A 253,177-nucleotide genomic window follows, 5' to 3' on the forward strand; every position below is an offset into this window, starting at 1 on the left:
ACACAGGAGAAGTGACCATATGCTTCTCCACCCCTTCCCCTTCTCTCTCTCTCTCTCTCTCTCTCTCTCTCTCTCTCTCCTCCCACAACCATGGCTGGAATGGGTCGAGCCAGTTCGCCCTGGGCACTGAGGATGGCTCCATGGCCTGGCCTCAGGCGCTGAAATAGCTGGATTGCTGAGCAATGGAGCAGTGTCTCCAGATGGATGCGGGAGTCTGTCTCTTGGCCTCCCTGCCTCTCCTTTAATAAAAATAAATAAATAAAAAGTTGACACAGAACCTGAAGCCCATAGAGGTCCAAGGATACACAGCTAGTGAGTGGCAGGCCCCTGACTTGAGTTAAAGTCTTCAAATTATGGCGTGTGGGCCAAATCCAGCCTCATCCTATTCTGTATGACTTGTGAGCAAGTTTTATATTTTTAAATGATTGGGGGGAAAAATCGAAAGAAGAATGCTATTTCATGACAGGTGAAAATTACAGGAAATTAAAATGTCAGTATCCAGAAATAGATTTACTGTAACATAACTGTGGTCACATATTGTCTGGCTGCTTTTGCTCTCTATTGGCAGAATCAAGCAGTTGCAATAGAGGCATTATGGCTTTCAAAGTCTAAAATGTTATCTGGCCCTTTACAGAAAATATTTTCAATGCCTTGCTCTGCTCCACTGCAAAAGTCAGAAGGAGCACACTTGCGTGCATTCCCTACTAACAAATCGCTGGTCCTGTTTTACAAAGCTCTAGTATCCTGGCCTCTGTCAGCTTCAAATACTAAGAAAAGAAATTCCCCCAATATCCATCTAGGCTTCCTCTGGTAACATTTAACTTATTGGTTGGATCAAAAATTACAAAACTTGCCTGACCAGGCGGTGGCACAGTGGATAGAGAGTCGGACTGGGATGTAGAAAGACCCAGGTTCGAGACCCTGAGGTCGCCAGTTTGAGCGTGGGCTCATCTGGTTCGAGCAAAAGCTCACCAGCGTGGACCCAAGGTCACTGGCTCAAGCAAGGGGTCACTCAGTCTGCTGAAGGCCCACATTCAAGGCACATATGAGAAAGCAATCAATGAACAACTAAGGTGTTGCAACGAAAAACTGATGATTGATGCTTCTCATCTCTCTTTGTTCCTGTCTGTCTGTCCCTATCTATCCCTCTCTCTGTCTCTGTGAAAAAAAAAATTACAAAATTTGCTACTAGAAAGTTTAAAGGGTTAGTTTCTTTTTTTTCTTTTTTTTTTATTCAGTTTGAGAGAGAGAGAGAGAGAGAGAGAGAAGGGGGGAGGAGCAGGAAGCATCAATTTCCATATGTGTCTTGACCTGGCAAGCCCAGGGTTTTGAACCAGCAACCTCAGCATTCCAAGTCAACACTTTATCCACTGTGCCACCACAGGTCAGGTGAAGTAGTTTCTGTAAACACATGCCTTTACAAGTTTCACTAGAAACCAACTAATTGTATTATTCCAGGTTTTGTTTTACAAAGTGTTTTCTTGATAGTATTGCCTACATTGGTCTTCTGGACTCTAATAAACTCACCTCACCTTCCCAGTCCACCCTTCGCACTGCGCCAGAATAGCTTTCCTTTGTCACTGATCTGCTTGAAATCTTCTGACAGCTCCCTATGGCTGTCCTCCCAGAAGTCACACTTCTCTTTTTGCAGGTAAGACCCCATCATGATCTGGCTGAGCTGCTGAACCTTCATCCTGGCACTGGCCAGCATAGTGGAGTCTGTGCAAGGGCCACAGGGCCAGTGTGCACCTAACACCAGCTCAGTGCTGCCCCAGTCACACCCTCTTTGCTGTTCCTTGGTTCAGCAGCATCAGCCCCATCTCTGATGAGGTCATCCATTCACAGACAAGCCTGGTCCCTGCCTGGCACAGAAGTCCAGTGTCTTCTAGGGGCAGATAGTGTATCTTTGCCTGGCTGTTTCAACAGCCTTAAGAAATTATACCCTTATGATGCAGACTTCCTCTCACCTTTAATAAGTTCTTCAACTATGTTTCTTTCACCCTAGCTACAGTTCAACTAAAAACACAGAAGATAAATAAATACACAGAAGACATCTGGTACATAATTCAATAAACATGTTTTTAGATTGTTTCATTTTCTTTATTGATTTTACAGAGAGGAGGGAGGGAGCAAGAAGTATCAACTCATAGTTTTCTTCAGTTTAGTTGTTCATTGTTTTTCTTGTTGTATGAGCCTTGCCTGGGCAAGCTCAGGGTTTCAAACCAGCGATCACAGCATTCCAGGTCGATGCTGTATCCACTGTACCACCACAGGTCAGGCCAATAAACATTTTTATGGCATCTGTGGTAGGCCCCAGAAAAATAAAAATGAATGAAACCCAGGCCTTGCCCTAAAGAGTGAACAGATTTGGCTGGGGAGCAAAGGGCTGAACTAAGTAGTACTAAATGGAGGGCTACTTGCTAGAACAGAAAGATGAAGAAGTACACTTTTCTCTGGGCAGGATTACAAACAAAGCAAAATCTTCTTCATTTCAGGATGTTATTTAAAAAGGCATATAAAAAGTAAAGAAGAAGGCCCTGGCTGGTTGGCTCAGTGGTAGAGCATCGGCCTGGCGTGCAGGAGTCCCGGGTTCGATTCCCGGCCAGGGCACACAGGAGAAGCGCCCATCTGCTTCTCCACCCCTCCCCCTCTCCTTCCTCTCTGTCTCTCTCTTCCCCTCCTGCAGCCAAGGCCCCATTGGAGCAAAGTTGACCCGGGCGCTGAGGATGGCTCTGTGGCCTTTGCCTCAGGCGCTAGAATGGCTCTGGTTGCAACGGAGCAACGCCCCAGATGGGCAGAGAGCATCGCCCCTGGTGGGCATGCCGGGTGGATCCTGGTCGGGCGCATGTGGGAGTCTGTCTAACTGCCTCCCCATTTCCAACTTCAGAAAAATACCAAAAAAAAAAAAAAAAAAAAGTAAAGAAACATTTTCTCCTTAACAAAATGTTTATTTAACACTGTCCTGATAAACAGATTAGCATCAGCCTCTCTGACCAAAACACAATTGGAAGCCATGCCTAGAACCAAATGTAGATTTTGTTTGGGGAGAAAAAAACCAAGGTGAAAGTCCATTCTGAGTATGCAATGCCCCTGGGATGTAGATAGAAGAAAGAGGACTAGGTGCCCTCTGGGATCTCACAGAGGGCAGCCAACAGCCATGTGTGGAGGGCTGTGGGGCCCATGGAAGAATGAATGTAGAACTCCCTCTCTTCTCTTCCGCTCCCTATTGACTCTCCAAGGCCCTCCTCCCTCCCCTCATAGCCCTCACCATTCACAGTAATCTGAACTGTGAAGAGAGAAGGTAAGTGAGCCGTTCTAGCTCATCCCTAGATTCAGGGACATTGAACCCCTCACCTGGTGGGACTGGAGAAGGAGCTGTCAGCTTTACTCCCAGAATTCTGTTTCTGACCTTGTGCACTTTGAGATCTATGAGTGTCAGCAGCCAACTGCGGGAAGATTCACCCTAAATGTGCAAAATCTGAAGGAGAGAATAATTGGCTCTAGCTGAGGCAGAGGTTGGAGACTTGCCTTTTTAAAATACATGGAGGAGAGCCCTGGCCGGTTGGCTCAGCGGTAGAGCGTCGGCCTAGCGTGCGGAGGACCCGGGTTCGATTCCCAGCCAGGGCACACAGGAGAAGCGCCCATCTGCTTCTCCACCCCTCCCCCTCTCCTTCCTCTCTGTCTCTCTCTTCCCCTCCCGCAGCCAGGGCTCCATTGGAGCAAAGATGGCCCGGGCGCTGGGGATGGCTCTGTGGCCTCTGCCTCAGGCGCTAGAGTGGCTCTGGTCACAACATGGCGACGCCCAGGATGGGCAGAGCATCGCCCCCTGGTGGGCGTGCCGGGTGGATCCTGGTCAGGCGCATGCGGGAGTCTGACTGTCTCTCCCTGTTTCCAGCTTCAGAAAAATGCAAAAAAATAAAATAAAATAAAATAAAATAAAATAAAATAAAATAAAATACATGGAGGAGGCTCAGGCAAGACAGCTCTTCACTGTGAATTATCTTGATGCCAAAGACTGACCTTTCTCACCTCAGTGTCCTGCTGAGCCATCAAAGTGAAACTGAGCCAGGATGGGGATTGTGAACCTGGCATGTGTGTGAGTATACATGTATATGTGTATGTCTGCCTAACATGTCCAAAATGAGACATAAATTACCTTTTTTAAAAATTGTCATATATTGATTTTAGAGAGAAAGGAAGGAAGAGAGAGAGACAGAAACATTAATCTGTACCTATATGTGCCCTGACCAGGGATTGAACCAGCAACCTCTGTGCTTCAGGACAATGCTCTAACCAACCTAGCTATCTGACCAGAGCTGACATAAATTACCTTTTAATTCTCCATTAATTATATAGAGGACTCAATACTTTTTACCTGAAGGAAAAGCTCCTATGAATCAGGCACTTCCTAGCCATGACCTTGAAACTAAATCAACCAACAGGGAAATGTGAGACAGACACAGGGTTAGACACTATATATGGATATATGATACGGTGTCTGGACCTCAGAACACCCTGCCTACTCAAGAGGTTGTGCCTCTTTCTGCTCCTGATAGTGCTGTCTGCCTTCCCCGCTCTGGGCAGGTCTGTTGAGCCAGCAGTTTCGGAGCGGAGAGGGAGAAAAGTGTTTGGAGTGACCTGTCTTCTACAAGCTCTGCTAGTTTGGCTGTCAGAAGACAGAACCATGCTCTTCAGTCCTACCGAGAAGCCCTGAGAACAGGGGAATCACTATTCTGGAAGCCTCTGGTGCATCAGCAGGTCCTCCCTGACCTGGGATAGTGACGGGATGGAGCTGGGGTCCAAGGGGCTGTGGAGGAATACAGCAGAACCTGGGCCTCCACATTCCCTTCTGCTTCGCCCACTTTGTGGCCCCAGAGCCTGGGTTCTCTCTCATTTCTTGGACCTGCCCGCTACCTCTCCTCCTGATAGTACCTGTCTTCCTAGTTCTTCCCTGCTTCTGCCGGCTTTTCTCTCTTCCCTGCCCATCAAACTTCCCACCAGGACTGCCTTCATCCCACTCCTGATTCTACTCACCATCCAGCACCACCCCGACCAAAGGTCCTAAAATGGGAGAAATAGAGGTCCTTGCTTTCCACATTCCACATTAGAAGCAGCTGTAGCATCCCAGTTCTCCACACACTCCAGCCCGTGTCTCCCCTCCATGCTTCTGAGTGTGCTGTTTCCTGTGCTGGGAAAGTCACCCCTCTTTCCTGGGCTATTTCAAGAATCGGCTCAGACACAACTGAGGCCTTCCTCAATCTCTCACAGATCCTCTCCTGGGAGGTTCACTGTTCCTCTGAGCTCTCATTGCACCCTGTGTTGAGCTCTCACATGGCCCTTACTGTTAGATTCAGGGAGTACTGACATGCTGGGGCTGCCAAGAGTGTACAAGGTCCCTGTGACACTGAGAACAAAGAGTTCAGCAACATCCTGCATTGAGTCAGAGACCCTTATCAGAAGTTTATGTTTGAAATTCTCCACTGAGCAATACCCCCCGCCCGTAACTGCGCACGACCTCCCTAGCCAATGACTAACAGCCACATCAGCTTCTGTATGATGCTTGCTCATCCTAGATAGCCACCCTATAAAAAGGAGCCATTTTAGAAGCTCGGAGCTGCAGTCCCTGTGCAGGTTTGGGGGGCTGCAGTCCCTGCGCAGTTTGTTGGCTGCGCAGGTTTGGGGGGCTGCAGTGCCCCAGTCTCTTCGGAGGCGTGGGTTGCCTGCAGTCCCTGTGCAGGTTTGGGGGGCTGCAGTCCCTGTGCAGGTTTGGGGGGCTGCAGTCCCTGTGCAGGTTTGGGGGGGCTGCAGTGCTCCCTTGCATGGGTTGCCTGCAGTCCCTGTGCAGGTCTGCAATAAAACGTATAAAATTTACTTTGTGTCTGCTGCGGCCTATCTCGCTGGTATGTAACACTTACCATGTAACATTTAAATGATTACCGCAGGTGTTTGTTTCCCTGGCCTGACCATGAACTCTTCAAGGACAGGAAAGAATCCAAGATCAAGGACCATGTCTCAGCCATCTTTGGATCCGCAGCATGAACAGCAGTCTTTACCACTTATTACACTGCACTGAACACTAATGAAAACAACACTGGTGGGCTAATCAGCTCATAGTGCTGTAACAAAATACCAGACTGGGCGGCTTAAACAACAGAAATTTATTTTCTGGAGGCTGCGAATGCAAGATCACAGTGCCAACAAGGCTGGTGTCTATAGAGTCCTTTCTCCTTGGCTTGCAGATGGCAGATGTTTGGCTATGTCCTCACATGTCCTTTTCCTCTGTGCTTGTGTTGAGAGAGATCTGTATCTCACCCTCTTCTTATAAGGATGTCGGTCCTACTGGATTGGGATCCTTCCCTTATGACTTTGTTTAAGCTTAATTAGCTCCTTAAAGGAGTTTAACTAAAGGTCCTATCTCTAAATAAAGTCATATTAGTGGACAGGGCTTCAACCTGTGAATTTGGGGGGCACAAAGTTTAGTCCATAACAACTGATGAGTTTGAATTTAGAAGATAGGAGCTCAGGTACCGACTTTACCTGAACCTAGTTGAGTGCTTTTGGGTAGAAAGTCCATTATCTTCTAGGAGCCTTCACTTCTTTGTCTGTTATATGTGGAAATTTCATGGGGTTGTTGAGAGGCTGAAATGAGATCATGGCTGGAGGACATGTTATGGACTGTAAATTTCTACACAATAATAATGACAATTTTACCTTCTACTAATAATACGTCACCTTGCAGTTTACAATGTGATTTAATATGCATTATATCATTCAACACACATGCAAGGAATTATTATTATTATTATTACAGAAATACCTGAAAGGGAAGTTTGTTTATGACTCAAACCCGTAAATCCTAGTTGCAGAAAGGATTCAAGGTAGCTTCTGATGAAAACCCCATTCGTGAAAGGGCATCTCCTACGACTTCTCACAGAGGCTGCAGAAAAGGCCCAGGAAGGTGTTGAAGAAATGAATGACCACCAGGAGAATTTGGAGGAGGCTGATGCACAAAAGGGTGGAGAAGAAGGACACGTGCCAGATGACAGCTTTGAAAGGCTCCAGGCAGACAGAGTTCCAGAGTGAATGGTCATATAAATAATTCCTGTCCCCAAAAATAAAGATACCAGGGGGTGAGGAATAAGCTAAAAAAGGCAAATATGCAACCTCAATAGACAGCTGCCCAGGTCAGGTCACAGGCCTAGACTCTTGAGGGTGACTATTGTTGCTGCATTTGCAATTTTTTGTGTCAGAGGAGTGAGATGCTAGAATGAGTCACTAAAAGGCTGCAAATCCATGCAAGTCTCCACCCATTTACCTGTTATGTAGGTCTTTGAATGGGTAACCATATTTCCAAGCTTGCGTCTGGTTGAAGGATGAGACATCAAACATGCAAAAAGGACCATCTTTCAGGGCTACTCCAGAAGTGATAAAGCAAATCAAGGCTCCAAGCAAAGCCAGGCCACTTGACAACAGGGCAGTGAGCATCTGCAGAAGGAAAGAAGAAACAGTGAGACTGAGATGGGGTCATGATTAGGTGACATGTGGGGCCACCTGGACACTTCTCTGGTGCTCCAGGATTCCCCCTATAATATCACATGGGGTTAATCCTACCTATGGCATCTCCTTTAAAGCTTGACCAAGATGGGGTGGCTGATGAGGGGTCACTGGGTAGAGCTAGGAGGGGTGAGAGAAAGAACTGACGGGGAACACTGGCCCTTGAACCTGCATTTCTCTGGCTCAGCAAGCTCTTCAGAGCTTCTCAAAGGCTTGGCTTCAAAAACTTTTAAGTTCAGACTACAGTCATTCAGCCTCTAAATTAAAGGGTCAGATTATCACATGCCTACTTCTGACTCTCTTAAAGAAAAGTTGTATTTTCAAAAGTGCCAAGCTCCTATTCCCGATTCCTGTCTTTTTCAAATCAAGCATGAAGGGAAGGAAGGGAGAAAGGAGGGAGGGAGGATTCGAAAGAAAGGAAGGAGGGAGACAGAGACAGAGAAGTGTCGCAGAGACAATGTCTACCGCGAGACCACAGGGAGTGCACGGAGGGGTCTGGGGAGACTGCCTCGCAACCCCCTATACGGGTTTCATGAGAACAGCCCCAACCCCCAGTCCAGTCCCTACGGGTATTTATTGATACACACAAATGGAAGCAGGGACTGGAATGAGGAAGTCAGGCAGAGGAACTTCTTAGAGCAGACAAAAGGGCAAGGGAAGTGCTCAAATATCCCCCCCTATTGATTAATCAGAATTGCCAAATCTATCCCTACTGTGCTGCATTCAGTGTTTTCTGTCAGTGATGCCACTGTGCCTTTTTCCTCGGGGCATTGAACTCTGTCCCTGTTCTATGTTCCTATTCAGGGCCTCTACAAAGAAGAATAAAAACAAAGACACAAGTTACAGTCAACCCTGAAACGACACCAGCCGGGCCGCTGTACTTTCCTAGTCTGTGCACCGCTCTTCTCTCCCAAACGGTATGGATGACTTTATTTCCTTGGAAGGATCCTAGCTTGCTTCCAAATTGGCTTCTTCCCCAGAATACTAGATTGTCCTTCTCTCTTCCAGAGAATATACATTTAAAAATTTTCAATAAAATATATAACTAGTTTTTATACAGAGTCATTTCCCCACTGGTGTCAACCTGATTTGCAGCCTGGGAGGGCACAGAGAAAGGCGCGGTAAGATTTTACTCTAAGTTAAAAGATTCAAGGTGAATTAGTCTGACATAAGCATAGAACAGTGATTCTCAAAATGTGCTCCCTGTACAGCAACATCACAATCACCTGGAACCCTGGTAGCAGTGCAGAATTTCCCACTCCACCCCAGACCTACTGAATCAGAAACTCTGGGGGTGGGGCCCAGCAGTCTGTGCTTGAACATACCCCGCAGGGATTCTGATGCACTCTCAAGTCTGGGAACCCTCTCTTAGGGGAACTCAAGATGTGACCAAGAACAGAGTGAATGACATGTGTGGGTGTTTATGTTTAATTCTTTAACATATAATTCTTTTTTTTTTTTCTGAAGCTGGAAACGGGGAGAGACAGACAGACTCCCGCATGCGCCCGACCGGGATCGACACGGCATGCCCACCAGGGGACGACGCTCTGCCCACCAGGGGGCTATGCTCTGCCCCTCCGGGGCGTCGCTCTGCCGCGACCAGAGCCACTCTAGCGCCTGGGGCAGAGGCCAAGGAGCCATCCCCAGCGCCCGGGCCATCTTTGCTCCAATGGAGCCTTGGCTGCGGGAGGGGAAGAGAGAGACAGAGAGGAAGGAGGGAGGGGGGTGGAGAAGCAAATGGGCGCTTCTCCTATGTGCCCTGGCCGGGAATCGAATCCAGGTCCCCCGCACGCCAGGCCGACGCTCTACCGCTGAGCCAACCGGCCAGGGCCAACATATAATTCTGAATCAGTGGGGTTCCCACTATATGCGCTGCACCTATCCAAGCAGGCTGTGGAGTTACTGTGAGGAGGCCACAAATTCATGGAGCTGAGACTGAATAAGCAATTTAGCGGGCAATAAAACAGTTTTCAAATAAATATAGATGCTGCTATAATTAATAAAGTACAAATTTATTCTGGGCCTCAGTTTCATTATCTGTAAAATGAAGAGTCTAGACTAGAATCTAGTCATTTGATGATCTCTGGAGAGTCTTGCAGCTCTCAGAAAAATTAAGTAAAATAGCTAGGAAATTTTCTATCAAAAATACATGATTACAAGGTACATAACTCAAGTCCATATTGTTTAGTAGGCTAAAAAATAATAACAACGCTCACATTTGTATAGACATTTATGGTTCATTCTGACATGTATGGTTCATTAAATAACAGGGTTGTTGACTTAATCCTGTTAACTCCCCCCTTTTTTTTGTATTTTTCTGAAGCTGGAAACGGGAAGGCAGTCAGACAGACTCCTGCATGCGCCCGACCGGGATCCACCCGGCACGCCCACCAGGGGACGATGCTCTGCCCATCCGGGACATCGTTCTGTTGCAACCAGAGCCACTCTAGCGCCTGAGGCAGAGGCCACGGAGCCATCCTCAGTGCCCGGGCCAACTTTGCTCCAATGGAGCCTTGGCTGCGGAAGGGGAAGAGAGAGACAGAGAGGAAGGAGAGGGGGAGGGAGTGGAGAAGCAGATGAGCGCTTCTCCTGTGTGACCTGGCTGGGAATGGAACCCGGGACTCCTGCACGCCAGGCCAACGCTCTACCACTGAGCCAACCGGCCAGGGTCTTTTTTTTTTTTTTAAGATTTTATTTATTCATTATAGAGAGGGAAGAGAAAGAGAGAGAGAGAAAGAGAGAAGGGGGGAGGAGCAGGAAGTATCAACTCTCATATGTGCCTTGACCAGGCAAGCCCAGGGTTTTGAACCGACAACCTCAGCGTTTCCAGGTTGACGCTTTATCCACTGTGCCACCACAGGTCAGGTTTAACTCCCATTTTTCATGCAAGGACCTAAGACTCAGAAAAGTTAAACAACTTGCCCAAGAGCTTTGTGATGGAGTTGCAGGTGGGGACCATGGACAAACTAGATGTTCCAGATCACCTTCCCCCAGGCATCCGGGTGACTAACCCAGGTATGGAAGGTCCCCTAGCTTCTTTATGGTTAATCTTACATAAATTGCTGAAAGAGACATTTTTCCTTAATGACTACCAGCCCCCACCCTCAAGTCCCCTATTTAACCCTACCTGTTAGAGAACCAGGGGCTGCTCTCCCTTACGAGACAGCCCGGCAGGTTTCCTTTCATTAAAGCCTGTTCCACTGGGCTTTCAGACTCCGATTGATTCTATCACTTAGGGTGATTAAGGGGCATGATCAGGACCTGACTTCAAACCTCAAGACCAAAGTTGTCCTTGTACCACTCCACCTCTGAAGAACAGAATGTGGGAACATTGTAGGTATTGGAGTGGAATCTGGTGCTTACCGTTCTGCAGGGCCCGCTCTTACTGAAGCAACCATACCTCCAGCCCATCAAGGAGATGAGTGTAGCTGCAATGAGTACCTGGGAGAGGAGAGAAGGGTGTTAAGAAGAGACTGGGTAAGTTACATTTCTAGCTGTCACCTGTGGCTTGGGCCTGACCAGGCGGTGGTGCAGTGGATAGAGTGTCGGACTGGGATGTGGAGGACCCAGGTTCAACACCCCGAGGTGAACCCGCTTGAGCGCGGGTTCATCTGGTTTGAGCAAGGCTCACCAGCTTGAACACAAAGTCGCTGGCTTGAGCAGGGGGTCACTCACTCTGCTGTAGTGCCACCCCCCCCCATCAAGGCACATAGGAGAAAGTAATCAATGAACAACTAAGGAGCCGCAATGAAGAATTGATGCTTCTCATCTCTCTCTCTCCCTTCCTGTCTGTCTGTCTCTCTCTCTGACTCTCTCTGTCTCTGTCACAGAAAAAAAAAAAAAAGAAAAATAAATACAGTGGCTTGATACCTCACAGGGACTTGATAATCCTGTCTTTCCCTGAGGGCTTGGCTTTGACTGTCAGGATCCAGTTTGAGATGACTAGCCCCATCTGACACTGTTGATGGCAATGTTCACACCCAGTATGCCTAGTCCAAAATTCAGCAACCCTTGACACGTCTTCCTACAGCCTTCTCTATCCCTTGGAGTTGCTGAAGACTCAAGACCAGCTTGTTAGATCAAACTTTTTTGGAAGGAATCAAAACACTACCCCCCCATCACCTCCCGGCTCCACCCCTAAGGGGCACTTTGAGAGTTCACACCAAAGGAACCTAGGACACTTACCATGAGGCCTCCTCCCCAAAGCCCAGAGCCCAGCATGGCATGCTTGCCAATGAGGCCCCTCGACAGGTAGGTCACATCCCAGTTAGGAAAGAGGAGTGCCATGTTGGCCCCAGCAGCAAACAGGGCTGTAGTCCCAAGGCTCAGCCCCAGGATGCGGGAGCAGGTCCTTGGGCAAGCCATCATACAGGGAGAGGACAGTGTCCTGAAACAATGGAAGAAGAGTCATGGGAGCACGGGGTGGGGGAAACAGACTACAGATACTGCCACCTCCCAGGATCCGATCAAAAAGAGCCAAGGGCCTGACCAGGCGGTGGCGCAGTGGATAGAGCGTCGGACTGGGATGCAGAGGATCCAGGTTTGAGACCCCGAGGTCACCAGCTTGAGCACAGGCTCATCTGGTTTGAGCAAAAGCTCACCAGCTTGGACTCAAGGTCTCTGGCTCGAGCAAGGAGTTACTTAGTCTCCTGAAGGCCCACGGTCAAGGCACATATGAGAAAGCAATCAGTGAACAACTAAGGTGTCGCAACGCGCAACAAAAAACTGATGATTGATGCTTCTCATCTCTCTCCGTTCCTGTCTGTCTGTCCCTGTCTATCCCTCTCTCTGACTCATATTTTGTTTGTACCCCTATTATAGCCAGTGATCACTTCTATTTGGTACAAAGAAACAAAAATTTAAAGGTACCGTCCTCTCTGCCTGGCCTGTAGTGGCACAGTGGATAACGTGATGACCTAGAATGCTGAGGTTGCAGTTTGAAACCATGGGCTTACCTAGTCAAAGCACATACAAGAAGCAATCAATGAACAACTAAAGTGAAGCAACTGTGATCTTGCTCTCTCTTTCTCTCCCTCCCTCTCTCTCTAAAATCAATAAATAAAATCTTTAAAAAAGAAAAAAAAAAGGTACCATCCTCTCTTTAAAAGATGTCATTTTAAAGATGTTTACTGTCTCCACTTTAATTCAACATTGTACCGGAGGTCCTTTTCATTACAATAAGAAAATGAGCCTGGCCTGTGGTGGTACAGTGGATAAAATGCTGACCTGGAATGCTGAGGCTGCTGGTTCGAAAACCTGGGCTTGCCCAGTCAAAGCACATACGACAAGCGATCAATGAACAACTGAAGTGAAGCAACTATGAGTTGATACTTCTTGAACTCCCTAGTCTCTCTTCTTTCTGTAAAATCAAGAAATAAAATGTTTTTCAAAAAATTAAAATGAAAAGCAGCAGAGTCATACAGATAAGAAAGGAAGCTGGGTAGCACAGCTGGTTAGAGCATGGTCCCAAAATGTGGGTTCAGACCTCCATCAGGGCACATGCAAAATCAACTAATGAATGCATAAACAAGTGGAACAACAAATTTGTGTTTCTTTCTCTCTCTCTCAAGTCAATCAATCAATATTTTTTTTTATTTTTTTATTTATTTATTCATTTTTAGAGAAGACAGAGAGAGGAAGAGAGAGAGACAGAGAGAGAGAGAAGGGGGGAGGAGCTGGAAGCATCAACTCCCATATGTGCCTTGACCAGGCAAGCCCAGGGTTTCGAACCGGCGACCTCAGCATTTCCAGGTCGACGTTTTATCCACTGCGCCACCACAGGTCAGGCCAATCAATAATTTTTTGAAAGGAAGAAGAATTGTTATTATTCACAGGTAACATGATTATCTATAGAAAATTCTAAGGGATCTACCAAAAAGTTACTGATGGGTGAGTTTATCAAGGTCACAGAATAAAACATTAATATGCAAAAATCTATGGTATTTCTATATACAAGCAATGGTATATTGTGAAAAATTTTAAAATACCATTTACAATAGCATAAAATTAGAAAATACTTATGGATAAATTTAGCAAAATACATGCAAAACCTATACACTAAAAATTATAAGACACTGCTTAGAAAAAGTAAAGAAGACCTAAATAAATGGAGAGACATACCATATTCATGGGTCAAAAGACTAAATATCATTAACATGTCAATTCTCTCTAAATTGATGCATATGAGTGTAATCTCAGTCAAAATCCTAGCAGGATTCTTTTTAGTAGAAATTGACAAGCTGGGTCTAAATTTATATGTAAATACAAAGACCTAGATTAGCCAAAACTATTTCATAAAAGGAAAACAGAGTTGGAGGGCTTACACTATGTAATTTCAAGACATTATAAAGCTATGGTAATCAAGATGGTGAAGTAATGCATATAAAGATATGCAGACCACTGGAACAGACTGGAGAGTTCAGAATATATCTACATACATATGATCAAATTTTTTTAAAGATGGTATTTCAGTGGGAAAAGGATAGTCTCTTTAACAAATGGTACTGAAACAATCCATATGCAAAACAAAGATATATACATTGACTATTACTGCCATATTCAATAATTAACTTGAAATAAACCGTAGATCTAAACTTAATAAAATGTTGAGAAGAAAACAGAAGAGAAAATCATTGGGATTTTGAGTTCACGATTTATTAGATAAAACACAAAAAGTACAACCTATAAAAGATGACAAATTAAACTCTTCAAAAGACACTCTTAAGGAAATGAAGAAGCAAACTACAGGCTGGGAGAAAATACAATATATGTATATATTTTGTGGATATGCATGTGAATGTGAATACATATACATCTGACAAAGGACATGTATCTAGAATATGTAACAAACTCTTAAAATCCTATAATAATATAAACAACAATTTAAAAGTGAAGAAAAGGCCCTGGCCAGTTGGCTCAATGGTAGAGCATTGGCCTGGTGTGTGGATGTCCCAGCTTTGATTCCCATTCAGGGCATACAGAGGAAGCGACCATCCACTTCTCCACCCCTCCTGCTCCTCCTTCTCTCTCTTCTCCTCCCGCAGCCATGGCTCCATTGGTTTGAGAACATCGGCCTGGGTGTTGAGAGTGGCTTTGTGGAGCCTCTGCCTTGTGTGCTAAAAATAGCTCCGTTGCGAGCATGACCCTAGATGGGCAGAGCATCAGCCCCAGACGTGGGGTTGCCGGGTGGATCCTGTTCAAGACACATGCAGGGGTCTATTTCCCCTCCTCTCACTTGGATAAAGAAGGAAAAAGAAAAGTGGGGAAAAAAATTTGAACAGATACTTCAGCTTACACAAAAATATATGTGAATGAAAACTAAGAACATAGAAAGACACCCAACATCATTAACAAAGGGAAATGAAATTAAAACCAAAATAAGATCCTACTATACACCCACTGGAATTGTTCTAGTTAAAAAGTTGAACTATACTAAATGTTGGTGAGGGTGTGGAGCGACTGGAACTCTCAGAAAGAGCTGTGGAAACTGCAGATGGTATAATGACTTGGGAAATAAACTTGACAGTTTCTTATAAAGTTAAACATTCACTTACCAGATGATCAAGTAAGTCCACTTCTACATATTTATCCAAGAGAAATTAAAACACCTGTCCACACAGAGACTAGTACTTGAATGTCCATAGCAGCTTTATTCATAATAACTGAAAATTAGAAATATGAAAATATCCTAAGTGCCCACCAACAGACAAATGAATAAGCAAAATGTGTGTCTATATCTACATATATCTATATATATATTTAAAATTAAAATATTATTGAGCCATAAAAGAGAATGAAGTTCTGTTACATGCTACAACATAGATAAAATTTTAAAAAATATGCTAAATGAAATAAATCAGATACTAAAGGACAAATATAACCTGACCTGTGGTGGTGCAGTGGATAAAGCGTCGACCTGGAACGCTGAGGTCGCCGGTTCAAAACCCTGGGCTTGCCTGGTCAAGGCACATATGGGAGTTGATGCTTCCTGCTCCTCCCTCTCCCTTCTCTTTCTCTCTCTCTCTCTCTCTCTCCTTTCTAAAAATTAATAAAAAAAAGAAAAATGAAAAAAAAGGACAAATATATAGGATTCCACATATGTATAAATATATGAAATTTCCAGAATAGGCAAACTCATAGAAATGCAGAGATTAGAGATTACCAGGTAATGTGGGTAGTTTGCAATAGGGCGTTATTCTTTAAAGGTTACTGAGTTTCTGTTTAGGGTAACAAAAAAGTTTCAGAAATAGATAGTAGTGATAGTTACATAGCATTGTAAATGTAATTAATGCCACTAAATTATTAATGCCACCAAACTGTAATGCTTTAAAATGGTTAAAATAACAAAATTTAGTTTATATATATTTTATTATTAAAAAAATCAATTAAAAATGAGAAATACCAGAGAGAGAGAGAGAAATAACTAAAATGTTCATCAGTGTGAATAGATAAATTGTGATATATCTATATAATTGATTTCAACTACTGGGCAATAAAAACAGACAACTACTGCCTGGCCTGTGGTGGCGCAGTGGATAAAGCGTCGACCTAGAAATGCTGAGGTCACCGGTTCAAAACCCTGGGCTTGCCTGGTCAGGGCACATATGGGAGTTGATGCTTCCAGCTCCTCCTCCCTGTCTCTCTCTCTCTCCTCTCTCTCTCTCTCCTCTCTAAAATGAATAAATAAAATAAAAATTAAAAATTAAAAAAAAAAACAGACAACTACTGCCCTGGCTGAAGAGCTCAGTTGGTTAGAGTGTAGTCCTCATACGCCAAAGTTATGGGTTTGATTCCCCATCAGGGCACATACAAGAAGCAACCAATGAAAGCACAACTAAGTAGAACAACAGATTGATCTATCAAATCAATCAATCAATCAAATAAAATTTAAAAACTACTGACATATGCAATAACATGAATAAATTTCAAAAGTATTATGCTATGTGAAATAAGCCAGAAACAAAGACTATGCACTGTATGATTCTGTTTCTATGAAATTCTAGAAAAAGTTAAACTAGTAACAAAAGCATCAGGGGCTGAAAACGGAAGAGAGGATTAATATAACGGACATAAGTAAACTTTCTGAGGTGATTGAAATATTCTAAATCTAGATTGTTGTGGTAAATACACAGCTACATATATTGACAAAATTAATCAAACTACTCTGAAAAATTTTATAATATATATATATATTTTGTATTTTTTCTGAAGTTGGAAACGAGGAGGCAGACAGACTCCCGCATGCGCCCGACCAGAATCCACCCGGCATGCCCACCAGGGGGCGATGCTCTGCCCCTCTGGGGCGTAGCTCTGTTGCAACCAGGGCCATTCTAGTGCCTGAGGCAGAGGCCATAGAGCCATCCTCAGCGCCTGGGCAAACTTTGTTCCAATGGAACCTTGGCTGCGGGAGGGGAAGAGAGAGACAGAGAGGAAGGAGAGGGGGAGGGGTGGAGAAGCAGATGGGTGCTTCTCCTGTGTGCCCTGGCCAGGAATCGAACCCGGGACCCCCGCACACCAGGCCAATGCTCTACCATTGAGCCAACCGGCCAGGGCTAAATTTTATAATATTTTAATTATATATCAATAAAATTGATTAAAAATTAAAACGTCATGTCTACATAGGTTGTAAAATATCTTCCCCACATTTTTACTTGTAGTCTTTATAATCTTTTATATTTTCATTGATATGTGAACTTTTAAAAAAATATAAAATAGCATAGGACTGGTAATACTAGGGTAAATGCACACTAGTACAATAATATTAGAGTAAATGCACATCAGTACAGACCTGAAGTCAATACCATGATATCCTCAAGAAGTAGCCTGTTGACACTTTGCAATTCAATTACATGTCTATCCACCTTAAAGCTCTCGACACTCCTTTCTTACAGATTGCTTTGCACATAATTTTAAATAAATGTATGAATCAGTCTCTCTCTCTCTTACACATATACCTACGCATACATATATAATGAAATATCTCAGTGTTTAAAGAAGTAAACATAATGTCCATAATATATTTGTACTTATAAGTTGTGTGGGATAAAGAGCACCCATGTGAATACAACCAGTTTACAGACAGGTCATTACCACTAGTACTATGAAGCCCCAAGTGTTCCCTCTCTAATCCTTCCTGGATTCCTTTCTAGGAATGACTATCTTAAATTTTTCTTTTATCAGATCTTTTCTTTTTTAAAAAGATTTATTGATTTTACTGGGGTGGGGATGACAAGTAGTTGCTTCACTCTAGCTGTTCATTGGTTGCTTGTTGTATGTGCCCTGACAGGGCAAGCCCAGGGTTTTGAACCAGCAACCTCAGTGTTCCAGGTTGGGACTCTATCCACTGTGCCACCACAGGCCAGTCTTTATCAGACCTTTTGAAAACAGTTTTATAACTTATGAACTCATTTAAAAAAACGATTAGCCCAGCATTTTCTATTTGTCCAGGTTGACATTTGTGGTGGGGAGACTGGTGCCAGACCCAGCACTGAGTAGGGCATTTGGTTGGGGGACGCCCCCACACTTCTCCCTCATTCCGCAGCCCCCACAGCCCTTGGTAACTTTGGTAACTTTTACTTCCCTTCATCTCTGTGCTCAACTCCTGCACTCCCCCTAGCAGGGAACTTCCTGCCTCAGTGGCATTTGAATTTTAGTGTGATGAGTTGCCTTTACCATGTGCCCTCTCCACAGTATTGACTCTCTATGTCTTGTTTCTCACAGTGAATTAAATACTTGTCCCTGATGAAAGAAAGTTCAGATCTCAGTGGAGAGGGGTACATACATGCTGGGAGAGCTCTGGGTGGGATATGAAGTGACACTGGCCCTTACCCCAGGGACACAAGGGTCTGAAGGAAAGGGTGCGGATCAGGAATCAGGAGGGACAGTGTGTCCTGTCTCCTGCCCTCTCCCCAAACTGGCCCAGCACAGGAGGCCTCTTTCCCTGACTTTGGCCCCCCAGTACCACTGCTTCCCCCCCCAGGGCCTCCGGGTGAGGAGCCTGCCTGCTGTCAGGAGGCGGGGCACCCATCCATAACAGTCCTCCCCACAGATAGTTTGGGACTCCAGTGTGTGTCTGGACTGCCTCCCTCTCCAGACTGTGCTGTCACTGAGTACAGGACTCCCGTTGTGTGTATCTCTCTCTCTCTATGTTGGAGTGAGTTAACCAATTGGGAGTGTTAGCAAATAACAACTTTAACCCACTCCCCACCCAGATGACTGACGTTTCATCAGGGGCTCAAGTGAGGACTGGTGTGCAGCTGGACTTTCAAGCATACTCTCTGGACCACATGCATGCACAAGCTTTTGCTCAGGAATGCCTTCGACCACCTTCAAATCATTCCGCCCATGAGAAAGGCCCATCTAGACACAGAACACCAAAATACCGCCTCCTGACAACCTCTTCTATGGAAAATCTTCCTATCAGGAAAGTTTTAGAAGGAAAACGAGCAAACATGGTTAAATGGAGAAGTTAAAGCTGGCCTTTGGGTGAATGGAATGCAAAGGAGCCCGGCTGACCTTACACCAAAGGCGCTTGCAGTGCTGCTCCTCCGGGAGGCTGGGGCTTAGTTTGAATTTTACTTCCTCTTTCTGATTTTATTTCCCAGGAATCACAACATTTTGAGAAATGCTTCCCAAAAAGTGAACCAGGACATTAGCAAAGAGTTTGGCTAATTTAGTATGTACAAAGACAAGCAGGACCATAAGGCAAAAGTTCAAAATCAGGCTTTAGGGAAGGCCGTGTTCCGACCTGAGATCCTGGCTGGGTGAAGAAATCATGGGCTAGATGTCTGGGCAGCAGGATAAGTGATCCGCTAAGTCATATACAGAGGAGGGGACTGCAAATTCTCTCCATGTCTATTGATTTCATTCATCATCTAGCCACGCTTTTCTTTCATTCCTTCATGAACAGTCTTTTTTTTTTTTTTTTTTAGATTTTATTTATTGATTTTTAGAGAGAGGCAGGGGGCGGGGGAAGAGAAGTGGGAAGAATCAACACGCAGTAGTTGCTTCCCGTATGTGCCTTGACCAGGCAAGGCCAGGGTTTCGAACCGGCGACCTTAGTGTTCCAGGTCCACACTTTATCCACTGCGCCGCCACAGGTCAGGCCAACCGTCAAATATTTAAGTGACCACTTTCTGCCAGGCACTATGCCAGGGGTTAGGGGTACAGTGGTGAATCAGATACAGTCTCTTCTCTTGAGGAACTTAAAGCCTAGTGGGGTCACCGACAAGGGCCGAGCAGAGGTGTCCCACTTACAGTGTGATGGAGGCACGTGGAGGAACAGCTAATTCTGTCCTGCAGACATGAAGTCAAACCTCCCGGAGAAGTGCTGTCCAAGCTGTAACTCAGCTGACAACAAGGCAAAGACTGGCAAAGCTGGGAAGGGGAAAGTAAGGGAAGCACAAGTAAAGGCCTGCGGTAGACAGACTGAGGCAAAGAGAAGTTAAATGAATTGCCTAAGTCACCCAACTGCACGGTGGTAGAGCCAGGGCTCATCTTAGTGGGAGTTTGTGCTCTGAAGAGCTCAGCCATACTGTTTCCGGGCCATTTCCGCACTGTGCCCTTTCATCTGCTTACCTGCCTCTGATGACAAGAATCAGGATGGGAGAGAAAGAAGCTGGAGAAGGGCTCCGTCTTCACAGAGGGCCTGCAGCTCCTGCAAGCTCCAGCTGGAACTCCTGCAAGGCTCAATCCAGAGGATCCTCTGTCAGGACCCTTGAAGACGGGCAGGGAGGCTCTATATATATGCAGTGGTCACCCAGCTGAGTGAGTGTGTGTGTCCGCGCCCCCACGCTACCACCCACAGGCTTCCATTGAAGGAGCTTGCCTTTGCCTGGAGAGCCCTCTCTTGATGACCCACACTCTGCTCATTTTCATGTGACCCTAAGGAAGGAACCAGGAGGCATGGCCTCGTGAGCTAAAATGTCTGAATGAGTCAGAGGATGCACCCTGAGAAAAATCTTATCTTTCCTTCTTTCCCAAGCAGCACCACCGTTTCACACACCAGCTGCCAGAATTTGTCTCACTCGTTGCAGAATTTGGGTTCTTTGGAAGAACAGCCCGAGCAGAAGGACCACCATTTCTTTTTCTTTATCATCCATCCTCTTTGCTTTAACTCACTATATGTCTTGCACGGTCCCTTTACTTTACATGGTGCCTTCGAACATTTTTAGGTTCAAGCCCCAGGCCACCATCATTTTGTAGTTCAGTCTTACCAGACTGCTGAACATTTTGTGGTGGTCTCTGCATGGGAGATCTGTGACCTCCCTTTTTTTAGAGTTTAAAAAGTAACTTAAAAATGAACAAAAAAAAAAAACCCTTTTTTTAACAAGAGAGACAGAGAGAGGGACAGACAGAAAGGGAGAGAGATAAGAAGCATCAATTCTTTGTTGGGACATCTTGGTTGTTCATTGATTGCTTTCTCCTATATGCCTTGACTGGGGGAGCCCCAGCTGAGCCAGTGACTCCTTGCTCGAGCCAGCGACCTTGGGTTTCAAGCCAGTGACCTTTTGGCTCAAGCCAGAGACCATAGGGTCATGTCTATGATTCCACACTCAAGCCTATGGCCTTGGGGTTTCGAACCTTGGTCCTCTGAGTCCCAGGCCAACTCTCTGTCCATTGTGCCTCTATCTGGTCAGGCTTAATTATAAAACTTGATATTTTTTTATGTGCACCCGGAACAACTACCATACAGATTAAGATATAGGACATCTCGAAATTCCCAACAGGTTCTATTGTGTTCCCTCCCATCATTCTCCATTCCCAGTGTTGATTCCATTTTGGCTTTTATCATCAATTAACATTTTGGCTGTTCTTGAATTTCATATAAATGGAATCATATACAGGGGGGGGTCCTTGGGTTACAACAGTCTTGACATATGACGTTCTGAGGTTACGATGCTCACTCTCATAAAAACTTTAAAAAATTGAGACTTGAGACATGTTTTGGGTTACTCCGTTAGTGTCATACTTTTTTTTTTTTTTTTTTTTTACAGAGACAGAGAGAGAGTCAGAGAGAGGGATAGATATAGACAGACAGACAGGAATGGAGAGAGATGAGAAGCATCAATCATCAGTTTTTTGTTGTGACACCTTAGTTGTTCATCAATTGCTTTCTCATATGTGCCTTGACCGTAGGGCTTCAGCAGACCGAGTAATCCCTTGCTCGAGCCAGAGACCTTGGGTCCAAGCTGGTGAGCTTTTTTTTATCTTTCTTTTTTTGCTCAAGTCAGATGAGCCCGTGCTCAAGCTGGTGACCTCGGGGTCTCGAACTGGGGTCCTTTCGCATCCCAGTCCGACGCTTTATCCACTGCGCCACCACCTGCTCAGGTGTCATACTTTTTTTACAGATTTTTTTGTCATTCTTTCCGTTACTACAGTACAGTGTCCAGTACAGTATATTTATGTCCTTTTCCTTTTTCTAGGGCTTGTGTTTTTATGTTCTAGATTATGATTTTACAACTGTGCTAGGATAGGTAATTAACTTAGACGGGGTGTGTTTCAACGTACAACAAAATTCAGGTTACTTTATTGTCGTAGGATTGGAACTGTGTCATAACCCAAGAACCCCCTGTAGTGTGTTTTGTTTTGTTTTTGTTTTTTTGTATTTTTCTGAAGTTGGAAACGGGGAGGCAGTCAGACAGACTCCTGCATGCGCCCGACCAGGATCCACCCGGCATGCCCACCAGGGGGCGATGCTCTGCCCATTTGGGGCGTCTCTCTGTTGGAACCAGAGCCACTCTAGCGCCTGAGGCAGAGGCCACAGAGCCATCCTCAGCGCCCGGGCCATCTTTGCTCCAATGGAGCCTTGGCTGCGGGAGAGGAAGAGAGAGACAGAGAGGAAGGCGCGGCGGAGGGGTGGAGAAGCAAATGGGCACTTCTCCTGTGTGCCCTGGCCGGGAATCGAACCTGGGTCCTCCGCACGCTAGGCCGACGCTCTACCGCTGAGCCAACCGGCCAGGGCTCTTATAATGTCTTTTGGAGGACCTACGTATGCACTAATTTTTCCAGGAACTATATCTAGGGAGTGGAATTGTTGAGTCATAGGGTAAGTGAATATGAATATTTAACTTTGGCAAATGATATTGCCAGTTGCCCAAAGCTGTCCTAGCCATTACACTCCCATGAGTAGTGTATGATAGTTCCAGTTGCTTTATATTCTCACCAACATATTTTTTTTACAAGGACAGAGTCAGAGAGAGTGATAGATATGGACAGACAGAAATGGAGAGAGATGAGAAGCATCAATCATCAGTTTTTCTTTGCGACACCTTAGTTGTTCATTGATTGCTTTCTCATATGTGCCTTGACCGCGGGCCTTCAGCAGACCAAGTAACCCCTTGCTCAAGCCAGCGATCTTGGATCCAAACTGGTGAGCTTTTTGCTCAAGCCAGATGAGCCTGTGCTCAAGCTGGCGACTTTGGGGTCTCGAACCTGGGTCCTCGGCATCCCAGTCCGATGCTCTATCCACTGCGCCACTGCCTGGTCAGACTCTCAACAACTTTTTTTTTTTTTTTTTTTTTTTTCTGAAGTTGTAAACAGGGAGGCAGTCAGACAGACTCTCGCATGTGCCCAACCAGAATCCACCCGGCATGCCCACCAGGGGGTGATACTCTGCCCATCTGGGGCATTGCTCTGTGCAACCAGAGCCATTCTAGCAGAGGCCATAAAGCCACCCCCAACACCCGGGCCAACTTTGCTCCAATGGAGCCCTGGCTGCGGGAGGGGTAGAGAGAGACAGAGAGGAAGGAGAGGGGGAGGGGTGGAGAAGCAGATGGGCGCTTCTCCTGTGTGCCCTGGCTGGGAATCGAACCCGGGACTCCTGCACGCCAGGCCGACGCTCTACCACTGAGCCAACTGGCCAGGGCTCTCACCAACTTTTAAATTATAGGCATTCTGTATGGATGTTTAGTAGTATTTCATTGTGATTTTAATTTGCATTTTCAAGGTGAGTAAGCGTCTCTTCCTATACTTATTGGCCATTTGTAGATTCTTTTTTGAAAACTGCCTACTCAAGTCATTTGCCCAGTTTTTATTGGTTGTCTTTTTCTGCCTGGTTTAATGAATTAATTCATGCACTGCATTAAGTAACACACAAGGTCTCTGTGCACAGAGATTTTACTTCTAATTATGAAAAAAAATACTGAGAAAAACCTTGATGCATATATGAGAGATAGAATAATTATAATTGGCCATTACATTCTTTAAAACTGCATATGGACCTGTAGTGGCACAGTGGATAAAGCGTCGACCTGGAAATGCTGAGGTCGCCGATTCGAAACCCTGGGCATGCCTGGTCAAGGCACATATGGGAGTTGATGCTTCCAGCTCCTCCCCCCTGTCTCTCTCTCCTCTCTGTCTCTCTCTGTCCTCTCTAAAATGAATAAATAAAAGTAAAAAAAATAATAATAAAAAATAGAAATAAAAATTAAAAAACAAAAACAAAAAAAACCTGCATATGAGCTCCCTGGATGGTTGGCTCAGTGGTAGAGCATCAGCCTGGCGTGTAGGAGTCTCAGGTTCGATTCCCGGCCAGGGCACACAGGAGAAGCACCCAATTGCTTCTCCACTCCTCCCCCTCTCCTTCCTCTCTGTCTCTCTCTTCCCCTCCCGCAGCCAAGGCTCCACTGGAGCAAAGTTGGCCCAGGTGCTGAGGATGACTCTGTGGCCTCTGCCTCAGGCGCTAGAATGGCTCTGGTTGCAACAGAGCAATGCCCCAAATAGAGCATCGCCCCCTTGTGGGCATGCCGGGTGGATCCCGGTCGGACGCATGTGGGAGTCTGTCTGACTGCCTCCCCGTTTCCAACTTCAGAAAAATACAAAAAAAACTGCATATGAGCTGCTTTCTATGTGAAATTCTATGTATGTATGCCTTAAGCAAAAGCTGGTAAACGATTGAAAAGTTCATTAAATAGTATCCAGTTTTCATTTTCATTGTAAAAGGGAACCATTTAGAGTTTAAATGAATTCTTATTTCTTCCCAGAGAATTTTATTTAGAAAGAAGATAATAGGCTGAGTACTCACAAAGCTTTATAATACAAAGAAACATTTATTCACCATATAGAACACATTTACAACCTATCTCATTAGATCCTTCCAACAAACCTAAAGCAAACAAAATAAATGTTAGGTCAGCTTCATTATGCAAAGATTATAGCCCAGAGGAATCTGACTTGCTCAGTATAGGGTTGGAGTGATGATCCTATAACATCTGACTCCATGCAGTCCTGCACATTGATGGTTGAGATATTTTTTTCTCCAACCCTGGTTTCAGGTACCTTAAGGTATTTCTTCTGGAAGGTAGTTACTATGGTGCTTTGGCACCTGAGAGACAGGGGTATCAATTCCTGCTACAAATACCTATTAGCTATGTGAACTTGGGTAGTTACACTGGGCCTCAGTAACAATCTGAGCCTTAGTTCCTCCTTTATATAATAAAATGGTGCCCACCTCACAAATTTGAGAGTTAAGTCAGATGGAAATTGCCTAGAGTGGGTTAGTCCATGCCTTCTGTTCTTGAATCTCAGCTTGGCAAAAAGGATTTTTCAGTCACGTCTGTAGTTGGGTAATTAGAATGATCTGATGGCTAACTGCCAGATAGCACCCAAATTTTTAGAAAGTGTCTCTGTTCAGAACCCAATGGCTTACCTAACAGCAGATACTCTCGAATGGATATTAAAATGGTGCTTGTGGAGCAAAAGAAAGTGTGTCAGAATTTGGCTTTACCCCTTTAAAGTGCCAAACTTATTTGGGGCTAGCGATGACAGCTTTAGGTCTTTGTTCCTTAGGTTAAATTTGTGACAATTAAATGATTCATTTGATGAACAAGACATTTCTTTTAGAAACTATATACCGTATTTCCCCATGTGTAAGACGATCCCATGTATAAGATGCATCTTAATTTTGGGATCCAAAGTTTGAAAAGAAATGTATTATATAGTTATTTTGTGTGTGTGTGTGTGTGTGTGTGTGTGTGTGTGTGTGTGTGTGTGTGTGTGACAGAGACAGAGACAGAGAGAGAGGGACAGATAGGCAGGAAGGGAGACAAGAAGCATCAATTCTTCATTATGGCTCCTTTAGTCTCCTTAGTTGTTCACTGACTACTTTCTCATACGTGCTTTGACTGGAGGGCTACAGCAGAGCGAGTGACCCCTTGCTCAAGCCAGTGACCTTGGGCTCAAGCCAGCAAGCATGGGGTCATGTATGATCCCATGCTCAAGCCAGCAACTTTGCGCTCAAGCTGGTGAGCCCCCACTCAAACCGCATGAGCCCGCGCTCAAGCCAGCGACCTTGGGGTTTGAACCTGGGTCCTCTGCATCCCAGTCTGATGTTCTGTCCACCGCGCCACCGCCTGGTTAGGCACATAAAGTTATTAAACTCAAATCTAATTCATCATAAAATTCATAGAACTCCTTGTTACTGTCAAAACTCCCATCCATTAGCTTGTCATCTGTCTGATGATGAATCAGTCTTCAACAAAGAGCGCAAAAACAAGCTCAAAAAAGCAGGAAATGCAAGTGAAAAACCCTACAACCACTGTATAAGACGCACCCAGTTTTTAGACCTCAAAGTCTATGAAAAACTTTGCGTCTTATACATGGGGAAATACTGTACTTGCAATGAGTAGTTTTACTAAGGAAGGCCAGCTTTAGGTTATGTTCTTTACTTCCCTGTAGCAGGCCCTCTAATGGTAACAGAGGCCTGGTCTCTGCCATGAAGGAATTAAAAGCATAACCTTAACCTTACACTTTGGCTTTACTGGAGACACAGCTACCAGTTATCACTTTGTTGGTAATATTTCTAATGAGAAGCAAATGGGAGTGTGAGGGCACAAATAAAGAATGGGGCCTGGGACGGAAAATAATTTGCCTAATGCCATAAAAGCCTTCCCAAAGCTGAAAGGCTTGGGAGAATAGGAAAGACATGTTCCATTCTGGGGGACACTGTGTGGTCTGGAGGTGGGATTTGAAGAAGGAATAAAGGATGTTGTGAAATTGGAATTCTCTGGCAGAAAGAAAAAGGAAAAGATGATGACAATCCAGCCACTCTTCCCCAAATAAGAGTGACAGACTAATCAGCTTCCTTGTGGGTGGGATCCAACCTCAACTGACAGCTGACTAAACAAGAGAGCACATTCCCTTAACTGGAGGGAGAAAAAAAAGGAAGATAGAAAGATGTTGAAAGAGCTGCCATTTATATCGGTCCCCTAAAGAGGAAGTTTTTTACTTCAACCCACTCAAACTAGGCTTCTGTCTCCAAAATACTACAAACGTCAACCCACACAAATTAGGCTTGTCTCCCACATTACACTGAAAATGTTCTCGGTCTCCGATGACTTCTTGTAGCTAATGAAAACTTTACTGTCCTTTTCACTTGACTCCGAGGCAGCATAAGACATGGTTGGCTCCTAGATCCTTCTTAAACATTATCACTCAGCTTTCTCGACACCCACTCCCCTTACTGGTTGCACCTCCCTGACTGGGCCTCTTTATGTTGGTGATCTCCAGGCCTAGGTTCTGGGCCCGCTTTAATTTTCTCCCTCGGTGACCTTATTCTTTCTCATGGTACTAAACTCCATCTATAACGCTGACGATTTCTCAAATCCCTGACTCCACTCCACCTTTCCTTCAAGCCTTAGACTCATATGCAACTCCTTATACTACACTTGAACCGAAATTATCACAACAGAGCCAAAATGCTGTCTCCCCCACCACACCTGCTTGATACACCAGTTTTCCTGGCTCAGTAACAACACCACCACCTACCCACGTGCTAGAAAACTTGGCAGTCTTGGTTTTCCTTTCTTCCTTCTTTACCTCACATCTAATCCAACAGTCTTTTTAATTCTATCTTTACGAGGCATCTCTAATTTAGACACTACTTCCCAGTTCCACTGCCACTATTCTGGTCCAGGTAACCTCCATGTTGTACCTTGATCATTGCAAGTCTCTTATCTTGCTCTCTTCCAATCACACTCCATATAATAAATGGCTTCTCATTATACTTGGGACAACTAGCTGAGCCCTTTTATCATGTCCTAAAGTGGCCTTATATACTGCTCACAAAAATTAGGGGATATTTCACCAGTTCATACCATTTTGAAATATTCCCTAATTTTTGTGAGTAGTGTATGATCTGGCTTTTACACATTATATGCCATTCCCTTTGCTCACTACGCATGCGGACACCATCAGCCTTCCCTAAATACCTCAAAACCTTTCCTGCTCCTTGGGCTTTGCATTTGTAGTTCCATTTGGAAGTTTTCTTCTTACTTTCACCATGGCCCTCTTCATCCTTCAGGTCTCAACCTAAATATTATTCCCCAATATTTTATTCTCTACAGGCTCCTTTTCTAGTTTTTTTTTCTTCATAGTATTTGAATCAAAGCTGTATTTTTTTCATTTGCTTATCATCTACATTCCTAACTAAAAAGAAAGTTCTCAGGGTAGGGGCTGTGTCTGTTTTGCTTACCACATGCCTATCATTTGGCACAGGTGAGGCTAGTTAAGACTACGGATAGGTAGTCTGTCACTGAAGGAATGGAAAAAGTGCCCTATCGGCCCAATTTGGGTAGGATGCCCACCCCTTGACCAGTCCATGTGGCCAGGAAAAGGTCTTGAAAGAAGTTGGCAAGTCCCGTGAGGGTATGTTGCTGAAGCATGGGGATGAGGAATAGTTCCACTAGAGCAGCGGTTCTCAACCTGCGGGTCGCGACCCTGGGGGGGTCGAATGACCAAAACACAGGGTCGCCTAAAGCCATCGGAAAATACATATTTATTATACAATACAATTTTAAATAAAATATGTATTTTCCGATGGCTTTAGGCGACCCTGTGTTTTAGTGGTTCGACCCCCGCCAGGGTCACGACCCACAGGTTGAGAACCTCTGCACTAGAGGAAGAGTAGTATCACAAACTGGCCCTGGGGTTACTGTGAGCTAGGCATCAATCCCAATTTCTACTACACATAACCATATCTTTTGGCTTTTCTCCCATTAATATAGTAATTACTTTACTTTTTTCCTTCACTTGTTTAAACTGAGTTCTTAATTAGTTATATTGCTGGTATGAAAAATTAAGACACTTGAATTACCAGAATACATCAAATATAGAATATTACTTTCATAACAAGGCTAGCAAACTCAGTGCTTTCATGACAATTCAACCAACATTTATAGAGCAGTTACCATAAGAACAGAAAGGAAGCTAGCAAGCATTACCCTTGACAATGGGACTATGAACTAACTTTTGCTAACAAATGCTACTATCCTAAACAAGAGAGTGTGAGGGCAAGATTTTGAAACCTGAATTGTATTAATAAAATATCCACAGTCTTACCTCACAACACAATAATACAAAAAACTAATACTGAAAAGTTTTTATTTCCAAGATCAAATATTACAACAGGACATTTACATGTATTTATAAAAAAATGCAGCAGTTGAATTTATAGATCAGAGGTTTCCTTGAGTTTGGTCCCTCTCTCAGCACAGTGAGCTGATGTCTTCAAAAGACTTATCGTCCCACTCCCCTCCCTCCCCCACCCTAATTGTTCCCCCCACCCCAGTTCAAGTTGCAGTATCAATATAAAGCAACCGGGTACAACACAGCAAGAATATTCACAATTTGGTACAGCCAAAACCAGAGGATCACCAACTGAGAGACAGATCCTCATTTTAGAAATTATTTACCTATAGACTATGTGTATCTATAGATATATCACACCAGTTATCTAAGATTTCCCTGGTTTTAGAGCAAGTGGAAGTTCCATTGAGTCTTAGTTACAGCTCTGCTTTATCTAATGGCATGTTTTTCTCCTCCTACAAATTTAGATTTTTCTATGGCCTCTGTGCATCTTCAAATTTAAGGCTTTCCCTAGCACCTTTATTATCACTTACTAGAAATACAGGAGGGTCTCTAGTGTGTCTTGAACAAGGAAATTTAGTGAATGAGCCAGCTGCCCCTTACTCACTGGTCCCAAAGCCTTCTCATTTTTGAAGAAGAGCTGCAGAAACAAATGGTGTCTCCTAGCACCATGGGATTAAAAGCCCAGAAAACTGAGACCTATATGTGCATTTTAGAAAGCACTTGCCAGAAACAATACAATAGGAGCACTGTCATTGTCCATTATCATCTTGGATTCAATAACAAAGTTACACTACAGATGAAATTTAGAGCCATCCTGCATTAAGAATGCAAATCTCACTAAGACCACCACTTTGTCCAGAATAAGTTGAGTACACAAATATCCCAGGGAATCTCTAAATACTGTTAGGAACTGCTTGAGAAACACTTTAAAGCAAATACCCCAAGTTGACTTCACTCAAGTCCCCAACCCACCCCCATCCCTATCCCCAAATAAATTTCATTCCTTGATTAACCTCTCTGAGTAAGATGGGAAGTGAAGTTTGAAAAATGACATGAAAAATGTTTAAAAAACACAATTAGTGAAGACATGCCAGAATTGGACATCCCAGATGATTTAAAACACACTGTTCAAACTGAACTTGTACAAAGCATGCACAGAGCCTACAAACACTTCCAAGTTTCCATGGAACAACCAATACCTACTTGAAAACAGACTTTTGTTTCTTAAAGGGCTAAAAATAAAAAGATACCAGATGCTTGGAAATTGTTAATCAAAAGGAAAGCTGTCCTAAGGAAAAGATTCTTTAAGGAGTGAATAAAATTTTGTCTAACAGATTCCTGCCAAAGCTTGAATGAAAGTCACTCAAATTCTAAGTATCATGTTAGCATAAACTGGTACTCATCTCTCTAAATCTAAAACTAGGGGCTTATCTCATAGTTTTACTGCTTCCCAGCAGGTATTTTAAATTGCCTTTCCAAACAAAAGAGACAAAGTCAGGAAAGTAACAAGGCCCAAGTCCCAAAATGCCTACGATAAATGGCTCCTACTATAAACTTACTACTCATGAACTAATAAGTGGAAAGCACACACTACTTTCATTCTCAGGTAAAATGAGATTTTTCTGGTGGCAATGGTCACTCCATGTGAGGTTTAACTTACAGGGCAATAAATTATCAAAGTTATTAAGAGCATATGATTAGTGTCCAAAACCTATTTAATTTTGAATCACGCCATTTAATTTATTGATATTTTTCATTAATAACACAGAAGCTTTGAGAAAGCACACTATAAAAACCATTTTGTTGAAAACCGTAACATATCCAACTGAGCATCAACATTTCAATGTCATTAACTTGAAACAGATCCTAGTAATATGTACTCTGAAGCCAGCAGCTTTGACAGGAAGGAAAAGCAGAATGGCAGGGAATGGTTCCAGATCAAGAATCTCTCCCTTATCAGTTAAGAAGCCCGTACTGAATCTATGAAAAAGCAAATAAAAAAGATTTAAAGGAAGGGAAATTTCAATTGCAGGTCAGGATTTATCTAAGATTTGAAATGTTTCTCATTTTATTTACCATGTCTAATAAATGAATGATTCATGGTAGCTCAGTTAAGTTAGTAACTTCTTTTAATGGAGATAAAATTTTTATGTTCAGTTCAGTTTAACTTGACTATTCTTATTTGAAAACCCAAGTGACCTTATAAGAGATATAAAATCTTAGGGCATTTTGATCTCTGTAGAGGAAATACCATTAAGCAAACAACAAAAACTTGCTATTCACTGCAAAAGAATTAAGTACAACAAGCCAACTTCCCATATTAATAGACTAATGTGACTATTCTTAGGCAAAAAACTAGCATTAGTATTTGTATCTCCAATTCTATAAGTAAATGTAGTTATCTTTTGAAAATATTTTACAGAAATGTTAAATTGGTTTATTAATGTAGTTCATATTGGATTACCCAACTCTACTTTCAGATCTATGGCAAAGAAAGGCATGTACCAAAAGTCATTGTTTATGAGAAGGACTGACATCCTAAGCAACACAAAGAACATTCGGTAGGCCAAAATAAGGGTGGTGGGGTGTCATGGCGCTAGCCATTCTATATTTGGAATAAGAGAATTCTTAAGTAGAGAGAAAATGAGTTATAAAGATGATGCTTGCCTCAAATTCTTCATTTGCATATTAATTTATAAAATTTTAAAATGTTACATATTAAAACTTAGTAATGAATTTCTTAAACATAGCCAGTTTCATTAAAGATCATGACTAATTTTCAGAGAAAGGATGTCAAAAATCAGGAACAGAAAAGTGAAAGAAAAAGGATTAAAAGATTTTCTAATTAGGGTTTCATATCATTACATCCAGTAACTTTAACCACAAGTTCACTTTGATGGGAAAACTACCAAGGTCATCATAATCTCTATGGAAAATACTCTTGATTCTAAGATGCCTCTCTAGCAAGACTGACACACAGGTGAGTCAAAGGTCAAAACAACCATTATCAAAATACCAAATTTCTCCTAAGAGGAGAAATCAACATATTGGCATGGTATTCTCTGTTGGTTATTTTCAGTACTAAAGAATATTCTTGCCACTATTCTAAAATGTGCACAGTGCAATTAAGTTTCATGGCAAGACAATAGCTGAAGTGCTAAGCAAGGCAAATCAATAAAGTTGAATATTCATAGCGCACAGCTGTCTTTAAGTAGCCTTTCATCAAGGCTTCTATTTTTGGGAAATTGCCATGTTAATCAGAGGGCTGATTCTTTCCACTCTAATTTACTTTTACACATTACTTATTCACCAACCTGCATCCTATGATTTACTCTTAAGTAGTTAAATGAAAGAGGGTGAGAAAGAGAATGACACAATGGAGATACACTATGGCAGGGGTCTCAAACTTGTGGCCCGCCGAACAATTTTGTACTGATTTTTTTTTTGTTTTCAACTGCAGTGATAAAAGTGTTGCGTAACAGTTGCCTTTTGTAGACCTAGTGCGGCCCGCCGAAAAGGCTATGATCTTGCTTTGCGGCCCACATGCTGAGTTGAGTTTGAGACCCCTGCACTATGGGATAAAAAATATTTTTAAAAGTCTAACCAGATTTGAAAAAGTTGTTTCTGTCAAAAGTAAGTAAACTTAAAAAAAAAAAAAGTAAGTAAACTTCACAACTGACACAAATCTATTTCCTAACAATTGCTCAGTGAGAAAAGTTTTGTCTAAGCACACAGGTAAAATTAAATTTAACTTGGGTGTCAGTGAAATATTTGGTTCTCATTAATTATATTTTAGTTATACTCAACAACAATTAGGAATACTGCATTAATCTTTTTAAACTAATGAATTGCATTTAAAAGATTACTAGATCAGTAGCTACAATATTATACTCTCCTTTTTGGAGATTTCACTCAAGCAAGGTTAGTTATTGGGCAAAAGAAACCTGAACACAGTAAAAAAAGCAAAGGAACTGATTAATAAATATAATTTTATAATTAGCCTAGAGATAATATATAATGAACAGGAGAGACTAGAAGCACAAAATTATGGAGTGAAAAGGACTTCAAAAATAATCTAATTCAGGTCGATTAGATTCCGTGGGCTCCTATAGTTTCTGCAAGGGGTCTACAATTTCATATGCACATTTACATTTTCTCCATCTATGAAATTAATAATGTCAATACTTAACTCCACAGTTCTCCAGCCCTGCCAAATTTTAAAATCACAAGCCCGTTTACTTGAAGAGACTGAGAACTCGATCTAGTCCAAGTCACTGTTAACTAGTAGCAGAGCTGTTACCTAAGTGCACTTCTGCATATCATACATAATATATGTTTAATTTGTACTTGGGTAGAGAAGTTAAATCTTTCATTTTCAGTTGCTAGTGGCTCCCTCTAGTATTTTCCTGTGTCCAAGTGAGATCCCTGCTAGCTAAAATCTTTAGTCCTGGGATCATTAATTCTTTCTTACTTGGGTATTGGGTATGCCTTACTAATAAAATTCATGCCCTAAGCAGTTACAAAAGTTGGAAAGAAAGAATACAGGTGAGTCAAAAAAAATTTGAGCTACAGTATTTGCCACTTTTCAGTTTTATATTTTTGTGAAGACTGCCTAACTAAAACATACTACTCTTTCCCCTTCCTAAATATCTACTGCAATTATAGTTCAGCTCCAGAAAGATAAGCATTTACATGTCTGCCAATTATCTCATGTGTAGTGTCTCTCCAAATGGATAACAGGCAGGAATTAGATCTTAGATTTCAAGATATTTTCAATTTTGATTAAGGACTCAATAAATAACTGACTTACACAGTCAAGGAAAAAGAATTTTATACAATACTTAAAAACATATACATAAGAGGATTCAATAATCTGGTATGGGTGGGATATAGAAAAGATAATTGTATCTTTTCTGAAAAGTGGTTTAAAAAAGATAAAAATCCCTTTTTATCCCTTCTGTTTATTCTTGGCAAATAATGCCACAGAGTTCTTTTCCTTTCACATTTTTATCAGTCCATCATTTCAAGAAAACAGTAATCAGCTCCTCAAAATAATGGTGTAAATAAGAATTTATAGGCACAAATCCCACAAGCTTACAGGAAACATAACCAGATGATAATTTACAGAATCAAACAAGAAGATAACCTTTTGGGCCAATTCTCGGCACAGGAAACAACAACAGCATGGGAGTGAAAAAGAGCATGGACTCCGAATGCCAATTCTGACGTTTTCTCTTACAGGCTGTAGCATCCTGAACAAGTTCTCTGAACTTTAATTTTCTTTCTTATCTATAAAATGGGGGAAATATTCATTTTGTTGAGTTCTTAGAAAGATTTAAAGGAGAAAATGCATATAAGGTACCTAAGCCCATGTTAGTTACTCAAAATTAGTTCTCTGTTCTTCCCTCATTTGGCTGTTCTTTCTCTCCTCTGGTTCATTCCTAAATCAATTTCAAAAGAAGTTTGCTGTCACCATTTTTCCCACTGGTTTTCATTTTATCTCCTTGTATTTGTTTCCTCACTTATTCTCAAAGTCTACCTTTTCTCTTCCTCCCTACCTCTGATAATCTCTTTCAAGCTGTTCTCAATCCTACGAGGAATGACTATTTTAAACTATTTTTTAAGTTATTTTACTAATCTCATTTAATCTATTCAATAAAACCTCTCCTCCAGAAAGCAAAGGAGTCTGCAGAGGAAATAAGACAACCTAGGGGAAGTATACTCCCTAAATGGATTAAGTTCTTGAATAAAGCAATATTCCTTATTCACTCCTCCCATATCCAATCCATAGTTCCTCCTTCCCATGGGCCTATATGTCAAGCCCAGATTACAATCCTGCCTCAAAATAATATAAAATCTTCTACATCTTGTAACACTCCAGCTTATCTAAGAAGGGTCAATACCTCATGCCCCACCTCTTTAACATGTTTACTTAAATCACTTCATATATAGACTTGGTCATCTCACAGTTGAAAAAGTCACTTTGGTTTCTCATGAATAGATATGCCAGGGCTGGGTTTATCAAAAAGAACGACATCCTATCATTGATGAACATGTTGTGTCAGGTCCTCTCGACATGTTTTATATATAAAGAGAAGCTAAAAGGTGAAAGTATAAAACAGAGTCCTATAGGGAAAGTTCTTGACTTCACATTTTTGACAGATTTGGGCTTTAGCTGTGACTTGACTTTGCTGAGTGGATATGGTGCCACCAGAGCACCAACACTGGGCATGCCCTCACTTCCTACCCTGTACCTCCCTGAATTTTTAGATTCTGACCTTGTCTACTATCAACAATTTTTTTACCCTCGAATGCATCTTTGATAGTAAGTCTATAATCCAAGATCAGAGATACAATTGAGGAACTAACACAAAAACCATATTTCCTCAATAATTCAGAAGCTGTTAGCCTCAAGAGCATATGAAAAAACACCAAAATGGTATTACTCAATCACCAATCTAAAGAGAGAACTTTGACTCAAGGTATAAATGAAATTGTAATTATATAAATATATTTATAAATATTTATACAATTATATACTTATACATAAGCACTTACACAGACTTAGAAAAAAATGTAAGAACATTAATCCAAAAGGACTCACTGAAGAATAAACAGAATTTTCCATGATTTCCTTGAGGAGAAACATTACTTGTTCTTTAGGGAGGGTCCCTCAAAATTCAACCATTAGAAACCACATTCTCTAAATTGAGTACTAGCAACAAACACATAAGCATCTTTTTTTTTTTAATCCCCTAGTTACCAAGAAAGTGATCTTAAAACAGACTGAAACCTAAAGGTCTCTTACCAATAGCAATTTATGTCCCTCAAGTAGAATAATCAATCAATCTAAACCCCCAATAAATGAAATAGCTCCATTTTATATTATGGTTTTACAGCAAGTTCAAGTTTTGATTTTGCCACCAGAATCACTACTACCTCTTCAGAGGACTCTGAAGCTCAAAATAAAAACTGAGCATGTAGTGAAGCTGATAAGTCGAATAGTGTTATGTAGATTCAAGATGGCATTTTCTAAACAATACTGAAAAAAGCTTTCACCAACTACAATTTGAACGTGGCTTTTGTTGACAGAAAACAACCCACAACATCTGAAGACAATTGGCAATCTTCCTCACCTCCCTTACTAAATGTTGTCTTTTGAACTGAATTTAAAGGTCTTCCCCTTAGAGAGGCTTTCAGTGTTGATACCTCTTGCAAGAAAAAGCATGAGGAATTAAGCTCATTTAATTCATCAGAGCCTTTTAGAGACTGTTCCAACCAAAGGGTAGAAGAACAAATCATTATTTCTAACCAAAGGAACATGGTTAGCTACTCTCAGCTGCATCTTTCTTTTTCCCTCAGGACATACCTAAGTATGCCTTAAAGCACACAGGACATCAATAACCATAGTGGTTACAACTGTAAGCCATTGTATTGCATGATTATTAAATAGCTGCCTTCCTACAGATCACTTATGGACCCAAACAGTGGAAGGGCCAACAGAACTAATACGCTGTACTGGCAAAAACAGTAAGCACCTTCCTATCCTGGTCACCACAATGTGTTCACTAAAAGTCCATTCCGGGACTAGCAGGATCAATATAGTTCACAGAGTAATAACGAAGAAAGCTGTCTCAGGCTAGGATACTGAAAGCCACCCCACTCTATTCACCAACATTTAACACTCATTCTGCCAATAACACATCTCATGGAAATAATTCTAGCTGATAGGATGGGAATCCTTAAAAATTAAAAAATAAAATTAAAAAATGATGACTTATAAGGGATGCTTTTTCCATGTAAACAAAAGCCTGGATATTCTGTTATGTGATATTTTCTACATGAACAATAAAACAAAACAAAATGTGTTAGAGAATTTCTTCTTCCTACTAAAAAGGGGGCTTACAAAAAAGGGACGTTGTTCTTATTCTGAATCTAGCCATTCTTTTACCAAAGACATCTGAGGAGTAACATTATCATTTGATCCCGAAAAAGTGCCATGCAAGAGACCACTTATTGGAACACACATTTCCTGCTGCCAGTACTGGGAGGTCTTATCCTCACACTTCCATTTGGTCACCTGATTAGGTAAGAAAGAAAAAAAAAGTAGGAAAGACGAAAATAGGAGAGGAGAGGGTAGAAAGGGGGTAGGGAGTGAAAGAGACTGATTATAAGAGAGAGCAAGGATACAAAAGAAGGCAGGTGACGTGCTTGCCCAACTTTGGCTCTATGGTCCTATGAGCCAAAATTCATACTCAGTGACATGGTATCTCACAGGAAAAGGGAGAAAAGGGGTAAGCTGAGAGAGGTCAGGCCATGATGTTAATTTCTTTCCTGTACAAAGACAGTCTCTTGAGGACAAAGGCCTGCCTCTTGTAATGTAATGTCATAGTCCAGATGAGAGAGTTTCCTTCGAGGGAAGTTGGTGAGAAGTTCAAAACGTTCATTTGGATATCCTTTAGACTGGACATGCTTCACCAAAGCCTAAAAAAACAAAAGAAAGCCAAGGCTGTTAGATAGAAATAAAGAAAGCACATTAAAGAATTACATAAAGATTTCATTTTTATCATATCAGATTAAATATGAAACTTAAGTTATTCTTTCAGATAACCAAACCTTACCCTTGTGGAAGGGCCAATATAACAGGCCCTTCCTATTATACTGGGGAATTTAATAAATTCATATCCAATTTAGGGCCATTAAGAAATACTGAAATATATAGATTATTGTTTCCCCAAAAAACAAATCTATCATCTATGTATAAAATTATTGTCCTCGGTTGGAAATATGTGATCGGTTTTCTTTTCCTTCTTTTTATCAGGGAAGATACATCCTTCATTCTACCAATAGCCAATCTTATTACCTGTACATTAAATCCTCTCTTGCCTTCTCAGAACCATGACACTACAGAACATTCCCACTTCTGTAGGTTATCTTCAACACCTCCCTCGCTACAGATGCTTCCCATCAGACTTAAACATGCTCACAGTCTCTCTCTTTTTTATTTTTATTTTTTGTGACAGAGACAGAGAGAGGGACAGATAAGGACAGACAGGAAGGGAGACAGAGATGAGAAGCATCAGTTCTTCGTTGAGGCACCTTAGTTGTTTTTTTTATTTTTCAGAAGTGAGAAGCAGGCAGAGAGACAGACTCCCGCATGCACCCAACCAGAATCCACCTAGCATGTCCATCTGGGGTGTTGCTCCATTGCAACAGGAGCCATTCTAGCACCTGAGGTGGAGGCCATGGAGCCATCCTCAGCGCCTGGGTCAAGGAGAGGGGGAAGGGTGGAGAAGCAGATGGGTGCTTCTCCACTGTGCCCTGGATGGGAATCGAACCCAGGACTTCCACATACCAGGCTGATGCTCTACCATTGAGCAAACCATCCAGGACCGAGGCACCTTAGTTGTTCTTTGATTGCTTTCTCATATGTGCCTTGACCTGGGGGGGGGGGGGTACAGCAGAGCAAGTGACCCCTTGCTCAAGCCAGTGACCATATGGTCATATCTATGATCCCACGCTCAAACCAGCGACCTCACACTCAAGCTGGTGAGCCTGGCACTCAAGCTGGCTGAGCCCACGCTCAAGCCGGCGACCTTGGTGTTTTGAACCTGGGTCCTCCGCATCCCAGTCCGATGCTCTATCCACCGCGTCACCGCCTGGTCAGACTCGGTCTCTTTCAATCATTTTCCCCTCTAACTTTACAACCAAACTTCTCATAAAAGTGGGCTACACTTGCTCCATCCATTGTTTCATCTTACATTCCTTTCCAGTTACTAGAGCTGGGAGACAATCTGGGTATCAGCACCAGCTGTCAGATCCAACTTGCATTCCAGTCACACAGTCTTCTAGAATCAGATTATCTCTAGCCACAGAAATGGCGAGATATAAACAAACATATGACCCAAGGGGAATTCATTCATAGGCTAAACTAAGCTAGACAGACTCATTCTCTTTACCAGGAGTTGAAAAAGACAAAGGAAAGGTCCATCAGTTGTGGACTTTAGAAGAAAAGGCCCTCAGCACCACTATGATGGACCATGTACATGCTAAAAGGTAAACAAAAGCCACTAGTATATAAAGAATGGTGTGAAGCAGAGAGTAACAAGGGGGAAACAGGCCCCATGACAGAAACACAGAAAAATGACCTTGTTTCTTAACCATTTTGCAGTTCCAGCCACTAGGAAAGCCAGAAGCCCACCAGTGCCATGACTTCCCTTTTCCAGGTAGTAATTTCAGTTGGAAAATAATATGCAGCCATGAAACAGAAAAGTCTTGACTGGCATAGACACTATGTGACTTGTCAAAAATAGGTCAGAAAGAAAATACACTAATAAGAATTACGATTAACCTCAGTCAAGTTTCCAGTCAGAAGTCATACTGAATCCCTAACACTTATTTCAAAGAATCATCAAGTCAATTATACCAATTAATTACTTTCTCTTCCTACAAGCAAGTGCTTCCGATTAGATATACTTACTAGCAATTTAGCTTGCTCTGGAAGAGTGATCTGTTCTCTTTTCCCATCTGGATACCGCAACATCAGCTGTGCTTTTGGTCCTTGGGTTAAAAAAAAAAAAGGATACAAGAGCTTAGGATGGAAGACTAATTTAAGCCAACAAATACATCCCCTTCAGTAATATTCAAGTTTCAAGTAAAGGTAGGACTAGAACAGGGGTCGGGAACCTATGGCTCGCGAGCCAGATGTGGCTCTTTTGATGGCTGCATCTGGCTTGCAGACAAATCTTTAATAAAAAAAATAATAATGTTAAAAATATAAAACATTCTCATGTATTACAATCCATTCATTTCCTACCGCTCATGTTCATGGTTGCGGGTGGCTGGAGCCAATCACAGCTGTCCTCCGGGACAACACCTAATTTTTATTGGATAATGTGTAAGGTATACAGATCGTTGTATGGCTCTCATGGAATTACATTTTAAAATATGTGGTGTTCATGGCTCTCTCAGCCAAAAAGGTTCCCGACCCCTGAACTAGAACATAACTCACCATTTACATCTATGCCTTCTACTATTCCATCTGATTTTTCAGGTGACATCTCCAGTATTTCTGAATCCATGGCTGGCAATCCTTGGTGGTTTGTGGTTGTTGCAGGCTCAGTCCTGGCTGGGGGCTCAGTCAGCAGCCTTCTGTTCTCCTCCTTTCTATGCCCCAAATCTTTGTGGGGTGACTTTCTGGACTTGGCAAGATTCTCTATCTCCTCTTCTTCATCAGAGCCACAGACGGATATGAACTCCTCACTGCCAGAAAAAAGTTCAGATTCAGATTCTTCATCTGAGCGGCTATCCTGTTTTGTCTGTGATGAATCAAAATGTGTCTCTTGCAAGGAGGCTCTGATGGCAGCTTCTAGCTGGCTGTCTTCACTTGCATCTATAAGGCTCTCCTGCAAGATCAGTCATAAAACATGGGTGAAAAGAGAAAGAAAACAGTTAAGCCAAAAAATAGATAGTCAAGGCAACACGACACAAGAAATATGATAGTCAGCTTGTCATTATTATTTTGTACCAAATGTATCTCTTTTTAATTTTCAGTTATTTGAGGGTAATGACTCTGTCTTATACAGACAAGTTGGAATGAATATTAAAAACAAAAATAAAAACTGTCATTCCACTTGGCATGATAAGGTGAGCATAGGAGAGATTTTTTTGCATGAAAATGAGTAAAATTAAGAAAAGTTTATTGCCTGTCCAGAAAAAGAATTAAGGTTTTAAATATAAAGCCAAAATAAGTCTTTAAAATAACTATACAAAGAGGTATGTCTACCTTGCTTATCATTATACTACTCTTCAGTTAGCATTGTTTTGCCACATAGAAGAATATCAATAAATAACTCAGCAATTATCATTTTCCAAAAAATCTAACAAATCTCTAACATTCAAAACAAAACAAAATACCATACAGTAAAAATTTGGAAAAACAACTATATTTTCTGAAGCTTAATTAGAGTAAGATTTTCATTGTGATCATGAGAAATACAAATTTAATTGTTTTCCTTTTGATAAATGTGTTCTAATATCACAAATTTTGCCCTGGCCGGTTGGCTCAGCGGTAGAGCGTCCGCCTAGCGTGCGGAGGACCCGGGTTCGATTCCTGGCCAGGGCACACAGGAGAAGCGCCCATTTGCTTCTCCACCCCTCCGCTGCGCTTTCCTCTCTGTCTCTCTCTTCCCCTCCCGCAGCCAAGGCTCCATTGGAGCAAAGATGGCCCGGGCGCTGGGGATGGCTCCTTGGCCTCTGCCCCAGGCGCTAGAGTGGCTCTGGTCACGGCAGAGCGACGCCCCGGAGGGGCAGAGCATCACCCCCTGGTGGGCAGAGCATCGCCCCTGGTGGGCGTGCCGGGTGGATCCCGGTCGGGCGCATGCGGGAGTCTGTCTGTCTCTCCCTGTTTCCAGCTTCAGAAAAATGAAAAAAAAAAAAAAATCACAAATTTCACTAAATTTATTCAGTCACAAAATTTGAGTTGTTTACCAAAGCACTCAAGAAAAAGCAGCAAAATTGAAGGTGTCATGCTCCCTAGTTTCAGACTGTTTTACAAAGCTACAGTAATTAAACTGTATGGTACTGGCAAAAAAACAGACACACAGGACAATGAAACAAGAGAGAGCCTAGAAATAAACCCATGCTTATATGGTCAACTAATCTATAACAAAGGAGGCAAGAATATACAATGGAGAAAAGACAGTCTCTTCAATAAATGAGGTTGGGAAAACTGGATATCCACAGGCAAAAAAATAAAACTAGACCACTTTCTTACACCATATACAAGGATAAACTCAAAATGTATTAAAAACTTACATGTAAAACCTAAAACATCTGCTAAGGGATTAATACCCAAAATAAGTAAAGAATTCACACAACTCAACATCAAAAATACAAACAATCCAATTAAAAATGGGCAGACGAATGAAATAGACATCTCTTTAAAGAAGACATAGAGATGGGCAACAGACAGACACATGAAAAGATAATATCACTAATCACTAAACAAGTCAAAACCACAAAGGGCCTGACCAGGCAGTGGTGCAGTGGATAGAGTGTCGGACTGGCATGTGGAGGACCCAGGTTCAAGACCCTGAGGTCGCCAGCTTGAGCACGGGCTCATCTGATTTGAGCAAGGCTAACCAGCTTGAGCCCAAGTTTGCTGGCTCGAACAAAGGGTCACTCAGTCTGCTGTAGCTCCCCCCCCCCCCCCCCCCCCCCCCGGTCAAGACACATATGAGAAATCAATCAATGAATAACTAAGGAGCCGCAATGAAGAATTGATGTTTCTCATCTCTCTCCCTTCCTGTTTGTCTGATAGCATTATAAACTAGTGCAACTACTAAGAAAAAAGTCTGGTGATTTCTCAAAATTTTAAAAACATAACTACCACATGACCTAAAAATTCCACTTCTGGGTATTCACCCAAAGAAAATGAGAAACACCTTAATTTAAAAAGATACATGCACCCTACATTCACTGCAACATTGTTTATAATAACCAAGATATAAAAATAACCTAAATGTCCATCCATAGATGAATGGATAAAGAAAAGGTAATATATACACAATGGAATACTACTCAGCCATAAAAAAAAACAAAATCTTGCCATCTGTGACATGGATGGACCTAGAGAGTATTATACTAAGTGAAATAAGTCAGTAAAAAACAAATAGTATATGATTTCACTTATATATGGAATCTAAAAAAACAATAAGCAAATAAAACTAAGAAGAAACAAACTCATATACAGAGAACAAACTAAGGGGAATAAGGTAAGGGGATGAGCAAAAAAATAGAAAGATTAGGAAGTATAAACTTTCAGTCATAACATAAGTCACACTGGTATGTAATATGTAGCATAGGGAATATAATCAATAATACTGTAATAATTATGTATGGTATATAAATGTTGAATCAATGTTTTATACCTGAAGCTAATAATGTATATCAAACATAATTTAAAAATTAAGGTCTTGGCCAGCTGGCTCAGGGGTAGAGTGTTGGCCCAGCATGTGGATGTCCCAGGTTCAATTCCTGGTTAGGGCACGCAGGAGAAGCAACCATTTGCTTCTTCACCTCTCCCCCTTCTCTCTCTCTTCGCCTCCCGCAGCCATAACTTGATTGGTTCAAGTTCATTGGCCTCAGGTGCTGAGGATGGCACCATGGAACCTCTGTCTCAGGCACTGGAAATAGTTCCATTGGGAGCATGGCCCCAGATGGGGGTTGCAAGGTGCTCCTGGTGGGGCACATGCAGGAGTCTGTCTCTCTATCTCCCCTCCTCTCACTTAGAAAAGAAGAAAAAAAATAAAAATATTTACATTTAGGCCCTGGCCAGTTGGCTCAGTGGTAGAGTGTCAGCCAGGCATGTGGATGTCCCAGGTTTGATTCACAGTCAGAGCACACAGGAGAAGCAACCATCTGCTTCTCCACCCTTCTCCCTCCCCCATCTCTCTCTCTCTCTCTTCCTCTCCCACAGCCGTGGCTTGTTGGTTTGAGCAAGCTGGTCCCAGGTGCTAAGGATGGCTCCATGACCTCGTCTCAGATGCTAAAATAGCTTGGTTGCTGAGCAACGAAGCAACAGCCCCAGATGGGCAGAGCATTGCCTAGTAGGGTGCTTGCTGGATGGATCCGGGTTGGGGCACATGCGGGAGTCTGTCTCTCTGCCTCTCACTTAATTTAAATAAAAACAATTTAAACAATAATAAAATAAAAGCTAAATTTAAAGAAAAAAACACTGAGTGGAAATTATTTAGATTCTAACTCAAAACTACACCAAAAAATTATTTGTTAAGATAACCAAAAGTTGATCACTAGACTTATCATGATACTAAAAATTACTATTCATTTTTAAAGGGTGTGTTATGGTATTGGTAATGTTTTAAAAAGAGCCTTTGTCTACAGACAGACTGGCAGCTGCCCTGGGGCAGGGCGGGGGAGTGGGAATTGGAGGCTAGGTGAGAGGTGAAGAGATTAAGCAGAAACAACAAAAAACAAACCCATAGATAGACATAGACAACAGCATGGTGATTACAAGAGGGAAAGGCAGGTAGGGGAAGGTAGAAGAGGTTAAAGGTGGGATAAATGGTGATGGAAGGAGACTTGAATTGGGTGGTGAATACACAATACAATATTAGATGATGTATTAATAGAATAGTATACCTAAAACCTATATACTTTTATTAACCAATGTCACCCCAATAAATTCAATAAATAAATTAATAATAAACTTTTACTTGGTTTTGTTTTTGGGTTTTATTTTACTTTTACTTGGTCTTAAAAAAAAGCCTTTCTCTCTTAAAGGTACATGCCAAAGTATAAGGTCTACCGAAAGTTCTGTCTGTTTCTATCACAACAAGTTTCGACACATAAGCACATGTTTATTTGGCGCATGTGTGCCTCTCTATTTTTATCACTTAATGTATACATACTGACGTAGTAAATTAACTAAAACAAAGTTGATTCACGTTAGTCTTTTGTGTGATGTGATAGTGTGCCCATGGCTACTGATAAAGTTCATTTACGCCACTGTAATTTTTACAAATTTCAACAAGGAAGAAATGCTACAGAAGCATGTCTGTCGCATCCACCATATTCCCTGGACTTAGCACCCTCCAACTATCACTTGTTTTTGTCCTTACAAAATTTTTTGAAGGGCAAAAAATTCAAAAATGAAGAAGATATCAAACAAGCACTGGTTCAATTTTTTGCTTCAAAAGATAAAACATTTTTCAAAAATGGGATATACAAATTGTCCTCACGCTGGCAAGAAATCATTAATAATAATGGCAATTATATTATTTAATAAAATTTATTGACGGTAAGAAAACTTTGTATTTTGTTTTATTCCAAAAACAGACAGAACTTTCTGGTAGACCTTATATAATGAGTGAAACAACAAATTCTGAGATTTGCTGCAAAATAATGTGAAAAAGATAGGATATAGATAAAACAAGACTGGCCACTTGTTGATAATTATTGAAATTAGTTAATGGATACATAGAGGTTCAATAAATACTTTGTAGTTTTGAGTACCCTTAAAAATTTCCACAATAGCATGACCAGTGGTGCAGTGGATAGAGCATTGACCTGGGATGCTGAGGTCACTAGTTTAAAAATCTGAAGTCTGAGAAGAAAAGATGGCGATGGAGTAGGCGGACGTACCAACTTCCACCTCCCAGAACCAAAGTGGATTACAAACTAATTTTAAGAACCATCATCTAAAAAAATCAACTTTATTTATTTTTATTTATTTATTTATTTATTTATTTATTTATTTTTACAGAGACAGAGAGAGAATCAGAGAAAGGGATAGACAGGGGCAGACCGACAGGAACGGTGAGATGAGAAGCATCAATCATTAGTTTCTCGTTGCGTGTTGCGACACCTTAGTTGTTCATTGATTGCTTTCTCATATGTACCCTGACCATGGGCCTTCAGCAGACCAAGTAACCCCTTGCTCGAGCCAGTGACCTTGGGTCCAAGCTGGTGAGCTTTTTGCTCAAACCAGATGAGCCTGCGCTCTGGTGACCTCAGGGTCTCGAACCTGGGTCATTCCGCATCCCAGTCCGACGCTCTATCCATTGTGCCACTGCCCGGTCAGGCTTATTTTTTATTTTTTACAGAGACAGAGAGAGAGTCAGAGACAGGGATAGATGGGGACAGACAGACAGGAACGGAGAGAGATAAGAAGCATCAATCATCAGTTTTTCGTTGCGACACATTAGTTGTTCATTGATTGCTTTCTCATATGTGCCTTGACCATGGGGCTACAGCAGACCAAGTAACCCCTTGCTCAAGCCAGCAACCTTGGATCCCAGTTGGTGAGCTTTTGCTCAAACCAGATGAGCCTGTGCTCAAGCTGGTGAGCTTGGGGTCTCGAACCTGGGTCCAACACATCCCAGTCAGACGTTCTATCCACTGCACCACCGCCTGGTCAGGCTGGAAAAACCAACTTTGGACTAAACTAAGAGGACTCTTCAACCAAGGAACACTGAAGAAGGCACACTGAGACTGGTAGGAAAAGTAGAAACGCGGAGAGGGCTGCCCAGCTCCCGGGGGCAAACGGCAGCCGGGAGAGACTCACGTGGCGGGAAGTGAGTTTAGCAAAAAGGGGAGGGTCCTGAGTCCCAGGAACAAAGCCCCAGCTTGCAGCCCCAGAGCCTAGAAGAGGTGTGTGGACAGTATTTAGCTGGAAACAAGACAGGATACTGTTTGTGAGAAAGAGACTGATTTCTCAGACCCAGGAATCTTCTTAAAGGGACTGCGCAGAAAACCTCTCTCACAACCACTCACCCAGGGCTCCGGGGAACGGGGAGAGAGGAGAGGACCGGAATAGCAGGAAGAGAGTGTAATCTAGGAGGCACAGGGAGAAACATTTTGAGAGACAGCCACCCTAACCTCTGGGACATGTAACTCCCCAACTCTAAGGTGAATATTTCCCCTGGAAACAGCAATACCAGCAAAGGGAAGCAGGACACCAGCCAAACAAGCTCTCCCGTGGCAATCAGAGCAGAGTCACTTAGAAAGAGGGAGCTTTCAGGACTATAGTAGGGAGTGTTAGGGTCTGAGCTGCAGTGTCCCCACCCACACAGCTGAGGGCTTGCCCAAGGGTGGGCGGCAGCTGGATGCAGAGGTGCGGTTCTGTCGGCAAGGGCAGAAGCCAGCTGGCCACCACTGAGGCCCAGGTGTGAGCTCAGTCTTGCCCGGCTGGGGAGGAGGGGATGTGCAAAAGTGGTCAAGCCCAGCTGCGGGCCGCCTGCAATCCAGCCTGCGAGGAAGGGTGAGAGCCCCAGAAGGAGCGGAGACACGCCCTTGAGCAAGGGCGCAGGAGCACAGCCTTGCCCCGCCCGCGGAACCGAGGCTTGTGGCCTGACTTGGGAGCCAGCTCCTCCCGCAGGGGTGTAGCCAAAAGCCCAGAACAGGCGGAATCCTGCTACTGAGCGTGGGCACACAGTCACGCCTGGCCTGTGGAGCCAAGGCTTGCAGCCATCCCACAAGCAGACTCCTCCTGCAAGGGTGGGGTGAAAGCCCAGAATTAGGTGGAGACCCGCAGCTGAGCAAAGGTGCTCACCCCTGCCCTCAGGGCCAAGCATAACGCCACCCGCAGGGATGGGGTGAAGGCCAAGGCCACTGAGGCTTGTACACCCGAGCACATGATCACAGCCACTCCCGTGAAGGAGAGGCAGAAACCACAGCAACAGCCCCAGTGGGCAGGCACCGGCAACGCCCATACCCAAACGCCCTAGGTAGCAACAGCAGAGGGGGTGGTGGGCCTGCAGACAGACCACACCTAGGGAACAAAGAGGCCACACCCAGTGGATTCCAGTGGCAAAAACTTTCTTTTACACAGACAAAATGAGAAAGCAGAGAAATGAAACACAAATGAATCAAGAGAAATCCCCAGAAAAGGACCTGAATGAGTCAGATATAACTAAATTACCAGATGCAGAGTTTAAAATAACGATTGTTAGGATGCTCAAAGATATTAGAACAACAATAGATGGTCATTACGAACACCTAAATAAAGAGATAGCAAATATAAGAAAGGACATTGAAATAATTAAAAAGAATCAGTCAGAAATGACAAATACACTATCAGAAATGAAGAACACAATGGAAGGAATTAAAAGCAGAATGGATGAAGCTGAGAATTGAATCAGTGAGTTAGAGGACAAGATAAATGCACAGAAGCAGAGCAGTAAAAAGAAAAGAGACTCAAAAAGTCTGAGGAAACTCTAAGAGAGCTCTGTGACAACATGAAGAGAAATAACATCCGCATCATAGGGGTTCCTGAAGAAGAGAAAGAACAAGGGATAAAGACTTTGATCAAATATATCATAGCTAAAATCTTCCCTCAATTAAGGCAGGAAAACATCTCACAAGTTCAAGAAGCACAGAGAACTCCATTAAAGAGAAACCCAAAGAAATCTACACCAAGACACATCATAATTAAAATACCAAAGCTAAATGAGAAAGAGAAAATATGAAAAGCTGCTAGAGAAAAAAAGACTATCACCTACAAAGGAGTCCCCATCAGGATGACTTCCGACTTCTCAACAGAAACACTTGAGGCCAGAAGAGAATGGCAAGAAATATTCAAAGTAATGCAGAACAAGAGCCTACAACCAAGACTACTTTATCCAGCAAGGCTATCATTTAAAATTGAAGGAGAAATAAAAAGCTTTCCAGACAAGAAAAAACTCAAGGAATTCACTACAACCAAATCAAGGCTGCAAGAAATGCTAAAGGGCTTGTTGTAAACAGATCAAAGGAGAAAGGGAATATAAGCAAAAGAGGAATACAGTTTTAAAGAATAAAATGGCAACAAACAACTACATATCAATAATAACCTCAAATGTAAATGAATTAAATGATCCGATCAAAAGACATAGGGTAGCTGCGTGGATAAGAAAACAGGACCCTGGAGTAAAGACAGCCTCTTCAACAAATAGTGTTGGGAAAATTGGACAGCTACCTGCAAAAAAATGAAACTAGGCCACCAGCTTACACCATTCACAAAAATAAACTCAAAATGAATAAAAGACTTAACTGGAAGCCATAAAACCATAAGCATCTTAGAAGAAAACATAGGCAGCAATATAGTATAACTGCCAATTTATCTCCACAGGCAAGTGAAATAAAAGACAGGATAAACAAATGGGACTATATCAAACTAAAAAGCTTTTGCATAGCTAAAGACAATAAGAACAGAATAAAAAGACAAATTGCACAATGGGAGAACATCTTATTTGACAATACATCTGATAAGGGGTTAATAATCAAACTTTATAAAGAACTTGTAAAACTCAATACCAGGAAGACAAACAATCCAATCAAAAAATGGGCAAAAGAAATGAATAGACACTTCTCCAAAGAGGACATGCAGATGGCCAATAGGTATATGAAAAAATGCTCAACATCACTAATCACTAGAGAAATGCAAATTAAAACCACAATGAGATATCACCTCACACCAGTCAGAATGGCGCTCATCAACAAAACAACACAGAATAAGTGCTGGCGAGGATGTGGAGAAAAGGGAACCCTCCTGCAATGCTGGTGGGAATGCAGACTGGTGCAGCCACTGTGGAAAACAGTATGAAGATTCCTCAAAAAATTAAAAATCAAACTCCCTTTTGACCCAGCTCTACCACTTTTAGGAATATACCCCAAGAACACCATAGCACTGTTTGAAAAGAAGAAATGCACCCCCATGTTTGTGGCAGCATTGTTCACAATAGCGAAGATCTGGAAACAGCCCAAGTGTCCGTCAGTGGACGAGTGGATTAAAAAGCTTTGGTACAGATATACTATGGAATACTACTCAGCCATAAGAAATGATGACATCGGGTCATTTACAACAACATTGATGGACCTTGATAACATTATACTGAGCGAAATAAGTAAATCAGGAAAAACTAAGAACTATATGATTCCATACATAGGTGGGACATAAAAATGAGACTCAGAGGCATGGACAAGAGTGTGGGGGTTACGGGGTGGGAGGGAGGAGAGGGAGGGGGTTGGGGAGGGGAGGGGCACAAAGAAAACCAGTTAGAAGGTGACGGAAGACAACTGGACTTTGGGTGATGGGAATGCAGCATAATCTAATGTCAAAATAACCTAGAGATGTTTTTTCTGAACATATGTACCCTGTTTTATCAATGTCACTCCATTAAAATTAATTTTAAAAAAACAACAGAGGTCTCCAGCTTGAGTGAAGGGTTGCTGGTTTGAAGTCCAAGGTTACTGGCTCAGCTGGAGCCCCCTGATCAAAGCACATATGAGAAGCAAACAACACAGAGCTAAAGTAAAGCAACTATGAGTTTATGCTTCTCATCTTTCTCTCTCTAAAAAACATTCTACAATAAAAAGTTAAGAATGTGTGGTTGCTAACAACAAAAAAAACTAAAACAACCTCATTTTATCTATCAATAATATATCAAAAAATAAAGTTATGGCTAATTTATCACCCAAAAAAGAAAAAAGAAAAAGAAGGCCTTGGCCAGTTGGCTCAGCGGTAGAGTGTTGACCTGGTGTGTAGAAGTCCCCGGTTTGATTCCCATCCAGGGCCCATAGGAGAAGCGCCCATCTGCTTCTCCACCCCTCCCCCTCTCCTTCCTCTCTGTCTCTCTCTTCCTCTTCCGCAGCCAAAGCTCCACTAGAGCAAAGTTGGCCCGGGCACTGAGGATGGCTCCATGGCCTCTGCCTCAGGCACTAGAATCGCTCTAGTTGCAACGGAGCAATGCCCCAAATGGGCACAGCATCACCCCCTAGTAAGCATGCTGGGTGGATCTTGGTTGGGCACATGAGACAGTCTGTCTCTCTGCCTCCCTGCTTCTCACTTTGGAAAAATACGGAAGGGAGGGAGGGAGGGAGGGAGGGAGGGAGGGAGGGAGGGAGGGAGGGAAGGAGAAAGCAAGTACACATGCCCATGTGACCTGCAATGGCTTAGGTGGATTGCAGGCTTACAACAATGACATTGCATAGGATATAGCTTGATTTGATAAAGGTCATCACCATGACCAATACTGCTGGCCTCCTAGCCAATATCTCTTCTCTTGAATCCTTACTTATGGAATCCTAATAATGTCTATAAAAGAAAATATGTCAAGCTCAAAAATTCCATTTACCAGTTTCCCTCACAGCTAGAAACTACTTGAGTATGGAGCTAAAGCAATAGTTACAGAGAAAGTATAGAACTAAATACCTATATAGAAAAAAATGGTCTCAATCCCTAAATTTCTGGCCTGACCTGTGGTGGCACAGTGGATAAAGCATCGACCTGGAATTCTGAGGTCGCCGGTTCAAAACCCTGGTTTCCCTGGTCAAGGCACATATGGGAGTTGATGCTTCCTGCTCCTCCCCCCTTTCTCTCTCTCTCTCTCTCTCTCTCTCTCTCTCTCTCTCTCTCTCCTCTCTAAAATGAATAAATAAAATCTAAAAAAAACAAAACAAAAAAAACCAAAAAAAAAAACAAATTAAAAAAAAATCCCTAAATTTCCATATTCAATTTTATCTGTTTATTTCTTTGAGAGAGTAGCAAGGAGAGAGAGACAGGAACATGGAGCTGCTTCTGTATATGCCCTGACCAGGGAATCAAACCCCATAACACACTTTTAAACTACCCACAGAGAGGCCCGGACCAGTTGGCTCAGTGGCAGAGCATTGGCCCAGTGTGGGATGTCCTGGGTTCAATTCCTGGTCAGGGTACACAGGAGAAGGCCCATCTGCTGTTCCACACCACCCCCTCTTGCATCTCTCTCTCTCTCTCTTTCACTCTCTTCCCCTCCTGTAGCTACAGCTCAATTGGAGTGAGTTGGCCCCAGGTGCTGAGGACGGCACCATGGCCTCTGCCTCAGGCGCTAAGAAAAGCTCAGTTGCTGAGCAATGAAGCAATGCCCCAATGGGCAGAGCATCGCCCCCTAGTGGGCTTGCTGGGTGGATCCCAGTTGGGGCGCATGCGGGAGTTTGTCTCTCTGCATCCTCTCCTCTTACTAAATAAAAAAAAAAGTACCCAAAGAGATAAGAAAATAAAATTAAACCCACCTACACGGAAGGAAAAAGAGAAAAGACATATATCAGTCAATTACCTAGAAAACAAGAAAAATCAATGAAACTAAAAGCCTTTAAATTAATAAAACTGGTAAGCCTCTAGCCAGATTGTCAGGAAAAGAGAAGCCACACATTACTATAACAATATTAAGAGAAAGGACATCAGTACAGATGCTATAGTCACTAAAGGAATCACAAGGCAATATAATGAACAAATTTAAGTCAATACATTTGACCCCTTAGGTAAAATAGAAAAATCCTTAGAAAGACACAATCTACTAAAGCTCATTAAAAAATAAATACCTGAGTAGTCCTATATGTATTAATGAAATTGAACTTGCAATTTATAATATTCTACAAAGAAACCCAGGTAGCTTCACTGGTGAATGCTACCAAATATTATGGATGAAATATTATCAATTCTACACAAACTTTTCCAGAAAATATAACAGGAATAAACACTTCCCAATTCATTGTGAGGCCAGCATTAACTGATACCAAACCAGACAAAGATATTACAAGGAATACAAAACACACACATACACAAACTACAAACAATATTTCTCATGAATACAGACAAAAAGAAATGCCCCTGACCAGTGGCAGCACAGTGGACAGAGTGTCACCTTGGGACACTGAGGATCCAGGTTCAAACCTCAGGTCACCAGCCTAAGCGCAGGCTTACCAGCTTAAGCATGGCATCACTGACTTGACTGTGGGATCATTAAAATGATTCCAAGGTTGCTGTCTTGAGAAATGGACACTGGCTTAGCTGGAGCCCCCCAGTCAAGGCACATATGAGAAAGCAATCAATGAACAACTAAGGTGACACAACTACGAGTTGATGCTTCTCGTCTCTCCTTCTCACTAAGAAGAAAAAAAGGCTTTATAACCAAGAATAGGTTTTAGCACAGTGATGAAAGGTTGATTTAACATTAAAAAATCAACCAATGGAATTCTCTATATGATCATCTCAACAGATGTGAAAAATCATAGTACAAAATCCCCTTATTAAAAAAAATCAGCAAACTAGGAACAGAAGGAAATTTCATCAGATTTAATGGTGAAAGATAATACTTTCACCCCAATACCAGAAACAAGGATGTCTGATTTCTCATTCTGTCTATTTAACTGTGTACTGGAGGGTCTAAGAAAATTAAATAAATAAAAGGCAAGAGAGTGGAAAGAAAGACATAAAATAAGTCTATTTGCAAATAGCATGACTGTCTCTATAGAAAATTCAAAGATATCTACAAAAAAGTTACTAGAACGAATAAGTCAGTTTAGCAAGGTTGCAGGCTACAAGGTTAATAAATAGAAACTATAAAACACTGCTGAGAAAAATCCAAGGCTTAAATGAGATATACTAAATGCCATGTTCATAGATCTGCAGAATCAATACTGTTAGAATTTCAATTGTCAATTCTCTCCAAAATGATCCATAAAGTGAATCCAATTCCCATCAAAGTGCTAGTAGCTTTCTTTGTAGAAAATAACAAGTTGATTCTAAAACTTACATGCGAAAGACCTGAAAAAAACAAAATCACTACAAAGTTGGAGGACTTAACCATGAGAATTCAAGATATAAAGCTACAGTAATCACTAAGGGGGTGAAATGCTGGTGTAAAGAAAGATGCATTAATCACTGGAAAGAAGGAAAGAACAGTGCATAAACCCGCACATGTATGACCAATTTTTGATAAAGGTGCATAGGCAATTCAATGGGGAAAGGATAACCTTTCCATAAATGATGCTGAAACAAGTAGCCATACATAAACAAACAAAAAAACCCACTATACCCTACCCTATTAACATCATATACAAAAATTAATTCAAAGAGGATCACTGACTTAATAGCTAAAACTATATAAAAAATTATTAGATAAGAAAAAAAGCACAAAATATAAAAAGTGATAAATTGAATTTCATTTAAAATTTGCATTTCAAAAGGCACTATTATGAAATGAATAAGCAAGCAACAGACTAGGAGAAAATATCTATAAACTACACATCCAAGGAAGAACTTGTATTTAGAATACAAAAAGAAACTTTACAACTCAGCAAGTTATACAATCCAATAAAAAAGAGCCAGAAATCTGACTAGACACTTCACCAAAAGAGATAGCTAAAAAGTACATGAAAGGATACTCTTACAAAATTTGTCAAATTAGGCCCTGGCTGGTTGGCTCAGTGGTAGAGCATCAGCCAGGCATGTGGAAGTCCTGGGTTCAATTCCCACCAGGGCACACAGGAGAAGCGCCCATCTGCTTCTCTACCCCTCCCCCTCTCCTTCCTCTCTGTCTCTCTCTCCCCCTCCCGCAGCCAAGGCTCCACTGGAGCAAAATTGGCCTAGGTGCTGAGGATGGTTCTATGGCCTCCGCCTCAGGCACTAAAATGGCTTCAGTTGCAATAGAGCAATGCCCTGATGGGCAGAGCATTACCCTCTACTGGGCATGCCAGGTGGATCCGGGTCAGGCATATGTGGGAGTCTGGCTCTCTGCCTTCCCGTTTCTCACTTCAGAAAAATATACAAAAAATAATAAAAGTAATAATAACTGTCAAAAATTTTAATGTGTTGTTTATTGCACAGTACTTATAGCTATAAAAAATTTAAACATAATAAACTTAAGGCTAATTTATCATACACACAAAAATCAAACCCATATAACATGCAATGGCTTGGACTGACTGAAGATAATAACATATTGTACCGTGTAAGTTGATTTTAAATAATGACATTATGATGGACACTGCTAGTTTCCCATCTCTCATCCAATTTGCTTTCTTATTAACAGAACCTCAACTGCATTTGTGCAAGAAAATGTGTCCATCTAGTCTGACCTGTGGTGGTACAGTGAATAGAGTGTCAACCTGGAATACTGGTCACCATTTTAAAACCCCAGGCTTGCCCAGTCAAGGCACATACAAGGAACAACTACTATGAGTTAATACTTCCCACTCCTCCCCCTTTTCTCCTCATCTCCTCTAAAATCAAGAAATCAAATAGGTTTTCTTTCCTCCTTTTCCAGAGAGGAGAGGAAATAAGAGACAGATTCCCACATGCACTCTGCCAGAATCTACCCGGCAACCCCTGTCTGGGGACGATGTTTTGCTCGTCTGGAGCCATGCTCACAACCAAGTTATTTCTAATGCCTGAGGTGGAGGCTCCACGGAGCAATCCTCAGTGCCCAAGGTCAATGCACTTGAAGCAATGGAGCCATGGCTGCAGGAGGGGGAAGACAGAGATAAGGGGGAGGGGTGGAGAAGCTGATGTGTGCCTTGACCGGGAATCAAACCTGGGACATCCATATTCCTGGCCAACACTCTACCACTAAGCCAACCAGCCAGGGCATAAAATCTTAAAAAAAAAAAAAAAAAAAAGTGTCCATCTAAAATAGCAAAACTCTTATATATGGCTATCGTTTTACCTTTGTAATAGAGGCATTACTCCATTCCTTCTTTTCATGCTTACATATGATACCTAGGAGCATAGCATCTAACTATGACCATAAGGACAAAAACAAAAACTAAGGATGGAAGGGGGAAATAAAGAGGAGTGATCTGGTTTCTTGATGGCATACACAAAGTCAAGTCCTACACTGCTTGTTTCTGGACTTCTTGTTGAGAAAAGCAGATGTCTTCCTTGTTTGAACTATTATTTGTTAATGTTTCTTTTGTACACAGCTGATGAAAATTTGCAGTAATCAGAATTTAGCATGAGAAGTGGAGTCTGAGGTACTAGTCACCTAAATCATCCCTATGTATTTGGCCAATTTTTACAGTCTCACTCTTCCACCAAGTGTGTTAATTTTTATGACACCTGGTGAGGTTGTAAACTCAATTTACGTTGAAATTCAGTAACTCACAAACTCAGGCTCTGGTTTTTGACAATATCAGCCTTATGACTGCAAAAGATAAAAAAACTCTTAAGGCAATTATAGAAACTCTGGGTTTTTGTAATGCCCTAAAAAACAATTCTACCTAAGTAAAACTTTTCTTAGCAATGAAAAAGCAAACAAACAATAGACTGTCTACAGATAGAAGTGAAACACTGTTTTAGTTCTACACTGTTGTATCCATTCAAACAAAACTGCTCTGAGTAATGGGGGTTCCGGGACAGAAAATTCTGTACCATCCCTTGGCAAGCACCCCTAGCCTTTCCTTAGATAGGCACTTTATTTTAGGTGATTACTTCAGTATCTGTTTCATCAGTGCATAATATGGACTATTAGTCTTCTAAAACTAATTTTATCCTCATTGCCAATCAAACCCTAACAGCTCTTCCAACCAAGGTGAAATTCTGATATTTTTGTAGGTCTTTTCCTTGTAATTAATCTTGATACCAATTATCAAACAGGTATGCCAAATAATAGCGTACTATAGAAATTAATTACAGAAATAATCTCTGGGTGGGCCAGACAGCCAGGCCTTAAAGCTATATAACTAGTCATAATGACCAACTATTCCATGAGAGTTGTTCTTACAAAAATATCATTTTTACTACTGCTTATACCTGGATACCCTGGCAATGCTGCCTATGAAATAAGTGAGTCCTCCCTCTATAGGTAGGCAGACAAATCAGTTCTCTTCAATGCTACATAGTCACATTAATTCTAAACCCACGTCTTAGGTCACATGTCTATACTCTAGCTGCAAGGCAGACTGAGAATATGAATTTTATGATTTCACTAAGAAGACAGAACCTTCATGTGCTCCATTATCAAAATATAAGGACAGTCAAGATGCTGTACAGCCACAAACTATAACTGCCCAATACTTACATTATCTTTCCTATCTTAACCTCAAACATTTTACACAAGACATCTATATACAATTACACTTAATCATCCATCATCACTTCTTAGTCAAACTTACTGAACGGGCACATTTTTTGGGGGGACTGCTAGAAAGTCCATCCAGTTGCCCATGTTCACCCAGAAATCCTGTCACTTGGTCCAAGAAAGAAGATACGTCTAGTTGGTGCCATTCTACTAGCTTCTGACCTAAAAATTAAGAACCAGAATAGATAAATATAATGAAATCAACAAGCCTCTCAACATTCTCATTAAGTATTTATTTTGTCATCTGCATAATTAAAATTTTGGGAACACATATTCCCACCCCTTACCAATTTAAGTTACATAGCATTTTCATAATCTAAAGAATACATTAATTATAGCCAACCTAAGATTCCCAGCCATCAGGCAAGTTATTTATCTGTGAATATCACTTATTGGCACTTAGGAAAAAATGATTCAAATAAAGCAAAATCTTGATAAAACTCAATTCATTATTAATAAAACCAGTTCTACCCTCTGCTTCTCTGGTGGGATTACAACCAGTACCTGAACAAACTTAATATTTATTTATTTATTTATTTATTTATTTTTTGGTATTATTTATTCATTTTTTAGAGAGGAAAGAGAGAGAGTCAGAGAGAGAGAGAAGAGAGAGAGACAGGGGGGAGGAGCTGGAAGCATCAACTCCCATATGTGCCTTGACCAGGTAAGCCCAGGGTTTCGAACCGGCGACCTCAGCATTTCCAGGTCGACACTTTATCCACTGCGCCACCACAGGTCAGGCTCAAACTTAATATTTTAATAATACATAACCTAAGGGGGTCCCTAGTAATATGACAAGAAAATAGTTATTTTTTTGAAAGAACAGAACTGAACAAACAAGTATGACAAAGAATTCTGAAACTGGATCGAGTCAAATATTAAAGATCAAATATTCAAGTAACTGAAAAATAAGTATAGGTCAAATGCTGTAAGCTGATATAAATCTTACCTGTCCGTGGATCCAAGATGGAAACATAGGGGAAATCCCCTAGCTTATAAAACTGTATGTATCTCTGACCTTCCTCACTGTCATGATAAACCTGTTAAATCATCGATATATAAAAAAGTCAGCTTCTAAAAAAAGTATCCTTGTTATATACCAACAACAATTAATTCTCCAAGTATGTTAGTGATCTCATTCCTACATTTAAGAGAAAATGAAGGTTATCTGGTGTCTTGCCCTCAGTTCCTCTGGAAACTTTTATATCAATCCATTTTCCCCTCCCTTCTGGTTAAGAAGAAACATGGCTCCTTCTGATCAAGTTATTGCTTTTTTTGTTCAAGTTATCTGTCCACCTATGTAATTTCTGACTCTTAGCACATACTTCCTTTTTTTTTTTTTTTTTTTTTGAGAGACAGAGAGTCAGAGAGAAGGATAGATAGGGACAGACAAACAGGAACGGAGAGAGATGAGAAGCATCAATCATCAGTTTTTCGTTGCGATACCTCAGTTGTTCATTGATTGTTTTCTCATATGTGCCTTGACCATGGGCCTTCAGCAGACTGAGTAACCCCTTGCTCAAACCAGCGACCTTGGGTCCAAGCTGGTGAGCTTTTTTGCTCAAACCAGATGAGCCTGCACTCAAGCTGGTGACCTCAGGATCTCGAACCTGGGTCTTCCACAACTGCGCCACCACCTGGTCAGGCAGCACATACTTCTTAATAAATCACATCATATTAAGATGATAAGCTCAAGTGGCTAGCATAGTCCTGGAAAAAGAGATGCTCAGTCAATAGTTGCAGAATAAAAGGTTACCATTCTGAAAAAATAATATTAAATTTAGGGGGTCTGTAAAACATGGATTAATAAATTAATAACATTAACAGCATGCCTTATAGTGGAAAAAAAATTAAGTTCATTCAGACATCTTTATTTTCTATACTTTTTCATAAAATAAATTTGAGCAGATCATATAATCTTAGCTTGATAATTTATATAAAAAAAATAGAGCCTGACCAGGTGGTGGCTCAGTGGATAGAGCGTCGACCTGGGATGCTAAGGACCCAGGTTCAAAACCCCGAGGTCCCCAGCTTGAGCGTCGGACCATAGATAGGACCCTATGGTTGCTGGATTGAGCCCAAGGTCACTGGCTTGAGCAAGGGGATCACTGGCTTCCTGGAGTCCTCTGGTCAAAGCACATATGAGAACGCAATCAATGAATAACTATGGTGATGCTTCTAATCTGTCTGTCCCTGTCTGTCTCTCTCTCACACGCTAAAAATAAAAAAAGTATAGTTGAATACTCTATCAAGATATTTAACCTCTTCTGAGATACGAATATTATATAGTTATTTAACTCGGTTCTTTTTTTTTTCCCCCTTCCCTTGGGGGTTCTTCAATGTTGCCCTAATTTCCCTTAATATATCAACCAGCCATTATAAATGGTTTTACTTTTTCATATGTCATAATTTAACTCAGTTATTATTTTTTCCAGGTTATGAATAAATTCCTCCTTCTCAACATCCCATACTACAATAGTAAAATACCACTAAAATTTGATTAATTTTCCTCACCTGCCAGAAAATAAAATGTTCCCGGATAATATTCTTCACAGCTTCATTGCTCCACACATCACGGTTGAGGCACTGGCATGCAAAGTCTTGTACATTTTGAATGTTTATCATCAACCACTTATTCTGCATCTGGCCACACTCTTTGGCCTGGAAAAGTAAAATTACACAACACGTATTAGAAATAACTTCTACTTGGTAACTGGTAAGTTCCACAGTTCAGAAACTGTCATCTTTTCATTAAAACACAACTAAGTTTATTTCCCTCAAATGATATCTAGAGTTTCTAATATCTATACATTATTTCACTAATCTGCATAGGGATATATAATTACACTGTCCATTATCAAGCATTTTTCAAATTTAAATAAACTGTTATTGTTATAATGGCTAGGTTTTTATTGTACATTTAAACATCTGAAAAAAATTACATAAACTTAAGGTCAACAAGCCCCATAATTCTACCACATTGTCTTTTAATCCCTACTCACAAAAACACCATCTTCTTTTCAACAGATGTAACCAGTGTGTGTTTATTATTTTATGTTGGTTTATTTTCAATATTATATCTATCCACATTTCCAAATATTATATTCATCTTAATTCTTAGCCATGTGCTAATTTATAGACTCACCCTAAACATTTCTATAAAACTATAAAATCTGATGGAGGGTTTTTCTCTTAGGGTTGTTTTCCTAGGAATGGATTTAAATAATTGAGATGATAGGATCAAAGAATGTTTCAGAATGATCTTTAAAAGTCTCCTCAATTTATAGCACAAATATTAATCATGGTAGTGTAGTTAAAAAAATATTTTTTATTTGATTTGAGAGAGAGAGAAACAGAGGAGAGAGGGGGAGGGGGGGATGGAGAGAGAGGGAGGGAGAAACTGATTTGTTGTTTCACCCATCCATGCATTCACTGGTTGATTCTTGTTTGTACCCCGAATGGAGATCAAACCCATAACCTTGGCATGTCAGGACAACATCTATACTTTTTGCCTAACAGTTCCTTGTTACCATAAAAACCTAAAATGTTGCCAAATACAAAAAGATTGGCAAAAAAGCAAATGAGCAAATGCTTCCTTAAACCTCTGCACAGGAACAATTAAAAGAAATACATAGTTTGTGTAGTTTTGTCTTGGAACAATATTCTTTTTCATATCAATCTGACATTTAATAACAGTTGAAGAACATACATGAGTAAGTCTATCTTCTGCTTTAAGAAGGTTTACACAGTCTTATTTTTTGGTATGCATACCCCAGAGAAAATCGTTTTCTAATATTCTCTGTTGATTCCACAGGTGAAAACCCAAGTTCAAAAAGGAAGCATCCGCCTGACCAGGCGGTGGCGCAGTGGATAGAGTGTCGGACTGGGATGTAGACGACCCAGGTTCGAGACCCCAAGGTCGCCAGCTTGAGCGCGGGCTCTTCTGGTTTGAGCAAAAGCTCACCAACTTGAACCCAAAGTTGCTGGCTCGAGCAAGGGGTTACTCGGTCTGCTGAAGGCCCGCGGTCAAGGCACAAATGAGAAAGCAATCAATGAACAACTAAGGTGTTGCAATGCGCAATGAAAAACTAATGATTGATGCTTCTCATCTCTCTCTGTTCCTGTCTGTCTGTCCCTGTCTATCCCTCTCTCTGACTCCTCTCTGTCTCTGTAAAAAAAAAAAAAAAGGAAGCATCCCCGTATTGAGCCACAAAGCTGTATTTAACTGGTCAGAAGCTTATTATTTTTTATTTTTTAGAGAGAGAAAGAGAAAGAGAAAGAGAAAGAGAAAGAGAAAGAGAGAGGGAGAGAGATGAGAAGCATCAATTCTTTGTTGCGGTTCCTTAGTTGTCTATTGATTGCTTTCTCATATTTTGTTATTGATTTTTTTTTAATTTATTCATTTTAGAGAGGAGAGGGAGAGACAGAGAGAGAGAAGGCGGGGAGGAGCTGGAAGTATCAACTCCCATATGTGCCTTGACCAGGCAAGCCCAGGGTTTCGAACCGGCGACCTCAGCATTTCCAGGTCGACGCTTTATCCACTGCGCCACCACAGGTCAGGCTGAATTGATTTTTTTTTTCTTTTTAAGAGAGAGAGACAGGAAGGGAGAGAGGGAGGAGAGAGATGAGAAGCATCAACTCGTAGTTGCTTCACTTTATTTATTTATTTATTTTTTAAATAAATAAATTTTTATTAATTTTAATGGGGTGACATCAATAAATCAGGGTACATATATTCAAAGAAAACATGTCCAGGTTATCTTGTCATTCAATTCTGTTGCATACCCATCACCCAAAGTCAGATTGTCCTCCGTCATCTTCTATCTAGTTTTCTTTGTGCCCCTCCCCCTCCCCCTCATTCCCTTCCCCTGCCCCCCCCCCCCCCAACCACCACACTCTTGTCCATGTCTCTTAGTCTCGTTTTTTGTCCCACCAATGTATGGAATCCTGCAGTTCTTGTTTTTTTCTGATTTACTTATTTCACTCCGTATAATGTTATCAAGATCCCACCATTTTGTTGTAAGAGATCTGATGTCATCATTTCTTTTTATTTTTTGATTGTTTCTATATGTGCCTTTACCCAGGAGCTCAAGCCAGCAACTCAGATCATGTTATGATCCCCTACACAAGCCAGCAACCTCAGGGTTTCCACCTTGGAACCTCAGCATTCCAGGAAGACGATCTACCCCCTGCACCACCACCGATCAGGCAAATTCTTTCTCTGTATTTTTAGCTAAAATATTTTTACTTTTATAGCATTTATGTCAGAACTTTTGAAATTATCAAAGTATTCTTAGTAATTAGGACTAGGTGCATGTGCAATTAAATGGCAACAAATATGCATTTTTTTGACAGAGAGAGAGCGAGAGAGGGATAGATAGGGACAGACAGACAGAAAGGGAGAGAGATGAGAAGCATCAATTTGTTGCAGCTCCTTAGTTGTTCAGTGATTGCTTCTCATTTGTGCCTTGACCGGGGCAGGTGGGGGGCTCCAGCAGAGCGAGTGACCAACCCCTTGCTCAAGCCAGTGACCTTGGGCTTCAAACCAGCGACCTTTGGGCTCAAGCCAGTGACCATGGGGTCATGTCTATGATCCCATGCTCAAGCCAGTGACCCCTTGCTCAAGCTGGTGAGCCAGAGCTCAAGTCAGAGGAGTCCGTGCTCAAGCTGGTGACCTTGGGGTTTCGAACCTGGGTCCTCTGCGTCCCAGTCCAATGCTTTAACCACTGCACCACTGCCTCATCAGGCTATATATGCATTTCTTATGAAAATAAGGATTATGGAAATTTTTCTGATTCTTTCTGTACTGTAAACTCCAGACTATATCATTTAATCACTTAATAAAGATTTAACGAGGGACAATAATGTGCCAAAATGTCTTCTAGGCACTGACTACAACAAAAAATAAAACAAAGTTCCTCTGTACATGGAACTTATAGACTAAATGTTCCCCTTCCCAAGTCAGGTCATTCATCCTAAGTGACTCACTCGGCTCCAGCTGCACTGATTTCCTTGGCTGTTCCAGAAATACATCCTAGTTCCTCCCAACATCAGTACCTTACTATCTGCTCTTTCCCTGGACGTTCCTATGGTTCACATCCCTTCACTTCAGGTTTCTCCTCAAATCTCATCTTTAAGAATCTTCCCTGATCTTTGTATCTAAAATAGTCCTCTCTCTTCAAAATTGCAAACATAAGTGAAACCTATGAAATCAGCTATTCTCAGTGCCCAGAGGAGACAATCCAATCAACTGAGCCACTGGCTGCGAGGGAGAAGAAAGAGAGGAGGAAAAGAGAGAGAGGAGGGGAAGAGAGAGAGGAGGGGAAGAGAGAGAGGAGGGGAAGAGGAAGAGTAGCAGATGGTCGCTTCTCATGTCTGCCCTGACCAGAGATCAAACCTGGGGCGTCTGAATACCTGGCTGACGCTCTATCCACTGAGCAACTGGCCAGGGCCTGTTTCTCCCTCTTGATTATAAACTCTTTGATGGCAAGGACTTTGTATAATTTGTTTACCACTATCTACCTGTGGCAGAAACTGCTTATAAGAACCAAATACCCATTTTCCTCTTTTCCCTCTTAGTAACAGACCTTCCAATTTTTAGCTTAGCACTTGGATTTCTTAGTGTCCCTTGCAGCTAGGGGTAGCCATATTGCCAAATTCTGGTCAATGAGATGTGAAGAGAAGTGATGTACATAACTTCTGGGTTATGCCTTTGAAGAGAAAAGGTGTACCCCTATTAGCCCCCTCTCTCCTTCATGCTGGCTGGAAAGCAAACACGGTGGTAAGCAACCTGAATCATGTCAACAAAGGCAAGCAAGACCTAGAAAATAGAAGAAGACAAAAAAACTGCACTGCTAGTAACTTCATAGAGCAGTACCATCCTAAGATCTTGAACTTCTATCTTGTTTAAGATACTATTTGTTTTCTTCCTGGTCTCTCTCACATGTAGTAAAATCTTTATCCTAACAAATATAATCCCTGTAATTTAGAATAACGCCTTGCAAAAGGAGGCCTAGATAAATATTAAATAAACAAATAAATGAATCAGTCTCTCCAGAACCCTTGAATATAGTCTACCTCTAATTAAACTAAGAAAGTCCAGTTTTTGCCTGACCAAGCGGTGGCGCAGTGGATAGAGCGTTGGACTGGGATGCCAAGGACCCAGGTTTGAGACCCTAAGGTTGCCAGTTTGAGCGCGGGCTCATCTGGCTTGAGCAAAAGCTCGCCAGCTTGGACCCAAGGTCGCTGGCTCGAGCAAGGGGTTACTCGGTCTGCTGAAGGCCCACGGTCAAGGCACATATGAGAAAGCAATCAATGAACAACTGAAGTGTTGCAACGTGCAATGAAAAACTAATGATTGGTTGGCCTGGCGTGCGGGGGATCCGGGTTTGATTCCCGGCCAGGGCACATAGGAGAAGCGCCCATTTGCTTCTCCACCCCCCCCTTCCTCTCTGTCTCTCTCTTCCCCTCCTGCAGCCAAGGCTCCATTGAAGCAAAGATGGCCCGGGCGCTGGGGATGGCTCCTTGGCCTCTGCCCCAGGCACTAGAGTGGCTCTGGTCAAGGCAGAGCGACGCCCCCTGGTGGGCAGAGCATCGCCCCTGGTGGGCGTGCCGAGTGGATCCCGGTCGGGCGCATGCGGGAGTCTGTCTGACTGTCTCTCCCAGTTTCCAGCTTCAGAAAAATACAAAAAAAAACACAACTAATGATGGATGCTTCTCATCTCTCCGTTCCTGTCTGTCTGTCCCTGTCTATCCCTCTCTCTGGCTCTGTTAAAAAAAAAAAAAAAAAAAAAAAAGAAAGTCCAGTTTCTAAACCTGCAACATTAAGGCTCAAATCTATATCTAATATTGTGCCCAAACCTATGGGACCTTCCTGAGCAAACAAAGAGTGTGAAGTTTTTAACATTCAATTGTCTAACCTTCAACAGCTTACTTTTGCATATTACCTTCATAATTTATATAGAATAGCTATATCATTAGTTATAATGAAATACATACTTTTTCTGGGAGTGTTAATGTCATTTAAAGACTCATAAGTGATAAAGGTTAGTTGTAGTGAAAACATGAATAGACTTGTAAACAACACAGGTCATGATATACAAAGAAAAAAAGGTGATGTATTGTAACTTTAAAAAATGAATCAAACTTCAGATGACAATATCAAAACAGATTCCTATTTTCCTGCCCTGGCCGGTTGGCTCAGTGGTAGAGCATTGGCCTGGCGTGCAGGAGTCCCAGGTTCGATTTCCGGCCAGGGCACACAGGAGAAGTGCCCATCTGCTTCTCCACCCCTCCCCCTCTCCTTCCTCTCTGTCTCTCTCTTCCCCTCCCGCAGCCAAGGCTCCATTGGAGCAAAGTTGGCCCGGACGCTGAGGACGGCTCCATGGCCTCTGCCTCAGGCCCCAGATGGGCAGAGCATCGCCCCCTGCTGGGCATGCCGGGTGGATCCCGGTTGGGCGCATGCGGGAGTCTGTCTGACTGCCTCCCCATTTCCAACTTCAGAAAAACACAAAAATACAAAAATAAAATAAAATAAAAAAGATTCCTATTTTCCTTCAATGAACAATAGCAGAGTAACTACTTTTTATGAGCCCAAAGTGACTATATTAAATCAAGTTCAGAATTATTTCATTAAGCCCTAGAGCAACTCAAAAGTTAATGAATATGGAAAAAATGTCAAAACAAACTCAGATCATTTTTTTCTTTCATATTGCTGCTCTGCTCCCTCAGTGGTTGTACTATGAGAACACTAAGGACAGCAGCTGCCACGTTAAGATCTGGAGGGAAACGGGTGCTGAGGATGGCTCTGTGGCCTCTGCCTCAGGCACTAGCATGGCTCTGGTTGCAGCTGAGCGAAGCCCCAGATGGGCAGAGCGTCGCCCCTTGGTGGGCATGCTGGGTGGATCCCAGTCGGGCACATGCGGGAGTCTGTCTGACTGCCTCCCTGTTTCCAACTTCAGAAAAGTACGAAAAAAAAAAAAAAAAAAGATCTGGAGGGAAAGATGAAGAAAACTGAGGAGACACCTAACCTGACCTGACATCTGTGAGCTGATAAACACCAAAGACTCCTTCAACTCTAGGCTTGTATACATTTCAAAAAGAAACCCTTGTTTGGTCAAATCTCCATCATTTGGACTTTCTGTTACATGTAGTCAAACACTCTCAAGTCTTATAATTCAGAAAATTAAAATTGAAGAACAAGCTTATGGTTGAATTTCTTACACTAAATACTTTACTTAGGCTAGTGTAAGAGTGCGTCAAGGGAAAAATATTTTAAAAATAATCATAATTCACTTTCAAATATGTAGCTATAGCTATTTACATAATTTTTTTAGTTATTCTTTGGCCTACTTTATTCAAACACATAAGACTTACCTGAAATTTAAGTGATTTACATCTATGGAAATGTCATTTTAATTCAAAAGAACTATTAACATACTAGTCAGTACACAGAAGCAAGCCATTGAGTATCTCCCACAGAGGAATATTTAACATTCTAACTGAACTTAATCGTTTAACAAATATTAGATCCTATTAAATGTCAGGGCCGGGTCTCAAGATTTACCAAAATAAAAAGAAGCATGTTCTCCCTGCCCTTATTAAACCTATATTATAAATAAATAAATAAATAAATAAAAATAAATAAATAAATAAATAAATAAATAAAAATAAAACTTATAATGTCTAGATAATCAAATAAACCTGCTCTGGAAGGATTTTCTTTGGCATTAGCCAAGTTATAGCCAAGAACTGAGTGAGAATGTATTTTTTTTCCTTTTCTTTTTAAATATTTTATTTATTCATTTTAGGGGGGGGAGAGAGAGAGAGAAAGAGAAAGAGAAAGAGAAAGAGAAAGAGAAAGAGAAAGAGAAAGAGAAAGAGAAAGAGAAAGAGAGAGAAGGGGTAGGAGCAGGAAGCTCCTTGTGTGCCTTGACCAGGCAAGTCCAGGGCTTCAAACCGGCGAGCTCAGCTTTCCAGGTCGATGCTTGATCCACTGTGCGACCACGGGTCAGGCTCTTTTTTTTTAAAGTGAGAGCCTGACTGGGATCCACTGGGAACCCCCGTCTAGGGCCGATGCTCAAATCAACCGAGCTATCCTCAGTGCCCAGCGTATGCTCAAACCAATCAAGCCATTGTCTGCGGGAGGGGAAAAGGGAGAAAGGGGAGAGAAGCAGATGGCTGCTTCTCTTGTGTGCCCTGACTGGGACATCCATACACAGCTGACTCTATCCACTAATATATTCTAAAACCAGAGATATTCTTTTTTTTTTTAGTGAGACAGAGACAGAGAGAGGGACAGATAGGGACAGACAGACAGGAAGGGAGAGAGATGAGAAGCATCAATACTTTGTTGTGGCACCTTAGTTGTTCATTGATTGCTTTCTCATATGTGCCTTGACCAAGGGTCTCCAGCTGAGCCAGTGACCCCTTGCTCAAGCCAGCAACACTGCTCTCAATCTGGTGAGCCTGTGCTCAAGCCAGATGAGCCTGTGCTCAAGCCGGTGACCTTGGGTCGAACCTGGGTCTCCTCTGCATCCCAGGTTGACACTCTATCCTTTGTGCCACCACCTGGTCAGGTGCAGAGATATTCTTTTAAAATACACTAGGAACACCCTAGAAATATAGGCAAAATATATCTACAAGCAAGTCACAAATAGCCAACAAACACATGCACACTATTCTCAGTACTAATCAAAGATATATAAACTTTATAAAGTAAAATAAAAAAAATTTAAAAACTATAAAATGGCATAGGTTCTAAAGTGATACCACACAGGCTAATAAAATGACTTTATCAAGCAATCTCATATACTGCTGGTAGAAATACAAATGAATGTAACCAGCCTGATCAGACAGTGGCACCGTGGATAGTGTTGGCCTGAGACACTGAAGACCCAAGTTTGAAACCCTGAGGTCACCGCCTGAGCGTGGGCTCACCAGCTTGAGAGTGGGATCATAGATATGACCCCATTGTTGCTGGCTTGAGCCCAAAGGTTGCTGGCTTGAGCAAGAGGTGGGGGGGTCACTGGCTTGGCTGGAGCCCCTAAGTCAAGGCACATATAAACAACTAAGGTGCTGCAACTATGAGTTGATGCTTCTCATCTCTCTCCCATCCTGTCTGTCTATACATGTCGCTCTCTCTCTCTCTCACTAAAAAAATAAAAAATAAATAAAAAGAAAAAAAATGTAACCTTTTAGCTATATCTCATATCATACTTATTAAGGTGCCAATTCTCTATAGAGTAGGCTGAAAACTTTTTTTGCTCTTGGGAAGAAAAAAAAATGGTATTGCAAATGCAAAAGAAGCTCTGGCCAGGTAGCTCAATTGGTTAGAGCAGGGGTCGGGAATCTTTTTTGGCTGAATATCTCCATGAACGCCACATATTTTAAAATGTAATTCTGCGAGAGTCATACAACGACCCGTGTACGTTATGCATTATCCAATAAAATTTGGTGTTGTCCAGAGGACAGCTGTGATTGGCTCCAGCCACCTGCAACCATGAACATGAGCGGTAGGAAATGAATGGATTGTAATACATAAGAATGTTTTATATTTTTAACGTTATTATTATTTTTATTAAAGATTTGTCTGTGAGCCAGATGCAGCCATCAAAAGAGCCACATCTGGCTCGTGAGCCATAGGTTCTCGACCCCTGGGTTAGAGCCTCGTCCCATTACACCAAGGTTGCAGATTTGATCTCCAGTCAGAGCACATACAAGTATCAACCAATGAATGCATAAATAAGTGGAACAACAAATCCATATGTTTCTCTCCCTCTCTCCCCCCTTCCTTTCTCACTAAAATCAATCAATAAATAAAAAATTTTTTTTTAAATGCAAAGGGATTCATAGCTAAGGGTTAGAATGTCCAACTACTTACTGTTTCAAAGCTGCCTTTATGCATCAAATCAATGGGTGGCCGGAACAGATCTGCAAGGGTCGTTAGTTTCTTATCTATGGCTCCTCCATTTCTTAATTCCTGTTCTTGCCGAACTGCATCATAGGAGGATGAGAAAGTTTCAATTAACCATATAATAAAATACAAAAATCTCACAATATAAAAAACATCTATTAATTTTAAGAATTAACGAACAATGTGCTTGACCTCAAAAGCAAATATTAAATGCTGATTCTGAAAAACTACAAAGCAAGGTAGGGAGGGAGTCTTAGAACTTGGTGGTGGCTTTCTACCCAAAGGTAAAAGCAGAAATTTATATTAGAATAACACAAAATATTTCCTTCACATATTCCAAACTAACTTTAGCACAGGGGAAAACTTTCAACTCCATTTATCTAGTTCTGAAAGTGATCCTAATTTATCTATTGAGTCTAGCTATATTCCCAGTCTTTTAAGTTTCTGGCAGTGAGAAAAAATGAACACTGCTATCACCTTCTCCAGGCAGGACACAGGATTCCCCGGATGACCTGAGTCAGTTTGGGTTCCCCCTCAACACTCTCCAAAATTATAGGACCTACCTGTGCTTCAATGAACCTCTTTTTTTTGTGACAGAGACAGATAGAAACAGACAGGAAGGGAGAGAGATGAGAAGCTGTGGCACCTTAGTTGTTGTTCATTGATTGCTTTCTCATATGTGCCTTGACCGGGGGGTTACAGCAGACCGAGTGACCCCTTGCTCAAGCCAGCGACCTTGGGTTCAAGTTGGTGAGCTTTGCTCAAACCAGATGAGCCCACGCTCAAACTGGCGACCTCGAGGTCTCGAACCTGGGTCCTCAGCATCCCAGTCTGACGCCCTATCCACTGCGACACCTCCTGGTCAGGCTCAATGAACTTACTATAAACAAACTACAAAATCAAACAAAGTCTAAGAGTTTCTCAATATTCTCTAAATGTAACTTACCTTTTCTTTAAAATTCCATTGCTACACCAGTGTAAAATCAAGATCCACATTCTAACTTATTCCATATAAGGATATAGTGTATTTCCCATGTATAAGATGCACCCTTTTTCGAAAAATTTGGGGTCTAAAAACTGGGTGCATCTTATACAGTGGTTGTAGATTATTTTACTTGACTTTCCTGTTTTTTTGTGCTTATTTTAGCGCTCATTGTTGAAGATAATGATTTGGACACAGATGAGGACAAGCTAATGGATGGGAGTTTTGACAGTGATGAGGAGTTTATGATGAATAAAACTTGAATTAAATAACTTTATGTAATACTTTTTTTTTTCATATTTCGGGCCCTAAAATTAAGGTGCATCTTATACATGGGGAAATATGGTAAACCTATTCTAAACTGTAGCCAAAATGTTAATACTGGCTACTCTGAGTGTTGTGGCTTTTTCTGCTATTTTCAATTCCCCCATAACTGTGGTCATTAGTTTAATTGATAGGTACCAGGTTATTGAGGGTAATCAGTTTTTTATTTTATTACAGCTAGTATTTAAGTGCTCATTCAAAAGCAGATTAAGTTTACAAATTACCTAATTTTTACATGATCTCCATCTCTTATTATTCTGCTACGACTAGGTTAAAATTTGGAATAATTCAGCTCTGGGGGAATTAGTAACAATCACAGACTGAATTAATAATTTTATGTGCTTTTTAAATAAGGTAATTCTTCAAAGTAAGTAGATCTCATATTAATCATTTTTTTCTTTTTAAGAAAGGTACATAAAACAAACTAAGACCTTGATCTGTAGGCAAGTTCATGAGTGCTTTTCCACCAATGGTTTTATATGTGGTAGAGAGGGAGGAAAGGAGGAGAAGACAAGGAGAGAACAGAGAGAGAGAGAGAGAGAGAAAGAAAGAGGATCAACATTCATAGATACCTACTAGTTTCAGTTTGAAAATCCCGGAAACCATCAAATATTGAACGTGCAGGCCTCCGTCTTTTAGGAGCTTTGGGGGAAGGAAAAATAGAATTGACACAAAATTTAAACATTCATTTTGAAACAATTCTAAAAACTTCCTTATCTATAAGTATTCCTTGATTTAAAACATAGATTCATAATGATGCCCTCCTTCAAAAATGAGGTGCTTTAAAACCTTCGAGTCATTCATATATAATTCAACCATCTTTAGCCCAACAATTTTGTTTTACAAATGAGAAAATAAAGGCCCAGTTAAGGAGGCTTGACCAAACCTGTGTAAAAGATAGGAAGAAATATTTTTGAGGATGATTCCCCATGGAGATGAAGCTATAAATATTGTCAATATCTAATTCAGGTTAGCCTAAGGAATCTCACGACCCTTCCATATAACACTTGAGTAACTAAGTTCTAAACCATATTTGAAAACTTCTTAGTAAACGGATATACATGTAACATTTTAATTTTGGAAGAAAAATATTTTCCATAGTTATATAACGGTTTAACAGAAAAGTGAACAGAGAACCAAGGTTTTCAGATACCACTGTACAGTGTCTATTGCCTGATTCTGAAGTATTTTACAGGTGAAGTCTAATAAGCAAAAGTCAAAAAGTTACCTTCCTATATGTTTCTGTTCTCAAACCTAAAAAAAATGTGCCAGATCATTTATATACATTACAATAAATAAGGACATTTAATGAATCACTCAATATGGTTAATAGACATTAGGCTGGCTTACTGCATTCCTGGCCAACATATAACTAGAACAATGTTCCATGTTATTAAATTAAGATTAGTAGTAAGATTAAATAGAAAATATAAAAGTCCCCCACCCCATGTCAAAGCATCTTTCCCAACAGCTTGTTTGCTATTATACAGTATAATTCTTTCTATCCAAGAACTTTTGAGTAAAAACAAACAAAAACAAAACAAAAACGCAGAACCATGTTAAAAAAAACAACAACTCAATTTTTGCCTGGCCTGTGGTGTTGCAGTGGATTGTTGACCTAAAATGCTGAGGTTGCTGGTTCGAAACCCCGGGCTTGCTGGGTCAAGGCACATATGACAAGCAAACAATGAATATCTAATGTGAAGTTACTACGAGTTGATACTTCTTGCTCCCCCATCCCTTTCTGTAAAATCAATAAATAAAATCATTAAAAAATCCTCATTTTTGTTTAAAGCATTAGCTGTGTATATCATTTATATATATAAATATATCAGTATTTATATTAAAAAATATCTCTAGCAATATCTCTACTAAAGGGATTTGGTTAAAAAAAAGAACCTTTCATACTGTAGTTGTGTATTGAATTTTTTACTTATATTGAATTATAGTTGCTACACATTAACTTAAATTGAATTTTTTAAAATTTAAAGCCCTGTCCAGTTGGCTCAGTGGTAGAACAATGGCCCAGTGTGTGGAAGTCCCATGTTCGATTCTCGGTCAGGGAACACAGAAGCGCCCATCTGCTTCTCCACCCCTCCCCCTCTGCCTTTTCTCTATCTCTTCCCCTCTTGCAGCCATGGCTTGGTTGCAGCAAGTTGGCCCAGGCACTGAAGATGGCTCCATGACCTTGCCTCAGGTGCTAAATAGCTCAGCTGCGGAGCAACTGAGCAACAGCCCCAGATGGGCAGAGCATTGCCCAGTAGGGCACTTGCCGGTCCCAGTGGGGGTGTATGCGGGAGTCTGTCACTCTGCCTCCCTGGTTCTCACTTAAGAGAAAAAAAATTTAAATACTGCATTATTTTTCCCTCCCTCACTTCCTTTACAGAGAATCAAGGAATATTATTCTTGTCAATTATGGAACTATTTTTAATCAAGAGGCCCTATTTCAAACATATATTGTAAATTTCTAGCAGAAATAATAGTCTCAAGAACGCCTTCTTAAAACTCGCTATCCAGATTTCTAAAACCATAATAATTAAGGAAGCAATAGTATCTTAGGATAAGAGAAAATATAGCTATCTAAGACAGCATGTTATTATTGGGGAGGCAATACATAAAGGTAGTTTTCTTCTACTTTTAAATTACCGAAGGTGCCAGACCAGGTGGTGGCACAGTGGATAGGATGTTGGTCAGGCATGCTGAGGACCCAGGTTCAAAGCCCCAAGATCACCGGCTTGAGCACGGGCTCACCAGCTTGAGCACAGGGTAGCAGGCTTGAGCGTGAGATCAAAGACATGACCGCATGGTCGCTGGCTTGAGCAAGTGGGGGTCACTGGCTTGGCTAGAGTCCCCCGGTCAAGGCATGTATAAACAAGCAATCAATTCAGCAACTATGAGTTGATGCTTCTCATCTCTCTCTCTTCCTGTCTCAATAGATAGATAGATAGATAGATAGATAGATAGATAGATACATACATACATACATACATACATACATACATAAATGGCCAAAGGCAGGCCAATCAATATTCTACATTCTTTCTCTCTCTCCCCTGCTCTTCCACTCTCTTTCTCCCATACTCTACCCACCCCCAATTTAGCCCTTCTCTATAAGACACTCGATCTACTTTTCACTAGGAAGGACTCTCACTAGGATTCTTATTGCTAGCCTTCTACCCAGCGCTTTTTTATTCTTGGGCTCATAACCTGCTCCCATCTGTTTCCCCTTATTTATCCTAAGTCTAACCGAAAACCTCTCCTCAGGCCACTATATTTCTAGCCCTAGAACCATTATTACTCCTGCCTGCCTCTTCAGTATGTGGTTTCCAGACTCTTCCAGATCATCTGCTATAAAGCAAACAACAGTCCTCTGTACTCTCACTGGTCACTGAGGCTAAAGAGACTACCTAAAAAGAACTAAAAGGAGCTTCATAGTTAGGAGAGTGGGACAGGTAGAAAAAAAATTTAGTGAGAAGAGTGACACTGTTTTACATTTTCACAAATCTGTTAATAACTGGCTTAATATACCTGAATTTTCATATGTGCTTCTGCTTTCTAGTCTGCAATCTGGGGCTATTCCTTTAGTTCAAGTATATGAAAAAAATTAAAATCCAACCTTGTACAGACATGTGTTATAAAAAGGAGTATTTTAATAGCATTTTAAGATAATTATGAATATTCTCCTCTGATACCATATCAAAACTCAACCAGTGGTAGTTTCTTAAAGATTAAATGTGCCCCTGGCCGGTTGGCTCAATGGTAGAGCTGCCTGGCGTGCAGGAGTCCTGGGTTCAATTCCCGGCCAGGGCACACAGGAGAAGCGCCCATCTGCTTCTCCACCTCTCCCCTTCTCCTTCCTCCCTGTCTCTCTCTTCCCCTCCTGCAGCCAAGGCTCCATTGGAGCAAAGCTGGCCCGGGTGTTGAGGATGGTTCTCTATGGCCTCTGCCTCAGGCGCTAGAATGGCTCTGGTTGCAACAGAGCAACGCCCCCAAATGGGCAGAGCATCACCCCCTGGTGGGCATGCCGGGTGGATTCCGGTCGGGCGCATGAGGGAGTCTGTCTGACTGCCTCCCCGTTTCCAACTTCAGAAAAATACAAAAAAAAAAAAAAAAAGATTAAATGCAATGTGGAATATGAAAGCTATCAATAAACTTTGCATACTCTACTCCATCAAAATCCATAGGTTAATGTGGTAGGCAGTCTCTAAGATGACCCCCAATTATCTCTATCTCTCAATATGCATAACCTGTGTGTGAATATCATGGGTATGGGCAAGACTAAATAGAATGTGGCAGAGGTGATAAGACTGAAAGACATGTCACTTCCAAGATTAGATTTAAAAAGATGGTGGCTTCCATCCTGGCAAGCTCTCTCCAGTGTTCTCATATGCTCTGCGGTAAGGACGTGATTTCTCCAAACAACCAAAAGCCATATAAGTGGGCTCAGAAAGAGAGATCCTCCTCTATTCAAGCTATGAGATGACTGTGGTCCTGGCTGACACCTTGATTATACCCTTGTGAGAGGCCCTAACTCAGTGGTGGTCAACCTGGTCCCTACCGCCCACTAGTGGGCGTTGCAGCTTTCATGGTGGGCGGTAGCGGAGCAACCAAAGTATAAATAAAAAGATAGATTTAACTATAGTAAGGTGTTTTATAAAGCTTTATTCTGCCAAACTTAGCGAAAATCCAACATAAAGTACTTGGTAAGTAATTATTATTATATGCTTTAACTTGCTGTAACTTTGCTTTATACATTTTATAAAGTAAAGTTACTTCCCTACTTTATAAATCACCATTACTGTGGAACCAGTGGGTGGTTAGAAAATTTTACTACTAACAGAGATAAAAAAGTGGGTGGTAGGTATAAAAAGGTTGACTACCCCTGCCCTAACTAAAGACACCTAAGCCACACCAGATTCCTGAACCACAGAAACTAAAAAATAAATGTTTGTTGTTTCAAAATGTTATGTTTTAGAGCAATTTATTACACAATAAATATCTAATCTCTTTACATATGCAATCTGTCTTACAATATAAATAGATATTTTACCTACGTACAATTTTATAATATCATGTATTGATCTTTTCCAAATATTTGTTCACTAAGTTATGCAAACATTCCAAATATTGATCATTTCATTATATATTTTAAAAATCACCATCTGTTAATGTCACCAACAATCTCATCTTCTTTAAGTGTGAGGCACTATCAAGCTCGCAATTGTGAATAAAAACTTCCTAAAACTTAATTTTCTTCCTAAAAGCTTTTTTAAAAAAAAATCACTGGTAACAAATAATATTAGTTGTTTGCCATGAAGCAGTAACAGGTTTTGTTCATATTTTTAAAAAATGTCTGCTGGCCCTGGCCAGTTGGCTCAGTGGTAAAGTGTTGGCCTGGTGTGTGAAGTCCCGGGTTTGATTCCCAGTCAGGGCACAAAGGAGAAGCGCCCATCTGCTTCTCCACCCTTCTCCCTCTCTTTTCTCTCTCTCTCTTCCCCTCCCACAGCCAAGGCTCCATTGGAGCAAAGGTGGCCTAGGTGTTGAGGATGACTTCATGGCCTCTGTCTCAGGCGCCAGAATGGCTCCGGTTGTAAAGGAGCATCGCCCCCTAGTGGGCATGCTGGGTTGATCCCAGTCAGGCACATGCGGCAGTCTGTCTCTCTGCCACCCCACTTCTCACACTTCAGAAAAACACAAATAAATAAATAAATAAAATAAAAATAAATAAAAATGTTTGCCAAATGCCTAAATCAAAACAACTATAACCTGTCCAAGTATAGGAGAATATCAATGATGACAAAGACCTGATGGGGGTGGGGGTGAGGGCAAGGCAGTGAACACACAATACAGTGTAGTGAGATGAGCTGTAGAACTGGGCACCTGACAATTGTTGCTATCCAGTGTCATAATTGTATTTAATAAATCCAATTTTAAAATAAAATAATAATTAACTATAGTCTCCAAAAGAAAATAAATGAGACTATATCAAACTAAAAACCATTTGCACAGCAAAGAAACCATCAAAAAAATAAAAAGACAACCTACTGATTGGGGAATATATTTGCCAATTTTATATTTGATAAAGGTTTAATATCTAAAACATATAAAGAACTCATACAACTAACACCAAAAAAATCCAAACAATCCAATTAAAAAATGGGCAGAGAATTAACTAATGAACAAAATATACTAACAAACAAAACAAAAGACTTATAGATACAAAAACAGACTGATAGCTATCAGAAGGGAAGGGTGTTGGCGGCTGGGTAAAAAATGTGGAAGGATTAAGCAAAGAAAAAACTTCATAGACAACAGTATGGTGATTACAAGAAGTAAAGAGGGGTGGGAGGAGGTTCTAGAAGAGGGTAAAGGGTGGAATAAATAATGATGGTGCCCTGGCCAGTTGACTCAGTGGTAGAGTGTCAGCTCTACGTGTGGATGTCCCAAGTTGGATTCGTGGTCAGGGCACACAGGAGAAGCAACCATCTGCTTCTCCACCTCTCCCACTCCTCCTTCTCTCTTTCTCTTTATTGTTTTTGGTGACAAAGAGAGAGAGAGACAGAGAGAGAAAACAGGGATAGACAGGAAGAGAGAAAGATGAGAAGTATCAAGTATTCGTTGTGGCACCTGAGTTATTCATTGATTGCTTTCTCATATGTGCCTTGACTGGGCGGCTACAGCAGAGTGAGTGACCCCTTGCTCAAGCCAGCAACCTTGGGCTCAAGCCAGCGACCTTTGGGCTCAAGCCAGTGACCTTTGGGCTTAAGCCAGAGACCATGGGATCATGCCTATGATCCCATACTAAAGCCAACAACTCCACGCTCAAGCCAGATGAGCCCGCACTCAAGCCACAGAACTTAGGGTTTCGAGCCTGGGTCTTCTGCAAGCCAGTCGGATGCTCTATCCACTGCGCCACCTCCCAGTCAGACTCTCTCTCTCTCTCTCTCTTTCTTGTCTTCCTGCAGCCATGGCTCAATTAGCTCGAGTGCATTGGTCCCAGGAACTGAGGATGGCTCTGTGAAGCCTCCACCTCAGGCACTAAAAAGTTAAATTGCGCATGGCCCCAGATGGACAGAGCAACGGGCCCCAGATGGATTGCTGGGTCAATCCCGGTCAGAGCACATGTGGGAGTCTATCTCCCTTCCTCTCACTTGGAAAAAAAAAAAAGAAAAAAATGATGATGGGCTTAACCAGGCAGTGGTACAGTGAAGAGTGTTAACCTGGGACACTGAGGACCCAGATTCGAAACCCCAAGGTTGCTGGCTTGAATGCGGGCTCATCTTGTTTGAGCATGGGATCACAAACATGACCCCATAGTCACTGGTTTGAGCCCAAAGGTTGCTGGCTTGAGCAAGAGGTCACTGGCTTGGCTGCAGCCCCCAGGTCAAGACACATATGAGAAAGCAATCAATGAACAACTAAAGTGCCACAGCTATAAGTTGATGTTTCTCATCTCTCTTCCTTCCTTTCTGTCTGTGTCCCTCTCTCAATCTCTCTCCTTTGCTGGTAAAAAAAAAAAAAAATGATAGAAGAGACTTGAATTGGGGTGATGCAATCAAAATACAATACAGAGAGGATATATTATAAAATTGTATACCTGAAGCCTATATAATTTTATTAACCAATGTCATCCCAATAAATTCAATTAACAAAAAAAAGGCCCTGGCCAGTTTGCTTAGTGGATAGGGAGTCATCTGTTGCCCTGAGGTCATGGGTTCATCCCCATCGGGGTATATACAAGAAGCAACCAATGAGTGCATAAATAAGAGGAACAACAAATTGATATCTCTCTCCCTTCCACTTTAAATTAATAAAAATAAAAATAAATAAATAATACAATCGTCTTATAACCCACCAATTCCACTGCTGGGTATATATCCAAAAAAATCTAAAGAACATATGTACCCTGATGTTCACTGCAGCATTATTTATAATAGCCAAGATATGGAAGTCACTCAAGTACCTATCAATAGATGAGGGTATAAAAAAAGCTAGGGCGCATGCACACGCGCGCACACACACTAGAATATTACTTGGCCTTAAAAAAGAATGAAATTTTACCATCTGAGACAGCATGGTTGGACCTAGATGATATTATGCTATGATTTTACTTACATGTGGAATCTAAAGAACAAAATAAACAAAATTGAAACAGACTCACAGACACAGAGAACAGAATGATGGCTGCCAGAGGGGAGGGTGTTTGGGGAACTAGTAAAAAAGGAAAAGGGGTTAAGAAGTACAAATTGGTCCTGGCTGGTGGTGCAGTGGATGAAGAGCTAAGAGTGCTGAGGTCACTAGTTTGATTCTGGGGATCACCAGCTCATTCCCAAGGGGGTCAGTTCAATTCTAAAGGCATCAATTCGATCCCAAGGTTGCCAGCTCAACTTGCAGGTTGCTGGTTTGAGCCCTAGTCAAGGCTTGATCGCAAGGGAGCAAGCAAGACCCAGAGGACACTGGTTCAAGCCCTGGTCAGGGAACGTATAAGAAGCAACTGATAGATGTGCAATTAAGTAGAACAACCAACTGATGCTTCTCTTTCTCAAAAAGAAAAAAAAAAAAAAAGGTACATATTGGTAGTTACAAAATAGTCACAGGGATGTAAAGTCCAGCATAGGGTATATAGTCAATAATATTGCAATAATTGTGTATGTGGTGCCAGGTGAGCACTAAAAAATCAGGGAAACACTTTGTAAAGTATATGATTACCTAACCACTATGCTATTACACCTGTAACTAATGCAAAATAATACTGAATGTAAACTGTAGTATTAAAAAATATATTTTAAGACAAGAAAATGGGCTCTGGCTGGTTGGCTAAGCGGTAGAGAGTTAGCCTGGTGTGTGCATGTCCTGGGTTTGATTCCTGGTCAGGGCACACAGGAGAAGCACCCATCTCCTTCTCCACCCCTCTTCCTTCTCCCTCTCTTTCTCTCTCTTCCCCTCCTGCAGCCATGGCTCAGTTGGAGCAAGTTGGCCCTGGCACTGAAGATGGCTCCATGGCCTTGCCTCGGGTGCTAAAATAACTCACTTGCCGAACAACAGAGCAAAAGCGCCATATGGGCAGAGCATCACCTGGTAGGGGGTTTGCCAGGTGGATCCTGGCCGTGACACAAGTGACGATCTATCTCTCTGCCGCACAACTTCTCACTTAAGAAAAATTTTTTTAAAAAAGGAATAATTAATATAAAAATAACTATAGTTTATCAGCAATCTATCGAGTTAAAACAATGTTCCATTAAAAAAAAAGCAGCTAGTTTAGCTTGCAACTCAAGTAACTGTACAAAATCTTTTCCTTAAAACCACAGTACTTCAGCCTAACCAGGTGATGGGGCAGTGGATAGAGTGTCAGACTGGTATGCAGAGGACCCAGGTTCAAAACCCCGAGGTCGCCAGCATGAGCGCAGGTTCATCTAGTTTCAGCAAAGCTCACCAATTTGGAACCAAGGTCACTGGCTTAAGCAAGGGATTACTTGGTCTGCTGTAGCCCCATCATCAAGACACATATGAGAAAGTAATCATTGAACAACTAAGGTGCCACAACGAAAAACTGATGATTCTCACCTCTCTCTATTCCTGTCTGTCTGTCCCTATCTGTCCTTCTCTCTGACTCTGTCTCTGTCAAAAAACAAAAAAGAGGAAGACAAGATGGCGATGGAGTAGGAGGACGTACCAACTTCCACCTCCCAGAACCAAAGTGGATTACAAACTAATTTTAAGAACCATTATCTGAAAAAACCAACTTTGGACTAAACTAAGAGGACTCTTCAACCAAGGAACACTGAAGAAGGCACACTGAGACTGGTAGGAAAAGCAGAAACATGGAGAGGGCTGCCCAGCTCCCCGGAGCGAACAGCAGCCGGGAGAGACTCGCGTGGCGGGAAGTGAGTTTAGCAAAAAGGGGAGGATCCTGAGTCCCAGGAACAAAGCCCCAGCTTGCAGTCCCAGAGCCTAGAAGAGGCGTATGGACAGTATTTAGCTGGAAACAAGACAGTATACTGTTTGTGAGAAAGAGACTGATTTCTCAGACCCAAGATTATTCTTAAAGGGACTGCACAGAAAACCTCTCTCACAACCACTCACTGGGGATCTGGGGGACGGGGAGAGAGGAGAGGACCAGAGTAACAGGAAGAGAGTGTAATCTAGGAGGCACAAGGAGAAACATTTTGAGAGACAGCCACCCTAACCTCTGGAGTGAGTCATTCCCCAACTCTAAAGTGAATATTTCCCCTGGCAACAGCAATACCAGCAAAGGGAAGCAGAACACCAGCCAAACAAGCTCTCCCGCGGCACTCAGAGCAGAGTCGCTTAGAAGGAGGGAGCTTTCAGGACTATAGTAGTGAGTGTTAGGGTCTGAGCTGCAGCACCCCCGCCCACACGACTGAGGGCTTGCCCGAGGGCGGGCGGCGGCTGGCCACAGAGGTGCGGTTCTGTCAGCAAGGGCGGAAGCCGGCTGGCCACCACTGAGGTCCAGGTGTGAGCTCAGTCTTGCCCCGATAGGGAGGAGGGGTCGTGCAAAAGTGGTCAAGCCCAGCTGCAGGCTGCCTACAATCCAGCCTGCGGGGGAAGAGTAGGAGCTCTGAAAGGAGCGGAGACCCGCCCTTGAGCAAGGGCGCAGGAGTACAACCTTGCCCCGCCCACGAAATCGAGGTTTGTGGCCTGACTTGGGAGCCGGCTCCTCCCACAGGGGTGTAGCCAAAAGCCCAGAACAGGCGGAGTCCTGCTACTGAGCATGGGCACGCAGTCACGCCTGGCCTGTGGAGCCAAGGTTTGCAGCCATCCTACAAGCAGACTCCTCCTGCAAGGGTGGGGTGAAAGCCCAGAATTAGGTGGAGACCCGCAGCTGAGCAAAGGTGCTCACCCCTGCCCTCAGGGCCAAGCATAACGCCACCCGCAGGGATGGGGTGAAGGCCAAGGCCACTGAGGCTTGTACACCCGAGCACATGATCACAGCCACTCCCGTGAAGGAGGCGGAAACCACAGCAACAGCCCCAGTGGGCAGGCACCGGCAACGCCCATTCCCAAACGCCCTAGGTAGCAACAGCAGAGGGGGTGGTGGGCCTGCAGACAGACCACACCTAGGGAACAAAGAGGCCACACCCAGTGGATTCCAGTGGCGAAAACCTTCTTTTACACAGACAAAATGAGAAAGCAGAGAAATGAAACACAAATGAATCAAGAGAAATCCCCAGAAAAGGACCTGAATGAGTCAGATATAACCAAATTACCAGATGCAGAGTTTAAAATAACGATTGTTAGGATGCTCAAAGATATTAGAACAACAAGAGATGGTCATTACAAACACCTAAATAAAGAGATAGCAAATATAAAAAAGGACATTGAAATAATTAAAAAGAATCAATCAGAAATGACAAATACAATATCAGAAATGAAGAACACAATGGAAGGAATTAAAAGCAGGATGGATGAAGCTGAGAATCAAATCAGCGAGTTGGAGGACAAGATAAATGCACGGAAGCAGAGCAGAAAAAAGAAAAGAGACTCAAAACGTCTGAGGAAACTCTAAGAGAGCTCTGTGACAACATGAAGAGAAATAACATCCGCATCATAGGGGTTCTTGAAGAAGAAGAGAAAGAACAAGGAATAGAGACTTTGTTCAAACATATCATAGCTGAAACCTTTGCTCAATTAAGGCACAAAAACATCTCACAAGTTCAAGAAGCATAGAGAACTCCACTAACGAGAAACCCAAAGAAATCTACACCAAGACACATCATAATTAAAATACCAAAGCTAAATGATAAAGAGAAAATATGAAAAGCTGCTAGAGAAAAAAAGACTATCACCTACAAAGGAGCCCCCATCAGGATGACTTCCGACTTCTCAACAGAAACACTTGAGACCAGAAGAGAATGGCAAGAAATATTCAAAGTAATGCAGAACAAGAGCCTACAACCAAGACTACTTTATCCAGCAAGGCTATCATTTAAAATTGAAGGAGAAATAAAAAGCTTTCCAGACAAAAAAAACTCAAGGAATTCACTACAACCAAATCAAGGCTGCAAGAAATGCTAAAGGGCTTGTTGTAAACAGATCAAAGGAGAAAAAGAATATACAAAAGAGGAATACAGTTTTAAAGAATAAAATGCAATAAACAACTACATATCAATAATAACTTTAGGCCCTGGCCGGTTGGCTCAGTGGTAGAGCGTCGGCCTGGCGTGCAGGAGTCCCGGGTTCGATTCCCGGCCAGGGCACACAGGAGAAGCGCCCATCTGCTTCTCCACCCCTCCCCTTCTCCTTCCTCTCTGTCTCTTCCCCTCCCGCAGCCGAGGCTCCATTGGAGCAGAGATGGCCCGGGCGCTGGGGATGGCTCCGTGGCCTCTGCCTCAGGCACTACAGTGGCTCTGGTCACAACAGAGCGATGCCCTGGATGGGCAGAGCATCGCCCCCCGGTGGGCGTGCCAGGTGGATCCGGTTGGGCACATACGGGAGTCTGACGGCCTCCCCGTTTCCAGCTTCAGAAAAATACAAAATACAAAAAAAAAACCCAAAAAAACACAAAACTTTAAATTAAAATGGATTAAATGATCCAATGAAAAGACATAGGGTAGCTGTGTGGATAAGAAAACAGGACCCATACATATGCTGTCTACAAGAGACACACCATAAAACAAAAGATGCACATAGACTGAGGATAAAAGGATAAAAAAAAATATTTCACGCAAATGGAAATGAAAAAAAAAAGCTGAGGTAGCAATACTTATATCAGACATAATGGACTTTAAAACAAAGGCTATAGTAAGAGATAAAGAAGGTCACTACATAATGATAAAGGGAGCAATCCAACAGGAAGATATAACCGTTATAAATATCTACGCACCTAATATTGGAGCACCTAAATATATAAAGCAGACTTTGATGGATTTAAAGAGTGAGATCAACAGCAATACTATAATAGTAGATTTTAATATCCCACTAACATCACTAGAGAGATCCTCAAGAAAGAAAATTAACAAAGAAACGGCAGACTTAAAGGACATACTAGATCAACTCGATTTAATATATATCTTCAGAATCTTTCACCCTAAACAACAGAATATACATTCTTTTCAAGTGCTCATGGTACATTCTCTAGGATAGACTACATGTTAGGGCACAAAAGCAGTCTCAACAAATTTAAAAAGACTGAAATCATATCGAGCACTGTCTCTGATCACAATGGCATGCAACTAGAAATCAACCACAAAAGCAAAACTGAAAAATACTCAAACACTTGGAAACTAAATAGTATGCTATTAAATAACGAATGGGTTAACAATGAGATCAAAGAAGAAATTAAAAAATTCCTAGAAATGAACGATAACGAGCATACATCAACTCAAAATTTATGGGAGACAGCAAAAGTAGTTCTGAGAGGGAAATTCATAGCATTACAGGCATACCTTAAAAAGCTAGAAAAAGCTCAAGTAAACAACTTGACCCTGCATCTAAAAAAACTAGAAAAAGAACAGCAAGTAAAACCCAGAGATGGTAGAAGAAAGGAAATAATAAAGATCAGAGCAGAAATAAATGACATAGAGGCTAAAGAAACAATACAGAGGATCAATGAAACCAGGAGCTGGTTCTTTGAAAATGTAAACAAGATTGATGAACCTTTAACCAGACTCACCAAGAAAAAAAGAGAGAGGACTCAAATAAAATTAGAAATGAGAGTGGAGAAATAACAACTGACACAACAGAAATATAAAATATTTTAAGAAAATACTATGAAGAACTGTACGCCAAAAAACTAAACAACCTTGATGAAATGGACAAATTCCTTGAAACTTATAATCTTCCAAAAATTAATCTGGAAGAATCAGAAAACCTAAACAGACCAATTACAACAAATGAGATTGAAATAGTTATCAAAAAACTCCCAAAAAAGAAAAGTCCTGGGCCTGATGGCTTCACAAGTGAATTCTATCAAATATTCAAAGAACTAACTCCTATCCTTCTCAAGCTATTTCAAAAAATTCAACAGGAAGGAAGACTTCCAAGCTCCTTTTATAAGGCAAGTATAATTGTGATTCCAAAACCAGGCAAAGACAACACAAAGAAAGAAAATTATAGGCCAATATCCCTGATGAATTTAGATGCTAAAATCCTCAACAAAATATTAGCAAACCGGATCCAGCAATATATGAAAAAAAGCATACACCGTGATCAAGTGGGATTTATTCTTGGGAGGCAAGGCTGGTACAATATTTGCAAATCGATCAATGTGATTCATCACATAAACAAAAGGAAGGAGAAGAACCACATGATAATTTCAATAGATGTAGAAAAAGCATTTGATAAAATCCAGCACCCATTCATGATCAAAACGCTCAGCAAAGTGGGAATACAGGGAACATACCTCAACATGATACAGGCCATCTATGACAAACCCACAGCCAACATCATACTCAATGGGCAAAAATTAAAAGCAATCTCCTTAAGATCAGGAACAAGGCAGGGGTGCCCCCTTTCACTACTCTTATTCAACACAGATCTGGAAGTCTTAGCCACAGCAATCAGACAAGAAAAAGAAATAAAAGGCATCCAAATTGGAAAAGAATAAGTAAAACTATCATTATTTGCAGATGATATGAGATTGTATATAGAAAACCCTAAAGTCTCAGTCAAAAAACTACTGGACCTGATAAATGAATTCAGCAAGGTGGCAGGATATAAAATCAATACTCAGAAATCAGAGGCATTTTTATATACTAACAATGAACTGTCAGAAAGAGAAATTAAGGAAGCAATCCCCTTCACCATTGCAACCAAAAAAATAAAGTACCTAGGAATAAATTTAACCAGGGACATTAAGGACTTGTACTCGGAAAGTTATAAAACACTGATAAAAGAAATCAGGGAAGATACAAACAAGTGGAAGCATATACGTGCTCATGGTTAGGAAGAAGAAACATCATTAAAATGTCTATATTACCCAAAGCAATTTATAAATTCAATGCAATACCGATTAAAATACCAATGACTTACTTCAAAGATATAGAACACACATTCCAAAAATTTATATGGAACCAAAAGAGAACACGAATAGCCTCAGCAATTTTTAAAAGGAAGAATAAAGTGGGAGGTATCACACTTCCGGATATCAAGTTATACTACAAGGCCATTGTACTCAAAAGAGCCTGGTACAGGCATATAGATCAATGGAACAGAACTGAGAACCCAGAAATAAACCCATATTTTTATGGACAACTGCTATTTGACAAAGGAGGTAAGACCATACAGTGAAGTAAAGATAGCCTCTTCAACAAATGGTGTTGGGAATATTGGACAGCTACCTGCAAAAGAATGAAACTAGACCACCAACTTATACCAATCACAAAAATAAACTCAAAATGGATAAAAGACTTAAATGTAAACCGTAGAACCATAAGCATCTTAGAAGAAAACATAGGCAATAAGCTCTCTGACATCTCTTGCAGCAATATAGTATAATTGCCGATTTATCTCCACGGGCAAGTGAAATAAAAGACAGGATAAACAAATGGGACTATATCAAACTAAAAAGCTTTTGCACAGCTAAAGATAATAAGAACAGAGTAAAATGACAAACTACACAATGGGAGAACATATTTGACAATATGTCTGATAAGGGGTTAATAACCAAACTTTATAAAGAACTTGTAAAACTCAATACCAGGAATCAAACAATCCAATCAAAAAATGGGCAAAAGAAACAAATAGACACTTCTCCAAAGAGAACATACAGACGGCCAACAGGCATATGAAAAAATGCTCAACATCACTAATCATTAGAGAAATGCAAATTAAAACCACAATGAGATATCATCTCACACCAGTCAGAATGGCGCTCATGAACAAACAACACCGAATAAGTGCTGGCGAGGATGTGGAGAAAAGGGGAGGTGGAAAAGCAGATGGTTGCTTTTCCTGTGTGTCCTGGCTGGGAATCAAACCTAGGACATCCACACACCAGGCTGACACTTTACCGCTGAGCCAAATGGCCAGGTCTATATTTACATTTTAAAAGAGATAGGCATAGAAAAGGGAACTCTCCTGCACTGCTGGTGGGAATGCAGACTGGTACAGCCACTGTGGAAAACAGTATGGAGATTCCTCAAAAAATTAAAAATCAAACTCCCTTTTGACCCAGCTATACCACTTTTAGAAATATATCCCAAGAACACCATAGCACTGTTTGAAAAGAAGAAATGCACCCCCATGTTTGTGGCAGCATTGTTCACAATTGCGAAGATCTGGAAACAGCCCAAGTGTCCATCAGTGGACGAGTGGATTAAAAAGCTTTGGTATATATATATATACTATGGAATACTACTCATAAGAAATGATGACATCGGGCCCTGGCCAGTTGGCTCAGCGGTAGAGCGTCGGCCTGGCATGCGGGGGACCCGGGTTCGATTCCCAGCCAGGGCACACAGGAGAAGCGCCCATCTGCTTCTCCAACCCCCCCCTCCTTCCTCTCTGTCTCTCTCTTCCCCTCCCGCAGCCAAGGCTCCATTGGAGCAAAGATGGCCCGGGCGCTGGGGATGGCTCCTTGGCCTCCGCCCCAGGCGCTAGAGTGGCTCTGGTCTCAGTAGAGGGACGCCCGTCACCCCTGGTGGGCGTGCCGGGTGGATCCCGGTCGGGCGCATGCGGGAGTCTGTCTGACTGTATTTTCCCGTTTCCAGCTTCAGAAAAATACAAAAAAAAAAGAACATAAAAAAAGAAATGATGACATGGAATCATTTACAACAACATGGATGGACCTTGATAACATTATACGGAGCGAAATAAGTAAATAAGTAAATTAGAAAAAACTAAGAACTATATGATTCCATACATAGGTGGGACATAAAAATGAGACTCAGCGACATGGACAAGAGTGTGGGGGTTACGGGGTGGGAGGGAGGAGAGAAAGGGGCACAAAGAAAACCAGTTAGAAGGTGACGGAAGACTTTGGGTGATGGGAATGCAGCATAATCAAATGTCAAAATAACCTAGAGATGTTTTCTCTGAACATATGTACCCTGATTTATCAATGTCACCCCATTAAAATTAATAAAACAAACAAAAAAAAACACAGTACTTCAGTATACAGAAGTACTGTGTATGTATCCTATTTCATCAAACAAAATAGTTTTAAAACATGTATCCAAATGTTCAGATTTAACAAAATTAATTTTTATTTCTTTGTCAAAAATATTATCAGCCTGACCAGGCGGTGGCGCAGTGGATAGAGCATCAGACTGGGATGCCGAGGACCCAGGTTCGAGACTCCGAGGTTGCCAGCTTGAACGTGGGCTCATCTGGTTTGAGCAAAAGCTCACCAACTTGGACCCAAGGTTGCTGGCTCGAGCAAGGGGTTACTCGGTCTGCTAAAGGTCCACGGTCAAGGCACATATGAGAAAGCAATCAATCAACAACTAAGGTGTCGCAATGCACAAGGAAAAACTAATGATTGATGCTTCTCATCTCTCCATTCCTGTCTGTCTGTCCCTGTCTATCCCTCTCTCTGACTCTCTCTCTGTTAAAAATAAATTAATTAATTAAAAATATATATTATCAAATAAAATTTTTATTTTTCTAATCTGTGAGTGTGTGGCAATGAAGAATTCAATGAGTAAGTAGTACAGTTTGGTGCTCCTGCCCTGATTCAATTAAGAAGCAGCAGTTTGACTTATCAGTTGGTTTTGAACCAAATATCAAAACAGTGAAAAAGGCAAATAACTTTTTAGTATTATAAAAATAGTTTTGATCTTAGAGATCCCCTAAAAAGGTATCAGAAACCCCCAATCATCCTTTAAGAATCACACTTTAGCCTGACCAGGTGGTGGCACAGTGGATAGAGCGTCGGACTGAGAAGCGGAGGACCCAGGTTCAAGACCCCAAGGTTGCCAGCTTGAGTGTGGGCTCATCTGGTTTGAGCAAAGCTCACCAGCTTGGACCCAAGGTCGCTGGCTTGAGCAAGAGATTACTCAGTCTGCTGTAGCCCCATGGTCAAGGCACATATGAGAAAGCAATCAATGAACAACTAAGATGTCACAACGAAAAACTAATGATTGATACTTCTCATCTCTCTCCGTTCCTGTCTGTCTGTCCCTATCTATCCCTCTCTCTGATTCTCTGTCTCTGGAAAAAAAAAAAAGAAATCACACTTTAGCCCTGGTCAGATAGTTCAGTTGGTTAGAGAATTGTCTTGACCCTGGACAGCTGACTTAGTGGTAGAGCACCGGCCTGGTGAATAGATGTCCTGGGTTTAATTTCTGGTCAGGGCACACAGGAAAAGCAAACATCTGCTTCTCCACCCTTCCCCCCTCTTCTCTCTTTCACTCTCTCTCTCTTCTCCCACAGCCATGGCTCGATTGGTTCGAGCAAGTTGGCCACAGGTGCAGAGCAAAGGAGCAAAGGTTCCCAGATGGGCAGAGAATTGCCCCTTAGTGGGCTTTCCAGGTGGATCCCGGTCGGGGCGCACACGGGAGTCTGTCTCTGCTTCCCCTCCTCTCACTAAAAAATGAAAAATAAAAATAAATAAATAAATAAGTAAATAAAGAGAATCGACTCAATATGCAGAGGTTGTGGGTTCGATCCTCAGTCAGGGGACATACAGGAAAGATTGATGTTTCTGCCTGTCTATCTGTCTCTTCCTCTCACTCTAAAATCAATAAATTTTTTAAAAAGAATCACACTTTAATAACTAAAAGAAAATAGTTCCTCAAAGATCTTTCTTAAGTTATAATAAGATCTAACAATGACAGGTCAGACTGACTTCTCAATTGTATAACGTCATTCTCATTCCCCTTCTAAAGTATTATCAAACCAGAGCTAAAGGGAGGAAAGTGGGATTTCAAATAACTTTTTTGCCTCTGTTCAATAGTAAAACAGCACAAAATCTATTTCCTGTAGTCTTTTCCACATAAAGATCCAGCCTTCTTCCTTGCAATATAGAAAAGATAAAGCTTACAAGGGTATTACTCCTTGGCTCTAAAACGCCTATTCATAACATTTATATTTTTTAAAAATTATTTCTAGCTTTATTAATTCTGGCATATTAACATGACTGACATAATCAATACTGAAAGCACATAATTATATACTTCAATATTCATATCATAGTTTTCTTCCTTCCATCTCTATTTCTGAATTTAAATGATATATTCTTTTATTTCTTGCTACAGTGAACTCCAAAGCTAAAGTTAAATATCAACCTTAAACTCTCAGCTAAGGTGCTTTTTCAAAGCAAAAGATATGGTTTATATAATTTTCTTCACTCCTTACAACTTATTTGTCCTCCTTTATTATTTTTTATTTTTTATTTATTTTTTTTTTACAGAGACAGAGAGAGAGTCAGAGTGAGGATAGACAGGGACAGAAAGACAGGAACGTCGAGATGAGAAGCACCAATCACTAGTTTTTCGTTGCGCATTGCGACACCTTAGTTGTTCATTGATTGCTTTCTCATACGTGTCTTGACCTGCAGGCCTTCAGCAGACCGAGTAACCCCTTGCTTGAGCCAGCGACCTTGGGTCCAAGCTGGTGAATTTTTGCTCGAACCAGATGAGCCCACGCTCAAGCTGGCGGCCTTGGGGTCTCGAACCTGGGTCTTCCGCATCCCAGACTGACGCTCTATCCACTGCGCCACCGCCTGGTCAGGCTCCTCCTTTAATCTAATGTACCTAAAAACTTCCCATAGGTGGCCCTGGCCGGTTGGCTCAGTGGTAGAGTGTCGGCCTGGCGTGCAAGAGTCCCAGGTTCGATTCCCGGCCAGGGCACACAGGAGAAGCACCCATTTGCTTCTCCACCCCACCCCTTCTCCTTCCTCTCTGTCTCTCTCTTCCCCTCCTTCAGCCAAGGCTCCATTGGAGCAAAGTTGGCCCGGGTGCTAAGGATGGCTCCATGGCCTCTGCCGCAGGCACTAGAATGGCCCTGGTTGCAACAGAGCAACACCCCAGATAGGCAGAGCATCGCCCCCTGGTGGGCATGCCGGGTCTGGGACAGGCACATGTGGGAAGTCTGTCTGACTGCCTCCCCGTTTCCAACTTCAGAAAAATACAAAAATAAATAAATAAACAAACAAACAAATAAATAAGGTAATAAAACTTGTCATAGGCCTATTCCTCTACATTACTGTTCTTAATATGACAATAGACATTTCTATGCATTTGACCTCTTAGATTACTATACCTTTTTTTTTTTCTTTCAGAGACAGAGAGAGAGATAGTGACAGACAGGAATGGAGAGAGATGATAAGCATCAATCATCAGTTTTTCATTGCGACACCTTAGTTGTTCATTGATTGCTTTCTCATATGTGCCTTGACCAGCGGGCCTTCAGTTGACCGAGTAACTCCTTGCTGGAGCCAGCGACCTTGGGTCCAAGCTGGTGAGCTTTTTGCTCAAGACAGATGAGCCCATGCTCAAGCTGGCGACCTTCGGGTCTCGAACCTGGGTCTTCCGCTTCCCAGTCTGACACTCTAACCACTGTAGCACTGCCTGCTCAGGCTACCTTTTTCTTCTTAATTCATCTGTTAATGCCTAAAACTTTTGACTCACAAAAGGTAAATACTAGGGGATCCTCGGGCTACAACATTCTCAACATATGACATTTTGAGTTTATGACACTCATTCCTACAAAAACTTTAAAAAATTGAGACGTGACTGGCTTACACTGTTAGCGTTGCACTTTTCTTTTTTACATTCATTTTTTGCCATTTTTTTCTGTTACTATGGTACAATGTACAGTACAGTATATTTATGTCCTTTTTCTTTTTCTGTGGCTTAGTTGCGTTTTTTTGTTTTGTTTTAATTATTATTGAGAGGTGGGGCAGCAGAGACAGACTCCCACATACACCCTGACTGAGATCCACCCAGCAAGCGCCCTATCAGGCAATGCTCTGCCCATCTGGGCCACTGCTTCATTGCTCAGCAACCAAGCTATTTCAGCACCTGAAGCGAGGCTATGGAGCCATCCTCAGCACCTAGGGCCAACTTGCTCGAACCATTCGAGCCATGGCTATGGGAGGAGAAGAGTGAGAGAGAGAGAGAAGGGGGAGGGGTGGAGAAGCAGAGAGTTGCTTCTCCTGTATGCCCTGACTGAGAGTCAAACCTAGGATTTCCACATACCAGGCTGACGCTCTACCACAGAGTCAACTGGCCAGGGCCTAAATTTTCTTTAAATCTGATTAAGCATCCTATTTTCTACCATCTTCTCTATGCACCTATACTGATATCACTTTTTTTTTGCATGGATTAGGCATCACTTTTCTCCTTTGTTCAAAAGAGGAATAGTATATCGAGAAATTATGAGTGAAAGTAAGGCATATAAAAATAGTAAGAATATGGCAGTCGGGTAGACTTTCATTTAATGATATGTTGATTGGTTTCCATTACAAGACAGCAGTTCTTTTTTGCTAATTTCCTCCCTTTGCCTCCTGCAACAAATATCAACTTTTTAATCTGGTTCACTCATTGCAAAGACCAATTGTGCAACTTTCCTAAGAAGAGTACATAATCACAAGATAAGAATTGACTCTATACTCGAATTAACAGTCTAAGCAAGCCTTATTTTTTGATAGCTTCATTAAAACCCTAAAGACAACAACAAAGTCAAATACAGCTAATGAAAAAAAGAAGAACTTACCCCCAAACAAAGGTTCTGGTTCTACCAGTATTTCCTGCTTTTGAGGAATTGGGGCACGAACTTCTTCTCTATTAAAAAAAAAATGGAAAAATATCAAAATGAAAACTGTTTTTGCTACCTGTTCTCTCTAGAACTGCTGTGAATGCATTCAAATCAATACATAAAATGAACACCAGACTTAGTGACTTTTAGGAACCACAGTGATATATGATTGTTAGATGGCTTCCATAGAGGTCAACTGGAATAAATACATGGCACAGATAAGCTCAAATGATTTATAAAGAGAAAAACAAAAATAAAACATATTTCTACTTTCCTCTCACATTCTCTACCCTAAATTCTTTAAAATAAATAAATAAAATAAAGATAGGGATAAAAAAAAGAAATTAGGCAAGAAATTAATTAAGTCTCACCAAGTGGTGGGGCACAGTGGACAGAACACCACCTGGGACTCTGAGGACCCAGCTCAAAACCCCAAGGTCACTCACAGGCTTGAAAATGGGCTTATCTGGCTTGAGCACAGGGTTGCCAGCTTGAGCGTTAGCTCAGAGACATGATCCCATGGTTGCTGGCATGAGCCCAATGTTGCTGGCTTGAGCAAGGGGTCAATGGGTTGGCTGGACCCTTCCAGTCAAGGCACATATGAGAAAGCAATCAATGAACAACTAAAGTGCTGCAACTATGAGCTGCTGCTTCTTATCTCTCTCTCCTTCTGTCTCTCTCTCTCTCGCTACAAAAAAATATTAACTGAAAAATACTGACTTAATAAAAGCACTATATTACTACCACATAAAATAAACTACAGATATATTAACATAAGCTTAAACAAACATGCAGTGAATTTTTTGCTAGTTATAAAGATGGTTAACATAAGTATTACTATAAATTATTTATTAAATAGACCTTACTATATTCAGAACAAAAAAATTACTCATCTTTTAAAAGCTTATAAACTCATCAAAGTTTATCTCTAGAGCAGGGGTAGTCAACCTTTTTATACCTACTGCCCACTTTTGTATCTCTGTTAGTAGTAAACTTTTCTAACTGTCCACTGGTTCCACAGTAATGGTGATTTATAAAGTAGGGAAGTTACAGCAAGTTAAAGCATATAATAATAATTACTTAAAAAATACTTTGTCAGATTTTTGCTAAGTTTGGCAGAATAAATCTTTATAAAACACTTACTATAGTTAAATCTATCTTTTTATTTATATCATACTTTAGTTGCTCTGCTACTGCCCACCATGAGAGCTGGAACGCCCACTAGTGGGCGGTAGGGACCAGGTTGACTACCACTGCTCTAGAGAGTTTACTAATTATCTGTTTAAATAAAAAAATAACCATTTAGCTATACTATAAAAATGGTGTATGTTTCTTTAAATATCAGTTTATTTTATAGTTTTTACTCAAATATTAAATTCTGCTGATTAACGTTCATAGTAAATAGTAAGTTCCAAATATATTATTTTCTTGCTTATAATAAACGTTAATTTAGGCTAGGCCTTATGTTTTTCATTAATTGTTTCTAATAGTAATAACTAAACTTAAGGCCCTGTTTTTTGATATTTTAAGAGTTGGAACTCCAAAACATACTTTATTAAAATAAAGTATGAACATTCATTTGTCAACAAGAACATCCTGTAATAAAATAACTAGACAAAGAAAATACAATAAGCCAAATGACTAAAGAATAACTCAAAATTATGCTAAATATTCTTACACACAGAAAAATCTTAAAAGAAAAAACAATGTGCTTATAAGAGAAAGTTCTATTAATCCCCCTTCATCAAATAAAAATAGGTCATTATCTTAAGAAAGCTAAGAATTTAAAAGATATCTTTTATCTAAATAAATCTTTCCATTATTGGTATACTTCACTTTTACATATATATATGTAAATATAATATATATATAATTATTTCAATCAGTAGTTATCCCTATGCAGACAGACTTGATTACTACATATATAAGAGCATCTTTCCAAGATTGTCAACTACCTAACAAGATATTAGAATGAAACAGAAAAAGGTGAACTGTAAAGAATGAAAATAATAGTTTAGGAATTAGGAGCTACTACCAAATGTTAGCCAATTAGCAATATAAATAATCTAAGTCAAATTATAATGTAATTCAGCAGAGAAAGACATTCATTTACTTTAACTACTTTTAAACACAATAAAAACATGTTTTATACAATGAGGACAGGTATATTCTCCTGAATCTGCTATAAAGACCTATTATTGAAGTTTCCATAAACTAAATCATGTTTTCATATTAATTTACACACTATGTTGAGGGAGAATAGGATTATCACATCTGAAATAAATGGCCAACATTGACAAAAAGCTTTACAAAATATTAATAATGATCTCTAAAGTTCATGCTTCATGTGGAAACAGTATTATTCTAGAATCTGGAATTTTATCAGTAAAAGAGGCAAGAATGCCCTGAATTATTTGGCCTTTTAAGTCTATGTCTAGGCCCTGGACAGCTGGCTCACTGGACAGAGCATCAGCCTGGCATATGGATATCCCAGGTTTGATTCCAGGTCAGGGCATACAGGAGAAAAGATAATCTGCTTCTCTCCCCATTCCTCTCTCCCTTCTCCTACAGCAGCCAGTGGCTCGACTGGTTTGAGCATTGGCCCCAGGTGCTAAGGATAGCTTGTTGGTTGGGCGTCATCCTCAGGTGTTAAAAATAGCTTGGCTGGTTCAAGCATCAGCCCCACATCACATTTGCCCGGTAGATTCCAGTTGGGGTGCATGTCTATCTTCCCCTCCTCTCATCTTAAAAAAACAAAAAACAAAAAACTATGTCTAATCTGTAAAAATAAAATGCGTCTTTAGCCTATCCCTATTTAAGGGGATTCTTCTACTTTGTATCTCATGTTATAAACAGAGTTATAAAAACTGTATTAAAGTCTTATTTAAGGACCTTTTTAATTTTATTTAAAAAAAAAATTTAGGCCCTGGCCAGTTGGCTCAGCAGTAGAGTGTCGGCCCAGCGTGTGGAAGTCCTGGGTTCAATTCCTGGCCAGGGCACACAGGAGAAGCACCCATCTGCTTCTCCATCCTTCCCCCTCTCCTTTCTATCTCTTTCTTCCCCTCCCATAGCCAAGGCTCCACTGGAGCAAAGTTCACCCGGGTGCTGAAATGATGGCTCCATGGCCTCCACCTCAGGCGCTAGATTGGCTCCAATTGCAGCGAAGCAATGCCCCAGAGAGGCGAAGCATCGCTCCTTGGCAGGCATGCCGGGTGGATCCCGGTCAGGCACATGTGGGAGCCTCTCTGTCTCCCCTACCCCCCACCACACTTCACACTTCAGAAATATACAAAAAAAAAAGAAAAAAATTTAATGGGTCTCTGGCCAGCTGGCTCAGTGGTAGAGCATCGGCCCAGAATGTGGATGTCCCAGGTTTGATTCCTGGTCAGGGCACACAGGAGAAGCACCCATCTGCTTCTCCAATTCTCCTCCTTTTTCTCCTCAATCTCTCTCTTCCCCTCCCACAGCCATGACTCGATTGGTCTGTGCACATGGGCTCAGGTGCTAAGGATGGCTCCATGGAGCCTCCACTTCAAGTACTAAAAATAGCTTGGTTGTGAGTATGGTCCCAGATGGGCAGAGCTTCAGCCCCAGATGGGGGCTGCCAGCTGGATCTCAGTCGGGCATATGCGGGAGTCTGTTTCTCTATCTCCTTACCTATTACTTGGACAAGAAGAAAAAAGAAATAATCAGTGGTTTTCCTTTGGGTAATGTTCATTTCTGTATTTCCCAAAGACTGTTGGAATTCTGCCCAGAAGGTATTATTTCAAACTCTCACTGGTATAAAATATAAAGGGCAAAAAAGAACAAATCTGTTTATCATTTATTATTATTCTCTATATAGTACAGTTCCACATGCTGAAGGTGCTTTTAATAATTAACTCCATGTAACTATTTAAGGTATAAAGGACTAGAATTATTTGAAAATTTTTTCATGGTAACTCAAAACTTTCCTGGGACAATGTAAAAAAATCTAGAATTGGGAAATCTGAGCTTTATTGGGCTTTACTTCCATATCTGCTACTTAACTGCTGTGTAGCTTAGGAAAATGGCTATGCCTCTGCTTCCTGTTGTAAAAAATATGAGTAATAATGCCATCCTACCGGGATCTTGTGAGGATTAAGTAATAGACATAACAGTGTTTTAGAGAATTTAAAGTATATAAGTAAAAAATTTCTATTTGACATTTTTTCAGATACTTTCAACTTAAGTTTTTTTTTCAATAACAAAGAATAAACCTGATAAAAATGCAAATAATCAATTTAGGCAGGCCATTGCTCCTAACAAGAAATAATAAATTCATACTCTGTGTGTGGTCTAACAGTGGAGACACTTGCTGAACTGGTACTGGGCTCTTCAGCAATTCCACCACCATCCAGAAACATTGTGACTGCCATCTCCAGATTATTGTTGCAGGCTTCAAGCATGTGTTTCCCTACACTTTCACTTGCGCCTGAAATAGCAAAAAGATAGGAAAGAGGTTAAAAATAGACAACTTCTTATAGTTAGTTCTTATTAGACTACAGAATTCCCAAGCAAATTAGCAATACATTTTCTCTTTAAGAATGAATGACTCAGCCTGACCAGGCTGTGGTGCAGTGGATAGAGCTCGGACTGGGATGCAGAGGACCCAGGTTTGAGAACCTGAGGTCGCCAGCTTGAGCGTGGGCTCATCTGGTTTGAGCAAGGCTCACCAGCTTGAGCCCAAGGTTGCTGGCTCGAGCAAGGGGTCACTCGGTCTACTGTAGCCCCCTGGTCAAGGCACATATGAGAAAGCAATTAATGATCAACAACTAAGGTGCCACAGCAAAGAATTGATGCTTCTCGTCTCTCTCTGTTCCTGTCTGTCTGTCCCTATCTGTCCCTTTCTCAGACTCTCTGTCTTTGTAAAGAGAAAAATTAAAAAAAAAAAAGAATGACTCAAAAAAAAAAATTAAACTTAAACACTGTACAACTTATACAATACCTAGAAAATAAAGTTGAAGCATTAAAATAGTAGTCTTCCGCCTGACTAGGCAATGGTGTAGTGGATAGAGCGTAGACCTGGGGTTCTGAGGACCCAGTTTCAAAACCCCAAAGTCTCTGTTTGAGCATAGGCTTGTTCAGTTTGAGCAAGGGGTCTCTGGCTCAGCTGAAGCCCCCTCCCCCCCAATCAAGGCACGTATGAGAAAGCAATCAATGAACAACTAAAGTGCTACAACAAACTGATGTTTCTCATTTCTCTCCCTTCTTGTCTGGCTGTACCTGCCTGTCTGGCTGTCTCTCTCTCTTAAAAAAAAAAAAAAAAAAAAAGTGCATGACCTGTGGTGGCTCAGTGGATAAAGCGTTGACCTGGAATGCTCAGGTCGCCAGTTTGAAACCCTGCACTTGTCTGGTCAAGGCACATATGGGGAGTTGCTGCTTCCTGCTCCTCCCGCTTTTTCTCTCTCTCTCTTTCTCCTCTCTCAAATGAATAAAAAATAAAATGAAATAAAAAAGTAGTCTTCCTTCAGAATAAAACAAAAACTAAATAAAACATTTATTTGACATTTCTTTAAATGGACCAACTATATATTTGTTAATAAACCACAAAACATAAAGAAAAATGAAGAACTATACTTTAGAAAGTTGGAAATTGTTAGAATTCACTTCAGTCAGCATTTCATTTCTATTAAAAAGAAAGTGTTTTTCATAACAGTAGGAGAGAAGTGAGATAGAACATTTTGGTCAAAGATAACTAAGTCAGGCCCTGGCCAGTGGCTCAGTGAATAGAGCGTTGACCCAGCATGTGAAAGTCCCAGGTTCAATTCCTGGTCACAGCACACAGGAGAGCCAACCATTGCTTCTCCCCCTCCTCTCTCTCTCTCTCTTCTCCTATAGCCATGGCACGATTGATTCGAGCACACTGGCCCTAGGTGCTGAGGATAGCTCAGTGGAGCCTGCGCCTCAGATGCTAAAAACAGTTCAGTTGCCAGCGGCCTCAGGTGGGCACAGCATCAGCCCCAGACTAGGGTTGCCGGCTGGATCTGGGTCAGGGCGCATGCACGAGTCTTTCTCTGTATCTTCCCTATTCTCACTTAAGAAAAAAAAAAAGCAAGCCTTTAATACTTTTTACTTGGATTACTATAATAGGCTCCTAACTATCATTCTATCTTCCAACTGGCTGCTGAGGTTATGTTCCAAAATACAAGTTTGATTGTATCACACCCCAGTTTAAATTCTTTAATGACTTTCTAACACCTACAAAATCCTTAAGATCTGGAAAGTCCTTTGTGATCAGGTGTCAGCTTATCTCTCTGGCTTTGCCTCTTCTTCTTCCCCATCCCACACAATTCAGCATTGTCACATTGAATTACATGCTTGGACTATCCTTATCCTCCTCATCCCTCTACTTCATCTGGTTCATGCATGCTGAAGAATCACCCTAAGTGTTACTGTGTCAATTTATGTGCTAAGCATTCTCTACACTTCCTCCTCACTCCCTCCACTATGGTACTCTCTATAATATAATATACATCGATATACAACCAAGCAGTAAATGCTGGTTTACTTTCTGGCTCCTCCAAAAGAGAAGCTCATTGGCCTGACCTGTGGTGGCGCAGTGGATAAAGCGTCAACCTGGAATGCTGAGGTCGCCGGTTTGAAACCCTGGGCTTGCCTGGTCAAGGCATATATGGGAGTTGATGCTTCCAGCTCCTCCCCACCTTCTCTCTCTGTCTCTCTCTCCTCTCTCTCTCCCTCTCTGTCTCTCTCTCTCCCTTTCTCTCTCCTCTCTAAAATGAATAAAAAAAAAAAAGAGAGAAGCTCATTGAATGCAAGGATTGGTTTTTGTCTTGGTATTCCCAACATTTGCATGTTTGCTTATATGTCATCAATATCTAATAAACTGACTTAGAGATACCTCATGTCTTATTACACCAGGGAAGATCCAGGCTTCAGCCAAAACAATTCTTTTATATCCTAAGAACTTTATATTGGGTGCCAATATTCATGTTTTAAATTTCATTTATAAAGCAAGATGGTTACACTGTGGAAAACACAAATGCCAACTGGGCACTTAGGATAAATGGATTAAGATAAAATTTCCAGTGAGACCATCACACACAAATTTTAAAAAGTGCTATATCTCAACGTCAAATGAAAATCACATACTCCAAAAGTCTGTCGGATGACAGAGTAGCTACAGCTTTGTTATATAGCTGAAAAAAACCATATAGCTATGATGCTAGTGAACAAAATTACTTCATGAAACCTAAATAGAAAACAGGATTAATATACAATATAATTTAATGTTAAAACAATAAAAAATATATTACAAAAAAAGCATCTGATAATTTCACTCAAATCTCTAGAAATTTATGTATTTGTGCTAGCCAAAAAACTTTTTTGAGGAATTGGACCAGGGGTCCCCAAACTATGGCCCGCAGGCCACATGCGGCCCCCTGAGGCCATTTATCTGGCCCCCGCCGCACTTCTGGAAGGGGCACCTCTTTCATTGGTGGTCAGTGTAGCAAAAGCCACGGGCAAATCCAAAGTGCTGCGATGCTCACATACAGTACTACTTCCAGTGACAGCGTCACGGCTCCGGAAGCACGTCATATCACTTATTACGGCTAGCAGTGACAAATATGGATCCGGACATTGACCATCTTATTAGCCAAAAGCCGGCCCATAGTTCCCATTGAAATACTGGTCAGTTTGTTGATTTAAATTTACTTGTTCTTTATTTTAAATATTGTATTTGTTCCCATTTTGTTTTTTTACTTTAAAATAAGGTATGTGCAGTGTGCATAGGGATTTTTTTTTCTTTTTCTTTTTTTCTTTTTACAGAGACACAGAGAGAGTCAGAGAGAGGGATTGATAGGGACGGACAGACAGACAGAAACGGAGAGAGATGATAAGCATCAATCATCAGTTTTTCAGTGCTATACCTTAGTTGTTCACTGATTGCTTTCTCATATGTGCCTTGACCGTGGGCCTTCAGTAGACCGAGTAACCCCTTGCTCGAGCCAGCAACCTTGGGTCCAAGCTGGTGAGCTTTGCTCAAATCAGATGAAGTCGCACTTAAGCTGGCAAGCTCAAGGTCTCGAACCTGGGTCCTCCGCGCATCCCAGTCTGATGCTCTATCCACTGCGCCACCGCTTGGTCAGGCAATGAATAGGGATTTGTTCATAGTTTTTTTATAGTCCAGCCCTCCAACGGTCTGAGGGACAGTGAACTGGCACCCTGTGTAAAAAGTTTGGGGACCCCTGGTCAAGGGTGTGGGGAAAAAGCTTAGTTTTGAAGAGATCTTAGTGTTAAAAGGGTGGGAAAGGTTTAGTCTTAAAACTAAGCCTTAGGCTATAATTATCCTGCCTGCTTACAGCCTGTCCCCCACACCCAATGGAAACTGTAAGCGAGCAAACATATACATCATATTTGCAAACTTATTTGACCCACAGACCCAACAAAAGAAACCTTCAACAAGAAAAAAAATAGATTATAGGCACCAACAGGAAAAGAGTACATTGTTATCTCCTAGACCAGGCATGGCCAACAGTTTCTGCCCAGATTAGAAAGAAAACTTTTCACGGGCTGGATGAAATATTAGAATAAAAAATGTTAAATACAAAAATGATTTAAGTAAATAAAATTTTATTATGTAATTTGTTTATGAGGAAATGTGAGTGAAAAAAATTTTAATATACAATATTATTTTAATAAAAATATTACATACTGTATAAATACCTAAACTGTATCACAATCAATCAAAAACAATATTAATTAATAGAATGAGCTTGAAGGGGTTATATCGCAAATAAAACAATTATTTCATTTTACAAAGAGCCTGGACACTTTTTCAGTTATCAACCGTAGCTACTGTCTATGCTACAATGCCACTTGATTCAGCATACTTGACCACAAAAATAACGAATTGTTTGACCTTGGGTGTGCACTGGCAAACTCTGCCTAAAAGAACATGGGTTTTACATTGCCGCTAAACATCAAACAGTTCATATCGAGTACAGATGAGTACAAAAGTTGTAAATCTTTATAATGGAATTTTCTTAAAAAATAAAGAAGTATCGCAAATCCAATCAGCCAATTGGAAGTTAACCCTAGATTAGTCACACGGAATTCTTTTCCACGTATCACTATCTTCTTAAATATCTCAATTTCCAATAATCAAAGACACTTCCGCTTCTGAGTAGCTGAGATTTTAAAGTAGCAGAGAATATTAAAAATTTAATTGCGGGCTGCATAAACTCATTACACAGGCCGGATCCAGCCGGCAGGCCCTATGATGGCCATGCCTGTCCTAGACAGTGGTCAGCAAACTCATTAGTCAACAGAGCCAAATATCAACGGTACAATGATTGAAATTTCTTTTGAGAGCCAAATTTTTTAAACTTAAACTTTATAGGTAGGTACACTGTTATTAACTTAATTAGGGTACTTCTAAGCTGGCCTTTGCTAAAAACTCAAGGCACCAAAGAGCCGCATGTGGCTCGCGAGCAGTGGTCTCCCGACTTCTAGGATCTAGAAGAAACAGACTAAAGCAGCAACTCTGTCAATGAAAAACCTTCATGTCCTTGAACTGTCATTTCCCTAATCTATTTATTGCTTTTCTCCAATGGACTTTCAAAATAACCCCTCCCGCCTGACCTGTCGTGGCGCAATGGATAAAGCGTCGACCTGGAAATGCTGAGGTCGCCGGTTCAAAACCCTGGGCTTGCCTGGTCAAGGCACATATGGGAGTTGATGCTTCCAGCTCCTCCCCTCTTCTCTCTCTCTGTCTCTCTCTCTCCCTCTCTCTCTCCTCTCTAAAAATGAATAAATAAATTTAAAAAATTAAAAAAAAAAATAACCCCTCCCAACTTTCTCTTTTATTCTCCATAAAATAACTTTCTTCTCCTTTGTTTGTTGGATTTGCCTGTGGCTTTTGCTATAATATAGCTTGCCTGTCCCAAGCTGCAATTCTTTGTTGTTCCAGAATGAGCCTATTTTTGCTAGTAAAATACCTGTTTTATTTGTAAGGTCAACAAAGGGTAGGAAAAATTCCAATAACCAACTTTATGGTAGATAATTAAACACAAACTCTTGGGGCAAAACCAGCACAAATTTGATGAACAATTTCAAGATTCATGCATTTCCATATTAGTTCTCATAAAACCTGAGGATTTCAGTGATTTCCTAATATTTTTACACCATGGTCAGTTCCATTTTACAGTATTATACTTTTTTAAAATTTTATTTTAGTGAGAGAGGAAGGGAGGGAGGGAGGGACAGTGTTAGTCAAATAAGTTTGTAAATGTGATATATATGTTTGCTTGCTTATAGTTTGCATTGGATGTGGGAGATAGGCTGTAGGTTGACAAGGTCCTTATAGCCTAAGGCTTGGTTTTAATACTAAGCCTTCCTTACTCTTTTAATACTAAGATCTTCTCAAAACTGAACTTTTCTCCACACCCTTGACTATTGCATGATGTGGGGTGGTACACTCTTATGAGCAATCCTATTTATACCTCAGATGAATGGCTTTGTATCAGAGACTTCTTTATTTGTATATTGACTTAAAAGCTATAATTTCTATACTATAAGAGATGGGGGTACGGGAGCTCTCACTGAGATCCTGCCATCAGCACTGCAGAGGAGAGGCAGCCAAGATGGCAGAGTGGTGAAGGAGAAGCCAGTTTGTGCAGAGAGAAGGAGATGGGAAACAGAAGTGAGTAAGGCTGGTGGGGCCCATGATTCTAGGAATACTTGGATGAGTCAGTGGCTTTGGGAGCCCTGAATGGAAAGGGAAGTGTTTTCCCACTGTGTGTATTTCTCGCCCGCCAGGTGCGAGCTAGAATTAAAGGTAATGGCCCCCCAGTTCTTGGCTCCATTGTTTCATTACTGTCTGTCCAAATCAAATGCGAACCTGCATGGGCCACGCGGCTGTGATATGGCCATGGCTACTAGCTTTACAGACAGGAACATCAATCTGTTCCTGTATGTGCCCTGACTGGGGATTGAACTGAGAACCTCTGCACTCTAGACAATGCTCTGACCCGGTGGTAGTCAACCTGGTCCCCACCACCCACTAGTGGGCGTTCCAGCTTTCATGGTGGGCAGTAGCAGAGCAACCAAAGTATAAATAAAAAGATAGATTTAACTATAGTAAGTTGTTTTATAAAGATTCTGCCAAACTTGCCTGACCAGGCGGTGGCGCAGTGGATAGAGCGTTGGACTGGGATGCAGAGGACCCAGGTTCAAGACCCCGAGGTCTCAAACTTGAGCGCGGGCTCATCTGGTTTGAGCAAAAGCCCACCATCTTGAACCCAAGGTCGCTGGCTCCAGCAAGGGGTTACTCGGTCTGCTGAAGGCCCACAGTCAAGGCACATATGAGAAAGCAATCAATGAACAACTAAGGTGTTGCAACACGCAATGAAAAACTAACGATTGATGCTTCTCATCTCTCTCCATCCCTGTCTATCCCTCTCTCTGACTCACTCTCTTTGTAATAAATAAATAAATAAAGAAAGAAAAAATATTAAGAAAAAGAGCCAAATTAAGAGAAGACAAAGGCCTCTGAGAACCAGTACATGACAAAAGGATGAGTTGTAATATAAAAAAAAAAAGATTCTGCTAAACTTAGCGAAAATCTGACATACAGTTCTTGGTAAGTAATTAGTATTATATGCTTTAACTTGCTGTAACTCTGCTTTATACATTTTATAAAGTAAAGTTACTTCCCTACTTTATAAATCACCATTACTGTGGAACTGGTGGGCGGTTAGAAAATTTTACTACTAACAGAGATACAAAAGTGGGCAGTAGGTATAAAAAGGTTGACTACCCCTGCTCTAACTAGCCAAGCTATCCCGAGAGGGCTACAGTATTACTACCCTTCTTAAATGCTACTCTAAAAGTTCAGTGTCTATTGTACTCCATCATTTTATTTATTTTATAATTTACTTTTTACATTGTATGAATTTTTTACAGTAAGCATACATTATATCCATAATTATAAAAAAATTTAAAAAATAAATTATTGACTTTTATCACAATTACTGACTTTGACTATTTAATCCATTTAGTTCAAATATCTTTATATATTCATTGAACAACTACTATTGATATTTTCACGATACTGAATAGAGTGGTAAACAACCCAACATGGCTCTCTTATGGACATGCATTCTGGTGCTTAAGCTTAAATTTAGATTTTTCTTTCCTTGGTCTGTAAGACGTTCAAGTATAGTCCAGGTATTTCTGCTTCCCATTATCTCATTAATTTCTAATACTATCATTAAACAGAAGAGCTTATTAAAATCATGTCTATAAAAATGTCTCCAAGTTTTCTCCAGATTTCCATAAATAAAGATTTCCTCAAAACACACCGTTGGCTCTCATCTTCTATTGTCTCTTCTTTCTCAATCACCATGATTCTAACACCACCCGGTAACTCCCGTCTGGGGTTGATGCTCAAATCAACTGAGCTATCCTCAGTGCCCAGGGCCGATGCTCAAACAATTTGAGCCACTGGCTGTGAGAGTGAAAGAGAGAAAGAAGGGGGTGGGGAGAGAAGCAGATGGTCACTTCTCATGTGTGTCCTGACCAGAGTTCAAACCCCGAACGTCTGCACGCCGACTGATACTCTATCCACTGAGCAACTGGCCAGGGCATTTCTCTTTCTTTAAAAAGGAGTAAGTTGTATACAGGGGCATTAAGTGCTTTATAGACAAGAAAAAATCTGTCAGAATTTATACATTAACATCTTCATTTCCATCTTCTTCCTCTTCCTTTTTTTTTCTTTAAGATTTTACTGATTTTACAGGGCGAGGGTAACAAGAAGTATCAAGTCATAGCTGCTTCACTTTAGTTGTTCATTGATTGTCGTATGACCAGCAAACTCAGGGTTTCGAACCGGCGACCTCAGCACTTCAGGTTGATGCTCTATCCACTGTGCAACCACAGGCCAGGCTTCTTCTTCTTTTTTCTTGCTTTTTTCAGCCTTGATGACTCCCTTTTTTGCCACATCAAGCTTCCCTTTAGCTCAGTATGCAGCAATATCCTTTCTGTATTTCTTAAGCTTGACAGCCTTCTTTCCACAAAGTTACTTGTCATCTGCAGCCGTGTTATTCCACATCTCTCCTAGCTTCTTTGCAGCATCACCGGTGGACTGGCCATGATGCTATCCTTTGATTTTTGGGTGATATTCAGAACAAAACAAGAAAAAGGCCAAAGGAGGCCTCTAGGGTGCACTGGGATCCTTGAACTTTTTTATTTTCCCTTTAGAAGGGATATAAGTTTTCATTTCTCTTTCATAACTGGCCTTACCTGCCTATGCCACGTCTTCAAATTTTCATTTCTCTTTAGTAGACACTGTCTTCCACCTCTCTGACCACTTCTTAGAAAACTCTAAGAAGCTGACTGAAGCATTTGGGTGCTTCTTCCTGTGCTCCTCCCAGCAAGTTTGCATAAAGGAAGTATATTATGACATTCTGCCTCTCAGAGCCTTAGGATTCCCTTTGCCCATGTTTAATTAATTCTCCTCTGCAAGCAGTCATCCAGTGCCCATGCAGCTCACACTTGTCCAAACTTGTCTCTATGGAAATCAACTTACTGCAATGGCTGTGAGAGTGGGAGCCAGTCACCACTCATTCTTTTAAAAAGTAGGAACAGGATGAAGCAAGTAAGAAAATACTGCCCCAGAAAAAAGTGAATGTTATGGATAAAAAATAAAATACATGAAAGGGATTGTTCCAGATTTGTGTCAACTAAACAGAATGCCAGGGTGACTAAGAAGCATCAAGAGCTGATAATAGAGGCAATAGAAAACTTAAATGTATTCCAAAATTTTCAAAGTCCATAGGCTTCTTAAACTATAGGTTAAAATAGAATTTATTAGCCCTGACCAGGTGAGGTGGACTCAGTGGATAAAGTGTCATCTTGGTGCACCAGAGGCCACAGCTTCGACCCCCAGTCAGGGCATATACAAGAAACAATCAATGAGCACACAACTAAATGGAACTACCAAGTAAAATGAGTTGATGCTTCTCTCTTTCTCTCTTCCCCTCTCTTTATCCAACCCTCACACCCAAAATCCATGGAAAATTTTTTTTTAAATAAAATAGAATTTATTAAAAGGGGTTATATGAGGAATGACCTTAAAATATAAAGCTATAATAAAAGAAATAATAACTGTGATATTTTGGGGGCAGATGAGTGTCAACACTAGAGTCCCAGAACTACCATCCTATCTATAATCCTCACTTAACCATTTCATGTTAGAATCTGAACTGTAGGCAGTGTATTTCAGAATGGCCCCATCAGGTCTCTGTTGATAATTTCACAGAATAATTTCCATCACTAGAGCTTGCAGGATAGTGACCAATAAGAGCTTTCAAATGGGTTGTGGAGGATCTACCTATAAAGATTTTTTTAAAAGAAAGGACATGCTAAATCCCAGCAAGACTAAATAAGGTAGTTTTAGTGAGGGGCCCAAGAAGCAAAAAGCAAAGTACACCAATCATTTTTTTCCCCCAAGGAGTGATTATAAATATATTTTGGAAGCTGCCTGTGCACTCAGGGTCCCCCACGCCCACCCACCACCTCCCATCTCTCTACAGACCCACCCCACTCGCTTCTGTCTTTCTAGGCTCAGCGCAAGGGTCAACAGAGTCTCCAGGGAGAGAAGGGGGAAATGTCAGAGGGCTTGGTGGCAGCATCTGGAGTGGCAGTATCACACTTGGAGCTGAGGACTGAGAGACTTATCTCCAGCCTGGCACCTCCTGGCCTTCCTCTAGGGCCATGAGAATGTGGCGTGTGGGAGGTGGGCTACAGAGGACACTGGACCAGAACCGGACATCTGGAGAGATGCAGCTAACCTACACCCCCAACTTCGCTCTTCCCTGTCCATCTCAGACCTATTTGATCAACTCCCACAGCGCCAGGTGTGAGGAGAAAACAGGACGGTGTGAGGTCCAGGAGCCAGGGGCAGGTGGGCTGGGAGGGGTGAGGATGGCAGGGGGGAGAGGTGACTGAAACACCCCACCCCGCCTACACGACAATCAGGAGGTGGGCGTGTGGAGAAGGCAGCAGGCCCACAGAAGGTTAGGAGGACCAGGGAGGGGGCAGGTGCCTCCGACCGTCCCAGTCACTTTAGCCGGGGCTGCTGCTAACAGCCCAGCAGCTCTACTCGCAGGGTGATCCTGTTGTGCCAGGCTACGGGCAGGATACACACAAAGCGAGCCACGAAGGGCGTCTCAAATATGTTCTTCTTGTGGGAATTGTTGTCCAAGCTACCTGGGAAGACCTTGCTGTCTACGGCTCCCTGCTCCCTGTACTCGGTCCAGTTCGTGCTGTCATTACTGTGAGCCACCTTGTAGGTTGCCACATACTGGATGTGGCCAAAGTCTCGGGCCCCCTGTGTGATGATGCCAGTCACTTGTTTCTGGGAGCCCAAGTCGATCTGCAGCCACTCAGAGGCGGAGTTTTCTGTAGCAGTCCAGGCATTGAACTTGCCCTGCTTGTCCAGCCATGCATAGAAGGGGTACCAGTTGAAGGAAGGCAGGTCCCAGGTCCTGTGCACGCTGGAGGCCGTGAGCTGCTTGTTGGGGATGGTGTTGTCCTTCAGGCCTAAGGGTTTGTCGCATTGGCCTTGAGGCGCCCACCTCGGCGTGGCTGGCTCTGGTCCACGGGCCCCGCGGTGGGAACTCGTCTCTCGGGACTGGGTCCACTGGCCTGGGCGTTCACGCAAGCTCGAGTGCGGGGTGCGTGGTTACGGAGCGGTGCGTGGTTACGGAGCGGCGCCCCTAGCCCCAGGAGCTGACTGCCCACCAATCATTTTTTTAAAAATATTTTAAGGTCCTGGCTGGTTGGCTCAGCAGTAGAGCATCGGCCCGGCGTGTGGAAATCCCGGGTTCAATTCCTGGTCAGGGCACACAGGAGAAGCGCCCATCTGCTTCTCCACCTTTTCCCCTTCTCCTTTTTATCTCTCTCTTCCCCTCCTGCAGCCAAGGCTCCATTGGAGCAAAGTTGGCCCGGGCGCTGAGGATGGCTCCACAGCCTCTACCTTTAATGGCTCAAATTGTAGCAGAGTGACCCCTCTGGAGTCAGAGGGGCCTAGCATTACCCCTGGTGGGCATGCCAGGTGGATCATAGTTGGGTGCATACTGGAGTCTGTCTGCCTGCCTCTTCCCACTTCTCACTTCAGAAAAATACAAAAAAAAAAAAAAATAGGAAGAATTAACAAAACAAAACAAAAATTTTTTTTTTAATTTATTGGTTTTAGAAACAGGAAAGGTAGAAAGAGGGAGAGAGAAACATCAGTTTATTGTTCCACTTATTTATGCATTCACTGGTTGATTCTTGTATGTGTCCTGACCCAGAATCGAACCCACAAACATGGTATATTGGGACAAAACTCTAACCAACTTAGCTACCCAGCCAGGGTCCATTCACTTTCTTTTCTTTCTTTCTTTTTTTTTTTTTTTGTATTGTTCTGAAGTGAGAAGCAGGGAGGCAGAGAGACAGACTCCCGCATTTGCCAGACCGGGATTCACTCAGCATGCCCACCAGGGGGCAATGCTCTGCCCATCTAGGCTGTTGCTCTGTTGCAACTGGAGTCATTCTAGCGCCTGAGGCAGAGGCCATGGAGCCATCCTCAGTGCCCGAGCCAACTTTGCTCCAATGAGTGTTAGCTGCAGGAGGGGAAGAGAGAGAGAGAAAGGAGAGAGGGGCGGGTAGAGAAGCAGATGGGCGCTTCTCCTGTGTGCCCTGGCCAAGAACCGAACCTGGGACTTCCACAGGCCGAGCCAATGCTCTACCGCTGAACCAACCAGCCAAGGCCCCATCCATTTTCTTTTTTTTTTTTTTTTTTTACAGGGACAGAGAGAGTCAGATAGGGACAGACAGACAGGAACTGAGAGAGATGAGAAGAATCAACCATCAGTTTTTGGTTGCAACACCTTAGTTGTTCATGGATTGCTTTCTCATATGTGCCTTGACTGCGGGCCTTCAGCAGACTGAGTAACCCCTCGCTTGAGCCAGCAACCGACCTTGGGTCCAAGCTAGTGAGCTTTTTGCTCAAACCAGATGAGCCCGCGTCAAGTTGGCAACCTGGGGTCTCAAACCTGGGTCCTTCCGCATTGCAGTCCAACGCTCTATTCACTGCGCCACTGCCTGGTCAGGCCCCCATCCACTTTCTTAAATAAAAGCAAGCCCTAGCTGGACAGCTTAGTTGATTAGAGCATTGTTCTGATACTCCAAGGTTGTGGGTTCAATCTGTAGCCAAGGCACATACAGGAATCAAAAACCAAATACATAATTATGTGGAAGAACAAATCAATGTCTTTCAGTCTCTCTCTCCCTCCCTTCCTCTCTAAAATAAAATAAAATAAAAATTTTTTAAAACTTTAAATTAAGGCAAATTATCTGAGCTGTTTGTACAATCATTTTAGTGTTTCATTTTATTTATTTATTTATTTATTTATTTAGTGTATCACTTTAAAAACAGAAAATAGCTGGAAGATAATTAAAGGTACCAGTGCTTCTTAAGGTTCAGAAGTAGTAGAGACATTCAGTAATGTGAAAGACCATTTTTTGGTTTTTCATGAATTGGGCTTGGGAGGCACTACGGGAATTTAATGGAGAGAAGCTAGGGATACAGTAGTAGTCTGAAAAATGCCCCCCTTTCTCCAAAGACTATGCATGCCTTCATTATAGACCTCTGGCTTCCAGAACTATGAGAAATAAACATGTGTTAAACCATGCAGTTTGTGATAATGTTACAGCAGTCACATGAAACTAACACAAGTGGTAAATCTTCTGCTATGAACAGTTCTACATAACAAAAAGGTTCCTAGTCAAAATGCCAATAACACTCCCACTGAATTATAAATAGAGGAATATGAGGAAGTGAAGGTTAACTAAAAAGACACTTCTCCCAAGAGAACATACAAATGGCCAATAGGTATATGAAAAGACGCTCATCTTCAATAGCTATTCAAGAAATGCAAATCAAAACTATAATGAAATACCACCTCACACCAGTTAGATTGGCTATTATCAACAAGACAGGTAATAGCAAGTGTAAGAGACTGTGGAACCCTCATTCACTGCTGGTGGGAATGCAAATTAGTATAATCATTATGGAAGAAAGTATGGTGGTTCCTCAAAAAATTAAGAATAGGCCCTGGCCGGTTGGCTCAGCGGTAGAGCGTCGGCCTAGCGTGCGGAGGACCCGGGTTTGATTCCCAGCCAGGGCACACAGGAGAAGCGCCCATTTGCTTCTCCACCCCTCCGCAGCACCTTCCTCTCTGTCTCTCTCTTCCCCTCCCGCAGCCAAGGCTCCATTGGAGCAAAAGATGGCCCGGGCGCTGGGGATGGCTCTGTGGCCTCTGCCTCAGGCGCTAGAGTGGCTCTGGTCACAACATGGCGACGCCCAGGATGGGCAGATCATCGCCCTCTGGTGGGCAGAGCGTCGCCCCATGGTGGGCGTGCCGGGTGGATCCCGGTTGGGCGCATGCGGGAGTCTGTCTGACTGTCTCACCCTGTTTCCAGCTTCAGAAAAAAAAAAAAAAAAAAATGGAAAAAAAAAAATTAAGAATAGAACTACCATATGACCGAGCAATCCCTCTACTGGGTATTTACCCCAAGGCCTTGAAAACATTGGTATGTAAAGACACATGCACCCCCATGTTCATCATAGCAATATTTACAGTGGCCAAGACATGTAAACAACCAAAGTGTCCCTCGACAGAGGATTGGATAAAGAAGATGTGGTACATATATACAATAGAATACTATTCTCCCATAGGAAACGATAACATAGTGACATTTACAACAACATGGATGGACCTGGAGAACATTATACTGAGTGATACAAGTAAATCAGAAAAAGCTAAGAACTGTATGATTTCACACATAGATGGGATACAAAACTGAGACTTATGGAATAGATAAAAGTGAAGTAGTTACCAGGGGGAAGGGAACGTGAGGAAGAGAGAACGGGAATTAAGTGAATGGGGGGGAGGAGGGAAAGGGAGTGGGGAAGGCTGTGAAGAGGGACAAACATAAGGTGATGAAAAATGATTTGACTTTGGCTGATGGGTATACAACATAATCAACAGTTCAAATGTTATAGAAATGTTCACCTGAAACCTATGTACTCTTTTTTTTTTTTTTTTTTTTCATTTTTCCGAAGCTGGAAACGGGGAGGCAGTCAGACTCCCGCATGCGCCCGACCGGATCCACCCGGCATGCCCACCAGGGGGCGATGTTCTGCCCCTCTGGGGCATCGCTCTGTTGCATCCAGAGCCATTCTAGCGCCTGGGGCAGAGGCCACAGAGCCATCCCCAGCGCCCAGGCCATCTTCGCTCCAAAGGAGCCTCGGCTGCGGGAGGGGAAGAGAGAGACAGAGAGGAAGGAGAGGGGGAGGGGTGGAGAAGCAGATGGGCGCTTCTCCTGTGTGCCCTGGCCGGGAATCGAACCCGGGACTCCTGCACACCAGGCCGACGCTCTACTGCTGAGCCAACCGGCCAGGGCCAAACCTATGTACTCTTATTGATCAATGTAACCCTGTTAAAGTTAATTTTCTAAATAAAATTAAAAAAAAAAAAAAAGAAGACAGAGGAAAAGTAAGGAGGGCTAAATAATATAGGGGAAAGAAACAGTGATAGTTACAAGTTTCATCTATTTCCTAAGAGGTAATAACAATTTTTGATAGGACAGCTGAAAAAATTTGTTCTTATATTCAGAATAAAGAACATATCTTTTTTAAAGGGGGCGAGCTAATAAAACAAGTTTGCAGATTTAAACTATTTGGAAACTTGCCTAAATAGGCTTATTTTGAGGTTCCGATATTGTAGGTAACAGCAGGATAGCTTAACCTAACCGAGTGTTCTTAGTTCAGAGCGTTGTAATAGAAATACCATAGGCTGGGTGGTTTAAACAACAAACATTTATTTTTCACAGTTCCAGAAGCTGGGTTGTCCAGGATAAAGTCTGCAGCAGATTTGTTGTGTGGTATAGGCTTGCTTCCTGCTTCATAGACAGCCATCCTCCCACTGTGTCCTCACATGGCAGAAGTGACAAGAAAACTCTCTGGGCTCTCTTTTTCAAGGACACTAATCCCATTCATGAGGGCTCTACCCTCATGACCTAATAACCTCCTAAAGGCCCCCATCTCCTGATACAATCACACTGGCATTAGGATTTCAACATGAATTTGAAGGGAGGAGGGGTCAACAAACATTCAATCCATAATCTATGGCAGGAATACTACTTTACTGTTTCTTAACACCTGTATCCTTCTGATTTATCTCTTATCTTTTCTCCCTTTCCTTCTAAGCTTGCTAATGGCACCAAATAGCATTATTTAACCCAGTTTGTAGCATACAATTTACCAGTGGCTACATCCTCCCTGCTGCCTCTTAGTTCACACTGTCTCCATGAATAACAATATAGGAAACAGGGCGAAACCTATAATGCAGGCCATGTCTGCACCATAGCTAGAAAGAAAAATCAAAATTTAGGTAGTCCAGCCTGATCAGGTGGTGGCACAGGGGATAGAGCATTGACCTGGAATGCTGAGGCTGCAACTGTGAAATCCCAGACTTGCCTGGTCAAGGCACATACAAGAAGCAACTACTATGAGTTGATACTTCCCATTCCTTCTCCTGCCTCCTCTTTCTAAAATCAATCGATAAAAAAATTTTTTAAAAACAACAACAACATCACAGGCCCTGGCAAGTTGGCTCAGTGGTACAGTGTTGACCCAACATATGAACATCTCAGTTTCAAGTCCTGGTCAGACACACAGGAAAAGTGACCAGCTACTTCTCCACCTCTCCCCCTCCCCCTTCTCCCTCTATCTCTTTCTTCCTCTCCTATAGCTATGGCTTGGTTGAAACAAGTTGGCCCCAGGCGCTGAGGACAGTTCCATAGCCTCCCCTCAGGTGCTAAAATAGCTCGGTTGCCAAGCAACAGAGCAATGGCCCCAGATGGGCAGATCATCACCCAGTAGGGGGCTTGCCGGGTGGATCCCGGTCGGGGCGCATGCAGGAGTCTGTCATTTTGCCTCCCCTCTTCTCACCTAAGAAAAAATAAAAATAAAAAAATAAAAAATTTTTTAAAAAGCAAAAACAAATTGGCAACTGGAACTCTTAATACATTGTGAATGGGTATGCACAATAGTAATAGTGACTTTGGGAAACTGACAGTTTCTTAAAGTTATATACCTATCATATGATCCAATAATCCCACTCCTATCTATTTATCCCAAGAGAAATAAAATTTATATTCATACACTATACACTAATGTTTTTAGCAGCTTTATTTATAATCCTCCAAACTGGAAACAACACAATTAGCTAATCATTTAATGAATGGATAAACAAACTGTAGTATAGTCATACAATGGTATACTATTCACTAATAAAAAGGAACTACTCATGGCCTGACCTGTGGCGGCGCAGTGGATTAAGCGTCGACCTGTAATGCTGAGGTCGCTGGTTCAAAACCCTAGGCTTGCCTTCTCAAGGCACATATGGGAGTTGATGCTTCCTGTTCTTCACCCCCTTCTCTCTCTCTGTCTCTCTGTCTCCTCTAAACTGAATAAATAAGTTAATTAATTAAAAAAGCAAAAAACAAAAAAAAAGGAAATACTCATACAACATAAATGAATTTCAAGCAGGGGTCTCAAACTCACAGCCGTGCGGCCCGCCCACCAATTTTGTGCGGCCCGCAGACTAATCAAACTTCGTGGATTAATCTGCGGGCCAGTCTGCGGGCTGCACAAAATTGGTGGGTGGGCCCATGCGGCCCGCGAGTTTGAGACCCCTGAAATACAGTATGCTAAGTGAAAGAAGCCAGACTCAAAAGATTAAAATAGGTGGGGGAAGAGGTTGACTACAAAGAGGCAGGAGAAATTTTTTAAGTATAAAAGAACTGTTGTGCCTGACCAGGCGGTGGCGCAGTGGATAGAGCGTCAGACTGGGATGCTGAGGACCCAGGTTCGAGACCCTGAGGTCGCCAGCTTGAACGCGGGCTCATCTGGTTTCAGCAAAAGCCCACCAGCTTGAACCCAAGGTCGCTGGCTCCAGCAAGTGGTTATTCAGTCTGCTGAAGGCCCGCGGTCAAGGCACATATGAGAAAGCAATCAATGAACAACCAAGGTGTTGCAACACGCAATGAAAAACTAATGATTGATGCTTCTCATCTCTCTCCGTTCCTGTCTGTCTGTCCCTGTCTATCCCTCTCTCTGACTCACTCTCTGTCTCTGTAAAAAATAAATAAATAAAAAGTCAGGCCCTCCAGGACCCCTTATTTTAAAAAAATAAATAAATAAATAAATAAGTAAATAAAAGAACTGTTGTACATCTTGCAGTTACATGATTGTATGTGCTTATCAAAATTCATAACTTTATACTAAAAAGCACAGAATTTATTATATACAAATTATGCCTTAATCTTTAAAGATCTGGGCTTATATTTCTATTTCATTTTTAAGCAATTAATTTTTATTGTTTTTATACAAAAATTTTGATCCATGAATATTGAAAAAAAAAATTTTTAAGAAGGTTCTTTTCTACCTCACCAGGCAGTGGCACGGTGGAGAGAGCACTGGCCTGGCATGCTGAGGACCCAGATTCAAAACTCCGATGTTGCCGGCTCAAGCGCGGGCAGCCAGCTTGAGCGTGGGATCATAAGCATGACCCCATGGCCGCTGGCTTGAGCCCAAAGGTTTCTGCCTTGAGCTCAGCTGGAGTCCCCCAGTCAAGGAATAGATGAGAAATCAATCAATGAACAACTAGTGCCACAACTATGAGTTGATGCTTCTCATCTCTCCTCCTTCCTGTCAAAAAAAAAAAAAAAAAAAAAAAAAAAAAAAGGAAGGTTCTTTCTTACAAATAAGTTCGAGAAACACTGAACTGACCTAAGTCACTTTTCTTCTCTAGGACTTGAATTTCTTATTTAATATAGTACTCAGAAACGGGTAAAGATGGTTTCTAAGATACTGTCTAGCCCTAACCAAAAAAATTAAATATTTATCTCTGGTTTCTTAAAGCGCCTACATATTCCAGGTATTTCCATACTGCTGATGTTGGAAGTACCATCTCATTCTCCTCATATTCCTCCTACAGTTTTGGTTTATTTTTGCAGTCTGTCAGATGTTAGTGTTCCTCCAGCTTTGTGTTCTGGAGCCTAATATTTTCTCACACTACACCAGTGGTTCTCAAAGTGTGCGCCCTATAATATTTCCAGGTGCGCCCTATGGTATTCCAGAGAAATATGTGCCTGTTGGGGACCAAAAAACCAACAGGGATTTTGGAGTTTAGATTTTTGGGGGACAGAAGTGTGGGGAATTGGCTGTAAGCTGACAGTCTGCCCACAACCCCCCACCTCATTTGCCTGATTAGGTTGCAAAAGGCTGTTAAACTGTGGTGCTGGATTGTTTACACTACCCCCCAGGTTCCCTAGAAAGACTGGAGGCAAGTTTCTTCTATCCTTTGTTTGGTGTTAAGTTAAGATGGTATGTACAGTGGGGGTTTTCTGCACTCAACACAATTAAGAGTAAAAAGAGAGGAATTCTTCAATGTATTGACGAGGAAATGAGAGTTTGCCTTTCAAATATATGTCCAAACATTGAAGAAATTGCTAGGACACATCAGGCTCATGTTTCTCATAAACACAAGAATGAAAAAACTCAACACATTCGTGCCGGGACCTGCCAAATTTACTAAATCTTACTAAGAATGTATCTATATATATAAAAAGATAACTTTTTATTTTTTTCTATTTTTAACCCCTTTTTTATAAATTCTAAAAAGCATAACTCAAAAAATGTAACACAAAAATGTTTTTTAATGTCAGAATAAATTTAATTTTGTCGTATTTATTTCATTTAATTACCATAAAAGCACACTTGGACTTTATTTTTTTAATATTTGACTTAATTATTATAACATATTTCTCAGAAATTTGTATATAGTGCACCTACAATTATTTGTAGGATTTTAAATGCACCTCGACTTCAAAAGTTTGAGAACCCTGGTAAGCTGCCATCCACTTTTAAAGTTTCTATTGCCATCAATATGACTGACTCCTCAGATGTCACTCCTTCCAGAAGCAAATATCCATTTGCTTATTGAACAGCTCCAATTGGAAGTCCCACAGGTAGCAACTAACCTAATAGAACTAATCATCTACACAAACTTCTAGTCCACACCTTCACAAATAGCAGCATTATGTACCTACATATTCAAAAACCGTCTCCTAAGCTTCACTCTTGACTCCTCTGATTTCTTCCCATATCTTTCAGATTCCACTTCTCTGACACTAATATATTTCAAAATATCAAGCGTTTGTCCTGGACTAACACAACAGTCTTCTAATGATCTATGCCTACCTTTTCTCCACTATGGCCAAGTAGATCTTTCTTAAAAATCCAAATTTGATTATGTCACTTCCCTAATTAAAACTTCATTGATTCCCACTACACTCAGAACAAATCCAAGATTTCTTAGCATGGGTTATAAGGCCCTTTCTAATCTGGCACCCAATTAATCTATCAGCTCCATTTATTACATCTCCCACTAGCTATGCTCTGTTCATCTGGAATTACCAATTCTTGGACCTATTGTCTCTGCTTTCTTGTCTCTATGTGTATAAGTCTGTCCCTAACTCCTCCAGGCCTTTTCACATGTCCCTCCTGCTACAAACATCTCTAGATTTTATCTAAGAAATTATTTCCGGCCTGACCTGTGGTGGCGCAGTGGATAAAGTGTCAACCTGGAACACTGAGGTCGCCGGTTTGAAACCCTGGGCTTGCCTGGTCAAGGCACATATGGGAGTTGATGCTCCTGTTCCTCACCCCTTCTCTCTTTCTCTACCTTCTCTAAATTTAATAAATAAAATCATTAAAAAAAAAAAAAGAAAAAGAAATTATTTCCTCTGCCTGCTCTCCCTCCCAGGAGTGTGCGCATGCCTTTATCTTCCCATTCTTCTTCCCCTTCAGGTGTGCATCTCCTAAGCTCTAAAGAACCCCACAACACTTGCAACCAGGGGAGCACTGGGCAGTGGCAGTTCATTCCAAGCTAACCCTCTGAACCTGTCCTGACAAGGCCCCTTTCTCCGACTTTCCAACAAGCCAAAGCAGTCCAGCCTAGGCTCATTTCTTTCCCATAACATTTCTAGAGAGCCAAAGCTGCCCAGTCTAAACTCTCTTATGTTGCTTCTTCTGTCCTAACCCCTCCTTACTGCACTGTCCCCAGCTTTAAGAACATATTCTCAAAATTTTTTAAAAAAAATTTCTAAGCGAGAATGACAGAGAGAGGGACCAATAGTGACTGACAGACAGACAGGAAAGGAGAACGGTAAACAGCATCAACTCATAGTTGTGGCACCTTAGTTGTTCATTGATTAGTTTCTCATATGTGCCTTTACTAGGGGGCTGCAGCCGAGCCAGTGACTCCTTGCTCAAGCCAGCAACCTTGTGTTTCAAGTCAGTGACCTCACGCTCAAGCCAGATGAGGCCACACAAGAGCCAGGGATCTCGGGGTTTCAAACCTGGGTCCTCTGTGTCCCAGGCTGATGCTCTATCCACTGCGCCACCGTCTGGTCAAGCAAAGAAAAAATTTTTTAATTAAATTATTTCTTCTGAGGAGCCTTTCTTGACCTCTTGCTTCTATGATCCATAATAGCTCCTGATCACTCCCCAATGTTATTACCATACTGATGTATAAGTCTGTATTCCCATTAACTTTGAAGCTTTTTGAGGCCATACACCCTGTTCTGTTCATGGCATTATCTCCTGGATCTGAACAATGCCTGGCACATAGCAGTTTATTAATAAATACTGAATTAATAAGATTCCATTCACAGCTCAAAAAAAATTATTAACTCCCTAAATTTCTGTTGAAACTTCATTATCACCTTTTGAAATAGATCTTAAAATTCTAATAGTTTTTTTACATCTAGAACACTTGCTGACAGAGAACTTAATGCATTTTAATACTAACTCAAGGGAAACGTATTGTAGAAAACACTATGAATGGAAATTGACCACAAAGCCAAATACTATACACACCAGTTTCTAACTTCTAAAACAAATATTCATTGATTCAACAAATTTAGAGAAATACTAAACTAAGGTCTTCTTTCCAACTAAGGTTCTATACTTTCATTAAGAACGTAAATGTGGCCTGACCTGTGGTGGCGCAGTGGATAAAGCATCGACCTGGAAATGCTGAGGTCGCTGGTTCGAAACCCTGGGCTTGCCAAGTCAAGGCATATATGGGAGTTGATGCTTCCAGCTCCTCCCCCCTTCTCTCTCTCTGTGTCTCTCTCTCCTCTCTCTCTGTGTCTCTCTCTCTCCTCTCTAAAAATGAATAAATAAAATAAAAATATTTAAAAAAAAAAAAAAAAAAAAAAGAACGTAAATGTGGGCCCTGGCCGGTTGGCTCAGCGGTAGAGCGTCGGCCTGGCGTGCGGGGGACCCGGGTTCGATTCCCGGCCAGGGCACATAGGAGAAGCGCCCATTTGCTTCTCCACCACCACCCCCTCCTTCCTCTCTGTCTCTCTCTTCCCCTCCCGCAGCCGAGGCTCCATTAGAGCAAAGATGGCCCGGGCGCTGGGGATGGCTCCTTGGCCTCTGCCCCAGGCGCTCGAGTGGCTCTGGTCGCGGCAGAGCGATGCCCAGGATGGGCAGAGGTGGATCCAGGTCGGGCGCATGCGGGAGCCTGTCTGTCTGTCTCTCCCCGTTTCCAGCTTCAGAAAAAATACAAAAAAAAAAAAAAAAAAAGAACATAAATGTGCCTGACCAGGAGGTGGCGTAGCGTCGAACTGGGATGTGGAGGACTCAGATTCGAGACCCCGAGATCGCCAGCTTGAGTGCAGGCTCATCTGGTTTGAGCAAGGCTCACCAGCTTGAGCCCAAGTTTGCTGGCTCGAGTAAGGGGTCACTCAGTCTGCTGTAGCCTCCCAGTCAAGGCACATATGAAAAAGCAATCAATGAACAACTAAAGCGCCACAATGAAGAACTGATGCTTCTCATCTCTCTCCCTTCCTGTCTATCTCTATCTGTCCCTCTCTCTGACTCTCTCACAAAAAAAAAAAAAAGAATGGGAATGCACCTGAGCTATGGTGGTGCAGTGAATAAAGCGTCCACCTGGAACGCTGAGGTCACAGGTTCAAATCCCTATGCTTGCCGGGTCAAAGCACATATAGGAAGCAACTACTACAATAGATGCTTCCCACTTTACCCCAATTTTTTCTCACTCTCCCTTTCTTTCTATCTCTCTCCCCCAATCTCCAAAACTCAATAAATAAAATCTAAAAAAAAAAAAAAAGTGAATGCCTACTATGCACAAAGCTTTAGAATTGTATTAGCAAACTCTTCTCAGAGTATTTTCTATTCCCTCACATTCTGTCCTTACCTTCTGATTTTCTGTTTATTTTACCTATTGTATAGTGTCTATGTATCCCTTATCTCAAAAATTATTGTGACTACATCTGTGCATTTTGTGCATGTATGGCTGGATGTCAGCCTGAATTCATGATAATGTGTAATGCCATGGTTCAAACATTTTTTAAAATTGTACTTTGGAATTACCTTCAGACCCAGCAGCACACTCTTTCCTCATATTTTGGGAATTGATATCACTTATCTATCTATCTATATCTATATATTTATATATGACTTTTGAAAAGCAGTCAGCAGTCATTCAAGGCTATATATGATGAATATCAAGGGAGATCAAATAGTAATATTATAAAATGTTATAGACTAGAAAGTAACAGGACTGGTATTCTGTGTAACTTCAAAAGATCCTAATAACATCAATGTAAAGTTATACAGCTTCTCAATGTGATTACTTCAGAGACCATCATTTCCCTTGGCTACTTGTTTATCAGAGTTTGTTCATGGAAGAAAAGTTATGACATAATGTTAACTAAAAAGAAAAAAACATTCAAAATTCTAAATTATGTATAATATGATTCACAATATAAAAAAAAAAGTAAAAATAATGTTAACAAGAATTGGAAAATAAAATGTAAAATAATGTGAATAGATTAGTTTGTACTTTTTCCAAAAGTACATATTTTATGTTGCTTTTTAATATATTTTTTAAAAAATCATAAGTCATTGGCCCTGAGCTGGTTGGCTTGGTAGTACAGCTTCGGCCCAGCATAGAATGGCTCTGGTTGCAACAGAGCAACACCCCAGATGGGCAGAGCATTGCCCCCTAGTGGGCATGCCGGGTGGATCCCGGTCAGGCGCATGCAGGTGTCTGTCTCTCTGCCTCCCTGCTTCTCACTTCAGAAAAATACGAAAAAACAAAAAATCAGTCATTACTTCATTCTCACATATCATACAGAGGAAGTTTTATTCTATTTAGTGAAAAATAAGACTCCTCTTTCAACTGTCTGTTCATTCTTTTTTTTTTTTTTTTTAGATTTTATTTATTGATTTTTAGAGAGAGGAGAGAGAAGGAAGAGAGGAAGAGAGAGAAAGAGAAAGAGAAGATGGGAGAGAAGTGGGAAGCATCAACTTGTAGTAGCTGCTTCCTGTATGTGCTTTGACAAAGCAAGCCCAGGGTTTTGAACCTGCAACCTCAGCGTTCTAGGTCGATGTTTTATCCACTGTGCCATCACAGGCCAAGCTATTCTATTGCTAAATGCCAAAGAAAAGGTAAGACTCACATTTTTCTTTTTCTTTCTTTTTTTTTTTTTTGTATTTTTCTGAAGTTGGAAACGGGGAGGCAGTCAGACAGACTTCCGCATGCGCCCAACCGGGATCCACCCGGCATGCCCACCAGGGGGCGATGCTCTGCCCATCTGGGGCGTCACTCTGTTGCAACCAGAGCCATTCTAGCACCCGGTCCAACCTTGCTCCAATGGAGCCTGGGCTGCGGGAGGGGAAGAGAGAGACAGAGAGGAAGGAGAGGGGGAGGGGTGGAGAAGCAGACGGGCGCTTTTCCTGTGTGCCCTGGCGGGGAATCGAACCCGGGACTCCTGCACGCCAGGCCGATGCTCTACCACTGAGCCAACCAGCCAGGGCAAGACTCATATTTTTGATAATACATTGCTTTTACCAGAACGCTGAGTTTCCACATAAGTAAAATCTTTCTAAATCAAAGAATAAGCTCTTGTCAGTTTAATTCATCAAGCAATGAATAAATATAAAATGTCCTTTTACCATAAATACCACAATGTAAAATATATTTGGAAAAAAACTGCAAATTTTATTTTTAAGATACATGAAAAAGACTAATGGGTCATTCATGTTTCTAATAGTTAATTGCTATTTGTAAAAAAAAAAAGAGAAAAATCCCAAAAATTATTAATAAACATTTAGAATACATTAAGAACCATCTAAGGTATTTTCCCTTTGAGACTTCCAGATATCATGGGCTACTGAGGATCTCCAACTTGACTCAAAAGTAGAAAGGCCTTTGACCAAGAAATAAAGTAATTAAGTGAGTCATTTCATCTCATCACACTCTGGATTTTACCTATAACTAACAAAAATGTTGTATCAGAAAAAAATAATGTGACAGTAAAACAATCCAAGTTCCTGAAGGGGTGGTAGTTAGCATCAAACTGAAATTAAACAGGTAGCATATTAAACCACCTCTAAAAAATCTGAATAAAAACTAATAATCTTCACTATTTGGTTCACTACAAAGACTTTTCTATATAAACATAATCAGCAATATTAACATATGCACAATAATTTTCTAATTTTCCTAATTAACAACCCTTAGCCATTGGAAATGCACTACATCTTTAACATAACAGTCCAATCACAAAAGTTTAAAAATATTAAGAAACGTTATTATTCCACTCCTCAACCCAATTTGATTACAAACTTTACCAACTTTGACGTGATGTTTCATGCCCACAAGCTAATGCATCAAACACTTAGCTAATATTACAGAGCAAAATATACTAGTTTTAATTATAAAACAGCAGCGTGCATATAACCTGCAGTAGTTAAAACGATGTAAAATTTTACTTAACCAGATATTGTATGTCAGATACTAAGTATATAACAGTGGAAACATTGTCTGAATCTAACAAACTATTAGATAAAGTATAGAACTGCTAAGGGAGGTAACTAACACTCTGACCTCCCTTCCAAAATGACAAACTAGAACAGCAAAATTATACTCGGCACATGGAGTACACTTCTCTCAAATCACTCCACAGAGAACTTCATCATTTGCTCCGCCCTCTAATAACTCATGCAAAAAAAGTTCAGCACCATCAGAGAGAAACAAGTCATAGAGAATTCACAGAATGGCTTAGGGCCTTTCCTCCAGGCGGTTAGAGGTTCTGAGTGTGCCCTTCGCAGGGGTCCAAAGGAAAAGAAAAACCAAGGGTTTAGGGGACACTGACATGCAGAAACGGGTTTTCTCCCAGAGAAGTTTCTGCCGCCATCCCTTTTTTATCAGCAGGAGGCCGGGCGCCATGGTCTGTCTTTATGATTTTATTATGGGGAGGTGGGAAACGCCACCCAAGATTCCTCCAGGCCTTCTTTATTAAGGTGTGAAGGGGGGGTCCCCCCTCATTCTTCTCTTAAAATCTCAGTCTTGAAAGTACTGCTCAGCACCTCCCCCCTATCTGGCGGCCCATCCCGCGGGATCGGTGAAGGCGCTGCCGAACCCACCAGCCTAGCCGTTAAGGCGGGAGGGCCCGATCACGCCAGGGCCACAGCGACGGCTCCGAGGGGCCCAGAAAAGGGAAGGGCAGGCCAGGGACAGGGAGAGAATGACCCGGCTGAGGAAGAAAGGGAAAAAGAGGAGAGGGGATGCAGTGCACCCCAGGAATAGACGGAGAAGAGGTGATGATAAAGGAGGAGGAGGGCGGTGGCCCGGGTGCGGCCCCCCACCTCTCGCGCCCCTAGGTCCCTGGCCGGCAGGGGCGAATGGGCTCGGCCCATTTCCCAGGTGTGGGATGACAGGGGGTAGGGGGCGTCCCTCCACACTACAAGGAAGCCGAGAACGAGGGTTTGGGGTGCGCGGGGGGCAGTCTGCCGCCTGAACCCGGAGACCCGACGCCGTCGTTGCCTGTTCCTCAGAAGAGAAGACGGGAGCTATGGGTAAAGCCCGAGGAAGAATGCAAGAAGGTAAGGGAAAGCCCGGGGCAGACCGGCCGCCCGCCCCAGACCCCACTTTCCACCTTCCGGTAACCGCGTCTCTTACCGGTGATGGCGGTGAACTGCTGAATTAACCCCTTCACCGCCGAGGACGCCGCGGAGCCCCCGTGGGCAGCCATCTTACCGCCGCCGCCGCTGCCGCCGAACAACAACACAGACACACACGGACCGCCCTCCCCCACCTCGCCGCGCGGTCTGCGCAGGCTCATTGACCAATACCAAGCTCCGCCCCTCAGGCCCCGCTCCCCCTCGCGACGGTCGGCGCAGGCGCGTTTCCAGACCAGTCCGAGTGCGGTCTCTGCTCTCCGGGTTGGCTGTTCGGTTGCTTCTGCAACTGCATCCTTTCTTGCAACCTGTGGTCCCTTGATCTCCAAGCTCCCAGGCCGTTCTCATAGACTCGATATCGATTTCTGATTTCCGAAAGAAGCTTCAGGCTTTGCATGTAGCAAGCTCTTTGCGTTTCAGTTTCACGAGCTTTATTGACAGCCCCAAATGCGATGACAATTTTTTTTTTGCAGCTCTGTAGTCTTCTGCTAGATATCTGTAGCTCCCATCAAAATACAAATTCTACATATTACTGAAGCAACTTTCGCCCAATCGCTAATTGGTTAGCTAACCTAGTGCAGCAGTCCATCCAACAGAAGTGAAATACAGTACCAGAAACGTTCCTACCGATAAAGCATTGGTTGCGGAGTCTGACACATGGTTTTAATAAACTATTGTTAAGTCCACTTTCCTTCAGTAAATATGTCAACATATGTCTCCCCTCGAGGTTTCACTTAGTTTCCTTACCTACAAAACGAGGAGCTGTCATTTATGTAAACAGAAAATGTGTATATGTATATACAGTAGAGGAAAGAAATGTATAGAAAGGGTACTGAAAAGGTGTCCTCAAAATAATAATGGTTAGCCTTTAGAGAGGGAGGCAATAGGAAACCTGATGAAAAGTGATTTTAAGGAGTATTCTTTATTTTTAAACAATGATAATGTTAGTATTTTACCTACATAATTTAATATTTTTAAAAAACAGTAATGGTGTTGTTTTTTTCTCTCTTTATACTTTAAATTTCATTTTCCTGAAGTGAGAAGTGGGGAGGCAGAGAGACAGACTTACACATGCACCGGACTGGGATCCACCAGGCATGCCCACTAGGGGGCGATGCTCTGCCCATCTGGGGCGTTGCTCCTTTGCGGCTGGAGCCATTCTAGCACCTGAGGCAGAGGCCATGGAGCCATCCTCAGCACCCGGGACAACTTCGCTCCAGTGGAGCCTTGGCTGCGGGAGGGGAAGAGAAAGAGCGAAAAGAGAGGGGGAAGGGTGGAGAAACAGATGGGTGCTTCTCCTGTGTGCCCTGGCCAGGAATCAAACCTGGGACTTTCACATGTCAGGCTGATGCTCTACCACTGAGCCAACTGGCCAGGGCCTATAAAAAACAGTAATGGGGTACATTCAAATCTGATCATCCCTCACCCTGAAAATAAAGTTAAAGAGACTCAATTTAGGTTCTAGCCTTCCACTGCCCACCCTACCTACATATTTTGCATCTATATGTGAAAATGGCCCAATAAAAGATGGGATGATTCCCCCTAGCCGGATAGCTCAGTTGGTTAGAGCATCGTGAGGCAAACATGATAACTGCTACACTACGGAAACAACTAAGAGCATCGTCCGGAAGCATAGAGGTTGCCGGTTCCATCCCTGGTCAGGGCACATACAGGAGGAACAGATTGATATGTTCCTGTCTCCCTCTCCCTCCCTCTCTCACTAAAATCAATAAATTTGCTTCGCCATGTTTTCTATTTTCAGTAAAGTCTCCTTAACAAAAAAACAAAAAAAAAAAAAAAAAGATGGGATGAGTCATCTGGAGAATTGACCCATCCTAAGAGTCTATAAATGTGCTACTGGTGTGAACAAAGACAATCAGGCAAATCAAGGTAACTATAAGGGTTATGTAATTCCAGGAAAGTATGATTGGTGTATAAGAAAGCAGACTCTTGATCAAGAGCATTGTCAGTTAAATGACAGATTGGTCCTGGCATCATCTTTCGGGTTGCTTCAGTTCTCCATGTGGGTTTAGGAATCCCAGGGACTAGTCATGGATTTGGAAAGCTGTTTGGTTCACATTGACTCAGAGGTGCAAATAGAGGGGAAAACCAGAGCAAGAAACAATGTGATCTCTTCCTTCCTAAAGGCCTTAATACTAAAGTCTGTGTGACTATAGCCAGCCATGCAAAATTAGGCTCTAAATAAAATGGTATAATATCATTGACTACAAAAACTAGATGCAGTTATCACTGCACCTCTATTAAATGGAGAGGCTAACAATAAGATCTGTAGGTCTATTTCCAATGTCTTAAAATTAAAAAATATCGTAGTGTGATCTTTAGATTAAGCTTGTAAAAAGTAGTAAAGACTGTGGCATCTGTAACTCTAGAAACATTTTGTAGAAATTTAAATTATAAATACATTTATCTAGGATTCAAGGTATGTACATTGCAGACTCTACCGTATCACTGTGTGATCTCAAGCAACTTTCTCAAACTCTCTGAATCTCAGAAGAGTCATAATAAAATACAAATGTTTAATCAGATTATCTTAAATATGCCTTTTTGCTCATTTACTCTGTCATTCCATTAAATTAAAGTAACACATCACAGATTTTTTTTACTTTTTAGAGAGAGAGAGTGGGGATAAGGGATAGACAGGACAGACAGATGAGAAGCATCAACTCATAGTTATGGCACCTTAGTTGTTTATTGATTGCTTTCTCAAATGTGCCTTGACTGGGGGACTCCTGCTGAACCAGTGACCCCTTGCTCAAGACTGCGACCTTGGGCTTAAGCCAACGACCATGGGGTCAAGCCAGTGATCATGGCATCATGTCTATGATCCCACACTGAAGCTGATGAGCCTGCGCTCAAGCTGGTAACCTCAGGGTTTAGAACCTGGATCCTCAGCGTCCCAGATCAACACTCTATCCACTGCACCACCACCTGATCAGGCCATTACAGATTTTTTTGAGACAGGGAATCTTAAAACTGTAACCAACAGTGCCCTGGCTGAATAGGTTGGTTGGTTAGAACATTGTCCCAAAGCACAGAGGTTCCTGGTTCAATCACTGGTCAGGGCACGTACAGGAACAGATTGTTCCTGTCTTTTTATCTCCCTTTCTCTCTCTCTAAAATCAATAAAAATAAACATTTAAAATAAACTGTAACCAACAGTTTTAATAAAAGAAAAATAATTAAATTACATAGTTTTAAAAATCCAACCATATGCTGTATTTTTTTTTAATTTAAATTTGTATTTATTCTTTTTAGAGAGGAGAGACACAGAGAGAGAGAGAGAAAGAGAATGGGGGGAGGAGCATGAAGCATCAACTTCCATATGTGCTTTGACCAGGCAAGCTGGGGGTTTTATTTATTTATTTATTTTTTTAGGCACACTCTTAGGTAAGAGGTGTTTTGTTTTTTTTTCATTTTAGAGAGGATAGGGAGAGACAGAGACAGAGAGAGAGAGGAGAGACAGAGAGAGAGAAGGCGGGGAGGAGCTGGAAGCATCAACTCCCATATGTGCCTTGACCAGGCAAGCCCAGGGTTTCGAACCGGCGACCTCAGCATTTCCAGGTCGACACTTTATCCACTGCGCCACCACAGGTCAGGCAAGCTGGGGGTTTTAAACTGGTGATCTCAGTGTTCCAGGTTGACGCTTTATCCACTGCGCCACCACAGGTCAGGCCAACTATATGCTATTGACACAAGATATACATAAACATCAAAATAAAGTTGAAGGGAAAAGTAAAAAAGACACATAGTGGAAGTAGTAAGGAAATGAAAGCTGAAATAGCTGTATTAATTTCAGATAAAATGGACTTTAAAGCAAAATGTATTATTAGAGGTAAAGAGGGTCAGTTTATAATGACAAAAAGAACAAATCACCAAGAATATAAAATAATTTTGAACCTGTTTATACCTAAGAGCATGGCCTCAAGTGTATATAAAGAAAAATTAATGTTTAAAGAAGAAATTTGACAGATTATATACTTCTCTCAGACAAAAGTAGTAAAGATAGAAAATACTTTTTCTTTTTTTATTTTTATTTTTATTTTATTTATTCATTTTTAGAAAGGAGAGAGAGAGGGAGAGAGAGAGAGAGGAGAGAGATAGAGAGAGAAGTGGGGAGGAGCAGGAAGCATCAACTCCCATATGTGCCTTGACCAGGGTTTCGAACCGGCGACCTCAGCATTTCCAGAAAAATACTAATTTTTCAAGAATCATTATAATATAGAACATGTTCTCAAAATAAAAATCAGTTGTTAAAAATTAGTTTGGGGCCCTGGCCAGTTGGCTCAGTGGTAAAGCGTCGGCCTGGCGTGTGGAAGTCCCGGGTTCGATTCCCGGCCAGGGCACACAGGAGAAGCGCCCATCTGCTTCTCCACTCCTCCCCCTCTCCTTCCTCTCTGTCTCTCTCTTCCCCTCCCGCAGCCCAAGCTCCATTGGAGCAAAGATGGCCTGGGCGCTGGGGATGGCTCCTTGGCCTCTGCCCCAGGTGCTAGAGTGGCTCTGGTTGCAACAGAGCGATGCCCCGGAGGGGCAGAGCATCGCCCCCTGGTGGATCCCCGTCAGGCGCATGCGGGAGTCTGTCTGACTGTCTCTCCCCGTTTCCAGCTTCAGAAAAATACAAAATAATTAGTTTGGCCCTGGCTGGTGGCTCAGTGGATAGAGCATTGGCCTGGCATGTGGATGTGCCGGGTTTGATTCCTGGTTAGGGCACACAGGAGAAGCGACTATCTCTTCTTTCTGCTCCCTCTCCCCCATCTCTCTCTGTTCCCCTCCTGAGCCAGTGGGTTGGTTGGTCCCAGCATTAGCCTCAGGCAATAAAAATAACTCAGTTGATTCTAGCAGTGGCCCCAGACAGAGGTGCCAGGTGGGCCACAATCATGTGGGAGACTGTCTCACTATCTCCCCTCCTCTTACTTGGAAAAGGGGGGGAAAAGTTAGCCTGGCCTATGGTGACTCAGTGGATAAAGGCTGAGGTGGCACTGAGGTCACTGGTTTGAAAACCTGGGCTTGCCTGGTCAGGGCACATACCAAAAGCAGCTACTACAAGTTGACATTTCCCATTCATCCCCCATTCCATTTCTCTCTCTCTCTTAAATCAATAAATAGTCTTTTAGAAATTAGTTTAAAAATAATAACTTAGGTCTGACCTATGGTGGTGCAGAGAATAAAGCACTGACCTAGAATGTTAAGGTCACCAGTTCAAAACCCTGGGCTTGCCTGGTCAAGACACATACACGAAGCAACTGGTCCTCGTTCCTCTTTCCACCCCCCTTTCTCTCTCTCCTTATCCTCTCTCTAAAAGCAATAAATAATATCTTTTCAAATAATAATAATAACTTAAAAACCTCATCTATGACTTGGAAAGGTGAAAACAAACTTCTAAATAACTAATGGATGAAAGACAAAATAAAAATGGTGGATCATTCAGAATCCCAATGGGTTATAATGATCACTCAAATGATCTATAAAAGAACAAATTTTAAAGGTGTGGGAGGGATATCTAGGAATCAAGAGATGGTAGAGGAGCTATGAATAGCAGCAGTTAAACAGTCACAATCTCTAGGTCTAAAGGGACAAAGGAGAGAGAAGAGTTACTCGAATCTCAAAGGGGGAAGAATCTTTCTCTCTCTCTCTCTCTCTCTCTCTCTTTTTCTTTGTGTGTGTGTGTGTGTGTGTGTGTGTGTGTGTGTGTGTGTGTGACAAAAACAGAGTGTCAGAGAGAGGGACAGACATACAGGAAGAGGGAAAGATGAGATGCATCAATTCCTCATCACACAACCTTAGTTGTTCATTGATTGCTTTCTCTATGTGCCTTGACCAGGGGCTACAGAAAAGCAAGTGACCCCTTGCTCAAGCCAGCAACCTTAGGCTCAAGCCAGCGACCTTTGGGCTCAAGCCAACGACCATGGGGTCATGTCTATGATCCCACGCTCAAGCCAGCAACCCCTCACTGAAGGTGGTGAGCCCACACTCAAGCTGGATGAGCCTGCGCTAAAGTTGGGGACCTTGAGGTTTTGAACCTGGATCCTCTGTGTCCCAGTCCAATGCTCTATCCACTGTGCAACCGCCTTATCAGGCAAAGGATGAAGGATCTTAAGGCCATCTTTTAAGAAACAGATCTTCTGTCAGGGGATATATTCAGCCTGAGCAATCTCACAGAGAAGAGACCAAATAAGTAAATACCCTGACCTCACCTCACTCGCCTTCTCTTTCATCTGCTGTCCAAAATCCCCACCAGCAGAAGACAGAGGGCACAGTAGTCTATTGATGTAATCTTTACAGTCAGCCTGTGGGGCAGAAAGAAGAGGAAGTAAATGGATCTGGAGGGGCAAAGGGAAGTTGATAGGCACCAATGGAAGGTGGAGAATATTTAAAACTGAATGGACATGGAAATACATGTCAAAATTTGTGGAATGCAGTTTTAACAGCACCTGAAGGTAAAATATGAAAACTTAAGTGGTTGTATTAGAAAAGACTAGAAAACGAGTAGCTCAACCTCTAATCAAGAAGTTAAAAAAAATGTTAATAAAGAAACAACAGAATAAACCTAAAGAAATTTGAAAACTGCTGAAATCAATAAAACAAAACAATATACAAAATGAAAGATTAATGAAACCAAAAGCTGGTTCTCTGAAATAAATAAGTAAAATTTAATCCTTTGACTAATTAGATTACAAAAAAAGAAAAAAGATGATATTAAGAATGAAAAAGAGGACATAGAAGATAAACCAGCAGTGGTATTAAAAATGAAAATATAAATAATTATATGCCAATGAATTAAGAAATACATAAATATCAGTTTCCTAGAAAATTTTAATTTACCAAAACAGATTCAACTATGAGTACACTTATGATGATTAATGAATTTGAATCCATCACACAAATAACCAGACCCCGATGATTTTACAGGTGATTGCTACCCCCCAAAAAAATTAAGAAACAGATGATCCCAAATTTATACATATTATTTCTAAGAAAGAAAGAAAGGCGACAAATAGCTCTTTCTGTAAAGCTAGAATAAACTTAATATCAAAACCAAGCAATGCCCAACCAGGCAGTGGTGCAGTGGATAGAGCATCCATCTGGGACACTGAGGACCCAGATTCGAAGCCCCAAGATTGTCAGCTTGAGCATGGGATCATAAACATGACCCATGGTCACTGGCTTGAGCCCCAGGTTGCTGGCTTCAGCAAGGGGTCACTGGCTCGTCTGGAACCCCCGGTCAAGGCATTTATGAGAAAGCAATCAATGAATAACTAAGGTGCTGTGACTCTTTTGATGCTTCTCCTCTCTCTCCCTTCCTATCTGTCTGTCCCTGTCTCTCTAAAACAAACAAAACAAAACAAAACAAAAGAACAGTAAGTGAAAGCTCAGCCTCACTTAAGATTACTGAAACAGCCCTGGCCGGTTGGCTCAGCGGTAGAGCGTCAGCCTGGCATGCAGAAGTCCCGGGTTCGATTCCCGGCCAGGGCACATAGGAGAAGCGCCCATTTGCTTCTCCACCCCCCCCCCTCCTTCCTCTCTGTCTCTCTCTTCCCCTCCCGCAGCGAGGCTCCATTGTAGCAAAGATGGCCCGGGCGCTGAGGATGGCTCCTTGGCCTCTGCCCCAGGCGCTAGAGTGGCTCTGGTCTCGGCAGAGCGACACCCCGGAGGGGCAGAGCATCGCCCCCTGGTGGGCAGAGCGTCGCCCCTGGTGGGCGTGCCGGGTGGATCCCGGTGGGGCGCATGCGAGAGTCTGTCTGACTGTCTCTCCCCGTTTCCAGCTTCAGAAAAAAAAAAAAAAAAGATTACTGAAACAAAAATATTAAACTAAACCAAAATCCAGTTACATATATACACTTACATACATACATGCATACATTTATTTTGTAATTAGATTTATTTCTGGAATGAAAGCATAATACTATAGTATGAATATCCTTCCATGTAATTCATGATAGTAGAACAAATTAAATAAGAGAAACCATTTCATCAGCTACAGAAAAATCAGTGAGCCCTGGCCAGATGGCTTTGTTGATTAGAGCATGGTCCCGTATGTAGAGGTTGTGGGTTTGATCTTCAGTCACGGCACATAGAGGTTTCTGATTGTCTCCCTTCCTCTCTCTCTAAAATTCAATAATTTTTTTATTTTTTATTTTTTTTTTTAGCAAGAGAGAGACAGACAGGAAGGGAGAGAAATGAGAAGCATCTAGTCATAGTTGGGACACTTTAGTTGTTCATCGATAGCTTTCTCATATGTGCTTTGACCAGGGGACTCCTGCCATGCTAGTGATACCCCTTCCTCAAACCAGCGACCTTGAACTCAAGCCAATGACCCTGGGTTTCAAGCCAGCAACATTTGAGTTCAAGCCAGTAACCATGGGGTCATGTCTATGATCCATGCTTAAGCTGGCGTCCTCAGGGTTTTGAACCTGGGGTTTCAAATTCTCAGGTCAACACTCATCCACTATGCCACCACTTGGTCAGGCATACATTTTTTTTTTACTAAAAAAAATCAGTCTGACAAGTCGTGGCACAGTGGGTGGAGCATCCACCTGGAACACTGAGGTCCCAGGTTTGAAACCCCGAGGTAGCAGGTTTGAGCACGGGCTCATCTGGCTTAAGCGTGGGCTCACCAGCTTGAGCACAGGGTCGCCAGCTTGAGCATGGGATGATAGACATGACCCCATGGTTGCTGGCTTGAGCAAGCGGTCACTGGCTCAGTTGGAGCCCCCCCAACCCTCCATCAAGGTACATATGAGAAGCAATTAATGAACAATTAAAGTGCTGCAAATACGAATTGATGCTTCTTATCTCTCTCCCTTTCTGTCCTCTCTGTCTCGCTCTCATTAAATAAATAAATAAATAATAGATTTATTAAATATTTAAATAAGAACAGCAGAACTTTACAACTTTCAGAAGAGAATATAGATGCTTACCCCTGATAACATCAATTTAAGAACGCAATTCCATGCACTTTGTGCTCCAGGGGGCGCCATTCACATAGAACACAATGTTAACTGCAAGCCCTAGATTGTGAACCAGGAAATCTTAGCTAAAAAAGGTAAATATTGTGCCCACCAGGTGGCTCAGTACATTCAGCATCATCTCACACACGGGTCAGGGCACATATGAGAAGCCAGTGAATGCACAACTAAATCACAAGCCATTATAGCAAAAAGTTATAAATTTGCCTATATCAAAATTAGAAATGTAATTAGAAATGTCACTAATGTAAAGGGTGGGACTGGAATTTGAACCCAAAGAAAAATGAGTAACAAAAAATTTAGAGTGGTGAGCTTAGCAACTATAAAAACAGAATATAAAGAATAAAAATATCTGTTATGTTCTTCAGCATCTTTCACATGGGCCCAGGATAACTGCCACCAAAAACATATATGTGGCCCTGGCCGGTTGGCTCAGTGGTAGAGCGTCGGCCTGGCGTGCAGGAGTCCCGGGTTCAATTCCCGGCCAGGGCACACAGGAGAAGCACCCATCTGTTTCTCCACCCCTCCCCCTCTCCTTCCTCTTTGTCTCTCTCTTCCCCTCCCACAGCCAAAGCTCACTGGAGCAAAGTTGGCCCGGGCGCTGAGGATGGCTCTGTAGCCTCTGCCTCAGGCACTAGAATGGTCCTGGTTGCCACAGAGCGAAGCCCAGATGGGCAGAGCATCGCCCCCTGGTGGGCATGCCAGGTGGATCCCGGTTGGGCGCATGCGGGAGTCTGTCTGACTGCCTCCCAGTTTCCAACTTCAGAAAAGTACAAAAAAAAAAAAACCCAAACAGCCCTGGCCACATAGCTCAGTTGGTTGGAGCGTCATCCCGGAGCACGGAGGTTGCCGGTTCGATTCCAGGTCAGGGCACATACAGGAGCAGCTCAATGATCCTGTCTGTCTCTCTGCCCCTGCCTTTCTTAAATAAATAAATAAATATTTTAAAAAAACCCCAAAAACAAAAAAAAAAACATATATGTATTACGTTGTGGGACACGCATTAAGTTATTTTGGGTGTTATGTGTAGTATCAGAAAACCCCAACTCAGCTGGCCTTAATAAGAAAAGTTAGCCTGACCAAGTGGTGGTGCAGTGGATAGAGCATCGGACTGGGACCTGGAGGACCCAGGTTTGAAATTCCGAGGTTGCCAGCTTGAGCGCGGGCTCATCCAGTTTGAGCAAGGGGTCACTCGCTCTGCTGTAGTCACCTGGTCAAGGCACATATGAGAAAGCAATTAATGAACAACTAAGGTGTCACAACGAAGAATTGATGCTTCTCATCTCTCTCCCTTCCTGTTTGTCTGTCTGTCCCTATCTCTCTCTCTCTGTCTCTCTCTCTCTCTGTCTCTGTCACACACACACACACACACACACACACACACACACACACACACACACAGACAGAAAGAAAAGTTAGGGCAAGGTCTATGTCCACCACCACAGGGTGCCAGCTCTGCTTCTTTCTTGACTTTCCCTTACCTGAGCTTTGTCCTAAGGTGGTAGCAAGATAGCTGCAGTCATTCCAAGCATCACATTTAGATGCAATAACATCTAGAGGAAGAAGAGTCAATTTATCTTTTATGCTGAGTCTTTTTAATTGAGAAAGGAAACATGCAAATTGGGAGACTCTCCTTCAAAATTCAGCCATCTAAATTGTCACAATTCTGTCCTAAAGCCATCCCTGCCAAGATATATGCGATAAATGTAATTGGTTTAGTAAAGCATATGGCTTTGTGGAGGAAGGTGGATGACCTCCCTAAAGTCTGGTGCTTTTAGGAAGGAGGGGAATGGGTGAAAACTAGGCAATCAGAATCTGCTGCTCCATTCACAAAACTTCACTCTGAACAGGACAAAATATTCCTCCACTTTGCTTTGTTCTGATTCTACCTTTACCCAGAATACTTAATCTTTCCAGTTCCTGATACCTGTCATAAAGTGGTATAAGAGTATGCTAGTCACTGGCAACTTCTGTCTCCCACTATTAGATTTTAAAATTAGTATTTTTGGTTTAGGATTAGTTTTCCGTTCTTATAGTTTCTGCTATTTCCAGAATGTTATATAAATGGAATTACGCAGGATGTGCCCCCTTGAGTCTGGCTTCATATAGATTACCATAGTGCATATAAGATTAGCCCATGCTGTTGCCTGTATTAGTATTTCATTCCTTTTTATTGCTGAGTAGAATTCCACTGTAAGGATGTACCCCAGTCTGTTTATCCATTCACCAGTTGTTTCCAGTTAGAGGCAATTATGAATAAAGCTACTATGAACTCATGTACAGGTTTTAGTGTGAACACATTTTCACTTCTCTTGGTAAAATACCTACATGTAGACAATCCTGGCTCATATGGTGAAAGTATGTTTAACTCTGTAAGAAGCTGATAAACTATCTGGGGGGGTTATTTTTATTTTTTAGTGAGAGAGACAGAGACAGAGAGACAGGGACAGGGACAGGAAAGGAGAGAGATGAGAAGCATCAACTCTTTGCTGCGGCACCTTAGTTGTGTATTGATTGCTTTCTCATATGTACTGTGACCAGGGGATTCCAGCCGAGCTAGTGATTCCTTGCTCAAGCCAGCAACCTTGGGCTCAAGCCAGCAACTGTGGGATCATGTTGATGATACCACGTTCAAGCCAGTGACCCTGCGCTCAAGCTGGTGAGCCGCACTCAAAGCAGCAAACCTGCAGTCAAGCCAGCTACCTTAGAGTTTTGAACATGGAACCTCAGTGTCCCAGGTGGATTCTTTATCTTTTGTGCCACTACCAATTAGGCACTGTTTGGGAATTTTAAATTTTAAATTTTGGGAAGATGTCTGGCAATCATCACCTTAACCAACTGATCAAACTTATTAAGAATGGGACAACCTGATATTTTATATTGCTAATGTGATGATGTATTAATCTGAATCTAATCAAGCTTCTAGACCTGTTTTATAGGCCATAAAAAGTACAAGAATATCAAGAAAAAAGTTAAGCCCTGGCAAGGTAGCTCAACTGGTTAGCGTCATCCTAAAATGCTAAGGCTGTAGGTTCAATCCCCAGTCAAAGCACATACAAGACTCAACCAATAAATGCATAAATAAGTAGAACAAACTGATATTTATCTCTCTCTCTTTAAAAATCAATAATAATAATAATAATAATAAAGAAACAAGTTAAAGGACAATATGAAGAAGCACTCAGGAAAATCCAGATTACAAGCATTCAAAGACAATTGTTCTGGTCTCTTCAAAAAGTCAATGGGCGGGAACAGGTAGATGCAGTGTAGGAGAAAGGCAGGGGCATTGTTCTAGAAGAAAAGAGAGTGAAAAAATATTACAACCAAATGCAATGTCTTGATGGAATCCTAGTTGTAAAAAACCAACCATAAAAGACTTTTTTTTTTTCTTTTTTGTATTTTTCTGAAGCTGGAAAGGGGGAGAGACAGTCAGACAGACTTCTGCATGCGCCCGACCGGGATCCACCCGGCACGCCCACCAGGGGCGATGCTCTGCCCACCAGGGGTGACGCTCTGCCCACCAGGGGGTGATGCTCCGCCCCTCCGGGGCGTCGCTCTGCCCTGGGGCAGAGGCCAAGGAGCCATCCCAGCGCCCGGGCCATCTTTGCTACAATGGAGCCTTGGCTGCGGGAGGGGAAGAGAGAGACAGAGAGGAAGGGGGGGGGGTGGAGAAGCAAATGGGCGCTTCTCCTATGTGCCCTGGCCGGGAATCGAACCCGGGTCCCCCGCACGCCAGGCCGATGCTCTACCGCTGAGCCAACCGGCCAGGGCCTGAGATTTACTTTTATTTATTTTTTTATTTTTATTTTTTTTACAGAGACAGAGTGAGTCAGAGAGAGGGATAGACAGGGACAGACAGACAGGAACGGAGAGAGATGAGAAGGATCAATCATTGGTTTTTCATTGCGCATTGCAACACCTTAGTTGTTCACTGATCGCTCTCTCATATGTGCCTTGACCGTGGGCCTTCAGCAGACCAAGTAACCCCTTGCTGGAGCCAGTGACCTTGGGTTCAAGCTGGGGGGCTTTTGCTCAAACCAGATGAGGTCGTGCTCAAGCTGGCGACCTCGGGGTCTCGAACCTGGGTCCTCCGCATCCCAGTCCAATGCTCTATCCACTGCGCCACCGCCTGGTCAGGCCGAGATTTTCTTTTAAATGATACAGCAGCCTGAGCTGTGGGAGCGCAGTGGATAAAGTATCAACCTGGAATGCTGAGGTTGTCAGTTCAAAACCCCATGCTTGCCTGACCAGGCAGTGGCACAGTGGATAGAGTGTCAGACTGGGATGTGGAGGACCCAGGTTCGAAATCCTGAGGTCACTAGCTTGAGCGCGGGCTCATCTGCTTTGAGCAAGGGGTCACTTGGTCTGCTGTAGCCCTCAGGTCAAGGAACATATGAGAAATCAATCAATGAACAGCTAAGGAGCTGCAACAAAGAATTGATGTTTCTTCTCATCTCTTTCCCTTCCTGTGTGTGCCTATCTGTCCCTCTCTCTGACTCTCTCTGTCTCTGCCACAAAAAACAAACAAACAAACAAAAAAACCCATGCTTACCTGGTCCAGGCACCTACTGTAGGCAACTATTTGTTGATGCTTCCTGCTCCTCCTCCCCTTTCTCTCTCTCTCTTTCTATCCTCTCTCTAAAATCAATAAATAAAATCTTTAAAAAATAAAAATAAATCTTCAAAAATAAATAAATGGTATAGCAAATTAAGAAATATATAAAGTATATAATAAAGTTATTAAATCTAGGCTAGGTAGTAGTATACAGGTGTTTATTATTTTGTTCTTTCAACTTTTCTGTATGTCTGTGACATATGAAATAACTGAAAAATTTTAATTATTATATTTTTCCTTTCTATAAGTTCTATTTATATTTCAAATCTGGTTGGCTATTTTATTATTTTTTTAAAGAAGATTTATTTATTTTAGAGAGTGGGAAGAAAGAAAGAATGAGAGAAGGAGGGGAGGAGCAGGAAGCATCAACTCCCATATGTCCTTTGACCCAGCAAGCCCGGGGTTTTGAACTGGCAACCTCAGCGTTCCAGGTCGTCGCTTTATCCACTGCGCCAACACAGGTCAGACACGGTTAGCTATTTAAAAAAAAAATTTGTTGTTGTTCTTTGCATATGCTTTCAAGCTAATATTTTATTTATTTTTGTTTAAAGATTTTATTTCTCGATTTTAGAGAGAGAAGAGAGAGAAAGTGGGAGGAGCAGGAAGTATCAACTTATACTAGTTGCTTGTCGTATGTGTCCTGACCAGGCAAGTCTGGGGTTTTGAACCGGAGACTTCAGCAGTCAGGTCGAAGCTTTATTCACTGTGTCACCACAGGTCAAGCTATTTCTTTAAACATAATCTTATTTCTTTTTTTTTTTTTTTTCCTTTTTGTATTTTTCTGAAACTGGAAACTGGGAGAGACAGTCAGACAGGCTCCCGCATGCATCCAACCGGGATCCACCCGGCACACCCACCAGGGGCTACGCTCTGCCCACCAGGGGGCGATGCTCTGCCCCTCCGGGGCGTCACCCCGTTGCGACCAGAGCCACTCTAGCGCCTGGGGCAGAGGCCAAGCAGCCATCCCAGCGCCCGGGCCATCTTTGCTCCAATGGAGCCTTGGCTGCGGGAGGGGAAGAGAGAGACAGAGAGGAAGGAGGGGGTGGGGGTGGAGAAGCAAATGGGCGCTTCTCCTATGCGCCCTGGCCGGGAATCGAACCCGGGTCCCCCGCACGCCAGGCTGACGCTCTACCGCTGAGCCAACCAGCCAGGGCCATAATCTTATTTCTTTAGACATGATAATCATAGTTATCTTTTTAATTCATGTCTGATAATTCCAAGACCTGAATTCATTGCACATCTGTTCATTCTGTCCGTTGCTTAGGTGCTTATTTTTTTGCACAATTATTTATAGGAATTCTTTGAGGTCTAAGATGAAGGCACATTTCTAGAGTGGTTTTACCTTTGTTCTTGCTAATTTAGTTGAGTCCAATTTAAACTAAACTTGATGCTTTCTGAATTTGGGCTTCAAATCAGCATGTGAGAGCTGGCCTGGGGCTACAGCTTTCAGAGACAGCCCCCACTCCCCATTACTCATCATCAGGCAATCTTCTATGCAGCCCATGGCGATAGAGGGTGGAAGAAGGGTTCTTTACTTCTGGTTCTCTTACCAGAGGTATCTTAGTGTTAAATGGAAAGTGTTTCAGATTATACTCTTTATGGGCCAAATTGTGTGCCCTTCCAAATTCAGGTGTTAAAGCTACAACACTTAGTACCTTAGAATGTGACTGCATTTAGAGACAGGGCCTTTAGAGAAGTTATTAAGTCAAAACCAAGCCTGGGGGGGGGGGGCTATATTCCAATCTGACTAGTGTCTTAGTAAGAAAAGGAAATGTGGCCTGACCAGGCGGTGGCACAGTGCATGGAGCGTTGGACTGGGATGCCGAGGACCCAGGTTCAAGACCCCGAGGTCGCCAGCTTGAGTGCCGGCTCATCTGGTTTGAGCAAAAGCTCACTAGCTTGAACCCAAGGTCGCTGGCTCCAGCAAGGGGTTACTCGGTCTGCTGAAGGCCCGCAGTCAAGGCACATATGAGAAAGCAATCAATGAACAACTAAGGTGTCGCAATGTGCAACAAAAAACTAATGATTGATGCTTCTCATCTCTCCGTTCCTGTCTGTCTGTCCCTCTCTCTGACTCTCTGTCTCTATAAAAAAAGAAAAAGAAAGAAAAGGAAGTGTGAACACAGAAAGAGACACCAGGGATGTACATGCACAGAGGAAAGACCATGTGAGAACACAGAGAAAAGGTGGCTATCGACAAGCCAAGGAGAGGCTTCCTTGATCTTGGACTTGTAGCCTCCAAAACTGTGGAAAAATTAATTTCTGTTGTTTAAGCCACACCGTCTGTCATATCTTGTTATGGCAGGCCTAGCAAACTAATTCAACTCCCGACTTTGTTTGGCCCTGGCCTTTGACTTCTTTACTCCACACCCCATGGGGTTATGAAAATTGTAGCTCCAGTTTGCAGGCGTGGCATTTGCCCGAGGAGAGACTTCAGCACTCCTGTTTCCTTTCCGAGGTTCCGCATTCTCTTTGACTTTGTCCCCATAATTCCTTACTATCTTATTATCTCTTTGATGGTTTTAAGAAGTTTTGTTCATTTTAAAATAGTATCCAGCAATTTAAGTTGTTTTCTGTGGGACAGTCTACCGAAATACCTCCTTCTATAGGTCAGCTTTGCTGGAGTTCTAGTTCCACTATGCTGAAGAGTCAATGTACCAAAGATGTCAACAGTCCCAATAATGGAAGACTTCAAGAAGAGGTAGGGAGGTGGAGAGAGGGAGGGAAAGTAAAGGAGAGAGGAGGTCAAGTGGAGATAGAAGGGGAAAGAGTGGCAGAGAGGGAGAGACAAAGAAAGAAAAGTCAAGAAATAACATATCAGACATAAGAAGAAGAGGGAAAGATGAAGGACAACCTCAAGCCTGGGAAGAGAAAGGATTGTGGATTCTATCAAAGAAGTCTATAATAAAAGTGAATTTTCAGAGAATGACCATGAGAACAATTTTTTTTCTTCTTTTCCAAGTGAGAGGAGGTGAGATAGAGACACAGAGTCCCGCATGTGCCCCAACTGGGATCCACCCAGCAACCCCCATCTGGGGCTGACGCTCTGCCCATCGGAGGCCTTCCTCAGAATGGAGGAGCTATTTTTAGTGTCTGAGGCAGAGGCTCCACAAGCCATCCTCAGCACCTGGGGCAAAGCACTCTAACCAATTGAGCCAAGGCTACAGGAGGGGAAGAGAGAGAGAGAGAAAGAGAAACAGAGAGAGAGAGAGAGAGAGAGCAAGAAAAGGAGAGGGGGAGGGGTGGAGAAGCAGATGGTTGCTTCTCCTGTGTGCCCTGACTGGGAATCAAACCTGGGACATCCACACGCTGGGTCTATGCTCTACCACTGAGCTAACCGGCTAGAGCCCATGAGTACAATTTAGAGCAACAATTTTCAACCTTTTTCATCTAAAGGTGCACAAACTAATTACTAAAATTCTGTGGCACACCAAAAATATATGTATTATTTGCTATCTGACAAAATATAGGTATAATTTTGATTGATTAACAAAATAATAATAACAATAATAATAATTACCTACACTTTTTGTTCTAAAGTGACCTTTTAAAAAAATCAGGTGGCCCTGGCCATGTGGCTTGGCTGGTTAGAGCATCGTCTCAAAGTGCAGAGGTTGCCAGTTTGATCCCTGGTGAGGGCACATACAGGATCAGATCGATGTTCCTGTCTCTCTTTCTCTCAAATTAATCAAATAAACATGTATAAAAAGAAGTATGTGTCTAAAAGTAAAAAAATCAGGTGCCTATACTTGTATAAGGATTTCTGGTGCCAAAAATCAACCAATCTGACACAACCTTATTATGTGACATAACTAAGAAGATGTAACTCTCTTGACCTATATATTTATGGTTGAAAACAGGCCATTCACACTAGACAGCTATTTTTGTGTTGGCTGTTGTCATTTTTATTTGACAGTCTAAGAAAAAACACGGTCATTGCTCCTAACAAACCAGGTATCGCGCATTTTTAAAATTCTTGTGGCATACTTGTTGAAAATCACTGGGTTAGAGTGATAGTAAGACATTAAAGGGTAAGAAAGGAATAACATTTTCAGTCAAATGAGAGCTACCATATACTAAGTATAAATCTTAGTGCACAAACTCATGTAATAAGAAACAATTTTATTTTTCCATAACTTATGGAAAATTTAACTTTTATCATTTCTAGACCTTGGAATCTTTAGGTAGCCTGGCATTAGCCTGCACAGTAGTTACCAACTGATCTCCCAAATCTATTTACCCATACACTGAAGTTGTTTTTGTTTACCACCCTGAATCCTAGGTTTTAAATTCAAAAGCTAAGACTTGACTCCTTTTCTTTTTCCTGTTTTCTACGATGTCATTGATATTTGTTATGAATGTTTACGTCTGTCAATTACAGAACACTTGAATACCAGTGGTTGGTTTAAGTAATATTTGTTTCTCATACATAACAAGATGTCTAGGGGTAGGCAGGTTGTACAGGCTCAATAAAGTTAGGAATGATTACCCTTGGCTTTGACTTATGTTTTCAAGATAGCTGTAGCAGCTCCAGCCATCACACCTATGTGAGAGTAGAAGAAACAGATAACTGTCCCCAAATTTAAAGATTGTCACTTACTAAGATCTACAGACAGGAAGAATAGAGAAACACATACAGCTGAGGTTCAACTCTCTTAGCACCTTCAGATTACAGAAACTTTAAAAAATACACCTTTATTCACAACCGCTATGTGGAACTAGTATCTTGTTGAGCAAGCTGTGAAGGTCTGGATTTTTTTTCTTCCTGTTAACTTGTGGTTCATGGATCTCTTGAGACATAGGGAAGCATGTAGGCAGGTCTCTTGTGGCATGGGAGCTATGCAAAGGATCAATGAGCATGGGTCACAGGTTTGAAAGACTAATTTTTTTTAAAGATTTTATTTATTCATTTTAGAAAGGAGAGAAAGAGAAGGGGGAAAGAGCAGGAAGCATCAACTCCCATATGTGCCTTGACCAGGCAAGCCCAGGGTTTCACCCAGCAACCTCAGCGTTCCAGCTTGACGCTTTATCTACCACACCACCAGAGGTCAGGCTGAAAGACTAATTTTTTTAAAATCAACTTTATTGAGGTATAATTAACATACAATAAAAATGCACCCATTTTAAGTGTAGTGTTCAGTTGGTTTTCAAGATGTGGAACATTTCCACCTGACTGATGATGGCACAGTGGATAGAGCATCGACCTGGGACGCTGAGTACCATGTTCAAAACCCTGAGGTTGGCCTGACCTGTGGTGGCGCAGTGGATAAAGCCTCGACCTGGAATGCTGAGGTTGCTGGTTCAAAACCCTGGGCTTGCCCGGTCAAGGCACATATGGGAGTTGAAGCTTCCTACTCCTCCCCCCTTCTCTCTCTCTCTCTCTCTCTCTCTCTCTCTCTCTCCTCTAAAATGAATAAATAAATAAAAATAAAAAAAAATAAAAAAAAAAAAACAACCCTGAGGTTGCTGGATTGAGCATGGGATCAATAACATGATTCCAAGGGCACTGACTTGAGCCCAAAGGTTGCTAACTTGAAGCCCAAGGTTGCTGGTTTGAGAAAGGGATTCCTGGCTTGGCTGGAGCCTCACCCAGTCGAGGCACATATGAGAAGCAATCAGTGAACACCTAAAGTGATGCAACTATGAATTGATGCTTCTCATCTCTCTCAAGAAAAAAAAGATATGGAACATTTCCATGACTTTTAATATTGGGTATGCTTCATCATCTTGCAAAAAGTACCAGTCAGGGGCCTGTTAAGAAATAGATGGCTCAGTTAAACTGGATAATCTGAGAAGAGGGATTATTTACAAAGGTGTGGACATGGTGTAGGGAAAGCACAAGATGGTTCTGTGAACCAAAGCCAGAGAGCTGTTACCACTTCTAGAACAGCAGGGTGAAGAAGAGGGAAGAGTTATCAGAATCTGGGAAGAGAATCTGTGTGAAGAGAACCATCTTATAGGACTTATGGCTTTCAGTTGGGGGGCATAGCCAGACACAGACTGGAGTCATCCTGCAGAGGAGCCAGGGAGATAAACACTTCAATCATACTCTCATTTCCTGGTAGGTTCCCTTTGGCATAATTCAGCTAGAAGTCAGAGACTAAGGGAGCCCTTTCGTTTAGTCCTTACAGGTTATCCTCTTAGTTTGGCTCTCATAATATTGCTATTATGCAATATTAAAATGATCACTTCTTCCTTATGCCTTGTATCTATTCTTGGTCTGTAACCTGTTTTTGTTTTTTTTTTTAAAGATTTTATTTATTGATTTTAGAGAAGAGAGAAGGGTGAAGGAGAAGCAGGAAGCATCAACTCATAGTAGTTGCTTCTCACATGTGCCTTGACTGGGCAAGCCTGGGGTCTTGAATCGGCATCCTCAGCATCCCAGGTCAATGCTTTACCCACTACGCCACCACAGGTCAGACTGTAACCTGTTCTTATTGGCTCAAAGAAAGTTTTTCTTCTAAAAATAACCAGTTAAGACTTAACTGTGGTAGTGCAGTGGATAGTGTTGACCTGGAACGCTGGGGTCACTGGTTTGAAACCCTGGGCTTGCCCAGTCAAGGAACATATGGGAAGCAACTATGAGTGGATGCTTCCCACTCCTCCCACTTCTGTCTCTCTCCTTTCTCTAAAATCAGTAAATTAAAAATATTAAAAAAGCCATTTAAGTTCATGTCATTTTAGCTTTATACAAACAAAAGCTTAAATATTCTTTCCAAGCATTTGCCAAAAGAAGGAATCAAGTCAATGTTTTCTGTTTACAAGGTTCTTTTCCAGTCATTCTTGAGATTTTTAAATATAGTTTTCAATTCAATAAACTTAAAATAGTTATATAAATTACACTCTAAGCTCTTTGGGAGTGTATTCTCATACATTAAAACCAAATCAACTCCATATTCTCAGTGCCTCCTACTAAATCACACAATTCATGTCATCATTTTTTTTTTTTTTTTTTGCAATCTAGGTTTACTCTGGAGAGTTACTTCATTATGATCTATATCAATTACTCAGACCCTTTTAAAATCTTGTTTTAACGCTATTATTTCTGGGGTGTAACACCCTAGGAGCTCTGGGAATTTAGTGACGATGCCCAAAGTCTTAATTTTCTATAGAACTTTCAAAAATGCTTTTGATCCCAGTCAGTGAGGAATTGGACAACTTGTAGGGGCTCAGGGGAATGATGGCTTTAGGTGATCATTATTCCGTGTATGGGTGTTACACACAAACCTTAATCTGAATGACCGTCTCTGCTCAAGATGGGATGCTAGGGTCTAATTAGGGGCAATAGAAACTGAACAATTGGGAGGGCTTTCTACAGGTACTTGGGAAGGTTCTTCACAATTTTCTCCCATAGATCCATGGGATTTTACAACTCTTAGGCATTTTAAGCCTCATTTTGCCACACATATTACTCCATATTATCAGGACAGGAGCTTTTCAGGTTCGTGCCTTAGAAATATCAAGATAAAAAAAATTTTTTTTTCAAGAGATCTGTCCTAATCCATTAAAGGAAAATATCTCTGGTGTGGCCCCCCTCCCACTCTCTCAAGCCAATTTTGATATTCTAAACTCTGTGATTTCAGACTTTGTCAGCAAGCTCCCTATTTTTTTTTAATTAATTTTTAGAGAAAGGGGGAGACATCAGTTTGTTGTTCTACTTATTTATGCATTCATTGGTTGTTTTTCCACTGGTTGATTCTTGTATGTGCCCTAATAGGGATCAAACCCACAACCTTGGCGTATCAGGATGATGCTCTAACAGAGCTACCTGGCCAGGTTCGTTTTTGAGTCTTTAATATGAACACTCCCTGAAAAAGTAGACATTTAATTATAACTAATGACATATCCATTAGTTTTATATAAATTGCAGAGGTAATGTGTAAAATCAAATCAATAAAGACTCTCATCCTGATCCAGGGACTTTCAGGAAAATCCATGTTAATTAAGTCAGTCTAACCTGCCGATACAGACCCACCAAACTTTTCATGGATGATCACCAACTGAAAGCCTTGTCAAAGAGTTGCGGGGAGAGAACCGACTGTGGCAGCCTGAGAGCGCAAGAGCCAAGCTGAAGAGAAATGTAAGTAAAATGTAGAGAGGGGTCCCCTCAATTGAACTCAGGGTCCACATTGTTCCAAGTCCTGCCAAGACAAGGCAAACTATTCTGGAGAAGAAAACTCACACTCGGCCCTGGACGGTTGGCTCAGCGGTAGAGCGTTGGCCTGGCATGTGGGGGACCTGGGTTCGATTCGCGGCCAGGGCACATAGGAGAAGCTTCCATTTGCTTCTCCACACCCCCCCCCCCATCCTTCCCCTCTGTCTCTCTCTTCCCCTCCCACAGCCAAGGCTCCATTGGAGCAAAGATGGCCCGGGCGCTGGGGATGGCTCCTTGGCCTCTGCCCCAGGCGCTAGAGTGGCTCTGGTCACCCCTGGTGGGCGTGCCGGGTGGATCCCGGTCGGGAGCATGCGGGAGTCTGTCTGACTGTCTCTCCCCGTTTCCAGCTTCAGAAAAATACAAAAAAAAAGAAAAAGAAAAAGAAAACTCACACTCAAACTTTAAAGTCATCATTGTTTATTAAGCTCTTTCCACAGGAATACATAATGGGTAAACATATAGTGGTTCAATTCCCTGGTCTCTTTAATATCTCAGGGTTTTTAGTTTTACATACCTTTATGCATACCAAATGTGTGGAACTAGAATAGGAAATTGAGGAAGTCACAAAGTATTTCTGAGAATTGGTTTCCTCTGGGGCCAAGGTCTTTTGTGGCACAGGGAGTCATGGACACATCTGGCAAGCGAGATGTGAGTAGAGACTTCATTAGTAGACAGAAGGTAATTGCAATTTACTTATGCTACACCTGGGAACTTAAGAGAATATAAAGCACTGGATGAAGTGGGTGGGGTGAATAGCCGGGGGAAGGAACTATAACTTTTTTTAGAGAGAGGGAGAAAGATGAGAAGCAGCATCAAATTTTTTGTTGTGGCACCTTAGTTGTTCATTGCTTTCTCTATGTGCCTTGACCAGGGGGTTCCAGCTGAGCCAGTGACCTTGGGCTCAAGCCAGTAACCATGGGGTCATGTCGATAATCCCACGCTCAAGCCGGCAACCTCGTGGTTTTGATCCTGGGTCCTCTGTGTCCCAGGCTGATACTCTTATCCACTGCGCTGCATGGCCAGGCTCACTTTCTTTTTTGAGTCAGGGCCTATGCCAGGTGCTCTATGTATGTTACTAAACTCTTGATAGCAGCTCTACTGGCTATATTATGATTTCCATTTACAAATTAAGAAACTGAGGTAATGAAAGTGGCTCATTTAAGTTCATACAGGTAGACCAAACTGGGAATTCTTTTCTTTCTTCCTGTATTACGTGTCCTTGTTTTGATGGTCCAAAACTCATGCACAAATGACCAGTCAGTCCAACAGTTCAATTCCTTATTGATTAATTACCTGTGAACTAAGGAATATAGAGGCCATTTAAAATCATTTTTGGCTCACAGGCCCTACAAAAATAGGTGGCACAGATTTGGCCTCATAGACTAGTTTGCAGACCCCTGTTCTCGGGCTTTCATTTGAGACCCTGCTGGGTTAAGCTTCCTTCCCTTGGGAGATAACTGAACTTTATTCTTTTCTCATCAGCACTTAACATGTAAGCCCGATGACAACTCTCTGCTTTTCTGTGTTTTTTCCCTCCAGTCTTTTAGCCTCTGGCCTGAGCAGATTCAAAACTGCAATTATTTTGATGAAAACTGTCCTTGTGTTTGATGACCCTCAAGTCTCTGACACTGTCACTCCAGCTTCTTGGAATGGCCAGGAGCTCTGCCAGTTCTTTGTTCACAGAAGCAGCTCATTGTCCTGCAGTCAGAACAGGCACACATGACCAGCAAGACATCAGTTCATCTCTCCTAAGTCCCCACTCTCTGGAATCTTAGCCCCTACATTACTCATTGTTTCAGTAGCTCTCTGATGCTTTCAAGAAGACTTTACATTTTTATGTGGCTCTTTTTGTTCTCAGCCATGCTACCTGGAAACATTAATTTTGCTTTTCAAATAATTTTAAAATAATACATTAAAGCTAAAAAAAAAAAAAAATCAAATTAGTTCACTGTGCTATTTCCACAAATTCACAAACCTTCCTGAATTATTACTGTTAAATTTTAAAGACAGGGTTACTGGGAGAATTTAACGGTAGAGAGAGAGAGAACAACACTAGGATTGGTTCCTCCATGAGATTTGCGGGGAAACGCCGTATCATCCTTGGATGGAAATACATGGAATTTATATAACCATATTGAAAAACTAATTCTCAGTGGAAATAACGGAATTAAAAAAAATTCATTTGAAGGACTGCTATCTCTCAACTATTTAGATTTATCGTGCAATAAAAATCCAGTTTATTGAGAGAAATATATTTGAATCCCTTCCTTTTCTGCAGCATTTAGATCTGAGCTGCAATTCATTAGAAAAACTGAGCTTGGGAACATTTGAGGCCTGGCATGGAATACAGTTTTTACACAAAATAATTCTTAATGGTAATCCCCTAACCACTGTGGAAGATCTATATTTTTTTAAATTGCCAGCATTAAAATATTTAGACCTGGGAGCAACACAGGAGTCACTTAAAACAGTTGAGACTGTCATCGTGAAGACCCGTGAACTGGAAAACCTGCGGGCAGTGTCTGGAGCCGGAGGCCTCTGTGGCCTAATGATCTTTATAGACCACTAACCACCTTTGGAAAAAAAGTATGGCGGAGAGGCTACAGGATGAGTCATCCGATGAAGATGAGTCTCCGGACAAAATCTTCAGGATGAAGTCAGGATTGAAATATCAGAGCCAGCTGCTGAGGACATAGGTGAAGAAAGGGAGTCATAACAACACTTCGTCCCCAGGCTACCTGAAAATAGTGTTGAAGATGTGTACTAAGCATTGCTGACAAAATACGTATTTTCCTCCTTTAAAAAAAAAATTTTTTTAAAGACAAAAAAGGACCATTTAGAGTGGTACAGGCTGAGATGTATAAACTTCCTATATCTTGCAGTATTTTAATATTAACATTTTTTTTGAACTAAATGATAAACCAGTATGACTGAAAAATCAAAAAGCATAAAAGAACACAGTGAAAAGGCATTCTTCTGTTCCTACCTCACTCAAGGCGCCTAGTTTCTCTGCTGGCAGAAGTTTCTCCTTTTAGGCATATTTTAAACAAATAAATGTTTTGGAAAATAGTTGCATACTATATATGCTATTTTATATCTATTTTTAAATTTAATTCTGTATCTTCTAGTTCTTTTCATATCTGTAAAGTGGGGTGTTGGGTTTTTTTTTTGTTTAACTGCTATATAGTCTTCCACTGTACCATCATTTACTTAGTGTCCATTGATACATTATGGTTATCTTTCTAAGTTTGTTGTTACAAACAATGCCATACAAAAGCATTTTGTACATGTCATTCTACACACATGTGAAGATGGTTTTTAGAAATTCCTAGAGGTCGAATTTTTATCTCCAAAGGGATTTAAACCTGTCCATTCATAGCAATCAACATATAAGAGTGCCTATTTCCCTACACCCTTGTCAAGATTTAAAAAAAACCACAACACACAAAACCAAAACACCCCCCCCACCTTTATCTCAACTAATTTAAAGAGTAGAAAAATGATGAGCATTAGTATAAGTGATATCAGGTACCTTTTCACATATTGAAAAGACATTTACATTTCCTTTCCTTCCTTGGGAACTATGTTCCTTGGGATCAAACATGAACTTTTCTATTTTTCTTTTGGGTTATTAGTCTTTTTCTTAATGTATTGGCAGATAATTTATATAAAGGAAATTATATCTTTGTAATGAAGTACATCTATTTTTGCCCAGTTTGCTATGTCTTCCAATTTTCCTTTATGGTAGTTTTGGTAAAATATTCTTAATAGTCCATTTTTATTTTTAATATTTTAATTTTCTGATACTCAAACTCTGCAGTTTTAGTACTCCCTGAAAAATTAAAGGCTCTCATATCCCTTCCACAAAAGGGAAAAAAGTAGCAATATATTCTAATGACTGATACAGATCATTAGTTTCTAACAAAAAAGCATAAGGCATACATAGTAAGACTATCAGAAAGACTAACAAGAGAAATTTAAATTTATCCTAAAACCAATTCTAGTCAGGAAGACTTTTCTTCACAAACAAATAAGTGGTTAAGTATATAAATCCCAAGTACATCACACTATTTTTTTCTGCTTTTTGGTCATGGACTACTCCAGGAAGACAATTATATAACTTTTAATCTGAAGAGATCCAGCAATGTCTTCTCTAAAATGTCAAGTGAAATTGCTCTTAGAAAAATACTAGTTTCATGAGAGTTTTTGACTATGCTTCATTTCAGCACGATCATTACTCAGAAGGCACACCCCTTTATAGAAAGGGCAAGTCAATTTTAAATTAGCAGCAGAATTCTACCACTAATTACCTGCTCAATCAATATTGAAGTAGATGCCATCAAGTGTGCAAAGATTAATAGAATTTCAGTTACAAAATATGGAGGGAAAAAAAAATCTCAAAAATCTACAAAAATACTTGACAAATTTAAACTAAACTTAGCTCTAGGTCACTTTATTGTATTTTTACCTTAAAAAAAAAAAAGAACAAGTAGACATCAGCAGAAATCCTGTTGAAACTGTTGGTTTGCTCAAAGTTGTTCATATTAATGAAACAAAGATTAACAGTCTTTAAGTTAAATTTCACAAAATGGAATCATTGCCTGATTTAACTTTGAGAAGTAATATAGGGCAAAACCAAGTATCATACTATGCTGCTCATAAAAATTAGAGGATATTTCAAAATGAATATGAAGCTATAAAATATCCCCTAATTTTTGTGAGCAGTATTTCTTTCCATAAACACAAATAAAAGTCACTACCAACAGAAATGATACCATAAAGAAATAAACACATGGCTATTTATGTTCCAAGTTCTACAACATAGTATATTGTGACGAATCTCTTCTACAGTAAATCCCTCCTTCCCCCAGAATAGCACATTAATAGAAATGTGAATTTCCAAAGTTTCAGGTACTTTAGTAACTAATTTTGATTTTGACACGTTACTATGATATGACAAGCTGTAAAACCCAAATGTTTTCTGTGTCACTTAGCAAAGAAAGGACGAGGGTCAGTGCTCTAACTCCACCTGCTTCTCCATCCTGGACCCAGCTTCTGATTCCCCACTCGGTTCGTTCTACTCAGTCTCATCTCAACTCTTAGTTCCTTTAAGAGTCTAGTTTCCTTTCTGTCAATTAATCCTAATTTTACAAAAAACTGATTTCATCTGATCTAGTCCATTTAAAAAAACAAACAAACAAAAAACGCTATAATGCTTAAAATAATTAAAAAGATAATCTGTCTCCTTAACTACTTGGTATAGTATAATATTGCTTAAATTACTGGTCAGGACAAAAAAGTGAGCAAAGGCCATAAAACATGCATTTTGGGGTGGGGGGAGATAATGGCATTTGAAGATTCCTTGGCCCAGGCATTTTTATATCTATTATCTATAAGTACTGTCAAACTTAGCACATCAGTTATAAATAAAGGATCAAGACTCTTGCTTATCACTGACTTTATCAGAAGTACATTTGTATATTTCTTCCTTGTAATCTTACAGCCCTTCAATTACAGAAAACAAATTGCCTGCAGAGAAGAATAAAAGTTAACAAACATGGTATAAAACACTCCCTCAGCCTGACGTGTGGTGGCGCAGTGAATAAGGTGTCAACCTGGAATGCTGAGGTTGCCGGTTTAAGACCCCAGGTTTGCCTGGTCAAGGTACATGAGAAGCAGCTGCAAGTTGATGCTTCTCATTCTTCCTCCCTGCCTTTCTCTTTCTCTCTTTCTTCTCTCTAAATCAATAAAATAAAATTTAAAAAAAAAATTGAAAACACTCCCTCAACCCATGCTTTACTTCGTGTACCTCCGAAACATCTGAAAAATACTATTCTGCGACTTACTGGGCTGTAGGGAACGAGCACCTCTGGACCCACTACAACGATCCCTAGCAGAATTTGGCGTCTTTCTTCCATTAACATTAACTGAATGTTTTGACTGGCCCATAAAAGAAGGTTGCCTATTTTCACTTTTTGGGCCTCTCCGAGATTTTGAATGCTCTATATCAGCTTGTCCTTTTACATTTCTATCTTTAGAATTCCTCCTCTGTCCATTTAGCAATTTATATGAAGGTGAGGGCGTATTGCGTAACTGATACTCATCTGGGGATCCTTTTCGTCGGTTTGGCTTCATTTGTTCTTTATCTACCTCTTTTTGAATCTGTAATGCTAATAACCTGTCCTGTTCTTCTTGTTTACGTTTCTCAAAAACTAGCTTTTCCAAATCGAACAGTTTTTGGATAATGCTGACTTTTGTTTCTTCTTGGTCTGAGGTAGATTCAGGGAACGGTTTCCTTCTTTTTGCAGAAGAGCATGGATCTCTAACTGCTGCTTCAAATGAAGACTCCTGGCTTTTTCTTTTGGAATTATCCTCTTGAGTGATTGGTAGGCGAGACTCTTCATTTTCTGTCTCAATTGTGTTACTTCCAATTATCTGGGTCGTATCTGACACAGCACACCCACTCTCTGCTTCGTCACAAGGCTGAGCTACAGCTTCTCTAGAGTAGGGAGCTCTGGCTTCAGGTCCCTCCTGATTTATGACACACAATTCTTTATCCTGACTGCTTGGTCTCATTTTGACTTCTTCTAGGCACCATTCTGTCCCACTGGCACACAACTGAGGCATAGGTGACTGTATTGAAGACTTTGTACTATGTTCTTGAATTTCAAGGCATATTTGCGGAGAAAGTGTTAGCATATCTTCCTCACTTTCTGTGTCTTGCCACATCGAGGTCTTTATATCACTAATGTCAGTGTCCTGGAAAAAACAAAGACTGAGTGAACCAGCAGTATACATAACATATATAATATATCTTACCCTGACACCATAGTAGAGTTGCAACTATAGTATTAAGTAGTTATTACTATCACTACTACTAAGGCATATTGATTATTTATTTATTTATTTATTTATTATTTTTTACAGAGACAGAGAGAGAGTCAGAGAGAGGGATAGACAGGGAGAGACAGACAGGAACGAAGAGAGATGAGAAGCATTAATCATTAGTTTTTTGTTGTGACACCTTAGTTGTTCATTGATTGCTTTCTCATATGTGCTTTGACCGCAGGCCTTCAGCAGACCGAGTAACCCCTTGCTCAAGCCAGCGACTTTGGGTCCAAGCTGGTGAGCTTTGCTCAAACCAGATGAGCCCACGTTTATGCTGGCGACCTTGGGGTCTCAAACCTGGGTCCTCTGCATCCCAGTCCGATGCTCTACCCACTGTGCCACCGCCTGGTCAGGCATGATTTTTTAACAGTATTTTTATTCCGTGTGCCAATTTAGATTACAGCAGTCTCTCATTTTCATTCCCATGAAAATGGCCGACAGCTGGCCCTGGCCGGTTGGCTCAGCAGTAGAGTGTCGGCCTGGCGTGCGGGGGACCCGGGTTCAATTCCTGGCCAGGGCACATAGGAGAAGCGCCCATTTGCTTCTCCACACCCCCCCTTCCTCTCTGTCTCTCTCTTCCCCTCCCGCAGCCAAGGCTCCATTGGAGCAAAGATGGCCCGGGCACTGGGGATGGCTCCTTGGCCTCTGCCCCAGGCGCTAGAGTGGCTCTGGTCGCGGCAGAGCGACGCCCTGGAGGGGCAGAGCATCACCCCTGGTGGGCGTGCTGGGTGGATCCCGGTTGGGTGCATGCGGGAGTCTGTCTGACTGTCTCTCCCCGTTTCCAGCTTCAGAAAAATACAAAAAAAAAAAAAGAAAATGGCCAACAGCTGACATCATGACCTGACCTCTTTTTCACTTTATAAATTTCCAGTAGCCCAGGGATTTTAAAACCTTATTTGTACCATAAACTCTTCTCCTTTTGGCATGTTGGTGAAGCTTACAGACTTCTCCTAAGAATAATATTTTTAAATATAAATACATAAGATCACAAAGAAAACAATTTATATTGTAACACTATTATTAAAACATTAAAACTTATGATGCTATGTGTATCTATAAATAAGATCCAGTGCCAGTCTAATAAACTGTAATACTGAAGTAGGAATTAGTATATACTTCAAGATTTGCAAAAAATATGATAAAAAATCCATCCATTCTACTGATGACAGGGTCACAGGTACTGGTAAAGAGAATTATAGAGGGCAGCATAGGTAAACATGGTACTCGCCTCCTTCCACAACAACATCAAGATTACAACTAAACTACTGAACCGTCATGATTTGGAACTGACCGAAATCTAGTTGAATGGAGTCCTACAATGAGGGATTTAAAGTAGAAGTCACATAGACTGGTAGGAGGGGAGGACGTGCGCAACAGGCTGGTCCCACACCCACGTGTGGAGGTTTAAAATCGCGAGGGGCCTGACCAGGCGGTGGCACAGTAGATAGAGCGTCGAACTGGGATGCCGAAGGACCCAGGTTCGAGACCCTGAGGTCGCCAGCTTGAGCACGGGCTCATTTGGTTTGAGCAAGGCTCACTCGGTCTGCTGTAGCCCCGGTGGTCAAGGCACATGTGAGAAATCAATCAATGAACAACTAAGGAACCACAACGAAGAATTGATGTTTCTCATCTCTCTCCCTTCCTGTCTGTCTGTCTTTCTCTCTGTCTCTGCCAAAAAAAAAAAAAAAATTAAATAAAATCACGAGGGGCTTGCTTTCTCTCTCTTTTCTGGTGCACACTCATACCTCTAGTCAGTCTTTTGTCCCTTAAGGTGAGTATCTCTCGCCTTCCTTCTCCTAAGCTCCAAGGAACCTTCTACTACTTCTGTAACTTTCTAAATAAATCTGTCCTTATAAAAAAATAATAATGCTGAGGTTATCACTTTGAAACTTTGGGCTTGCCCAGTCAAGGCACATATAGAAGTTGATGCTTCCTGCTTCTCCCCTCATTCTCTCTCTCCTTCCCTTCTCTAAAATAAATTTTTAAAAAGTAATAATAATAAAATTGGGAGTTTTCTTGGCTGCAGAAGTTCCCCTTGAGAAATGAGGGGTCCCAGGCCCACAACAGGCCTCCCAGCCCAGGGTTCCAGTGCCATGAAGAGAAGTCCCAATAACTTCTAGCTGTAAAAACCAACAGGGATTGTGGCTGAGCAAGATGGAGAGCTGTGGGAGTCCCAGGCAGTTCATCCTAAAGGACCCTACCATGACTTACTGGGACTTATTCCCTCTGAGCTCCAGTGCTGGGGTAGTAGCCTGAAAGGAACCAGGGACATAGAGGAGGAACTGGATTGTCTGGCATCAGCTTTTTACCAGATAAAAGTGCTGGCAGGGGCCACTGTTCCTTTTCTGCCATCCCCCTACTTCCCAAACAGAGCTGGTAAGCGGGCACCATGTCTGAATTTCCATCAACCTGGCTCACACTGTTCGCCTTGCCCAGGTGATTCCCTCAACCCCACCCCACCCAACTTGTGGGTCCACTCAAGTCCTTTCTAGGGGCTTTTCCATACAAATGGTCTCTCCTGCCTCATCTCTGGACTTTCCTAAAACCTCTGAAACAAGTCTGTCTGGCCTCTGCATACCCTATACCTCCTGCTAAGTGGTTCCAGTCCTGGCACTAGCAGCAGCCAGCCCTGGTTCACAGCTCAGTCTCTCCTGGGCACCTCGAAGCCCAGCACCAGTAGCAGTAGCAGCCATCTGCATATTATTACTCTTGCAGATGGGGGTTTGCTTTTTCTCTCTCTTTTCTGGGGGCTTCAGGCAGGGCACAGGCAGTGGTTGATCTTAGACATTCCAAGACGCCCAAAGCCAGTGCACCCAGGGGACAGCTTCAGACCATACCAGATTATAAACCTCCATGAACAACACACTCAAGGGGTGGACTTAGTGAGCACCAAAGCCTTATTGAAGCAAGTCCTGCTCCACAGGTATAGCTCCTGCATAGCAGCTTCTCTACTGTAGAAATAGCTGGTCCTTGCAATTGATCAGCCTGGGAATCAACACCTCACAGTGACCCCAACAGCAATCAAGGCTCAACTAAAACAGGACAGTGTACACAGCCCACAAAAGGGCACACCTAGAGCGCTTAGCTCGGGTGATGGGAGAGGCTGTCCCACTGGGCCCTATAAGATACCTACTACAAAGGCAACTTTACCAAGTCTGAGAGATGTAGCAGCTCTACCTAATATATAGAAACAAACATAGGGAAGCAGTCAAAATGCAGTACCTGACTGGTGGTGGCACAGTGAATAGAGTGTCTACCTGGGATGTTGAGCTCCCAGGTTGGAAAACTCAAGGTTGCCAGCTTGAGTATAGGCTCACCGGCTTGATGCCCAAGGTTGCTGGCTTGAGCAAGGGGTCACTGGCTCAGGTGGAGCCCTCTGGTCAAGGCACGCATGAGAACCAATCAATGAACTAAAGTAATGTAGCTATGAGTTCATGCTTCTCTCATCACTCTCCCTTCCTGTCTTTCTTTCTTTGTGCCTCTCTCTTGCAAAAATAAATAAAATGGAAAAAAAAATGCAGAGACAAAGAAACATATCCCAAATGAAACAGGCAAAATCTCCAGAAAAAACACTAAACAAAATGGAGGCAAGCAAACTAACAGATACAGAATTAAAACAATGTTTACAAGGATGCTCAAGGAACTTAGGACACAGTACTATAAAAAAGAACCAGTCAGAAATGAAAGATACACGAACTAAAATGAAGAATAATTTACAGAAAATCAACAGTGGAGTAGATGAAGCTGAGAATCAAAATCAGCGATTTGGAATATAAGAAAGCAAGAAAACACTCATTCAATCTGCCCTGGCCGGATAGCTCCAATGGTTAGAGCATCACCCCAATATGTAAAGGTTGCTGGTTCAATCCCTGGTCAGGGCACTTACAGAATTCCTGTTGCACTCTCTCTCCCTTCCTCTCTCTTTGAAATAAAACAAACAAAAAAACAATCAGAACAGCAGAGAGAAGTGAAGATAGTGTAAGGAGCCTTTGGGACAACTTCAGGTGTACCAACATTCACATCACATGGGTGCCAGAAAAAGAGAGCAAGAAATTGAAAACCTATTTGAAGAAACAATGACAAAAAACTGCCCTACCTGCTTAAGGAAACAGACACACAGAGTATAAAACAATATGAACCCAGAGAGGCCCACACCAAGACACATCATATTAGAATGCAAAGTTTAAATACAAAAAGAGAATCTTAACAGAAGCAAGAGAAAAGCAGTTAGGTAATGTACAGGGAGCCCCCATAAGACTATCAGCTGATTTCTCAACAAAAACTTTGCAGGCCAGAAGGGATTGGCAAAAAATAGTCAAAGAGATGAAAAGCAAGGACCATCTGACCAGGTGGTGGCTCAGTGGACAGAATGTCGATATGAGACGCTAAGGACCCAGGTTCAAAACTCTGAGGTTGCTGGCTTGAGCATGGGATCATGGACAGGTGGGCCCTGGCCAGGTGGTTCAGTGGATAGGGCATCATCCTAGTACACAGAGGCTGCAGGTTCATTCCCCAGTCAGGGAACATATGAGAGGCAGCCAATGTGTGCACAACTAAATAGAACAACTAAATGGAATAATGAGTTGATGCTTCTTTCCCCCCGTCTCCCTCAAACCAATCAAAAAATTAGAAAAAAAAAAGGTAGAAATTGGTAGTTACTGAATAGTCATGGTGATGTAAAGTATAGCATAAGGAATATAGTCAATAATATTCTAATAACTATGTATGGTTTCAGATGGGTATGAGAATTATAAGGATGATCACATTGTAAGTTATATAACGTCTAATCACTGGGCTATACACCTGAAACTAATATATTATGTATGTCAACTGTAATTGAAAAATAAAAAATGGCAAAAGTTTTCTGTCTACGTTCATAATTAAAGGAAATGAGAGGTCAGACAAAAGTAAAGATATACTTTTTATTCCATCTAAGCTTGTATGTACTCTCTGGATTCTAACCATAGACCTTCGGTTGAGAACCCTTGCTTTAGCCAGTATAATCCTTCTTCTCACTTACAGGTTTTAGGTAAGTTAAGACCTAGGATTAGCATTGACCATGGGAAATCAATAAGAAGTCTTCAATGAGAATTTGCCTCAGACCAAAAATTACTCCTTGTTGGCGTCATCTTGTTCTTTTACCTTTGTTTTCCATTTATCATTCCTGTTAGTATTTCTTATAACCAACGTGGCCTGAAATGGACAAATTCTCCCTTGTTTTGCTGTGAATATGAACCAAGTAGAAAAAACCATCCCTGCCCTACAATACCTCTGCCATTAATCCCCAGTTCCAGTACCAACCAGACTATCTAAACTTGAATCCTTCTTCTATTACCTTTCCTTAAGGGACTTTGGGCAAGTCTCTAATCTCTGTGTGCCTCAGTTTTCTCAACTGTAAAATGGGCAAAAGAAGAATATCTATATCATAGAGTTGTAGGCTGTGATAAAAATTTAAAGAAAATACATACATTAACTGGCACATAGTAAATGTTCATAAAAACCACCTATCTGAATTGAAAATAAAAAGGGGACCTGTGGCCCTGGCTGGTTGGCTCAGAGGTAGAACGTCAGCCCGGCATGTGGAAATTCCAAGTTCGATTCCTGGCCAGGGCACACAGGAGAAGCGCCCATCTGCTTCTCCACCCTTCGCCTTCTCCTTTCTCTCTATCTCTCTCTTTCCCTCCTGCAGCCAAGGCTCCATTGGAACAAAGTTGGCCTAGGCACTGAGGATGGCTCCATGGCCTCTGCCTCAGGCACTAGAATGGCTCCAGTGGCAATGGAGCAATGCCCCAGATGGGCAGAGCATCACCCCCTGGTGGGCATGCCCGGTGGATCCCGGTTGGGCACATGCAGGAGTCTGATTGCCTTCCTGCTTCTAACTTTGGAAAAATCCAAAAAATAAAATAAAATGAAAAAGGGAACCCGTGAGTAAAGGGTTAACAAATCTTTTATGCAGGAAACAAACCTTGGTGTCAGCTCACCTTTCCTAGTTCAATTTACTTGGAAACCTTATAGAGGTAGAATGCCACCTGTGTTACTAGGCCACATAGTTTATGGTAAAAATGACACTTATTGGTGAACTGCATTTATACTAAGAGAACTGTTAGTGATGGACAGACATCAAGCAGGAAGTCAAAGCTTGGGGCTTCTGTAAGTGAATTACAATTCTTTTGACTGTGTATGTTTCTTATGAGGACCCCTGGACATTACAACCATGGATTGTTACAATAAATAACTGACTCTCATGGTGCATGAACCACATGGTGGTTACCATAGTCATCTGAGTGGTATCATTTCCAGGCCATCACTTAAGAGCTCTCCAATTAGGACTCTTACTGAATGATATACCTCATGTTGCCCTACTAGCATGCTTTGTTTCCCATTCTATAATCTTTTAAAGTGAAGTTGGTAGCAGGGGTAGCCTATCAAGTTTTGTGAGTCTGATTATCTAGAACAGGGATCCTCAAACTCTGGCCATGAGCCAAATTCAGGCTGCTGTTTTTGTAAATAGTTTTACTAAAACAAAGGCAAGCTCATTTACATATTGTCTATCAATGCTTTCACACAAAAACAGCATAACTGAATTGTTGTGACTGGGAACATACCGGCTGCAAAGCCTAAAATATTTACTATCTGGCCCTTTAGAGGAAAAGTTTGCTTACTGACTCCCAATCTAGATGACTAAGAAATGGTGTCCATTTACTATATTGACTTAAAAAAAAAGTTAGGAACCTACAAGTATTAGCAAATTACACTAATACATTAGAAAATGTGTCAAACTAAGAACACTTTTAGCATCCACATACCTTAGACATGGAGTTTTTCTTGCCTTCTTGTACAACTTCAGACTTTGATGCTGACCCAAATTGAGATTTAGGTGACAAATACCTTAAAATAAAAGTACCAAAGTTTGAATGCTTTGAAAGATAAGTGGTATGTACGCAATATAATAAAACCTCTAGCTATTGATACTGAAGGTTGTCTGGTTGCTTGGTTGAGTTATCAGAAAGAACATGGCCTGTCTCCTTGTCTCGGGTATTTTGGTCTAAATCCAGAGCAAAACTTAAAAGGATGAGTACTGCCCTAGCCAGTGGCAAAGTGAATAGAGCATCTTCCTGAAGTGCCAAGGTTGCTGGCTTAATCCCCAGGATGCCAGCTTAATCCCGAGGGCACCATTTGATTCCAAGGTCAGCGGTTTGATCTCCAGTCAGGACACGTATGAAAAACAATCAATGGGTGCACAACTAAGTAGAACAATGAGTTAATTCTTCTCTCTTAGAAAAAAAAGAAAAGAAAAGAAAAAAAAGCTGAGTATTTCAGGGAAAAACAGCATAAAAGGAAGTGAAAGTCAAAGCTAAACTTTTACTAACTTTAGGAAGACAGAGAAAGGAAGCAAGGAAGGGAGGAAAAGAGAATCATTCATTTGCTGTTCCACTTAGTTATACTCGCTGGCTGCTTCCCACATGTGCCCTGACAGGGGATCAAACCCACAACCTTGGCGTTTTGGGACAACACTCTGACTTAGCTAACCAGCCAGGACAAAGCTAAACTAAACATTTCTTAATTCTCAAAAAATTTCAAAAGGTAGTTAAGCATCAAAACAACCAAGACTGTATATAGTCCAAAAGTACTAGAAATGACATTTTAAATCTGGAGAAAGGATATGTTGAGTTTTTTGGTTTTAATGTCAGAAATTCTATATTTTTTATCATGGAAATATCCATGATTAGATTCTCTACCATTCTGGTATAGAGATTTTTGTTATATACAACATTTTATATCAACTATATATTTAGAGACAAACAGATATATCAACATATCAGCATAACATCCTACCTCTAAATTTCTAAACATCTTTAATAGGCTGTTTACCACTGAAAATACTGATAGCAGTTGCTTCTCGTACGTGCCTTGACCAGGCAAGCCCGGGGTTTTCAACCAGTGACTTTAGCATTCTAGTTTGACACTTTATCCACTGAGCCATCACAGGTCAGGCTGGTAGATATATTTTTAAAATTGTAAGAAATCAAAACATGTACACAGCTATGCTTAAAAATGGCAGAAATCTCCCAAAATGTTGAATATCTTTAAGTCATGGTAACTTTGGGTGATTTTCAAAGAGCAGAGAGCTTTCATTTTTATAATAAAGAAAAAAAAAAGTCTGAATGCAAATAATATGTACAACCGTTATTTCCATTATGCCCAAAGCACCAATAACTAGTACACGTATTTTGAAACATAAAAGCAAAGATCAAAACAGTGAGCAGATACTGATCCAATTTAATCAGTGAAGATTTATGAACTCTCCTAGATATTCTTTACTTGTAATAAATAATATATAAAATACATGCTCATTCTAAAAAACTAAGCAAAAATATAGGAAATATATGTCTTCATCCCTTTCCATTCCTTTTTGCTTCCTTATACATAACCAATTCTTTAAAATGTGTATTTCTATATAGTACACACTATTTTTTTTTAAATTTAGTGAGGCAGACAGACTCTCGTATACACCCCAACCAGGATCCACCAGGAGAGCCCACTAGGAGCAATGCTCTGCCCATCTGGGGCTCTTGCCCATTGAAACAAATTTTTTTTAGTGCCTGAGGCAGAGGCCATGGAGCCATTCTCGGCGCCTGGGGCCAACTTGCTTCAATGGAGCCATGGCTGCAGGGGAGGAGGAGGAGGAGGAGGAGGAGAAAGAGAGAGAGAAAGAGAGAAAGAGAGAGAGAGAGAGAGAGAGATGAGAAGGGGAGGGGTGGAGAAGCAGAGGATCGCTTCTCCTGTGTGCCCTTACCAGGAATTGAACCCAGGACATCCACACACCAGGCTGATGCTCTACTGCTAAGCCAACCAGCACCATTGGCTTATAAAGATATTCTAAGAGGGTATATATCATTCTACCTCATGAGAACAAGTGGTTCTTGTTTCATCAGAGAAGAGTTGCAAGTTACATGTAAGAATCACAATATAGGGGTGGGCAAAAGTAGGTTTCCAGTTGTTGGTATGAAAAAGGCACGCAGGTTACGGTTATTACAATAGCTTTATTAACTTAAAAAAGAATGTCACTCACAACTGTAAACCTTTTGCCCACCCCTGTGTATCATGGTTACAGGAAGAGAAATATTGACTGGGGAAGGGCATGAGTCAACCTTTTGGAAATATTCTGTATCATAAATTTAAAGGATCATTTATACAAATGTAAAAATTTGCCTGACCAGGCCTGACCTGTGGTGGCGCAGTGGATAAAGCATCGACTTGGAAATGCTGAGGTCGCCGGTTCGAAGCCCTGGGCTTGCCTGGTCAAGGCATATATATGGGAGTTGATGCTTCCAGCTCCTCCCCCCCTTCTGTCTCCTCTCTGTCTCTCTCTCCTCTCTAAAATGAATAAATAAAAAAATTTGCCTGACCAGGCGGTGGCGCAGTGGATAGAGCGTCAGACTGGGACACGGAGGACCCAGGTTCGAGACCCCGAGGTCACCAGCTTGAGCGAGGGCTCATCTGATTTGAGCAAAGCTCACCAGCTTGGACCCAAGGTCGCTGGCTTGAGCAAGGGGTTACTCAGTCTGCTGAAGGCCCACAGTCAAGGCACATAAGAGAAAGCAATCAATGAACAACTAAGGTGTCACAACAAAAAACTGATGACTGATGCTTCTCATCTCTCTCCGTTCCTGACTATCCCTACCTATCTCTCTCTCTCTCTCTGTCTCTGTGAAAAAAAGTAAAAATTCACCAAAAAGTACACTCAAGATTGGTTTTCTTTAATATATATATGCTACACTTAAAGTTTAAAAAAAATATATACATTGATTCTTACAGACAGACCTAGAGAGAGAAAAGAGGGATAAGAAAGAGAGAGAGAAAGAGAAAGAGAAACATCAATTCAGTGTTCTACTTATTTATGCTGTAATAGGTTGATTCTTATATGTGCTCTCACCAGCAACCTCAGCATCATGGGACAATGTACTAACCAACTGAGCTACCCAACCAGGACCTTAAAAAATAGTTTTTAAAATTTATATGATCACAAAATCCTTATAATTACCACCTTGCTTAATGGGGGAAATCACTGATTTAAAACTCCCTATGGGGCTACCTCTTTGTCTCTCACCTCACAGATGATTATCCTGAGTTATTTATCTCTTGCATTCAAAAATAGTTTTACCACACACCTGTATCCCTAAACACCTTATTACTTAACACTACATGACTTTGAAACATATGTATATGAAATCATATTACTGTATTCTTCCACTACTTGTTTTCTTCACCCAATATTTTCCTGAATCAAATATGCTTTCTTTTTTTTTTTTTTTTTTTTTGTATTTTTCTGAAGCTGGAAACGGGGAGAGACAGTCAGACTCCAGCATGCGCCCGACCGGGATCCACCCGGCACGCCCACCAGGGGCTACGCCTGCCCACCAGGGGGCGATGCTCTGCCCCTCCGGAGCATCGCTCTGCCGTGACCAGAGCCACTCTAGCGCCTGGGGCAGAGGCCAAGGAGCCATCCCCAGCGCCCGGGCCATCTTTGCTCCAATGGAGCCTTGGCTGCGGGAGGGGAAGAGAGAGACAGAGAGGAAGGAGGGGGGAGTGGAGAAGCAAATGGGCGCTTCTCCTTTGTGCCCTGGCCGGGAATCGAACCTGGGTCCCCCGCAAACCAAGCCGACGCTCTACCGCTGAGCCAACCGGCCAGGGCCCAAATATGCTTTCTTTACCTAGAATTTTGTTCTCCTGTTGGAATATGGGTGCTTCTCATCTTTACTATTATGAATAGTCCTGCTGGGAACATTCCTATACTTGTTTTCTGAGGTTTCTTTAGTATCCATACTCCAGAGTTACACAGTATCAACATTTTATACTCCCCCCCAGGCTTGTTAAGAATTCCTTATACTAGCCTGACGAGGCAGTGGCGCAGTGGATAGAGCGTCAGACTGGGATGCTGAGGACCCAGGTTCGAGACCCCGAGGTCACCAGCTTGAACGCGAACTCATCTGGTTTGAGCAAAGCCCACCAGCTTGAACCCAAGGTCGCTGGCTCCAGCAAGGGGTTACTCGATCTGCTGAAGGCCCGCAGTCAAGGCACATATGAGAAAGCAATCAATGAATAACTAAGGTGTTGCAACAAAAAACTAATGATTGATGCTTCTCATCTCTCTCTGTTCCTGTCTGTCTGTCCCTGTCTATCCCTCTCTCTGACTCACTCTCTGTCTCTGTAAAAAATAAATAAATAAAATTTAAAAAAAAATCAATGACAAATAGGTAAAGGGTGAGGGTGATATTTATATTCAATGGGACACTTGAATCCATGTAAACACAATAAATTAAAATTAATAAAAATTAAAAAAAGAGGAATCATCAAGAGTTCATATAAAATTTTAAAAAAATAAATAACAAAGAAAGAATCCTCAAGGCAGCTAGGGAAAGAAGAACATAACATATCGTATTAAAGGAAAGCCCATCTGATTATCATCGAACTTTTCAGCAGAAACTCTACAAACCAGAAGAGAGTAGACCAAACATTCAAAGTACTGAAAGAGAAGAATTACCAAACAAGGACACTGTATCCATCAAAGTTTAAATACCAAGAAGAATAAAAACTTTTACAGATACACAAAAGCTGAGAGGGTGTTAGGGCAAAATGTATCCTCAGGGCTTAAAACTGCCCTCTCCCAACCCTTCCGTAGTCAGTATATGATGAACTGTACTTAACTTTAAGTTAACCAAACAGGAGCCTGTTACCACAGGAGGCAGGAACCAAAACAGACCCGTTACCAATGGAGGCAAGAACTGAAACAGAAGACCACAAGCCCAGGCCAGGGGCCTGGTAACCAGCATCAACAGAAATTGCCAGAAGGAGGCAGCAGAGTATAAAATGAACCATCCCACCCCTGCTCGGGACTGACTCTTATGAGACTCATCCCACCTGCACCCAGGTGTTTGCAATAAATCTTTCCTACACTTTGGCCTCTGCGTGGTTGATGTGGCTCCTGCCGGGTACCGGACCTTTCATTTGGTGCAGAAACCTGGGAGACCTATGGTAGTGGATCGGGTCGTTACTGCAGGGCTCCAGACCCCTTCCAGGTCTCCTTTGGACCAGGCAGGAAGATCTTCAACTTCCGGATACTGGGACTTGTCACTCCCTCTTGTCTGCCTGCACCCCATCAACAACAGTGGTCACTCATTCACGGGGTGAGTCTCTTTTCCCTACTCCTGTCAGGCTGCTCTGTCTTTTAACCAGGACCAGGTCCCCCATCACTCCCAGTGACTCGGGAAATCCAGTGCTGGTCAGAGCAAGCCCTATACAGGTGAGTTGCACTATCCTCTGCACCTACTTTAGGAACGGGGATGCCCTTTTCCTGAGTAAGGTGCTCTGTTTAAGGAAGGGAAGAGGCTTAGACTCTCCTCACCATGGGGAATGCTCCATCTGCTATTCCCCGAACTACACCCTTGGGCTGTCTCCTTAAAAATCCTACAGACTCTTGGGTTGGCCCAAGACCTCTGGTCTAAGCAATACAGTTTGGCCGCAGTATATGCTGTACAATGGGTCCCACTGGCCAGAGAATGCGACTTTTGATTTAAACATTCTTACTGACCTTGACAACTTTTGCAGATGAGAGGAGAAATGGTCTGAGGTCCCCTACATCCCAGCCTTCTTTGCACTCAGATCATGACCCTCACTCTGTGACTCCTGCTCTCCTTCCCAAATTTTTCTAGTACTTAACATAAATTTCATCTCCCAATCAGGACCCAACATAGGGCACAAGCTGCATAGGCTGGAAGACAGCCCTCAAATGTCTCAAGAAGACCTTTTAAACCTTGCCTAAGGTCTTTCATAACTGAGATGAGAAGGCAAAGAAACAGAAGGTAGCTGAATATCCAATGCTAGCTGGCCTCTGCCATCAAGGGCCCACAGACCCAATACTGGAGCACTAAGAGTGCTCCTAAAAACAAACATCATCCCATTAACACCGCGCCAGGTGCTTACTTTAACCCTTTGAGTAGTGAGTTTTTTTCATGCTTGCTGACCCCTGGGAGTGAGTTTTCTTTCAAAAAATGAAATTAGTTGCAGTTACAGTTTTATTAACTTAAAATCATGTTTGTTTGATAACCAATTTATGGAAATAAGCCTTTTTTAAATGTTGCCTCACACATTTTTTTTTTTTCCTTTTTTCTTTTTACAGAGACAGAGAGTCAGAGAGAGGGACAGATAGGGACAGATAGGCAGGAGAGAGGTGAGAAGCATCAATCATCAGTTTTTCATTGTGACATCTTAGTTGTTCATTGATTGCTTTCTCATATGTGCCTTGACCGTGGGCTTTAGCAGACCAAGTGTAACCCCTTGCTCAAGCCAGCAACCTTGGATCCAAGCTAGTGAGCTTTTTTTGCTCAAACCAGGTAAGCCTGCACTCAAGTTGGCGACCTCGGGGTCTCGAACCTGGGTCCTCCATCCACATCCCAGTCCGACGCTCTATCCACTGTGCCACTGCCCGGTCAGGTACCTTACACATTTTAAAAATAAAAAATATTTGTTATGATTGTACTCCTAATGGTCAGGAGGCACGAGGACGTACATGAATGTTCATACTACTCAAAGAGTTAAATGTTGCAATGAAGATTACTGGCCCAACAAGTGCCTTAATCCAGACCAGCCCCCAAAGCCTTGTCCCTTTTGCAGTGGAAGTCAGACTGTAATCTGACCTCTCTAGATAAGACCCCATTCCTTCCCAGGCTGGTTGGCCCCTCCTTTCCAGAGCTGACAGGCCTGGCCGCTGAAGACTGAAGGTGCCTGAGGACAAACACCCTGACAATCATCACATCTTATGAACCTTGGGCAAACTTGATGGCGACAGGTAAGCTCATTTCTTTCCTTATAGATACTGGGGCAACCTACTCTGCCTTACCGGAGTACAAAGGTCTCCTCCAACAGTCTATGGTCTCTGTTGTGGGGGCTGATGGCCAAATTTCCCAACCCATGTCGACCACACTTCTATAACGCACGCTGGGATCCCTCACTTTCACACATGCCTTTTTAACTTCTCCCCTTCTGTCCCACCCCGTTAACAGGCTGAGATATCTTGTCCAAGGTACAGCCACCTTGTCCTTTTCCAGCTTAGGGACAGAGAGTTCCACTCACCCACTCTGCCTCTTTCAGGAGCCAGACACTCACCAGGAGAAATGCTTCCCAGTGTCTCCAAGCTTGTAAACCCCCTCATATGGGGACCCCCCCCCCCGCTTATTGTGAGGTCAGTTGGCAATGGGGGAAAGTCAGTCACATGGAGAACCAGGTCTGGGGACTTTGGCTGGAATGACCCACACCCATGACCACCAAAAGAAATGGCCCAGGAGCATTCTGAAAAAGAACAACTGTCTGTCAGCCAATGAAATTTCGCCACCCACCACCACCCTACCAACACTATAAATTTACAACTTCCCTGGCCCCGACTTCCCTGGCCCCGGTCTTGTGGACCAGTGAACCTCGCCCGGGAGCGCTCTAAATAAACCTTTTGCTTGTCCACACTTGGTGGCTACGTCCTTCTTTCTTCCTCGGTGGAAAATACCTTACACTTCTAACAGTAAAGCTCCATTAGTCCTTCTGTATGAATTCATGTTCCATAGGCCGTACTTCATACCAACTTCCTCCATCCTCATGGCCACCCTGAGGACTCCTTCAGATGCCTTCCCCTGTACATTTATTACATAAATTCCCTAAAGTATTCCATTTGTTGCTGCAGTTATGATACTACTGTGAACATCTCTCATTGGGGGACAACTCTTAACACCATTAACTAAACAGGGGGAAACCCTAAACCTACTGCTTTCTTTCTCTATACTGTAAGCCTCTGTGTTTTTCTCAGCTCTTCTTTTTCTTGCTGCTGATTTCCCTATGTGCCTGGTAATCCTTGGTCTATTTATATTTTAGAGAGAAGGATTGAGGAACTGGTGTGGATTTCCTCTGCTATTATTAAAAGTTGGTCTCTTCCCCGTAACTCTGTCACTTCAGTGGATGCTGACTGAGCCCTGTGTGTAGGGCAGGATGCCTTGGTTGGCTGGCTCGCTTCCTCCAGGGTGAACCTGTGCTCAGGCTTTGGGTGCCCTGTGCCAGAGGAGTGCCTTCCTCTGGGAAGACTACTCCATCCAGAAGCCTTGGCTTTCCCCAGGTCATTTGTTCCCTTAGCTATCTGGATTTTCAGCTGAGGATTAATGCCAGGCTGCCTATGATCTATGTGGGGGTGGGTGAAGCTGATAGGAGTACCAACAGCAGAGTTTCAGGTACAGACCTTCAATTATCCCCACTGTCTTCAGCCCACTCTTGTACCTGCTGGCCTAGAGCCCGGAGCCACCAGGTGTAACAGGGCACATTGACTCTCTAAATTCCTACAAGCAGCACTACCCAAGCTCACTTAGCTTCTACTCTTAATAGGTCACACATTCTGTTTTTGTGCTTCTCTTCTTCAGACCCTGCAACCTACAGTTATTTATACACGACTCCTAATGAATAGGATAAGAGCACTAATAAATCAACCATAGGCCAGTTTGTCCTTATGCAGACTCAAGAAGGATACCAGCCAATGTCACAACAGGTTTAAAGTTCTTTTCTTCTAGGTTGTCTGTAATGTCCTATGACCCCCAGGAAGTAGCAAAAGAGAAACTGCACCCTCTTTCCCTCTTTCTTTCTTTATTATAACCAATAAGACAAGAATGTTAGGGCAAAATGTACCCTACCCTCAGGGCTTAAAACTGCCCCCTCCCAGCCCTTCCTCAGTCAGTACATGATGAACCATACTTAACCTTTTACTTGACCAATCAGGAACCTGTTACCACATGAGCCCATTACCAATGGAGGCAGGAGGTGAAACAGCAGAAGGATCCCATTACCAATGGAGGCAGGAACCAAAACAGACCCGTTACCAATAGAGGCAAGAACCGAAACAGAAGACCACAAACCCAGGCCAGGGGCCTGGTAACCAGCATCAACAGAAATTGCCAGAAGGAGGCAGCAGAGTATAAAATGAACCATTGCACCCCTGCTCCGGACTGACTCTTACGAGACTCAGCCCACCTGCACCCAGGTGTTTGCAATAAATCTTCTTTCCTACACTCTGGCCTCTGCATGGTTGATGCGACTCCTGCCGGGTCCCGGACCTTCAGAGGGGACCTGTGGTGGCGCAGTGGATAAACGTCAACCTGGAATGCTGAGGTCACTGGTTTGAAACCCTGGGCTTGCCTGGTCAAGGCACATAGGGGAGTTGATGCTTCCTGCTCCCTCCCACTCCCTACTTCCTCCCTCCCTCTTCTCTCTAAAATAAATAAAATCTTAAATAACAAAAGCTGAGGGAATTTATCACCAGAAAACATTCAAGGGGAGTTATCCTACCTGATATAAAGAACAAAAACCCACAAAACTACAAGTGAAAGCTCCAACAAACTTACAATATAAACAAAGATAGATTATAATCTGACAACAAAAGCATAAAAAGGGAGGGGATAAAAGTCTGAATTAGCAAGGGAGAATGGAGAGTAGAGGCATTGACAAGATAAAGGACTAGTGTACTTTTTTCTCAATAACATAATGGTAACCACCTGACTAGGTGGTGGCACAGTGGATAGAGCATCAGACTGGAATGCAGAAGTCCCAGGTTCGAGACCCTGAGGTCGCCAGCTTGAGTGTGGGCTCATCTGGTTTGAGCAAAGCTCACCAGCTTGGACCCAAGGTCGCTGGCTCGAGCAAGGGGTTACTTGGTCTGCTGTAGCCCCAAGGTCAAGGCACATATGAGAAAGCAATCAATGAACAACTAAGGTGTCGCAACGAAAAACTATTGATGCTTCTCATCTCTCCATTCCTGTCTATCTGTCCCTATCTATCCCTCTCTCTGACTCTCTGTCTCTGTAAAAAAAAAAAAACTCCCCCAAAATAAAAGTCCAGAACAAGATGGCTTCACTAGTGAATTCTACCAAACACTCAAAGAAGAACTGTTACCTATTCTTCTCAAAGTCTTTCTAACACATTTTATGAGGCCAACATTATCCTTATACCAAAACCTGGTAAGAACAATTCAAAAACACCAAACAAAACAAACAAAATAACCCCTACAGACCAATATCTCAATCCTAAACAAAACAGTAGCAAATCATATGCAACAATATAATAAAAAAATACAAAATATATTATAATACATCACTATCAAGTGGAATTTATTCCAGAAGCACAAGGATGATTCAACATTCGCAAATTGATCAACGTGATACAGCACATTAACAAAACAAAAATCATGATTCTATCAATAGATGCAGAAAATGCATTCTGTGAGATACAACAACCACGTATTATTAAAACACTCAATAAAATAGGTACAGAAGTAAAATACCTCAACATAATAAAGACCATATATGACAATCCATCAGCAAGTATCATACTCAATGGTAAAAAACTGAAAGCTTTTCTTCTAAAATCAGAACACTGATTTAGAATCAGAAAAGGCAAAAATGCTGACTTTCATCATTCTTATTTAACATAGCTCTGTATGTCCTAGCCAGAGTAATCAGGCAAGAGAAAGAAATAAAAGGCATACATACAGGGAAAGAAGAAGTAAAGGTATCACTTTTTGCAGATGATGTGATTCTGTATATAGAAAAAACCCAAAGATTGCACCAAAAAACTATTAGAAACAATAAACAAATACAGTCAAGTCACAGGATCCAAAACCAATATACAAAAGTCCACTTTCTTATATGCCAATAATGAAACCTCAGAAAATGAATTGAAAAAAATAAGTCCTTTCACAATTGCAACAACAAAAAAATTACTTAGGAATAAACTTACAAAGGATACGAAGGACCTATATGCTGAAAACAACAAAGCATTATTAAAAGAAACTGAAAAAGGACACAATGAAATGGAAAGATGTTTCACGGTCTTGGATTGGAAGAATAAACCCAGTTTGAATGGTCATAATACCCAAAGCAATATATAGATTTAATGCAATCCCCATTAAAATCTCCTTGTAATTTTAAAAAAAGAAATAGAACAAAAAAACCCCATCAGATTTGTACAGAATCAGGAAAGACCCCAAATAGCCAAAGCAACCCTGAGCAATAAGAACAAAGCCAGAGGGGAAAAACAACAACAACAACAAAAAAACAAAGCCAGAGGCATCACACTATCTGACTTCAAGTAATACTACAGAGCCACCATAATCAAAATAGCATGGTATTGTCAGAAAAACAGATATACAGACCAATGAACAGAATTGAGAGCCCAGAAATAAAACCTGGTAAGAACCAGGTGGATAAAGTGCTGACTTGAAATGCTGAGGTCAACAGTTCGAAACCCCAGGCTTGCCTAGTCAAGGCAACTGCTTCTTGCTCCTCCCTCCTTTTCTCTCTCTAAAATCAATAAATAAAATCTTAGAAAAAAAAAGACAAGAACCCTCCCCCCCCACATAATATATATATATATGGGCAAATATCTTTGATAAAGGAGCCAAAAACACAAAATAAAAAAAGCCTTGCTTGACCAGACGGTGGCACAGAGGAGAGAGCGTCAGACTGGGACATGGAGGACCCAGGTTCGAAACCCTGAGGTCACCAGTTTGAGTGTGGGCTCATCTGGTTTGAGCAAGGCTCACCAGATTGAGCGCAAGGTCACTGGCTTGAGCAAGGGGTCACTCGGTCTGCTGTAGCTTCCCGGTCAAGGCACATATAAGAAAGCAATCAATGAATAGCCAAGGTGCTGCAATGAAGAATTGATGTTTCTCATTTCTCTCCCTTCCTGTCTGTCTCTATCTGTCCCTCTCTCTGCCTCAAAAAAAAAAAAAAAAAAAAAAGATGTCAAGAAAAGAAAGCCTCTTTAATAAATGGTGCTGGGCCTGACCAGGTGGTGGCACAGTGAATAGAACATCGGACTGGGACGCGGAGGACCCAGGTTCAAGACCCTAAGGTCACCAGCTTGAGCACGGACTCATCTGGCTTGAGCAAAAGCTCACCAGCTTGGACCCAAGGTCGCTGGCTCCAGCAAGGGGTTACTCGCTCTGCTGAAGGCCTGCGGTCAAGGCACTTATGAGAAAGCAATCAATGAACAACTAAGGTGTCTCAACAAAAAACTGATGATTGATGCTTCTCATCTCTCTCCGTTCCTGTCTGTCTGTCCCTACCTATCCCTCTCTCTCTGACTCTCTATCTCTGTGAAAAAAAAAAATTAAAATAAAAAATAAATAAATAAATCAACGGCACTGGGAAATTGGAAAGCCACATGCAAAAGAATAAAATGTAACTGGTTTGTCCCCTTGCAGGAAAATTAATTCAAAATGGATCAAAGACCTACATATAAGATCTGAAACAATTAATTATAAGAAAACAGGAACTAAACATATGAACCTTGCCTATAGAAAACACTTTATGAATTAGACCCCAAAGGCAAGGAAAGTAAAGGCAAAAATAAATGAATGGGACTATATCAAACTAAAAAGCTTGTGCACAGCAAAAAGGAACTGGCAACAAAATAAAAAGGAAGCCAACCAAATGGGAGCTGATATGCACAAACAACAGATCCAACAAAGGGTTAATATCCAAAATATATAAAAACTCAAAGCTCAACAATAAACAACCCATTTAAGAAATAACAGGGAGAGGACCTGAACAGACACTTCTCTCATGAAAACATACAAACAACAAATAGATATACGAAAAGATGCTTATCTTTGTTATTAGAGAAATGCAAATCAAAATTATAAGAAACCACCTCATACCAGTTAGATTGAATGTTGTCAACAAAACAGGTAATAACAAGTGTTGGAGAGGTTGTGGAGAAAAAAGAACCCTCATTCACTGGTGGGAACATAAACTGGTACAACCATTATTGAAGACAGTATGGCAGTTCCTCAAAAAATTAAGAACAGAGTTGCCATATGACCCAGAAATCCCTCTACTGGATATCTACCCAGAAAACTTGAAAACATTTGTACACAAAGATATATGCACCCCCATGTTCATCGCAGCATTACTCAGTGGTTAAGACATGGAAACCAAAGTGTTCCTTGATAGAGAATCAAATAAAGATGTAGTACACATAATGGAATACTACTCAGTTGTTAAGAAATGATGAAATAATTGCCATTTGTGACATGAATGGACCTTGAGAGTATTTTGCTAAGTGAAATAAGTAAATCGGAAAAAGTCAAGAAGTATATGTTTTCCTACACAGATGGGACAAAAAATTCATGGATACAAACAAAATTGAAGTGATTACCAGAGGGAGGGGTGGAGAACGGGGGTGGAGTGAGGGTATGTGGGGTCAAATACAAGCGGTGATGGACAAAGATTTGACTTTGGGTGCTGGGCACACAAAGCAATGAACAATGAGATGTTCACATGAAACCTATGTGTTCTTGTGGACCAATATCACCCCATTAAATTTAATTTCAGAAAAAAAATTTAATTTCAAAATCAAAATAAATTAAGTGAAATTTAAAAAAATCTTCAGTAAAAAATAAAGTGCATTTGGTAGCATTTAGTATTCTATTTTTGTGTGTGTGTGACAGAAACAGAGAGAGGGACAGACAGAGACGGACAGACAGGAAGGGAGAGATGAAAAGCATCAATTCTTTGTTGCAGCCCTTTAGTTGTTCATTGACTGCTCTCTGATGTGCCTTGATTGGTGGTGGGGGGGGGGGCATCCTACAGCAGCGTGAGTGACCCCTTGCTCAAGCTAGTGACCTTGAACTTTAAGCCAGTGACCATGGATGTTGGAGCCGATCCAACCTTGCTATCTGACACAGTCACAGCAGGAAAGAAGCATCTGCATATCATATGTTTGTTGGGTCATATCTGGGCATTTCCTTAGGCAATTCTTTCCTATTAGGGTTATGTGCATTCACTATTGGGACGGGTCCACGGTATGATGTCAACAATACTGTACTTTCCCAAGCTGCTTGAGACCCTAAGGTCAACCAGTCTGTGAATATGTCTCTCCAGAATTACTCCAAAAGTAACCACATGAATATCTCCTTGACCACTCAAGCCCCCTGGTGTTCCCTTTAAGAAAATTTACCAGCAACTCCAAAAACAAGAGCTAGAGGCAGTTATCAAGGCAATTATACTTCCCACTGTCAAAGCTGTTCCCCTCAGGAGTTTCCTGAAGAAACCCCGGCTAAAGAATATAACCCTCTTGCCTAAACCCATAGACATAGGAGACTAGCTATGGTATCCCCCGAAAAGGGCTAGGTCTGTAGGAAAACTCCCTCCTAAAAATCATATTATAAGAAAATAGGTTGTGACTTATGAATAGGTGGGAAACAGAGGCTAAACACAAAAGCACCTTTAGCCTTGACCTAACCGATTGCTTAAGCTCCCTTAGCCTTTTCATACTATAGAAGAATAGAAAAACTTTCCATTCCTCTTACAAACCTGACCTTCAGGTAGTGGAACACTCTGAGAAAAATAAAGTTAGAACTCAACTAGTAGATGAAAGTAGTAGACAAACATAATTTTACTAGACAATAGGCCAGGGGTTGGAATCTTTTTGGCTGAGAGCCATGAATGCCACATATTTTAAAATGTAATTCTGTGAGAGCCATACAACAACCCGTGTATGCTATGCATTATCCAATAAAAATTTGGTGTTGTCCCGGAGGACAGTTGTGATTGGCTCCAGCCACCCGCAACCATGAACATGAGTGGTAGGAAATGAATGGATTGTAATACATGAGAATGTTTTATATTTTTAATGTTATTTTCTTTTTTATTAAAGATTTGCCTGCGAGCCAGATGCAGCCATCAAAAGAGCCACATCTGGCTCATGAGCCATAAGTTCCCGACCCCTGCAATAGGCCATTAGGTAAAGCAGTTATTAATCAATAGTGACCTTTTAGAAGCCTGTGTAAGTCTGATGCCAATATTGTTGTTGCTGCTCAAGGTATTGTGTAACTGTACTTAGAATGGCTTACCACCTGATTTATAGCTTAAAGAAATGTACTAGGCCCTGGCCAGTTGGCTCAGTAGTAGAGCGTCGGCCTGGTGTGCAGAAGTCCCGGGTTCGATTCCCGGCCAGGGCACACAGGAGAGGTGCCCATCTGCTTCTCCACCCCTTCCCCTCTCCTTCCTCTCTGTCTCTCTCTTCCCCTCCCGCGGCGGAGGCTCTATTGGAGCAGGGATGGCCCGGGCGCTGGGGATGGCTCCTTGGCCTCTGCCCCAGGCGCTAGAGTGGCTCTGGTCGCAGCGGAGCGATGCCCTGGAGGGGCGGAGCATCGCCCCCTGGTGGGCAGAGCTTCGACCCCTGGTGGGCGTGCCAGGTGGATCCCAGTCGGCACATGCAGGAGTCTGTCTGTCTCTCCCCGTTTCCAGCTTCGGAAAAATACAAAAAAAAAAAAAAAAAAAAAAAAAAAGAAATGTACTAACCTCTTCCTAGATAATTCATCCATATTAAAGCAAAAATAACTATTAATGTATTCTACATAACATGTGATTATAACTTAGTGTATAAAAATAAAGCTATATTAGCCATTGGCAGAGATGCCTGGCAGATGAACTAGAGTTTTGCTCTCTCACTCATTACTCGTCAACACCATACATTCCTTTGGGGACCCCTGGACAAGCTGGAGCTGGACTCCAGCACATAGAGTCATGTCTATGATCCCATGCTCAAGCCAGCGACCCCACGCTCAAGCCAGTGAGTTCGTGCTCAAGCTGGTGACCTCAGGGTTTCAAACCTGGGTCCTCCACGTCCCAGTCTTATCCATTCACCCTTCAATGAACATTTGAGCTGTTTCCACCTTCTGGCTATTTGAAAGGCTGACACAAACATTTTCATACAATTATTTATTAAAATATTTCTTTTCAATTATTCCAGACAAATATCTAAGAGTGGAATGCTAAATCATGTCAATTCCATTAAACTTTTTAAGGATCAAACTGTTTTCCACAGTGGCTGCACCATTTTACATTCCCACCATAGGATCATAATTTTTCCATTATACATCTTAACCAACATTTGTTATTTTCCCTTTCTTAAAAACCTGATTATAGACATTCTAGTGAGTGTGAGGCGGTTATCTCATTGTGTTTTCTACATTTTCCTAATGACTAATGATGTTGAGCATCTTTTTATGTGCTTACCGGCCATTTGCATATCATTGGAGAAATATCTATTTGTCCTTTGTCCATTTTTTGTCTTTCTTGTTGAGTGATATAAGAATTCTTTTTTTTTTTTACTCAGTGAAAGGAGGGGAGGCAGAGAGACAGACTACCACATGTGCCCCAACCGGGATACACTTGGCAGCCCACCAGGGGATGATGCTCTGCTCATCTGGGGTGTTGCTCCATTGCTCAGCAACTGAGCTCCTCTTAGGGCCTGAGGTGGAGACCATGGAGCCATCCTCAGTACCTGGGCCAACTCTCTCCAATCAAGCCATGGCTGTTAAGTGAGGGGGAGAAGGAAAAGGGAAAGTGAGAGGGAGAAAAAGGGGGAGAGGGGGAGGGAGGGAGGGAGGGAGGGAGAGAGAGAGAGAGAGAGAGAGAGAGAGAGGAGAGAAAACGAGAGGGAGAGACGTCAAGAAGCAGATGGGTGCTTCTCTTGTGTGCACTGACCAGGAACTGAACCCAGGACATCCATGCCAGGCTGATGCTCTCCCGCTGACCCAGCCAGGGCCAAGAATTCTTTATACAGCCTGACCAGTGGTGGCACAGTGGACAGTGTTGACCTGGGACACTGAGGTCCCAGGTTTGATACATCAAGGTCGCCAGCTTGAGTGCAGGCTAGTCTGGCTTGAGTGCAATATCATCGACATGATCCCAAGGTCGCTGGCTTGAGTAAGGAGTCACTGGATCAGCTTGAGCCCCCCCAAATCAAGGCACGATGAAAAGTAATCAATGAACAACTAAAGAGACGCGGGTTGATGCTCATCTTCTCTCTCCTCCCAGCCCTCTCTCAAAATAAATAAACAAACAAATTCTTTGTATATTCTAGAGACTAACCCACATCTGTTTTTATCTTTAATCCACTATTTTTTCAATTTCTGCTTTTTAAAAAAATTATTTATTTATTTATTTATTTTTTACAGAGACAGAGACTGAGTCAGAGAGAGGGATAGACAGGGACAGACAGACAGGAACGGAGAGAGATGAGAAGCATCAATCATTAGTTTTTCATTGTGCGTTGCAACACCTTAGTTGTTCATTGATTGCTTTCTCATGTGTGCCTTGACTGTGGGCCTTCAGCAGACCGAGTAACCCCTTGCTGGAGCCAGCGACCTTGGGTTCAAGCTGGCAACCTCAGGGTCTCGAACCCGGGTCTTCTGCATCCCAGGTCCGACGCTCTATCCACTGCACCACCGCCTGGTCAGGCTCAATTTCTGCTTTTAAATTCACGTTTATTAAAATTTATTTGGTCCACACACCTACAGGGGGTCCTCGGGTTACAACAGTCTCAACATATAATGTTTTGAGTTTATCACACTCCCATAAAAAGTTTTAAAAATTGAGATGTGTTTCAACTTACACCGTTAGTGTCATACTTAACAGACCACGCAGAACTAATTTAGTTATGCGTGGTACAAGAATACGCAATAATGTGGCATATGAGTGAGGGAGTTGGCGTCCTCCAGTCCACTTACTTACACCATTTTAGACTGTTAAAAGCGCAAGCATTCTGTTTCTGTTAGGCTAGGTAGGGTGTGTTTCAATTTACACCAAAATTAGGGTTATGTCACTATTGTAGGAATGGAACTATGTTGTAAACCAAGGACCCCCTGTATTTAATTCTTTTTTTATTTTTTAAAGATTTTATTTATTCATTTCAGAGAAAAGAGAAGAGGAGAGGAGCAGGAAATATCAACTTCCCTGTGTGCCTTGACCAGGTAAGCCTAGTGTTTTGAACTGGCGACCTCAGCACTCCAGGTCAACGCTCCATCCACTGTATCACCACAGGTCAGGCCATACCTTCTTTTTTTTTTTTTAAGATTTTATTTATTCATTTTAAAGAAATAAAGAAGAGGGGAGGAGCAGAAAGCATCAACTCCCATATAGATTCTATTTATTGATTTCAGAGAGATTAAGGGAGGGGGGAGGGAGAAAGAAAGAGAGATAGAGTGGGAGGAGGAGTAGGATGCATCAACTTGATATAGATGCTTCATGTATGTGGCCTGACTAAGCAAGCCTAGGACTTCAAACTGGCGACCTCAGTGACCCAGGTTGATGCTTTATCCACTGCGCCACCACAGGCCAGGTCAAAATATATATTTAGATGCACGGAGATTTATGTTACATGTTTAAGCAGAAATTTTTATGATTATGCAATTTCTCTGCTTTTCTCCTTATAATGGTTTTTCTTTTAATAGCAACCACTTCATTTAACTCTGCCTCTACCTTAAATCTAAGTGTTCTCATACCACATCACCACCCCAAATCCAAAATTTCTATGAATTCTAGCCTGACTCAGCAGTGGCACAGTGGATAGATAGAGCATCAGACTGGGATGCAGAGGACCCAGGTTCAAAACCCCAAGGTCACCCACCGGCTTGAGTATGGGCTCACAAGCTTGAGTGCAGGGTTGCTGGCTTGAGCATGGGATCATAGACATGACCCCATGGTTGCTGGCTTGGGCCCAAAGGTCACTGGCTTGAACAAGGGGTCACTCACTCTGCTGGAGCCCCGGGTCAAGGCCCATATGAAAAAGCAGTCAATGAACAACTAAGGAGCCGCAATGAAGAATTGATGCTTCTCATCTCTCTTCCTTCCCATCTGTCTGTGCCAATCTGTCCCTCTCTCTGTCACACACACACAAACACACACACACAGACACACACACACTCCTATGAATTCTGGAAAGAAGCAAAGTACCTGCACATATTTAACCAGTTGAACGAAAAGTCTTTATATGTTTAAAGTCTAGATTGTGGTTATTAAACTTTTCCAACTATGAATTACCATTGGAATACTTATATCCTCATAAAGTCATCAATTCTACCTGCTGCAGGAAGGGCGTTGTAGGGAAGCTAAACCATTACTCCATGCTTTTTGTATAGCAGGGAGGACGTAATGCATAAATTGGCAAAAAGAGGGCGGATGAATGACCTAGATGCCAAATTATAAATTCCTTCCATGAGGATGACCTTTTATCTAAACCAAGGAGGAAAAAAATCCAACTGGTTCATTTTGAGAAAATGGGGACATCGTGGAAACCCTAAACAATCAAGATTTAAAAAGAAAAAAAAAAATACTTCATAGCTCTCTTCATGCGAGCCAGGAATCTAAACTAGTGAGTAGCTCTCTTCTTTTCACTTTACATCAATCTCAGACCATCTGGAGGGTTTTAATGCAGAGTGCATGAACCAAATTTTGGTAGTCAGTGGACTTTATGAACAAAAAGCACTGGCACACAATAAGTGGTCAATAAATAATTGATAAATAGCCATATTCACTTACTTTTGAATATCTCCAGTATTTGTTTGTTTGTTTCTACTTTTCGTTTGTAACTTGCTTCTGACTGGATCAGATTTCCTGGAATTCATGGGAGAAGCCAAGGCTTTTTCCTCACAGAAATTGTTCTTTAACAGAAAAAATATAAAAAACATTATTAAAATAATTTTATAATAAAATGCTAATTGGACTAATTCAGAATCCACAACAAAATTTCTCAGAAATTATGCTCCCATTTAAATTCTATACACTCCAGGCCCTGGCCAGCTGGTTCAGTGGCTAGAGCGTTGGCCCAGTATATGGAAATCCCAGGTTCTATACCCAGTCAGGGCACACATAAGAAGTGACCATCTGCTTCTCTTCCTCTTCCTCTCCCCCTTCTCTCCCTCTTCTCCTCCCGCACGCAGCCAGTAGCTCAATCAATCAGTTGGAATGTTGGCCCCAGATGCTGAGGATAGCTCGGCTGATTGGAGCATCAGCCTCAGCTGGGGGTTGCCAGATAGATCCGTCAGGGTGCATGAGGGTCTGTCTCTATCTATCTCCTCTCTTCCCACTTAAAAAAAAAAAAAAGTTAGTTTTATATGTAGAAGTAATTTAATTTGGGAACTTAAGGGCATACCAATAAATACCATATTTACTTGTTGTAGTCTCATAAGTTTTTTGCCATACTGTTAAAAAAGGGACCACATGCTGAATGTGACAAGCCCAAGAAAAGCCTGCATGATGGCCTTACAGACTCAGACACCTAAAGTAACCACACAAGATGGTCTGAAATGAAAACTTTCTAACTAAAAGCAGTTCATGGCGGATAGTTATGTCTTAGGGAGGTACTTTTCTCTAACAAAGGTCAATGCTTACCTTAACTCTAGCCTGTCATCTACATCTACAATTTTGCAACTACAATATTACACCTGATAACATGCAGGTAATCTTTTCCTGCCCCGCCCTCAGGGCAAGTGTTCCACCACGGCATAACCCATTAATTCCCTCATTGTTACTGTTACCATGTTAATTAACTATGAACTATCTTTTTTTTTTATTTTTTATTTTTTTATTTATTCATTTTAGAGAGGAGAGAGAGAGGGAGAGAGAGAGACAGAGAGAGAGAGAGAGAGAGAGAGAGAGAGAGAGAGAGAAGGGGGGAGGAGCTGGAAGCATCAACTCCCATATGTGCCTTGACCAGGCAAGCCCAGGGTTTCGAACCGGCGACCTCAGCATTTCCAGGTCGACGCTTTATCCACTGTGCCACCACAGGTCAGGCAACTATGAACTATCTTATTCTTGCCTATGTAAAAGAAGTTTCAGCACCTTTTATCCAATCCCACAGATTTCTCTGCCTTGCTTTCTTCCATCTCTCTAATCCAGGGGTAATCAACCATTTTATACCTAACGCCCACTTTTGTATCTCTGTTAGTAGTAAAATTTTCTAACTGCTCACTGGTTCCACAGTAATGGTGATTTATAAAGTAGGGAAGTAACTTTACTTTATAAAATGTATAAAGCAGAGTTACAGCAAGTTAAAGTATATAATAATAATTACTTACCAAGTCCTTTATGTCGGATTTTTGCTAAGTTTGGCAGAATAAATCTTTATAAAACAACTTACTAAAGTTAAATCTATCTTTTTATTTATACTTTGGTTGCTCCGCTACCACCCACCATGAAAGCTGGAATGCCCACTATGGGTGGTAGGGACCAGGTTGACTACCACTGCTCTAATCTATCATCAATCTAATCAACTTCACATAACCCCCTTAGGTCTCTGTATAAGATAAGAGATAAGCCTGACCTGTGGTGGCGCAGTGGATAAAGCGTCAACCTGGAAATGCTGAGGTCGCCGGTTCGAAACCCTGGGTTTGCCTGGTCAAGGCACATATGGGAGTTGATGCTTCCAGCCCCTCCCCCCCCCTTTCTCTCTCTCTGTCTCTCCTCTCTGTCTCTCCCTCTCCTCTCTAAAAATGGAAAAAAAAAAAAAAAAAAAAAGATGAGATAAAACCGCCATTTTCTGGAGTACTTTCTCAATCCCTTGAGACTTTACTTCCCAGCAACTGTCGACAATTTGGCTCAAATAAACTCATTAAAAATTCTTACAGGTTTTGAAGCTTTTTTACGTTGACATAACCTACTTTCCCCACTCCTGTATTTTCTTTGTTATTCCATGTATTATTCTATTTTTTCTTTTTTGTGTAAGAGGAGATAGTGAGGCATACTCCCATGTGGGCCCCAACCGGGATCCACCCAGCAACCCAAGTCAGGCTTGTGTACCATTATTATAAAGCTACTACTTAAAAACATGGATATATTATTATGAATGGTAGGACTCTCAAAAATGAAAAGGAAAAAAGAAAAAAAAAAAAAGCCTGGCCTGTGGTACGCAGTGGTTAAAACGTAGACCTAGAACAGTGAGATCATCAGTTCAAAACCCTGGGCTTCCCTGGTCAAGGCACGACAAGCAATCAATGAACAACTAGTGAAGCAACTATGAGTTGATAATAAATTAAAATCAATAAAAAAACAAACAAAAACTATGAGTTGATACTTCTTGCTCCACCCCCCATCCTCTCTCTGTGAAATCAACAAAATCTTTAACAACAAAAATTCCAATTCTGGATATATTTCATTTTAGTAAGTGTATTTTAACATATTTGTTGGAAAGCAGAGGAATTGGGCCCTGGCCAGTTGGCTCAGTGGTAGAGCGTCGGCCTGGCGTGCAGGAGTCCCAGGTTCGATTCCCGGCCAAGTCACACAGGAGAAGCACCCAATTGCTTCTCCACCCCTCCCCCTCTCCTTCCTCTCTGTCTCTCTCTTCCCTTCCCACAGCCAAGGCTCCATTGGAACAAAGTTGACCCGGGCGCTGAGGATGGCTCCATGGCCTCTGCCTCAGGTGCTAGAATGGCTCTGGTTGCAACAGAGCAACGCCCCAGATAGGCAGAGCATCGCCCCCTGGTGGCCATGCCGGGTGGATCCCGGTCAGGCGCATATGGGAGTCTGTCTGTCTCCCCGTTTCCAATTTCAGAAAAATACAAAAAATAATAATAATAAATTAAAAAAATAAAAAAACCTCAAGGTGACTGCCAGGTTCTTTCAGATCACTGAGTCCCAATGTATCCTTCAGTCTTAGAGTATGTGTTTTATCACCCTTTCTTGCATTCATCTTCCCCCAGGCAGTAATTTAACTACAGAAAGATAATAAAATCAAGATTTAATATATTAAGGATTTAATGTATTTCACTTTCTTTATTTCTTTTCTTTTTTTCCAATTGAGAGGAAGGGAGAGAGAGACAGAGATAGAGGGTCTCCATTTGGAAAAACCCATCTGGAGCTGATGCTCTGCCCATCTGGGGCTGCTTGCAACTGAGCTATTTTTAGAACCTGAGACAGAGGCTCCACAGAGCCTTCCTCAGTACCTGGGGCCAATGTGCTAGAACCAATCAAACCACGGGCTGCGGGAGGGGAAGAGAGCAAGAGAGAAGGACAGAGAGAAGGGAGAAGGGGTGGAGAAGCAGATGGTAGCTTCTCTTGTGCCCTGACTGGGAATCAAACCTGGGACATCCACATGTCGGGTCAATGCTCTACTGCTGAGCCATCCTCAGCACTTGGGCCAATGCACTTGAACAATCTGAGCCATAGTGGGGGGAGAGGAAGAGACAGAGAGAGAAGGGGAGGGGGAGGGGTGGAGAAGCAGATGGTCACTTCTATGTGCCCTGGCAGGGAATCGAACCCTGATGCTCTACCACTGAGCTAACTGGCCAGGGCTGCTTACCTCTCTAAAAATGATTTATAGCCATATGTAGTGAAATATTATGTGTTGGTCAAATAAGTTTTTAAATATGATATATATGTTTGCTCGTTTATAGTTTGCATTGGGTGTGGGGGACAGGCTGTAAGCAGGCAGGGTGGTTATAGCCTAAGGCTTAGTTTTAAAACTAAGCTTTTCCCCACACCCTTGACTGATTGCATGATGTGGGGTAGGGCACTCTCATGAGCAGGGGTCCCCAAACTTTTTACACAGGGGGCCAGTTCACTGTCCCTCAGACCGTTGGAGGGCCGGACTATAAAAAAAACTATGAACAAATCCCTATGCACACTGCACAAATCTTATTTTAAAGTAAAAAAACAAAATGGGAGCAAATACAATATTTAAAATAAAGAACAAGTAAATTTAAATCAACAAACTGACCAGTATTTCAATGGGAACTATGCTCCTCTCACTGACCACCAATGAAAGAGGTGCCCCTTCCGGAAGTGCGGTGGGGGCCGGATAAATGGCCTCAGGGGGCCGCATGTGGCCCGCAGGCCGTAGTTTGGGGACCCCTGCTCATGAGGAATCCCATTATGCCTCAGATAAGTGACTTTGTATCAGAGACTTCCTTGTTTGTATATTGGAATAAGGGTTTTGATTTCTATACTATAAAGTGGGGCAGACCAGGAGCTTGCTCTCTCTGGTTCCTGAGATTAGCATTGGAGAGAGCAGAGAAAGACCATGTGGAGGAGGCCAGGAGAAGCAGCCAAGATGGTGGAGTGCTGAGTGAGAAGCCAGTTTGTGCAGAGTTTGTGCAGGGAGAAGGAAGGAGATGGGGAACAGAGGTGAATAAGTCTGGTAAGCTAGAAACCTTTGATTCTAGGAAACTCAGATAAGTCAGTAGCTTTGTGAGCACTGAATGAGTGGGTTTTGGAGCCCAGTGTGTGTTTCTCATTGCCCACCGGGTACAAGCTAGGATTAAAGATGATGGCCCACCAGTTCTTGGATCCATTGTTTCATTACCATCTGTCCGAATCTAATGCAAATTTGCATGGGCCGGGCGGCTGTGATGGTTCCTGTGGCTCCTGGCATTACATCATGTCACTCTTAAAAAGAATTTGATAGACCATATGTAGTAATAAAAAAAATCTCTAAACTATATTGTGAAAAAAGTCAAGGAAAAAGCAGTGTGACTGATAAATCCTTTCTAGATAAATAAGAAACATAGTTATAAGACACTGTTAACGGTGCAAACTTTTGGATAAAGGGACCGACGAAATGGAACAGAATGATTGAAGAGGTAGGAGGGGAGAAAGGAAGTTTTCATTTTTCACTGAATAGCTTCCTACATAATTTGAGTTTTCTAATAACATATAAAAAAGTTTTTTAGCCCTGGCCGGTTGGCTCAGCGGTAGAGCGTCGGCCTAGCGTGCGGAGGACCCGGGTTCGATTCCCGGCCAGGGCACACAGGAGAAGCGCCCATTTGCTTCTCCACCCCTCCGCCACGCTTTCCCTCTCTGTCTCTCTCTTCCCCTCCCGCAGCCAAGGCTCCATTGGAGCAAAGATGGCCCGGGCGCTGGGGATGGCTCTGTGGCCTCTGCCCCAGGCGCTGGAGTGGCTCTGGTCGCGACATGGCGACGCCCAGGATGGGCAGAGCATCGCCCCCTGGAGGGCAGAGCCTCGCCCCTGGTGGGCGTGGCGGGTGGATCCCGGTCGGGCGCATGCGGGAGTCTGTCTGACTGTCTCTCCCTGTTTCCAGCTTCAGAAAAATGAAAAAAAAAAAAAAAGAAAAAAAAAAAAAAGTTTTTTAAAGTATAGTTGGATTAGAGCAAATATGTAACAATACGTAAAAACTAAAAAAAAAAAGTTTTAAGGATCCTGGCTGGTGAGCTCAGTGGTAGAGCATAGACCTAGTATATGGAAGTCCTGGGTTTGCTTCCTGGTCAGGACACGCGGGAGAAGTGACCATATGCTTCTCCTCTCAACCTCCTCCCCCTTCTCTCTCTCTCATTTCCCCTCCTGCAGCCATGGCTTGATTGATTTGAGCACCTAGGCCCCGGGCACTGAAGATGGCTCCATTGAGCCATCATCCCCAGACGGGTTTGCAGGTGAATCCCATGTCAGAGTGCATGCGGGAGTCTATCTCCTCTACTCTTACTTAAAAAAAAAAAAATTTTAAGTAGAGCAAACATGTCAGAAACAGACTGTACTTATGAACACTTCTTTGAATCTTTGAAAGTCACAGTCAGTCCTGACCAGGTGGTGGTACAGTGGATAAAGAATCGACCTGGGACACTGAGGACCCAGGTTCGAAACCCCAAGGGTGCCAGCTTGAGTGCAGGCTCATCAGGCTTGAACAGAAGGTTGCTGGCTTAAGCAAGGGGTCACAGGGTAAGCTGGAGCAACTCCCCCATCAAGGCACATATAAGAAAGCAATCAAGCCCTGGCCGGTTGGCTCAGCAGTAGAGCGTTGACCCGGCATGTGGAAGTCCCAGGTTTGATTCCCGGCCAGGGCACACAGGAGAAGCACCCATCTGCTTCTCCACCCTTCCCCTCTCCTTTCTTTCTCTCTCTCTCTTCCTCTCCTGCAGCCAAGGCTCCATTGGAGCAAATTCACCTGGATGCTGAGGATGGCTTCATGGCCTCTGCCTCAGGTGCTAGAACGGCTCTGAATGCAGCAAAGCAATGCCCAGATGGGCAGCGGTGGGCATGCCAGGTGGATTCCGGAAGGGCGCATGTGTGAGTCAATCTGTCTGCCTCCCCCCACCCCTCTAACTTCGGAAAAATACAAAAAAAAAGAGCAAGCAATCAATGAACAACTAAAGTGCTGCAATGAGTTGATGCTTCTCATCTCTCTCCCTTCCTGTCTGTCCCTCTGTTTGTCTCTCTCGCTTAGAAAAAACAAGAAAATCACAGTCAAAGCAGTAGGAATGTTAATACTTCAAAGTTCTATCCCCTAAAACTCACAATATTAATGCTTAGCTCTCTTGCCAGTTCTTCATCACTTTTTAACTGCTCTTCCATCTCTCTTCTCCTTTTTTCTGCTTGTCTTTTTTCTTCTTCCTCCTCCTCTGCCAATAATTTCTGTATGTATTCTTCACTGGCTTTGTTTTCTTCTTCTTCATTAGCTCGTCGCTCTGCTTCAACCTTAAAAATGATAGAGAACAACCCTGCTGTGACCTTTTTAGTATACTTGCAATATTTCTTGACAAGAACAGCAATCTCCAATGAAGTACAAATGTGAAGAGGCAAAACGCTACAGAATAGTTCAAGAAATCTTTCATGAAGCCTTCCCCAATCAGCCTAATGAATCCTTAATCAAATCCTCATTCTCTCAACTCAGTCTTTAGTCACAGTTTCTTTTACACTGTCACACATTTATGGACATGTTTCCAGGTGATACTTTTCCTCAGTTAACAGAATGCCATGTGCTAACTATCTTAGGCCTAAGTCCCTGACCAAATCCTAGCAAAGGGAATATAATGATAAAAACTGACCTGGACTAATGAGGACCTTTCCGAAAGTTAGGAAGGCTCCCCAAACAGCAGTGGGCAGGAGTGGAGTGGTTGCTGAAGAAACCACCACAATGGTTATTATATGATTTACAAATGAAGAAACAGACATCGAGAAGCCAGTAACTTTCTTAAAACAGTAACGGACAGAGTAGAGACTCAAACTTTGATTCTAGGATCTAAGGCCATGCTTATGGCTATTTAAACTATACCTCTGGGGAAAAAAAAAACCAAAAAAGAACCACTTTAGAATTCCAAAAGATTTAACTCAAGAATAAGTCCTTGATCCAATCCCATGAGAAAACTGAGGGTCAGAATGGTGTAGCTATCTTGCTATTTTATTTTTAGTCTGTCACCTGACAAAGTTAGCAAAGATTTGGAGCTAGAGCTCTGGATGAAACCAGTCCTGAAGCCCCTTCCTCTGGACTTCCAAATAAGTACAATTTTCTTTTCTTCTCTTTTTTTAGAGAGGCAGGGAGAGACAGAGACATAGACAGGAACATCGAGCTGTTCCTTTATGTGCCCTGACAAGGGATCAAACCAGAAACCTATTCATTTCCAGATGACACTCCAACCAACTGAGCTATCCAGCCAGGGCTTAATTCTTACTTTTAATTTTTTAAAAATTTTATTATTTTAGAGAGACAGAAAGGGAGAGAGAGGGGAGGAGGAAGGGACGCATCATTGGTTGTTCCACTCAGTTGTGCATTCCTTGGTTACTTCCTATATGTGTCCTAACCAGGATCAAACCCGCAACCTTAGCATTTCAGGAAGACGCTCTTAACCAACTGAACTAACTAACCAGCCAAGGTTACAATTTTCTTATTTTTTAAGGTAGTTGAAGTTGGGTTTTCTTTTATTTGCAGTCAAAATAGAGCCTGTTTTCACTACTTTATTATAAAGATTAAACTATTCCTTTAATACCCTTACTTAGGAACAGTGCTTAGACAATAAGCTGACAATTAAGGTAACTATCATAATTATTTATTGGTTCTTCTAGCCGTGCATGGTCCAACATAGTAGCCACTAGCTATATTACTATGCACTTGAAATGTGACTATACCAAAGGGATATTTACTATAAGTAGGAAAGATTTTGAAGACTAAGTAAGCAAATATAATGTAAAATGTCATAACTTTTTAAATATAACTTTATATAATTAATGCCTAATCAAATGATATATAATTATAATTTTTTATAATACTCTTTATATTGATAGCAAAATATTTTAGATACAATGAATGGGTTAAATAAAATATAAATTAAAATTAATTTCGCCTGTTTTTTTTAGAAAAAAATATTAAATGCGGCTACCAGAAAAATTTAAGTTGTATGTACTCACATTGTCTTTCTATTGGACAATAGTGTTCTACACTAAACAGGAAGGTAGGGAGCAACAGGGCTCTCCTAGTACTAGTGAAGTTTAAAGGCTTCACTGTAAGTACTACTTCTTTTCCTACTTAGGTAATTCACAATGAGCCATATTTTATACTCTCCGCATTCAAACTTGTTGCGTCCCCCAGAATTCATGTGTTGAAGCCCTAATCCCCAACGGGATGGTATTTGGATGTAACTGGATCATGTCCTCATGAGTGGAATAATGGAAATAGTGCCCTAGTATGATGAGACATAACAGAGGTGATCTCTCTCTGTCCTTTCCTTCTTTCTTTATGTCTCTCTCTCCTGTACTCACTCCCTTTCTCTCTCCCCTTTCTCACTCTCCTCTTCTCCCTCCTTTTTCCTCTCCCTCTTCAGATCTGCCAGTACCTTGGATCTTTGACTTACCAGTCTCTAGAACTGTGAGAAATGTTTGTTGTTCACGCCATCTAGTCTATGCTATTTTTGTTATAGCATTTTTTTTTTAAATTTTTTTTAATTTATTCATTTTAGAAAGGAGAGAGAGAGGGAGAGGAGAGAAAGACAAAGAGAGAGAAGGGGGAGGAGCAGGAAGCATCAACTCCCATATGTGCCCTGACCAGGCAAGCCCAGGGTTTCGAACTGGCGACCTCAGCATTTCCAGGTCGACGCTTTATCCACTGCGCCACCACAGGTCAGGCCTGTTATAGCATTCTTAATGGACTAAAACACCCATAACCTACCACAATTTTTTCTATCCTTTAAGCTCAAAGCTTCAAAGAAATGAAATGCTTAGGAATAACTATCACATAAGAGCATCAGTTATGTATAAATAAAGTAAAGCAAGTTTGTAACTACTGTGAACATATGTAAAAAATAAAAGCCTTCGGGCCCTGGCCGGTTGGCTCAGTAGCAGAGCGTCGGCCTGGCATGCAGAAGTCCCAGGTTCGATTCCCGGCCAGGGCACACAGGAGACGCGCTCATCAGCTTCTCTACCCCTCCCCCTCTCCTTCCTCTCTGTCTCTCTCTTCCCCTCCCGCAGCCGAGGCTCCACTGGAGCAAAGATGGCCCGGGCGCTGGGGATGGCTCCTCGGCCTCTGCCCCAGGTGCTAGAGTGGCTCTGGTCGCAACAGAGCGACGCCCCGGAGGGGCAAAGCGTCGCCCTCTGGTGGGCATGCCAGGTGGGTCCCGGTCGGGCGCATGCGGGAGTCTATTCTGTCTCTCCTCGTTTCTGGCTTCAGAAAAATACAGAATAAATAAAATAAATAAATAAATAAATAAAAGCCTTCGTAAAGTACACTAAAAAAGTGTTTACATTTCAATATATGCTATTTAAATAAACACATATAAAACTACATGTAAAATGTGAAAATAAATACACATTCTTAAACTGTTCTTAAAACAGTAACAAACAATCCCCTGGCTGGTTGGCTCAGTGGTAGAGCATCGGCCTGGCGTGCAGGAGTTCCGGGTTCGATTTCCGGCCAGGGCACACAGGAGAAGTGCCCATCTGCTTCTCCACCCTTCCCCCTCTCCTTCCTCTCTGTCTCTCTCTTCCCCTCCCGCAGCCAAGGCTCCATTGGAGCAAAGTTGGCCCAGGTGCTGAGGATGGCTCTGGTTGCAACAGAGTAAGGCCCCAGATGGGCAGAGCATCGCCCCTGGTGGGTGTGCCGGGTGGATCTCGGTCAGGCGCATGCGGGAGTCTGTCTGACTGCTTCAGAAAAACTACCAAAAAAACCCCACAAAAAAACAGTAACAAACAGAGTAAAGACTCAAACTCCGATTCTCAGATCTAAGGCCATGCTTATGGCTATTTAAACTATATTTCTGGAAAAAAAGCATAATGGCCACGTCTTCCTTAAAGCAGAAAGCCTAACCTTTGGTGGCGTAGTGGATAAACTGTCGACCTGGAATGCTGAGGTCGCCAGTTTGAAATCCTGCACTTGTCTGGTCAGGGCACATATGGGAGCTGATGTAAATAAAAAATTAAAAAAATAAATAAATAAAAAGAGAAAGCACAGCAGAGAGGCCCTGGCCAGTGGCTAAATGGATAGAACACGAAGACTGGCCCAGCATATGGACGTCCCAGGTTTGAGTTCCAGTCAGGGCACACGACCATCTGCTTCTCTCTCCCTCCCACAGCCAGTGACTTGATTGATTAGAGCATGAGCCTGGGTGCTGAAGATAGTTTGGCTGGTATGAGCGCATTAGCCTCAGGTGCTAAAAATAGCTTGGTACTCGAGCATTGGCCCTAGATGGGGTTGCTGGGTGGATCCTGTTGGAGCACATGCAGGAGTCTGACACGCTATTTCCCCTCCTTTCACCTAAAACAAAACAAAAACACAAAACACAGCCGAGAATTTTTCCAAAAAGGAATAACTTTAGTTCCTACCTTGCTTATTTCCTCTTCATATTCTCTTCTCAATTCCCCAGGCTTACTTAACAGATGAACTGGCTGATAGTCATCAACTGTTCCAGATTAAGAAAGAAAATAATGTAAGAGGCAACACAGAATTTTATAACTAGCTTTGTCTTCCATTAAAAGTATATTAATATAAAAATGCAAAATTAAAATAAAATGTATAATTATTAATAGTTATAGCAGTATCTTCTTTATCGAGTTCTATTTTAAAAGAAAAACCCAAGGTTCAAAATGACACATGAATAAGTATATTTAACTTTCTCTAAGAGACTCCTTAAAGTAACAGTAAAGGAAAGTCAATCAAAATAAACAAAAAAATTTTTAACAAACCTGTAGAAAATGGAAAGCCAATGTTGAGAGAGGTGAATGGTGTAACAGAAGAAATAAAAATGTAGCCCTTGCAAAGGAAGACCATGGTTTAAGTAGGAGGGGACCGGCCCCATATACTTGAAGAGCAGCTCAGTCTCAGAAACACAAGGCATAATGTAGTGCCAAGTAAATAAGTGTAGGACAGAGAACTCAAAAGTTATAAACTATCAAATTAGAATACTTGGCTTATAGGCATTTTTTCCTGAAATGTAAATGTACATATGCACACTTAAAAATTCTTTTTAAATAAACTGAATTATCTAGATAGATCCAGCGCAGCTAATGTAAGAGATATTGACCCAGAGCAAAGCGCTTTGAAATCTGATAGTCGGAGTTGCAAAGCATAATGGCCACGTCTCTATTGCTTAAATTCAACTCAGCATCTGCCAGTCACCAATGCCTATACATGCACACAGAGTCTTTTTCTGGGGCCTCATTTTTTAATATGAAAGCAAAACCAAGAATCAACCAGACGTCTGAAATAAATCTACAGAATTGAGAAACACTAAGCTATACAAAAGCAGGGTGGAGGGGTATCACCCTAAAGTTAAATCTAGAAAAAGGGGACACAACTGCCTGTTTAAAGGAGCAGCTGTTACTCAATTCCAGGTGACTACTGTCATCAGGAAACTTAGGTCTCTTGTTGCTGTATATGTTTTTAATATAATCTAGAAATACATATTTTAACATAAAATCACCCAATTTTAAATGTTGGCATCAAATAAGTCACAGAAAATAAGTATGCAGGCTTTATGGCCTGCATGCCAGCAGTCTGCAAATTTTTCAGGTGGAACTAAAAATGGTGATGTAACTCTGTAACAAGTAGAAAGAGAGTATGCTAAATTCTTATTTATTTCAGCCATTGAAGAGGATTTACTTGAGACAATATAGTGGAAAAACACAGGAGAGAGATGTATAAGGCCCCTGAAAAAATAGGAGAACCTAGAAAAAAAGCCCAGGAAACGGGAAGGGACAGCCCTGGAGGGGTAGATCAGTTGGCTAGAGCATTGTTCCCATATGCCAAGGTTGCTGGTTCAATCCCCAGTGAGAGCATGAACAAGAATCAACCAATAAATGCATAAATAAGTGGAACAAAAAATTGTTTTCTCTCTTGTTCCCTCCCCCCTTTCCTCTCTAAAAATCAATCAACCAGTCAGTAAGGAGGAGAGCTAGTACTTCTATTACAATATGTCTAAAAAAGGAGTAAAACATATGCAGAGGTAGTATAACATCAGATGTGATAGCTCAGAGGTTAACAAATGTTCTTTATAAAGAGCAAGGTAATAAATTGTTTTGCAGGCTCTGTGGTCTCTGTTGCAGTCACTCAACTCTGGCACTGTAGCACAAAGGCAGTCATGGACACAGTTGAATGAGTGTAGTGCCTGTGTTCAAATAAAACTTCATTTACAAAAAGATGTGGCCCAAATTTGGCCAGTGGACCAGTCTGACAGCCCCTGCCTTCGGATATCCCTATTAAAGTTCTCAAATGAAATTCTTTATGTGTGTGTTCAGGAAGGAGAATGGAGTTAAATACTAAAGAACTGTAAACAACTGGAAAGAAAAGATTTCAAGCTTCTTTGTATTATTAAAACAGTACATTTAATAAAGTAAAAAATAAAAATAGCTAAGATTAAGAAATTCTTAATAAAAAGATAATCCAAGAAAGGGGAAAAATATTTGCAAATCACACATCTGAGATTAATATCAAGACTATATAAAGAACACCAACAACTCAACAGCAAAAAAATTCACCCAATTAAGAAACTGAGTGACTTAAACAGACATTTCTCTAAAAAGATATACAAATAGCCAACAAGCACAGGAAATAGCTCCAAAGAACTAAAGTGAAGCAGCTATGAATTTGATACTTCTTGCTCCCTCACCCCTCTCTCCTCTCCATAAAATGAATAAAATCTTTTAAAAAAATTATAACCTGCCCTGGCCAGTTGGCTCAGTGGTAGAGAGTCAGCCTGGCGTGTGGAAGTCCGATTCCCAACTAGGGCACACAGGAGAAGCACCTATCTGCTTCTCCAGCCTTCCCTCACCCCCCACCCCGGCTCCTTTCTCTCTCTTTCATTTCCCCTCTTGTAGCCAAGGCTCCATTGGAGCAAAGTTGGCCAAGGTGCTGAGGATGGCTCCATGGCCTCCATCTCAGGCGCTAGAATGGCTCTGGTTGTAATGGAGCAACATCCCAGATGGGCAGAGCATTGCCCCCTAGTGGGCTTGCCGAGTGGATCCCAGTCCAGCTCATGCAGGAGTCTGTCTCTCTGCCTCCCCACTTTTCACTTCAGAAAAATACAAAAAATAAAATAAAAGTTATAATCTAATAATGATCTCTAATAATATGTATACTTATACGGTATATTTAAGGGAAGTGAAATAAATGAAAAAACAAGATTGATGGATAGATGAAAAACTTGGTGACATAGCAAGTACAGTAAAACATTAATTGTTATTGTTTAATGGGTACAGTTTCAGTTTGGGAAGATGAAAAATTCTGGAGATAGATGGTGATGATGGTTCCACACCAATGTGAATGTACTTAATGCCTCTGAATTGTATTTAAAAAATGGTTAAAATGGTAAACTTACGTGTACTTTAAAAATACACACACAAAAACACTGAGATACCACTTCACACCTACTAGGATGGGTATGGAAAAAAAGAAACCGAACATAACAAGTGGAGAAAGTGGAATCATTATACATTGCAGGTGAGAAGTTTGGCAGTTCCTTAAAAAGTTACATAGAATTACTACATGAGCCAGCAATTTAGAAAAGAAATCATATTCAAATACTTGTACGTGGAATGTTCATATCAGCACTATTCAAATAGCGAAAAGGTGGAAACAACGCCCATGTCCCTCAGTGGATAAAGAGACAAATATGGGGCTTTCTTTTTTTATCCTTTTAAAAATGGATTAGCAGTGATTCATTTTCAAAAGGTTTTGGTTTTTTAGCCGACATACTGGATTTTACTCACCGATTTCTACTGATTCTTGCCCAGAGGCTCTAAGCTTGCATTCCTTTGGATAGTGTTTTTGAATTATCTCCCACAGTTTCTCATTGATGAGAGAATTTCTTCGGGTATGGTACCGTTTCCAAGAAGAGAGCCGGCGGCGACAAAAGGGACAGCATAAATTTGCGTTTTCCACGGTCCATTGGAGGCATGCATTACAGAGCGTGTGATTACAAGGCAGTGTCACCGGCTCGATCAGGATTTCCATGCAGATCCCGCACAGGCATTCCGACAAGGAAGGGACAGCGTCTTTAGGTACAGCCATTTTAATATGCTAAAAAAGCATAGTCAACATCAATACCCGAAGGACAAAAAATAGTATTTCCAGCCCAAACAAGGAGAAAGCAAATTAACACTTTTGTATTTATTTTATTTTTTTTTTAACACTTTTGTATTTAATATCACATCCAGCCGTGTATCAGAATTCGGAGACTGGAAGCATCAAACACATCTTAAAGCAAAAGGCGCTCTGTGGGCCAGGCAAAGAGCATTACCCTGTAAGGCGGTGTATTTACCCACATTTAAAACAAACGTCGGGTAAGAAAAGAAGTGAACTATCTGGAGACCGTGACTGCGAGGTATTAACAAAACTGTTTAACTGTTCCCGCAGCGCGGCCGGTGGACGCCCACTCTCTGGCGCGGGAGAGGTACGCGCCAAGTTCCCCTCTTCCGTCTTACCAGGTGAGGACTCTCCCTTGGCTGCCCAGGAGGCAGCCAGCAGGCCACCTCTCGGGGAAGGACAGTGCTCGCCCGCGGACTCCTGCTCCGCTGGAATGCCGTCTCAACCGCCGCTGTGAGGACGGAGCAGGATATACCAAGTGCTTGCTTTCCGGCGTCTCCAGCGCTGGAAGGCCGTTCCTCCTCTCTCTAGGTCAGCCAGGAGGCTTAATCATTGGTGGTGTCCTAGCAACGCAAAAAGGGCTAGTGAGGTCACAAGTGCCCGCCGAAATGGGCCCCGCCCCTCCCCCCCCCCCACCCAGAATTGCCCAATGGCAGAGTCCAAGAGCGCTCTGCCCGGTGGGACTTCCGGGGCTGAATGCGCCTACCGTTGCTCCTGCCGTTGAGGTTTCGTTAGTCTGTGCGCGAGAACGCTCTTCTTGCTCCGGGGTTGCAGCTCCTTCTGGTTCAGCTTGGGTGGGGTCCAGATTCCTGTTTTTCTGCTTCTGGAGGCTGCGCAAACCTGGGATTGCTGCCAGAGCAGAAAAGGGAAACCTCCAAGCAAATTTTTAAAATTCTTCTCTCAGTACTCCTCAGACTACCTGTTTCTGTTCATTTGTAACTAAGCTTCTTAGATTGCTGTCTAAAGTTCTTTTTTTTTTTATTTTTTTTTATTTTTCTGAAGCTGGAAACGGGGAGAGACAGACTCCCGCATGCGCCCGACTGGGATCCACCCGGCACGCCCACCAGGGGCAACGCTCCGCCCACCAGGGGGCGATGCTCTGCCCCTCCGGGGCGTCGCTCAGCCGCGACCAGAGCCACTCTAGCGCCTGGGGCAGAGGCCAAGGAGCCATCCCCAGCGCCCGGGCCATCCCCGCCCCAATGGAGCCCCGGCTGCGGGAGGGGAAGAGAGAGACAGAGAGGAAGGAGAGGGGGAGGGGTGGAGAAGCAAATGGGCGCTTCCCCTATGAGCCCTGGCTGGGAATCGAACCCGGGTCCCCCGCACGCCAGGCCGATGCTCTACCGCTGAGCCAACCGGCCAAGGCCTGTCTAAAGTTCTTGGATAAAGCATTGCAGAGGTTGTATCTCCGAGAGAAGGCGGTGTAAACTTGTACAATATATAGAGGCACTTAGACTTCCACCCATAGCACAGCCCCTTCTTGACTCTGCCGCTCAATAGGTTATTTAGGATTGCCTTCTCTCTTAAGGGCTTGGGAAACAAACTGTAGGTGTTGGTCAAATAAGTTTGTAAATGTGATATATCTGTTTGCTCGCTTATAGTTTGCACTGGGTGTATAGGACAGGCTGTAAGCAGGCAGTGTCATTATAGCCTAGGCTCAGGGGTCCCCAAACTTTTTACACAGAGGGCCAGTTCACTGTCCCTCAGACCATTGGAGGGCCGCCACATACAGTGCTCCTCTCACTGACCACCAATGAAAGGTGCCCCTTCCGGAAGTGCGGCGGGGTGGCCGGATAAATGGCCTCGGGGGGCCTCATGCAGCCCACGGGCCGGCCGTAGTTTGGGGATGCCTGCTAGGGGTTGGGAACCTATGGCTCATGAGCCATATGTGGCTCTTTTGATGGCTTGCAGACAAATCTTTAATAAAAATAATAATAATGTTAAAAATATAAAACATTCTCATGTATTACAATCCATTCATTTCCTACCGCTCATGTTCAAGGTTGCGGGTGGCTGGAGCCAATCACAGCTGTCCTCTGGGACAACACCAAATTTTTATTGGATAATGCATAAGGAACACGGGTTGTTGTATGGCTCTTATGGAATTACATTTTAAAATACGTGGCGTTCATGGCTCTCTCAGCCAAAAAGGTTCCTGACCCCTGTTATAGCCTAAGCTAAGGCTTAGTTTTAAGACTAAGCTTTTCCCCACACCCTTGACTGATTACATGATGTGGGGTAGTGCACTCTCATGAGCAATCCCATCATGCCTTTGTATCAGAGACTTCCTTATTTGTATATTGGATTAAAGGTTTTGATTTCTACACTATAAAATGGGGGCAGTTGTTCAGGGTTTGTGCAGAGCGAAGGAGATGGGGAACAGAGGTGAATGAGACTGGTGAGCTAGAAACTTTTGATCCTAGGAAACTCAATAAGTCAGTAGCTTTGTGAGCACTGAATGAGTGGGTTTTGGAGCCCAGTGTGTGTTTTTCATTGCCTACCGGGTGCAAGCTAGGATTAAAGATGATGGCCCACCAGTTCTTGGCTCCGTTGTTTCTTTACCGACTGTCCGAATCCAATGTGAACCTGCATGGGTCAGGCGGCTGGGATGGTGGCTGTGGGTACTGACTTTACACTGGCCTTCACATTGAAATGTAGGAAAAAGTTCATCTTTGCACAAATGTCTGAGAAAGCTTACATTTGGAAGGGACCTGACAATTAAGGGAGATTAAATCACAAGAGGAGTTTGTAAAAGCCTAGCCACTATTGTAAGGTACCAAAAAGCTGCAAATTAATATTGATATTCTGGAAGGAAAGGTCAGGCTTTCCTGTCCCGTCCCTCATTTAGGGAGGGGAGGGAGAAGAATGTAGAAGTTTCTGGCTTGCAAAAACAATGGGTCATTCAGTTTTAAACTTAAAATAAAGGTTAACTGAAAAACTTCTTCTTTTAGCCTGACCTGTGGTGGCGCAGTGGATAAAGCGTCAACCTAGAAACAATGAGGTTGCTGGTTCAAAACCCTGGCTTGCCTGGTCAAGGCACATATGGGAGTTGATGCTTCCTGCTCCTCCCCCTTCTCTCTTTCTCTCTCCCCCCCCTCTAAAATAAATAAATAAATAAAATAAAAATTATAAAAAAATAAATAAAAACTTCTTCTTTTAGGAGGCAGAATTTACATACCACCTTGGATTGATTGTAGTTCCTCCACCTTCCTGGAATCTTGAGGGTAAAATACCTCTAGGTTAGTGAGGGAAGATGAACCCTGAAAGATTTGTAAACATCTTTAATTGTGTTACCTTGAAAGTCTTAATGTTTCTGTGTATCCCCTAAACAAATGTTGTCAGCTTGTGCCATGATGTCATGCTCTCCCCCACACATGTGTGATCAAGGGTATATAAACAGCCCCTGAACTATTTATTTTTAACAGGGACAGAGAGAGAGGGATAGATAGGGACAGACAGACAGGAACGGAGAGAGATGAGAAGTATCAATCATCAGTTTTTCATTGTGACACCTTAGTTGTTCATTGATTGCTTTCTCATATGTGCCTCGACCATGGGCCTTCAGCAGACTGAGCAACTCCTTGCCAGGGGCCTTGGGTCTAAGCTGGTGAGCTTTTTGCTCAAGCCAGATGAGCCCACGCTCAAGCTGGTGATCTCGGGGTCTCAAACCTGGGTTCTCCGCATCCCAGTCCGACGCTTTATCCACTGCACCACCACCTGATCAGGCTGAACTATTTTGGGGGCTGCACGATTTGGGTCTGATGCCCCGTGTCAGCCATATGCAGCCAGCATATTTAATAAATATCCTCCTCTAATAAAACTTCAAAATATATCTGGACTGGGTGTCTGTAAAGCAGTAGCCACGGCCACCATCATAGCCGCCTGGCCCATGCAGGTTCACATTAGATTTGGACAGTCAGTAATGAAACAATGGAGCCAAGAACTGGTGGGCCATTAGCTTTAATCCTAGCTTGCACCTGCCGGGCAAGTAAAAACACACACTGGGCTCCAAAACCCACTCATTCAGTGCTCAGAAAGCTACTGATTTATCTGAGTTTTCTAGAATCAAAGGTTTCTATCTCACCAGACTTATTCACCTCTGTTCCCCATCTCCTTCTCTGCACAAACTCTGCAAAAACTGGCTTCTCCCTCAGCACTCCACCATCTTGGCTACTTCTCCTTGCCTCCATGTGGCCTTTCTCTGCTCTCCTTTCTCTGCTCTCTCCTCTAATGCTAATCTCAGCAACTGAGAAAGCAAGCTCCTTGTCTGCCCCACTTTATAGTACAGCTAGTGCTTGACTTATGACCATGATTGGTTTCGACAGACCAGTCGTAACACAATTTGGTCATAAGTTGAGTAGGCTATATGTATAGTACTGTGAAATGATGTTATAAAAATCTGTCATATTTTATCATAATTTTCTTTCATTATTGTTATATATCATAATTTTCTTTGTTCATTTTATGCCATTTGTATCATCTTGTTTCTTATTTTTACATTTTGTTTGTTCTTTTTTCTGTTTCTTATTTTTACATTCATCAGGTTTTGTTTCTTATTTTTACATTCATCAGGTTTAAGTAAAACACTGCATTACCAGTACAACTGGTTTAATATTTGCAAAACATACAAAATACAGATGCATACAAAAATACAGGTGTAAAAAATACCATAGGAGCCTGACCAGGTGGTGGCGCAGTGAATAGAGCGTCGGACTGGGATGCAGAAGGACCCAGGTTCGAGACCCCGAGGTTGCCAGCTTGAGCGCGGGCTCATCTGGCTTGAGCCAAAAAAAGCTCACCAGCTTGGACCCAAGGTCGCTGGCTCGAGCAAGGGGTTACTCGGTCTGCTGAAGGCCCGAGGTAAAGGCACATATGAGAAAGCAATCAATGAACAACTAAGGAGTCCCAACGAAAAACTGATGATTGATGCTTCTCATCTCTCTCCGTTCCTGTCTGTCTGTCCCTATCTACCCCTCTCTCTGACTATCTCTCTGTCCCTGTAAAAAAAATAAATAAATAAAAATAAAAAAAAAAATGCCATAGGAAACATTTTCCCAATTGCAAAACATATCAAAATATATAAACATATACAAAACATTTTAGTGGCCACTGGTGCTTGGCTGTGGATCGTTAATGTCATCATCTGAGGCAGCAGTTGGGGTTACCGGACTTGGTTTTTTCATAAACATGTGCGATCACATTCACTTTCTTTCCTCCTTCGTACTTGTTCATTGATTGCTTTCTCATATGTGCCTTGACTATGGGGTTACAGCAGAGCGAGTGGTCCCTTGCTCAAGCCAGTGACCTTGGGCTCAAACCAGTGACCATGGGGTCATGTCTATGATCCCATGCTCAAGCCAGCACCCCTGCACCCAAGCTGGTGAACCCATGCTCAAGTCAGATGAGCCCATGCTCATTTTCGTGTCGAGATCGATGGCTTTTCTTTCCTTCTTGGCAGGCTGATGCGTAGACAAAGACAATTTCCTCTTGGTAGACATCTTGGGAGGGTTTTGATGAAAAATACCCAAGACACAAAACACAAATTGCTGTACCGAGTCTGGGATAACAGTTGAAATGGTGCACACAGAGATGGTAGTGCTGCCAGAAGCTGGTCCGCACTGTCATACACCCAGCTGGGCAACGCTTGCGCTGCCAGATGCGAGCAGTAGTGGCTGCGATTGTGGTCGTAAAGTCAAATGGTCGTAAATTGCATAGGTCGTAAGTCGATCAACATCTGTATAGAAATCAAAACCCCTAATCCACTATACAAACAAGGAAGTCTCTCATACAAAGTCACTAATCTGAGACATAATGGGATTCCTCATGAGAGTGCACCACCCTACATGAAAAAGGGTGGGAAAGGCTTAGTCTTAAAACTAAGACTTAGGCTATAAGAATCCTGCCTGCTTACAGCCTGTCCCCCCCCCCCCCATCCAATGCAAACTATAAACGAGCAAACATATATATCATTATTTACAAACTTATTTGACCAACAGTGTCTCTACGTGAACTCGCTGAAGTGAGGTACAGTGCCTTTCAGAATCTGGGGTGCAGTACTTTATATCACCACAGGCCCAGAGACGTTATCTTCTGGTAGATCAGCCACCAGTATAAACCTGTGGGAGGAAGGGGGACTGGCTTGCTTGAAAGCCCTTCCCACTGGAGACCTTTGAACCAGCACAGGCCTCCTTTACAGTCCAGCTGGAAGATAAAACAATTTGGAGAAAGTGGCGCTACTCCTATCCACATACAAAAAAATATTACCTTTGTTACAAAGTACTGCACCCCAGACACTTCATTGAGTCCACGTAGAGACACCCAGTCCAGATAAATTTTAAAGAGTTTTTTGAAGGAGGAAATTTGATAAATATGCCGGCCGCATATGGCTGACACGGGGCATAGCAGGCCCAAATCGTGCACCCCGAGTATATTTCAGGGGCTGGTTATATACCCTTTGTTGGTCAAATAAGTTTGTAAATATGATATATATGTTTGCTTGCTTATAGTTTGCATTGGGTGTGGGGGACAGGCTGTAAGCAGGCAGGGTCGTTAATAGCCTAAGGCTTAGTTTTAAGACTAAGCTTTTCCCCACATCCTTGACTGATTGCATGATGTGGGTGGTGCACTCTCATGAGGAATCCCATTATGCCTCAGATAAGTGACTTTGTATCAGAGACTTCCTTGTTTGTATATTGGATTAAAGGTTTTGGTTTCTATACTATAAAGTGGGGCAGACCAGGAGCTTGCTCTCTTGGTTCCTGCTATCACCATTGCAGGGGCCTCCCTGATCTCTTGCCCTTCATGGGAAAAGCTGGTTTTCTGCTTTTCCCTTGTCTTCTCTTGTGGTTTGCCTGTTTTGGTGAGACACCAATAAACAGAATGACACACTGTTGGGCGGATAAAATGTATTATGCTCACTTTGTTAAAGATAACACAAGGAGGCAGTCGCCCAGGTGATATTAATGTGTGTTGGAGATTGTTGTAACCTGGGGCTTGGTTTTGGGATTAAGCCTTTCCCACCCTTTTTGCTGTAGGGCGGTACAATCCTATCATGCCTCAGAGAAGTGACTTTGTATTAGAGACTTCCCTATTATGTATATTGGATTAAGGGTTTGGATTTCTACACTATAAAATGGGGATGGAACGAGAGTTTGCTCTTTTGGTTCCTGAGGTTAGCATGAGAGAGCGGAGAGAGTAGAGCCAGCAGCGGAAGGAGGCCACGTGGAGGAGGCCAGGAAAAGCAGCCAAGATGGCGGAGAGCTGAGTGAGATGCCAGTTTGTGTAGAGTTTGTATCTGGGATAAGGAAGAAGATGGGGAACTGAGGAGAAGGCTGGTGAGCTAGAAACCTTTGATTCTAGGAAACTCGGATAAGTCAGTGGCTTTGTGAGCACTGAGTGTGACTGGGTTTTGGAGCCCAGTGTGTATTTTTACTTGCCCGCCGGGTGCAAGGTAGGATTAAAGGCTATGGCCCATCAGTTTTTGGCTCCGCTGTTTCTTTACCGACTGTCCGAATCCAATGCGAACCTGCATGGGCCGGGCGGCTGCTGTGATAGTGGCCTTGGCCCTGATTACTGGCTTTACATACACCATCCTCCGACTCTGCCATTTCTTTACCATCTGCCCGAATTCAATGGGAACCTGCATGTGAATGGCCACGATGGCAGCTTCTGGCCTTACACTCTTTGACCACATACAGGTTGGGGGGCATGACAGCATGACACAATCATTAACAAGATTATAACATTTAACAAGATTTATGTTACATTAACAAGATTAACAGTTGTCTAGGAGATTTACAGAAAACATTAAAACTTTCAAGGTAATACAATCAAAGACATTCACAAATCCTTTTAGCAGTGGTCCCCAACCCCCGGGCCGCAGACCAGTACCGGTCTGTGGGCCATTTGGTACCAGTCCGCAGAGAAAGAATAAATAACTTACATTATTTTCATTTTATTTATATTTAAGTCTGAACAATGTTTTCTTTTTTAAAAATGACCAGATTCCCTCTGTTATATCCGTCTAAGACTCACTCTTGATGCTTGTCTCAGTCACGTGATACATTTATCCGTTCCACCCTAAAGGCTGGTCCGCGAAAATATTTTCTGACATTAAACCGGTCCATGGCCCAAAAAAGGTTGGGGACCACTGCTTTTAGTATCTATCTCTCCTTTACCTAGAGCAGGGCTTGGGAACCTATGGCTCGCTAGTCAGATGTGGCTCTTTTGATAGCTGCATCTGGCTCACAGACAAATCTTTAATAAAAAAAATAATAATGTTAAAAATGTAAAATATTCTCATGTATTACAATACATTAATTTCCTACTGCTCATGTTCATGGTTGTGGGTGGCTGGAGCCAATCACAGCTGTTCTCCAGGACAACACCAAATTTTTAGTGGATAATGCGTAATGTATACGGGTCGTTGTATGGCTCTCACGGAATTACATTTTAAAATATGTGGTGTTTTCTGACCAGGCGGTGGCGCAGTGGATAGAGCATCGGACTGGGATGCGGAAGACCCAGGTTCGAGACCCCGAGGTCTCCAGCTTGAGCGCGGGCTCATCTAATTGGAGCAAAAAGCTCACCAGCTTAAACCCAAGGTCACTTGCCTGACCTGTGGTGGCGCAGTGGATAAAGCATCGACCTGGAAATGCTGAGGTCACCGGTTCGAAACCCTGGGCTTGCCTGGTCAAGGCACATGTGGGAGTTGATGCTTCCAGCTCCTCCCCCCTTCTCTCTCTCTGTCTTTCCTCCCTCTCTCTCTGTCTCTCCCTCTCCTCTCTAAAATGAATAAATAAAATAAAATAAATTTTAAAAAAAAAACAACAAAAAAAAACCCAAGGTCACTCGCTTAAGCAAGGGGTTGCTTGGTCTGCTGTAGCCCCATGGTCAAGGCACATATGAGAAAGCAATCAATGAACTGAGGTGTTGCAACGAAAAACCAGTGATTGATGCTTCTCATTTCTCTCAATTCCTGTCTGTTCCTATCTATCCCTCTCTCTGATTCTCTCTCTGTCCCTGAAAAAAAAAAAAAAAATCTGGAAATGCTGAGGTTGCCGGTTCGAAACCCTGGGCTTGCCTGGTCAAGGCACATATGGGAATTGATGCTTCCAGCTCCTCCCCACCTTCTCCCTCTCTCTCTCTCTCTCTCTCTCTTTCTCTCCCTCTCTGTCTCTCTCTCTCTCCCTTTCTCTCTCCTCTCTAAAATGAATTTAAAAAATTAAAAAAAATATGTGGCATTCATGGCTCTCTCAGCCAAAAAGTTTCCTGACTCCTGACCTAGAGATACACGTTAATCTCAGGACTCCAGGAAGGGAGGGAAAGCTGAGATCAGTGTAGTGTGGTATGTTAATTTTATCTCTTATTGAAAGAGAAAGGGAGTTCTTCAGATAAACTTAATCCTTTCAGAGAACTTAAAACCAAATGACCCTAGTTGTCCTTGTAAGTCAGGAGCCTTCTGTATTCTTTTTCCTCCATTTTCCAAAGAAAGGACAGGAAAGCCTGACCTTTTCTCCCAGAATATTAATATTAATTTGCAAGCTTTTTGGTACCTTACAACACCTTGTACCTATAGAGGTGACGACATCAGCCACTTTTTTCCAAGACCCCTGACTATCCTATATGTTGGGCAAATGAGTTTGTAAAATTTGTATTTTTTGAGTTTGCTTACTTTTATTGTTAAAAAATGACACTGGGAAGCCATGTTTGTGCTTGCCGACAAGTAAAAACACACACTGGGCTCCAAAATCCACTCACATTCAGTGCTCACAAAGCTACTGACTTATCCGAGTTTCCTAGAATCAAAAGTTTCTAGCTCACCAGACTTTATTCCCCTCTGTTCCCCATCTTCTTCCTTCTCCCTGCACAAACTCTGCACAAACTGGCTTCTCACTCAGCACTCCGCCATCTTGGCTGCTTCTTCTGGCCTCCTCCATGTGGCCTCTCTCTGCTCTCTGCTCTCTGCTCTCTAATGCTAATCTCAGGAACTAAGAGCGCAAGCTCTTGTTCTGCCCTCATTTTATAGTGTAGAAATCAAAACCTTTAATCCAATATACAAAATAGGAAGTCTCTAATACAAAGTCACTTACCTGAGGCATGTTGGGATTGTACCACCCCACATTGGGTGGGAAAGGCTTAATCTCAAAACCAAGCCCCAGGCTACAAGGATTCTGCCTGCCCACAGCCCGCCCCTAACACACATTAATATCATCTGGGCGATGAGCTACCCCATGGACAGTGCCATCTTTAACAAAGTGAGCATAATATATTTTATCTGCCCAACAGGGCGCATGCGGTAGTCTGTCTCTGCCTCCTCTCCTCTCACTAAAAAAAAATAAATAAATGAAAATTTAAAAAATTCTCTACAGGGGGGAGGGGAGTAAAGAGGGACAAATACATGGTGACGGAAAATGATTTGACTTTGCATGATGGGCACACAACATGATCAATAGTTCAAATGCTATAGAGATGTTCACCTGAAACCTATATCCTCTTATTGATCAATGTCACCCCATTAAATTTAATTTCTAAATTAAAGTTCTCTACAGGTTTGGATGTTCTTATGTTGAAACCTCATAAAGAGAGAAAGTAGAATGGTGTTGCCAGGGGCTGGGAGAGTTATTGTTGAGTGGATAGAAAATTTCAGTTTATAAGTTGTAGAGATGGATGGCAGTGATGGTTGTATGTTTAGTACCACTGAACTGATCACTTGAAAATAGTTAAGATGGTAAATTTTATGTGTATTTTACCACAATAAAAAATGTGCGGGAGGGGGGATGGAGGGGAACTGACCTGAGTTTTTTGAGGAAACCAACTATAGAAGAAAAGAAAACCACTGTGCTTGAAGATAGTCTTTAAGGTTTTTGGGGTTGCTGAAGTCATTCCGGTTGGGGAGATAGGTGGTTTCTGGATGGAGCCAAAACAAGGAGGTGTAGGCCTTGTTTTGTTTTAACATGGGTTCAGAAACCTCTGGTTGCCATCTAGTTGTCCATAGTATTATTGCATTGGCCCAAAATTCTAGCTCTCTAATAGGGTTCCAACTTGCTTTTTTTGGTGGAATCTTCCATTACTCTTTGAAACATTCATCTATTTTCTACTTGCTGTCATATTGTGTTTTCAGATCATCGCTTTCTCAATTTATCCTAAACGAGGTTGTTTGCGGCCTGCCTACATCAAGGATCAGTTTAGTGCACTTTTCCAATAAGTATCTTTTCATCACAAAGCGACACTCCTCCTCTGAACTCAACCAATCATATATCCCCTAGTGATAGTGGTTTTTAGCATAGTCTTATTATTTAATTCTTGCATTTTTATTTATATTTTTAGAAAAGAAGACATTTTATGTTTCCTCAGATAGCCTTGGCCTTGTTTACTTTCTGGACCCACTGTCCCTTGATCTGTCCGCCTGGGGCTGACCAGGAATCTCTGTCCCTCCTGCCACTTTGGACTCCTGTGAAACACAGCACTGAACAATGCAGCTCTGACTTTCTGGCAGCAGTGGGGCAGACGGCTTAGATGATGCATCTTGGAAGTATGGGATGTCATTCCCCATGGAGCAAAGTTTGGCTAATTGAAAATTGGATGGAGCAAAGACAACAGAGAAATTTCCTTTTTTTCCCCAACTCATGGTTTCTTCAAACAGTGTGTCTGGCCTAACAAAGCAGTGGCGCAGTGGATAGAGTGTCAGACTGGGATGCGGAGGACCCAGGTTTGAAACCCCGAGCTTGCTAGCTTGAGCGTGAGCTCGCTGGTTTCAGCAAGGGGTCACTTGGTCTGCTGTAGCCCCCCAGTTAAGGAACATGTGAGAAAGCAATCAGTGAACAGCTAAGGTGCTTCAATGAAGAATTGGTGCTTTTCATCTCTCTCCCTTCCTGTCTGTCCCTATCTGTCCCTCTCTCTGTCTCTGTCACACACAAAAAAAACCCAAAACAAAAAAAACCAAAACTGTGTCTGGAGAGGACCAGACTGAGTGGATGTATCTGCCAAGCAACTTGCTGTGTCTCTTAGGGCTTTTTTTTTTTTTTTTTGAAGCTGGAAATGGGGAGAGACAGACTCCCGCATGTGCCTGACCGGGATCCACCCGGCATGCCCACCAGGGGCGATGCTCTGCCCACCAGGGGGCGTTGCTCTGCCGCGACCAGAGCCACTCAAGCGCCTGGGGCTGAGGCCAAGGAGCCATCCCCAGCGCCAGGGCCATCCTTGCTCCAATGGAGCCTTGGCTGCGGGAGGGGAAGAGAGAGACAGAGAGGAAGGAGGGGGGGGTGGAGAAGCAAATGGGCGCTTCTCCTATGTGCCCTGGCCGGAATCGAACCCAGGTCCCTCGCACACCAGGCCGACGCTCTACTGCTGAGCCAGCCGGCCAGGGCTGGGCTCATTTTTAAGGAGGAGCCAGCAAGGTAACATCACCTTGTATTACTTCTTATCCTTCTCTAACTAACATCCTTCCAAGGTGTTACCTCAGTCTCGCTGTCCTGAATTTGTACATCCCAAATACAACAGCAGCATTTAACCTTTACCTAGGGGAGGTCCACATATTTAAATGTTTCTGTTACAGCACCTAGCACATGGTATTTAGTGTTCAATAAATATCATAAAGATATGGTCAATTTATGAGTTCCTTTGCCAGTATAAATAACGGTAGTTCTGCACTAGAGAGAAAACGTACATCAACATACAATATATATATATAAGTATTGTTTTTGTTTTGCCTTTTTTTTACTATTTTTTTCTTTTTTTTTTTTTTGTATTTTTCTGAAATTGGAAACGGGGAGGCAGTCAGACAGACTCCTGCATACGCCCATCCAGGATCCACCCGGCATGCCCACCAGGGGGCGATGCTCTGCCCATCTGGGGCGTTGCTGTGTTGCAACCAGAGCCATTCTAGCACCTGAGGCAGAGGCCATAGAGCCATCCTCAGCGCCGGGCCAACTTTGCTCCAATGGAGCCTTGGCTGCGGGAGGGGAAGAGAGAGACAGAGAGGAAGGAGAGGGGGAGGGGTGGAGAAGCAGATGGGCGCTTCTCCTGTGTGCCCTGGCCGGGAATCGAACCTGGGACTCCTGCACGCCAGGCCGACGCTCTACCACAGAGCCAACCGGCCAGGCTTGTTTTGCCTTTTAATAGATAATGCGAACACATGGTTCAAAATTCAAAATGTGCATATGGATTAACAGTAAAAAGATGCCCTGGCCAGATAGCTTGGTTGGTTAGAACATCATCTAAGTGCAGAAGATGCCAGTTTGATCCCTGGTCAGGACACATACAAGAACAGATGGATGTTCTTGTCCGTCTGTCTGTCTTCCATTCTAGCTAAAATCAATACCAAAAAAAGTTTTTTTAAAAAGAAACAGTAAAAAGACTTCCTACTACATTTGATCCCCTGGCCTCTTAGTTTTCTTCCCTAAGACAAGCAATGTTATCATGTTCTCATGTATCTCCCCAGAAGATGTTTATAAAGTTTATGGATATATTAGTTTATATGTGTGTATATTTGTATTTGTGTTTTTCCCTTTTTCCACTTAACAGTACATATTGGAAATAAATATTTTACAACATCACATCTTGGTGATGATTCCATATCATTATAAAATAACACAAAGAGCTTCATTCTTTTATATGGCTACACAGAAAGTATTTATTATATCAATTTTTCATAATTTCTCTAATACTCTCTAAACTTTTGCTATAAAAGTAAGTCCATAACAAAATTTGTATATGCATATTATTTCCCATTTGCACAATAGATCTGGAAGTGGAACTGCTAGGTCATAAGGTAGCAGGTTAGTTTTGTTTTGTTTTTTTAGATTTTATTTATTCATTTTAGAGAGAAAAGAGAGAAGGGGAGGAGCAGGAAGCATCAACTCCCATATGTGCCTTGACTGGGTGAGTCCAAGGTTTCGAACCAGCGACCTTAGTGTTCCACGTTGACACTTTATCCACTGTGCCACCACAGGTCAGTAGCAGGTTAGTTTTTAACTGTTGGTATAACAAACTCTTTTAGGGATGACTTTTGCTCTTCAGGGGCCGTCACTGTTTTCCCCTTCTCAATGAGCTGAACAGCCCTCAGCAAACCATCCTGTAGAGCCTGGTTCTTTACCATGTTTGTGATCATGAAAGTGACATCCCTGATGTACATCTGTCTCACTTTGGCACTGTAGTGTTCTGCCTTGTTACCATGTGCAATAAAGAAGGTACAAAGTGCTGTGACATCTCCTTCTTGCAGTCCACACTCCTCCAGGACAGATTCCCACACAACCTGAATGCGCTTGTTCTTGACTTTTCTTCTGAGGACAGAGGTTAAGGTGGGAAGACCTCTCACCAGGTCTGGCAGCTTCTCAAGCACACAAGTGTGCAAGCGGATGAGTACTTCAATAACGTAGCTGTATATAATATTCAATTCCATTGAGGTGAACCTACAAAAAAGGGGAGAGCTTCTAAAGCAGAGGAACACTTTATGTTTAGATATAAAATTAATTCTATTAGGACAACTCAAAGAAGTACAAACCCACTAGGAGAACCAGCTGTTGTGTTTTAGAAAATACTTTAGAAGTAAGACCTGTGCTAAACTGGATACCTTAGTTCTCTCGCCACCCATACTGTAAGTTTCTTAATGGCAGAGGAGTTATATTATCCGTCTCTGCATTATTTTTTATTATTATTATTCATTTTAGAGAGGAAAGGGAGAGACAGAGGAGAGACAGAAGGGGGGGAGGAGCTGGAAGCATCAACTCCCATATGTGCCTTGACCAGGCAAGCCCAGGGTTTCGAACCGGTGACCTCAGCATTTCCAGGTCACGTCTCTGCATTATTAGTAAGACTTTGGCAAGCAAGAGACTGACAAGATGAGTGTCTGGCATATAAACCAGTGCTGAAATTAATCTTTTTTGAATGAATGAACCAAAGAATATGTGCTTTCTTCACAATCCATTTCTGGAACCATATTAAGAAATTTAGTTTTAGAATGACCGTTGCCAGCTCTCACAATGCCACAAAAATCCACTGATTTCTTATTGGATTCTCACTTGAGTGCCAGAACTGCTCTCCACAGCTCGTCTTGGGCTGCCTGGCTTGCCAACATCTTGCTATGATGTTCAAATTTCTGTGTCAGATTATCCTTGGTGAAGTCCAGTTCTTTAAACTGTGCTTGTAAAGCTTGGAGTTTGTGGTCGACTCTATCGGATAAAAGAATCAAAGGTTAGTTTAGGTCAAAATTAAGGTGTTGCCAAGATGAATATATTATTTACAACCACTACCATAGTTGGATAGCTATCTGCCATTCTCTCTATCCCTCATCCTAGTTCTTGCATCTTATATTGCCAAACTTTTAAATTGTCTACTTGAGCCTGACCTGTGGTGGCGCAGTGGATAAAGCATCAACCTGGAAATGCTGAGGTCGCCAGTTCGAAACCCTGGGCTTGCCTGGTCAAGGCACATATGGGAGTTGATGCTTCCAGCTCCTCCCCCCTTCTCTCTCTCTGTCTCTCTCCCCTCTCTCTCCCTCTCTGTCTCTCTCCCTCTCTCCTCTCTAAAAAAAAAATAATAATAAAAAAATAAATTGTCTACTTGAATTCATCTGCCAGGACTTATCTTTGTATTGTACTTTATACTTTAAAATGTATTTTATACAAGTATTATTTTGAGTGTCACAACTACCATAAGAAGTAAAGTAGTGATTTTTACTATTTTACAGATAAAGAAATTGAGTATCAAAAAGATTGAGACCCGCCCTGGCCGGTTGGCTCAGCGGTAGAGCGTCGGCCTGGTGTGCGGGGGACCTGGGTTCGATTCCCAGCCAGGGCACACAGGAGAAGTGCCCATTTGCTTCTCCACCCCCCCTCCTCCTTCCTCTCTGTCTCTCTCTTCCCCTCCTGCAGCCAAGGCTCCATTGGAGCAAAGATGGCCCTGGCGCTGGGGATGGCTCCTTGCCCTCTGCCCCAGGTGCTAGAGTGGCTCTGGTCGCGGCAGAGCATCGCCCCCGGGTGGGCAGAGCTTCGCCCCTGGTGGGCGTGCTGGGTGGATCCCGGTCGGGCGCATGCGGGAGTCTGTCTGTCTCTCCCCGTTTCCAGCTTCAGAAAAAAAAAAAAAAAAAAAATTGAGATCCAATGCCATATAGGTAGCTAGTGCTGAAACCAGGATTTAGGTAGGTGGCTTTCTCCATCCTATTCTGATTGTTCAAATCCTATCCTTCCTTTTAAGGATAAGCTCAAATTCCACTGGCTGCTTGACTCCCCCAGCCTTTCTACCTGGATATCTCCTCCCTGCTTACTTCATTCTCACAAGGACTACTTCTATCACCTGTCACTCCTCACCTCCTGCTTTATTTTAAGAGTTAGCTTTGGCCTGACCTGTGGTGGCGCAGTGGATAAAGCGTCGACCTGGAAATGCTGAGGTCGCCAGTTCGAAACCCTGGGCTTGCCTGGTCAAGGCACATATGGGAGTTGATGCTTCCAGCTCCTCCCCCTGTCTCTCTCTCCTTTCTCTCTCCTCTCTAAAATGAATAAAAAAAAAAAAAAAAAAAAAAAAATTAAAAAAAAAAAAAAAAAAAGAGTTAGCTTTTAATGAACAAAATTGTAAGCTCTTAGAAGGAGGGGTTTAGAGATATTTCTTAGACATTTGTATTCCTGTCATTCAACACCTAGGAGAGGCCTTACACAGAAGTAATAAAATATGTCTTATATGATTGAAATCTGCAATGTGAAGGGGATGCTGAGCTATGCAACCCAACAAGAGGATGTGAGTAGCTCTGAATAGCCCTGATCATCAGAGGGCGCTGTAGCACCAGGATTGTCTAACAGGATTGTGGATCAGACTCTAACAGAACCACAAAGATCGCAGTTTACTTGCCTGAGGTCTCCCATGTTGTCTTTTATGAAGAAAGTGATACACAAACACACGTAACACTTTCCTGAGCATCTATGTCCCCTGTGACCTAAATACTGTTGTGATTGCCCAGGTTCTATCCTTGACCTTTCTCCCAAGGCTAATTCAGCCTCAAGTACCACCTCTCTCCTAAGCTCTGGGCCTGTATCTTCAACTACAATATCTTCTGTACATCTCTGCCTGAATCAGATGTCAAACTAAACAGTCCTAAACTCAATTTGCTAACTACTCTTTTATCCCATATTCCAAAATTACTACAGTAGAAGATTCTCACTGCTTTGGATTCTATTTACATATAGATAAAGGCTCAGTATGAAATGTGCATTTTGTAGGAATGTAAGCCTGCATGAACTAATATGCTGGCAATCTCTGTTTACACATCAAGCCCATGTTATCTGGCATACTGTTTGTATTAACTTTTAGATCATAGGTTATCTCTAGCTTTAACTGTGGAGAGGAACTCTAACTTGCCAATCAGTTTAAAAGTTTACATTTGTAGCAGTTCTTTGGAGTCCTCTCACCAAAAGCCATTCCCAGTCCATTCCAAATAAATCCTAATGAACATGTCTGCAAATCTGAGTCTGTTTTCTACTACATTTCCCCAACTCAGTTAATGACATCACCATTTATTCAATATCTTGAACTAGAAATCTCAGAATAATTCTTACCTTTTCCCCCTCCCCATTAACATCTCTAATCTATCCCCTTCTCTCCATCTCCACTACACCACTTAATTACCACCTTTCCACTGGACCTAGGATACAGTAGCCTCACTGGGTCTCTGCTTTCAATTTCTGCAACCTCAAATCCATCCTCCAGAAATATGCCCCTAAAACACACTTCTGATCATATCCTTCAACTGGTCATATATCTTTTATGCCACCCTGACTTGCCCAGTGATATCAATAAAACCAAGTTGGGCCCTGGCCAGATAGCTCCCTTGGTTAGAGCCTTGTCTTGAAGCACAGAGGTTGCCGGCTCAATCCCCAGGCAGGACACATACAGGAACAGATTGATGTTCTTGTCTTTCTTTCTCTTTAAAAAATCAATCAATCAATAAAAGAACCAAATTGGATGACCTCAGCAGGAAACATAAAGTCCTTAACCCTATGCTCCCATCTTCTGCCACTCCTCAGTCACCAATTGCACTTGAGCCATCTAGCTGCTGACTGAATATAGTGTGTAATTTCAAGCTTCTATGGCTTATATGTACTCCTTTCCCAGCCTAGAGTTCCTTCTCATACTTTAATTCTTTCTCATAAACTCCTACTCACACTTCAAGATCCAGCTTAAATGTCCCTCTATAACAGGGGTCAGGAAACTTTTTGACTGAGAGAGCAATGAACGCCACATATTTTAAAATGTAATTCCGTGAGAGCCATACAATGACCCGTGTACCTCACGCATTATCCAATAAAAATTTGGTGTTGTCCAGGGGACAGCTGTGATTGGCTCCAACCACCCACAACCATGAACATGAGCGGTAGGAAATGAATGGATTGTAATACATGAGAATATGTTATATTTTTAACATTTTTTTTTTATTAAAGATTTGTCTGCGAACCAGGTGCAGCCATCAAAAGAGCCACATCTGGCTCGCAAGCCATATAGGTTCCTGACTCCTGCTCTATAAAGAGGTCCTTTTCCTAGTGTCAAAGGCAAAATTAATTGATCCTCTCTTCATGTTCTCATAGCCCTTTAAAAATTTTTTTTTGCTCTGGCTGGGTAGCTCATTTAAGTTAGAGCGTTGTCCTGCTAGGCCAAGGTTGTAGGTTCAGTACCCTGTCAAGGCACATACACGAATAAACTAATTAGGGGGGAAAGAATGAACAAATGAATACACCAATAAGTGGAACACCAGTCTGACCAGACAGTGGTAAGGACCCAGGTTTAAAACCCCATGGTCACCAGCTTGAGCACGGGCTTACTAGCTTGAGTGAGGGGTCACCAGTTTGAGCCCAGGGTCATCGGCTTGAGCCCAAGGTTGCTGGCTTGAGAAAGGGGTCACTGGCTTGGCTGGAACCCCCCAGTCAAGGCACATATGAGAAAGCAATTAATAAGCAACTAAGGTGCCACAGCTGTGCTTCTCTCTCTCTCTCTCTCTCTCTCTCTCTCTCTCTCTCTCGCGCGCGCGCTAAAAAACAAAAAAATGTGGAACAATTTAAATCAATGCATCCCTGCCTTACTCCCTGGGTCAGAAAAAAAAGTACCTTATCAAAAAAATAAACCTTACCATTCATGGCACAATTGGAAGCATGAGTATCAACTTAAAAAATAATTTATTGATTGATTTTAGAGAAGGAGAGGAAGGGAGAGAGAGAAAGATCAATTCCACTTATCTATATATTCATTGGTTGATTTGTTTTTAATTTAAAAAACATTTTTTTATTTATTGCTTTTAGATAGAGAGAGGAAGGGGGGAAGAGAAAGAGAGAAACCTCCACCCATTTATGCATTCACTGGTTGATTTTTGCATGGGCCCTGACCAGGGATCAGACCCGCAAACTTGGTGTATAAGGATGACGCTCTAACCAACTGAATTCCCTGGCCAGGGCTTTTATAGCCCTTTAGGAACATGATCTTCATATGGTCACATTAAATCTTAAGTTTTTGGAATACTTTTGTTATCCCTACAGGCTGTGAGTTCCTTCAGGGCAGAAACCACATTTTACTTATTTTTGAATAGCTACCATATAACAACACATGTATTAATTGAATGGAATCATTGCACTTGGGAGTAAATTTTTCTTTATTATTAACTTATACATATATTTTAACATGGAAGACTTAAACCATTTTAATGGAGATAGAATTCTAATTGGCATGCCTGTAGTTCTTTGCCTATTTTTATCTCTTACTTCTCTGACCCACCTTCCCAGAAAAGCAGACTTATGTTTTCTCCCTCCCTGTAGCCCTTAGAAACCTTTTCATCGCCTCCTTCAAGGATATCAGGGTTGTGGTTTCATTGTTCATCTTCTTAAGGCAAAATGAAAGGAAACAAAAGTAAACAAAAATCCAGTAGAGGTTTGAATCCAGGGTTTTCTGCAGACTTCCACTCAGCAACAGGCAGCACCAGCGTGAGTATTCAATCTAAATTCTGCCTGAAAGGTCACTCAGTACAAGAAGCTTTTAATAGCTTGTATATCCAAATATAGTTTCTAAGATCTGATGGTGTGAACACAGGTGTCTGGAATGCTCTATAATATTTGCCTTTGAAAAATGAGCTGTAGTACATCAATATAGCACAACAACCAGATATAATTGTGGTTTTATGTATATTCTGGTATATGTATATATGAATGTACAAATGTAGACTTATATTAGGATTAAATTTGATTGAAATACTACTTTCACGTTTTAATAATTTAATTATTCAGTCATCATCTAAATTAGGTTTAAAGAAAACCTCAGACATTTTATGATGTATTAGATCAATGCTAAAAATCTAACCATTCTTAGAAACATAAATATTTATTTATTTATTTATTTATTTATTATTTTTTTTTTTTACAGAGGCAGAGATAGACAGGGACAGACAGACAGGAACGGAGAGAGATGAGAAGCATCAATCATTAGTTTTTTTTTCGTTGCGCGTTGCAACTTCTTAGTTGTTCATTGATTGCTTTCTCATATGTGCCTTGACTGCGGGCCTTCAGCAGACCGATTAACCCCTTGCTGGAGCCAGCAACCTTGGGTCCAAGCTGGTGAGCTTTTTTTTGCTCAAGCCAGATGAGCCCGCGCTCAAGCTGGCGACCTCGGGGTCTCAAACCTGGGTCCTTCTGCATCCCAGTCTGATGCTCTATCCACTGTGCCAGCACCTGGTCAGGCCATAAATATTTATTGAGAGCTTCTAGTATTAGATTTGGTATTGGAAATTGATAATTATAAGAATTGACCAGGAATTACAACTGCCCTTTTGCTGTTCTGCTTGGCTGCCTGACCCCACCCTTAATTACCGGACAATCAGCTCTGGGACAGAGGGGTTCCAGGAAGCTGGTCGATTGCCCCAAGGAAGAGTATTCCAGAAAGCCAAACATACCAGCACACCCTTGCTCAAGGCTATTCCCAACTGTATAAAATTTTGCCTCAGTCTGTTTTAGGGGACCTTCTTTCAGAGAAGTGCCCCGGCAGGTCTTTCTCCTCTAATAAAGCCTGCACACTTGGAGTTCGAGTGCCGTCTCATTCTTACAGAAATAAAAACAGACATGAAACAGGATTCCTGAATTTAAGGGACTTAAACTCTAATTGGGGAGATAGAACATTACTTAAAAAGAAAATGTGTATAAAATGTTGTGTATTAAATAGGTACAGACCATAAAAATAGTAGAGGGTGAGAGCAATTCACTGAAGCCTTGGGGTAATTGAGAAACCCCTACCCAAGGCTTGGGCTTTGCCTTAAAAGAAATGTAGGTCGCCCTGGCCGGTTGGCTCAGTGGTAGAGCGTCAGCCTGGCGTGCGGGGGGACCCGGGTTCGATTCCCGGCCAGGGCACATAGGAGAAGCGCCCATTTGCTTCTCCACTCCCCCCCTCCTTCCTCTCTGTCTCTCTCTTCCCCTCCCGCAGCCGAGGCTCCATTGAAGCAAAGATGGCCCAGGCGCTGGGGATGGCTCCTTGGCCTCTGCCCCAGGCGCTAGAGTGGCTCTGGTCGCAACAGAGCGACGCCCCGGAGGGGCAGAACATGCCCCCTGGTGGGCGTGCCGGGTGGATCCCGGTCCGGTGCATGCGGGAGTCTGTCTGACTGTCTCTCCCCGTTTCCAGCTTCAGAAAAATACAAAAAAAAAAAAAAAAAAAAAAAAAAAAAAGGTAGGTCTTTGGTTATGAGCCGAGAAAGAAAGGTGTTACAAACTGAAAAATTTGTGTGAGCAAAGTTATAGCAATGGCAAGGTATATAATGTGATTAGGAAAAAATGAGTGGGTATGTCTTAAACACAAGATTCATGTGAGAAAAAGAAAAACATTTAAACTGTTAAGAGCCAGGGCATGGATTTATTCATTTATTGTATAATTTATTCACTTATTCAATATTTACTCAACACCAAAAGTATCAACTGAATGGGTAAAACCTATGAATAATCTGCACTATTCAAGGTTTTGAGAATACAACGAGTAAGGTAAAATCCTTGCCCTAAAGAGCAAACCAGTAAGGAGAGATGTAAAGCCAGAAGCCACAGCCAGGGCCACCATCAAAGCAGCCTGGACCATGCAGGTTCGCATTGGATTCGGACAGTCGGTAAAGAAACAGCGGAGCCAAAAACTGGTGGGCCATAGTCTTTAATTCTAGCTTGCACCCGGCAGGCAAGTAAAAACACACACTGGGCTCCAAAACCCAATCACATTCAGTGCTCACAAAGCCACTGACTTATCCGAGTTTCCTAGAATCAAAGGTTTCTAGCTCACCAGCCTTATTCTCCTCAGTTCTCCATCTCCTTCCTTATCCCAGATACAAACTCTGTATAAACTGGCATCTCACTCAGCACTCCGCCATCTTGGCTGCTTCTCCTGGCCTCCTCCACGTGGCCTCCTTCTGCTGCTGGCTCTACTCTCTGCTCTCTCATGCTAACCTCAGGAACCAAGAGCCCAAGCTCCTATTCTACCCCTATTTTATAGTGTAGAAATCCAAACCTTTAATCCAATATACAAAACAGGGAAGTCTCTAATACAAAGTCACTTCTCTGAGGCATGATTGGATTGTACCGCCCTACATCAAAAAGGGTAGGAAAGGCTTAATCCCAAAACCAAGCCCCAGGCTACAATGATTCTGCCTGCCTTTAGCCCACCCCCAACACACATTAATATCACCTGGGCGATGGCCTCCTCCTGTCATCTTTAACAAAGTGAGCATAATACATTTTATCTACCCAACAAGAGAGAAAACAAGGATTACAAAAGAATGGATGGTTCTAAAGAGACTGGTAGGGAGTGTAAAGCCAGTATCTAAGGCCAGGGCCACTATCACAGCAGCCATGCCCATGCAGGTTCGCATTGGATTTGGACAGTCGGTAAAGAAACAACGGAGCCAAAAACTGGTGGGCTATCATCTTTAATCCTAGCTTGCACCCGGCGGGCAAGTAAAAACACACTGGGCTCCAAAACCCACTCACATTCAGTGCTCACAAAGCTACTGACTTATCCGAGTTTCCTAGAATCAAAGGTTTCTAGCTCACCAGACTTGATTCCCCTCTGTTCCCCATCTCCTTCCTTCTCCCTGCACAAACTCTGCACAAACTGGCTTCTCACTCAACACTCCGCCATCTTGGCTGCTTCTTCTGGCCTCCTCCACGTGGCCTCTCTCTGCTCTCCTCTCTGCTCTCTCCTCTCTAATGCTAATCTCAGGAACTAAGAGCGCAAGCTCCTATTCTGCCCTCATTTTATAGTGTAGAAATCAAAACCTTTAATCCAATATACAAAATAGGGAAATCTCTAATACAAAGTCACTTATCTGAGGCATGATGGGATTGTACCACCCCACATCAAAAAGGGTGGGAAAGACTTAGTCCTAAAACCAAGCCCCAGGCTACAAGGATTCTGCCTGCCCACAGCCCACCCCCAACACACATTAATATCACCTGGGTGATGGGTCACTATGTGGGTAGCGCCATCTTTAACAAAGTAAGCATAATATATTTTATCTGCCCAACAGGGAGTTTGAACATATGTAAGATGTTGGTTTTGTAAAGTTAATCTGTCAGTAGTGTTTAGGATAAATTTGAGAATAAAACCAGAGGCAGGCCTGACCAGGCTGTGGCGCAGTGGATAGAGCGTTGAAGTGGGATGCGGAAGACCCAGGTTCAAGACCCCAAGGTTGCCTGCTTGAGCGCAGGCTCATCGGTTTGAGCAAAGCTCACCAGCTTGGACCCAAGGCAGGGGGTTACTCGGTCTGCTGAAGGCCCACAGTCAAGGCACATATGAGAAAGCAATCAATGATCAACTAAGGTGTCGCGATGAAAAACTGATGATTGATGCTTCTCATCTCTCTCCGTTTCTGTCTGTCCCTATCTATCCCTCTCTCTGACTCTCTGTCTCTGTAAATAAAAGGAAAAAAAATTTAGAAAAAAACACACAAAAAACCAGAGGCAGACAAACTCCTCAGAAGACTGCTATACAGTTAGATGTGAGGTGATGAAGGGGTAGATTATAATGAGTGGAGAGGTAAAAGGACAGATATGAGAGACATTCTAATTCTCCCCATGAACTCATGGGGGTTGAAGTCAGTAAATCTCACATAAATCTTTAGAAAACTTTGGGTGTCCTGATGGAATCAAGCCCTTTCTTGCTTCAGTAGGAAATACCTTTCTAGGGCCTTGTGCTCTACCAAGTAGCCATCCTTCCCATTCTCCCCCCGCAATCTACTTTTATCTCATTAACAAACTCCAAATTTTGTTCAAGTATTGGGAAGCCATGTGTTTCAGGGGAAGCTGGTCCCCTCCTGTTAATCCTAATCTGGAAGGACCCGAAACATTGAAGAAACGAACAGAGTCCGTCGATTACATATCAAAGCTTTATTGTCTAGCTTGGCCAAGCGGCGGCAACTCCAACAGTGGTCTGAGGGAGCATGCGCACCGACCCTTTGTTCTACTTAGTTTTTATAGTTTTGTAAGTGGGAAGTACAGAAGCAAAAATTGTAATTAGGAGCCCCTTACCATTATTGGTTATAGTCATATGTCCTTTAACATGATAGGACCACATTCAATTTGCAAGCCATACATCATTTTGGAGAAAACAAAATTTACAAGTCAACACAATGGCAGAAAGATGTCTTTTACATATTAAAAGGCATTCCTATATTATCTAGTGTTTATCTGCCATCTCTCTGTCCAGAGTCACACGTGTTAATCACATGCATTTACATAGGAGAGGTAGTTTCTGTGGGGACAAATGCCCGCAAATGGCTCATTGCTATAAGAAAAGGTTTATTTTGGCTTTTCTCTCCCTGTACCTGGCTAGCCATTCACCCCTTTGCATTTACAATACAATGCCAAGGGCCATCCTGGTCATGCCAATCACACAGTACAGAGACTATTTCTCACAATTTCTCTGCACACCTTAACCCAAATTAATAAAATGTTCTTCAAGCCTCCCAAAATATTAATATTAATTCTGTAGCTTTTGGTACTTTACAACACCTGCGGGTGAGGTGGCGCAGTGGCTCCTCATTCCCCCCTCTGAATGGGAGGATAAGACACGGTACCTACCGAGAGGAGAGGCTGGTAGGTAGGCTGAAATGTAGGTTGATGGACCAGGAGGTTGGCGGCCCCTAGCTGGCGTTTGACCAGGGTGGGATAAGCAATAATGAGGTATTGCTCTTTGTTAACTGGGCAGGTGAGATGGGTGGTTAGGCCCAGCACCTGTCCCCTGGATATAAAAAAACACCCTGTTTATATTTCGGTCTCCAACAGATATTAAAATTTCAAATTTCTGTGTTGTGATTCTTACTCATCTGAATTCTCATGTTCGGATTTGGAGGCAGACTGGAAAAATATAAAATAAACAACAATATTAAACAGCCAATGCTGCCTGACCTGTGGTGGTGCAGTGGGTAAAGTGTCGACCTGGAAATGCTGAGGTTGCCGGTTCGAAACCCTGGGCTTGCCTGGTCAAGGCACATATGGGAGTTGATGCTTCCAGCTCCTACCCCCCCTTTTCTCTCTCTCTGTCTCTCCTCTCTCTCTGTCTCTCCCTCTCCTCTCTAAAAAAATGAATAAATAAATTAAAAAAAAAACAGCCAATGCTAACAGATATTATAACAAGTGTCCTAATACAATTAAGTGATTAAAACCTATTGGATTACTAAGCAAAGTCTTAACTAATACAACAGGATTTAAAATAAAATTTTTAGTCTTAAATGTCCTTAACATGTTAATGTAATTTCACCAAGTCCATATTGATACCATTACCGCTTCATATTATTTGTAAATGAAACCCAACCCCACTTCAGTTTGAGAAGTGTCCTAAGGAGCAGGAGTCACACACATTCAGGAAAAGTTCACAAGGCCATGCTTTGCAGCTAGAGTCCAAGTCCCAATGACCACTGTTTCTAGCTGGTAACAATTTAGGTAGACTGGAAAAGCCGTCTGCAGCACTTATGGAGACGGAGCTTCTGTTTTCTTTAAACTGGAGAGGTGAACCCAGGGTGCCTTTTTCTGGAGCTCTGCAGTCATGGCATGGTGAAGAGAACCTGTGGATACACTATCCTGGGTAGCAGAGGTAATTAGGAGTAAGTCCCAGCCTAAAATGGCATGGGGCATTGAAGCAAGAGGAATAAAGGAAACACTAAATATTAAACAAAGCTGCAGAAAATAAGACTATCAACACCCACAACAAAGATCTTCAAGGGATGAATAAAAAAACTGAATATTCAAGTAAGGCATAGTAAGTGGCCATTGTGTCCATAAGAAAGGAGATCAGTTTACCTGCTACTTGGAAGAAATACCCTAGGCTCGTCCACAGCAACGTGAGATGGGGCCGATGGCCCTGGGCACCTTTAGTCTTCAGTGGCAAGCCTCAGTAGGCTGGCAAGGTCAGGTCACAGGTAGCCGGAGCAGGGCTAGAAGAGACTGAACCCTCCCTTGGAGGAGTGAGGGAGCAGCTTACCTTCCAGTGACCCTTTTTCCCATAGTAAAGGCATGTCCCTTGTGGGAGCCCTGGCAGGCTTTAGCTCAACGACCTTCCTTTCCACTCTTGAAGCAGGGCCCTGATGGAGTCCTATGAAGTCTCTCGGGGGTGTTGGAGCCTTTATGGGTGTATGCCAAGAGCTGGTATTTTGCCTGATCTCTTTTTTTTTTGGGGGGGGGGAGGCTCTGTCTGCCTTTTCTGTTCCTCTTTTGGTCATTATAGACCTTAAATGCCATGCTCAGAAGATCTCATTGAGGGGTTTGAGGGTCCCCATCTGCCTAAATAAACTTTTTCCATATACCTAGAGCTGATTGGAAAAAGACAAAACAGCACTATCAGCTGGATTAAATAAGAGGGTAGAAGTTTGCAGGAAGAGAAAAGAAGTTTGGCATCTCTTGTAGAATTCCAGAGTATTTCAGCTGCTGAATAAACCTGTACATTAGTATTTAAAAGAAAAAAAAATTTTTTTAAAAAGGTCCAAAATACGAAGTTTTAGTGAAAACAATAAAATACAGAAACAGCAGATTCTCATTTTAAAGTAAAACTGACATTTCCCAGAACTTTCCTAGTAATGCACCATTCTGATTACTATTAAATTTCTTTTTTTTATTATTATTCATTTTTAGAGAGGAGAGAGAGACAGAGAGGGAGAGAGAGACAGAGAGAGAGAAGGGGGGAGGAGCTGGAAGTATCAACTCCCATATGTGCCTTGACCAGGCAAGCCCAGGGTTTTGAACCGGCGACCTCAGCATTCCAGGTCAACGCTTTATTCACTGCGTCACCACAGGTCCTGATTGAGGAGCCACTGAGCCATTTCACCTGCAGGTGTTGTAAAGTACCAAAGGCTACAGAATTAATATTAATATTTTAGGAGGCTTGGAGAACATTTTATTAATTTGGATTAAGGTGTGCAGAGAAATTGTGAGAATAGTCTCTGTACTGTGTGATTGGCATAACCAGGATGGCCCTTGGCATTGTATTGTAAATGCAAGGGGAGGAAAACATGGATTCCCAGACATTCCACCACACCTATGGGGAAAGGGGTGAATGGCTAGCCAGGTGCAGGAAGAGAAAAGCCAAAATAAACCTTTTCTTATAGCAATGAGTCATTTGCAGGCATTTGTCCCCACCAAAACTACCTCTCCTATTACATGTGTGTGTGACTCTGGACAGAGAGATAGCAGATAAACACTAGATAATATAAGGAATGCTTTTAATATGTAAAGAGACATCTTTCTACCATTGTGTTGGCTTGTAAACTTTGTTTTCCCCAAAATGATGTATAGCTTGCAAATTGAACGTGGTCCTATCATGTTAAAGGACATATGACTATAACCAATAGTGGTAAGGGGCTCCTAATTACAATTTTTGCTTCTGTACTTCCCATTTACAAAACTATAAAAACTAAGTAGAACAAAGGGCCGGCGCGCTCTCCCTCAGACCACTGTTGGAGCTGCCGCCGCTTGGCCAAGCTAGACAATAAAGCTTCAATGTGTAAACGACGGACCTTGCTCCTGTCTTCCATATTTCGGGTCCCTCCGAATTTGGATTAACACTGATCGATCACTATTAAAAAAAAACACAAAAAACCCCACAAAGTCCCAATTCCAAAATAATTAGCAAACCTGTTGGTAAACATTCTTCTCATGGTTCTAGTTATTTTTCTAAATTTTACATTTGCACTTTTTCAAGAATTAGAGTTTTTGTAAATTTAACTGATTAACATTTGTGAGAACTGGACTTTCTTCATATTTATTTTTAAAAAAAATTCACACACCCTATTCAAACTAAGAGAAAATATACATTTGTTTATTAAAGCGTACCTGCTTTAGATAATTTTTTTCTTCACACATTAGCATAGAAAGCCAATGTTTGATTCATGCTGAAAATCTATACAAAATGAAAAGACCTGCTATTCCAGGGAAACCTTAAGGCAAAAGCAAAAGCCTTATGCTACAAAAGAAAAACAGAGCAGAGGCATGGGGACTGTGAAGTCGGCTCAGATGAATAAGCACCACAAGGATGAAGACAATTTTTGTACAAACATATGCAAGAAGTTTTAAAAGGTGCATTCAACATCCATTTTCCTGCAGAAATAATTGTCATGTCAGACAGCTTAACTCCTGAAACAAGTTTAGATTTCAACAGAATCTTAATTCTCTCCTATATTTACCAACGGAATCAGAGCCTTGCTTGGGGTGGCTCTTCTTTCGCCCTTGTCACCACACAGACTTTTAAGCACTTGTTGAGTACACTTTATAATACCTTTACTTCAAAATTGTAAGAAATACTTGTCTTTATGTTAACTTAACAAAACATAGTAAATGCATTTTCAAGAAACATTTCCATACTTATTAAAACATTTCTTGGCCCTGGCCAGTTGGCTCAGTGGTAGAGCGTCGGCCTGGCGTGCAGGAGTCCCGGGTTTGATTCCTGGCCAGGGCATACAGGAAAAGCGCCCATCTGCTTCTCCACGCCTCCCCCTCTCCTTCTACTCTGTCTCTCTCTTCCCCTCCCGCAGCCAAGGCTCCATTGGAGCAAAGTTGGCCCGGGTGCTGAGGATGGCTCTGTGGCCTCTGCCTCAGGTGCTAGAATGGCTCTGGTTGCAACAGAGCGACACCCCAGATGGGCAGAGCATCGCCCCCTGGTGGGCATGCCGGGTGGATCCCAGTTGGGCGCATGCGGGAGTCTGTCTGACTGCCTCCCTGTTTCCAACTTCATAAAAATACAAAAAACAAACAAACAAACAAAAAAACACACATTTCTATTAATTAACAGGCAAATTAAAGTGCACAATAAGGCTGGAAAATTCCAGTGTGGGTTTTATTATTTTTCTATATTATTAATGAAAATCTACACCTTTATTAGGTAAATTTATTCTGCTTCAAGTTTTGCAGCTTGCAATAGCAGCCTGAAGTTTGAAGCAGTTTAGCCAAAATTAGCAAGTTTTTAGGATTCACATTTTATTCTATTTAAATTTAAATGAGCGCGCTATATTTATTCCAATTAAAATTAGAATTTTGTAGGGATGATATCATCTTATTTTTCAATATTAAAGCCAGCATTTCCAATTCTTTTTTTTTTTTATAAATAAATTTTTATTTTAATAGGGTGACATCAATAAATCAGGGTACATATATTCAAAGAAAACATTTCCAGGTTATCTTGTCATTTAGTTCTGTTGCATACCCATCACCCAAAGACAGATCGTCCTCCGTCACCCTCTATCCAGTTTTCTTTGTACCCCCCCTAACCACCACACTCCTGTCCATGTCTCTTAGTCTCGCTTTTATGTCCCACCAATGTACCAATGTATGGACTCCTGCAGCTCTTGTTTTTTTCTGATTCGCTTATTTCACTCCACATAATGTTATCAAGGTTCCACCATTCTGCTGTAAGTGATCCGATGTCATCGTTTCTTCTAGCTGAATAGTATACCATGGTGTATATGTGCCCCATCTTCTTTATCCAGTCTTCTATATTTTTTTTTACAGTGATTAAAAGCCTTTAAGCAAACTCTTGGCCAATGCAGCAAGAATCCATAAAAGAGTAGTGTCCTTAACCTGTTCACCAAGTCCAAATTGACCCCATCACCATGCCAAATCCCTGAAAAATGCAACCCAACCACAGTTCAGTCTGTTAGGAGCTGTCACAGGGAGCAGGAGTCCAGGAAAAGTCCACACAGGAAAAGTCTGCATGGCACTGGAATTGTTGTCACCATTCTATATTTTGCAGCTCATGTCCAAGTCCCAATGACCGCTGCTTCTAGCTGGTAATGATTCAGGTAGACTGGAAAAAGCATTTCCAATTCTTGCATGCAAAGACAAAACATAAACGAGGATCAGACAAGGTAGACAAATCAGAGAGAAACCCGGGATTTTATAGATGAGAACGTGGCCTGCTTGATTCTCATGCAGGGCTATTATGATAGGAACAAAAGTATAGAAACTAAACAGAACTCTCTCGAAAAGGTTCGACAACGGCCGTTTACGAGATCTGTTTAGCTACATCCAAACAGGTGTTCCCTTCGCTCTCATTTCAGGCATAGAACAGTAAAGAAATAAAATGAGTTTAGAGAAAGAGAATAACCGGAAAAATCTGCAACTTCCCCAAACTCTTAAGTATTTCCATTTACCAAAGAGAATCAGACAATAACACAACTTCAAAAAGCATCTCAGCCTGACCTGTGGTGGCGCAGTGGGTAAAGCATCGACCTGGAATGCTGAGGTCGCTGGTTCGAAACCCCTGGCTTGCCTGGTCAAGGCACATGTGGGAGTTGATGCTTTCTGCTCCTCCCCACCTTCTCTCTCTCTCTCTCTCTCCCTGTGTACCTTCTCTCTAAAACGAATAAATAAAATCTAAAAAAAAAAAAAAAAGCATCTCAGTCTTCCAATCACTCACAAATTCTAAGAGCTGCAACAACCCGCAGCCAAAATTCGTTTCAACCCTCGCTGAAAGGCAGGTCCAGCCCATTTGGGAGGGAAACACTCTCCCCGCTCCTCCCCTGGGGCTGGGGCCCCCAGCAGAGCCAAACCTGGCTCGCACAAAGGTCAGCCCGCAGTAGAGCCGGCACCCCCGCGGCCACAGGGCCCCAGGCCTTGGAGGCGCTTTCTCCGCTGCCGCTCCCCGAGCTTGTAGGAGCTGCAAATTCCAGCAAAGGAGGCTGCGCTGTGCACCAGGCCTGCGCCTCCCGTGAGACACATCCCATCCGCCACCCACGCGCACCCGCGTTCTTCACCACCCACGCGAGTGGCCACCTGCGCGTCCAAAAGGGGACCATGGCCAGGCCGCACTGGCGGCCGCTGGGACCCAAGGCGGTGTCCGGAGTCTTGTACCTGGGATGCACAGCTTCTGCATGCGGACTCTGAGCACCGGCCAGAGCCCTCGCCCACCCCACCTCGGAGGCACGGGGCAGGGCAAGCCCTGAGGCCAGCATAAAGCCCAGTCCGCGGGCGGCCCTGTCCACGCAGTTCCACTGGCCCTCGGCCCATCGCCCCTGCCTGGGGAGGCCAGCCCTCTGCCCCCCGGAGCCGAGACCTCCTTTCTACTTCATTCTGATTAAACAACTTATTTGCTTACAGAGGGGAGGTGGCAGCGGCGGGAGGGTGTGCGAGCGGCTGGGCTCCTTCTCTCATGCTCGCGATCCAGCTCGCTGCTGGTTCTCCCCAAGCCGCCTCCTCCCCTCCGCAGCTGGAGCCCGGGCCCCTCCCTGCCCACAGGCCAGAGGGCAGCGCGCGGGCCAGGGGAAGGGAGGGTGAGCGGGTGCTGGGAGGAGGCAGCCAGACGAGCAAGCGCCCAGCTGGCGTGAGGGGAAGCCGCTGCCCGCCCCCTTTCCCCACACTGTACTTAAAAGCTTCACTCTCTAAAAGCTTTGACGAATGCAGTGACAAAAACAGACAAACAGCAAAAAAACCCAGACAAACAGCAAAAACAGATAGGCAAACAGGCGCCACCTTCCCTCGAGCTCAGAATATCTAAACTCAAACGGGGTTCCCTAAAAACAGGCTGCCCTCCCAAATCTCCCAACCTCGCGTCCGAGAGGAGATGGCCACCAGCCCCTTCCCAGCTCGTGGAGTGGCAACAAACAGCCACGACCTTGTTCGACTTACCCGGGGTTGGACAAGAAAGCTCTGGTGTGCAGACTGATGGTGGTCCCTCGATCCCGGCACGAGCCCCCCAAATGTTAATCCTAATCCGGAGGGACCCGAAACATTGAAGACACGAACTGATAGATATGTGAATTCCAAACTGCCCTCTTGATGTTCCGCTTATCTGTCAGACCTCACCCTTACTGGACTATTGCCCCTGAGACAGAGGAATTCCAAAAAACTGACAAGCCGCCCCAAGGAGGGGCTCCGGACATACCAGGATTTTTGATTCAACACCCACATGCTCGAAGCCCCCCAAGGAGGAGCATTCCGGACATACCAGGACTTTTGCCTCAGTATCCCCTCAGGCTCTCCCAAACACTACATAACTCGCCCCTAGTCTGTAACTGGTGCTCTTCTCCCCCAGGAGAAGTGCCCGTCAGGGTTCCTTTCTTCCTTTCAATAAAGCTTGTTACTCTGGTCTTTCGGACTCCCATGGATTCCAACAGATTCTTACATCTGGTGCCGAAACCCGCGACAGGGTACTAACTGCCTGGACGATCCCTCTTTGCCGTTCAAATTTACAACCAGGGAAGCAATGGGCAGCGGCAGCTCATCCCGGGCTTACTCCCTGATTCTGTTTGGACGTGTAATTGTGGGTTGATTGGCCGGCAGTCTAACCCTGTCCTGAACCCCTGCTGGACCAGAAGGTAAGGAGTTTCTCCCTTCCCCTTCCCCGGTTGGCCTCTAAATTTCTCTCTAAAAACACCCCTTTCTGGTCGGATGGTTTTCTCTGATATGCCTCACGTTTTGAGGGGTTTGACTTTCAGTCTCAGTGGACTGCACGGAAGACTAGGCGCCTAGCCAAACCTCTCCACTCTCTCGGACTTCTCGTCCTCGGAGCTCCCTGACAGGTGGTGACGACCTCTATCAGGGACGACTCCCCCACACGGAGATTCTCTCCTCTTGGGACAGTGACAAAAGGCGGGGACGCCCCCTCTTGCTCACCTGTCTCCACTATGGGCTCTTCAGAGTCTAAGCCTTCCGACCAGACACCTCTAGGATGTCTCATAAAAATCCTCACCAAACTCGGTCTCTCAGACCTCAAACTGAAGAAATTAATCTTCTTCTGTAACAGGGCATGGCCTCAGTACAGACTAGACAATGACTCCCATTGGCCTGAAAACAGGACATTCAATTACAATATCCTAAGACATCTTGACAATTTCTGCCACCGGAGGGGAGGGCATCAGAAATTCCTTACGTGTAGGCTTTCTTCTCCCTTCTCTCCTGTCCTTAATTTCTGTGCCTTCTGTTCCACATGCAGGCTGGTTTTGGCCAAAGAAACCTCACCTAAAACCTCTGCTCCTAATCTTTCCTTCTCCGCGGACTCCCAAACTCTCTCCTTCTGCCTGACCCCCGGGGCACCCCTCTCTCGGGACCCCTCTCTAGTCTCTCAGCAAATCTTTTTGGCCTGGGGCCTCTCCCTTCTCTACTGTGTTCTTCATCCCCTCCCCCCTCCTTAGAAGCTGTGGCTCTGGCTGCGATGCCTATCTCATCTCTGACCTCTCTTCCCTCCTTACAAACTGCAGTTCTGTCTGTCTCCTCTCCGACCCCTCCTCCTTCCTTACAAACTGTGACTGTGCCTCTTTCCTCCTTGCCCTCTCCTCTCTCCTCAGAGCTCTAAATCCTTTTGACTCTTCTGACCATGTGGCGCCACACCAATACTTTAACCTCCTTCTCTCCTCCTGCAGATTCTGACTTTCCTTCTTTCCATCCAGCTGCTCACACTGTCCATCCGTCTGCTTTCTCTCTTCCTCCCCTCTTTGCTGGCAATTCCCTGCCATCCCGGAAAACTTAAAAAACAGAATTGTATATTAAGCTATGTGAGTAAGTAATCTGTTTTGTCTCATTGTTTGTCAGAAAATATTTCTAGTGAATTGAAACAAGTAAAGCGCGCTCATTTAAATTCCTTTATTCATAATATGTGAAGTCTTTGTTTAATGTGTAACTGTGTCTGTTTCTAATGCCTTAAACCAGTAATTACCCACCTCATAAACCAGGTTTACTCATCCCCATGGAATCTCCCTGCAATACCCCCATCTTTCCTGTTCGAAAACCTTCAGGAGCTTATCACCTCATACAAGCCTTATACCTAATCAATGAGGCAGTAATTCCCCTCCATCCAGTAGTCCCTAATCTCTGTAAATTACTGTCACACATTTTCTCAAACACCACTCATTCACAATCCTAGCCCTCAAGAATGCCTTCTTTACCATTCCTCTACACCAGGAGTCTCAAACTCAACTCAGCATGTGAGCCGCAGAGCAAGATCACAGCCGTTCGGCGGGCCGCACTAGGTCTACAAAAGGCAACTGTTACACAACACTTTTCTCACTGCAGTTGAAAACAAAAAAAAAATCAGTACAACAAGCACAATCGTACATGCAGTTTACTCAGTGTCACAAAACGACCAGAAACTGTAGTTCGCATCACAACTGCTGTTAACTAAGCTAATATCTAGCTAGGATGCTAGAGAAATGAAAATACAAGTAGGCCCCTAGGCTTACTTAATTTTATCCAAAATATTTTGAACTTCGTGGATTAGTCTGCGGGCCGCACAAAATTGTTCGGCGGGCCACGAGTTTGAGACCCCTGCTCTACACCCTGACTCTTACTTTCTGTTTGCCTTTACCCAGACACTAATGCAGCCCAGCAACTTACATGGACTATTTTACCCCAGGGGATCAAAAGCAGCCCACACCTGTTTCGGCAGGCACTAGCTCAGGATTTAGCAGCATGCAATCTCAAAACTACTACTCTCTTACCCTACTCCTCTGTAGCCCCTCCCTGCCTGCCTCAAGGAGACTCACCACCACCCTTCTTAACTTCCTCGCTATGAAGTGTTATCCTGTCTTCTCTGCTAAAGCTCAACTTTATTCTCAGTCCCTAGTCTATCTAGGCATTACTTTAACCCCCACCACCTGAAGTCTCACCCTAGATCAAACTCAGACCCTCCACAGTCTCCAACCACCTACCACAACAAATCACATCTTTTCTTTCCTCAGTCTAATAGGCTTCTTTAAACACTGAATTCCTAATTTTGCTCTCTTAGTCAAGCCCCTCAGTGAGATCTTCTGAGCATGGCTTTTAAGGTCTATAATGACCAAGGAAGTAACAGAAAAGGCAAATAAGGCCTAAAAGAAGTCAGGAAATACCAACTTTTGGCTCCAGCGCCCTAAGGGGTTTCACAGTATTCTATCAAGGCCCTGCTCCAGAGTGGAAAGAAAGGTCATTGAACTGAAGCCTGCCAGGCTTCCCGGCCCCACCGGTGACACACCTGTGCTGTGGAAAGAGGGACATGAGAAGGTAAGCTGCCCCCTTTCTCCATGGAGGGAGGGTTCAGTCTCTTCTAGCCCTGCTCCAGCTACCTGTGACCTGACCTTGCCCAGCGTGCTGGGAATTGCCACTGAAGGCCCAAGGACATCGTTCACAGCCTAAGGTATTTCTTCCAAGTAGCAGATAAACTAATCTCATTTCTTGTAAACACAAGGGCCATCTACTATGCCTTACTTGAATATTTAAGTTTTACTTATCCCTCAAAGATCTCTACTGTGGGTATTGACAGTCTGATTTTATTGCTTTATTTAATGTTTAGTATCTCCTTTATTTCTCTTATCTCAATGCCCCATGCCTATTATAGGCTGGGACCTGCTGGTAATTCCAGCTAGAAGCAGTGGTCACTAGGACTTAAACTTTAACTGCAAAGTGTAGAAATGTAACACCCTTTCCCTAAGTACTTGCAGGTTTTATAGGTCACTCAGCAAACTGTTCAAACACTGTTCAAGAGGCACTTCCAGCATTACATCACCCAAGGACTGACTTTCACATGGACAGGTCCACACACCATGATCCTGACAACTCCCACTGCTGCTAAAATAGAAAAACGGCATGCCTTACTCCAATCACAAACCTGAAGCTGGTTGGTCTACGTATGGCAAATATATGAAAAAACTAAGGACTCTTTTAATCAGGCTTTGGGAAAAGGGAAACTAGGATAAAAAGAAAGTCAACTTGATTGTCACTAGAGGTTTAAATTTTTTAAATCAAGAGTTCTGACTAGAAAGGAATTGTATGGTTTTGATAATAGAAGGTATAAGGTATGGAAATACTTCTGAAAGAAAAAGGAAAAGCAAGTTGTTATGAAGGCCAGTTATTTCTGGATAAGAAAGTGCATGAAAGTTGAAGGTTTATGTAAGTTGTAGAAGGTTTGTGCAGGTTGTAGGAGATTTGTACCGAGAAAAAAGAATTTGTACAGTCAGAAAACTGGTTTTCAAAGAATGTTTAATCAGTCACCCTAGCTAACAATCCTCTACCCTCCCCACTTATTAGGACGACTCTTTCCTCCACCCTGACCATCTGGAGCTCAGAAACAGAAAAACAAAACCAACCCCTTGTCCTTCTATTCTCTATTCACCTCTCAGCCTGCCTCACCAAATCAGGAACTTTCTTTTTTTTTTTTTTTTTCTTCTTTCTGAAGCTGGAAACGGGGAGAGACAGTCAGACAGACTCCCGCATGCGCCCGACCGGGATCCACCCGGCACGCCCACCAGGGGCGACGCTCTGCCCACCAGGGGGCGATGCTCTGCCCCTCCGGGGTGTCACTCTGTCGCGACCAGAGCCACTCTAGCGCCTGGGGCAGAGGCCAAGGAGCCATCCCCAGCGCCCGGGCCATCTTTGCTCCAATGGAGCCTTGGCTGCGGGAGGGGAAGAGAGAGACAGAGAGGAAGGAGGGGGTGGGGGGTGGAGAAGCAAATGGGCGCTTCTCCTATGTGCCCTGGCCGGGAATCGAACCCGGGTCCCCCGCACGCCAGGCCGACGCTCTACCGATGAGCCAACCAGCCAGGGCCAAATCAGGAACTTTCTACTCGTGTGGGACCAACACCTATCTGCATCTCCATACTAATTAGACAAAAACCTGTACCCTAATCTATCTCATCCTAAATATCAACCTAATCCCACCCCATGAGCCTCTTCCAGTTCCTAATACACTATCCATCAATGTAAGGACCAAACAAGCTATACAGGTAATTTCTCTTCTTATTGCTTTAGAAATCTCTACAAAAATAGATCTAGGGACAAGGGGACTAGCCACACTGCCCTGTCTTATTCCTATTTACTCTCTCTCTCTCTCTCTCTCTCTCTCTGTCTCTGAAGCCCAGCGAATTCGTAAACATGGAATCAGTGGTTTCACACAAACTGGGCGTCTTACTATTGCCTTTCATTAGTCCACTCACTCTCCTATTTACTTTTCTAACTTTTAAACCCTGCCTCTTACATTTGTTTACTAGTTTCTTACAGAACTGCATGCAGACCTTCGCCAATCAGACAACTGGAAAAATCTACCTAACCCTACACATCAACCCTGAAACCTGCCCTCATGAAACAGAAAAATGTGAAACCCTGTATCAGCAAACCTCCTAAATTCTATCTTTCAACCTTTACAAGTCCCCTAACCCTAAAGCTCTCCCATATTCCTGAAGAACTAGGAGAATAAATAGCATTCACCTCTTAACGCTTCTCAGTCTTTTTCCCTTCACATAGTGAGGGGACAAGACCACTGGGTCTTCTTGGAGCCTACAAACGGACATGAAACATTTCTTTTAACTCAAGCTAACTGCTCTCTCCAGGTCTGCCAGGAAAAAATATCTCTAACTTTACCATGGAAGAACTTTCACACACACACCTCTATACAACCCTCCTTATCTCTGCATTGCTAATCTCCAAATACTTGCCTCTTTCTTTATTAAGTTCCTACAGGCTGGGATGAGAGAAATCTCTAGGATTACCTACAATCAAATGCTCCTAACACTCCTATTCCCCAGTACCCCAAGGAGAACTTCATGAGGGAAATATCAAATAGGTAGGGATGGCAGCAGGAAGAAGCCGTCCCTCAGCCCAAGAAGTTCCCTCCTGAATGTTCTCCAAACCCTCTTCCTCTTTACCACACATATTCAATCCTTCTAAAAAAACTTACACCAACAGGTTTCCTGTATCTTAAAATCTCCACATGTCCTTTCATTTGAGAGGAATCAGACCAGCATGTCTCATGAGGCTCATCCAGGAGACCATGTATCACCATGTCACTCTGTTCACTTGGCACTTGCAGCAAGCAACTAACAATTATTACCTCGCAAAATTTTTTTACTTCCTCACTCAGATTTTTGGAGACATCGCCTGGTTCAGACCTCACAGCATGGAAATTGATGACCTCCTTAACTGGATGAGGGACTTGGCTTGGCAAGATTCCCTTCTTGAGTTCTCTCCAGAAGAAGCAATAATTTTCCAATTTTTTCTCTTCTTTCTCCTCATCACCCCTCACCATATATTATAAAATTAAATAACTGCCTTTCTTTTATATGTAACCACGGAGTTGAGAAATGATAAATATGTGAATTCCAAACTATCTATCATTTCTCAACTCTGTGGTTACATATACAAATTCCGTCGATTACATATCAAAGCTTTATTGTCTAGCTTGGCCAAGTGGTGGCAACTCCAACAGTGGTCTGAGGGAGCGCACACACCGGCCCTTTGTTCTACTTAGTTTTTATAGTTTTGTAAGTGGGAAGTACAGAAGCAAAAATTGTAATTAGGAGCCCCTTACCACTATTGGTTATAGTCATATGTCCTTTAACATGATAGGACCACATTCAATTTGCAAGCCATACATCATTTTGGAGAAAACAAAATTTACAAGTCAACACAATGGCAGAAAGATGTCTCTTTACATATTAAAAGGCATTCCTATATTATCTAGTGTTTATCTGCCATCTCTCTGTCCAGAGTCACACGTGTTAATCACATGCATTTACATAGGAGAGGTAGTTTCTGTGGGGACAAATGCCCGCAAATGGCTCATAGTTATAAGAAAAGGTTTACTTTGGCTTTTCTCTCCCTGTACCTGGCTAGCCATTCACCCCTTTGCATTTACAATACAATGCCAAGGGCCATCCTGGTCATGCCAATCACACAGTACAGAGACTATTTCTCACAATTTCTCTGCACACCTTAACCCAAATTAATAAAATGTTCTTCAAGCCTCCCAAAATACTAATATTAGTTCTGTAGCTTTTGGTACTTTACTTTACAACACCTGCGGGTGAGGTGGCGCAGTGGCTCCTCACTACCAGTCATAGGGGAGTCAATTTTTTTTTTTTTTAATTTTTATTTTAGAGAGGTGGGGGGAAGAGTGAGAGAGAAAGAGAGAAGGAGAGAAGGAGGGGAGGAGCAGGAAGCACCAACTCCCATATGTGCCTTGACTGGGCAAGCCCGGGATTTGGAACCACCAGCCACCTCAGCGTTCCCCATGCGCCACCACAGGTCAGACAGGGGAGTGAGTCTTAATTAGACTAAATCATTCATATTAATTTCATTATTATTGCCATTATCATTGGTTTAGAAAGGGGCAGGTGGTAGAATTCCAGCTATGAAATGTGAGAGGAGGTCTACTGTGGGGCTTCTGAAGTTATTCTTTTCTTATTGTGATAAAATATACATAACATAAAATTTACTATTTTGGTGAAGGTGGGTGAAATATACCAAATGGTACAAATCCAGGTATAAGAAAGTCCTGGGGAGATAATGGACAGTATGCAGACTATAATATACTGTATTGTGTATTTGAAAGTTGCTAAGAGAGTAGATTTTAAAAATTCTCATTATAAGAAAAAAAAAGATTTGTAGCTCTGTGTGGTGATGAATGTTAACTAGACTTATTGTGTTAATAATTTCTCAATATATACTTATATCAAATCATTATATTTTACACCTGAAAACAATATACACTAGGCCCCCTTGTCTGTGGGGGATACTTTCCAGTGTATGCCTTAAAACCACAGATTGTACTGAACCCTACATGCACAATGTTTTCCCTATACATACATACTTAAGGTAAAGTTTATTTATAAATTAGATCACTAAGAGATTAACAATAGCTAATAATAAAATAGAATAATTATAACAATATACTATAATAAAAGTTACGTAAATATGGTTTTTTTCTTAAACTATCTTATTGTAGTTTACTCATCCTTCCTCTTCTTGTGATGATTTAAGATCAAATACCTAGTGCTGAGATGAAGTGAGGTGAATGATGTAGTCATTGTGACATAGTGTTAGCATACTGTAAAGGTGGCTTGAACAATAGCATTGTGATATAGTGACAGTAGGTCTGCTGAGATGGCTTCTAAGTGACTAATGGGCATGGGAAGTGGGACAGGGAGATGACTCATGGTCCAGACGAGACACAGTGGGTCAATACAGCTGGCAATCTCATCACACTCCTCAGAATGATAAACAATTTAAAACTTTTAAATTGTTTATTTCTGAAATTTTCTATTTAATATATTTGGACCATGGTTGATTGTGGGTAACTGAAACTACAGCAAGTGAACCGTGGATAAAGGGGAACTACTATAATGTTATATGTTAACTACATCTCAATTTAAAACTTTTTCTCCATTTGACCATTTTTTTTTATTGCTTCTCATACGTGCCATGACTAGGGGGCCTGAAGCTGAGCTAACGACCTTTGGATCATATCAGTGATTCTGCACTCAAGCCGGTGACTCTGTGCTCAAGTGGGCTAGCCTGCACTTCAGCCAGTGACCGAGGCGTTTTGAACTGGGGTCCTCAGCATCCCAGGGCAATGCTTAATCCACTGCTCTACCACCAGTCAGGCCACTCTTAACCATTGTTAAGTTTACAGTTCTGTGACATTAAGTACATCTGCACTGTTGTTCAACCATCACCACCATCCCTCTCTAGAGCTCCTTCACCTTCCCCAGCTGAAACACTGTACCCATTAAACCAGGGGTCCCCAAACTACGGCCTGCGGGCCACATGCGGCCCCCTGAGGCCATTTATCCGGCTCCCGCCGCACTTCCAGAAGGGGTACCTCTTTCATTGGTGGTCAAGACTATACTTTCAGGGATCATTTCTATAGTTTGTCATTGGTGGTCAGTGAGAGGAGCATAGTTCCCATTGAAATACTGGTCAGTTTGTTGATTTAAATTTACTTGTTTTTTATTTTAAATATTGTATTTGTTCCCGTTTTGTTTTTTTTTACTTTAAAATAAGATCTGTGCAGTGTGCATAGGGATTTGTTCATAGTTTTTTTTATAGTCTGGCCCTCCAATGGTCTGAGGGACAGTGAACTGGCCCCCTGTGTAAAAAGTTTGGGGACCCCTGCCTGACCAGGCGGTGGCGCAGTGGATAGAGCGTTGAACTGGGATGCGGAGGACCCAGGTTCGAGACCCTGAGGTCGCCAGCTTGAGCACGGGCGCATCTGGTTTGAGCAAAAGCCTACCAGCTTGAACCCAAGGTTGCTGGCTCCGGCAAGGGGCTACTCGGTCTGCTGAAGGCCCGCGGTCAGGGCACATATGAGAAAGCAATCAATGAACAACTAAGGTTTCGCAACACGCAATGAAAAACTAATGATTGATGCTTCTCATCTCTCTCCGTTCCTGTCTATCCCTCTCTCTAACTCACTCTGTCTCTGTAAAAAAAAAAAAAAAAAAAAAAAAAAGTTTGGGGACCCCTGCATTAAACACTAACTGCACATTCTCCCATCTCCTCGGTCCCAGAAACCACCATTCCACTTTTTGTCTCTATAAATTTGAATCGTATAAGTTGGAATTGTACAATATTTGTCCTTTTGTGACTGGGAGAAAGTTTTCTGATACTAGGAAGAAACACATGGGAGAAAATGGTTTCTCTTCATCCCCTCAAATTCATGAATTTTCACATGATCCCTGGGAACAGCAGCAGCCCTGTGTTAGGACCATGAAGGGACCCTGCCTCACAGAGCAAGCTGGACAGCAGAGGGGAAAGTGAAAAGAACCTATCACAATGAAAAGTTTCTCAGAAGCTTCATAATAGAAGTCCCTCATAAAGTCAAAATAGAATTACCACATGATCCAGGAATCCCACTTCTGGGTGTATATCCAAAGGGAATGAAAACAGGGTATCAAAGAGATTATCTGTACTCCCATGTTCGCTGCAGCATTAACACTCAGAGCCAAGGTATGGAAACAACTGAAGTGCTTGAGGAGGAAGGAAATCCTGCTATTTGTCACAACATGAATGAACCTGGAGGGCCTCATGCTGTGTGGTATCACTTATAGGTGAAATCTAAACGAAAGGTCAAACTCATGGAAAGAGAGAGTAGAAAAGTGTTGGAATACATGGGAGTCTGAAAGACCAGAGTAACAGGCTTTATTGAAAGGAAGAAAGGAACCCTGACGGGCACTTCTCTTGGGGAGAAGAGCGCCGGTTACAGACTAGGGGTGGGTTATATAGTGTTTGGAGAGCCTGAGGGGATACTGAGGCAAAAGTCCTGGTGTGTCCAGAATGCTCCTCCTTGGGGGGCTTTGAGCATGTGGGTGTTGAATCAAAAGTCCTGGTATGTCTGGAGCCCCTCCTTGGGGCGGCTTCTCAGCTTTTTGGAATTCCTCTGTCTCAGGGGCGATAGTCCAGTAAGGGTGAGGTCTGACAGATAAGCGGAACATCAAGAGGGCAGTTTGGAATACATATATCTATCAAAAAGTGGTTGCCAGAGGATGGAGAGTGGGGAAAATATGGAGAAGTTGACAGAAGGGTAAGAAAAAAAAACTGTCACTGAATTAGCCTTCCCTAGAATTGTTCCATTGCTAACATGCTTACTATGGGGGATAACTTTGACTTATAGCGGCCCTCTTAGCGCAGCAGGCAGCCTGTCAGTCTCATAACTTTGCCTTATTAATTAAGCCTTTTATAATTAGGTCTTCTGTCCTCAAGGTGTTAACAGTTCAGTGAAGGAGGCTTTACAGGACAGGTTCTTCTTTGCTGAGGTTTCTTCTGGAGCCCTCTATTTCTCTGGAGCTAACAATGTTTTTCTTATATGTAGCTCTGTGGCCAGAACTTTGACAAGGAAATAAAACAGAAGGAAGGAAAGAATGGCAGAGACTCTGATGTAATCTAGTATCTCTCTTCAGCTCACCCAGAATAAGCCATTGTGGGACCAGCCCCACTCCCTAGAAGAACATTTAGAACAGGGCGGAGAGCAAACATTTCTGCTCCAGGATCAGAGCTTGCCACCCACCAGCGCTGTTTCCTGTAGGATGCGGCCTGCCTCTCCGGACCTAGTGTTTGTTCCCTTCCCCTGCTTTCACTGACTGCCTCTTGTCTGTAGACCTAAGCACAACCTTCCCGTCCTTCATTGCCTCTACCCTATTTGGCCTTTAGTCTGCCCAATCTTTTGTAATTTTTTATCTCTTCTGCCAGGCTCTTCTTTCCAACTCTCGTGCCTTGTTGTATCACTTTTCCAACTTTTAAAAAAACTGATGAGCCCTGGCTGTATAGCTTGGTTGGTTAGAGCACTGTTCTGATACGCAGAGGTTGAGGGTTTGATCCCTGGTCAGGGCACTTACCAGAACAAATCAATCTTTCTGTCTCTCTCTCTCTAAAATAGCAAATAAACAAACAAACAAAAACTTGATGGCCTGACCTGTGGTGGCGCAGTGGATAAAGTGCTGACCTGGAATGCTGAGGTTGCTGGTTGGAAACCCTGGGCTTGCCTGGTCAAGGCACATATGACAAGCAACCAATGAACACCTAGAATGAAGCAACTACTTCTCGTTTCCCCTACCCCTCCACCTCTAAAATCAATAAATAAAATCTTTTTTAAACCTGCTGAACTTTATTTTCTGGAGCAGTTTTAGGTTCCTAGCCAAATAAGCAGAAAGCAAAAGAGTTCCTATTTACCTCTGCCCTCACATATGCACAACCTATCCCACTATTAATGTCCTGCACCACAGTGGGATATTTGTTATAATTAATTAACCTATATTGACACATCATCATCACCCCAAAGTCCATAGTTTACATTAGGGTTCACTGTTGGTGGTGTCCATCATATGGGTTTTTTGTTTTGTTTTGTTTTTGTGGCAGAGACAGAGAGAGTCAGAGAGAGGGACAGATAGGGATAGACAGACATGAAGGGAGAGAAATGAGAAACATCAATTCTTCATTGCAATTCCTTAATTGTTCATTGATTAATTTCGCATATGTGCCTTGACCAGGGGGCTACAGCAGACCGAGTGACCCCTTGCTCGAGCCAGCGACCTTGGGCTCAAGCTGGTGAGTTTTTGCTCAAACCAGATGAGCCCGCGCTCAAGCTGGCGACCTCGGGGTCTTGAATCTGGGTCCTCCGCATCCCAGTCCGACACTCTATCCACTCACTGCGCCACCGCCTGGTCAGGCCATCATATGGGCTTTGACAAATGTATAGGAACATGTACCTACCATTGCAGTATCATGCCACCTACTTTTCCTGTCCTTAAAATTCTCACTGTCCTGTTTATTCATCTCTCCCTTCCTTCAAACCTCTGGCAACCACTGACCTTTTATTGTCGCCACAATTTTGCCTTTTCTAGAAGGTTATATAGATGGAGTCAAACAGTAGTAGCCTTTCTAGATTAGCTTCTTTCACTCAGTTAAATGCATTTAAATTTCTCTCATGCCAGCCCTGGCCGGTTGGCTCAGTGATAGAGTGCCGGGGTCCAGCCCCGGGGGGAAGGATCCAGGGGTCCCACAGGAAGAGACGGCGTCGGCACGAATCGAGTGAGAGAGCCGAATTCTTTTCTTTCTCTTTATTCTCCGGTTAGCATTTACTGCCAGGCATCTCTTCTCAAATGCTGGTCTAGCTTTCCTTTTATGCACACACACTAAGTTACAATCACATGATATTCAGAATACATTGATTAATCATTGTTTTTGTTTCACTATGGTTACATTTTCTAGGTAACAGTTAATTCATTTCTATAAACTGTAAGTCATTCAAAGAACAATTATACAATAACTTGAACAGCAATAACAATATTGATACAAACTTCCAAAAGGTCAGTACTGATTAATAACTCTACCTTGTCTAGGATACTATTGTCTAGTCAAATTTTATTTATTACTATATTCATACACTAATTAAGTTCTAACTTTACTTTTCTCAGAGTGTTCCACCACCTGCAGGTCAGGTATGCAAGAAGAATGGAAAGTTTCTTTACTCTACCACATGAGAAGGCTAGGGAGGAAAAGTGATGAATTAAGTGAAGGCTGAAAGGTGCTCTGTGTATAGTTACTGTTTCCTACCTATTCATAAGTCACAATCTATTCTTTCTAACATGATTAATAAGAAGAAGTTCTCCTACCAACTTAACCCTTTATGAGGGATATCATAGCCAGCCTCTTATGTCTATGAGCCCAGTTCAAGGGGCTTACAGGCTTTTCTGTGGAACTCACACCCTCTGTCTCATTTCCAAAGAAATTACTATGAATCTACAGGGAAAGTACGGTACTATTATCCCTGTGCCATAAATGATAGCACACACCCAGAAAAGGGGGGATATAAGGCCAGATTAATTCAAAAAGGTCAAAAGGGGGAAGTATCATTGTGCCTCTCCTCTGCGGTGACTTTGTCAACCCGCAGCTGTTAGTCTTCACTGCGGTGACTTTATTAACCAGCAGCTATTGGTCTTCTTCTGCTGTGACTTTGTCAACCAGCAGTTGTGGATCTTCTTCTGCTGTGACCTTGTTAGCCAGCACTAGTGGATCGGCTCCCGACAATAGAGCATCCGCCCATTGTGTGTATGTCCCGGGTTCGATTCCCAGCCAGGACACACAGGAGAAATGCCCATTTGCTTCTCTACCCTTCCCCCTCTCCTTTCTCTCTCTCTCTCTTTACTTCCCACAACCACAGCCAAGGTTCCATTGGAACAAAGTTGACCCAGACACTGAGGATGGCTCCATGACCTCCGCCCCAGGTGCTAGAATGGCTCCGGTTGCAACAGAGAAACACCCTAGATGGGCAGAGCATCGCCCCTTAGTGGTCATGCTGGGTGGATCCCGGTCAGGCACATGCCAGAGTCTGTCTCTCTGCCTCCCCATTTCCCACTTCAGAAAAATACAAAAAAAATTTTTTTCTTCCATGTCTAGTCATGGATTGATAACTCATTTCTTTTTAGCACTGAATACTATTTCATTATTTGGGTATACTACAATTTCTTTATCCATTTACCTACTGAAGGAATCTGGGGTGCTCCCAAGTGTTGGCAATTATAAATAAAACTGCTATAAACATCCATTTGCAGGTTTTTGTGTGGACATAAGTTTTCAAATTATTTGGGTAAATGCCCAGGAGCTCAATTACTGGGTCATATGATAAGAGTAAGTCTGGTTTTGTAAGAACTGCCTAAACATCTTCCACAGTGGCTGAACCATTTTGCATTCCCACCAACAATGAATGAGAGTTCTTGTTGCTCTACACCCTTGTCAGCATTTGGTGTTACTTGAGTTTGGGATTTGGGCCATTGTAATTGGTGTGTAGTGATATCTCATTGTTTTAATATACAACTCCCTAGTGACCTATGACGTGGGGCATCTTTTCATAGGCTTACTTCCCAGTTCTATCTCTTCTTTGGTGAAATGTCTATTCAGGTGTTTTGCCCATCTTTAAATTGGGTTGTTTGTTTTCTTATTGTTGAGGTTTAAGAGTTCTTTGTACATTTTGGTAACAGTCTTTCATCAGTTGTCTTTTTCAAAGATTTTCTCCCACAAACACTCTTATAAGAAAGTTGCGGCCTGACCTGTGGTGGCACAGTGGATAAAGCATCAACCTGGAATGCTGAGGTCGCCGGTTCAAAACCCTGGGCTTGCCTGGTCAAGGCACATATGGGAGTTGATGCTTCCAGCTCCTCCCCCCCCCCTCGCCCCTCTCTATAATGAATAAATAAAAAAAAAAAAGAAAAGAAAGTTGCAGTCTAGATTCCTGACTGCTCTCTGTTGCAGGGTATAGCTTTTTGAAGGAAAGCCGTGTTCTAAGGCTAAACAGCAGTGCCGAGAAGTAAATAGTACTTTGTGCTACTAAAACAAGAGTCTGAAAAACAAGCACAGCGGGCTTTTGTAGAGCTGAATTGAGTACTAACAACGGAATATTTTGAATATTACATTTTGAGAGCTGAACTCAGAGTACAGACACTAAAGAATAATGTCATTTCCAGAGGCTCTGACCCAGGGAAAAGATCCAGGAGTTTTTGCCAGAGGTTAAGTTACCATTAGTAAATTTACTAATGGACACCTTGCCCTAAGAGCTCTGTAACAGTAGTACATGTGGGTAGAAATAGAAATTGTTAAAATGAGCCTGACCAGTGGTGGCACAATGGATAGAGCCTCGACCTGGGATGCTGAGGTCCCAGATTCGAAACCCTGAGGGTCGCTGGTTTCAGTAAGGGGTCATTGGTTCTGCTGGAGCCCCATGGGCAAGGCACATAGTTATCTACATCAATATTTCAGAGAAAGGGAGTTCTTTAGCTTGGAAATTTATAAAGATTACAAAAAGATTCACTGAGAATGTCTGAGCTTATTTTCTAGAAAGAAAATTCCATACATTTTTATCAGTTCCATCACCAGACTCAACTGTGCACCTGACCTGTTCATCATGTAAAAGCAAGATCCACAGAGCAGCGCCGATTCTGGGCAATCTCTTCATTTTCTTGCACCTGCTTGTGCTTATTTCCCGCTCCCTCATTTCTAGATTACAGTTTCTAAAACCTGACTTGGTGTTCTTCAAACCAAACTATATTTGGGCTCTGAATAGATTGGTACCTATCTTGTTCTATCACTTCGTACCTCCGGGAGCTTCTGCAGTTTACTTAATATCTATAGTTGTAAAATGAGGATCATGGTCATATCAAAAGTTCTCTGCAGGGATTGAGATACAGTTGCCCAGAGAGGGAACCTACTGGTAAATATACTCTGTACATTATAATGCACTTTTTCTCAGCTTCCTCCCCTTCTCCATTTCACTTTCCTGCTTCTATACTACAGGTGCTTCCTGAAATTGATATACTAGGCAGTTAGACAGGCATGAACAGAGTAAGAATGATAAGCCAGGTACAGAAAGCCACCCAGGACCAAAATCCCTGAGTGCCTAGCAACAGACAATTGTAGGTGGGACCTTGCTCCCCGTGTGACCTTTCCTTCCCTAACATCACTGGTTATGCAGTTTAGATCCCCTGACTGATCCTTCCCTGGCATGTCACCAGCCATGTGGTACATCCTCTTAGAGGAAGAAGGGGGTCCTAAGAAAAGCCACATACAAGCCCTTGACAACCTTTCCCTTAAACATTAAGCCCTCAGGACAATGAGGTTCTGACCAGCATCAAATTATCTTAGGAACAAAGCCTCATGTCTGTTGACCACAGAGACAGAGTTTTGATCAAACTAGAGACAGCAAGGCCAGTTAGGGTGTTGTCATGGCTGACATAAGGAGCAGCTGCAATGACTAATGATCCCTTGCCCTGGCTCTGACCAATCAGTGGAGACTATGACCTGAGGAGACACACCTGGAAAGCTGATGAATATTCTGTTGAGATCCTCTCCTGTGACCTCTCCTGAAATCTCCACCTCTAATGAACAGATAAAAGCCTTTATCTCTCTCTCTCTCTCTCTCTTTTTTTTTTTTTTTGTATTTTTCTGAAATTGGAAACGGGGAGGCAGTCAGACAGACTCCCACATGCGCCTGACCAGGATCCACCCGGCACGCCCACCAGGGGGCAATGCTCTGCCCATCTGGGGCGTCGCTCTGTTGCAACCAGAGCCATTCTAGCGCCTGAGGCAGAGGCCACAGAGCCACCCTCAGTGCCCAGGCCAACTTTGCTCCAATGGAGCCTTGGCTGCAGGAGGGGAAGAGAGAGACAGAGAGGAAGGAGAGGGGGAGGGGTGGAGAAGCAGATGGGCGCCTCTCCTGTGTGCCCTGGCCGGGAATCGAACCCGGGACTCCTGCACGCCAGGCCAACACTCTACCACTGAGTCAACCGGCCAGGGCGATAAAAGCCTTTACAAGGAAGGACCCAGTGCATGGTTCACTCTTTCTCTTGAGTGCGCCCATGACGTTCCCCATCTTCTTTCCCCAGGTGCATTCTTTGCCTTTCTTTCTCCTAAGTACCAAGGGCCCTTATTTTTGCCTTTGTAACTTTCTTCCTGGGTCCATGCAGCCCAGCTGGCTCATTTCTCCTACGGCTCATTTCTATCTCTGTGACTTCCTAAATAAACCTTTCCTTGTACTGTAGTTCCTTGGCTCTGAATTATTCTCTTAACCAAACTCAAGGACCAAGTTCTAACATCTGATACCACTTGCTGCCAAAGGAATCACCTCACAAAATATGTGTAATTCTCTTCTCAGGTGTTGCTTCTGGTGTAAAGAAATTGAAGACAACATGTATCCTACAGCCTGTGGTGACATTTCTTGTTCAAGAATTAATCTCAGAGACTTTAGCAGATTCCAGCTAGATCAGCTATTGGCCAAAAAATCTGTTTGTTACTTTCAAATTTATTATATATGTATAGGCATATTCACAGACGGGAGGTCTTAATGGAAGCTCCCATTAGAAAATTGGTTAAAACAGTTCCTTACATAGAGTTTATCTATTTCAAATCTACTAAAACAACAGAAAACAACACACACACACACACACAAACCAAGTCTACTGAAACATTTTCTTAGTAAGAGTTTTAAAAAATGGAAGTATTCACAAATTCAGTGGTAGTGATGTTGTGATATAAGAAATATATATTTTGTTTTTGTCCTGGTTTTTGGCATAGAGCTGCTTAAACACTTGTAACTTTTTAAGTGATAAGTGAAAAGAACAGGACCATACTTTTTTGTATGGTTTTTGTCCCCAGCCTCAGAAACAGGTGAAAGAAATATCTTTCACTATATTTGGTTTTAATCCTCCAGTTAAAAATAGCTCTGAAATTATAAAAGTGAAAAGATTGTCCTTTGTTATTCATAACAGCTCCTTTCAAGCACACTTGTTTATGTTACTAAGGCAATTTTTAGAAAGCCCCTAAGGATATGGGGCTGGTTGCCAGCAGAACCAATCCCATGATTAGAAGATTGTAATTTTTAGCTCTACTTCTCAGCCTTTGGGAAGGAAGGGGCAAGGGCTGGAGGTAAAGTCAATCATCAATGACCAGTGACTTAATCAACCATGCGTACTATAATGAAATCTCTATAAAAACTCACACTGCCTAACCAGGTATTGGCGCAGTGGATAGAGCAGGGGTCCCCAAACTTTTTACACAGGGGGCCAGCTCACTGTCCCTCAGACCGTTGGAGGGCCAGACTATAAAAAAAAACTATGAACAAATCCCTATGCACATTGCACATATCTTATTTTAAAGTAAAAAAATAAAATGGGAATAAATACAATATTTAAAATAAAGAACAAGTAAATTTAAATCAACAAACTGACCAGTATTTCAATGGGAACTATGGGCCTGCTTTTGGCTAATGAGATGGTCAATGTGCTCCTCTCACGGCCCACCAATGAAAGAGGTGCCCTTTCCGGAAGTGCGGCGGGGGCTGGATAAATGGCCTCAGGGGGCCGCATGTGGCCCATGGGCCGTAGTTTGGGGACCCCTAGGATAGAACATAAGACTGGAATGCAGAGGACCCATGTTTGAAACCTTGAGGTTGCCAGCTTGAGCGTGGGCTCATCCGGCTTGAGCACTGGCTCACCAGCCTGAGCGTGGTTGCTGGCTTGAGCATGGGAGTATAGACATGACTCTATGGTCGCTGGCTTGAGCCCAAAGATGGCTGGCATGAAACCCAAGGTTGCTGGCTTGAGCAACGGGTCACTTGCTCTGCTGGAGGCCCTTCCGCCCACCGTCAAGGCACATATGACAAAGCAATCAATGAACAACTAAGGTGTGCAATGAAGACTTGATGCTTCTCATCTCTCTCCTTTTCTTCCTGTCCCTCTCTCTGTCTCTCTCGCTAAAAACAAAAACAAAAAAAACCCATACCAAAGGGGGCTGGAGGACTTCAAGGTTAGTGAACAAGAACATATCCACATGCCGAGAGGATGGTGTACCCAAAACTCTGTAAGAACTTCAGCTCCTATGCTTGGGACCCTTCCAGACCTCACCCTATGCATCTCTTTATCTAGTTATTCATTTGTATTCTTTATTTTTTTAAGTGAGAGGAGGGGAGATAGTAAAACATACTCCCACATGTGCCTCAACCAGGATCCACCTGGCAAACCCCATGTGGAGCTGAGGCTCGAATCAACTGAGCTATTCTCAGTGCCCGGGGCTTATGCTCAAACCAATCGTGCCACCAGATGCAAGAGAAGAGAGTTAAGAAGGGGGAGAGGAGCAGATGGTCGCTTCTCATGTGTGCCCTTACCGGGGATCTAACCCAGGATGTCTGCACACCAGGCTGACGCTCTATCCACTGAGAAGACAGGCCAGGGCCTCATTTGTATTCCTTAATACAGGGATCCCCAAACATTTTACACAGGGGGCCAATTCACCATCCCTCAGACCGTTGGAGGGCCGGACTATAAAAAAAAAACTATTAACAAAAAAACAAAGCAAAAATAAAACAAACAAAAAAAAAACTATGAACAAATCCTTATGCACACTGCATATATCTTATTTTAAAGTAAAAAAACAAAACGGGAACAAATACAATATTTAAAATAAAGAACAAGTAAATTTAAATCAACAAACTGATCAGTATTTCAATGGGAACTATGCTCCTCTCACTGACCACCAATGAAAGAGGTGCCCCTTCCGGAAGTGTGGCGGGGGCCGCATGCAGCCCATGGGCCGAAGTTTGGGGACCCCTGACTTAATACATCCTTTGTAATAAACCAGTAATAGTAAGTAAACTGTTTAACTGTTTTCTTGGGTTCTGTGAGTCATGCTAGCAAATTATCAAACTTGAGGAGAGGGTCATGGGAATGCCTAATTTATGGCCAGTCAGTCAGAAGTACAGTGACAACTTAGGACTTTTGATTGGCATCTCAAGTGAGAGTGGTCTTGTGGAACTGACCCCTTAACCTTTAGGGTCCAAGCTAACTCCAAGCCGTTAGTTTTAAAATCGAATTAAATTGTAGGACACCCAGTCAGTGTCTGCCAAGAAGTGGAGAATTGTTTGATGTGAAAAAAAACCCCACACCTCTGGTGTCAGAAATATTGAGTGTGGAGAAAAAATGCTTTTTCCTTTATTTTTTTTTTTTTAGTTTTTATTTTTTCAGCGAGATAGATGGCAGGGGGTGGGTTGGGGGAGGCAGACAGGGACAGATAGGAAGAGAGAGAGAGATAAGTATCAACTCACTGTTATGACATTTCAATTGTTCATTGCTTTCTCATATGTGCCTTGACCAGGAGGTTCCAGCTAAGCCAGTGACCTCTTGCTCAAGTGAGCAACCTTGGGCTCAAGCCAGTGACCTTGGGGTTTTGAATCTGGGTCCTCAGCGTCCCAGGTTGAACCTCTACCCGCTGCTCCGCCACTGGTCGGGCATGATGTTTTTCCTTTTAATGACTTATTACAAAATGAACACACTTATGTAACCCTAACCAAAATCAAGAAATAGAACACTGCCAATTTATCAGAGTTGGCATGGTACTTACCACTCCTCTCAATTATTGTTTTCCTTATGTCTCATTGTATAATAGTTTTGTCTGTTTTTGAACTGTTTTGTAAATACAGTGTGTCTGTAAAGTCATGGTGCACTTTTGACTGGTCACAGGAAAGCAACAAAAGACGATAGAAATGTGAAATCTGCACCAAATAAAAGGAAAACCCTCCCAGTTTCTGTAGAATGATGTGGCAGCATGTGCGCATGCGCAGATGATGACATAACACCGTGTATACAGCAGAGCAGCCCATGGCCATGTCAGTTGAGATGTGGACGGTACAGAGGAAAGTTCAGTGTGTTCTGTGGCTCGCTAAATTCAAATCCATGACCAAAGTGCAACATGAATATTGGCGCGTTTATAATGAAGCGCCACCACATAGGAATAACATTACTCGGTGGGATAAGCAGTTGAAGGAAACCGGCAGTTTGGTGGAGAAACCCCATTCTGGTAGGCCATCAGTCAGTGACGAGTCTGTAGAGGCTATACGGTATAGCTACCTAAGGAGCCCTAAAAAATCTGTGCGTGAGCCCACATCGAACTGCACTGAATAGGTATGAAACTGGGAGAGTTTTCCTTTTATTTGGTGCAGATTTCACATTTCTATTGTCTTTTGTTGCTTTCCTGTGACCGGTCAAAAGTGCACCATGACTTTACAGACACACTGTAAAATCAAGCAGTATGTATTTTTAACAGCTTTACTAAGATATACTTCATATAGCATATCATTGACTCATTTTAAATGTACAATTCAGGAGTTTTTAGCATATTCATCATCACCACAAGCACTCTCTACTGCTTCCTAATCCCTCTTCCCAGTCACCAACACTAGCAACCATTAATCTACTTTCTGTTTCTATAGATGTCTATTCTGGACATTTAATATAAATGTATATATGCCAAAAAAAGGGCTAAAAAATTAATGAGATAAGTGTTCATCTTAAGATGTTAGAAAAAGAACAAATTGCCCTGGCCAGATCGCTCAGTTGGTTAGAGCACTGTCCTGAAGCGCGGAGGTTTCCGTTTGATCCCATCGGGGCACGTACAGCAGCAGCTCAATGTTCATGTCTCTCTCTCTTATTCTGTCTTTTTGCTAAAATCAATAAATAAAAACTTAAAAAGCCCTGGCCAGATTGCTTGGTTGGTAGAGCATCGTCCTGAAGCGCAGAGGTTGCTGGTTTGTTCCTATAGGAACAGATCAATGTTTCTCTCTCTTTCTCTCTCTCTCTTTCTCTCTCACTCCCTCTCTTGCTAAAATCAATAAATAAAAAATAAAAAAATTTTAAAAAGAAAAAACAAATTAAAGAGCAGAATGAAGGAGAAACAGAAAACAATGAAATAGAATTATCAAAGGCAAACATTGGTTCCTCGACAAGACTATTAATATTGAAATGCTACTGAAGACTACTAAGAGAAACATGATAAGCAGTAACAGGACTGCGGAAGGGGGAGTCACTAAACATGTAAACAGGTATGAAAAAGCTAAGAGGATATTATGAACAAATTCATGACAATATATTTGAAAATCATATGAACATCCAGGTTGCTGCATGTACCAATAGCTTGTTCCTTTTTATTCTGAGTTGTATTCCATTGTGTGGATATATCACAGTTTGTTTAACCATTAACCTGTTTAAGGAATCTGGGCTGGTTTCTGTTTGGGGCTATCATAAAGCTGATATATATATATATATATATATATATATATATATATATATATATATATCCGTGTATAGGTTTTTATGTGAACATGGTTTTTCTGGGATAAATGCCCAGGAGTGTAATTGCTGGGTTACATGGTAGTGGTGTGTTTAGTTTTGTAAAAAAGCTGCTAAACTGGTCTCCAGAGTGGCTGTACCAGTTTCCCTACCTAGCTACCTTAGAATTTATATTGAGACATTCTTATTTTAAGTGAAAAATTAGTAGTGATAAATCTAAACATAAACATTAATAGTGTGAAAGCTCCAATTTTTTTTTTTAAGATTTCATTTATTGATTTTACAACAGAGAGGAGAGAGGGGGAAGGGGAATAAGAAGTATCAACTCATTGTTGCTTCACTTTAGTTGTTGCTTGACAGGGCAAGCTCAGGTGACCTCAGCTTTCCAGGTCGACGCTCTATCCGCTGCGCCACCTCAGGTCAGACGAAAGCTCCAAACTTCCTATGTACAAGGGCATTGAGTGGAAGTAGGTTTGAAAAGAGCACTGAGACACTTGTCTTCGGACTGCGCTTTTTTAGCAAGCAGTCATTTTTAAAAATACATTTAAGGTGTACAACATATTGATTTCACAGTTATATTGTGATGACTGACATTGCAGTGTTAGCTTAACACCTCTACAGCATCACATAATTATAATTTCTTTTAGTATTGGGAACAATTAAGATCTTAATCAAGTCTCTTAGCAAGTTTAATATTTATAATAGTTTTGTTGCCTATAAGCACTGTACTGTGTCTTACCCACTAGTTGCATCCTTAAACATCTTTCTCATTCCTCCACCCGTGGGTCCCTGGTATAACCACCACTTTGCTCTGTTTTTCCTATTTCAATTTTTTAGATTCCACATATAAGAAATATCATACAGTATTTGTCTTTCTCTGTCTGACTTATCTCAATTAGCATAATGTACTCAAGGTCTATCTATGTTGCTGCAAATGAAAGATTCTCCTTTTGTCTCATGGCTGAACAGCATTCCATTTATGTGTGTGTGTATCGTAGTTTCTTTATCTATTCATTTGATGACAGGCACTTAGGTTGTTTCCATATCTTGGTTATTAAAATGCGCAATAAACATGGGAATGCATATGTCTCTTTGAATACCTCTTTTCATTTCCTTTGAATATACACCCAGAAGTGGGATTTCTGGTTTGATAGGTTCAATTTTTGACGACCCTCCATAGTGTTCTTCAGTGTCTGAACCAGTTTGAAATTCCACCAATAGTGCACAAACATTCCCTTTTCTCCACGTGCTCACCAACACTCATCTTTTTTATTTTTAATTGATTTTAGTGAGAGAAGATAGAAAGGAGAGAGAGAGAGAGAGAGAGAGAGAGAGAGAGAGAGAGAAACAGGAATATTGATCTGTTCCTGTATGTGCCCTGACCAGGGAATTGTACCGGCAACCTCTGCATCAGGATGATGCTCAAATGAACTGAGCTATCTAGCCAGGGCTCATCTCATCTTCTTGATGGTAGTCTTTCTTACAGGTGTGAGATGATAATTTGTCTTGATTTTGATTCGCATTTCTCTGATGACTAGTGATGTTCAGCACCTTTTTTTTTTTTTAAAGGGACAGAGAGAGAGTCAGAGAGAGAGGGATAGACAGGGACAGACAGACAGGAACGGAGAGAGATGAGAAGCATCGATCATTAGTTTTTTGTTGTGACACCGTAGTTGTTCATTGATTGCTTTCTCATATATGCCTTGACCACGGGCCTTCAACAGACCGAGTAACCCCTTGCTCGAGCCAGTCACCTTGGGTCCAAGCTGGTGAGCTTTTTGCTCAAATCAGATGAGCCTGCGCTGGTGAGCTTTTTGCTCAAATCAGATGAGCCCGCGCTCAAGCTGGTGACCTCGGGGTCTCGAACCTGGGTCCTCCACATCCCAGTCCGACGCTCTACCCATTGTGCCACCACCTGGTCAGGCTGAATTGCAATTTTTAAAGTTTGATGTAGTCGCACTTGATTTTTTAAATATTTTTATTTTTTGCCATTTGTGCTGTTATATCCAAAATATTCCCATGCTCAATGTTGAGGACCTTCTTCCACGAGTTTTATGCTTCAGGTTTTATATTTAAGCCATTTCAAGTTATTTTTTGAGTTGTTCAGATAGGGGTCCAATTTCACATTTTTGCCTTATTTGTTTGAGAGATTATCCTTTCCCCAGTTAAGGTTCTAGGTTCCCTTATTAAATATTAGTGACTATCTAGGGGTTTATTTCTGAGCTTTCTTTATATTTTGTTGTATTGGCTTATGTGTCTATTTCTATGCCAGTACCATACTGTTCTGTTTTGTGAGAGAGAAGGGGGGGGGGGGGAAGGGAAAGAGATGAGAAGTAACAGCTTGTAGTTGTGGCACTTTAATTGTTCACTAATTGCTTCTCATATGTGCTTTGACCAGGGGCTTCAGCTGAACCAGTGACCCCTTGTTCAAGCCAGCAACCCATGGGATCATGTTGATAAAGGCACACTTAAGTCAGTGACCCCAAGTTCAAGTTGGTGAGCCTGTGCTCAAGCCAGTGAACCTTGGGGTTTTGAACCTAGGCCTCAGCGTCCCAGTCTATGCTCCACCACCACTGGTCAGGCAGTACCATACTGTTTTAATTACTATAGCTTTGTAGTCACTTTAAACCAGGAAATATGATTACTTCTGGCTTTGTTCTTCTTTCTCAGGATTATTTTGGCTATTCAGGTGGTTCCATAAATATTTTAGAATTGTTTTCTTTTTCTGTAAAAGATGGTATTGAAAATTTGATAGGGATTGTGTTGAATCTAAATAGCTTTGGATAGCTCAAACATATAAACAACTCTTTCAATCCATGAACATGAGATGCTTCCATATTGTTTTTCCTATTTATTTCAGCAGTCTTTTAGTTTTCATTGTATAGATTTTTCACTTCCTTGGGTAAATTTATTATAAGTAGTTTGTTGTTTTGATGTTGTTATGAGGGAATAGCTTTATTTAAAAATTGAAACAGCTTTCTTTTTCAGATGTGTATAGAAAAGCAACAGATATATGTGCATTGATTTTATATCCTGCAACTTTATTGAATTCAGTGATTAGATCCAAGTTTTAGTTGTTTTTTATATCTTAATAATTTTTAATATTAGTTTATTACACTTAGGTAACCACACATTGGGTTATAACACAATGAACAATCTTGCTCATCCAAGATATAATACTTAATGAACTCAGTAACTGAACTCCTAGGAGTGCAACATATGGTTATGAGTAAATTCAGGTTTGAAAAATAAATGCAGATTGTCAAATCTGTGGACCCATACAATTCTTTTTTTAAGATTTTATTTATTCATTTTTGAGAGGAGAGGGAGAGAAAGGAGGCAGGGAGGAGTAGGAAGCATCAACTCCCATATGTGCCCTAACCGGGCAAGCCCAATGTTTCAAACCCACGACCTCAGCATTCCACATTGATGCTTTATCCACTGTGCCACTACAGTCAGACCGGCATACAATTCTTATAAACTCTTCACTGTATTTCATTCATAACAAAATACTTTTTTTTTAATGTTTTATTTATTTATTTATTTATTTTTTACAGAGACAGAGAGTGAGTCAGAGAGCGGGATAGACAGGGACAGACAGACAGGAACGGAGAGAGATGAGAAGCATCAATCATTAGTTTTTTTTTTTCATTGCGCATTGCAACACCTTAGTTGTTCATTGATTGCTTTCTCATATGTGCCTTGACCGGGGGCCTTCAGCAGACCGAGTAACCCCTTGTTGGAGCCAGCGTCCTTGGGTTCAAGTTGGTAGGCTTTTGCTCAAACCAGATGAGCCCCTGCTCAAGCTGGTGACCTCGGGGTCTCGAACCTGGGTCCTCTGCATCCCAGTCTGACGCTCTATCCACTGTGCCACCACCTGGTCAGGCACAAAATACTTTTTGATGCCAAGAGCAAGAATGTGAATTATTGCTAAGTTTCTTAGATATGTCATTATTATGGTTATACTAGAAAGTGTCTTTTTTAGATGCATGTGTATACATTTTGAGATCAAGTGTCATGGTATTTCACTTTCAAATAGTTCAGACAACAAAATACACATACATACATACAACGCACATGTGCCATGTATTACTGTTTTTCTCTTTGCTTGTAAATAGGAAAACTGAGGTCAAGGGAGAGCTGGTTATAGGTTAAGGGACCAAGACTACACATAATTCTGCCAGAGGGTGACTGATTAATCTTGAAGGTATTTCTGCTCTTGGCAGGGAGAAATAACTAGGCAGCACTGCATCAGCCTCAGGATTTTCCATGCTGGACCACAAAATGATTCTAATTTGGAAGGTACATCAAATGTGAACTGATCATGTCTAGGCGTATGTAAGTTGAACATACTCCCAGTTGGGAGAGCGATGTGTAACCCTGACAGCTGGTGTTAAAAATAACCTGGGCCCTGGCTGGTTGGCTCAGCGGTAGAGCGTCGGCCTAGCGTGCGGAAGACCCGGGTTCGATTCCCAGCCAGGGCACACAGGAGAAGCACCCATTTGCCTCTCCACCCCCCCCTCCTTCCTCTCTGTCTCTCTCTTCCCCTCCCGCAGCCAAGGCTCCATTGGAGCAAAGATGGCCCGGGCGCTGGGGATGGCTCTGTGGCCTCTGCCTCAGGCGCTAGAGTGGCTCTGCTCGGAACATGGCGACGCCCAGGATGGGCAGAGCATCGCCCCCTGGTGGGCAGAGCGTCGCCCCATGGTGGGCTTGCCGGGTGGATCCCGGTCGGGCGCATGCGGGAGTCTGTCTGACTGTCTCTCCCTGTTTCCAGCTTCAGAAAAATGCAAAAATAAATAAATAAATAAATAACCTGAAGCACAAGCAAAAGGTTCAGTCTGCTTGCCAGGTAAACCTGCCACCAACTTCCTTCAGCTTGGCATTTATTATTTTTTCCTATCCACATCTCTTAACATTTTCACCTTTTGGATCTCCCACGATTCATTTAATATTTAATGAGTACTGTTTGTATGAGTTGGGGGGTCCAGGACAGGCTAGATCAGGGGTCGGGAACCTACGGCTCACAAGCCAGATGTGGCTCTTTTGATGGCTGCATCTGGCTCGCAGACAAATCTTAAAAAAATAATAATAATGTTAAAAATATAAAACATTCCCATGTATTACAATCCATTCATTTTCTACCGCTCATGTTCATGTTTGCGGGTAGCTGGAGCCAATCACAGCTGTCCTCTGGGACACCACCAAATTTTTATTGGATAATGCATAATGTACAAGGGTCATTGTATGGCTCTCACGGAATTACATTTTAAAATATGTGGCGTTCATGGCTCTCTCAGCCTAAAAGGTTCCCGACCCCTGGGCTAGATCCTAAACTTTGAAATGAAACAGCAGAAAACTTGCTCTCAAGTATCTTACACTCTAATAAAAATAGAAAGGCAAGTACAGCCCTGGCCGGTTGGCTCAGTGGTAGAGCGTCGGCCTGGCGTGCAGGAGTCCTGGGTTCGATTCCCGGCCAGGGCACACAGGAGAAGCGCCCGTCTGCTTCTCCACCCCTCCCCTTCTCCCTCCTCTCTGTCTCTCTCTTCCCCTCCTGCAGCCAAGGCTCCATTGGAGCAAAGTTGGCCTGGGCGCTGAGGATGGCTCTGTGGCCTCTGCCTCAGGCGCTAGAATGGCTCTGGTTGCAACAGAGTGACGCCCCAGATAGGCAGAGCATCGCCCCCTGGTGGGTGTGCCGGGTGGATACCGGTCAGGCGCATGCGGGAGTCTGTCTGACTGCATCCTTGTTTCCAACTTCAGAAAAATACAAAAAAAAAAAAAAAAAAATAGAAAGGCAAGTACATATGTAATCACTATGACTATATTCCTTTAACATAATCCTTTATGATTTACAATTTAATCATATCTGCAAAGACCCTTTTACCAAACAACCTAACATTTACAGGTTTCTAGGATCAGGACCTGTTATCTTTGGAGGACATTTTTAGCTTACTATAGATGGGGGACATTGGAAACCCACTTCATATGGGTGATCACTTAAGTTCTTGTTATCTGAATGGCTGGCTGATTACTAGAGCTGAACTATATTAAAAATAATAACCTGTTTCTCTATAAACCTAGGCTGTGGTGCTTTCTCTTGCTTACTTCTTTACCTTAATGTTTTCTCAAACTCTCATTAACTAAAGTAATGTGGGCATGTCTGTGTTGCTTGAGAACTGTAGCAAAATAGCTGACCTAAGAATGGTTAATTTTGTGTATTATTTTCACACTGTACATTTACCAAAATATCAATGCTTGTAGATCTTTTGGGATTATTAATGAAACCCATGTTCCTTTTTTCGGAGAACTACTTCCTACCAATGGCAGTAGGCCCCATTGGCAATATTGATAATAAGCAAAACACCCCTCTGATCAGACTTGATTGGATCAGAGATAGGCTGTTGACTAAGAAGGACCAAATTTTCATAGAAGACATGGAACATACACACAACACACTTGGCTTCTGGAATTGAAAAGGGTTACAAAAAGGCCATCTTTTGTCAAGTGAAAGCCATTATGTAGAAAGCAGCAGAGACATGCAACCCATGGGACTCAGGAGAGAAAAAAAGTATAGCTCCATTGTTTCTTAAAGGCTTCCCTGGTTAGAGACTCAGCTGAAGTTGAGCTACATTTCTGCTTTAGGTTAAGAGAGAATTCTGCTTCCCCACCCATGTCCCAATAGTTAACTTTCCCTTCTGCTT

The 253,177-nt window shown here is 42.3% G+C and overlaps 4 protein-coding genes, 1 long non-coding RNA gene and 2 pseudogenes across 8 annotated transcripts; 1 reads left to right on the forward strand and 6 right to left on the reverse strand.

Moving 5' to 3' along the window:
* Positions 1-6,872: 6,872 nt before the first annotated feature.
* TM4SF19 (transmembrane 4 L six family member 19) lies at positions 6,873-20,190 on the reverse strand. The gene is made up of 7 exons (XM_066347535.1): positions 20,131-20,190; positions 15,108-15,215; positions 12,781-12,913; positions 11,740-11,941; positions 10,918-10,995; positions 7,316-7,485; positions 6,873-7,102 (listed from the first exon to the last, which is right to left on the reverse strand). The coding sequence occupies exons 4-7, from the start codon at positions 11,920-11,922 to the stop codon at positions 6,919-6,921; spliced, it is 615 nt and encodes a 204-aa protein (XP_066203632.1). The 5' UTR covers positions 11,923-11,941; positions 12,781-12,913; positions 15,108-15,215; positions 20,131-20,190; the 3' UTR covers positions 6,873-6,918.
* Positions 20,191-33,531: 13,341 nt separating this feature from the next.
* UBXN7 (UBX domain protein 7) lies at positions 33,532-122,508 on the reverse strand. The gene is made up of 11 exons (XM_066347644.1): positions 122,356-122,508; positions 95,504-95,651; positions 91,157-91,224; positions 70,115-70,180; positions 68,200-68,312; positions 58,833-58,979; positions 57,268-57,358; positions 56,353-56,480; positions 39,932-40,325; positions 39,401-39,480; positions 33,532-37,404 (listed from the first exon to the last, which is right to left on the reverse strand). The coding sequence occupies exons 1-11, from the start codon at positions 122,426-122,428 to the stop codon at positions 37,243-37,245; spliced, it is 1,470 nt and encodes a 489-aa protein (XP_066203741.1). The 5' UTR covers positions 122,429-122,508; the 3' UTR covers positions 33,532-37,242.
* On the reverse strand, positions 103,906-104,681 carry LOC136380048 (high mobility group protein B1 pseudogene; annotated as a pseudogene).
* On the reverse strand, positions 105,726-108,295 carry LOC136380049 (lactadherin pseudogene; annotated as a pseudogene).
* Positions 122,509-145,663: 23,155 nt separating the features above from the next.
* On the reverse strand, positions 145,664-193,137 carry RNF168 (ring finger protein 168). Its single transcript, XM_066346815.1, has 8 exons — positions 192,870-193,137; positions 192,502-192,726; positions 191,788-192,097; positions 188,407-188,483; positions 184,114-184,293; positions 177,411-177,532; positions 157,803-157,884; positions 145,664-150,867 (listed from the first exon to the last, which is right to left on the reverse strand). The coding sequence occupies exons 3-8, from the start codon at positions 192,086-192,088 to the stop codon at positions 149,905-149,907; spliced, it is 1,725 nt and encodes a 574-aa protein (XP_066202912.1). The 5' UTR covers positions 192,089-192,097; positions 192,502-192,726; positions 192,870-193,137; the 3' UTR covers positions 145,664-149,904.
* On the forward strand, positions 162,898-167,212 carry LOC136379450 (uncharacterized). The gene is made up of 3 exons (XR_010746775.1): positions 162,898-163,184; positions 164,724-164,845; positions 166,804-167,212. It is a non-coding gene; the product is annotated as an uncharacterized lncRNA (long non-coding RNA).
* Positions 193,138-205,778: 12,641 nt separating the features above from the next.
* SMCO1 (single-pass membrane protein with coiled-coil domains 1) lies at positions 205,779-223,937 on the reverse strand. 4 transcript variants are annotated; one of them, XM_066347657.1, is made up of 3 exons: positions 223,730-223,937; positions 207,181-207,330; positions 205,779-206,571 (listed from the first exon to the last, which is right to left on the reverse strand). In XM_066347657.1, exons 1-3 carry the CDS (start codon positions 223,783-223,785, stop codon positions 206,124-206,126), a joined length of 654 nt encoding a protein of 217 aa, XP_066203754.1. In that variant the 5' UTR covers positions 223,786-223,937; the 3' UTR covers positions 205,779-206,123. The 4 variants fall into 4 exon arrangements, 2 of the variants coding, with proteins under 2 accessions (XP_066203754.1, XP_066203755.1); XM_066347658.1 differs by lacking the exon at positions 223,730-223,937 and adding an exon at positions 211,962-212,102; XR_010746826.1 differs by lacking the exons at positions 205,779-206,571; positions 207,181-207,330 and adding an exon at positions 221,817-222,460 and having other exon boundaries at positions 223,408-223,937.
* Positions 223,938-253,177: the final 29,240 nt, after the last annotated feature.

This window comes from Saccopteryx leptura, chromosome 8 (genome assembly GCF_036850995.1).
Source record: "Saccopteryx leptura isolate mSacLep1 chromosome 8, mSacLep1_pri_phased_curated, whole genome shotgun sequence".
In the NCBI taxonomy this organism is placed as follows: Eukaryota; Metazoa; Chordata; class Mammalia; order Chiroptera; family Emballonuridae; genus Saccopteryx; species Saccopteryx leptura.

What these genes read in the sequence shown, in the direction of transcription:
- RNF168 (XM_066346815.1), bottom strand. Translation starts at nt 192,088, where the DNA reads ATGGCTGTACCTAAAGACGCTGTCCCTTCCTTGTCGGAATGCCTGTGC. An exon ending in GCAAGAATCAGTAGAAATCG is followed by an intron (nt 188,484 to 191,787) that starts GTGAGTAAAATC and finishes AATCTGGAACAG; the next exon opens with TTGATGACTATCAGCCAGTT. An exon ending in AGAAAAACTCCATGTCTAAG is followed by an intron (nt 150,868 to 157,802) that starts GTATGTGGATGC and finishes TGTTTTTTCCAG; the next exon opens with GACACTGACATTAGTGATAT.
- TM4SF19 (XM_066347535.1), bottom strand. Translation starts at nt 11,922, where the DNA reads ATGATGGCTTGCCCAAGGACCTGCTCCCGCATCCTGGGGCTGAGCCTT. An exon ending in TTTGGGGAGGAGGCCTCATG is followed by an intron (nt 10,996 to 11,739) that starts GTAAGTGTCCTA and finishes CTCCTCTCCCAG; the next exon opens with GTACTCATTGCAGCTACACT. An exon ending in AGAGCGGGCCCTGCAGAACG is followed by an intron (nt 7,486 to 10,917) that starts GTAAGCACCAGA and finishes TTCCTTCTGCAG; the next exon opens with ATGCTCACTGCCCTGTTGTC.
- SMCO1 (XM_066347657.1), bottom strand. Translation starts at nt 223,785, where the DNA reads ATGAGAGAAGGAGCCCAGCCGCTCGCACACCCTCCCGCCGCTGCCACC. An exon ending in GCCGCTGCCACCTCCCCTCT is followed by an intron (nt 207,331 to 223,729) that starts GTAAGCAAATAA and finishes TTTATCCGATAG; the next exon opens with AGTCGACCACAAACTCCAAG. An exon ending in AGAGCAGTTCTGGCACTCAA is followed by an intron (nt 206,572 to 207,180) that starts GTGAGAATCCAA and finishes CCTTTTTTGTAG; the next exon opens with GTTCACCTCAATGGAATTGA.
- UBXN7 (XM_066347644.1), bottom strand. Translation starts at nt 122,428, where the DNA reads ATGGCTGCCCACGGGGGCTCCGCGGCGTCCTCGGCGGTGAAGGGGTTA. An exon ending in GCAGTTCACCGCCATCACCG is followed by an intron (nt 95,652 to 122,355) that starts GTAAGAGACGCG and finishes TTGCTATTTCAG; the next exon opens with GCGCAAGTGAAAGTGTAGGG. An exon ending in CAGAGCAAGCTAAATTGCTA is followed by an intron (nt 37,405 to 39,400) that starts GTAAGTATATCT and finishes TTGTTTTTTTAG; the next exon opens with GCTTTGGTGAAGCATGTCCA.